Source organism: Lissotriton vulgaris, chromosome 7 (assembly GCF_964263255.1).
Source record: "Lissotriton vulgaris chromosome 7, aLisVul1.2, whole genome shotgun sequence".
Taxonomy (NCBI): domain Eukaryota; kingdom Metazoa; phylum Chordata; class Amphibia; order Caudata; family Salamandridae; genus Lissotriton; species Lissotriton vulgaris.
Window position 1 is genome coordinate 1,769,731,471 of NC_141695.1, and position 288,358 is coordinate 1,770,019,828.

The window sequence follows — 288,358 nt, forward strand, 5'->3', positions numbered from 1 at the left end:
GTGCGTGCAGGGCCAGAGTCGCGCAGAGAGAGAGAGAGAGAGAGAGATCTTATGACCTGTACATGAGAGAACAGGGGCAGTCAGATACAACTGGGGGCTATGTCAGCTGAGGCGAAGGGTGCTTCTTCGAGAGGGAAATGGGGAATGCCTGGGTCAAGCAGGAGGGTTACCTTTCATATCAGGATCGCGCAAAGGGAAAGGGTTTCACGGTCTATACATGAGAGAGGGGGTGCAAGATACGCGCAGGAGGGAAGCTGGGGATTCCAATGGGTAAAAAGGCCATGGTGCCTAGAATGGCTGTACATATGCATAGGGGTACGGGTTCTTACTGGCAGGGTGATACGGTCAATAATTTACAGTATCCATGGTGCCCACAGGGAGAGGAGTGGGAGAAGAAGGGAAATGAATGCGGTCTATGTACATCAATTTCGTCAGATTTCACAGTCGCCCCTTTTTACATAACAGCAATCATTTTTGCAGCTGATGGGATTACAGGTAGACAAGCATCGTTGACGAATTAGCACTTTGTCGATACTAACATGTGGCGTACAATCATAGATAGTTAAGGTGATGGGAAGAATGCAGTACATAGGAAATTACATTTTCGTTGTGTTCCTGGCAATTAAAAGCACTACATAGCATAAATCTTTCTGACTTAAAAAATGTGACCAATGAACAGTTTTGACCAGGTAGTTGGGAGCGGAATTCAGTTCAATACATAAGATCTCTTCGTCACAGTGTCTTTTTATCAGCGAGCCATCACTGGTAGGCTCTAATCCGGGTACTTTCGTTGGCGCTGTTGAGCACCGGCGGTGGAGCTATAGGTCCAGCTCGGTTCTATCCTTACGTGTTGCAGGGTGCGGTCAGTCCTCCGCTGTTAGACCTCAGTCCTGTTCCCTAAACAGTCCGTTTGGCGGCGCCTTATGCTCGGCACCTATAGTTCTGTGGCAACACCCTCTTCCCATATAATTGCAGCTCTTTCCTTTGGCAAAAAAGTCACGTGGGAAGGTGGGTGAATGTTGTTCAAATAGTCGATAGGAGAGAGAGTGAGCGGAGTTGGGTCAGAGTTCCTGGGACACACAAAAGGGACCAAGGGAGCAAAGGATAACAAGCAGGCAGGCCCATCAATCGGGCCCAAAGAAGGCAGACGGAGACTCCAGGCACATGTGGGTTAGCAGTCGGAGGGCTTCAAGGCGGCCCGTCATTTTTCATTTTCCACGTTGAAATTGCGGTCTCGTCCCGTGCCTTGTTGCTTCTGCAGCTCCACCTCTAGTCGATGTCATACGTGTCCCAAGATCTGCAGTCAGGCTGAACATCACATCTGACCCATCTCCTCCGGCGATCGTGAATCTTTGAATAGGTACAAGACAACGTTTTAGAGAAATGGCAGAAGAAGACATCTACGCATATGAATTCCTCCCTCAATTTTACGCATTTGAGATTTTATGCTCATCGGTCACAGTCAGAGGTCTATTACCAAGCAGTGCATGTGTCAGCATTCCTACTGAGTTTATGGCAGGTTTATTCATTGTCTTATTTATAACTCACGTGAGGATAAATGACATTTCCATCAACTGTGCGTTACATCATATTCAATATTACAGAGCATTTCCCTTCAGGACTGGCTAACATTTTCAGACAGGGCGGGGGTGCTATCGTCGAGAGTCGGGCAAAACAAGATTTCCTCAAGGGTCAACAGCTACTCATGGTCATTATGTTTATACCCGGGACAGCAGAAGTGGTTCTATCAAAAATGGGGCGGGGATGCTTCGGGCGCTTGCGCTTGGGTGCAAAGGGGTGGGGCAATCTGGGTATTGGGTGTCAATCTAGACGTTGGCGTTCGTCTCTGAAGAACAGACATAGGATGCCATTGACATACAGTTCCCCTATAAATGGCCAGATTTGGGGGACTTTAGTCGTCTTACCTGTCCTTTCCTTCTCAGCCAATTCAAGTTCATTCATTTTGCAGAAAGGAGAGGCAGTAACATGGCGAGATATAGTAATTTTAGTTTCGGTCAATTTCGCTGAACACCTTCGCGTTCAATATGTATCAAATCAGACTGGTGCCGGTGGGGCACAATTTTACCAAAAAGAGGGAGGGAAAAATAGGGAGACTCTCATAGAGAGTGAGAGTCGTCCGCAATCTAAACGAGCCATTCGGTACACGTATGACATGTAAGGAGAGAGAGAGAGAGAGATAAAAAGGAGTGGAGAGAGAGAGAGAGAGAGAGAGACGTGTACGAAAATAGGTCATTTAGTGCGCTCACAACACAGAACGGCAAAGGTCAGGTGACCTGTAGATACAGACAGAGGGGAGACATAAATTCGTACGTTACACACACACAAACTCAGACAGGGAAGACGGCACATATATTACGCATATACAAGACATTCACGACAAGACAGGAAACAATTGTTAGTCTACAAGATCTGTTTTTATATATATCCTACGTATCTTTACTATCCTATTTATCTACGTGCTTAGCTCTTTCTGCCCTTCCCCCCTTTCCCTTCTCGCTTGTCATGCCTGCGAGCGTTCCCAATTACCAATACTCACACCTCGGTTGGTTGATCAGAAATTAACCTGGTCGCGCTAGTTACCCATGGTTGGATCTTAAACCATTTTTCTGTTCCCTCCTGTGGTGGGAAGTTCTCCAGGCTGAGGCAACGGCAAATATTGATCGGGAAAACAGTCGGACAGCTTGGCTATATCTGTAAGAGTGTGAGAAAGGGGGCAGTGCATTTTGAACATCGGCAACATTTCTAACTTCCTAGGCGGGTGGTGCCGTGGCAACCCTTACCCGTACAATTTTTCTTTGTCCTTTCCCTACCTAGTCAAAACGTCCAGTTACATTATTTAACGCGTCGTTTCTAGTCAATTGTTTTTTTTTTTTTTTGTCATTCAGTACTTGTCCAGTCTCTATGTCAGTCCATCCTCCCGTTGCTATGCTCTAAGGAGGAACAGTCATGTTTAAGTCTACGTCTTTTAAAAACTTTTATTTGTCATAAGGACCATGCTCATATTCCCTTCTTCCCCTTCTCATCGGCGGTTCGGTCGTCGTCCATCCATACATCAGCCAGTGTTCCGACGTGACCTGCAGAAGGGAGGAGAAAGAAGGGGTGGGGGGGGCAATATTCAAACCTCATCAACATGCAGTAATCCGGAAATGTTTTACCTACCACATACTCGACCTATCTCCACGTAGTGCATTTCCCTACCATCACGGCGTTTAAGCCCAGATGGACCAGAAAGGTCAGACAGATAATCATTGACGATCTGCGTAACATGAGCTACTTGGTCGTAACCCCTTTTGATCGGGTACGAGGGTGGCGGTCAGGTGGCATTTCTGTGGTGTCGTTTTAGGGCTTCTAAAGCACTTTTCCGGCTGCCTGTGAAACATAGTGTGGTTGCTAAATATCGGGTCCTTTTTAACCTTTAACCTTCATCATACTTTCTCGTCGCTCACAGTAGTAATACATTCAAAACTCATTAATGCAACCGCTACAACTATGCTTTCGTTTTTAAAATACTTTTAATAAAAAGTGTTGACGTATAAATACAGGCCTACAACCCAGTGGACTAGCCACGGAGCAGATTGGAACTGTACATGGGAAGAACGAAGCTGGTGGCAGTTCATTGCATAAAGTGCGGCAGTGCAATAAAATCGTATTAGACTCCCCTACAGAGCAAGCATGATGCATGTCAGTAATTCATCTTTAATAAATTCATAAATACATTATCCAATGTTCATTCATTACCTTAAATTACACCAATTCATTTTCCAACTCATAATCGGTACCCACCCTAAGCCAATTCATTGTCCAAGCACATACTCAATATCCTTCATATCTACTTTCATTATCCAAAACGTTATATATATCTCGGGGTAAAAAGCTTGCGCAATCAGGGTGCAACAAAGTTCATTAAAAACGTCTCATTTTGTGTCGGCGCCATTTTGGGTGGGGTCAGGCAAGTTCCAGCACAGTCAGAGTGTCTCTAGTCTCGCATGGTTGGCCCAGAACTTTCCATTGGCAGTTCAGAAAGTCTCGTGCAATGTGGTTAACAGTCTAACAATATGGACCACGAGTCAAAGAATGGGAAGGGCGGCAACAATTTTCCTACCGGGTCATTCTGGTGTTCCTCCGGAACTGAACAAGCCTGTGCCGTGGCGGCATTTTAGCCATTTCCGATCCGAGTCTGGTGCCGGCAGGAGTAGCACCGATGTCGTGGTTCCCAGCGAAGGGGGCGGGGGCACCCATGCAGGGGGTCGGGGGCCCCCCGGCTCTTATAGAATCTTCAAGGTCGAGGAGAGGCGATATGGAGCGAGTGCCCGTCCTGGGCAGAAGACCGCTTTTTGATGTTGACCCTCTTTAAGCAAAGAGTGTTGGGGTGTCGCTGGAAGCCTCCACCTGGAGGGAGGTGGGGGAGGGTCGTTCGCGCCGCCTCCCCCTTCCAGCGACCCCGCGCCGTTCCTCGGCTCCGTCGTTTCGATATTGGCCGTGCCAGCCATTGATGATGGGGGGGGGGGGTGGTCGGCGGCTGAGGCAAGACAGCCCCCCCCTCCCTTTTTGACATGTGGCGGGACTACCTCCAACTCTCCAGGGAGCTTGAAATGTGGCGGGACTGCCTGTACCTATGCAGGCGATGGCATGCGGCGAATTTGGCATGTGGCGGGACTACTTGATTTGCCGCCGTTCTCGCCTTGGCTTCGGCCTTCGACAAAAGCCGGATCGGGTGAGAGAGAGGGGTGGTCGGTGGCCGAGGCAAGACAGCCCCCTCTCTCCCCGCGGCCTGCAGGGCGGCAGAAGAGAAAAGATGGAGAGGTCCTTGTCATCCTTTGGACCGCCTGCCCAACATCATCTCCTCCTGACCGTGGCCAGGCGAGTCCCTCGTGCCTCGAGGCCTCGCCTTCCGGATGGGCGTAACCGCGGACCTGTTGCACTTCGGGAGCTTCCGGAATGGGGGTAGGTACCTATTGAGTTGTTTCTATTTCATGTGACCGTTATTTGGGCGGGGCGGGCAATGAGGCAGACATGTTGGGAGCAGGAACAGGCAGTGAAGCCTAGCTACCTCGCGGCTATGTTCTGCTATCAAATCTTTTCACCATTTTACATTTCTTATTACGAACTATTTCTAATGTTTCTTATTTTTGGTGAAGTCAAAAGCTCATCAGGGGGTTACTGACTTAGCCTGATTTCTTTTTATTTTTCTTTCTCTTCCTTAGCGTGTTTCGAGCTAAAGCTTTCTGTTAGTAGGGAACGGTGATCACTTCATATTTTTATGTGTCCTTTTCACTAGGGGGGTACATCTGGACGGACCAGACGAGTCCCCTCCAATAAATGGTCCGGGGTGGAACGAGATTATCGATCAAAAGGGGAACATATATTCCTTCATTAGGGTATCATCCTGGACAGACCGAGCGATGTACTTCCACTTACTAGGGTAGCCTCCTGGACGGACCAGTCGGTCTATTTCTACTAAATGGCCCATGAGTAGAGAGCATATGTCCTCCATAAGGGTAGTCTCCTGGGCGGACCATGCGAGCTACCCCACAATAACCAACCAGTGGGGAGTGGGTAGGACTGACGAATTCACAAAGGGGCATAACCTACCCTTTTCTACTTGCAAAGACTAGACAGAATATTTCTATTTCACGTTGTTTGCAAATAGAAAATACCTCAAACGAAACAATTCCTGGGACAACAATGTCCAGGCAACCAACCAATCAATGGGGAGAAAAACAGGCATGACGGATTACAACGGGGACAAATGTCTGCATTACCTGCCCTTCGCTATCCATAAAGGGAACAGAATATTCCTATTCGTCTCTGTTTGTGGACAGGGAAGATCTCAAAGAACAACAAATCGATTATTAATCGACTTCAAACAATTCAGTGGGGAGAAAAGTAGGCATGACGGATTACAACGGGGGACAAAAGTCTGCATTACCTACCCTTCTCTATCTGCAAAGAGGGACGACGTTCCTATTCGCCGCTGTTTGCAAACAGAGAATGTCTCGTTCTCAAAAGAGAACCAATATGTCAAGTAGCCTTCAAAGCTAAATGAACCAATACCAACCAATACAATATCAGTATACAAATACCGATTTCAATACAATCAATCAATCAATCAGGTGGATAGAACCACCCTACCAATCAGGCGTAGAAACACCCTACTTAATCTTACCCGGACCGGACCATACGGACAGTTCTTCGTCTTCCTCCTCCAGCGCCTGATTTTTCTCTTACTCCATGTAGCATTCCTGTGGGATTCCAGTCAGGACAATAGGTCACTCAAGAGAGGTCCTTTTAGAATTGGTGAAGTTCTGTCGATCGGCAGCCGGGCTAGGGCCCTCTCAAGGCAGGTATACTCCGATCATTTTAGACGTTCACTTCTTCGTCTGGATCTCTCTTACCGAACCCTATGTCACTGATGGGCCCCACGTTGGGCGCCAATTGTGGAAAGTGAGCCCATAATTCTATCAATGCCCAGGCTGCTGGCGCAAACCGCCTCTTAGTTCCCATTCTGAATAATTACCAAATAAAGAGACGGGCGCTGGAAGCAGGAATCAAGAACAGAGTTTATTTCTCATGAGGAGAGCCAGTCATTTCGGACACGAAACACAGTGTCTTTCGGGAGGTGCTCTAACAAGTGAGCTTGAGACTCTTGCTTTTATACCTTGCAAAACATTTGATGGTACAATCAGGACAGTATGACGCAAAAGAAAGACATCCCTATAATCCTCGTGATGATCCTACTCCACATACGTTCACAATGGGGACCCTTGACCTGCTGATAAGAGGGGAGGGCAATCATGCAGCTGAGTGTTTCGTAGGATGTGTACGCCTGATCATGGCCCAGGGGGTGGGGTGGCTAGGCATACAATAAGGGCAGTAAATGGTATCTCCTGGCTTAGGCGATGGCCTCGGACATGTGTGGTCAGCCGAACTCGGGGGAAGGGGTCATCAAAGGAGTGGTATTCATGCCTGCGTGGACAATCGAGCGTGGAGGGAGGGCTTGTCAATAGAGGGGCATTCATGGAAGGGAAGGAGGTGCTGGTCAGGCGCGGCCGTGACTCTCAAGGACAGGGCTTTGCGGAAGAAGAGGGTTTATGACTTGCTCATATGAGGAGAAGGAGGGGGTCAGGGTGCGTGCAGGGCCAGAGTCGCGCAGAGAGAGAGAGAGAGAGAGAGATCTTATGACCTGTACATGAGAGAACAGGGGCAGTCAGATACAACTGGGGGCTATGTCAGCTGAGGCGAAGGGTGCTTCTTCGAGAGGGAAATGGGGAATGCCTGGGTCAAGCAGGAGGGTTACCTTTCATATCAGGATCGCGCAAAGGGAAAGGGTTTCACGGTCTATACATGAGAGAGGGGGTGCAAGATACGCGCAGGAGGGAAGCTGGGGATTCCAATGGGTAAAAAGGCCATGGTGCCTAGAATGGCTGTACATATGCATAGGGGTACGGGTTCTTACTGGCAGGGTGATACGGTCAATAATTTACAGTATCCATGGTGCCCACAGGGAGAGGAGTGGGAGAAGAAGGGAAATGAATGCTGTCTATGTACATCAATTTCGTCAGATTTCACACTAGGGCCCCCTGTTTTTTCTTATATTCCGTTATGTTGCTGCCCTCTGCAGACTTCTTCGCCAAAGCGCCGGGACACTCCCTTGGAGTAGCCGTTGCGCTATAGAAGAAAATTTTAACATAACATAACATAACATTGAATGCTGTGCTTAATAGGAGCAACGATGATGATCATAGTATTTAACCCTATCTATACAAAGCCTGAGAAATCCTTGGGATTCTTACCGATGATAGGATTCAGATGATGATTTTTACTTGTGATCGATTATACTGTGATACATGTAATATCTAAAATAAATATTAAAACAAGAAGGCGTAATATAACCAAGCATCTGTCTCAGATCTGATAGAATGGGCGATTGGTACACTCAGAATGAATAATTACCTGTGCGTCTTAGTATTGTTGTTCAAACTTAATTTGTTGATCTTATTTGGAAGACATTTAATGCAGGATATAAGGTGCTTCAAATATAATATGTTGAGTTGACTTCGGACGTATTTTCATTTATGTCACATGTAGTTCAGCTTCATCCAACCTTGGTTTAATGAAATCTGTTACAAAAGATCCAAGACTTCAATAAATATTTTTTTACATTTTATGAAACTGGCCTTTTTTTTTTTTTTAAAGACAAATGAAGCCAAGCTCGCAGTGGCTGTGTGTTAAATGTAACGTTTCTTTGTCTGATTATCGTCTACGTTATAGAAGATACAAAGGGGCAGATTTATGATAACTAGCGCATCCCCAGGGATGCGCCAGTTATTTTGCGCCGCTGCACCGCCACCCATGGTGCGCCGCATTTACAATGCGGCGCACCATGGGGCAAAAACGGCACAGATGCGTCACGCATCTGTGCCGTAAAGGTGGCGCATTGCTGGAGTTGCGTCGCAAGCGAGACGCAGCTCCAGCAAGGCTCGGGAGTGCCCCATCTTTACAATGCTGCGTCAAGACCTACGCCTGCTTCAAGCAGGCGCAGGGTTTTGACGCAGCATTGGCCTGAAAGTGACTGAGTGAAATCTTATAGATTTCACTCAGCCACATTTGCGAGGCGCACCTGCCCCGGAACGCCCACCCTGCGCCGGAACGCCCACAAGTGGCGCAGGGCTTGACAACGTGACGCATCTGCCTAGATGCGTCACGTTGTAAATGGGTCGTAGGGATGCGCCACGTTTATGCCGCAGTTGCGTGACGCAAACGTGGCGCATTCCCAACATAAATCTGCCCCAAAGTATGCCCAATTAATTGAACTCAATATCGTAGAAAACGACGGTCCAAAATCCTTTTAAACTGTGACATATGGAATAAATGGAAAAAATATTTATAAACCGTAGTAAGCTATGATGCAGGTCAGCTTGATTTCTGTATACAGGCCGTAGTATATCAGGAAGATAGTGTCCTATGTAGAAAGCGGGCCAAGACAGAAACAAAAGTAAAAATGATATAGGCCTTCTCTATGATGAAAGCTGCTAAGGTATTCAATAATATACTAATCAATATGTACCTTTTAAAAGAATAAATCTTAATGAGGTGTCACATGGATATATGGAGCCTCTGTTCGGATGAGCAAACAACAATGGTAGTAGGCCTTATCGGCGGTGCGGATTAACTGCAAACAGAGAGATATATATTTCTCGGTTATAGTGGCAGTCGTGAGGTTACAATATAGTTATACAAAATATACAAATTAGTCTAAGTGACGACTAAAATAGCAGAACGAAAAAATTGTGTCGCGCTTTTGAAAATTGGAGGGAATGAGGACCCAACCGACGTGCACATCAGATTTAAATTGTACACAAACCAATTGATAAATACCTCAAATATGCCGCTTAGAATTCTCAAATTAATTTTATCTAAAAACAGAATCGCGTAAAGGCTCTACTTACAAACGATATGCGTCCGAACCGAGCGCCGTGTTCTCGTGATGATTAACTCGAAAATGGCCACCTTGGAGCTTATGTGGATTTACGTTCAGCGTTTTATTATAACTTTGAAGACATTTAGCCATATGTCCTTTTAGTCACTAGCGACTACGATAGATTCTTACTAACACATTTCAGAGTAAACATTTTAAACAGATCGCTAAGTTTCCACGTTCAAAATGATTGATCAAGAACATTATGTAAGTGCCTGTGTGATGAAGTCTCCGCGCAATCGTCCATACATATATTGTTTTTTTGTAAATTTTATTGTATCCCTAGAAAAAGACGGATCATACCAGTGCTAATGAATTTGGGACTGAGACAATGCCACTCCGCATTTTTGGCATTGCAATTTTTGGATAATGAATTTACTTTTGCCTCTATTACCGCCTTTTTAAAAAATGAATTCAAATTGCGTAAAGCAACTGTGATATGATATATTCTTGCTTCTTAAAATTGTACAAGGAATTTCTTAATTGTGTAATATATGAACTGTGCTTTTATGGTTTACTCTGTACAGTAACCGATTAAAGTTATTGAATTGAATTGATAGCTATTTACCAACTCAAGTCATCTAGGGTTAGAAAACGTAGCAGAAAAGTCCTACAGTACTCCATGACAGGAGATTCCAACCTATTGAAGATTGCAAAGTGGCTGCTGAAGAAGTAATCAACAAAGGGGAGTCATTAGAGCCCAGTCAAGTGCATGACTCCAGACCACTCAGAGGAGCAAATCTATTTGTAGCACACCAGAGAGGGGATTCTCTAGAAGCCAGCCGTGTGGTCAGTGGGGGAGCCTCTCCCACCGCAACCTGAGACACTGGGAGGCAACCAACCCTCTCCACACAATAGGAGTCACGGGGGGAAACAAGGTAAAGTCGCCACCACTCAAAACACTATAAACAAGAAAGGCCTCCCCTCTATCACACCTACACCTAACAGGGATGACAATCTAAGGGTTTTCAATAATTTTATCAATTCCCTTGAGTGTGTTAGCTTACACTACTCTGATTTGTCATGGTGTGTTACTCCCCACTCTAAAAAACAACATGAGCCAGGCTAAATTCCACCTCCATCGACAAAAAATTGTGTGGAAAGAGAGAGAGTACTTCACGGTAGCGACACCCAAGGGGGTTGCTGGCTGATGATTGTCAGTTTACCCACTTATCATCATCGGCCACTCTCTCTCTTTGTGTGTGGGAAAGAAGAAAGGAAAGTGTGTGTTCTACCTTTAAACGAAAATTGTAGTGAAAAGGTGAATAGTGAGTGCAGCAACCGTGCTTGCTATTCAGTCCATGTGCTCATGGCACCCCTGTGAGACCCAGTGAACATAATTATTACCTTTGAAACCCGGTAGAGCTTGCTGGCCAACCAAATTTATTTTAAGCTGCAAGCCCTCCAGATTAAAATGGTTACCAATACACCATCATCACTTCAACATTGCCAACATGTTGCATTGCTACAATTTCTCGCAACTTCATCAGGGCTAGTGGGGGTTCGATGCTCTCAATCTTCAATCTAAAAATTCTCCCAAAACCTGTGATGGTTTTAAAAACATGGGCCAACAGTGAGTTTCCTTTTGCCTTCCTCAAAGGCTTGCTCAAAACCACAGTTTGTTAAAGCACACAGTTTGCTCAGATTCCAACACATTTTGTATTACCTGACGGTTACGAGTCACCGCATACCTGCAACCATCAGTGAAATGGACACCGTGTCTGTTGACCACGTGTGCTGTTCAATATCTAGCCCCCTGCAAGTATAAATCAAGCCAGGAACAACATCATAAATTATTTGCTTCAACTACTGTCATCGCTCTTCCCAAACATGACATCCTCAACACGAAGTGCATCCTTGTATGAGCCATTCAGTCTCTGATATCACTTATAGTACTTGTGTTATCACTCAATATTCCTCCCGGTTCTCAAAACCGTTGTGAGCTCTTCACAAACTTAGAGCAACCACGCGACATTATTCGCGGTTCCTACTATCCATGCCTACCCCTCATTCTCGCCCCACAGACCTGTGTAACCCCCGGACAACCGTCTCCTTATCCGTGCCGAGTCCCACCGGCGTGTATGAAGCTCCGACACTGAGCTCACACTGCCGTGAGATTTACACTACTCCTGGCCACGCCCTGCCAGCGCGTCAGCACTCAGCAAAAACACGCTCTTGTTGCTTGAGTGACGGCCATCTTAAAACAGGCAAATTGCGCCCCACGCTGTTAAATAACGTTTTTCAACCAGACTATTGTCCCTTCATATTCCAATATGCCGCAATCCTACAATGCTCGCAGAGTGTGGATTTTCATTACTTATTTTCTACTACCATTCCTCACGGGGATATTAAAACTTCTTAGCTGTTGCTGCTACTATATTACAAGGGAAAGCTCAATTTATGCCAAGTCGGAACAAAACTCATTTTCTGCCTATTTTTAAAGCAGATTACTTAGCACAACCATTAATCCAGACATCTACAACGTCATTCTAACACCATCATGCAGGGTATGCCTGGATGTTATGTAGCACCCCCATTTCGATAGTTTTCTTCCATTGTCCAAATATCAAAATTAATGGACCGCACTCACTAATCCAACTGATATTCCACATATATCAATGAACGCGTCGCCAACTCTTCTGCCATGATCATGATGCCCATTGACATAGGTACAAAGTGGGGGAGGGACAAATACGTTGTATTGACTCTCATGGGTCTGTGCTGAACTCAAACCCCGGCTCAAAACTAAACCCAAAGTTATGCCCATCAAGCTGTTCTCTCTAACATAATTTGGTCAATTCTCCTTATGACTAACAAATAGTCTAGAATTGGAAGTCACTCTGTGCTGATATGGGGTTAAGTGGAAAAAGAAGATGGATACTCTCCTTCACCTGCATGCCACACTATTCTCATGCATAGAACTGCCAATCTCACCGCTTGCTGACCTTATTCCATTCAATGGAGTCATTCAATCCCTCCCAGTCTGCTCTTTCGGAAAAGATCCATTTAGCCTCTTTTCTTGCTAATATCATTTTGAGGTTATGTGTTTCACCAACCACCTACTCGAGGACTGTCCATCTCAAATCCCTTAGGCCATGTCCCTTTTCAGCAAAGTGTTGAACTAAGCGTGTTGTTAATTTCTTCACCTTAATTGTGCTGAGAAGTTTTTGAATGCGCACTTTTACTTTACGTGAGGTTACACCAATGTAATACAATCCACAACTACAGGTCAACCTATAAATCACATTGGACGATTACATTTGCTGAACCTGTTTAAAAACCAGGTTCTGCCATCATGTAATGTTACACTCTTGGTTACTTGTGTAAGACTGCAAACCGAGCATCCTCCACACGGATGATGACCCACTGGAAGGGGATTCGATTGTGGCGTCACTGGTATATGCGTGTGGACCAACTTATCTTTGAGGTTGGGGGCTCTTTTAAACGCAAAGCGTGGCATCGGCATCTTGCTTGTACTGTTTTCTAAAATGGACCAGTGCTTTCTTATAATTTGTCTCATTTTAGTGGACAACGGATCAAAAGTGGTTACCACTGATAAACAAGCTTTTCTCTCCTTGATGTTTCTTTCCAGTAAAGCTTCACATTGGGTATTCAATGCTCACTTACGAGCTTGCTTAATAACCTTTATAGGATATTCCCTCTCCCTCTGTTTCGTTACTAGCTCTTCGGACTGTTCCATAAATGTGCCAGTCGAGGAGCAATTGCGCTGATAGCGCAAAAACTGGCCCACCAGAAGATTATCTCTCAGTGCCCTAGGATGAAATGAACGATAGTGAAGATAGTCACAGGTTTTTAAGTACGACTACGGCACTGCCTTTGTCGGCTTGTTTTATCGTAATAGAATTGTTATCTTGTAATGATTTTACAGCCAGCCAATCAGCCTTTCTCATATTATTCGAGGATTTTTGCTTTTGAGTCTGTTCGAGAATTTCAATATCATGTAATACTCGTTGTTCAAAAACAGCCACCTCTGGACCCAGTGACGAGGTGGTAGGACAAAAACTTGTGGGACGATGCAGATGTGTGTCAAAAATGGAAGGAGCGGTCTTTTCTTTAACTTCAAAAAACTTTTGTAACTTGATCTTCCTCATCATTTCGAATAATTCAATTCTGAACAGGGAGGGCAACTATACTGGGTGGGCCACATATCTTCAGTGGGGTAGAGCTGACTGTAGATCTGCCACAATCCGGGGATAGCTAACATTAACCACCACACAATCCTCTGCCCATAGTTTCCTGTCTGAGTCCACCTAACTCACTTTACAGGCCATGGTGACAGATTCCACAGGCCCCCAGTCTCAATGAGTATGCAACTTTAGCCAGTGCACCAGCGTGTCTTTGAGCTCAAAGAAGGTTTCACCAAAGAGGGTGGGGCGGAGAGTAACATTGCCCAGCATGGCAACATAAGGAGTCGCCTCCGGCAGTAGATTGAGCACAGCACCAGGATTAATGAAGGGGGGGCAGGGTATGTAAACTGTCCAGTTTACTTGAGACCACACCGGTCGACAGACTACTATACTACGGAAGTCTCTGTCAAGCTCTCCAACCCAAGAACATTCAGAGGGGAACCCATCGGACTCACCTCTGATGTTGGAGTATGTGACAGGAAAGATAAGGTTGGTGGACCTCTGCAAACATATATGAGTCAGAATCTCCCTCACCCTGCCAGGAAGTGGGGGAGCCTAGCCGGAATGGGGTCAAGAGTCTTAATCAGAAATTTATTAAGCTCAGCTAGTAACTACGTACTGGGGTGGGCCTCCCTCTACACAGATGGGGTTGGGGTCAGTTTGAGCTGACTCATTAACCTTGGAATGATTCTGAGTTATGACGCTACTCTTCCTCTTTCATTTGAGCCTTGGGCTAGGCACCATGGATAAAGGGGTGGGGGGCTGAGTGTGACCCTGCCCAATCACCCCCTGTCCTTCTCCCTGATCGTCCTGAACACACAAGCCATTGGGCGACCCAGGAGCCCTGCTAGAGGCAGGCAAACAAGGAATGGGCATGGGGAGGCTATCCTCAGACAAAGATAGCCCTCGTTCAGCCAGCTCTATTTCTTTAGATGCTACTCCACCACCAAATTTAGGAATCCCTCTGTGGTATGATCCAAGGGCAACTGGAAGGGGTGGCAAGTAGGTTGAAGGCCCTTTTGTCCCTATGTTTGTATAACACATAAGCACCATCGAAACCCCCTGGTTCCACATACAAATGGAGGATAACCCTTCTCAGCTGGACTCCAGTAGAACAAGACCAGCCCCCACAACAGTGGCCCAGGTGCGATTCTAGTAGCCGCTAAGATATTCCCTATCATATCACACATGGGGGACATGGGTATCGTTTCTCCACGGTGCTCACACCTCGGTGGAGGAGAGACGATATACCCCCTCTATCTCTTCTAGTGTATGGAGATTGCTTGACAAATATATCCATTTAGCTTCTCAGGGTCTGGTGGCTCAGTATCTTTTTTTTCACAGCGGATTGATTTTTCCTTTTATTTAGTAAGGCTGGAGTCCATTTCTCTCTTTCTAACTTTTCTTCTTTCTCTCTTTCTCTTTCTCTCTTTTTTTCTTTTTCTCTTTTTCTTTCTTGTTTCTTTATCTTACTATTCTTTTCTTTTCTTTCCTCTTGCAAGTATTTTTATTTATCACTAGCAGCCCGCCCCAGCGTTGCCTGGGGCAGAAGGGGGCTGGGGGCTGCATTTTTACCCCGGGGGAGAAGGTGGCTGGGGCAGCATGTTGAGCGGTGCACCCGCCGACTCCCTCCCGCCCCCCCATCCCGGCCCGGCCCGCCCCGCCTCCCGCCCGGACTCCAGCAACATCCGATGCAGCCCGCGCGGTGCACCCGCCGACTCCCTCCCGCCTCCCGCCCCAGCAACATCTCCAGCCACGTACCTCTCACTGCTCCTCCGCTTCCCGCCGCTCCTCCCCGCGCTGTCACTGCTCCTCCGGTTCTCGCCGCTCCACAGCTCCTACCGGCGCTGTTGTCCTCCGCTCTTCCTGGTTCTGGTGAACGCCGCTCCTCCCCTCACGCAGACGTCGCTCATGTCGTCTGCTCTTCCTGGTTCTGGTCAGAGGCGTAGCTAGAGCTTGTGGCGCCCGGGGCTATCCCTCAGATTGCCGCCCCTGGGGGGGGTGCTGGTGAAAAAGAGAGACACGTAGTATCGCCGCTAATGTTTATCTCGATCATGCAAGTTACATGCACATAGATGACGACACAGTCTAAGGCTACACCCTAGTTGAATACACCGGTGACATCAGGCGTTAGACTAAAGCATTTCAGTGTGGTGCGCCACATTTCCTCATTGAAATTTATAGTCACGCATTTGATTCCACTCTCTCTGCTGTCACACAAAGCGCTATTCCAGTACACTACTGGCCACTCCAGGCTGCTAACTTGGTTGAGTGCCTGTGTGGCTGGCCTGCGCCGGGACTGCTCCCGCAGATGTCACTTGCCAGCCTGGGCGTGTGCTGCCAGTAGCACAGAGCACAGCAGGAGGGCTGCTACAATGTATTCTTTTTTAATAGCGCGAAGATGTACTTTTAAAAATATGACAGCACTTGCTGCGCTGTAGTGCCTTAGCCTGAGGCTTGCCCAATCAATGCAGTCCGGTGGTGCTGCTGTCGAGTCAGTCAGCAGGTAGTACTGACTGTGTGCTGACAGCTAAACTTTTAAAACTTACTATACTTAGGCAGCTGAGAGCTCATCTGTGCTGCTGACTGCAGGACTGGAGCCAGAGGTGGTACACCGACTGTAACCACTTCATGTTAATAATTTGGTTGAGAGCACCACATCGAGCTGGCTGCCAGCTGGGAGCTATGTGACATGACTGTATGGCTTAGCCTGAGGCTTGCCCAATGCTCATTGTCTCCGACTTGTCAGCTGACTGTGTTGACTAACTTGTAATTTTAATTAGGCACTCCAGTTGTGAAGACAGAGAGAGATCCGTGCTGTTGGGGGCTCACATCCTGGGCTGCGTTGCACGTGGGACAGAGAGTGGCCTGGAGTCCACTGAGCGATGCTGTGCAGCATCTGATTTGATTGATTGCCACTAGGAGGATCCAGGGGGCCAGTAGGCAAAGGCGCCTAGTGGTGAACCGCGTGATGCGTCACTGCTACGTTCTCATCGTGGGGGCTGGCCAAAATGATGCCCAGGGCCAGTGTTGCTAGATTTTGAGACCCGTCCCAAGCCCAAAGCCCCTCAAGTAGCAAAGCAGCACTGGGACATCGCAAATGCTGCTCAGACGCTACTACAGCCAGGTCATCCGCTCTGCGCCCTACAACATATGTGAAGGGCTGGGAAGATGTTTTTCATCATATGCAGTGGCAATGTCTGCCTAGGGGCAAAGCATGGGTGGGGGAGATGGATGGAAGGGGGTAAAGGTGTTGCAGTATCTGCAGAAATACCTTGCCTAGAGCCAGTCAAGCGTGCCAAGCTCTGCCCTAGAGCAGCAATGAAGGGTTGCGCCTCGACCAGAGGAGGTGCCACTCTGGTAAGGAAAAATAAAGATGTTGCTAAATGGTCAATCAAACATACCTCTTTGTCACAGTGAGATGGCGCCCTACATTATTGTATACAATGACAAGAATACTGTAACAGGATATACTAATCTGTGTATACACCTAAATAGAGCACTCCATTACCTCACGGTCTAGTCAGCATGATAAAAAACAGCCAAACAAATAAATAGGGCTCACAGCACCTTCACGTGATAACAAACGTTGCCACTGTATATTTCCCATCTTTCATTTAACAAAAAGCATCTGTAAAAAAATCACTAAACACCTGGCTCATGGAAGTATCCTTCTTTTAGCTTACACTCTGGAGCAATGCTGGCACAGTTCCTACCAAAGAGAGACATATGCATTAAATGCCAAAGTGTGCTTCAGAGCAACATGTGGATTTGTTCCAAACATGTCTATTCACAACACAGCAACCTATTGTATGATCATAGAGTACTGTTTGCATATATACAGAAATAGCAGGCCTGCAGACCAGGATTGAATATGGTCCTTGAGTGGAAATCTACGTGTAGTAAACCACTGGCTGGCCAGTACATTCTTTCTTAAGAAATTCCGAGGAACGTCACAGGGTAATCATTGGTAGGAGAGGACTACACACAAGGTATATTTAATTAAGAATAGCGACATATTAAGAGTCCATATCAAAAGCACACATTTTCTGGCTTAGTACTTAATTTACCTAGTTCGTTAATTTTAGGAATTGTAGTCTTGGTGTAGTTCAGTTTGATCATTTGGATTAAAACACCAGACAATAGTGATAAATAAATAATGTGCAGAAACTAAGAAGTTGTATCCAATGTAGGGATGAAAGTGATAAACGTAGAGACTTTGGGGACTGTTGGCACTGAATTTAGGAGCGGGGTGGGGGAGTCAGACTGGGTGACAGAGAATGCACATTGACTTTGCTCAGCATGAGAAAGGGGCTGGTGCATGCAGGTCTTCGCGTAATTTAGGTGGGGCATGCAGTATTCAGGCTGGCTTCTCGCAGTATCAAAGAGAACCCGGCGTTGCATTTAGAGGAATTCACAGTATTCAAATAGTCTTTGATGGGAACATAGCACTGGGGGGGTTGACAATATTTAGCAGTTACGTCTTTGTCCCACATAATATTCCTCAATTAGTCTCCTACCTTTTCATTCACAGCCCTCTTCCACCCTCGTCGACATCCTCAACCTTTCTGTCTGTCTGCTTACCGGAATTTCTATGTGTTTCCCGAAGTGGGACTCTTGGAAGTCCATTGCGGCGTTGGTTTCACTCAGTTAACTCATTGTACCTCTAGCACAGTGACGAGACAGTGACAGTGTGGAAAAGCAAACCCCGACACACTTCACCTGCGCCGAGAGACCCACACACTGAACATCCACAGTACTATTCACTTTGGTGGCTGGCAACACGATGCAGCAGGTGTGCTTGAGACACACACTTACACGTGCTGCTGCTAACTGCTGCGGGCGTGCTCTGGACAATAAAGTTTGCAGGGCCGTCATTCGTAGCGCTTTCGCGCACAACCTGATTGACGGCCCTGAAACCCAAACATGAAGGTACACTTTAAGGTGGTGCGCGCAGTGCGGCATACTGGCCAATCAAGCCCAGTCATGCTGCGCAAGTGCGCCTCCTGTCCCCATTCGCTAAGGGATGGCAGCCAATGATGATAAAATGTCCGGCACTGCTGAGGAGCCGCCCCAGCTCAAAAAAAATGCGTGCCCCCCCCTAGATACGCCGGTGGTTCTGGTGAACGCCGCTCCTCCCCTCACACAGACGTCGCGGCCGGCGCTAGTTGCAAGGGACTACTTTTTTTAAATTTATTAATATTTTAAACAACGTTTTATTTTTATTCTTATGTAGCCTATGTCCTTCTGCTTGCCCTGAGGTTTTCTAAGATGTCTTGGGTGTGTAGATTGGCGCTGTGGTTCCCGAGATTACCTTGCCAAAAGGTGCAAGTTCTCTCTTTATAATAGTAGTATAGAATAGATATAGATTTGTGGGATCAATGATTTTTACCCAAATGTAATACAAATGGATTGACATGAGTAGGTTATTATATATCTGTTCTTATTAAGGTTTATCCATTATTTATAATATTGCTCATATTTATTCTTTTGTATTAATTATTTATTGTTCAAGATGGTTTTTATGTATTACATTCTTTAGTACCTTAATTATTTATACTCTCTCTCTTAAATTATAAAAATTGTTTGAACAAAAAAAAATGATATTAACAAGATTTTTAAAAAATCCATCTCTACATTTCTTTGCAGATACGAGCTTGGGTGGATGCACAGGAGTGGCCGTTGACCATTCGTGGAATGCTTCCTTAAACTTAAAGCAGAGTAACACAAGGCAGAGTATTGGCCGGCATTACTTTTGGTTACAAACCAACACAAATCACCATTTGAATTGGTTTGTGAAGACCAACCATGATTTTGCTTCAGGTCTGTGTTAGATGAGTGATGCAAACTCGATGCAAAATCTTTCTGGATCTGGGCGTTTGCGTCTCCATGTCCTGTCTGAGGATGCTGGTCTGCAAAGTATAACCAGAGGTGTGGGAACCGTTTCCTGCTAGAGAAGAGGAACTGACGATGATGGTGAAATAAACCCACACAGACGTTTTTTGCAGAAGAGTGACCAACTCTAACCACAGACCCGGGGTGTCACAGCTGTTGAGAGGGGAGGAGGCATCCCTGCAGCAGAGGGCTGGAGGAGACTGCTTGGAGACAGGGCAAGAGCAGGCACTCTCACTGAACACAGGAAAGGATCAGATTGTGAAAGGCTCAGGAGTCCTGTCTCTGCAGACAGGGGAGTGAGGACACAGGGCGGGATCTCCACACTGAACTCTTCTTCCAGCTCAAGTGTGAGCTCAGCTCCTGGTGTTTGAAGCACAATGATGAATTCCCTGAAGAGCTGGAGGCCGGGTGGACGAGTTCATGGCGGTTGGGGCTGGATCCACACAGGTGAGGCAAGTGACAGTGAGACACCATGACCGGTGCCTGTAGTTTCTGCACACAGGACATTCCCAGGGTCACACATTGCGTCATCTAGAGATAGAGGACACTGACCTCACAACATTACTAATTAAATGCTATGTTGGTAGCTTCAAAATCTAAGATTGTGGAAAGCTATGTCTCCCATGAATTACGTAGGCAGGGAAATGAAAGAGGCAGGCGTGTTTCTGAATTGTTCTTTAATATGTTCTTCCATAGTTGTATAGTGCACTTAAATGACCTTGAGAAGTCTTCCAAGATCATAGTTTGGGAATTAAAGAGGTGACGGAGTAACACAGGGTGAGTGTTCCTACAGTTACAAGATGCGCACTATTTGTGTGCACTATTGGTCCTAATTGTGAACTACTCGTGAACCATTGTTATAAGGTGATCTAATGCCTTCTAATCTCCAGGGTGAGAGTTGTTTACTGTCCATGACCTCCATCCGGAGCCACGTGCCCTGGTACCTGGGAGACCTTCATCTCTCTGCATGACCTTCATGAGACCTTGATCCACAAGGAGATGAACTGGGAGAAGGTGAAGAGTAGGGAGCCTGATGTGTGGACAGAGCCACCTCCAGAGGGTTCCTACCTTGAGGAGTGACTTCTGGGAGGATGTATGACAGGACAATGCATGCTTTTACCACGCATGCCTTTACAACGCAGTTTTTACATCGCAAACCATTACAACGCATAGCGCTTTGGGGCGCTGGATAGTGAAAAGTTTAATTTACTATTCCAACACCAGTCCCCGTGGACACTAGGGAAGGTGTTGGATAGTAAATTAAACTTATTCCCTATCCTAGAGCGCCCCCAGCGCAATGCGTTGTAATGGTTAGCGTTGTTAATACCGCGATGTAAAGGCACTGCGTGGTAAAAGTTTAGCTGTAAAGGTTGTTCACCCTTCTGGGAGGGAGGTGAGGAGAAAGGAGCCGGGTGTGTGCAAATGCTTCCCCAGAGTGTTCCTAAATTGAAGAGTGTCCCCTGGGAGGGAGACGAAGAGAACCTGGTGTGTGCAGAGCCCCTTCTCAGGGACCCAACAAAGAGAACTATAGCATCCAGGGCTCGAGTCGGGGTACCATGCGGGTGGACGGCGTCCACCCACTTATTTTAAGGGGTCCTACCGGGTGGACACCGCCCCCCCTGCACAAAAGCTGGGCTTTAAATTATAGTGTTATTCCCGACTCGAGCCCTGCTCTTGCCTCCGTTAGACGCGCTGTTTAATACAATGAATAGGAAGGAGCCAGGACTGCCAGACGGATCTATGACAGAATTTCGACAGACAGAATTTCGACCTACACAAATATCGGCGTAATTATATCGATTGCAAGAATATCGACACCCTATGTACAACATGGTAAGTACCAAAATATCGAAAAAATAATATCGATGTTAAAAATATCGTTGTCAAATATATCGTTTTTTTTTGGGTTTAAAATAACATGAAAAATACTGTAAATAATACTTATAAATTACTTAAACATATTTAAATATATTTAATAATGGTAAAAAAAAATAATATTACATATTAAAAAAAATATATATATTAACAAATCATATATAATATATACTTACTTAACAATAATTACTATTCCCACTCCAGAGGGTGCAACAGTAGAGAAAGTGTTGGATAGCGTAGGGGTAAAAATTACTATTCCCACTCCAGAGGGTGCAACAGTAGGGAAAGTGTTGGATAGCGTAGGGGTAAAAATTACTATTCCCACTCCAGAGGGTGCAACAGTAGGGAAAGCGTTGGATAGCGTAGGGGTTAAAATTACTATTCCCACTCCAGTGGGTGCAACAGTAGGGAAAAGTGACCCTGAACCCAAAAAATATCCCTTTACCCAAGAACTAAAAACTGACCCTGAACCCTAAAAATACCCCTTTACCCAAAAACCCAAAACTGACCCTGAACCCTAAAAATACCCCTTTACCCAAAAACTGAAAACTGACCCTGAACCCAAAAAATACCCCTTTACCCAAGAACTGAAAACTGACCCTAAACCCTAAAAATACCCCTTTACCCAAAAACTGAAAACTGACCCAGAACCCTAAAAATACCCCTTAACCCAAAAACTGAAAACTGACCCTGAACCCTAAAAATACCCCTTTACCCAAAAACTGAAAACTGACCCTGAACCCTAAAAATACCCCTTTACCCAAAAACTGAAAACTGACCCTGAAACCTAAAAATACCCCTTTACCCAAAAACTGAAAACTGACCCTGAACCCTAAAAATACCCCTTTACCCAGAAACTGAAAACTGACCCTGAACCCTAAAAATATCCCTTTACCTAAAAACTGAAAACTGACCCTGAACCCTAAAAATACCCCTTTACCCAAAAACTGAAAACTGACCCTGAAACCTAAAAATACCCCTTTACCCAAAAACTGAAAACTGACCCTGAACCCAAAAAATACCCCTTTACCCAAGAACTGAAAACTGACTCTGACCCCTAAAAATACCCCTTTACCCAAAAACCCAAAACTGACCGTGAACCCTAAAAAAACTCCTTTACCCAAAATTAATTAATATTACAATTAAATTACTTCCCACCCTATTCCCCTATAAACCCACAACCCGCTCCAGTAGTAAGACACATAATTTAGTTAAAAATATACATAAATTATCAATTAATTATTCAATTAATCAATTAAAATAATTATTTGCCAATTAATATTTAATTGCAAAATAAATGAATCATTAAAAAATAATAATTTAATTACAAATAAATTACTTCCCACCCTATTCCCCTATAAACCCACAACCCGCTCCAGTAGTAAAACATATAATTTAGTTAAAAATATACATAAATTATCAATTAAAATAATTCATTGCCAATTAATATTTAATTGCAAAATAAATTAATCATTAAAAAATAATTATTTAATTACAAATAAATTACTTCCCACCCTATTCCCCTAAAAAGCCACAACCCGCTCTGGTAGTAAAACATATTATATACTTTTATATATGTTTTATTTATAAAAACATATTAAACACATATTATAACAATTAATTTAAATACTTAACTAAAATTTCTAACACATATTAGTAAATCGAAATTACTTACATCGATATATATGCAATCGATATAAGTAATGTCGATATTACTTACATCGATATAGATGCTATCGATATAAGTCATTTCGATATTACTTACCTTAGGGTCGATATTCTGGCCATCGATATTCTGGACATCGATATTCTGTCCCTTCGATATTAGCAACTCGATATAAATGTAAGTCGAAATTAAAGATTCGATATTTTGACTGTGTACCCTGCCAGACAAGCTCCCCAGCCCCCTGTCCTAATAACTTTGCGATCTTATCGGTGCTGCTGCGTTAATGGAGAATGTGAGCGCTATTATGTATTTGAGCATCCTCCCACTTCTAGGTTTTTTCCTTTCGTGACGTCACTTCCGGTCGTGACGCCACTTCCTGTCTGTGAGCATCCCTCCACTTCTTTATTTAGGACTTGTGCCCTGATAGCATCCCAATGCAAAATGAAGTGGGAATACCTGAACTGGGAAAAAAACTGAAATTGCGAGTGCATCAGCTCAGATACCGCAGAATACCAGTCAAACATCAACCAGCAAATATTTGTTGAACGCGCAACAATATTCAGGTACTAAGCAGACATCTCCACAAGGAAAACACCCAGCGACAAAAGTAGTCACTCGGAGCTCGTTAGGTCTTTATTAGATGCACTTGAATCCTCTGTAAAGGCACTTAACCTGCAATCGGATAAGCTGGGTATCCAAATAGACCTAATGATTATTACAGCGCTACATATAGCAGAGTTAAACACCAAACTGGATAAACTTAATAAGTTAGTAACAACAGGGCAATCCAAATATACGTTAGTGCAAAGTCCCTGCGCCTGGGGTCCAATATTCGACAAGCTGAGTCTCCTTCCAACCCTCCTGGAACAAATAATAGCCCTTAGACAGCAGAGGTGCCATGCATCAAGCCCACAAGAGCTGACAGGAAAATACAACTAGTTGCCTCCAAACAGGTGGAAAAGAAAGAAGAAGACAAAAATAGGAAAATAATAGCCGAGACAAAAGCTACGTCCATTCAAAAATTTGAAGAGTGTACTTTAACTAAACAAACCAGAAGACAAAAACAATGTTAAAGGAAGACCAGAAACAAATTAACAAGACAAAACACCAAGAACTAAAATGTACACAATAGTCAGTGCAATTGAAGAAACAAATGGCGTATTCAACGTTACAAGGTCTTCTGAAGGAACAACTGATATCTCGACTGAGCATCACAGGGAGTGGTCTCTGGTGACGGCAGCTAGGGAGGAAGAAGAGCTCAAGGAAGAAAGTGATGATCACATCAGCGATACTTCGGAGTCCGGACAAAGTGAAAAAATAGCATAACACACCGAGGAGGGCATAGAGCCACAAATACCAAAAGGGCCAACAACAAGCACACAGACTAGTGATCCAACTAAGAGTGACTCTGATTCAAGCTCAAAAAAGGGCAATACAGGAAAGCAACAAAGTAGAGCCCAATCTGAGGAGACACTGCCCCCTGGGAAGAAGAAACAAGGAGGGCAAGCTGGGAGTTTGACATGGCAACTGTTTGTAAACAGGGTCACATACCCAAAGCAGAAGGACTGGACAAAAGAAATAATAAACAAGAGAGAAGGAATCAACCCACAACAGAGCCGGGACACGAGGATTAAGGATGAGACCCTGTTAGGATGGATGGAAAAAGCCCAAGGTAAAAGAGAAAACTATGAGCCAGGGACGAGTAAAAACGCAGAAACATGCCTTCAAGAAAAGGACTGTAAGACTACTTCAACCAGCGTCCTAAGATCTCGTCTCCCAGATCTACAACAAGGGGCGTAAAGCTATATGACATTCTTAGATTCAACATTCACAACATGGAGAATGTAACTCCTTTAGAAATCAAACAAGGGAACTGGCCATGGGTAGCCATCAGGAAACCAATGTGGAATCCCAAGAAGAGGACTTCGCAGCAAGAGACTAGAAGAATAACCAGAGCAACAAGTCATCGCTAGTCAGCTCAGCAAAAGATGTTAAAAAGAGGACTAAACCCAACAACGCTAATCATAGAACACAAATATATATTGCGGTGGGAAAAGACCAAGAAATCAATGATAGCACCAACATCCAGGAGTATGGACAACTACCACAACAAATATAACTAATACCAGAGTACGAGTCCCAGGGGCGGCACGACATCCTGAACAAGGGCAACACATTAACATTTCTAGCAACCATCGCTGAACTAAAATATTTCAACACAACCCACCTACTGACATGGCAAACTTATAATGAGTCAAAACCTACAATTTGACACATGTGGCATAAGGCTTTCCAGACCAGTAAAACCACGCTATCGATGCCCATCCGGCAAAAATTCCACAAATAAGGTAAAAGCAGGGCATAGCCTGCCAACACATAAACAGGCTTACTCAGTCCTTCAGCATGCTAAAGGAAATAGCCAACTGACAACAAGACGCAACAAGGTTATCACAGAAAAAAGGGCAACCGCAGAGCCCAAAATTTCTTTATTTTGTAATTATAAATTAATCAAATGGAAGAGAAGGTTTTGGACAGTGTACATCATGAACTCATGCATTTCAAGGTGCTCTCATGTGTGATGAAGAAGAAAAAGGAGGCAAAGTGAAATAAAACAGTTGCCTAGGATCACACAGTTTGGTCAAGTGGGGAAGCCGAGAATGATCCCAGGTTTAGTTTGGGGGAGAAATTTTTTATGCTTTGACAATTGTTTATGATTTATTGTACTTCATGCCTGTGACTTGTTATGGTGTGCAATTCCGTGCGTTTATGTACTTTTCCCAATTCAACGTTACTCTAGTCCACGTCTCAGTGCGTGCTCAGAAGCATAGTTGTGAGTAGATGTAGATGTACGAGACTGAAATGCTAAATCTTAAATGTCATACTGGAAATGCATTCCATGCATTTACAAAAATACCCTGTCTGTCATATTGTGGCTTGTTTTGCCATCTCATATGTATCCAGGTGTCTACTCCCTGTGCCCCCTTTTTTTGATGTAACTTTTTTTTTGCTTTCGTCTACGTAATTTTTACTACCCTTCACCCAATGCTGGTCCATTATTTAATCAAATTACAAAGCTTCATCAATGGAATTCCCTTTCTTCTCCCTGTTTCCCAGACCCCCTTATTCAAACAATAAGCCTCCCTGGACCTAGTTCTCACAATGACCCAATCTTCCTGTTGATCTTACATCTGCTGTTCCATATGTTGAAGCTATGAATCTTTAAGGGGCATATTACCAAGGGCCTTATCACTGGTTTAGCGGCACTTTTTGCAGCTAAAGCAGCAATTATTTTATCGCCCTATCAGCAAGCAGTTAGCGACAGCTTTCTGACGAGAGCGACCGGTTTGGGTGCCGCATTGCATGTCAGCGATATTTATTGCTAATGACATGCAAAGTAGGCGTTCCCGACCAACAGACCTGATAAACAGCCGCTAACAGGGCTCTCGCCTATTAGCAAGGAGGCCCTGGCCCCGTTTAGCGACATAAAAAGTCGCGCTAACTGGGGTCATTGCCGGTTTTTTAACACCTGCTATTTTTATTACCAATACCTAACATGGGCGGTCGACTATGCTGATAAGACCACAGGGTCGTATCAGTAAGGTTTTTCCCCTTCACCCATGCAACATCGCTTGTTTTGTCGCGATGTTGGCCCTTCCCTCCCGCTATAGCTGGAACATATATCACCATAGCGCTAATTGTTGATAATACAGGGTTAGCGTGGCTATATATTCCAGCGATGTCTGGCGATGAAAATCTTCGCGCTAATTGCGCTCTGCGAAATTACTGCAGTTTCTTGCTAATATGGTCCTAAGTTTCCTAAAAACTGTAAAAGTCTGGTTGCCTGTCCAGCCTATGTCTAGGACACCCAAATTAATTTCCCCAAACATGTGAAGACTAGATTAAGAACAGTAAGTTGCCCTGTTCGTGAATATTTGGTCATATTTCGGTGCCTCTCTTCTGCTGGTGCAGAGATACTCAAAGTACGACCCAAGGGATGCTTGCGGTTCTTCAGATCTTTATGGGAGACCCCTAGGGACTAGTAGCACAGGGTAACTGTATGCTTGACAAAGCAATAACATTCAGAAACTATTAAACAGGCAAGCATTTACTTACACCCTAACTAATGTAATGGAAAAGAAGCAAAGACGGTGTCCTGCACCACTCATCTTTAGGATCAAGAACACATATGAAAAACAACGTTCAAAATGATTTAGTCAGTCTATATCTTCTAAATTATTGTTGCTATCAAAACGGCTACTGACTGGAAGCCTAGACCGTTGCTGCATATTACTTAATTGACTCTCCTCCAAGCAATTATTCCAAGTGACCTTGAATGGTTTGTGAAAGTGCCCTAATGGTCTGATATTAATCCCCTGGGTCATAGTAGACTGGTTGCCGCCCTCCCGTGAACGGACTGCACCAGATACGGGGATCTAAAAGTTAAAACTACACAATCCCCTGCCAGCTGCTTCTTTGTTTTGCCGACCCGGCCAATTCTTCCCGCCATTTTAAATTCAGAGAAGAGAAAATCTGTTAGGCCATCTCTGGTACTCAGTAGATGCCGCAACTTGTTTCTCAGTGTTGTCCAGTGCTCGGGGGCACGAGGGGGCAGTGGAGGGACATTTGTCAACACTATGGTGTAAGGGGTTGCCTCTGGCGGGAGATATAAGGTCTCATTTAGGTTCATATTGTGTCTTAAGTTCGACCTTCGAAGGCTCAGTAGTTTAAAGTCACTCCCATCGTTACCCAGCGTGGGCATCCCTGTAGCAGCTAATGGTGCATTAGGGGTATTCACTGCTTGTGCACGGGTAGCGCCTGAGTACTACAGATTATAAAACTGGCCCGGAGGGGATATTCCACCGGGGAGTCTACCCTGAGTACTGATGGAATGTGCTTGACCGCTGTCCGGAATAATAACAGAGTGATTTGCCTCCAATCTTACTCCCCGATTCAACATCATGGCAAGGCTTCTACCCAAAAGTAGCTCCTAATGAACCGGGCCATTATTTACAGGTCGCCCCTCCAAATTATTAAGTCTATCTTCAATTTTTGATAATTCCTGTAATAAGGGACGATTAATACAGATACAATAGTTTCTAGTCTTTTCCAGAAATCTTCCTCCTTTGTCCCCGATGGTGATCTTTAAAAAAAAAACAATTATACTTTTTCTCAGGAAAAGCAATATTTACATTAAGCGAGAGAATCACAAATATCAAAAACAGTTACCCAAAAATAAATATTCTACAATACACACCATAAATTGTATAATTCCATGAGCGGTTCCCAAATTTGAGCGCCCCTTTCGTTCGCTCTTCGGCCTTTGCATTTAGATAGACTCATCTCAAAATGAAATACCTGAAGAAGGCTCGCACACCAACCCTGGTATGTCGGGGGATCCATGTCCTTTCACTTTGATGCGATCAGAATACGCACTATTGAGGTTACCATGAAACAAAAGCCTGTGTGCGTTGGGTCCAACTCTAGAGACTCGTCACACCCTAATAACATCAGGGTCGAAGAAAGAGGCACCGCCCGAGATAAAGGTTTAAACAGAAACATGTCAATGCCCTGTTTTAGTTCATTCAGTTTAACACATTCAGAAAACACATGAATCATGTCTCAGGCCGCTGTGCACGCCTTGGACAGTAGTCTTTTTCCCTTTTCACCCAAGCAAATAACCTTGCCGGTGTAAAATGTAAACTGAAAGCTGTTTTGAAATGTTGGGCTTTTAGATTGGCAGATAAAAAAACCTTCTTGGACAATGCGAATGATCAGCTTAAATCTACATCTGGATTCACTAAAGCCGACGCTCAGTTAATTCAATGTCATAAATAAAGGCAGACTCGGCCCTCAAAAGAAAGCCAGGGCTCCGGTTGTCACTGCTAGACTCTACTGGGCCGTGAGGGATCCTCTTAAACCTGTTCTCTGATAAAGCCTTACTGCTCCACCACCCTACCACAAATAGAGAGTGAGGTGCTATCTACTTTTACCTTCGCCTACCTTTGGGGTTCCACAGGACTCTGTGCACACGATACCTCACTTTTATATAGTATTTACAGAGCCAGCTTCCTACGTCCCAGAGCTGCAGACACACATTGAATGAAGAGAAAGAAAGGCTCTGGGACACGTCATTCAATTCAGTGCTTGATTGAAATGGAAGATGGTTAACAACACAAGGTTTTACAGTATAATGAATGCTATTGACTTCAATGGTGGGTTATAACATGTATTGCATGCTGGTACTATTCACATTGACTTCAGGGCTGGAAAAATAGAGAAAAATAACATGATTTTTTTGATGTGATGGCACCCTTATTAGTAATGCCACTACCTTATATTATGATAATGCATCCAGTATAGATTGGGGTTATTGCAGCTATAGTTTTCAGGATGTGATCTCACTGTATCACCAAAGATATGTCCACCCACCTGACTGTACATATTTGCACTTTAATGGGTACTGTATTATACTGTCTGCACCATAAACGTACTTTTAATTTTGAGAAGAAAAGCTCTTGGCTGGAAATGCTTCATTAAGTGTTGTTGAGATTACTAGCCAGACTCCTCCCATTAGTAGGTCTTGGACTGTTCTGCTTCGCTACCCTGAGAGAGTCAAGTGCTATAATGGGGTACTTGATACCTAGTAAATAAACAGTTGAAGACGATCTACTGGTGAAGGACTCCAATCCTTATTGTAGCATTTTAGCAGACACCTTTTTAACTTTTATCACTTTTATATTAACATTGTCCCTTATGTTTATAGCTGATGGGTCCAATGGTGCAAGGAACCCCCATCGGGAGAGAGGAAAATCTTACCAAGCGCCTCTGTCGATGTGGAATGTGCCCGACTATAACATCCATAATTGACCTGTGCATTAGGATTCTGTTACAGCAGCTGGACCTTCTTAATGATCCCTTCCCCCAGACTGAACTGTTGAGCACTCTGAAGAGGAAGTCACCTTGGAACCTAATAAAAGTTTCTTCACCATCAAACAACATTGCCGTTCAAGGGACCCCCTTCTCCTCACCACCTCACAGCACACGAGCTGATGATCCCAAATGACTCTATGGGCATCGTCCGGTGGTGAAGCTCACTTGTTCTTCTTGTACTAATCTGCTTTGTGCGGTTAGGAAATCAGCGATAAGCAGCCCCAGGACTGCAACACACACCTGGCAGACATAAAAAATCACAGTAAGAGTAGAAAAAACACCCAAACACAAACTGACCAACAACCAAGCACCATGGAGGCAGCCGGAGCAGGCACAGTGGACGGGCGCAAACCCACAAGCACCCCAGATGACCAGCCCGGGACCTCGGGGACAGGAAAGGGCAAGGACAAGAAGAGGTAGACAACGTTCAGTCCGCAGGCGAACAGGATCATAGTCACGAAGTTGATGTAACACCATCAACAAACTGTTTATCACCTCCAATGTGCCATTGGGCACCAAAAATGGAATATGGTGGGACATCGTGGACAAGGTGAATGCCGTCGGTCAGCACAAGAGGACAATGTATGAGGTCAAGAGGAGATGGAAGGACATCAAGCAGAGGACCAAGGAGAAACTCTTCGCCGACCAGAAGGCAGCAACGCAGACTGGAGGTGGGGGCCCAGCGCCACAACTCAAGCTGGGTGAAATGGAGGAGCTCGTGTCGACAGTCATCAGTGTGGAGACTGTGGCTGGAGTCAATGGATCGGAAACTGCTCAACAGGACACAACACAACCGCAACAGGGTGAGTGACCAGCAGGTACTGATGGGATGGATGGAGATGGGCACAATGGCACACATGCACAATCAAGCAGAGCACAGTGCACACCCACAATGAGTCTTGGTCCTCGCTCATATCTACGGACTGTCACAATGTGCAATGCCATGCTGTCTGAATGTCAACATGTACCATGCGGCTACATTCATGTGGACACATTGTAATACACCATCCTGCACTTCAACGGCTTTCGTGAAGAGACAATAGCACGAATTCCGAGCTCCACATCTATTCCTCATGACGGGAGCATTTCTGGGTGTAGAGTTCCTAGTATAATTCCTAGAGTTGACAGACTGTTCTACAAAGTATTTTCTGGGCAATTACAAAACAATTAGAGTCCTCGTTTTCACAGAAAGGGTCATAGTCCGTGACCAAATTTTCCTTAAGACTGCAGTTCTCTGTTGCCATTTCTGTCCACTCCCCTCCTCACAGACCTAACTCCTCCACCGTTCACAGGAAACGTGAGCAGCCGGTCAGGACCTGTCGGAGAGCTTCAGCTTGAGACACAATGGATGTGGTTATCGACTGCACAGGCGCAAAGCTTCAGATGACCGGTGGATGGAAGGGTTCAGTAGAATCTAAGGGCCATATTATCAAGAACATCGATAAGATTATTGCCACTTTAGCGGCAGGACACTGCAGCTAAAGCGGCGATAAGGGGCTTGATAATATGCCCTTGAGAATTCCCATAGAAGCCCATGTTCACACGAGAACCTGGGCTTCTATGGGAATTCACAAGGGCATATTATCAAGCCCATTATCGCTGCTTTAGCAGCAGTTTCCTGCCGCTAAAGCAGCAATAATGTAATCAGCGTGCTTTGTAACATGGCCCCAAGAGCGGTACGTCAGAGCTCTTTTTAGACCAGTCCGCCATGTTGGACACCCAGGCCCTGCCCCATTAGCGAGCACATTTGACTTTTGTCACTTGCATTTACCACTTATTCGCCAGTGTTTATATTTCTGTGTGCTATCAGAAACAGATTCCTTTTTAGAATTAAGTAGTTGCCTGCCTACAGAGATTCTATATTATTAGCTTTTTCCCTTTAATGTGCAAATATAATGATCGTTTTTGGAGTCATATATCATCAACACTACCACAGGGATCCTCTGAAAATATGTCTGCTTGGATGTCTGAGGCTCTCGCCTCGGTGCTGCAAAAATCTCTCAACTCCCTTCATTTGAGGTGCACTGTCAGGGCCACATGCCATATTATTCCCTCTGCAGAATGATTAACCTTAAAGATGAGGCACACACCCCTCACACGCATGCACACATGCACACACACACATGCATGCACACACTCACACACATGCGCACACATTCCAGGCCCCACTAACCTGATCAGTCGCTTCTCCTTCCACTCCAGCAGACTCCTCCTCTCATACATCCTACTCATACACAGAACCAGATCAGGAGGAGGGGAGATCGCCTCCATCACTCTTTATGCATGGAGCGTCCTCCCACTCCACGTCAGAGCCTTCTCCTCTCTTCTTGAGACCTCCCACTCCACATCAGAGCCTCCTCCTCTCTTCTTGAGACCTCCCACTCAACATCGGAGCCTCCTCCTCTCTTCTTGAGACCTCCCACTCCATATCGGAGCCTCCTCCTCTCTTCTTGAGATCTCCCACTCCACATCGGAGCCTCCTCCTCTCTTCTTGAGACCTCCCACTCCACATCGGAGCCTCCTCCTCTCTTCTTGAGACCTCCCACTCCACATCGGAGCCTCCTCCTCTCTTCATGAGACCTCCCACTCCACATCGGAGCCTCCTCCTCTCTTCATGAGACCTCCCACTCCACATCAGAGACTCCTCCCCTCTTCTTGAGACCTCTCACTCCACACCGGAGCCTCCTCCTCTCTTCTTGAGACCTCCCACTCCACACCGGAGCCTCCTCCTCTCTTTATGAGACCTCCCACTCCACATCAGAGACTCCTCCTCTCTTCTTGAGACCTCCCACTCCATACCGGAGCCTCCTCCTCTCTTCTTGAGACCTCCCACTCCACATCGGAGCCTCCTCCTCTCTTCTTGAGACCTCCCACTCCACATCAGAGACTCCTCCTCTCTTCTTGAGACCTCCCACTCCACATCGGAGCCTCCCCCTCTCTTCTTGAGACCTCCCACTCCACATCAGAGCCTCCTCCTTTCTTCTTGAGTTCCACTAGAAGCTGAGGACCTAGCTTTTCAAGTATCCAACCTACCAGAGGCACTGCTAGGCATGCTGGGCACTGCCAGGCACACACAGGCACTGTTAGGCACTGCTAGGCACGCACACTCAACAGGAGGACACCCTCACGGGTAACAGTGCGCTTTACAAACACACAGAACAGGGCAAGGAAGGAACAGAACAAGGAAGCAACATTTCCTTGCAGAGGGTCTGGTAAGTTCCTCACTTTAACACATCCCTTACTGACAGCCAGTGTGCAGCCCTTGTGTGTACCTTCCACACCAAAGTGGTAAGGGCACATGCAGAGCATGTGCAACACTGCCAGTAGTGCCAGTACGGGCGCAAGATCCACACACATGCCTATTGGATGCACTACTGACAGCTGGAGGACAGGAATCCCTTCCACACCAGTCAGGCATGGGACTGGCTGCAGCAGTGGATGACACACACACACTCACACCCACCCACACACAAACACACACACACACATACACACACCAGATAGGAAATATACTACGTCCGTGCATACCTCTGCATGCATGAAGAACAGACGCAGCCCTAAAACCACCCCTGGTACCTGTCCTGAAATACAGAACCAGTTCAGCAAACTTATGAGCACTTCAAGCTTGTCTCCCACCTGAACAGACCTATCATACACTGCAGTCAATGCACATGTGCATCACACACATGCAGGTTAGATCTGAGTAGTGCAAGCTTCTCCCATACACAACTGATACCACATAGATAACAGAGCACACTTACATCTAACCAGAACAAGTATAGGATTATCTCACAGCTGTGAGGGAAAAAGTAGATACTCTAGACAAAAAACTCTGGAGCAAGGGTGCCTGCTTTGGAGGAATAATGTTTTTGTGCAGGAAGGGGCTCCTTTCTGCACAAATGGAATAAAAATAAATGGATACATTTTTCTTTTTCTATGTGTGCTGCATAATGCATCACATTTGTAAAGAGGAAAAAAGGAGGAGACGTAAAGTCATTTCTCCTCGTTATGCCTCCACTGGGGAGGTGTAGGCATTTGACACACTCCACGGTTTACAAGTCAATGTAAATCTAGGAATGCATCAAAATCCATGGGTCTTGCGTGAGAACACCCACCACAATGCCCAAGACACACATCTTTGACGCACAGTGAGGCAACGCAGCGACTTGTGCTGCTTTGCCTTACTCCATAACTACAAGTAATCTACCCTCTGTGTCCCCGGCCGTGTGTATGGCCTTGTAGATATGGGTCTGCACAAAATAAAAGCGATGCACCGGCAGTGCAATGGGCCTGTAAATAAGAACATCTGACTTCATACTTCTCCAAAGTACAGTTGTGGATGGAGATCACTACATTGAATCTCAACGCACAAAAACTGGATTCGTCATTCCCTTATGCCAAGCTATGAGCTTCCCATGACATAGAACGATAACCTGAACAGCACTGGTATATCGCCTGAATCCGCAATGCAGCTAAATCCCTATGAATCACCCTAGATCCAAAACTAACCTGTAATCCACATGTTAAGCCCACAGCCAAAACAACCAGATACATCGAATGCCACCAGGACAGAGGGTCAGAGTTTTGGCAATCTGCCAAAAAGTGGTGCTGACCCATCTGACATACCTAGAGTACCATAGACATTAACACACTCTTAATCTGAGTGGACAAGACATGCGCCACCTTTAACACCTTCGATGCTTGTGACAAGGTCAACTCGTCATGGGTGTTACCTGCGCTGTGCTTATGACGAGTTGACCTTGTCACAAACAATGGGATTTTGAAAATTGCAGCACAGCACGGGAATATACAGTAGCAATGATGTGGTTAAGATGATGTCCTGCATTTACAGAACTCTAAATAAGGCTCTTTACAGAATACTCACAAAATACTCTGCTCTGTCCCCAAAGACAGACTAGGTCAGTGATAAGTGTAGGCATCACAAATGTACGTTTCCCCTGCATTGAGGTCTCATCTTCATGATCTGAGGATCATGGACCTGATACACAAAGCTACGCTGCCTCTACAAATAGGAGTTAACTATTTGAAGTCGAGCCAGTCTCCAAAAGTCAGAATAATGCGTGAGACCTTATGTGTGCTGGGTCAGCCTGACCTTGCTGCCATGGGGTGTGAATCGTTCTACTACTTGTGCATGTGTAAGGAACTGTGAAGTGGGAAGCCCGTCTTCCACCCCAGGTCCTCTAGAGACCTTAATTTACTCTCTGCATAACAGTCCCTAAATCTCTGTTTGTCTGCCACAGTCTAGTCACGCATCATGCGGGCAGTAAGTTGGCCCCTGGCGGTATTTGCGGGCCCACCGGTGGTAGGACTGGAGAGTAGGGGCACAGCTGGCCCAGCCCCCGCAAACTGCTCCCAGCATTGTAGTGTGATTTGCAGTAGTGTGGGTGTCAGTCTTCTAGGGGGCATGCCATCAGGATGAGCTGTAGTAGCCTTCCACAATCAGGGTGTTCAACAGAAAGCCCCAGTTCCACTCTGTGGCTGTCCTCCAGCCAGCTGGCCAACTGTTGTGTTTCTGCTGCTATGGCTCAAGGTTATTGACCCCATTCCACCTTCCAGTGTCTGTAATGAATAGTGCGCAGCTATGTCCTGAAATAATGCCATCCCAAATCAATTACCACAACAAGCTGTCTAGAGAACAAAACCAAGACCGGGGTTTCCAGAGGGGGATTTGCTTTTTGCTCGCACCCATCCTGCCATGCCAGGAGTTTACCCATACGCTCGCCCTGTTCATAAATCCGATGACGCATGTCTAGGGAGCGCATAGTAGCCTCCTCCAGCAGATGTTCTCTATAATCCTGCCGCTTTATTTTGATCCTGTTTTGTGTGCCGTGATTAGGATCCTGAGAGAAGCCCCCCTCCAGTTGCAAAATGACCCCTGCACAGATCCATATGAGTATGACTCGCTCCTCTCTCACGGGCTGAGGGGTCGCTCCCACTGTCCCTGCAGACAGCTGGTATCTCCGCGCTGCATTGCCTCGTTTGCCTGAAATATCCACTTGTTTCATTTCGCCTGCTGTATAGTAAAGTAGCGCTTTGCTTCATCTGCGCTGTTTATTTGCCAGAATTGTGAACTGCATTGGCGCTCTGTGTTTTTGCTCGAATTATGCCGCTTTAATTTCATTTCGCTTGCTTTGTGCTTCATTTGCGCTCTGTGTTACTATAACTGCTTCCCCAACGTTTTCAGCGCGTTTACCTGTAACGCTCCGCTGTGCCTCCCCCCTCCGCCTCCATTTTGTTTGTTGTCCTCGTCGTCCTCGTGCACCCGCCCCGCCTCCCAGCTGAGACGCCCTCGCCCCTCCCCCCCCCACCATCCATATATGACAGTTGTTCCCGCGCGCAGCGTTCACGCGCAGCGACCGCGCCCAATTCGCGCCGAAGGTGCGCCAAAGGTAAGCCCGTCTACGCCCGTCCGCGCCTGGACCGCGCCCAGCGCCAGAGCCCCTGCCCCTCGCGCTGCCCAGCCCTCCCGCCTCACCTACGACGCCGCCTCCCTCCTAGCCCTTAACCCCGGTCGCGCCCCCAACTGCGTCCAAGCCGCTCCTGGACACACCCATGGACCTTTCTCCTGCTACTCCTGCAAATACAGCGGCACCGACAACATCTCCGCTACAACCACACCACAGTTTCCCGACCCCAACCACCTACAATGCATCCTTCTCAACACCCGATCGGTGCACAAGCACGCCATTGACCTATGGAACCTACTAGACACCATCTCTCCAGACGTCGCCTTCCTCACGGAAACATGGATGAATGCTTCCTCCGCACCAGACATCACCATTGCCATCCCTGAAGACTATAAGATCACTCGCAAAGACCGTACCAGCCACACAGGAGGAGGAATCGCTATCGTCCATAAGAAATCCATCCGCATCTCAACCAGCTCTGACGCCAACCTCGCCAACTCCGAACACCTTCACTTCCAGATCCACATCGACCCCAAAACAACACTCAGGGGCACTCTCCTCTACAGACCACCAGGACCCCGCGCAAAATTCAGTGAAGACATCACAGACTTCATCTCTCCACACGCGCTCCCCTCCAAAGACTATATTCTTCTAGGAGACCTCAACTTTCACCTTGAAAAGATCAACGACCGCAACACCGCCACCCTCGTGGACAACCTCGCCAACCTCGGACTTAAACAACTAGTCACTTCCCCCACCCACATCGCAGGTCACACACTCGACCCCATCTTCACATCCAGCAATCACGTCTCCTTCAGCCACACTACGGAGCTCCTATGGACCGACCACAGCTGCGTTCACTCCACCTACAACAAGCCGAAACCCATCAACCACTCCCAAACTACCCTGCAAAGAAACTGGAACAAAATCACCACGGACCAAATCTCCGCATCGCTCCTTCGAAACTCCCCAGCCCTCCCTTCTAACGTCAACGAAGCCGCCGCCAACCTCACCCTATGGTTATCCAACACCGCCGACACCTTAGCTCCACTGAAAAAACGTCAAAGCAAACCTGGCAGCAAGAAAGCCTCATGGTTCAACGATGATCTCAAGAAGTCCAAGAAAATCTGCCGCTCCCTTGAAAAGGCCTGGAAAAAAGACCCAACCACCAGCACCAAGGACGCCTTCAAAAGCGCCACCTGCATACACCACCAACTGATCCGAAAAGCCAAGAAAACAGCATTCAAGGATCGACTTGACAACAACGCCCACAACAGCAAGGAACTTTTCAACATCGTCAAGGAATTTTCCAATCCCTCGGCCAACTCCAACGACATCACCCCCTCTCAAACCCTCTGCGACTCCCTAGCCTCTTTTTTCCACAACAAGATTGCAGACATCCACAACAGCTTTGACAACCAACCCGGAATCCAACCCACCCCACCATCTGCTGATCATCTTCCCCCCGTGAACACCCTTAACGCCTGGAACCCAATCTCCACTGAAGACACCATCCGCCTGATGAATTCCATCCACTCAGGATCCCCCACAGACCCATGTCCTCACCACATCTTCAACAAAGCAGACTCCGTCATAGCACCGCACCTCCGAGATGTCATCAACTTCTCCTTCAACTCCGCTACCTTCCCAGAAGACTGGAAACACGCTGAACTCACCGCCCTTCTGAAAAAACCAACAGCGGACCCCACCGAACTCAAAAATTACCGCCCCATCTCACTTCTTCCATTCCCGGCCAAAGTCATCGAGAAAGCCGTCAACAACCAGCTCGCCGCCTTCCTCGAAGCCAACAAATCCCTCGACCCCTCACAATCTGGCTTCCGAGCAAAACACAGCACTGAGACCGCCCTCATCGCAGCAACAGACGACATTCGAACTCTACTGGACAATGGAGACACAGTCGCCCTCATCCTCCTCGACCTCTCTGCAGCATTCGATACAGTCTGCCACAGCACCCTTCTACAACGCCTCAATAACATCGGAATTCAAGGAAAAGCACTTGAATGGATCACCTCGTTCCTCACCGGAAGAACCCAGAGAGTCCGCCTTCCTCCATTCAAGTCCGAGGCCTCTGAAGTCATCTGCGGCGTACCTCAAGGATTCTCACTCAGTCCCACCCTCTTCAACGTATACATGAGCCCCCTCGCGGCCATCGCACGCCAACACAACCTCAACATCATCTCTTACGCGGACAACACTCAACTGATCCTTTCCCTCACCAATGATCCCAGCACCGCCAAAACTAACCTACACGAAGGAATGAAAGAAGTTGCCGAATGGATGAAACAAAGCCGTCTGAAACAGAACTCAGACAAAACAGAAGTCCTCATCTTAGGTACATCCCCCTCCGCTTGGGACGACTCCTGGTGGCCGGAAGCCCTCGGAAAAGCACCCATCCCGACAGACCACGCACGGAACCTTGGAGTCATCCTGGATTCTTCACTCTCAATGAACAGACAAGTCAGCGCCGTATCCTCTTCCTGCTTCAACATTCTTCGCATGCTCAGAAAAACATTTCGCTGGATCCCCTCCGAAACAAGGAAAACAGTCACCCACGCTCTGGTCACGAGCCGACTGGACTACGGAAACACCCTCTACGCAGGTACCACCGCTAAACTCCAGAAGAAACTCCAACGAATCCAAAACGCCTCAGCCAGGCTCATATTAGACATCCCACGCAACGAACACATCTCTGGTCACCTTAAAGACCTCCACTGGCTACCCGTCAATAAGAGAATCACTTTCCGACTGCTTACCCACGCACACAAATCACTCTACGATATCGGACCAGATTGCCTCAACTCTCGACTGTCCTTCTACACCCCCTCCCGCCAACTTCGTTCTTCCAGCCAAGCCCTCGCCACTGTACCCCGCATCAACAAGACCACCATGGGAGGCAGATCCTTTTCATACCTGGCTGCTAAAACATGGAACTCACTCCCCGCTTACCTTCGCCTCACCCAGAACCACCTAGCGTTCAGAAAGCAGCTTAAACCGTGGATATTTGACAAATAATCCTCCTCCCCTTCCTAAAGCACCTTGAAACCCTCTGGGTATGTAGTGCGCTATACAAATTTGTTGACTTGACTTGACTATGTCCCTGCAAAAGAGTTTCCTGGTGGAATGAAATGTCCACCCCCCTCATCACCAAGTAATAGTGCATCAGGTGTCATTTACAGCCAAGAGCATCCCCATGACATTGCAGGTGAGGATCATGTCACAGAGGGTTTGCGTGGACATATGGTGTGTCTCCTGGGTATTTTAGTGTGACCCAGAAGAAAGCCATTGGCCACAAACATATCGAAGCGAGGCCCAACATTATGCAGATGTCGGTGTGTGACCAGTGGTAGAACAAGTGTGAGGAACCCAGTGTGCTTTATGTGTCCCAACAACCCAACATTTCCTTCTATCAAACCAGGCACACCGACAATGGTAAGTTGGCCATACCCCATCAAATCAACAACTTGGGTGTCACCAGGTTTCCAGTGCCAAAGCTCACCTTGCATCTGCAGCCAGGGTCTCACTAACGTTGAATGAACTTAGCCAGAGTGTCTTCCACCGGTCGCCTCTACCATCAGAAGTGAAGGATGCACCGTCTGAAAAACCAGGCTAACAGTGAACACAATGGGCAGACTGGTTCGCTGTCCCCTTGCATAAAGGCCCCAGCAAGCAATACAGGCTCCAATGCTGGTGTACAGTAATCAAAGGTCATCAGCCATTGAGGGTATGAAGAGCAGGCCCAGAGAGGCTCCAGTGAGTCTGAGTCTCAATTGGATCCACCGCCAGAGGCAACAGATCGACAAACCATAGGTCCCATGAAGCTAAGTGGGCTGGCCGCCTCCAGTGCGCCCTCTTTGGCCAGATCCATTTGTGCTTGGTTAGACGCCTCTCCAAGGACTGCATTATGAACCACCGTTTGCAGTGTTGGGGTGAGGTGGGAGGTCCTGTGTTCGGTCCTCCCTCATGTGATGAGACACAAACCAGTCCCATGCCTTCTGTGGGGAGTCACGGTAGAATGTGTGACCTTCAGATATTATCTTGAGGTAAGCAAGAAACAGCAACATATCTGAAAGATCCAAGTCCCAGAGGGAATGTTTCACCTCAGAGAATGATGTCTTCTGTCACTGAACAGCCCAGGTGTAGTCCGGGAACAAGGCAATTTCAGCATCTCGAGTTGTAGGGGGCCGAGTGTTTGGGCCATGCACAATAGGGTGTCCCTTTCATTAGGAAAGGGTGCTACTACTGGACAGGGCTGTGCTCCTGGAGGAGACTGCCATGTCGGCACTCGTGGGCCCCGTTCCAGCTCATATAATGGGGACAGGCCCTTTGGTAACACCCTCGTGCTGAGCCATTGCTCAAGGAATGCCATCATATCAGGCCCCTCTGACTCCTTGGGGAGACCACCTTTTTAGGTTGAGGCTACCGTCGCACTGCGTAAGCAGTGGGCGGAGCCGAAATCTTTTGTTTGTAGTATAGGGTCTTGAACACGCCCCTCTTCTCCATTGGCTGGCCTCGTAAATGCTGGCCAGCCATTGGAGGAGAGGAGCGTCACTAAGCTTAGGCCCCGCCTTGACGCGATTCGGGGGCGTTTTGCTCTCTTTTTTTAAGCCCCGCCCCTCATCTCATTAACCAAGAAGGATTCGTTCTGCTCAGACCTAAACCAAATAAAAGCCCGAACTCCCCACAAAAAAGAGCCCAAAACAACCCCCGCCCACCTAACTTAATAGACTTGCAAATAACCACTCGTTTGATTACTGAAAATGCAAATTGGAAATAGTTACCAGTATAAATGAATGTATCTCGCCATTAAGTTGCATAATTATATTTTTTAATGTCTTGCTTGTACTAATCGTTCCGTTCATCGACTCGCGTTCGGGAAAATTGCTTGCATTCATCGGAAAGTGGAAAGACCCCATACAACAGTTTCCACATCTAACATGGACGTACTCTTGGCCCTTTTAAGCATACAATAAGGAGCATATTCGGTCTAGTCTCATTCATTGTTGATGACGTCTTTAGCTTTCTTCGCGCGATGCTAAGACTCAGGTACTGATCTCGTGATAGTTCCAAGACAAGGATTCTCTAATTCACCAAATGGATTTTGTATCTCTGGGCCAGGTAGTTTGTGTCACTTAGGGTTTGGGATTTGTAGCCGTGCCCTTCTACCAGCTTCTTGTACCGTCACTGCAGGATTCAGGTGCTGGGAAGGTAGGGTTTGCACGGCAGCTGAAGGCCAAATGACTGGGTTCGGGAGGTCAGTTCGGGGTAGTGATTCTCTGCGGGAAGGCCAGCAGTGCAGTTGTAGGGACCCTGTAGGTTGATTAGTGTGAAGGCTTCAGGGCAGTTTACCTGCCCGCGAGTCAACATCGTACATCCGCGCAGCTTATCAGACCTTCATTACACACACGTTCGTAACACAGTCTATATCTATATGGTATGCGAGAGAGTAGCTAATTTAATTGAGGAGCAACGACTGGGTGTGCCTTGCTAGGCTTCTACTCTTTGTGGGTTGTTAGGATTGTTAATCTGACCAAGCGGCGTTGTGATAGTGTTTACATTGGCTGTGTATGGTTGCGCGGTTTGTGTTTCGGCAAAACCTGTGTTTGTTTTCTTTACAGTAATTGTGCGTTTACAGTGTGCGTGAACTTTATATCTAATGTCAGTTGCAGGACCTATACTGTGCAGTTGTTGTCGGTGAGCCCTGCCAGGCCTCTGCATCTTGAGGTTTTGCTGTGGCTATAATGCATATAAACACTCAACGTACCATAATGTACGTCTGCAGGGCAACGTTTGTACATTGTCAAAGTTTGTACGTTGCCATTGTTTTACATTTGCTACGTGTACTCGGTGGGGATACTGTGCATTTGCATGGTGAGAAATCTGTACTACAGCCGCTGCGTAGGAATTGTCTTTGTGCTTTACACAGCTGATCATCTTCGCTCTGTCTTTGTAGTTCCAGGTACAGCATCTGCAAAGTCTGCACACGGGCACAATTAGTTGTCAGCTACTGTCGTCTTGCCATGCTGGGGTTACGTATCTGTGCGCATCACTATTATTTTGTTGTACATTGTAATTCAAGTGCACACTGCGATAATGTTGTGCCGTTGTCGGCGTGCTCTTTCAGAGTAGTGTGTACCCGCTGTGCGCTGTGATTCATTTTCCTTTTTTATCTGCAATGCAAGGCAAATGCTGCCACTACATTTTTTATTTGATTCGCACAGTCTCTCAGCACTGCAGTTTGCATCCTTTGCAGATGCCCTATTTGTGCCATGATAAAAACGCACCCCTGGCTCAGGTAGAGTGACTTCCCCCGCCCCGAGATGTCCCGCAGGGAGCCCCGATCTCCCCAGAGAGCCCCCTGTCTCCCTCAGAAAACCTCCAGCCTCTCCAAGTCTCGCACCAGGCGTCTCCCTAAACATAGGGAATGTCTTATAGCCACAGCTGCAGACTTGGGAGCTTCGAGTCTCGGCGTCGACTCAACATCCTGTGATTCTGGGCCAGTCACCTAATCTACAAGCAAAATAATTGGTGCTCATGCAAAAACGCTCCAAAGCCCTTGGACTGAGTTCGCTCTACATAATAATTTTTTTTTTAAAACATTCTTCACATTTACTCTTTACAAAATGATGTCACTGTCATAACTGTTATTTTACTGCAGATTTTGCCAAATCACTCAATTCACTGATAACGGTGCCTGGCTAATTCGACGCGTTTTGACTTTTTTTTATAGTGGTTTCGAGGAAAAGATTACAAGTTTCTCTCCTAGCGACCCACCAAAACGTTGCATATATGACACAATTAACGGATAGCATAGGTCATAGGACTAAGGGTTGTGCCCTGCATTTTCTTTGCAAAAAAAATACCTAATGTCTATAAATAGATGCTTCAATAACCTTATTTTGTTGCGAGGTACGATAAAAAAGAAAGCAGCAAAATTATGTTTAGAATTTACCTTCCAGCAAATCCGTTCACATTTTATGTTAAAATAAAAGTTTGCTGCTGACATCTACTTTTATCTGAGGATAACAAATTGAATTTTCACAAAACTAATTTAGCCTTTCGTCTTTTAAGGTGAGTTAATTCTCTTCCATTAAATTGAGTGCTATTTCTTAGGGCAATTGCCGAGCAGGAAGCAGTGGATACCAGAGGCCTGCAAAGGGCTCAAGATGCGCGCTCGGTGTGTGTATATACGGTAATATATACGGTAATCCGATTACACGTCACATCACACATCTCTCCAAATAAGGCCCAAGTAATCCCGCTCTACTGGCAGTAAACAAGACAAAGACATTGAGGATACCCGATTCATCTCAATTATATTAAGTTTTATTAAGTTCTGCTTTTTCAGCTCAATTCAGCCATTTCCTTGTCTCCACACCCTGAAAAAGTCCCACAGTTATTAAAAATACCATTCAACGTAGCGCTGCATGAAAATACTGGGTGCTGTGCCGAGCAATCGGGTGAGAATTGTGCAGCGTCGTATTTACTAATATTATTTTAAAATGCAGTGTTAGCGCAACACTAAAGAAATATGCCACGTCACCAAGGGCAGAGAGTAGTGTCTTCCATCAGATTTAAACTCGAGGCGCTCCCTCTAGGGCAAATGTTTGCAAAAGGGGGAGTGACACATAAGGCGGAAATTACACCTTGTGCATGCAAAGGTCACTGAGATTCAGCGGGTCCTCTGTCTGTCCCAGGCTTCATGTCATGCCAGAAGAGCCCATGTAGGCACAGCATCAATGCCAGCATTTCTTCATTCCACATCCATCACTTCTGGTTCTTCATTCTGCATCCCTCACTCCTAGGTACTCATTCCGCATCCCTCACTCCTAGGTACTCATTCCGCATCCCTCACTCCTAGGTACTCATTCCGCATCCCTCACTCCTAGTTCCTCATTCTGCATCCCTCATTCCTTGGTCTTCATTCCAAATCCCGCACTCCTAGTTTCTTTTGCTTCCATCCTCCTTGGGGTGACACTGCCTGTTTTTTTAGGTCAATTTGCCCTGTAGGTGGGGCAGGCGGTTGCAAACTCACAAAGCACCTGTGAATACGTTTCTGTATCTGGGGGGAGCTGCCCTTGTTATTTCTTGCCTCTGTTCCCTGCTGCTGTTCGGTTTTTTTCTTGCCTCTGTGTGGCTCTGTGTGTGTGTGACTCTGTGTGAGGGTGGCTCTGTCTGTGTGAGGGTGGCTCTGTCTGTGTGTGTGGGTGGCTCTGTGTGTGGGTGGCTCTATGTGAATGACTGTGGGTGGCTCTGTGTGGGTGGCTCTGTATGTGTGTGTGTGGCTTTGTGTGTGGTTCTGTGTGTGGGTGCAAATGCAATAGGTCTCGCATTTGCGAGAGATTAAGCTATTGGCATTGTAAATGACAATGCCATTTATTTATATGTTTTTAAAAAAAACAAATAAAAAATGTCATGAGCAATGCCAATAGCTCTAACTTTAACAATGCCGAGACCATTGCATTGTAAATGCTTGTTCAATATTGTTTCACCTGTTCCATCGCTACGTATCTTCAGCCCGTTGATCCAACAGTGCGACTTTCATAGTGAGAGACGTAACCTGTTTTTTTAGCTCATTTACCAATGAATGTACCACATGGAGGACAGTCTAGGCCATTTCCACCCTGTCATCTAACTTAATACAATGGTCGTCGCGCAAGAGATTGATATCATTCGCCCTCCTGTAGATCTTCATCTCAAGCCTCTCTTGCGTGTCTGTGATGGCCTCCAGGATATGGTCCAGCTTGTTGGATGAATTGAGGGGCACTGGGGGTCATCATCTTTGAGCTGGGTCTCTTCCACATAGGGTGGTGTAGTGTCAAGGATGGAGTGTGTGCCTCTGGTCAGGCTCTTGGTCGATTTTGTGTGCACTTTGATGTTCACAAAGGGCTCACCAGGCAGTGAAGAAGTGGGAGGTTGGAGAACAGAGGAGAGTGGGGGCCACCCTCACCCTTGGTCTGCAAGAAGCATGATTTAGCAGCTCCACAGTAGAGCCATCTAAGTGTTGAGCAGCTATGTAGTCATAGGCAGAGCAGGAGTGTCACGCCTCCCGTAGAAGCAGAAACTGGGGATGTGAGCCTTACGTCCCGGTCCACACCCGCTGCGTCCTCACATGCAGGGGTAACCAAAGTCACCGCCAGAGGGAGCACTGGGGAACAGTTATCTCAAGGAACTGGTCCTCTGTTTGCATAGGCAATGGCTTGTGCTGCTCTCTGTCAGTTTGGAGCCCCCAGGCAGAAGACAGAAGCAGCCCCATGTTGCAGGCCCCAGCACGGGGGTCCCAGAGGGAATGACAGAAACCTGGACAAAATTCATCCCCCTTTAACCACATTTGGCTTGCCAAATGGTGACACCCCCAGGGGGCGCCTCTGTCATGCCCCAGGGACCCACCGCATGGTGCTTAATAGGGGGCTCAATGTATGACAGGGGAAACCCATTAAACCAAACGGTACCTGGGTAATATAGACTCAAATAAGAAATTGGTACCTTGGTTATACGGTATGTATTGTAATTTGAAATAATAAGGAATAAAAATAAAGTACTCCCTATATTAGTGTTTATATCACTGTGACCACACTAAGTATATTTATCTCTTTTATATAGTCTCCTATCTCGTCATGACCCACAGACACGTTAGAGGTTATTACTAAATGATTTTTATTTTTTATTTTTATCAAGTAAGAAAGTTTATATATCTCTCATTTCTGATTTTCAAACACGTTTGTATATACAAATAATTTTTACATATATACAACAGAATAGAAGCCCTTCGTTTCGAGTTAGGATGTCTCACCAAAACCTAAAACAGACATTCCTATTGAGATCACGCAGACTCATATGAGGAAAACAATTAGGTGGAACTAATTTAAACCCAATATCTTAAAGATCCCTCAACACACTATTCAAATTAATCAAAATTATTTATATGTATCTGCTGTCTCTTTAAGTGTTTGAAAATCAGAAATGAGAGATATATAAACTTTCTTACTTGATAAAAATAAAAAATAAAAATCATTTAGTAATAACCTCTAACGTGTCTGTGGGTCATGACGAGATAGGAGACTATATAAAAGAGATAAATATACTTAGTGTGGTCACAGTGATATAAACACTAATATAGGGAGTACTTTATTTTTATTCCTTATTATTTCAAATTACAATACATACCGTATAACCAAGGTACCAATTTCTTATTTGAGTCTAATAGGGGGCTCAAGGCTGCGCCATCCCAACAGTGAATGCCTTGTGATGTGGAACCTCGTAGGCTTGTCCCCATGGTTCAGGGCTTTGACGGGTCGCTGCTGCATCTTGGATGCGGTTGATGATGCTGGGCACGCTGGCGGGGGAGGGTGCATGTGGGGGGCGATTTGCTGTAGCACCAATTGAATGGACACCCCCTATATGCAGACTCACAGCAGGAGGTTAGCCGAGTAACATGGGGATTCTAGCTCAGTACCAGAGGCCGCAGCCGTCAGAGCTCTGCATAGCCCATAGTGTCAACATCAGGAACACACCCAACCTGCAAACACAGCAATACCATAATAAAGAACACACAAAACACATTGGTTCTAGGAGAAAACATTGCTGCAGGTTGATTTGCATAAGAAATATGCCAACATGGTGGGTCAACTTACAGGCGATCCAAGGGCAGGCAGCGCCTATGCTGACTGACCACCTGATGAGCCAAATTGCACCGTGGCATAACCAATCGGTGATAACCATTTTGGGGGATTACCCCTTACTTCCTGTGGACCACCAGTCCACACATTTACTCACGCCCCATGAGGGGGCGGAGCGTATCCAGGCAAGCCCTCAGTTACTCAGGTTTACAACCGCCCAAAGGACTCACGGGGCACTGTCGTTTCTCCAGGGTCCTGCCATAAGGACTTCCTGGGGCTATTTGCTATTTGCACCCTTCTTCTGGTCCTGAAGAGGGTACCCCTATGTACCATTCAGTCTCTGGATTGCCCTGTAACTCCGCCATGGCTCTGGGTGTGGAAACCATCATACCCAGGGCCCCCCACCAAAGCAGGCCCTCTTACTTACACTCTGCTGATACTAGGGCATCACCCAGGTCCAAACAAAACAGGTCCATGCCCAACTAGACAAATGGACCCCCATCCACATCAAAACATCCTGTGGTCTCGGCATGCAGGAGACTGATAAAGCCGGGAACCCATTTTGCCCCAATGCTGTTTACCCTCCTGCAAGAAATTTCAACAGCCTTTCCAGACCCGGACAATTTCCATTTACCTCAAACATGGTTATCAGTCCTATTGACTGGACAATTCAAATCTTCCTCTGCAGGTATTTCCCGGCCCTATCGGGGAAACCTTGCGATGTATGCACCAAAGAGACCATGCCTAATTCACCAAGCCCTTCTGATTTTGTTTGAATTTGAATTAGTGTTGAGCCAAGCCCTCATGCTGGGTGTGCTTGCACATGGCTTATTTATCCTTCCGTAGGCACGTTCGATGGCCTCCACTTAAATTGGGAACTACTGTTCTCTGATTTAACCACAGCTTAATTTACCCCATTAGGCATGTTCAATGGCTTCCCTGGGGTTGTGGCAACTGATCTCTACTTTTACCACTTTTTACTAAGAAATCCCTATTGTGCCCTTTGCACCAATAAGGGCTTCTTTTTAGATGGTTCTGCGTCATGTGTTTACCCATTACCGCCCGTCCCTGGTATAAGGCCTCACTGGTAATCATGGTGGAGTTTGCCGTCAAGGCCATTGGTATAATTGTTAACTGTTATTAATTGTGGCCACATAATATCCTTCTCTCTATCAACTGACCTCCGTTGTATGGGAGTCCGGCGCGGCCAGAGATATTACCATAGAAATTGAAACTACTGCTCTCCTCTTGACCAGGCTTCTGCGTGGTATATTCCCTTGTTCACTGTGTACCATTATGTGCAGTTCCATATGGGGGTTGACTAAGCCCTTGGTTACCCCCCTTGCTGGTAAGTCCACATTTGGGGTTCACTAATGACCGTGTGCGGTACCAAGAGAAATATGGACCCCCCCGGAGAATGTCATTGGGCGGGGAGTTTTGTGATAGATGCTGTGTCGCCATGCGGGTGTCCCCACCCGAGTAGTAACCAATAGACCGCTTAAGCCAAAGGTATGTCAGAGTGCCAAAAACGTTTGCCAATGCTTTTGGATTTGAGGACATGGGGTAAAACATATGAGCAGGTGTATCTGCGCCTTCTTGAATGTGAGTGCAAGACGTGCACTGGTAGTTGTCCGAATTTGTGCTCCAACCCATCATTTCCAACACTGTTGAGGTAAGAGCACCCTTTTAGGAATGACAACCCCGCGCCCCACTTGGCTGAATAGCGTTTTCTATGTGTGGCCCATAAACCTACTTTTGCTAAAGGTATACCAGTGTGCCGAACAGATCCCATTGCTTTTGGATCGTGATAACCTGTATTGAAACATGCAAACCAATTTACCTGCACCTTCACTGAAAATGCATATGTGTTCTGGTGGTTGTCAGCATATGTGCTCCAAACTCATCTATCTCACCACCATTGAGGCCACTGCACACTTTAAGATGACAACTAACGCAGCCCACCTGGCTGAGAGACAGCAGGTTGTATTGGCTTAATTGCAGGGATTTGCAGAGGTTTTTTGATTCCTAACCCATAGCGAACACATTAATGGTGTCATATCTGGTTAGAGGGAATGTATGCATTGTGCCCACTATTGCAGCCCCCGGACCCTATCTTGGTGTGACAACTTGCGCAGCCCACCAGGTTGCAGCTGTGACCCTTGGTGCCTAATCCTGCAATAGCCTTAGTTCACTTAATTTTCCCTGGAATTGACGGTGTGATCCTTGGCGCGAAAAGGATCGTCAGCTGGGTGGGGGAGGTACATATACCCGCCCCACTGGCGCACCGGAAATAGAGTAGCGCTTGGACATCCTGGCAGTCCAAACTCTAGCCCTGTTGTGTTTGTGCCATCATGTGGCACTAAGGAGGCCACCCTCCTATGGGGGCCCCCTGCATGGGCCGCAGGCAGCCTCATTCTGCCGTTAAAGCTGCAGAGCCCCCCTGGTGAGGCCTCAGTGCCCGCCATGGCGGCCCACCATCAGCGCGCACCCTCCCTGATATGTGCTGGGGCTTAAGAGACTGGGTGACTGGGTGCAGGATGACTGCAGTGGCCAAATCTCCTCAGATGTGGTCATCTTCATGCACGTCTGGGCCTTACCCACACTGATTGTAGCCAAATCCATCTCTACAAGTTTATGAGCCTGCGACACAATCCATGGGTGGGTGCTCAGGAAGGGCCATGGACCATTCGATCTAAGCTTCCCTAAAGCAGAGTAACACAAGGCAGAGCATTGGCCGGAATGACTTGTGGTTACAAACCAAAATAAATCACCATTTGAATTGGTTTGTGAAGACCAACCTGGATCTTGCTTCAGGTCTGTGTTAGATGAGTGATGCAAACTCGATGCAAAATCTTTCTGGATCTGGGTTTTTGTGTCTCCATGTCCTGTCTGAGATAGCAGGCTTGCAAAGTTAAAAATATAACCAAAGGCGTGGGAACCGTTTCCTGCTAGAGAAGAGGAACTGACTAGGATGGCGAAATAAACCCAAGCAGAGGTTTTCTGCAGAAGAGTGACCGACTCTAACCACAGCCCTTAACCACAGACCCATGGAGTCACAGCTGGTGAGGGGAGGAGACATCCCTGCAACACAGGGCCGGAGGAGACTGGAGAGAGGCCAAGAGCAGACACTCACTGCACACAGGAAGGGATCGGATTTTGGACGCCTCAGGAGTCCTGTCTCTGCAGACAGGGGAGTGAGGACACAGGGCGGGATCTCCACACTGAACTCTTCTCCCAGCTCAAGTGTGAGCTCAGCTCGTGGTGTTTGAAGCACAATGGTGAATCCCCTGAAGAGCTCGAGGCCCGGTGGACGAGTTCATGGCGGCTGGGGCTGGATCCACACAGGTGAGGCAAGTGACAGTGAGACTCTATGACCGGTGCCTGTAGTTTCTGCACACAGGAGATTCCCAGGGTCACACATTGCGTCATCTAGAGATAGAGGACACTGACCTCACAACATTACTAATTAATTGCTATGTCGGTAGCTTCAAAATCTAAGATTGTGGAAAGCCATGTCTCCCATGAATGACGCAAGCATGACGTAAGCAGGGAGATAAAAGAGGCAGGCGTGTTTCTGAATTGCTCATTAATATGTTCTTCCATAGTTGTATAATGCACTTAAAAGACCTTGAGAAGTCTTCCAAACACATAGGTTGTGAATTAAAGAGGTGACGGAGTAACACGGGGTGAGTGTTCCTACAGTTAGTGCACCCCAGTTACAAGATGCGCACTATTTGTGTGCACTATTGGTCCTAATTGTGAACTACTCGTGAACCATTGTTATAAGGTGACCTAATGCCTCCTAATCTCCAGGGCGAGAGTTGTTTACTGTCCGTGACCTCCATCCGGGGCCCTGTGCCCTGGTATCTGGGAGACCTTCATCTCTTTGCATGACCTTCATGAGACCTTGATCCACAAGGAGATGAACTGGGAGAAAGGTGAAGTGTAGGGAGCCTGATGTGTGGACAGAGCCCTCTCCAGAAATGACCGCCTTGGGGAACAGCGGTGGGTGGTCTTTGAGACAACGCAAAGTCAACAGTAAGCTTTGCAAAGCCACGCAAGGGAGATTTGTGCCACATCGCACAGCATTGTAAAGAAATGCAACACAATGAAGTTACAGGAGCTGCGTTTCACAGCATTTCTACTTGGGGGGCATTATATGGGTGGAGTGTTGCCATGCGTCCACACATGGATGGTGCCACATTCCCATATTTACAACGACGAGTAAACCAAAGAATGTGTCAACACTGGAGTGTATCGAGGAGAAGCATCTTTATTTCTCCTCATTATTTCATCCACAGGAGCCGCATTCCGCAGCGCACATAGAAAGAGAACATGTCTTGATGCCTTCATTTTGTGCAGGAAGTTATAATTTCCTGCACAAAACCAATCATGTTTGTACTGCAGGCGCTATTGTGCAAGGGTGCCTGTGTTGGCGCTAGCAGCACACCGTGCACCAGTGCAAGGGGAGAGCAGGAATGATCCATATCTTTGTAAATAGTGCGTATTTCTGCTCCCTCCCTTTCACGCAGCGCAGAAGCGCTGCTTGGGGCGCTGCAGGGCGTGAAAGTTTAGTAAACGGGCCCTACATGTGGTGAGAACCTACAGCAGGTCACTTTGTTCCAGAGACCCTCAGATCTCCAAACCCACAGATTTATTGATCCAGTCCAGTGAGGCGGCTTCGAGGCGGGAATTGATGAGATCCAGACCCCTGTTATTGCCAATATCTGCCATCAGGGCTGGCGGGGGAAGTGACGCGTCTTTCATGGTAGGCGTGGCCACCTCTGTGACCCTACAGCTGACTCCACGGCCCCCCCTTGTGTCTGTCCAGAAGTAAAGGTTGATCGGGTTAAACTGCTGAAGCCTTTGTAATGGACATTAGGGGTCTCGGGTCAGTGATGCTGCCAAGGTTTGTGGAGACTGGTCCAGGTTACTGAGTTAACAAGGAGTAGGGTGAAGAGACAAGACCCTTGATTACATCACACTCTCAGTGGGAGCAGGACACAGGCTGGGTTTACGGAAGCTTGGTTAAACTGTTTTTTGGATTTTTATTATTTGGTAACCCTGGCATAGGATTATGAAATTAACTGGCGGAATAACTATGTATATTTTATCAGGAAGTTTTTCTCAAATGAGTTGGGATAATTGCGTATTTATTACAAATAAGTTGTATATGACTTCAAGGTCATTGTAGCTCTGCACTGATATTGTGATGCTTTTGTGTAATCCATTCATCTAGTTACAGTCGCCTTTGTCTCTCCGCACCCACTGGTGTCTGTTGTTTTTGGGTTTCAGCCGCAGCACCTCTAATGTTGTTTCTCTTCTGTGTTTTCTTTCAGCCTGGGTGACGTCAGTCTGGGTGACGTCATTGTTCCAATGCACAGCAGCGCAGCTGTCAATCACTCCAGATGTGGTAACCGCGGCGGTGGGAGACAACGTCACCCTGTCTGTGCGGTACGAGGGGCGTTTAGAAAGTGTCGTGTGGTACAGGAGCGGAGGGGGACGCGGAAGTGGCTTCATCCTCAGTCTCTTTGGCAGCGGTCCTCCTTTCTATGGTCCTCAATCCACCGGCCGAGAGTCTCTGCTCCCGGACGGGTCTCTGCGGATCACAGATGTGCAGATGAATTACACCGGAAACTACACCGTGGGCATGCACTTGGAACCGGGGAGGATACAGCACGCCACAGCGCAGCTCAGAGTGCACGGTAAGGTCGGCCACACCTGTCCTGTCACTGCCACCCTGGCCTGGTTCTACGGTGGTGCGATGGGTGCCACCGCACCGGGCGCTGACTTCGGGTGGGGGCATCATTTTCTCAAGTATGTTATCATTTTAAAAGCCCCTCCTGCTGCGGCGTTTTTGGCCTACAGTAATTTTAAGGCATCAGTTAAAATGTCAAGGAAACTCCGGTGATTACTCGTCTTCCTGGAGAGAGACCGGAGGTTTGCCTGGTGGAACTTTGTCTCATCCTAAGGTAGCGCAGAGGGTTAACATGCCTGCTGCTAAGAACGTGTGCGATGCAAATAAAGTGCATATAATGTAAATAGGTCAGTTAGTTCCTGCTTTTGTAAGAGAGCTCCTTTTGTTACTTGTCCTTTATAAGTCAAAATTCTAATATTGAACATTGAGCTATTAACTGTCATCAAAGAGCTGCAAACTGCGTGGTATATGTTAGAGCGTTATGCTTTTTTTGCCCAGCCTTTCATCATCCTAATCTTGCCCAAAGAGCTCATTTGATTAGAAAACAATTCTTATTATTAAAGAGAACCCCTAACCATGATGTTATGTTTTACATTCTGAATTAGCGCCTTACCAGAATAAGGACTCTTGAACTATATTGCCTGCCAGTATCGATGGCATGTCACTCCTACACTACTCCTCGTAGTCCTGTCTGATGTAACATTTCCTATACACTGATGCACACACATATCATTGTCTCTGTACAATGTGTGTGATGTAAAGTGCTCTGACACCTTACACTGGTATGAGTGATGCTATAAATCGAAATGAATCTGAGAGACACTGGTTACGGAGACTTGAGGGGGCACCGTTAAAGGGTGCTAGTGAGGGAATCCATGGCAGAGGTGCTCATTGGGGGGGCGCCAACAGACACCGTCGCACAGGACGCCACCAGTGTTAAGGCCGGCCCTGAAAATATCTGCCTGATTGCCGCACCCCAACACTCTCAGAGCAACAGATATTGTTATCTTGGGATCTAAACATGTCAAAGATAGGGGCCCTGTGTATGGACGGATGTGTAATCTGTGTTACGCTTAGCCAATCCACAAACAAGGAATTCACTGGCTATGCGCCACTGGCCGACATCGTCCAGGCACCCCCCTTCTCTTTGCAATGCAGAGTTCTAACTTACATGCCACACCACACAAAGCAATATTATCCAAATAAGCAAAGCATCTTGCTGCTTTCATTTTTAAGTGACACGTTAGCCTGGTGCACTACGAAAGAATAAACTCTATTTAACCGCTTCCGCGCTACCTGTTTTCCCGCTGTGCGCTGGATTTTAAAAAATCGCGGGTTACGTGACAAAGCCAGCTCGTCATGCGTGTAGCGCAGGTAACGCCCATGACGAGCTGGCTTTGACATCCGCGCGGAAGTGGTTACGTTTCCTCTGAATGTTTGCCAGTGCTCTGTGAATTGTGATGTGCTCCACTGCCCTGTGGCTGACCTGGCTCTAGGTTATCCATGAGGAGCAGCAGCGATGAGGATGAAGTGCACACTACTCTCATGTTGCCTCTATGCCTTTTCCTCCTGCTTCGCCCAGAAAACCAACTCCATAGAATCAGCCAAAATGGCGTCACTGACACCATTTTGACTGATTGAAGATAGTTGGTGTTTCTGGGCAAAGCAGAAGGAAAAGGGCATCAAGGCAACACCAGGTCACTCACATAGACAGTCTTACACAGAGTGATTCTGAAGGGCCACATTGCAGCAGTCTATCTCTGGCTTCGCCCAAGCTGCACCTCTGATGGTTAGAGCCACGAGGCGGGGCCAGGGGGCGGGAGCATTATGCAGTTCGAGTATTACTTAGTACTCACTCACTGGAGCAGGCCCGCACAGGCAGGGACACTGCCTTATGATTCATGTGCTGCAACAATTTTAGTTATCCAGAATGCCCCCCAGCACAAGGCTCCTCCTGTTGCCTCATCACTTTCATTAACCTGGAAGCTAAAATCTATGACAAAAATCTGGCAACAAGATTGTGCAAAGCTGCTCAGTCACTCACTGATACACAGTGACCAGAACCGTAGTTGCCTTTATACCCGGTCGCAGTATGAGACACTCTCTCTAGACATAGGGCCAGATGCATCAAGCGAAATGCGCTCGCAAAAGGGCCAGATTCTCAGAATCTGGCCCTTTGCGAGTGCAATTTTTGCATTTGGGATGCATCATCCCAAATGCAAAAATCGCAAATAGAGAATTCGCTAAATTGCGATTGTTTGCATTTAAGGAATCTCAAATTGAGATTCCTTAAATGCAATGCATGAAAGTATCAAAAATAGCGAATTCGCTAATAGGGCACGCAAATTACCACGAAGTACAACTTCATGGTAATTTGCAAAAACTTTGAAAAATGCACTTTTGTGCATTTTTCAAAGTTTCATGTTGCGCACACACATGCCCTAAGAGCATGTGTGTGCGCAACATATGTGCACAGATCACAGTCAGGGATGTAACAGGGTGACCTTTGGACACCCCTGCACCCTTGAACTCGCAATCTCAATTTGCGAATCGCTAATTGCGATTCGCAAATTGAGATTGTCTTCCCATTCATTCCTATGGGCCTCTAGGCCCATAGGAATTAATGGGGAGGTATTCATTAATTGCGACTTGCAATTTGCGAGTCGCAATTAAGGAATTCTAAGGAATCGCTATTTTTATAGTGATTGCTTGATGCATTCCATTTTGCTATTCCTTATTAGCGATTCCTTGATGCATCTGGCCCTAAGACATCTAATTGGCGCCCTGGAATGATCCCAGTACTGTAATAAAAGCAGGCTCTTGTCTTAATTGATGTTAAGAAGGCTTTGACTCAATGCACTGGTTTTGTTACAACTACCAGCCAGGCCCGGATGAATTTTGGTAAACGTTTTCAGACGCATGTGAGGGTCCTCACTAAGGACACCTGGGCTGCGGTGTTGGTAACAGGACCTTGTCTATCTTCCCCCTGCCCCATCCAAAGGGGCACAACTAAGGCAGTGGTGCCACCTCCTTCCCCTTCTGTTTGCACAGGTTAGTGAACAATCAGTCGCATGGGTCTGTTACCATAAGGGCATGTATGTCTGAAACATGGCACTGAAGCAATTTTTGTTTTGTTATTTACCACCAACTTGAAGTTGGTGGTAAATAACGAATCCTAACATGGGATAAGCACTCATTTGAGGGCTCCCTACATTAGGAATTTGGTAATTTACTGAATCGGTATTTAAGAAATTGGTAATTTACCGATTCCTTAAATTACCGATTCAGTAAATTACCGAATCCTTAATTTCGCCTCTACATCAGAAACGCCTATTACCGGTCGGTAACGGCCGAAATTCGTAAATTTCGGCCGTTACCGACCGGTAATAGCCTTCCTACATCTGGACCACAGTCTTTTTTTTCAGAACAGACCGATAGGTGCAGAAACGGGTTTATGTCCTTGTAATTCTCCTCGAGTTCCATCTGATGATATCCCTTATTTAAATCAGGCTAGAGAACACCGTTGCATCATTTAATTGTGTTATCGTTTCAACAAAGCGCTGACCTGGATTGCTTCGTTTATTAAATACATCAAGGCAGATGCCTACAGCTCCTTCACTGCCTCTTTTGGGGATAACCGCTATGAGAGAAACCCATGGCATTGGACAAGTGGAACATTCAAGAATATCACGTATGAGTTTTGATTCAAGTTCTTTTTCGACTGCCTTCTGCAAATGCAATGCAATCCATCTTTGTCTGTGAGCAAAATGACCGAAATCCTCCTCTATATGTAACTGTACTTTCTTAGTCTTGTGTTTTTTTAACCAATTATATATCAAAGGGTACTGATATACTATTTCTTGGTGAGCATTCATGCTATCAGTTCCATATCAGCAGCTGTGCTGAAGCTGCGTAAACAGGCACTGGACGCCGTACCTGGAAGTTCATGAATGGGAGCCTGCACTTGGGTATTCTTGTGTTTTATCGTAGTTTCAAATGAACCTTGACTTTCTAAGGGTGTCAAGGCAGCCCATGTATATATTTTAATTCTCAATGGCATAAGTTGGGGCAATGGAGATAATCCATTGTATTTATTCTCAGGCATAATGTTTAGCCAAGCACCACAGTTGATAATGAAAGGTATCAAACACCGTTTTATCTTTGGAGTAATCTTTGGACAATGCTTGAAAGACTTGGGTGCTTTTTCATGTCGACTCTTCTTTCACTTGTACATTTCTTCACATGCGCTAGTCCCACACATGCATGTTTCTCTGAGGTAAACATCAACATTACTTTCACTTGATACTGATATTGAAGAACGTGTCTACGATGATTTTGATGACAACCAACTTCGTTTGTTGTTAATTTGCCTCGGCTGGTGTGGCCGCTCGGCCTTGTGGATGTGCTTCAATTGTTGTTTGTGGAATGTTTAGATGGCCATTTGCTCAAATCTGAATGATTTGGAGCCTGTGCAGAAGATAGCCAGGCAGGCCAGTATACAGAGCGTTGGCGTAGTCCAGCCTGGATAAGATCAGGGCACAAGTAATCGTCTCTTTGGCTACACGTGGGAGAAAAGGGAACATTTTACTGAGTGTTTTGAGGGTACCAAAACAGACTCCTGTCAGTTTCTTTACATGGTCCCTAAATCGAAGGTCCTCACTAAACCAGACCCCCAGATTTTTTGCAGGCCCGCCCTCGGACTGTGGTCTAGGGTGGTTGGGCGGCCACAGGCGGTGTCTAAAATCTGCAGGTAACTGGCCGAATAGGAGGACCTCCAATTTATCCTCATTGCATTTGAGAGAGGCTTGGGCCATTCAGTGAAAAACAGAGGTGAGGCACATCTGTGCCTTGAGCGTGTTCAGGTCCGTAGCTCCCCAAAGTAAAAAGCAGCTGTGTATCATCAGCATATGCCATTACTTTCGCGCAAAGTTCCTCAGCTAGATAAATCAGTGGTGTTAAATAGACATTAAATAGCAGAGGACTCAGGGTGGAGCCCTGCAGAACTTCAGTGGTCAGGCTTCTGACAGAGGAGGCACAGCAGCCCATGCAGACCTGCTGTGAGCGGGACTCCAAAAAGGATTTGACCCGATCCCAAACCAAGCCCGAGATCCCAATTGCAGAAAGCCTGGCCAAGAGCCACTGGTGGGGAACCGTATCGAAGGCGGCAGAGAGGTCAAGTAGCACCAGGGCCGCCCTGCCGTCCCCATCAAGACACTCTATGATCGCCTGCACCAGAGCAGGCTCAGTGCTGTAAGCCGCTCCGAAGCCTGACTGAGCTGGGTGGAGGTGACAAAATGGCGACCAGCCTACCATTGCTTGGAGGCCCTTTTGCCTTTATGTCTGGTTAAATTAAGCCCTCCTTCTCATTCTTTATCCGGACTTCGGTCAAATATTACATCATTTTTCTATAAATAAACTGCATCCTGAAGATAATGAATTATCTTCATTAGAAAAATACTTGACCCTATTTGGTCCTGAATAAGACTTGATCTTAATTCGTTAAATGAATCAGTTAACACATGGTTTAGAGCCTGCCTGACCTTTATTATCACCTCTAATGCATTTAAAAATATAACTTCTCTCTTAGCTCATACAGGGGTTTAAAACCACAGCTGTATTTCAGTGACCTTCCAAAACTCAAAAAAGAAAAGTGACTGTTTGTTGAATGAAAATATAGAAACAGCAGAACTGTGTACTTAATCTTAAATAATTTGTCCTCCAAGGTTTTATGCCCTAATGTGTCATGTAGTTTCTAGGACCCCCCAGGACCTGCACGATTTGATTGATCTGAACTGAGGTCTTGGTGTGAAGACAGACTCCGGACACCCAAGCGGAATGCGTCAGCCGTTAGACCTGTTAGCTGTACTGTGCCACTACCACCCTCCTGGACTATACAATGTGGTCGGTAGTCTCTGGCAACCAGTGAACATGACAACCCTGATTCCTCAGATACAGTGGAAACAATAAGATATCTTTTGCTCAGTCACTCGTGCTTACTTTTCTCAGAAAACATAGAATGAAGATTGGAATGGTTTCAATAAGTATTTATTGGTCAAGTGTCAGTCTAGTATGAAACATGTCGGCTGCGCCAATCAAAAGACAGGAGCAAACAAATGTAATCGCTAGAACCAATATCATGAAAAGTAGATACATTTCTACCAAAGTGCTAATAAGATGAATGAAAGCCGTTTACATAAAACAATAGCCTTGGCGTACTTCTACGATGCGTATCCTACTTAACCTTGCCTAGCCTAGAGGTGTAAGTGAAGCATATATATGTATAAGTGCTAGGACATGTCCTAATGGAACCTGATGGAGCCAAGAATTCCTGATGGTTCTGAATGAAGGATCCCGTCTCTGCATTGAGGATGGCACCCAGCAAGGGATGTCAGATCTCTGCCTGTCGAAGGATCAGCCTGCAGAGTCTCGGTCCAGCCTGGAAGGAATTCTTCCTCTGTCTTGGTAAGGGGGAGTGAGAGTCATTTATACTAAAGTGGTCAGTCCGAGGTTTTCTGGAATTGATATGTACTGAAAACATTTGCTAATCCCCTGCTAATCCTTTTCTAAACAAACATGATAATATGCAGCTGCCTGTTGGCCATGAATGAAAAAAGAGATGACCCTTGTACAGAATAAATCTACTGTGCCTGGGGACATGTTTTGTGTACGTCAGGTACAGGGATTAAGATAAGGTACCATGAGCCCGATGTCGGAGAGACAGAAGTAAGCTACTGGGTAAAAGGTCACCTGTGTAATACTTTTATGTCGTGTGGATGGGGCAAAATGTACGTAATCGGTATGTACATGATGGAACTAACCTAAGGGACTTGACAAACGCCTTAGTCGACAACTCTCCATTACTCTTGGGTAGAAATGAGTTGCATAAATACATACACTATAGATCTCTTTGCCAGATATTTACTAGGATAATTTAGAATTGGATTGAAAATTTAGAGTATTAATGCTTAGAGTGGGCAATTAAAAGGCAAATGCAATGTAGTAAAAGTGTTTTAACTGTAAGTGACAATTTGACAAAGTTTATTTACCCCACTGTATGTAATGTCTTAATGTTTTAGATATAATATCAACTTTCTTAAATTCAAACGTTTGCCACAATAGATGAATTTCTTTCTGAATAATGATATCAAATACACTAGATTAAGGAGGAGAGGAACTGTCTCTCCACAATGTCGGTTACTCTCAGGTCATTGATGAGGGGTGGCGAGGATTTTGTGATTCAGGAAATGATCGCAGATAAGGTCACATGTGTCAGTTTGGTTCTCTTCAATACTTGATTCGTTGTAAGATATTCAAGTGCATGGTCCGATGCCTTGTGGTAGTCATCTGCCAGAGAGGAGGGAGACCTGGGCTGACTGACAAGAGGAGGAGTCGCTGGAGGATTTCAGAATCTGAAGAGAGCATTATGTGGTAGAGTGAGATTTTAAAATCAGACAAAAACATGCCCAAAACCACAACAGTGAATATGGTAAACACTTTCTGCATAAGTCGTATGTAAGTCTCTATTGACCACATATTAGAAATCATTACAATCATTTAGAATAAAAGCAAAAAGTCTTAAAACAGTTTTCAAAAAGATTTTTTGCACAGATGCATTACCAATTTCAAGATAATTCAGGGATGACATACTGTACTGGACCATTAAAATCACATAAAACGTCATAAAAGTAATATTTTGTCCATTTCATAATATAAACACTCTATATAATAATAATAAAAACTTCAATGCTTTCAATCTTAGCCGCCTAGCCCAGCCCTTTAATTAAAGTGCCTTTGTACAATCCCTTTGCGCAAGCTATACTTGATACGGACATAATATATAATAATAATAATAATAATAATAATAATAATAATAATAATAAATAATAACTTAATCTATAAAGTGCCTCTGTGTCTCTACTCAAAGCTTAACAGCATTTTATTAGGATCATATGCAAGATAACCTATGTTCTTACATTTTTTTTCTTAAGTAGCGAGTTAAGATTAGAATTACTTGACTATTGTCCAACTTTAACAACTGGTTGCAATGAGCTTTACTAATTACAAACAGTAGGGTTTTACTTTAACTGAAACCCATCTTACACCAGTGCAATAGCAATACTAATACAGCAACAATTTTATGAATATAACCATTTATTATTCCTGTAACACAGGCAAAACATCAGCCTGGGTCAGTTTCTTCTCAGAACTAAGGATGAACTTAACAAAATGGGTTGTTAAAGCGATGGTATTCCCTGAGAGACATGATATAATTGCTTTATGGTACATTCTTACTCCTATTTCCTTAAAAATAGATTTTGACAGTGTGTGTCTCTCTTGTCGCACTCTAGAGCAAATACATGCAATTTGCAATAGCGTTTCATTGACTCAACCACATAATCTACAATTTTGTGTTTGCCAATGTTGTACCCATCTCGGAGTCCCATCCTTTGTTGGTTAGCAGCGAAATCTTAACATAAGATATCTATCCCTTAAAACCAGTTTTAAATTGGAGGTTAAGAAGGGCTGGGGGTCAGTTTTATTGTACGAGTTAATAACAGATCGAGCATGCCTTTTTTTGCAATCGCCTCCTTATCCAATAAAAACGATAAAACAATTGTTGATTGATTTAACATCAGCTTTAAAACAATGGGGCATATTATCAACAAATAGTGATAATTATCACTATGTAGGCTTAGCAGCAGTTTTTTTATCGCCACGCATCACTGGATTTTATCGCTGGGATAACGTGCGATTAGCAACGTTTAGCACAAAAGTGATAAAATTCCAGGCGATAGAGGCAAAATCCGTGAATATCGCTGAGAATACAGCGATATTCACGCATTATTGCTAACAGTGTCTTAGCCATTATATCCACCTCCCATTGGATATAATGGCTATGAACTGGTCTGAGCAGGCATTGGTTTTTGGAGATATTCGCACTTAGCCTGAATATTTCCAACGCCAAGCCTATGTTGGTAATAGGCGATAGCGAGGTTAGCGACTGCTTTCAGTCGCTAACAGGTTTGCATGTCATTAGCAATAAATATCGCTGACATGCAAAGCGGGCCCCAAACCGCTCTCTATAGCCTACAAGCTGACGCTAACTGCTGTTAGCCACAGCTTGCTAATAGGGCAATAGAATTATTGCCGCTTAGCAGCCTAAAACAGCTGCTAAATTGGCGATTATTCCCTATCGCCACCCTTGATAATATGCCCCAATGTTGTTTCTATCCACACGTTCCCAAGACGGGAACTTAAAAGTGTTTAGGCTCTCCGTTAAATAGGATCTCCAAGCACTAGCATAGTCTTTACTTATTATTTCTTGCCAGCAAGAGTTGTCAAGAGAGTCAGAATCCAATAGATAAAAAGAAAATAGACATTTTAGAAACATGGATTTTAGAAACGTGGATTGTCTCACCAGAGTTTGGCTAATAGGCCAAACCCTATTCTGTCATTGAGACTGTTCTAGGGAGAAGGGCAGTAAATTCAAACCTATAGTCACTTGGCATCAATCCAGGACAAGTTCTCTAATGATGAAAGTTTGCAGAGGGGACAATTTGAACAAGTCGATGAAGAAGTATGTTGTCATTTCCCAGGTGAGCAGATGATTACATCTTCTTGTGGAAGCTGGTGCAGCCACCGTAGATGATTGGTGATGGGACCCATTGTGACCCCCTTGTGTGCCAAACCATACACCTGAAGTTTAAAGACTCCTTACATATGATTACTTGTTAAAAAAGGTTTTCAGTATGTCATTGACACAACTGTTGCAGATGTTAATCAGAACTGTTAGGTTGGATAGAGGCTAGAACCTTTAGTTGGACCAAAATGACTGATGGAAAGGAGGAATAGTTTTTGTGGAGCAGTAAAATTGTTTCCAAGGATAAGAAATTAGAGGGCCTGGTGATGCACTTCACAATTAAGTGATCAAAGGATTCATCGATTGAATTTCTGATTGCTTTGTAGCGCCTGAAGCTGGTGGAAATAACATCCGGACCTCCACCCCGATGATCGTCTCTATTCCAGAGAGAGGTAGGTCAGAGTGAAGTTTGGTATGAATTTCTTCTGTAACAAGGGTTATGTGTTGCAGATTATGGGTGATTGTCATGGGTGAAGCATGAATTTCATGTCTCATTTGGTGACTGACAAGCACTGAGCTGTACCTGTTAGTATGGGGAGCAGCAACCCAACACCCCAAAATGTAGGCACTCTGATATTCAGATCACCCCATGGTTTACCTTTAGCGGTTCCCTTTCAATCCTCAATCTATCAATCTATCAATAAAGAACCTCATCCTCATTATCAGACCTAACATTAATCTAGCCAAGTATAAATAATTAACATCCAGTAATTGAGTTCTAGATCCGGATTAGTTAAAGGGTTTTATTACAAAATCTCAAAATCAAGGGGTACAGAGTAGTGCAAAATATGCTGTGAAGTCTCAAATGCATAATACATAGTCAGAAATCCAATTATTCTAAGTCCCAAGTGAACAGCTAAATTATAAGTGGAGAGGACAGAGTCCTCTGTAGAAAAGGAAAGTCATCTCATTATAATTGATATAACCACAAAGGAAACCTCTGGGAGGGACACCTGAATCGTCTCAACCCTTCCCTTAGGGTACTTAAGGGTTTACCTGTGGATGCGTCCCTAGATTTTTTGTGGGACAAGATCCAGATCTGACACTACTTCTGCTTTGACCGTCTGGGCACTCTGGACATCCCTGGACTTTGCTCTTGGCACCAAGACTGCAACTGGGGGGACTAATGCTGCTCCTAGTCTCTGGTGCACAGTCTATGCCTGTGCTTCAAACAGTATCCTCCCAACGCCTGTGGACATCCAAGACTCCTGAAGGAATCTTCCTTGGAGTGAAGGAGTCACTTCCCCGCATCTGCAGTCACTGCAACAAATCTGACCAGTCTGCTGATCCTGGGCTCCCACTGACTCAGAAAGGCTCAGCAACACAGGTGGTGGTTCTTCAACTCCGTCAAGGCCTGCACTGTCTTCTCACTGAGTTTGAGGCCAGTATCCCTCGTTGGAACCACAGGAACCGAACCAATGTGCACCACCTTAACTTGTCATTGCAAATGCTTATTGGCTCTCTTCCTCAGAGATCTTTGGGCTCCATGTAGACTCAACCTCAATCATCTCCTGTGACCAAGATATTCCTCCTCACCACATCTCGTGCACTGTGGACCTGCCTCGTTGGCAAACTGCTCGAGGTCTTTTTGCGACTCCAGTGCCTCCGTCCTGTGGGTCCTCTTGAGGGTCTTCTTTTTCTCCAGTGTGATCCCCTGATTGCTCGGGCCTACTCTGACTCCCCTGCTTGTTGTGAGTCTCTTGGACCTTGCTGATCCCAAAACTGCACCTTTTTTCGCTTGCCATGTTGTTTGCAGTTGCCATGGCTTGTTGGTGTTCCAGACTGACAGCAACCCCTTAACTCTGAATATCTGATGTGGGTCAGCTTATGAACAGATCCTGGTCTTCCACTTCATTGCCTGGTCCACACAGCTGCAGTTCCAAGGTCACTGTCAACTCTCAACACCCGATATCGGTGGGCATTTGTCGCATGAACTCTGTCCCCTCTGCTTGCAGGTACTTCTCATCATGAATCCACCTTTGGGTTCCACTGGATACTTTACCCTTCTTGTCCAGCGGCATCTTCCTGAAGTTCTCCATTGAGGTTGACGGCGGTTTTGACTCCACTTCCCACCTATGCACCCGGCTTCCCTGATGTAGGTGTCATGGTTCCTAGGAAATCCATGGGTTGGGTGGCTCCTTAACGTTTTGTCTTCCATTGGGATTCTTCATGGCCCGCTGGGAAGGGTCCTTCTTCTTTAAAATGGCAACTGCGACTTTACCATTTACCCATTTACTTGAATTGAGCCAGCGGTAGTGTTCCCACACTGCACACGGCCTCTGTGGGGTTCCTGGTTACTTACCTTGGGTGGCTCCTTGTGTCCCCAGAACTTCTACATCTTCTGGGTACAGTCTTGAATTGAGTCGTGGTTCGCATCCCACTATTTTAGTATATGGATTGGTCTCCTCCTGGCGACCACTGTGTATTTATACTACTTACCTGTTTTGTTTGCAAAGTATTGTGTGCATTGTGTAATTCTCTGAGTTAGAGATGTTTGTATATGTTAGTGAGTGTCTTATAAGAAATATCTATTTTTATAAATACATTGTAGGTTTTTTTCCATTTAACAACAAGCTGGAGGCTTTCTAAGGTTGTCTAACACCACTAAAATCACCATAAGGGTAGTAAGGATTAGTGCCGGGTGCTACACTTCCGTAAGTGAGCACCATATACTTAGCCATCCTCCTATATTAGTCTGCAGCGATCGAGATTCAAGACTGCATTGTTTTACCAGCTAATCATGGTGTGGATTAACAATCACTAATATTAAGCACATACAAGACAGCTTAGAAGAAGTACGTTCTACTGAACTTAGAGTTGAGTAGTTAAGAGTCTGGCACAACCCTTTTTCCAACCTCAGGGAGTTTAGCCTCCAGGAGGGTAGGTAGGTGCAACACCTCACTACACCCAGAGCCATGTCTTTAGTTGGGAGACCAGTGTACCCAAGTCTACTAAGTACAGTGGTCTAAAGTTCCAGGAACTAAGGGCCCTGTGTAGCCTTAGGAAGATAAAGACAGGTTGCAACCCCACCATGGAGCTGCTCTTTGAACTGCTGCAGCAGGATGACAAAACTCCAGGAGGGACAGATGAACAGGCTCGTGTGGGTGGAGATACTCTTGAAGAGGGAGCACCATTGGTTCATCTAGTGACCTCAATTCAGAGTATGGGCAAGTGGAATCAAATGAGCCCAACCTGCTAACCTCTGGCCCCTCAGGGAATAGGTAACTAGTGCAGATGGCAAATAGGACATTCCCTTTGTTCCCCCTGGGAGGGTTCAGAACAGACCAAGGAGGTCTAGGTCCTCCTCTATAGAATCCAATGCTTCAGGCACTTCCATAGGGACCTCGATTTCTAGTAGGAGGACAACTCTTTGGAAAGGGAATACCAAATGCTCAAACTTGAGAAAGCTTGGCTTAGGCTCAGACAAGAGCAGTTGTCCCTTGAAAAAGAGTCCCTTGAAGTACAGAAGACTAGGAAGAAATTGGGACAAGATTCCCATGGCGGCAGCAACAGTGTCCCTAGATTCAGAGAAAGTTCTTTTGACAATAGGAACCTAAGCAGGATAGTTCCTCCTTACCAGGAGGGGGATGATATCCATAAATGTGGATCACTGCTTTGGAGAGGGCCTGCAAAGTTCAAAGGGTCCCTCAAGAGCAGTGGGAAGCTATCATGTGGCTCTCCTTTGCTTACAAAGGTAGAGATATGCTCCTTGCTGTTAGAGAAGAGGATGCTGACAATTATCAGTACTGAAGAGTGCTCTCATAGATGGGTTTGGATTAACCACTGAACCGTATAGGACTACGTTCAGAGACACCCAGAAGCACACACCCAGGACTGGGTAGACTTTGTAGACAGTGCTATTAAGGCTCTGGAAGGCTGGCTTCATGGAAGCAAGGTAAAGGACTTTGAAGGATTGTACAATTTGGTAATGAGGGAGCATATCCTTAATAACTGTCAGAACCAACTACTGCAACAGTACCTGGTGAACTCTGACCTCTTCCAAGAACCGGGAAAAAAGGCAGACAAATAGGTCCACACCAGGGTCAGGCAGAAAAGCCATGGTAATGGAGGTGACCAGAAGAAGAAAGATTCTTCTAAACCCCCGAATAAAGGTAGGGACAAGTGTAAAGATAAAAAGGAATCTTCAGAAGGGCCCCAAAAACCTGCATCTGGGGGTGAGTCCCAAAATTTCAAAAAGAAACCATGGTGTTATTTATGTAAAGTAAAGACCCATTGGACAAGGGATGTTGATTGTCCATAGGCCAAGAAAACCTCTACTACCACTGCTCCTTAGGTACCTGCTCCCTCTCCCTTATTGCCACACCATTGCTGTTTCAAAGGGGGACCAGGACTACTGGTCTCAGTGCACCCTGCAGCTCTTCTGCCTGCCTCCAATGATGCTCACCTGGGTCAGGAGGCCCTTTAAATACCGAGCAGCTCTCCACAGGCTTGCCCGGGGCGTCAGAGCCCAGAAGAGACTGGGCTGGTGCAATCCCCCTGATAATTGTGTCACTGCCTCATGCTGACTACACTCTCACCAGCTGCCCACCGAGGACTAAGTATTGTGGATTAAGGTACTGTTTGCTTATCCCCACCGTCCGAATTGCAAAACTGTTGTTGTTGTATCATTTGACGGGGTTTTGTTAACTTAAACTGCCACGTATTAGTAGCCCTAAGCCCTGTAATGGACAATGAACTATGCACCAGTGGAAGAGCCCTGAGCCCACTAATGAACAATCAACTATGCACCAACGGAAGAGCACTAAGCCCAATAATGGACAATCGACTATGCACCAGGGAAAGAGCGCTTCGCCCAGTAATTGGACAATGGACTGTGCACCAGTGAAAGAGAGCTAAGCCCAGTAATGGACAATGGACTATGCACCAGTGGAAGAGCCCAGTAATGGACAATGGACTATGCAACAGTGGAAGAGAGCTAAGCCTAGTAATGTACGATGAACTATGCACCAGTGGAAGAGCCCAGTAATGGACAATGGACTATGCACCAGTGTAAGAGCGCTAAGCCCTGTAATGGACAATGGACTACGCACCAGTAGAAGAGCGCAAAGACCAGTAATGGACAATGGACTATGCACCAGTGGAAGAGCCCAGTAATGAACAATGGACTATGCACCAGTGGGAGAGCCCAGTAATGGACAATGGACTATGCACCAGTGGAAGAGCGCTAAGCCTAGTAATGTACGATCGACAATGCACCAGTGGAAGAGCCCAGTAATTGGACAATGGACTGTGCACCAGTGAAAGAGAGCTAAGCCCAGTAATGGACAATGGACTATGCACCAGTGGAAGAGCACTAAGACCAGTAATGAACAATGATCTATGCACCAGTGGAAGAGCGCTAAGCCCAGTAATGAACAATGGACTATGCACCAGCGGAAGAGCACTAAGCCCAATAATGGACAATCGACTGTGCACCAGGGAAAGAGCGCTTCGCCCAGTAATTGGACAATGGACTGTGCACCAGTGAAAGAGAGCTAAGCCCAGTAATGGACAATGGACTATGCACCAGTGGAAGAGCCCAGTAATGGACAATGGACTATGCAACAGTGGAAGAGAGCTAAGCCTAGTAATGTACGATGAACTATGCACCAGTGGAAGAGCCCAGTAATGGACAATGGACTATGCACCAGTGTAAGAGCGCTAAGCCCCGTAATGGACAATGGACTACGCACCAGTAGAAGAGCGCAAAGACCAGTAATGGACAATGGACTATGCACCAGTGGAAGAGCCCAGTAATGAACAATGGACTATGCACCAGTGGGAGAGCCCAGTAATGGACAATGGACTATGCACCAGTGGAAGAGCGCTAAGCCTAGTAATGTACGATCGACAATGCACCAGTGGAAGAGCCCAGTAATTGGACAATGGACTGTGCACCAGTGAAAGAGAGCTAAGCCCAGTAATGGACAATGGACTATGCACCAGTGGAAGAGCACTAAGCCCAGTAATGAACAATGATCTATGCACCAGTGGAAGAGCGCTAAGCCCAGTAATGAACAATGGACTATGCACCAGCGGAAGAGCCCAGTAACGGAACATCAGTGGAGGGACCGGGTCCTTGGGCATTTGCAACATTAGAAACACTAGAAAGTTTATTCATAATTCATGCACATTTAGGAAATTTACAATGACATAATTTAGTTTTCATGTGCAAAGCTGTATAGGGAAAGATGCACATATAGAACGGGTTGGTAGGGGGCAAGTAATATGAGTGAGCAGAAAACCACATCCATATTAAATAAAATGGACATTTCATCAAAATGTGGCACAAAAAGTACATTAATAAACATACTGCTATACATTATTTTAAACTAATTTCAAGTGTGTTCATGTGAGGTTATTATTACCAGATTGGACCTATTTTTAAATTCATTATTCAGAAACATTTTCCATAATAAGGCAAATCCTAAAACCATTTAAACAATCACATGTTGACAAATTATATACTGCTGTTGAGGAGTGACGGTAACCAGCTCAGAACCTTTAACCAAAGTACTTGTATGTTTAAAGAATCTCTTGGACCTTTTTAACTCCACTCCTTTTGTTAGTTCCTTTTTTCTACGTTTAACTGAATTTGACAAGAGCCGATGAGCCTGACACTCACAGGTTGTCTCTCTTCTTCAGGGGCTCCTCCTGCTTCCAATGCCCCCATATCTTGCTTGTGGGTCACCTTGGCGGTGGCTTCAGGGATGCTCCTCGGTGCTGTTGTCGCTGTCCTTGGTGTGGTTCTCTTCTATGAGAGACGCGCAAAGAAAGCAAATGGTAAGAGTACATTAAAAGTACCATTTCAAAGTATAAAGCAGTGAAAAATCAGGTGCGGTATAATGTGGTCTGTTATTTCAGGTGCGACCCCAGGCAGTATCCCCAGAGCCATCTATGAATCTTCAGTAAAGTATGAAAACATGGAGAAAGGAAACCAAGCACAGCTTGCAGTGAGTGCATTATAATGAATCTAAAAAATACATATGTACAGTCTGTAACCAAGAGCCAACTTACAAACTGCAAAGAGTAACCCATATTCCTACCAATCAATCAATCAATCATTACATTTGTAGACTGCACAACTCACCCGTGAGGGTCTCAAGGCACTTGGGGGGTGGGGGGTGCTGCTACTGCTCGAACAGCCAGGTCTTGAGGAGTCTCCTGAAGGCCAGCAGGTCCTGGGTCTGTCAAAGGCGGATGGGGAGGGTGTTCCAGGTTTTGGCGGCGAGGTGGGCGAATGACCTGCCACCGGCAGTTGCTCGGGATGCGGGGGATGGTTGCGAGGGCGAGGTCAGCGGAGCAAAGCTGGCAGGTCGGGGTGTAGAAGGTGAAGCATTTGTTGAGGTACACTGGTCCGGTGTTGTGAAGAGCTTTGTGAGCGTCGGTGAGGAGCTTGAAGGGGATCCTCTTGTTGATGGGGAGCCAATGTAGGTCTTTCAGGTGGGCTGTGTTGTGGCTGTGGTGGGGAATGTCGAGGATGAGGCGTGCAGAGGCTTTCTGTAAGCGTTGCAGTCGTTTCTGGAGTTTGGCTGATGGTCCTGCGTAGAGAGCGTTGCCGTAGTCCAGTCTGCTGGTGATGAGGGCCTGCATGACTGTCCTTCTGGTACCGGTGGGGATCGATCTGTAGATCTTGCGGATCATGCAGAGGGTGTTGAAGCAGGGGGAGGAGAGGGCATTCACTTGCTGGTTCATTGACAATGCGGAGTCCAGGATGACTCCCAGGTTGTGTTCGTGGTTGGTGGGCGTCACTGCAGCTCCCAGTACGGCCGGCCACTATGAGTCGTACCAGGCAGAGGGGGTGGATCCAATGATGAGGACCTCCGTCTTGTCCGAGTTAAGTTTCAGGTTGCTGAAAATCATCCATTCGGCGATGGCCTTCGTTCCTTCGTGGAGGTTGGATTTGGAGGTGGTAGGGTCCTTGGTGAGGGAGAGGATCAGCTGGGTGTCGTCGGCGTAGGAGACGATGTTGAGCTTGTGTGATCTGGCGATATTGGCTGATGGACGATCCTTGGGTAGGCCACAGATGATCTTGGTGCCTTTAGAGTGGAAAGGGGGAGGCGGACACTCTGGGTTCTGCCGGAGAGGAAGGAGATGGTCCAGTCCAGTGATTTGTCATGGATTCCTGCATTGTAGAGGCTTGTGTGGAGGGTGTGGTGGCAGACGGTGTCGACGGTGGCCGAGAGGTCCAGGAGGATGAGGCCTATTCTACAGTGCAATATGAATGTTGCATCCGCCATTGCAGACACAAGTACACTCCCCGGTGCCCTGAATTTGTTAGAGTAAATAATACATAACATGGCAGGGTAAGAGCACCCGACTTCTGGGCATATTATCAAGTGAATGTTTGCCAGTCTAGCAGCGCTTTTCTGCGATGAAGCAGCAATTTTTTTATTGCATTATTTACAAGGACTCACTAACATGCTTCAGCGCCAAGTTCTTGAGATAGCTGCTGTTTTTTGCCGCTTTGGATGTCGCTAATGACATGTGATGGAGCAGCGGAGAAACAACAATTGTTGTACTCCCTATAATATTGTTACCTCATAACTTTAATACTATTAATTGTGTGAAGCTTGTAAACTGCTGTTTGCAAAAATCTAATTTACTAATGAAAAATGAGTCGAACTAGTCAAGTCAAGTCAAGTCAAAGGATTTATATAGCGCACTACATACCCGTAGGGTTTCAAGGCGCTTAGGAGGGGGAGGAGAATTACTTGTCAAAAATCCACGTTTTAAGTTGCTTTCTGAATGCTAGGTGGTTCTGGGTAAGGCGAAGGTAAGCGGGGAGAGAGTTCCAAGTTTTAGCAGCCAGGTATGAAAAGGATCTGCCTCCCATGGTGGTCTTGTTGATGCGAGGTACAGTGGCGAGGGCTTGGCTGGAGGAACGTAGTTGGCGGGAGGGGGTGTAGAGGGACAGTCGTGAGTTGAGGCATTCTGGGCCGATGTCGTAGAGTGATTTGTGTGCGTGGGTAAGCAGTCGGAAAGTGATTCTCTTATTGATGGGTAGCCAGTGGAGGTCTTTAAGGTGACCAGAGATGTGATCGTTGCGTGGGATGTCTAATATGAGTCTGGCTGAGGCGTTTTGGATTCGTTGGAGTTTCTTCTGGAGTTTTGCGGTAGTCCCTGCGTAGAGGGTGTTTCCGTAGTCCAGTCGGCTCGTGACCAGAGCGTGGGTGACTATTTTCCTTGTTTCTGAGGGGATCCAGCGAAATGTTTTTCTGAGCATGCGAAGAATGTTGAAGCAGGAAGAGGATACGGCGCTGACTTGTCTGTTCATTGAGAGTGAAGAGTCCAGGATGACGCCTAGGTTCCGTGCGTGGTCTGTCGGGATGGGTGCTTTTCCGAGGGCTTCCGGCCACCAGGAGTCGTCCCATGCAGAGGGGGATGTACCTAAGATGAGGACTTCTGTTTTGTCTGAGTTCAGTTTCAGACGGCTTTGTTTCATCCATTCGGCAACTTCTTTCATTCCTTCGTGTAGGTTGGTTTTGGCGGTGCTGGGGTCATTGGTGAGGGAAAGGATCAGTTGAGTGTCATCTGCGTACGAGATGATGTTGAGGTTGTGATGGCGTGCGATGGCCGCGAGGGGGCTCATGTATACGTTGAAGAGGGTGGGACTGAGTGAGGATCCTTGTGGTACGCCGCAGATGACTTCAGAGGCCTTGGATTTGAATGGTGGAAGGCGGACTCTCTGGGTTCTTCCGGTGAGGAACGAGGTGATCCATTCAAGTGCTTTTCCTTGGATTCCGATGTTTCTGAGGCGCTGTAGAAGGGTGCTGTGGCAGACTGTGTCGAAGGCTGCAGAGAGGTCGAGGAGGATGAGGGCGACTGTGTCTCCATTGTCCAGTAGAGTTCGAATGTCGTCTGTTGCTGCGATGAGGGCGGTCTCGGTGCTGTGTTTTGCTCGGAAGCCAGATTGTGAGGGGTCGAGGGATTTGTTGGTTTCGAGGAAGGCGGCGAGCTGGTTGTTGACAGCTTTCTCGATGACTTTGGCCGGGAAAGGGAGAAGCGAGATGGGGCGGTAATTTTTGAGTTCGGTGGGGTCCGCTGTGGGTTTTTTCAGAAGGGCGGTGAGTTCAGCGTGTTTCCAGTCTTCCGGGAAGGTGGCGGAGTTGAAGGAGCAGTTGATGACGTCTCGGAGGTGCGGTGCTATGACGGAGTCTGCTTTGTTGAAGATGTGGTGAGGACATGGGTCTGTGGGGGATCCTGAGTGGATGGAATTCATCAGGCGGATGGTGTCCTCGGTGGAGATTGGGTTCCAGTCGTTAAGGATGTTCACGGGGGGAAGATGATCAGCAGGTGGTAGGGTGGGTTGGTTTCCGGGTTGGTTGTCAAAGCTGTTGTGGATGTCTGCAATCTTGTTGTGGAAAAATGAGGCTAGGGAGTCGCAGAGGGTTTGAGAGGGGGTGATGTCGTTGGAGTTGGCCGAGGGATTGGAAAATTCCTTGACGATGTTGAAAAGTTCCGTGCTGTTGTGGGCGTTGTTGTCAAGTCGATCCTTGAATGCTGTTTTCTTGGCTTTTCGGATTAGTTGGTGGTGAGTGCGGGTGGCGTTTTTGAAGGCGTCCTTGGTGCTGGTGGTTGGGTCTTTTTTCCAGGCCTTTTCAAGGGAGCGGCAGAGTTTCTTGGACTTCTTGAGATCATCGTTGAACCATGAGGCCTTCTTGCTGCCAGGTTTGTTTTGACGTTTTTTCAGTGGTGCTAGGGTGTCAGCGGTGTTGGATAACCAAAGGGTGAGGTTGGCGGCGGCTTCGTTAGCGTTAGAAGAGAGGGCTGGGGTGTTTTGAAGGAGCGATGCGGAGATCTGGTCGGTGGTGATCTTGTTCCAGTTTCTTTGCAGAGTTGGTTGGAGGTGGTTGGTGGGTTTTGGTTTGTTGTAGGTGAAGTGAACGCAGCTGTGGTCAGTCCAGAGGAGGTCCGTAGTGTGGCTGAAGGAGACATGGTTGCTGGATGTGAAGATGGGGTCGAGTGTGTGACCTGCGATGTGGGTGGGGGAAGTGACTAGTTGTACTTTTAAGTTTTAGATGTCCTAGTAGTGATAAACTCCTACATTCATTTTCCCACTACTGTGAGGCCTACCCCTTCCATGGGATAACATTGAGGATTCCTTATTACATTTAATATGCTATAATTTCCAATTGTGAGCACGTGGCTACATCAGGTTTGGTGTCTTTGGAATTGCAATGGAAACCCCTATTTAATGATAAAGTCTTTTTTTTAATTACAGTTTTGAGAATGCCACTTTTTCCTTCCTTAGTCCTTTGTGACTGCAAGTCTGTCTAGGGTCACATGACTGAGTGTAAATGACAGTTAGACTTTGGAAATTTCTCCCAGACAGTCAGACAATAGAGGGATTTGGTGTGCCTTAATAGGCAATCAGCTGGCAGGGTGAGAGGGTGGAGCTGGTCACAAACCCACTCTGCACTCACACAAAGAACCTATCACCTTCACATTTTCACTGCAGTCAGCTTGGAGCCAGGGTAGGGGGGTAAGAAAATGTCATGCACTTTGATTTAACTTTCTATAAGCATCTCCCACCTTCCAGAGTAAGGGCACCGTTGTATAAAAGTAGGACCTCAGTCACCAACTCTTCGGTACACTTCTGGACCTATGGATGCTCTGCCAGGAATTAAGACTGCTGGGGAGCTGAAGGGAATGCCACTCCGCTGACCTGCATCAGCCTTGCTGAATGTCTGCCTTTCCGCCCTGCTGCCCTTTTGTCAGGGACGGAAGAACTGGACCTGCAACATCATCTTGAACCCAGGGCTACCAGAGTGACTCCAGGGGCTAATCTGCTGGCTTCCTGATATTTTAACCAGCACCTGGACCCAGAGATCTAGTCAGGTTTAGGGCTCTTTGCGACTGTGAATGAGTCCGGTCATATCGATACCTCACCGCTCACGCTGTGATTAAGCGCAAAGCTCCATCCTCTGACCATTCATGCTACAGCATCAACCGCCAACCCAAAGCTCGAACAACGCACTTTCACAACACCTGGTCTGCTCTTTGCTCTACTCTGGCAGCTTCTCACAATGCTCTCCCTGCTCCTCGCAGTCCCCTTCACTGCGAACACGACTCTTGGCACAGATTTGAGAAGGTAACATTACTGTGGGCGTAATCTGATGACTGCAGCCGACCTGTGTTCCATCGTGGTCGACCTGAACTTGTGACTTTGACCCAGTGTGACCGGACATCCATTAACGTAAGTTTGTGATTTTTGGCGCTATGTTCACTAAAACCATTAAAAAAAATCATAACTCTGGTTCTACTGATTGCATTTTTGTCGTTTTGGTGTCAAACAATCTATAAATATTCACTCTATTTATCCAAGTTGGATTGGGAATGTTCTTGTGTTGTATTATCACTTTATTACTCTTCATATGCTGCATAAATGCTTTACACATTACCTCTAAGTTAAGCCTAAGTGATTTTTTGCCAAGCTACCCAGGGTTAAACACTGGTTAATTTAGTGACTCTTTGTTGCTCACTCCCCAGTCAATCAACGGCCCAATTTCTCACACTTTGTTACTGACCCCTCAGGGGCATGTGATCATGCAGGCAACATTACCTGAGGTGCTTGAGTACTCATGGAGTGCGCATCCCTTAGTCAATTTGCTTAGGTCTTTTGTATACCTACAAATATTGCAATGTCTGCATGGAAATTTTGGACCACTGGATGAAGATTCCCTGTTGTGATGAACATATTTGTAGTGATTGATTTTATAGGTCATGTGTGAACCAATTCATCTTTCAAAGATTCACCATATATGATGAAAATATTGGTTTCTCAAAGTTCAATGTCCCATAGGTTAGAATTCTTCAATGTTTATTAACAATTGTTTGTATTGAATTATAACCAATACCATAGGTTGTCAGACAGATGAGGCAATCAGTCACTGGTTTCTGAAATGTGGGTGACAAAAAGTCTCTAGTGTTGTTGTCCTTCTTATTATTCCAGTGGGGTACAATTTCTCCTGCAGGTCTTTGGTTAACATACCCACACAGCATGTGTAGTCTTGTTTTTCAGTACAGTTACCCCTTTTCCCTCAAGAATTGTCCAACTGGGAGATAATCATGAAGGGATTTAGGATGGAAGCGAAGCTATCGTACCTTAAGAGTTTTTTACGGTCAGTAGGTTTTTAAAACACTTCACACTTAAGAGTCTTTAGTAGTTCTTATCTTCAGATCTTAGAAAGAGATATTGGTTTTGTTTCTCCTCATGGTGAACCTAAATAACCTATCCCATTTTTGATCCAATCAGAACAGGCAAGAGGTTCTCTTCATTACCAGGTCAGATAATGAAAATATCATCAATGTAACGTTTATTCTAAGAGAAAGAGTTAGAAAGTTTGAAGACAAGTGCTTTCTCAAAGCTGCCCATCGATGCACCCTGCATCTGTAAATAAAAGTAATCTCATCTTAAAGTAATTCCTGGTAAGGGTCATGTGTGCACAATTTAGAACAAACTTAACTGGGGTTTTGAAGCCATTCCATTAGAGATAGGAGCTCACCCAGGACCTTAAGGGATTCCTCTTGAGGAATACTTGAATAAAGCGCATTAACTTCCAAAGTCATCAGACGGTGTGCGTGAGGGTTAAAAGATGTACCCCGAAAAAAGTTAAGGCTGTCTTTCATATCTTTTACATAAGAAGGCATGGTTGTGACTAGAGGTCAGAGAAAATGGTGAGCAAACTCGGATAAAGTCTTCAAGGCAGACCCTATCTACTGCTACTAGTGTTGAGTTACACTTTCTGCCATTTGATACTGAGAAAGCCTTCCATCCCTTCAAGGTAGGTAAATTGAGTATCAATAAATTAAGTAATGTTGTTATGTTTGTAATAAACTGGCTCTATATATACTACACCAAAATGAGGTATAGTGTGCATAGAGTCCAAGTGTCCCCAGAGGTAGGCAGAGGTTAAAGTTAGATAGGACCCTACTCTCTGTTTGTGGTAGAGTGGCTGAGCAGTAACACAATATCAGAGGACCGTGTGAAGCATTTGATGTACACACTCAGTCAGCAAACGAACTCACACACTCCAAAACTGAACTCTAGGCCAGTTTTTTGTATAAAAAATATACTGTTGATTTATTTAAGAACCAAGCAAGCCTGGCACGGGTAAGCATAAATACTTTGTAGCAATAGGTTGCTGATTGTAGAACAGTTTAAAAATGCAATAGAAATTGGACTTGTTTTGATTTACAGGGAATGCAGAAGGTTGTAACACTTAGCAAATGCAGTACATTGAAATGAATATGCTTTTGTTAGTAAAGTACAGGTAAGTTACTTTTTACATTACTTTTCTAACTCAGTGCTGGATACCTAGATTCAGCACTGGGACATTTCCTGCAAACAGGTAAGAAAATACGCTTTGGTTATTTGTGCGATTTTTAAAGAATATTTTTAGTTTCCAAAACTCCACACTTAGAAACTTTTCGGAAGAAAATTGTCAATGATATCCTATGGAGGAAAAACAGGTTATCGGTTTGCAGGCACGTAATGGACTGTGGGAGTTAAGGGTCTGGGGTTAGACTCAGGGGTGATGCACTGTTGTTGCACCTTCAGCGGCACCTGGGCGGACGGGTGCAGAGTGTTGAAGCCAAATGTTATTCTATGGAGGATAGGGGGTCTCCGGTTGGTTGCTGCTGGCTACCAGGCCACAGGGTTGTGGAAGCAAAGCTCCTAGGGTTGAGCTCAGGGCAAATAGGGGACCAAATTAGCACCAAAGGTGCACCCTCAGCGGCACTAAGGCGGCCAGGTGCAGGGTGCTGGTTTGAGGTCGGGTGCCCTGTTGTTTCCAATGGGGAACCTCCGTACAAAGAAACACTTCAGGCTCTGGAACAAGGATCTGCTGGGTGTGACCACCACTTTGGGGGGTAACTTGGGATGTCGTGCATTGGTTAGGCACCGTCGGTTTGGGCACACAAGGCTGTGGGGCGTCAGGTGCAGTGGTGCCTTGGAAAGTCGGAACGTCTTATTAGCTATGGTCACAGTAGAGGAGATCCTCTGAGGCAGCAGACGTCATTTGGAGGCTTGAGTCAGGTCAGGGGTCACTGGATCTCGGGTCAGGATCTCTGGGGTCACCTTCTTGTGGTGTTTTTCCACTCTAGCTCGGGCCGGATTCGGTGGGTGCAGAGTGGGCTGAATTTGCTGTATCCGTTCGGAGCCAGAAGCTGCAGTTTAAACAAGTCTGGTGTTCGCGGGAGATTCAGTATTTTGAAGTGAAGGCAGGCAGGTCCTCCGGGGTTTTTGAGATTGCTGGCTGCAGGACACACTGGGATTTCGCAGGAGCAAGTTTGAGGGGAGACAGGCCTGTAGGGCTGGGGCCAAGTCAGTGGGCGTTGTCCTCCTGATAGCTCTGAATGGCTATTCGGTCCTTCTTCTTATCTTATCTTCTTTTCTTTTTGTTTCTGGATATGAGGAAGCAAGGTTCAGGGTGCCCCCTAAATACTAGAATTAGGGGTGTTACAGGTAGGTAAAGGGCAGGTACCAATGGGTCCTGCCCCTGGGGTGGGTACACCCCCTATTCTGCCACTCTCCAGTGGGAGGGGGGCAGGAGCCTGTCCCTGGTTGGCTGGGTCCCCCATCCTCAAGCTGGCAGGGACTCGAGATTGTGCTTCACCTCGCCTCCCCCACCTGAGGGGTAGAGTTGGCAGAGGTAGGCACACACCTCTTCCTCACTTGTTTTTCCGGCCGGTCCTCCCACCCAAAGTGGGGGGTATGTTGACTCTTCATTTTGTTCTGCACCAAGACACGCAGCCTGCAAAGGCAGTGTGTGAGCGTCAGGGTACAGGACCTCTAAGGGTGACACAATAAGTGCTGCAGCCCTTAGAGGCCTTCTCTGGTCACAGTGCCCTTGGTACCTGTGGTACCATTTCCCAGGGGCTGACATGTAGCCAGAGATGCCAATTGGGGTTTAGGCTTCAATGCAGTTTCAGGGAAGGACCCTGGGTACCTGATTAGCAGGAGCCCAGAGCGGTAATCAGACAAAATATCGAAAAAAAATTATCGGAAAGACAAAATATCGAAGTAAAAATATCGAAGGTCACAAATATAGGGAAGCAAAAATATCGGATACAAAAATATCGGAATAGGTAAGTATAAAAAAATATCGAAAACAATAATATCGTTTGACAAAATATCGACAATACAAAATATCGTGTACTAATGGAAATAATCAATAGTATAGGAAATAGTTAAATAATTGTACATAAAATGTAGTTAAAAAGGAGTATCCTTTAAAAAAAAAATTGTATTCATTATATTTTTAAAAATACATATCTAGGTTTAGGAGCGGGTTATTGGGTTTATAGGGGATAAGGGTGGGAAGTAATTTAATAATAATCAATTAATTACTATATGTTATTCAATGTTCATAAATTATACCTAATTGGTAATTAATTTCAATTAATTAGTTAATTAATTAAGATCATGTAGTACATATTATTAATGAGTAATTAATTGGTAATTAATTAATTATAAATAATTATTTATATTAACGAGGTTAATTATTGTAACATATATAATTAGTTTTTTGTGTTAATTTAAATGTTATACATAATATTTTTATAAAAAACATTTCTAGGTTTAGGAGCGGGTTATTGGGTTTATAGGGGATAAGGGTGGGAAGTAATTTAATAATAAGTAATTAATTAATATATAATAATCAATATTCCTAAATTATAACTAATTGGTAATTAAATTTAATTATTTACTTAATTAATTAAGATCATGTAGTCCATATTATTCATGAGTAAGTAATTGGTAATTAATTAATAATAATTAATTATTTATATTCATGAGGTTAAAGATTTAAACATATATTAAATAATGTTTGTGTTAATTTAAATGATATACATAATAATATTATTAAAAAAAAATCTAGGTTTAGGAGCGAGTTATTGGGTTTATAGGGGATAAGGGTGGGAAGTAAATTATGTAAAATTAATTAATTAATATATATTACAAAAAAATCCAATTTTATACCTAATTGGTAATTAATTATAATTAATTAGTTAATGAAGATTATATAGTCCATATTATTCTTTACTAATTAATTGGGAAGTAATTATTAATAATTAGTTAATTATAGTAATGAGGTTAATTATTTTAACAGATATTATTGTTATGTGTGTTAATTTAAATTTTATAAAACCAATTTTTATTTAAAACATATCTAGGTTTAGGAGCGGGTTATTGGGTTTATAGGGGATAAGGGTGGGAAGTAATATAATAGTAATTAATTAATTATTATATGTCATTCTATATTTCTAATTTATACCTAGTTGTTAATTAATGTAAATTAATTAGTTAATTATTTGAGATCATATAGTACATATTATTATTACTAATTTGTTTGGTAATTAATTAATAGTAATTAGTTAATTATATTAATTATGTGAATTATTTACAACTATATATTTTTTTTTGGTTAATTAACATTATAAAACTTTTCATTCTTATTTTAATTATTGTATTTCAGCTAATGAGTTCATATAAGTACGTTATTGTTAATTAATTATTAATTGTTAATTAAATACTAAGAATTCATATTTGGTAAAGGATTTTGTTGAGAGTTATTGGGTAGTTTTCAGTTTTTGGGAAAAGGGGTATTTTTAGGGTTCAGGGTCAGTTTTCAGTTTTTGGGTAAAGGGGTATTTGTTGGGTTTAGGGTAAATTTTCAGTTTTTGGCTAAATGGGTATTTTTTGGGTTCAAGGTTAGTTTTCTGTTTGTGGGTAAAGGGGTATTTGTTGGGTTCAGGGTCAGTTTTTAGTTTTTGGGTAAAGGGGTATTTGTTGGGTTCAGGGTCAGTTTTCAGTTTTTGGGTAAAGGGGTATTTGTTGGGTGCAGGGTCAGTTTCAGTTTTTGGGTAAAGGGGTATTTGTTGGGTTCAGGGACAGTTTTCAGTTTTTGGGTATAGGGGTATTTGTTGGGTTCTGGGTCAGTTTTCTGTTTTTGGGTAAAGGGGTATTTGTTGGGTTCAGGGTCAGTTTTCTGTTTTTGGGTAAAGGGGTTTTTGTTGGGTTCAGGGTCAGTTTTCTGTTTGTGGGTAAAGGGGTATTTGTTGGGTTCAGGGTCAGTTTTTAGTTTTTGGGTAAAGGGGTATTTGTTGGGTTCAGGGTCAGTTTTCAGTTTGTGGGTAAAGGGGTATTTGTTGGGTTCAGGGTCAGTTTTCAGTTTTTGGGTAAAGGGGTATTTGTTGGGTTCAGGGTCAGTTTTCAGTTTTTGGGTAAAGGGGTATTTGTTGGGTTCAGGGTCAGTTTTCAGTTTTTGGGTAAAGGGGTATTTGTTGGGTTCTGGGTCAGGTTTTTGTTTTTGGGTAAAGGGGTATTGGTTGGGTTCAGGGTCAGTTTTCAGTTTTTTGGGTGAAGGGGTATTTGTTGGGTTCAGGGTCAGTTTTCAGTTTTTGGGTAAAGGGGTATTTGTTGGGTTCAGGGTCAGTTTTTAGTTTTTGGGTAAAGGGATATTTTTAGGGTTCAGGGTCAGTTTTCAGTTTGTGGGTTAAGGGTTATTTGTTGGTTTCAGGGTCAGTTTTTAGTTTTTGGGTAAAGGGGTATTTGTTGGATTCTGGGTCAGTTTTTAGTTTTTGGGTAAAGGGGTATTAGTTGGGTTCAGGGTCAGTTTTTAGTTTTTGGGTAAAGGGCTATTTGTTGGGTTCAGGGTCAGTTTTCAGTTTTTGGGTAAAGGGGTCTTTTTAGGGTTCAGGGTCAGTTTTCAGTTTTTGGGTAAAGGGTTATTTGTTGGTTTCAGGGTCAGTTTTTAGTTTTTGGGTAAAGGGGTATTTGTTGGAATCAGGATCAGTTTTTAGTTTTTGGGTAAAGGGCTATTTGTTGGGTTCTGGGTCAGTTTTCAGTTTTTGGATACAGGGGTATTGTCAGAAGGCTCCAATCTTCGCAGAGGCAGTGATGCTGTACCCGATCACCCTTCCACCAGTGACTCCGCCACATGGGCAAATGCACTAGTGACAGGGAAAGGGGAAGTGGACAGAGAAGAGACACCTTGAGAACTTCTGGCACCTTCACCGATTGGGTAGATCACTCTTGACCTGGACTTCGGTTACTGTAGATGCCTAATGCACAGAACAAGGGGGGAAAGAATAAACAACAACTTCCACCTACCAAAATTCTCACTCTATGTAAATATTGAATCTTATCCTACCAGTTGTTCCCAAAGGTATTGCTACTCTTCATTAAGATGTGTAGGTACATTCAGGGAGCTTCATGCCTGCAGGACAAAGACTAACATTACTGGATGATTCTTACTGAAAATCTACGACCCAGGAACTAATACTCTCTCACTCCTTCTTTACCTGTAAGCTTTCTGTATTCGCCCCAACTGGGATTCTGTTTATATCTGTTAATGTCTTGCAGTGAACATGCGGCTCCAAGGATTCCAATGTAGAATGAGACGAAGCGCGCAAAAAGGAACAAGGGAGGCAAAGGGGGGAAGGAAAGAACAGGTTTAACGCAAGAAGGGAATAGCTGTTCAGCACATAGTTCGCCGACAATGGGGGAAGAAAGGGGAAGCAGTCGCTGGCTTACTGTTCCTCTCACTGGCTCCGCAAGAGGTCAATGGAGTCCGTTGAACCTTCCGTGAAGGAAACCCCTGCCGAGCTTCAGCAGGGTGAACTGGATCCCACAACGATGACGGAAGGAGAAGAACGAAGTCTCAGTCACTGCAGCAGACGGAAGAACGTTACTTCACGAACTTCCAGGAGTCCACTCAAAAAGTAACATTTGGCATATGTTACTCTCTCTAGGCAAGTTACTAGGTTAGCGGACTCGAGAATATAACTAAACTACTCTATGAACTCCTGTCACGAATACTTGACACGGAGAGTCTGACTCTAGCTGTTTCCTCAGGAACCCGAACAGTTGAAGTGCGCAGTTTGAACGCTGCGCGAGGCGCACATCAACTAGCCCTCACATACTAAACTCTGAATGGCTTCAGTGGCTATCGTGGCGGCCATCTTAGGAAGGAACTAAACCCACTATGACCTGAACCTATTTACATGATAACGAAAGGAATCTATTTGGAAATACACGGGTACCAAATATTTACCCGACAAGGCTTTACAATTGTCTTTCCACCATTCCCCACTTTTGGAACATAGGTAGATGCAATTTGTAAATTCCTGACAGTACCCCCTCTCAAAGACCGATTTATCGGTCCTGGTTTGAGAGGTTGCCGTGCATGGAATCTCTTAATGAGTCGTGGAGCATGAATTTGGGAAGCAGGTTCCCAAGACCTTTCCTCAGGGCCGTACCCCTTCCAATCTACCAGATAAAATAGCCTACCTTTCTTGCTTTTGGAGTCTAGAATGTCATGAACCTCGTACTCAGGGTGACCAGAAATAATGAGGGGTTCAGGTGGCTTACCCAACCTCATGTTGGACTTAGACTTTTTTAGTAAGGAGACATGGAAGACTGGATGGATTCCCAATTTAACTGGTAACTTTAACTTCACTGTCACCGGACCCATAACCTGCTCAACTGGATAGGGACCCACAAATCTTGGTTGGAATTTTCTATTCCCTTTTAAATGAAGGTTCTTTGTAGAGAGCCACACCTGCTCTCCTACTTGATATTGCGGAGCGGGTTTTCTATGTCTATCTGCACTTTTCTTGTAGACCTGTTTAGCTTTTATCAAGTTCTCTTCTGCAGACTTATGTAGAGTGGACATATTTGTCAACAAGGTCTGCACTGCGGGGACTTCTAAATCTTCCTGAGGGCAGAATGGATTAGGGTGGCAACCAGAATTCAAATAAAAAGGTGAGTAACCTGTAGAAACACTTTTAGCATTATTACTAGCGAATTCTGCCATCCACAAGTAATCCGACCAGTCACCACCCTTCTCAAGGAGAAACAAACGGAGGTACTGTTCCAGTTCTTGGTTAATTCTCTCCGTCTGCCCATCCGACTCAGGGTGATAGCTGGTAGACAACCTTCTCTCAATTCCCAATCCCTTTAGATAGGCTTGCCAGAAACGGGAGATGAACTGGGGACCTCGATCTGAAACCACTATCTTGGGAACCCCATGTAGTCTTACAATATTCTCACTAAAAGCTTGTGCTAGCTCAGGAGCAGTAGGGGTACCGGACATGGCAATAAAGTGACTCATCTTGGTGAAAGTATCCACAATCACCAGGATAGTATCGAATCCCTTACTGACCGGAAAATCTACAATCAAATCCATTGAGATCGTATGCCATGGATGGGCCGGAGTAGGAAGGGGTTGCAGCAATCCTTGTGGAGCCTGCCGACTAGGTTTTCCCCTGGCACACAGTTCACAAGACTGCACATATTGCTTGACATGAGAGGACAACCCAGGCCACCAAAAATAGCGCTGAACTAAATCCAAAGTCTTAGAAACTCCTTTATGACCGGCCAAAGGATGATCATGACAGCTTTGCAAGGCCCTTTGTTGGAGAGTAGTTGTCGGGAGATACAACACTCCTTTGTAGTAGGGTAAACATTGGTTTAACTCTCTCCCCTCACCCGATTGAACCCACTTCTGAATTTCTTCTGTAGATAATCCTTTCCGCACCTCTTCTTGAAAGTTACTCAGGGAAAGAGCACAAATGATTTTAGTCTCTGGAATGATTGGTTGAGGTTCAACAGGATGTTCACAGTCGTCTGTATCCAAGCGGGAAAGCGCATCCGCCTTTCCATTCTTTGTTCCAGGGCGAAAAGTGAGCACAAAATCAAAATCTGCAAAGTACAAGGACCAGCGTAACTGTCGAGGAGTTAGGGTCTTTGCGGATTTCAAGAATTGTAGATTCTTGTGATCAGTAAACACAGTCACAGTATGTTTAGCCCCCAGCAGATAATGCCTCCAGTCCTCAAAGGCATCCTTAACCGCTAGCAATTCTTTTTCTGCAATTGTGTAATTTAGTTCTGCTGGATTTAATTTTCTAGAGCGATATGCTACCGGATGCAACTGACCAGTTTGGGAATGTCGTTGAGAGAGAACCCCTCCGATAGCCTGATCTGACGCATCTGCTTCTACAAAGAAGGGTTCTTCCGGGTTGGCATGCAAAAGAATGGGGGCAGACACAAATCTTTCTTTGAGATGGCTAAAAGCCTGAGCAGCTGCTCTGGTCCACTCGAACTGCACACCTTTCTTTAGTAAACGAGTGATGGGTGCGATCAAGTGTGAAAAACTCTGGATGAAGCGCCGATAGAAGTTAGCGAATCCCAAAAATCGCTGTATCTCCTTGATACTCCGTGGTTCTGGCCAATCCTTGACGGCTTGCATTTTTCCTTGATCCATGGTGATTCCATGTGGAGAAAGGACGAATCCTAGAAACTCCACCGTAGTAGCATGAAAAACACACTTTTCCAATTTTACATATAAATGATGTGTTCTTAAACGCTCCAACACCATTCTGACATGCTTGGGATGGTCTCGAGTATTCTGAGAGTAGATCAAAATATCGTCCAGATAAACTATCGCCACCTTGTCAATCAAATCACTCAGAATGTCATTTATGAAATGCTGAAACACAGCAGGTGCATTACACAGCCCAAAGGGCATCACACAATATTCGAAAAGGCCAAATTTGGTACGAAAGGCCGTCTTCCACTCGTGCCCCTCTTTCATCCGCACCAAGTGGTACGCCCCTCGTAAGTCAAGCTTGGTGAAAATCTGTGCTTCTTTGAGTTGATCCAGAAGAACGGAAATTAAAGGCAAGGGGTATCGATTCTTGATTGTTACTAAATTCAAGGCGCGATAATCAATGCAGGTTCTCAGACTGCCTTCTTGCTTCTTTGGAATGAAAAATAACGGGGAGGATACCGGGGACTGCGAGGGTCTGATGAACCCATTGGCCAGATATCGATCCAGATACTCCTTGAGATGGTTATTTTCAGCTTCTGTCAGAGCATAAATCCGACTGCAAGGCAGTACTGCTCCTGGGACCAGATCAATCGTACAATCGTAGGAACGGTGCGGTGGTAAAACCTCTGCTTCCCGTTCACTAAAAACCATCTTCAAATCCCGATATTCGGGGGGAATTTCTCCAGCATTAATTACACAGACTGACTGACCTCCATACGATAGTAAAGAAGCAAGGGAATTCTCCACGGAGTGTTCTTGGGGCCCATAACAATGTTCCAGACAAAAGCTTGACTGCATACTGACTGTTCGATTCGTCCAATCAATGGTCGGATTGTGTAGAGTCAGCCAAGGTAGACCCAAAATCAATTGGAACTGAGGGGCGTCTATTAGATTGAATTGCATCACTTCTCGATGCCCATCCGATTGAATCAGCTCCAATTCTTCCGTATGACTGATAATCGGCCCAGACGATAAATTGGTTCCATCAACAGCTTTCACTGGCTCTGGTCTTTCTTTCTTTATGGCTTGAATTCCCATGCTTCGAGCATATCTTATATCACAAAAATTTCCTGTGGCCCCAGAGTCCAACATAAAAGCCACTCCAGAAATCTGTCGTCCACGGAATTTTAAGGTCATGTGAAGGATTACATGTGGGATGCATGACTGAAGAGTGTTTAGGATTAAATGAGGATCCGGAGTCGTCTTGTTCTCCTGCACCACCAGAGCGACTCCGCCTACTGATGGCCCCCCTCGTTTCCCTTAAACGGTATTTTTGGGCGCTTAGGACATTCCTTTACAAAGTGGCCAGCGGTCCCACAGTAAAGACACAATTTCTTCAAACGCCGTTCCTCCTTCTCCTCTTTGCTCAATGGCCCACGGATGGCTCCAATTTGCATGGGTTCTGCTTCATTACTCCCTCCGGAACCTTTCTCGAACCGAGCCCGATCAAATCGAGGAACATTTACTCTCCAATCTTTTCTTCTTTCTCCTCTCCGCTCTGAATGACGAAAATCCAACTCCAAAACTAAATCCACCAACGCAGACAATTCAGTGGGCCGATTTGGAACTTGGGCTAAGGTATCTTTAATCTCATCTTTCAGTCCTCGATAAAATAAAGCAGCTCGTTTCTCCTCCGGCCAGTTGGTTTCCACATTTAACTTGTTAAACTGCGTCAGATATGATAGCAAATCTTTAGAGCCCTGACGCAATTCAAGCAGCTCATTATCAGTGGCCTGAGAAATCCTTCTCCTGTCAAAAATTCTGAGGAACTCAGATTTGAACTTAGCAAAATCACAAAGGATTGGGTCATCTTCGCTCACCAAGGGCATTGCCCAATTAGCAGCATCCCCACTGAGATAGGACAAAATAAATGCTACTCTGGATTGTGCATCGGGAAAAAGGGTTGGGCGGCACATGAAATGAAGGGAGCATTGAGTTAAAAAAAGCTGGGCTTTTTGTGGATCCCCCGAAAATCTCTCGGGAGCTGCCAGAGGAATTAAAGGGGAGACTGAGTGTATTACCTGAGCTACTGATTTAGGATCTGAACTTACAGGACTGGTGTGGGACGAAGAAGGACCCTGAACAGGGTTTCCCATTACTAATCCATCCATCTTCTGAGCTAACACTCTATTTTCTTGTCTAGAAGCCTCCAATTCTAATTTTAAACTTTTATTTTCCTCTCTTACCGCTCCTAACTCTCTCTGGATACCCACTAACATATCTCCCAGTTCCTTTAGATTTAAGCCTTCCGTCATACTGCCTGGGCGAAGTGAATACTTGGGCACTTCAATCTGTCAGAAGGCTCCAATCTTCGCAGAGGCAGTGATGCTGTACCCGATCACCCTTCCACCAGTGACTCCGCCACATGGGCGAATGCACTAGTGACAGGAAAAGGGGAAGTGGACAGAGAAGAGACACCTTGAGAACTTCTGGCACCTTCACCGATTGGGTAGATCACTCTTGACCTGGACTTCGGTTACTGTAGATGCCTAATGCACAGAACAAGGGGGGAAAGAATAAACAACAACTTCCACCTACCAAAATTCTCACTCTATGTAAATATTGAATCTTATCCTACCAGTTGTTCCCAAAGGTATTGCTACTCTTCATTAAGATGTGTAGGTACATTCAGGGAGCTTCATGCCTGCAGGACAAAGACTAACATTACTGGATGATTCTTACTGAAAATCTACGACCCAGGAACTAATACTTTCTCACTCCTTCTTTACCTGTAAGCTCTCTGTATTCGCCCCAACTGGGGTTCTGTTTATATCTGTTAATGTCTTGCAGTGAACATGCGGCTCCAAGGATTCCAATGTAGAATGAGACGAAGAGCGCAAAAAGGAACAAGGGAGGCAAAGGGGGGAAGGAAAGAACAGGTTTAACGCAAGAAGGGAATAGCTGTTCAGCACATAGTTCGCCGACAATGGGGGAAGAAAGGGGAAGCAGTCGCTGGCTTACTGTTCCTCTCGCTGGCTCCGCAAGAGGTCAATGGAGTCCGTTGAACCTTCCGTGAAGGAAACCCCTGCCGAGCTTCAGCAGGGTGAACTGGATCCCACAACGATGACGGAAGGAGAAGAACGAAGTCTCAGTCACTGCAGCAGATGGAAGAACGTTACTTCACGAACTTCCAGGAGTCCACTCAAAAAGTAACATTTGGCATATGTTACTCTCTCTAGGCAAGTTACTAGGTTAGCGGACTCGAGAATATAACTAAACTACTCTATGAACTCCTGTCACGAATACTTGACACGGAGAGTCTGACTCTAGCTGTTTCCTCAGGAACCCGAACAGTTGAAGTGCGCAGTTTGAACGCTGCGCGAGGCGCACATCAACTAGCCCTCACATACTAAACTCTGAATGGCTTCAGTGGCTATCGTGGCGGCCATCTTAGGAAGGAACTAAACCCACTATGACCTGAACCTATTTACATGATAACGAAAGGAATCTCTTTGGAAATACACGGGTACCAAATATTTACCCGACAAGGCTTTACAATTGTCTTTCCACCATTCCCCACTTTTGGAACATAGGTAGATGCAATTTGTAAATTCCTGACAGGTATTTTTAGGGTTCTGGGTCAGTTTTCAGTTTTTGGGTAAAGGGGTATTTGTTGGGTTCAGGGTCAGTTTTCAGTATTTGGGTAAAGGGTTTTTTTAAAGGGTTCTGGGTCAGTTTTCAGTTTTTGGATACAGGGGTTTTTGTTGGGTTCAGGGTCAGTTTTCAGGTTTTGGGTAAAGGGCTATTTTTTGGGTTCAGGGTCAGTTTTCAGTTTTTGGGTACAGGGGTATTTGTAGGGCTCAGGGTCAGTTTTGTGTTTTTGGTGTACAGTTGTACAGGGTAAAAATAAAATTATTTTACATTCAATAAATTAAAGGAAATTAGAAATATATAACATTATACCAACTCTAATTTACTGTAGACTGCAGTTGGAATATTCTTTTATAATTAATTAGTCTACTGCACATATTTAAATTTAATGTAGAATGCTGTAGGAATATTAATTATTCTGTCATTAGTGTGCAGCATCTACTCAAATTTAATGTACACAGGATTTGGTATATGAATCATTACATTATTAGAGTCCAACATATACTCACATTTAATATACTGTGAAAAATTATTAATAACATTGATACTTTCTAGTAAGATAATGATACAAATTGTTCAACATGATTGTAGAAACATTTATTTTATTTATGTTTCAAAAATAAAATATTTTTTCATACAAGATTTTTTACATTTACATTTCCTTTCATAATTTTTTTTTATAAACACAATCATAAATAAGTATACAGAAGCATTATTATTTTGTAATTTTTTTTAACAGAAATTAACATTCTTTATTAGCTCTTTTACATATTGTTATGTCAGAAAAAAAGTAAAAATATCACATGTATTTTTTAATAAAGCTTTTTTCTGCTTCATTTGTGAAGATCAAATTTTTATAATATAAGTCACACATTTTTTTACACTTTTTTACATTATTTTCTTTTGTGACAATGTGCTTATATTTCTAGACATTGTTAATATAAACATTATTGTTTTCATAATCTTTAATTATTACATTCATGTACATTTGTGTTAATGAAAGCATAGTAGGATTAAAGAAAATATTTTTTTCACATAACATCAAATATTATATTTTTTTTACATATTTGGTTCACTAAAGATATTATATTTTAAACTTGGGATTATTTTAGTGCTTTTGGGTGCTTTATTTTGTAACCGGGTTAGGTCGTTTTGGGTTATTTGGAAGAAGGGCTGATCGCGGTTGGGAGACACTTCACGTCGCTTCAGGTAAGGTTGATTTTATATGTTTTAAGTGTATTTTTATGATGTTTTTAGACTAGTGACCTTATATTTAGTGTTGTTGAATGTGAGGGAGTTATGTTTTAGATTTTGGAAACAGATATTTACGTATGGTATATACACCTCGTGTTAGTTAGTTAACTATTTATTTATAGAGTGAATTTTACTCTCTTAGGGTATATCTAAAATTAAATCATCAATGTTAATATGTTGGTATCTAATTAGTAGCTAATTAATGTGGGTGGGAATGTCTGTTTTCTATGTTTTTTTCATAGGTGTACGCTACATCGGAAGTTCCGTTTTTTTTTAAGGAAGTGTTTTTTTTTTTCATTCTACACTGATTTCCAAACACTTCTTTACATTTTTCGGGTTTCCAGGAGCGATTATTTCTATTTTTCTACTTTTTCAGGTTTTTTATGGTTATTCGATGGCTAAGGACCACGTGGATTTCTTAATTTTGGAACAATTGTATTTTTACATTTTTTTGGGGGTTAATTTTGTACTACCTGGATTACTTTGGTGGAGAAGAACGTTATTGGATTCACAACATAATTAGTAAGTCATTGTTTTCTAATTTTTTATGTGGGTGGGTAATGTCATATTTTTTATGGAATTGTTTTAAACTTGTTATTTTGTTTTAATGTGTGCATATATTATAGAAATATATTTATATATTGCATACATTAAATACTTTTGAAGCTCACGTTACATATTTTTTGCATACTTAGATGATACTTTTGGTGTTCTATAACAGTTTGAGAATTATTTACAGTAGTGTTTTGGCTATGATGTTTAGGTATTCTATGCCTTTGGTATTAGGGTAAAGTTTAACTTGTTCTTCCAGGTACTTGTGCATTTGTTTATTTTGCTTGGATGTTTTTGGGACAAGTTCTGTTACAGTTTGGTTCATTCTAAATTCTTGATAACTCTGTTCTTTCTGTAGGCATGTAATGAATTTTTCTAGAGTAGGTTTGGTTCTGCCAGTTGATTGTACAAATGCATTGTGCCAACCTTCCACAGCATTGTTAGTTTTTGATTCTCCGTTAAGGGTACTATTGTACACGTTCCACCAGGGAATGAGGAATTTCGGATTTCGTCTGTGGCCAGATCTGTGGAGTCTGCCTACCCAGGTGTCTTCAAAGTAGTCGAGAAAAGGACTTAATCTAGCTTCGTTTTGTTTGTAGAATGGACTGTCTATAATAATGTTGTAATGTTCAGCTACATCTGTTGGAGGGACATAGGCAAGTGCAATGAGTTTTTTGATTTGGAAAGCAAATGATGAATTTGTAGCATATTCGACACTTAGGGTAGTTTTTTGAAGGTGTCTCCATAAACACTGGTTGAAATGATAATAACAGCCTTGGATGCAGGTATGGGGGTGGATTATTAGAATAGTTGAGAGCATTGCATGCTCAAAATCAAGAATGATTTTTTCTGGAGAAAAATCATTTGTTTTTTGTTTTATGATATTTAATAATTCCATATATGTTGAATTGTTTTTGTTAGGTAATAGGGCATATAGCAAAGGGATGTTACAGTTGTGGTAGAGGCCATGTATTGTGTATAATTGGAAAAATGGTTTGGGACAGATGTTAAATGTTCCATCCATCATCCAATATTGGCTTTGCTGCAGTTTAACTAAATTCATATTGGTACCAAAAATAATAAGCCTTTTTTCATTGTTTTCGTTGTCATAAACTATAAATGGTTGTTTATTTAAAGTTAATATTTGGTTTGCAGTTAAATTTATATCCTGATATGTTCTGGGAGATGGTGTTGTAGCAGTTGTAGCTTTTTTAGTTCATGCTATAGTTCTTTTTAAGGACAGGATATTTGGCATTTGGGTTGTGGCTGTTTTGGGGATTTTAGGAATGGCTTCTTTTAAAATGACATTAGTTTGCTTTTGGGAACCTGTACTAGCTTCTTTTATATTTTCCAAAGCTGTTCTCACTTCTATTTCAGTAATATTAGGTGGATGGTTGTGTTCCCTAGTATATAGTACTGTAGCTTCCTTCTCTAGTTGTTGCTCTTCCATAGCACTTGTTCGAATAATATTTACAACATTTCCAATTAACTTTCATGCCATATTGCTTTTCTTGTGTGTACGTGTAACCCATGTAGCATAGTAATAGTTTTCCTTTTTGGCTGGTCACAAATTCGGCTCCTTCGGTCATTTTGTACTTTGTATATCTATAAAATATATATATATAATAGTTAATGTCAAATTAAATGTGATAAATAATCTATGTTAGTGATAAGTAGGAATGTTTATACTTACGTCTTTTAGAATGTACAGCAAAACTTAGGACTTTCTTGCTTCTTTAGTTGGGGATAAATTGTTGTGATGTTGTTGTAGCTGTAATGAGAAACATGAAAGTAGTATATTATTAATTAATGTGTAGGTATATTTGCAATGTTAGAGCTCATTTCTACTATAAAAGTGTATCTTCATGATTCACATTGTGAGGATACTTACATATTTTTTAAGGTTGGTATTTGGCAGTATAATAGTTTCTTCAGCTTCTGGAGAGTACTTTGTAGTGTTATCTTAAAAAAATAAGGAACATATGTGTTAGCTTAATCACCATGTTGGTAGGTTATTTAAGCAGAAAACACAAAGAGTCCCTAGTTGGTGGGGGTATATACCCTACAGCGTAGACTAACCCAACCAGAAGGCTCAAAGGGTAGCTACGATGTCAAGGACAAGATAGTCTTTAGCATAACATACACATAATTTACAAATACAGGCTAACAGTCAGTATAGGAACCCTGTCTACAAATCACCACATTAATTAGGAAACTATAATCTTTACCAGTGTAAAAAACAATTTATTAAAAACAATACAGTTTAAGTTCACATTCAAAGAGCAATTATACATTCAAACATATATTAAAAAACCAAAGAGTCGACGCGGCGTTTCGGTGTCTTGTTTCGATGATAACACCTTCTTCAGGACGGGTTTTTTTAGTTAAAAAAATCTCTAAAAGGTAAGATTAAAAAAACACATAATCAACAGGGGCCTATTATATACTGACGTTAGCATTATTATGACATTATTACAAATATGGACTGTACACAAAAATTAATTAAACAACATTCATGATCTCTATATTCACATTTGTATATACAGGGAAACAATCACTGTTCTCTTTTACTTTTTTTATCCATTTGAACACCAAACAAGGTTACATCATGTCTAGGGTTGTTAATTGTTACACCAGCAGTGAACGTTTGATACAAATAACCACATTTGACACTGGTGACCAAAGATATTGTCTAAGTCATGGTTTTATCATTCTGTAGATTCACTGTTAGCTTGCATTACACATACCCTTTTATCCCAACAAGATTAACTTTATACTATCCTATAGTTATCCTTGTGGTCCCATGCAGTTTCTCTTTTATCTCTTAACAATTATAGACCTACCTCAGAAATTTAGGGATTTAGGGCATATGCGGTCTCATGAGGGTACAGTTTTTTTCAGTCATTAGTCTGACTCTCATGGACATATCTTCCTTTGATGTGGTTTAAAAACAATTTTTTTCCACCTAAAGGGTAAATTACACAATTCAGATGAACCCAGATTCTATTTATACTTAGAAAACTTCTACCTCCGTGATAGATATAGAGGTTCATTACCTGGATATAGGTATTCAATAAAATTATCTGTGCTGTATCAGGGGTGACCACCGTATATCAATTCGGCTGTTGAGCATGTAACTGGAAAAGGCAGAAATACAATGTTCCTTTTATTAAGACACAATTTTGGAACCAGAGACTTTTTATTTAAAACATTATCTGGTAAATATGTTCATTAATATACTTACTTTGTGATTTGTATCCGTATTATTTAGAATGTGAAGTTTTGTATGATGTCTGTATATGTATTCGCCGTGTTTGCTCTGTAAATAAAAAATATATAATAGAAAATAATTAGAACAGTTATAAATGTTGTATGGTTTTTCCACATTTATTTCAGTTGCATAATACTTACTTAGTAAAATGTATTCTAGAAATAGTAATGATGTCCTTAGTTCATTAGTAGTGCAGTTTTCAGTAGTTGAATCTACAGAAAAATTAAAATATGTGGAGCACAACTGATTATTTCTGTGTTTAGATTTTTGTGCACATAATGAAACAATGTGACATTACTTACATAGTTAATCGAATCTGTCTTCCTATGCTTTGTTCACAGTTAGTTTGAGTAGAATATTCAGTAGTCGTAGTATCTTAAAAAAACAGTTGTATATAATTATTTAGCATGTTAACTACAATGAATAGCAAAGGGGTACTGGGTATTTAGCAGGTAATTAAGTAGTAGTAGCAAATAATGCTGCTGCTATTTTTTTTACTTACTTACTAAAAAGTATTGTAGAAATAGTACTGATCTCCTTAGTTCAGTAGTAGTGCAGTTTTCAGTAGTAGAATCTACAGAAAAATAGAAAGATGGTGTGCAAAAGTCATTAATTCTGTGTGTTTAGATTAATGTGCACATAATGCAACAATGTGAAATTACTTACATAGTTTTTAGATTCGGTATTCCTATGCTTTGTTCACACTTATTTAGAGTAGAATAATCAGTAGTGGTAGTATCTAAAAAAAATATTTTTATATCATTATTTAGCATGTTAAGTAGTATGAATAGCAAAGGGGCACTGGGAATTTAGCAGGTAAGTAAGTAGATTTAGCAAATAATGCTGTTTCTATTTTATGTACTTACTTAGAAAATGTAATAGTAGGTTGATAGTCTTGTTCTTCTAGTTGTTGTGCAGCAATTCGGATAGAAATGAATCTCCTTCAGTGACTTTTGGCAAGTAGTTTGTGCTTACATTTTCATTGCTTATATAGGGGAGTGTCAGTAGTAATTACTTTGCTATTGGTTCATTAAAAAAATTAGGGTTGTGATTGGTTAGTTAGTATATTTGAATTTCAGTTGTGATTACTTTGTATTAGAATTGAGAAAACAAAACTAATTATAAAAGTATACCAACTAGCATGGAATATTTTTATATGTGTAGGTGATATAATTATGCCAATAGTAAATATTTGATGAATTTATAGTATGTCTACAGTAGAAATGAAAGTATAGTATGTTTATTTTCATGTGAAAACATATAAAGCGTTAATTAATTATGTTAAGAAATGCTTATAAAAAGTCAATATAGTTTTTAATCCGATATTTATGTGCACGATATATTTGAAGTCGATATTTTTGTTAATGTCGTTATTTTTTGTAGAAAGCGATATTTTTGTATTCCGATATTAATGTAGTCGATATCACAGTAAACGATGTTTTTGTATATCGATATAAAAAATTCGATATTTGTGTATATATATAGTTAAGTATAGGAAGCCGATATTTTTGATTTCGATATATTTGTTCCGATATTTTTGTACATCGATATTGTGGATTTCGAAATTTTGTCAGACATTCGCCCAGAGCACACTCAGTCAAAGAACATCAGCAATTCAGCAAAAAGTGGGGGCATACCATGGAAGAAAGAGGGCACTTTCTCACTGTGTTACCATATTATAATTTATTATTTGCACAAATCACCCCGGGAGGGGTATCTCGGCAGGAATTCTAGGAACCAAGCAGAAACTAACACAGTTAGAATAGATTGGTCTTAGAGGCAAGATGGCCGCGGACGGGTTGTGCTGAGTGGTCGCACCAGAACTCTCTCCCATTGACACCAAGATGCTGCGTTCTTCATAGCATGCTAATGACTCTCGATGGCCCCTGAGTGGCGGTGGCATACTAAACTTAAACCCTGCGCTTTGGTGCACCCTATCAATGCAGTGCTTAAGAGTAGATTGCTGATGGAACTCTTGTGGCTAAAACAAAAGTTCAGAAACCTCATGAGCTCCTTCGGATCAAAGAGAGTACCGCAGCAGCAGCAGCAGCCACCCAAAATGCCTCTGCGCCCTCTTAAAGTCGATAAGGGGAAGGAAAGGGCAAAAGAACATCCAGATGCTGGAAAAAAAAATCCCCCGGTAGGAGAGGTAGTGCTTGCAGAGGGGCCTGCGAAGAACCCAGGGGAAATAAGGAAAACGCTTGCCCCACAGCTAAAGAAGAAGATGGAGCCACGGGGGAAGCCCAATACGACTGCCAGTGCTGACCAGAGCAGCCCCACCGAAACGCGGATCAAGACGCCGGGGAAACTTGCTGAGTAAGGCAAGGTTAAGGAAACCTCCCTCAGGCAGCCTACCTTGTCAGAGGTCTTTACGGTGCGTTCCGCCGGTCTAGGGGATGGATTTCCCAGTAAAATCGGCAAAAACAGTCCTGGAGGTCTCCCCGATGGTGGAGGCGTCCTCGAGGACGCTGCAGACGTGCTTACTCAACCGTCGCTAGGCAACAGCAACAGCACAGTCAGAGCACCGTCAGCCGTGCCGTCAGCCGCACAAGCAGCGATCCAAGGGGCCCAGGATGCGGAACGGCTGCAGCAAGAGAAAGTCCTGGTCTCAGGTTCGATATACGGAGACGCGATGAAGCAACAGGAGGGAAATCCACCCAAAGGTGAGCTGGGTAGCGCGGACATGATGGGCGCTATTATGTTACTGGAAGAGGAGTTGCTTGCCTCAAAAAATCCCAAAACCACATGGGGGAGTTCGGTTAGCCTCGCAAATACAAAAAGGCATACTGATGGGGGCTCTGCAGACTGGGATACATTAAAGAAGGCTGATGTGGGCTCTGTTGAAGGAGAGCACTTTTTCTCTCTTAATGAAGACTCAGACTCAGTGCAGCAAAGTGAGGAAACCTCAGAGGAGGAGGAAGATGCTGAGGGGGATTTATCGTCAGGTTCCAGTTCTTCAGGCACCGATATAGGCAAAGACACTACTCAGAAGAAAAGACACTCAAATTTGAGAAGACAGCTAGCGAGGTCGCCAGGGGGAACGGAGAAGCGGCTACTTTGGGATTATTCAGCGACCTCTCAGACTTATCAGGACGAGGATGTAGCTGGGTCTTCAAAGCACAGTGCTCCATTTGAAATTTTGTTTAATATGTTAAAACAAATGCAAACTGAGGCTAGGTCAGAGAGTCGGAAAGCAAGGCAGGATGCTAAGAAAATACAACTGACATTGAGGAAGACGAATAAGTTCTATGAGGAACTCATTGGTAGAGTTACGGAGGTGGAAGAGAGTACGGGCAAGCTGGAAGACGATCTTGGTAACTGGCAGTCCTTTAAGTCAACGCAGGAGAAGATGTCAGAAGATCTCCAGTGGAAAATGGAGGATTTTGAAAATCGGCAAAGACGGAACAATGTTAGACTTTTGGGTGTGGCTGAGGGGCTGGAAGGGCAAGATACCAGGGGCTATGTGATTAACTTACTTAAGGGAGCGTTTCCGGAATCCAAGTGGCAGTGGGACAGGGATATTCAAAGGGCCCATAGGTTCCCCTTTACTCAGAAGAAGGTGCATGGCGCAGAAGGAGGGGGCCAGGCATCCTTTCCTAGAGCTATCCTAGTCTACGTAGGGAATTTTTTGTTACAACAAGAAATCATCGAAAAAGCTAGGCCCGATAGAAAGAGATCTTTTGAGGGCACCACTTTCTTTGCTAGTCCGGACTTTTGTCATGTGACGGTCGAGAGAAGGTGGAGGTTGAGGCAGATGATCTCACAATTTCAGGCTCTCGGATCGGAGGCCTATCTATTGTTTCCTGCCAAGCTGAAAGTAATTATGAAAGGGAGAGCCAGAATGTTTTTATCAGAGATTAAAGCACAGCAGTTCATGGAAGTACTGAAAAAATAGGATATATAAAGAATAAATTGAACTGCTGAATTACTGGGATTGGTAGGGCCTAGTAATATCAAGAGTCACGAGGGTCTTAAAAGGTACAAGTTGGAGGGTGATGATGGGAGAGGGGTGCGACTGACGCAACCCAAAAACGGTCACGTATAGGTCATATTTGGCCTATTTGCCTGTAGTGAGGGGGGGGGACAGTAGGGAGGGTAAGGGTAAGGGAGGGGGTAGGGTTTTTTAAACACGGAAAAAAAGTTTGGTCTTGGTTTGATAACGCACATGTTCACCGGATGTGGTACAGGCAATACAGACAGCGTATAAAGATTATACGATGTTTACATATTTTTTCTGTTGTAGGAAGGTCTAAGAGCTGGGATTTTTTTTATGTCCTTTAATGTCTTGTTAGATTGCTTCAATTAATGTATGTGGCCTTTATGATTCTAATAAGAGATCAAAAGTAGCGGGATTGTTGAGAGCTCCAATTAGACCTGGTATGTCTCCAGGAGACTCATATTGAAGCAGCACAGGTATACCTCTTGGATCAGCTGGGGTTTTCAGTATTAGCAGCCAGTAAACAAGGAACTAGGACTAGAGGGGTGGCAATTTTGGGGAGAAGTAGGGATGCAGCGGTTTGTAGGAAAAAAGAGGATCAATGGGGCAGGTGGGCAATAGCGGAGATATGTTTTAAAGGGGCAAGGTTTACCTTGGTTACAATATATGGCTCCACCGACGATGATCCTGATGTCTGGCAGTTCATGGATTTGGAACTTACTCAGTGGCCTGAGCCCATTGTATGTTGCGGGGACTTTAACATCCACGACCCAGAAAGTTCGTTCACAGAATTGGGGGGGAGATACACAGGGAGAAAGAAGAAGTCATACAGTGCCCTGGCCAGTATGGTCCAGCATAATTTATTAGTTGATCCTTGGGTGAAATTACATCCCCTCCTGGATGGTAGCACTTTCTTTTCCGCCCCACATAAAATCTTGGTCAGATTAGATTATTTCTTAATCTCTAAATCCTTAATTCCTGGTGTACAGGTGGTAAAGCAACCTAGGATCATTTCAGATCACAGTCCCCTGGTATTAACATTTAATATGCCACTGGCCCAGAATAGAAACACGCAGTGGACTTTTGAACGCATCCTATTAAAGGAGGTCGCTTACCAGAAGCATATGGAAGCGTGGATAAAACATTTCTCGGACATTAATAGAGGCTCGGCATATCCAGGGGTGGTTTGGGACTGTTTCAAAGCTGGGCTAAGGGGGGAGACACTGAGCTATGTGTTGGCAAAACGGAAAAGGGAAAAAAATAAAATAGAAGAAATTCAGCAAAGGCTAATTGTAGATGAAGAGAATCTATCGACAGCGATAAGACAGAATATACCATTGGAGCCCTTTTTGTTTAAAATCATAGCTCTTAAAGGGGATGCTATGGAAGGTATTTCCAGGAAGGCAGCCGAGAACTATCTGGCTAAAAGACATGATGAGTATGAATTAAGTGAGAGAGTTGGTCACATACTGGCAGTGCGAACAAGGCAGCGCACAGCTGCGGCGGATATCAAGGAGATTCTGGACTCGCAGGGAGATTCTGTTACAGATCCGGATTTGATTAGAGAAGTTTTTAGGAAGTTCTACGAGGAGTTATATTCCTTGGGTGATGCAAGGGGTCTAGACGAGATAGAAAGATATCTTAGTGATATCCATTCCCCCTCCTTGTCTTCAGAGGAAAGAGAGAGATTAGATGCTCCACTACATTTGGATTAATTTACTGGGGCTCTGGGTAGTTTCTTGCTTAATTTAGAAACTCTGTCCATCACCACCCCTTGTTGTTAAATATTTTGTCCACCCTAAGCGTGGAAGGGTATACTCAGATGTGAGTCCCTTGCTCATTGCACCATCAGGATTCAAGCAAGCCGGGCCGAAGACGGCTGAAATGCCAGAAACCGGTCCCCGGTAGCTTGTTTCCTTCCCAGTGTAAGAATTTGCTTTGTAGTTTGGTTTGCCCTGTTCCCATCATGCACTGGGACAGGAACAGACTAATTTGCATATAGCCAGGTTCTGAGCTGGGATGGTGCAGTGAGCTAAAAAACGGTGTTGGATCTAGCCCTGATCTCTTGACTGGGTGAGAGTATTCTGCTTAATTCAGAAACTCTGTCCATCACCACCCCTTGTTGTTAAATATTTTGTCCACCCTAAGCGTGGAAGGGTATACTCAGATGTGAGTCCCTTGCTCATTGCACCATCAGGATTCAAGCAAGCCGGGCCGAAGACGGCTGAAATGCCAGAAACCGGTCCCTGGTAGCTTGTTTCCTTCCCAGTGTAAGAATTGGCTTTGTAGTTTGGTTTGCCCTGTTCCCATCATGCACTGGGACAGGAACAGACTAATTTGCATATAGCCAGGTTCTGAGCTGGGATGGTGCAGTGAGCTAAAAAACGGTGTTGGATCTAGCGCTGATCTCTTGACTGGGTGAGAGTATTCTGCTTAATTCAGAAACTCTGTCCATCACCACCCCTTGTTGTTAAATAAAAGACAGGATGAGTATGAATTAAGTGAGAGAGTTGGTCACATACTGGCAGTGCGAACAAGGCAGCGCACAGCTGCGGCTGATATCAAGGAGATTCTGGACTCGCAGGGAGATTCTGTTACAGATCCGGATTTGATTAGAGAGGTTTTTAGGAAGTTCTACGAGGAGTTATATTCCTTGGGTGATGCAAGAGGTCTAGACGAGATAGAAAGATATCTTAGTGATATCCATTCCCCCTCCTTGTCTTCAGAGGAAAGGGAGATATTAGATGCTCCACTACATTTGGATTAATTTACTAGGGCTCTGGGTAGTTTACCCTCAGGGAAGGCGGCTGGACCGGAACAAATTCCGGTAGAATTTTATAAAGTGTTTCAAAGGGTTCTGTCGGTGGACATGTTTGATATTATGCTGTATACACAACAGGGTGGTCCACCTCCAGAGTCTTGGGGTGGGGCAGATATTATTGTTATTCCAAAAAAAGGGAAGCCTCCAACACTCCCTGGCTTATATAGACCCATTACTCTGATGAACTCAGACGTTAAAATATATTCTAAAATGCTGGCGAAAAGGCTTGCAGGGAGTATTGAACATCTGGTAAGCCCATCACAACACGGCTTTATACCTGGCAAAGGCACTACTCAGCATATTAGGACGGTGGTCACTATGTTTGACGCCGCAGAGGTCCTGGGCGACCCTATTGCAGCACTTTTTCTAGACGCCGAAAAGACTTTTGATAGAGTCGCCTGGGAATACCTTTGGGCAGTCCTCAGCTGGAGCGGCATAGGAAATGGCTTTATAACAGCTTTACAAGCCTTGTATGAAGATCCAACCGCGAAGATCAGAGTGAATAGGGGTCATTCAGATGCTGTTAAAATAAGAAGGGGGACGAGGCAAGGGTGCCCGTCATCCCCACTGCTTTTTGCATTGTATCTTGAACTATTGTTACGTAGATTAGAAAGAAATGAAGGGATTCCTCCAATGATATCGAATGGCTGAATAGTAAAATCTCTAGCTTATGCCGACGATGTGGCTATATTGACCCCTGACCCAGACACAGCTATCACCCGGGTCGAAGCGGAGGCTCAATTGTTTGGACAACTGTCGGGCTATAGTTTAAATAAGTCCAAGACTCAGATAGTTAGGAATCATTACACTACGAGTTTTGATACCAGGGTGGTCAGTTCGGCAACATACAGTCAGCCAGATTCATCAATGTCCAATTCTGCGATTTTTAAATTGCGAGAAAATGCGAATCGCAATTTAGAAATCGCAGAACGGCATTCATGAAGTTTTGCGATTTAAAAATGCGATTCGCAAGCGGCCGCAATCGCCGATTGCGAGATGCCAGAAATCGGTAAAAAAATCACAGAATCCGCCGATACCGCTGTTGAAATTGCGATTTCGCAATTACTGATATCGCAAATAGCGATCTCGCTAACTGCGAGATTTTAAAAACGGGAAGTCGCATCCTGAGCACAGTGATGACATCACAACCAGGAAGTAGGCAGGTCCCATCCTCATTCCGCAGTGAGAGGCTGAAGTACAGGCAGCAGTTGCAGAGCTCCCCTCCAGCATTCCCACAGGACTACAGCAGGAGACACCACAGTGGCAAGCATGGCACAGGATGCAGCAGGATCTTCCACCAGTGGGAAAAAGCGCAAAATAAAGTTTTCAGAGCAGGAGCTCGAACACCTAATTGAAGGAGTTTCCAAGGATCACAACCGCCTATTTGGCAAAGACTCCCGAAGGGTACCAGAGGCGGACAAAAGGCGCATATGGCTGCACATCCGCGCCAAAGTGAATGCCGTGGAGGTGACCCAGCGCTCGGTGGATGAGCTGAAAAAGCGCTGGTATGGCTCAAGAGGGCGGGCAAAAGAAAAGATTGCTGAGAGGCTGCGGGAGCAATTGGCGACTGGTGGAGGGGAGCCCACTGTCCCACCGAAAACCCCACTGGAGGACCAAGTGGAGGAGACCATCAACCCACGGGCCTGCGTGGGTGTGACCCAGCTTGACTCCTCCCGACCCACCCAAGTCACACCAGGTAAGTGCCATGCGACTGCAACCCCCTGTCCCCTAACATTGTCCATGACTCCAGTGCATCCCATAACATACCCCAATCATGCAGCCAAAGTACAGCTCCATAGCGCAATTGCATTGTGGGACATGTAGTCTGCCCACAATTACCATCCTGTACCATAGAGCCTGACATGTCCAGTGTGAGTCAATCCTGCAGCGAGACAGGGAATGGTAGACTGCATGCACGTAGCAAGCCTAGCTGTGTACGGAACATGTCACTAATCAATGTCCACTTTACATCACAGGCGGCGCAGATGTCCCCAGCACAGACAGCGAGGCCCTGGTGATTGAGGAGAACACAGAGGACACAGAGGGGGATATACATTATACAACACAGCCCGGATCATCAGGGCAAGCTGCCACAACAGCGGTCATCCCACCACCCGTCCCTGTGGCCCGTGCCACCCCCGTGACAACAGGTGATGCTGTAGCACCACGCAGCACACAGCCACCAGTGGGGCCTGCAACACCAGCAGCAGGTCGCCAACAAACCCGCCGCCCTGCGGCTGTGAGGAGCCAGACAAGCGGTCTGGTCAGGGAGCCGCGCACCAACGCATGCCGCGCTGGCAGGGGCAGAATTGTGCGAGCAGGTGGGCTCTCTATTGAGCGCAGGATGCTGAGTGTGCACCAGACCCAGGCCCGACACCTAGCCGCCATTCACCTCCAACTGGACAAGACGGCACGTAATGTGGCACATATGACAGCAGCTGTGGAGGCCAACACTCAGGCAATGTCCAGGCAGTGGGATGTCAATCGCCGCAGACACCGACAACTGTTGACCCGCCTGTCGGAGTACACGCGATCAAATCACATTATTGGGAACGCCACCTCCCAGCTCTCGTGACGCTCCCTGGCCATGCAAGTCCAAATGGTGCAGTGCTGCCAGGACGTCGCAACAGCCCTGGAGAACATAGCAACAGCCATGCAGGACATGCAGGCTACTGGCCATGGCCAGGCGGGGGGGCAGACGACAACAGTGAGGCAACATCAAGCCACAGCAGCCAGTCCACACCACCGGTCGTAGCACCCCGCCGCAGCAGCAGGCCCTCTGCTGCCACACGGCAGAATCAGGAGGAGGACGCTGAGAGGAGGTAAGGGGCAACTACCCGGAGACGCCACTGAACTGTTGTGCATTACCATGAGGCCACATGCTGTCGCAACAAGCATGCCATACAGACTAACCTATGCATATGACACAATATGTCAATCTTTTCACACTTTTCAGAATGCCATGTTTATTGTGCAGTAACAGTAACTAAAATTCTGAATAACATAAAGTGCCTCATGTCATTATTAATGTTGTCATGCATGAGTTGAGTAATGGGTGTGGGGAGTGGATGCCCTAGAAATAGTTCATGCAGATTTGGTTGTGGCGCCTGAGTCCTTCTGCTGGATTCTCCCCGCGTGCGTGACGCACATGTGCAGGTGGCCGGTTGTCCCCTTCTGACTCACTGCCTGAGATGTCTACAGGTATCCTGCGCTTGGTAGCAATGTTGTGTAGGATAGCACACATGGCCACGATGTGGCAGCAGACCTCAGGATCGTATTTGATGGCCCCACCAGTCTTGTGCAGTATGCGAAATCTGCTCTTCAAAAAGCCAAATGTCCTCTCAATACAATTTCTTGTACGTATGTGTGCTGCATTGTAACACCGTTGCTGTGGTGTTGCTGGGTTGAGGTATGGGGTGAGTAGGTAATCACGGAGAGCTGTCACCTGCATGATAGGAGCAGAGGGTGAGTGCCTGTGCAGCGCAGCGTCATTATCACATTGAACTGTTGTGTGGCATGTGTACTTACCCAGCAGGTGTCCTGCACCAAAGTCTCCCCTGGCCAGTCCTGTGTGGATGCCACTGTGCTGGAATATGAAGGAGTCATGTGTGCTCCCCGGGTACTGTGCCACTATGTCCGTAATGATTGTCTTCGCATTGCATACCATCTGTATATTGAGGGAGTGGTAGGACTTGCGGTTACGATACATGTATTCCATTTGTGCTGGTGGGCAGATGTGGATGTGGGTACAGTCAATGCATCCTATGATGTGTGGAAATTGTGCTACATTGTAAAATTGCAGCTTGGTTTCGTTCAAGTCCTGTTGGCTGGTGGGAAATTATATGTAGTGGTGTAGGCGGGTCAGCATGGCCTCCAGGAAACTCCTTAGGCAGCGGGACATGGTGGGCTGGGATATTCCCCCTGCAACAGCGACTATACCCTGGAAGCTTCCGGAGGCCAGTAGGTGCAGGCTGCACAATACCTGCACATGTGTGGGAACGGCATTGGTCCTCCTTGTTGGGTGCTGCAGGAAGGGGTCTAGGTCCCAGGATCAGCTTGATTATCATTGCCTCACTTAGGCGGTACTTTGCGTAGATTTGCTCCCTGGTTTGTCCCAGTAGGGTGACCCGCTGACGGAATATCCGCTCCTGGATACGTTGTCTGTTCCGTGCTGCTCGCTGTAGCCTTCACCGCCTGACCACCATGTAGAGTCCTGGCATTGTGTGAGTCCTGAGGCTCCAGCTGCATGTCCAAGTGTGTTTGGTCAAGCCAGCACCTGTTGGTACTTTGCAATACTTTTTTTCTGAAGTGTATTTTTTTTTTCATGGTTACCACCTGGTTTGGGTTCTCCTTAATTTGCGCGTCGCTAAATGCGATTTTGGGTTTTTTCGCTATTTGCGATTTTTCATGAATTGTGATAGCGATTTCTTTGCGATATCACACTTTTATCCGCAGAATCCATGGTTTCTTGCTATTACCGATTTGCAGATTGTCTTCTTCCTGGATTCTGCGAATTTAATTGCGAATTCGCTGAAAAAGTGTGCGATTTCGCAATTTTCTTTGTTGAATCCCTTTTCATCAAATTGCGATCGCAATTGCTTTTTTGCAGCTATTGTGATCACAATTTGGCTTCATGAATCTTGCTGTTAATCTCTGCGAATTTGGATACTGTGGTCGAGATTAACATGGCTCCATTACTGGCTAAAGTTAAAAAAGATCTAGAAAGGATAAATAACCTGCATCTTTCTTTGGTGGGTTGTACTAATGTTGTGAAAATGGTGATATTACCAAAGTTTCTTTATTTATTCAGATCGATTCCCCTTTTTTTCAAGCTAAATGGTTTAACACTCTGGAAGGTATGCTAAACAGGTTTATATGGGCTCATGGAAGAACTCGAAGGGCCTATAGATTTATGTCTCTACCAAGGGAAAGAGGGGGCTGGGGCGCCCCAGATTTTAGACTCTATTATCTTGCAGCAGCTCTGCAATTTATGCAGGGATTGATTGGAGGGGGTGGTATTTTGCAGAAAATAACAACTATGTCCACACAGGTTTATGCAGCAGTGCTAGGGCAAGAGACAGAAAATTGTTTTTTATACCACACTGAGCTAGGATACTTTAGAAGGAAACCGTTCAAGTCCCTCAGTGCGGTTCTTAAAATATGGAATGCCTTCCTGAAAAAGATGGGCCTGGGTAGATACAATAGATATACTAGACTATATAATAATAAATCTTTTCAGTCAGAAATATTTTCTGATTCAGTAATGGCTGTTTGGGAGGATAAAGGAATTACGCAGATTGGAGATCTAAGGAACTCGGAGGGAATAGTCCAGTTTGGGGACCTTGTAAGTAGATATAACGTAGACAGAAGGGACTTTTTTAAGTATCTACAGGTTAGGAGTTTTTTTAGCAATAAACAGGGGGGCCCAGCAGGGTACAATTCTAATGAGTTTATGGAGAGTATAACCACTGGTGGGGAGCTTACGATTAGATCAGCATATGCGTTCCTAGCGAGAGGCAAGCCAGACGATATGGACAAACATAGTAGTAAGTGGGTAGTGAAATTAGGGGCTGAACCGGAAGCCTTCCAGGAGTCATTGGACCTGGGCCGCACTATCCTGTGTCCAGCCCCCCTGCAATTCCAGCATTATTAGACCTTATATTCACTTTACCACACGCCAGCTAGGAACGCTAAATGGGGGGGTTCTGAGGGGACGACTTGCCCTAGATGTAATTCCCCTGAAGAAGATTTTGTCCACATGTTCGCTACCTGTCCACAACTACACACGCTGATTAAAGATATAGAGGGTTTTTTTGGATAGGTCACTAGGGATACAGATAATTCTAACACCTATTTGGATATTGCTGGGAATTGGACCAGATGGAAGTAATATTCTACAGAAAGAATTTATGTGTTTGGTAATGGCAGTTTATAGATTAACCTTAGCCAGGGCTTGGCTTGATAAGACTCCACCGCTTATGCAAATTTGGTTGGCGAATTCAATAGCTGCATATAATTTGGAGAAGCCTATCCATGCTAGAAAGGGTAGGATAGGGAGAGCGCAGGGTGTAAGAATATGGGAGCCTTTAGCTCGATGGAGGGATGGGATAGGGTAATAGGATTTTGTTCCTTTTTGTTTTTGGTTTCATATTGTGGGGTTTTAGGATAATTAAACTAGATTGGGGTGGCAATAATCTAGGATTTGTTTAAATTTGGAAACCGTATGTATTCTATTGATATAATGATGTTTGTGGAGTAAACAAACTGTTGAATGTATAATGTGCGTGATGAAAAGTATAATAAAAACAGATTTAAAAAAAAAAAAGAATAGATTGGTTTTAAGTAATTTGCTGAATTGGAGATGATCCTTGCAACTTCTCATTTGAAGAGGCAGCTTATTCCATTTACAAGGTGCTGGGGAAAGAATAGTACCTGCACCCTGACCAGGACTTTCTGACCTTAGGAACCGTGAGCAAAGCTTTGTTGCAAAATCTTAAGTCTTGAGGGGGAGTAGCGAGTAAGCTTTGAAGATAGACAGGTAGGCCCTTTACCAAATAGAGCTTTGTGAGTTAAGCAGCAAAACTTAAAGATAATTCTGTTTTTTTACCAGTAACCAATGTAAAGCATGTGGGGGGAACTACTCTAGAGGGAGGATTGCAGATGAGACGGCCAGCAGTGTTCTGCACCACTTGAAGTTTAGATAGCAACAACTCATTTACTGAGGCCAAGGGTGCACTACCATAATCCAGACAGATGATGACTAACTCCTGGACTAAAGATTCCCATGCTCTGAGTGGCAATAAAGGAAAGTCCCTTCTCAACAAACTCCTCATGCGGCAGCATGAGCCTACAGTGGACACCATCTGATCTTTCATGGTGAGAGATTAATCTATCCGGACTTTCAAGTTTATAACTAAAAGTTTAGATGAAGGGGACATACCAAGTTCTGTAGACCACCAATCAGAATTCCAGAGCTGTTGGGCCTCCCAAACGGCCTAATCTCTGTTTTTGCAGCATTTAGCCGGAGACAGTTTTTAGTCAACTATTTTGTAATAACCTTCATTCCGGCAGAGAAAGATTATTTAGTTTTGGCCAGATTTTTATCTAGGGAGATTAGAAGTTGTGTATCATCCACATATGATATAAACTCAAAGCCAAAGGCTCTGACAATTTTGGCAAGGAGGGCAACATAGATGTTAAAAAGTGTAGGGCAAAAACTTGAGCCCTGGGGATCCCCCATCCAATGTCGTGGGACAAGATTTATAGGAGCCTAGAATACCCGTTTGGGCCCTGTCGGAAAGGAAATCTGAAAGCGTCTGTACCGCTCCTCCATGGATACTTATCTCATGAAGCCTCTAGAGTTACTTGGGATGACATGCCATTTCAAACGCTGGAGAAAAGTCCACAGCACCAGCATTGATGGTATATTAGCATCGAGAGAGCATTCGATATGGTCAGTGACTACTGCCAGAGCTGTCTCGCTGCTATGTAATGCTCTGAAGACAGACTGTGATGAGTCTAGGATACTATTTACCTCCTTTTATTTTATGAGTAGTTTATTCATATGCATCTCTAATATCTTCCCATCTAAAGGGAGCAGTAAGATTGGTCGGTAACTGGCAGGATTGGTCAATGACAAATTGTTTTTTTTTCCTGGGTCTGACCTGAGCTCAGTGGCATAATTAAACGTGAGGGGGCTCCCATGCAAGATATGCTGAATGGGCCCTCACACTCACATCAGCAGGGGCGGAAGACCTCCCTCCAGTATGAGTAAGCCTGGCCCTGGAGTCTTCTGAGGCTGCAGGGGCATTTGTTCAGCCTCTGCCTGAGCTACCTTCCAGTCCGATGGAATAGTCCGGTATTAATAGATAGATTGAACAGGGAACAAATTGAAGGTGCAAGCAGATTGGCACGGTCAGCTGGCCAGTGTTCTGGCGTCCACTGATCGAGTCTATTATTAGAAATAACTATCTCAGTTTTATCAGCGTTTAATTTGAGATAGTTATGACTTATCCAGTCTTTAATGAAGAGCATTGAACATTGGAAGAAATCCTTAGACTCCTCCGTCTCGTCAATTGGAAAGGTCAGCGACATGTCGTCAGCGTAATTGTGCACCTTCACTCCCCTGGATTGCAGAGCATGACTCAAGGGGCTGATGTAAATGTTAAACAGGTGGGGGGAAAGAGATGAACCTTGATGGACACCACATGTGTTATTGGCACAGGCCGAGGCAAAAGGAGCCGCCGAACAGATTTGTGGAGTGCTTTCTCTATAGACGGGTGTTCCGATGGCTCTACCATTTTGTTGAGTTTGTTGAGGTCATTGAGTTGGATGGTCAGAGGTCCAGTGCTTGTCTGCAAGAGCACTTTGATAGGAAGATACATTTCTGTGATTCAATGTTGTGCATTTGACCGTGTGACATGTTTCAATGCATTGTATTTGAAGGGCTCTAAGATGTATGTTGACCTGGTCTTGGGGGCGTTGCTGTTGAGTTGAAGCATCTTGAAAGAATAAGGCTTTGTTGGGGTCTGTCAATAATGGTCAGATTCAGAAAGGGAATTATATTGAATGTAGGAAAGATGTCAAATAATGAATATTGTTCAGTGGAAGATGCTGTTCGATGTCCAAAGTTAGCTGAAGAGTGTATGTCTGGTTCATACTGCATTGGCGGTTTTGTGGTGTTTGGTTTTTGTGTTGTAGAACATGATTAGCTGCACTACATGGCAGACCTAACGCACCTTGGCAGCTGTAGAGGAAGGTTGGATGAGGAGTACATAGTGATTAGACCAAGACAGGAGAGTGTTCACTCATACACAAACGAGGAATTGTGAGTCATATGAGCGAGGACGTGCGTGTGATGAAGGAATATGGCCCTGTCTGGGATTAAAATTGGAAGATATTCTAGTAGAGTGAAACTATCATCAAAGAATATGACGCAAGACATCTTCTACACGTTTCCAGTATATTTCCTCACCTTCTAGTGTTAATTCAATTTTAGCATTCAGATTTACTAGAACGCTGTTTACCTTATGACTTGGGAATTCTGGTCTTCAGTAATTGTGTCTTTAATCTGTTAACACATTAACTTCACCTGCTGCTAAAAATGCAACATGGTTGTTTTTGAGTCAACAGTATCCCTCGTTGTGCAGGAATCATCTCACACATGCAGGGTGAGTCTGGACTCAGTGACGGAACCAAAATGAAATGTTTGTGGGTCTTTAACTAAGATCAGGATGAGTTTCTACTCTGTGCTCACCTCGTGCAGCCAGGTGACCAGGGGTGGGCTATGGCTGCTCTCCCTCTATATCTAGCCACCTGGTGACCAGAGGTGGGGTATGGCTGCTCTCCCTTCATCTAGTCACCTGGTGACCAGAGGTGGGGCATGGCTGCTCTCTCTTCATCTAGTCATCTGGTGACCAGGGGTGTGGTATGGATGCTCTCGCTTCATCTAGTCTCCTGGTGACCAGGGGTGGGGTATGGCTGCTCTTTCTTCATCTAGTCACCTGGTGACCAGGGGTGGGGTATGGCTGCTCTCTCTTCATCTAGTCACCTGGTGACCAGGGGTGGGGTATGGCTGCTCTCTCTTCATCTAGTCATCTGGTGACCAGAGGTGGGGTATGGCTGCTATCTCTTCATCTAGTCTCCTGGTGACCAGAGGTGGGGTATGGCTGCTCTCTCTTCATCTAGTCACCTGGTGACCAGAGGTGTGGTATGGCTGCTCTCCCTTCATCTAGTCACCTGGTGACCAGAGGTGGGGTATGGCTGCTCTCCCGCTTCATCTAGTCACCTGGTTACCAGAGGTGGGGTATGGCTGCTCTCGCTTCATCTAGTCACCTGGTGACCAGGGGTGGGGTATGGCTGCTCTTCCTCTATATCTAGTCACATATTGGCCAAAGGTGTGGTATGGCTGCTCTCCCTTCATCTAGTCACCTGGTGACCAGAGGTGGGGTATGGCTGCTCTCCCGCTTCATCTAGTCACCTGGTGACCAGAGGTGGGGTATGGCTGCTCTTGCTTCATCTAGTCACCTGGTGACCAGGGGTGGGGTATGGCTGCTCTCGCTTCATCTATTTACAAAAGGGGGTGGTGATGAACAGAGTGTCTGAATTGAGCAGACCACTCTTACCCAGTCCAAAGATCAGGGCTTGATCCATCACCGTTATTTATCTCACTGCCCCATCCCAGCTCAGAACCTGGCTATATGCAAATCAGTCTGTCCCTGGCCCAGTGCATCATGGGAACAGGGCAGACTAAACTACCAAGCCAATTCTTTACCAGAAAGGAGACAAGCTACCGGGGACCGGTTTCTGGCATTTCAGCCTCTTCGGCCCGGCTTGCTTGAATCCTGATGGAGCAGTGAGAAAGGGACTCATGTCTGAGTATACCCTGCCACACCTATAGTGGCCAAAATCGATTTACAAAAGGGGGTGGTGATGAACAGAGTGTCTGAATTGAGCAGACCACTCTTACCCAGTCCAAAGATCAGGGCTTGATCCATCACCGTTATTTATCTCACTGCCCCATCCCAGCTCAGAACCTGGCTATATGCAAATCAGTCTGTCCCTGGCCCAGTGCATCATGGGAACAGGGCAGACTAAACTACCAAGTCAATTCTTTACCAGAAAGGAGACAAGCTACCGGGGACCGGTTTCTGGCATTTCAGCCTCTTCGGCCCGGCTTGCTTGAATCCTGATGGAGCAGTGAGAAAGGGACTCATGTCTGAGTATACCCTGCCACACCTATAGTGGCCAAAATCGATTTACAAAAGGGGGTGGTGATGAACAGAGTGTCTGAATTGAGCAGACCACTCTTACCCAGTCCAAAGATCAGGGCTTGATCCATCACCGTTATTTATCTCACTGCCCCATCCCAGCTCAGAACCTGGCTATATGCAAATCAGTCTGTCCCTGGCCCAGTGCATCATGGGAACAGGGCAGACTAAACTACCAAGCCAATTCTTTACCAGAAAGGAGACAAGCTACCGGGGACCGGTTTCTGGCATTTCAGCCTCTTCGGCCCGGCTTGCTTGAATCCTGATGGAGCAGTGAGAAAGGGACTCATGTCTGAGTATACCCTGCCACACCTATAGTGGCCAAAATCGATTTACAAAAGGGGGTGGTGATGAACAGAGTGTCTGAATTGAGCAGACCACTCTTACCCAGTCCAAAGATCAGGGCTTGATCCATCACCGTTATTTATCTCACTGCCCCATCCCAGCTCAGAACCTGGCTATATGCAAATCAGTCTGTCCCTGGCCCAGTGCATCATGGGAACAGGGCAGACTAAACTACCAAGCCAATTCTTTACCAGAAAGGAGACAAGCTACCGGGGACCGGTTTCTGGCATTTCAGCCTCTTCGGCCCGGCTTGCTTGAATCCTGATGGAGCAGTGAGAAAGGGACTCATGTCTGAGTATACCCTGCCACACCTATAGTGGCCAAAATCGATTTACAAAAGGGGGTGGTGATGAACAGAGTGTCTGAATTGAGCAGACCACTCTTACCCAGTCCAAAGATCAGGGCTTGATCCATCACCGTTATTTATCTCACTGCCCCATCCCAGCTCAGAACCTGGCTATATGCAAATCAGTCTGTCCCTGGCCCAGTGCATCATGGGAACAGGGCAGACTAAACTACCAAGCCAATTCTTTACCAGAAAGGAGACAAGCTACCGGGGACCGGTTTCTGGCATTTCAGCCTCTTCGGCCCGGCTTGCTTGAATCCTGATGGAGCAGTGAGAAAGGGACTCATGTCTGAGTATACCCTGCCACACCTATAGTGGCCAAAATCGATTTACAAAAGGGGGTGGTGATGAACAGAGTGTCTGAATTGAGCAGACCACTCTTACCCAGTCCAAAGATCAGGGCTTGATCCATCACCGTTATTTATCTCACTGCCCCATCCCAGCTCAGAACCTGGCTATATGCAAATCAGTCTGTCCCTGGCCCAGTGCATCATGGGAACAGGGCAGACTAAACTACCAAGCCAATTCTTTACCAGAAAGGAGACAAGCTACCGGGGACCGGTTTCTGGCATTTCAGCCTCTTCGGCCCGGCTTGCTTGAATCCTGATGGAGCAGTGAGAAACCAGAGGTGGGGTATGGCTGCTCTCGCTTCATCTAGTCACCTGGTGACCAGGGGTGGGGTATGGCTGCTCTTCCTCTACATCTAGTCACATATTGGCCAAAGGTGTGGTATGGCTGCTCTCCCTTCATCTAGTCACCTGGTGACCAGAGGTGGGGTATGGCTGCTCTCCCGCTTCATCTAGTCACCTGATGACCAGAGGTGTGGTATGGCTGCTCTCGCTTCATGTAGTCACCTGGTGACCAGGGGTGGGGTATGGCTGCTCTCACGTCATCTAGTCACCTGGTGACCAGAGGTGGGGTATGGCTGCTCTCTCTTCATCTAGTCACCTGGTGACCAGAGGTGCGGTATGGCTGCTCTCCCTTCATCTAGTCACCTGGTGACCAGAGGTGGGGTATGGCTGCTCCCTCTTCATCTAGTCACCTGGTGACCAGGGATGGGGTATGGCTGCTCCCTCTTCATCTAGTCACCTGGTGACCAGGGATGGGGTATGGCTGCTCTCCCTCTTCATCTAGTCACCTGGTGACCAGGGGTGGGGCATGGCTGCTCTCGCTTCATGTAGTCACCTGGTGACCAGGGGTGGGGTATGGCTGCTCTCACGTCATCTAGTCACCTGGTGACCAGAGGTGGGGTATGGCTGCTCTCTCTTCATCTAGTCACCTGGTGACCAGAGGTGCGGTATGGCTGCTCTCCCTTCATCTAGTCACCTGGTGACCAGAGGTGGGGTATGGCTGCTCCCTCTTCATCTAGTCACCTGGTGACCAGGGATGGGGTATGGCTGCTCCCTCTTCATCTAGTCACCTGGTGACCAGGGATGGGGTATGGCTGCTCTCCCTCTTCATCTAGTCACCTGGTGACCAGAGGTGGGGTATGGCTGCTCTCGCTTCATCTAATCACCTGGTGACCAATTCTCATAGTTTTTTCCACAGGCGCAGTCCCCTGATGCAGACCGCACTTACATGGTAAGACAAATGTAAATCATCTCTTAGCACAGAATGGTGTTTCTGATTGCTTAGATAAATGTTACTTTTTGACACCTCCTAAATTAGGTCACCTCTGTAAGTGTATCGCAATCCAGTGGGAGGTTAATATGGCCTGGGTTTTTGATTACTCTGTCATGGCTATCTCAGCTTACAAAACAGAATCTTATGAACTGATATGCTGGGATAGTCTCCTTATAGATTGTATAATAGTTTTAGCACATGTCATTTCGTAGTTGAAAAGATGTGCATGTGGCTGCAATGTATTTTAATTAACTCTCCAAAGGCCCTTTGGTGCTGTGGGAATAAAAAGAGGGACTGTTAATAGTTAGAGGTAAATGTTACCAGGCCTCAATTAGTATCTTCGGAAACTAATAAATAAATGGCACCAAGTCTGCGCTCAGAGGTGAGATGTTCCACAAGATGACAACCTTGACTGAGAAGCATCCAGTCCTACAGTTGGATCTCTGCTGTAGGGGGTACACTGTTGACTGTACACTTAGAGGTGTTGTGTTCTATGAGACAACCTTCCCTGACAGGCATCTTACCTTACCGTCGGATCCCTTTTGTAAGGGGGTAAAATGTGGACTACACCAGCTGTACATGTAGAGGTGAGGTATTCCACAAGATGGCACCTTCACTGAGAAGCATCCGGCCTTACAGTTGGGTCTCTGCTGTAGGGGAGCAGGGTGCTAACTGCACCAGTTGTACATTTAGAGGTGAGGTGTTCCGCAAGGATACACCTTCACTGAGAAGTGTCCCACCTCAAAGTTGGATCGCTTCTATAGGAAAGTTGGATCACTTGGTCCTGATTGGGGTAGAAGCCCATGATCAAGGGCCCTAGGAGAATCCAGTCCACAGTTCATCCACTTATTGAATTCACACCTATTCAGTGACATGTGATATACAAGCCTTCTTTCATTGTCTGCAAGAATACAATACCATAATATATAAGAGAAATGATATAACAAATACAAAAGAGGAAACAAACAAAATAAATTCCACAGAACAAAAGTCAGAGTAAGACTGCCCATCTCAATACAATCCAGCAACGTATCTTCTGAACGGATCCTAATACTGTTTCTTTTGCTTGCAGGCATTAAAGCATGGAGATCAGGCAACATACGACCACCTGCAAAGGTAAGCAATGGGAAACGTCACATTCTTCTCCTCACTGCAATATCTGCACTATCTTCAGCCACATAGAAAAGCCATAAAAAAGCCCAGCATCACATGAATAGAAAGAATGACTGAGGCGATAGACCACTCTGGGGGAGTGGGGGGTAGATATATTATTTTTAGCACAGCACAACTGAGCAGCTAAAGTATGAATTTAAAATGGCCTGCTACTGCTGTCCTCCTCTGCACCGACGCTCTTAAAGTCTTAATGTGTGCATTCTCTTTTGCATAAGATGTATACTGGAAGCCTACTCTTCCAGGAAAACATTCTGGATTTACTGACAGTTGAGGCAGTGCAGCAAGGCAAGTTGCTAAGCTATGTAATGTGAACAGGAGAGAGCTGAACTGCACCAGAAAAGGCCCTTTAACTGCTGAGACCTGGTATACAGCGTTCTCTGTCCTATCATGTGTGGGCTTAGGGAGACTGGATTTGGGGATAGGTTTGCAGACTGAGCAGCAATGGCTAATCCCATCCTCTGACAATGTTCTGTACGTATGTTCTAAGGACTTCACTTAGGGGCAACCTCTGACTGTAATGTTCGTCTTTACATCTGTGGCTGTAACTGAGGGGGAAGCATGAGGCAGACCAGAAGCAGTCTCCAACAATAAGGACACTGCGACCTGCTTCCTAATGTATCCACTGAGGGACAGAGTACGGATGTACAAAGACTATCAGTTAATGGTTCAACCTCAGTGGATCAGCACAGAGTAAGGCTCAGCACCAGCCTCACACTGAGGACAGAACTCCTTGATGGGCACTTTGGAGGGCAGTGTGCGTATGAGAATAATAAAATGGGGTACCTGTGGCTTTCACTAGTAGACTGTAGACTGGCCAGCAAGTTCACAACACTGTTTACAGAGGTCTGTGAGTTATAGTACTGTTTGGGCGGGGTGCAAATTAACTTTTAGTTATAACTAAAACTTTTGAATTTCTTATGTTTGTGTAGTTTAAGTTTATTTTGTATAGGAATAGAACATTAAGTTATATTAAAATATGTTTTAAATAATAAATTAAGGAGTGGGTCCTCATGCCTGCTCCCCCTGCAACAGTACTCCAGTCCAGCTTGTCCGCAGTCCACTACTTCCTTGTAGATCTGCTGCCCTCCACTTGCCCTCTGCTTGAACCTCCTCTGCTTGTTTCTTGCCTTCTATTTTGCATGTTCTCCTCTGTTTTGCTTTTTTCTGCTTCTTTTTCTGCCCTATGCTTTTCTACCTTCTGTTTTGCTTTTTGCTGCTCTCGTTTGGCTTTTTCTGCTAGCTTTCCTGCCCTCTGTTTTTCTATACTCTGTTATGACTTTTTCTGCTCTGTTTGCCTTTTTCTGCTAATTTCTTCCCTCTTCCCGCCGTTTCCCTTCTTCTGACATTTCCCTCCTCCTGTGGCCCAGCGCTCCGCCCTCCCACAGAACCTACTTAATGGAGGCCGCAGTGTGGCTACGCAGTGGGTAAAAGTGATGCCTGTCTGCACCTGTCCTGAGTGCCTGGATCACACCGAGCACCAGGAGCCCTAGCCATCCTGCCACCCTCCACTACAGTGCTGAGGAGCTCTTGGACCTAGACATCACACACCAAAACAACAACTGCTACACCGCCTCCCTGTGAGCTACCAAAGGTCTCTTCACCTGCCACCATTGCTGCTTCTCCTGCAATACAGGATCTCCAGTCCACACAAGAGCCTGCACCACACATCCCCTAAAGGCCACGCACAACACAAACCTCTCCAATGCATCTTGCTCAACGCCCGTTCACTCTGCAACTAGGCCACGGCAATCTCCTCCAACCCTGACATCACCACCACAACATCTGATGGCTACACCAAGACTGCACTAACAAACACAGCGGAGGCATTGCAATAATCTTCAAGGAAACCATCCAATGCTTTGCCACCAAAGTGAGACCACACACCTCTCATGGAACACCTCAACTTCCAACTACAGACCAATGCCCAGACAATGATAAAATGCACCCCGGAACCTTGACCATCTTTCTGCAATGCCATCTCCAACCTCATCGCCCCCCTAGCTATCGACTCCTTCCACTGTGTCCTAATTTGTGACCATAATTTCTATATCGATGATCCCAACAACGCTAACTCCACCACCCTCCAGGAGAAGCTGAACAACACCAGCCTCACCCAACTGGTCACTGAACCAATGCACAAATCTGGGCCCACACTCAATCCCTTCTCCACCTCCATGAAACAGAGTCAAATACAGCCACATCACAGAACTCACCTGGTCCGAACATGCCATCATTCACTTCAACATCTTCGGTGCTCAGCACACCATCAACAAGCATCACAGCTCCAACCACATCTGGAGCAAGGTAACAGAGACACAGTGGATTTAGGCCCACAGCCACACCCAACTTGATGCCTCATCAGACCCAGAACAGGCCACCCAGAATGTCTCTGCATGGATCACCAAAAGCATCAAAAGAGTCACCCAGACGAAACTAGAAAAACCACCAAAAACTTAAAACAAGCCAGCAGGTACACCCCAGAGCTCAGAACCACCAAGCGCAACTGCTTTTAACTTGAGAAATGATGGCACTCCACCAGAAACACCTCCAACTGAGCCGCTCACAAAGCAGACTTCAGCAATTACTAACTGAGCATATAGGAAGCCAAGAGAAAAGCCATCACAATCCGCATCGATACCATTGATACAGCAACTAACTACACAAAATAACTATTCAAAATGGTCAAGAAATTCTCTAACCCAGCAGCCATATACAACACAATTCACCCCACTCAAGAACTCTGCAACACCCGCCCGGACTACCAAACAAAGATCGCCACCATCCACAACAACATTGACCCCCAAACCACTGTGCTCAACCTCAAAGCCTCGACCAACCAGCCCACACAAGCCAAACAATCACCACATGGTCTCCACTGACCACTCAGACCACCACGGCCATCATGTCATTCATCCACTTAGGGACACCCACTGACCCATGTCGCAACTGGCTTTTCATCCTCAGAACCAATTAAATCAGCAGGGAACACATCAGCATCATCAATGCTTCCATCACCACAGCAGCCTTCACAGACAGATGGAAACACTCAGAGGGCAGACCCCTCCCAAAGAAACCCTCCTATGACCCCTGCAAACTCAAATATTATCGACCAATCTCCTTGTCCCTCACCCTGAGAAGGTACTCAAGAAGACCATCAACCAACAGCACACCGGATACCTGTAACAAAACCACCTACTTGATGCCTCCCAATCGGGATTAGAACCAACCACAGTTCAGAGACTGCACTCAACGCTACCACAGCCGACATCAGAACCCTCCTCAACAATGGGGAGACTGCAGCTCTGATCGTCCTCGACTTCTCAGCTGCGTTCAACACCATATCCCACCACACCCTCATCAACAGACTCTATAACATTGGCATAGATCAAAACACCCTCAAGCAGATTGCCTCGTTCCTTACAGGATGCACACAGTTCGCCTGGTTGCCTCCCTTCAACTCTGAGCCCAAGAACATCGTATGTGGCATACCCCAAGGATCATCCCTCATCTCCACCTTGTTCAGCCCCTACATTAGCCCCTCTCAGACATTTCCAGATCGCATGGTCTCAACATAATTGCTTATGTAGACACTACTCAACTTATCCTCTTGCTCACCGAAGACCCATCCACCACCAGAACAAACGTCTGCAACGCCATGACCAATGTAGCCAACAGGATGAAAGCCAGTTGCCTTAAACGCAACTCTGACAAGACAGAAGTGCTGATCTTTGGGAAAAGCACATCCATATGGAACCACTGCTGATGGTCAGCAGATCCAGACATATACCCAGACCAACAGACTATGCACACAATCTAGGCAGCATCCTTGACACTGAACTGACCAGGAAACAACATGTCAATGCTGTGGCCTCCTCCTGCTTTCACGCCCTCTGCACGCTCTGAAAATTCTTCAGATGGATTCAACTCAACATCAGAAAGAGCCTCACTCATCACTAGCTGACTTGACTACGGCAACACAAGTTATGCCGGATTCTCCACCCCTCTCCTCAGGTGACTCCAGACCATACAGATTGCTGCAGCCAGACTCATGCTGAAACCTTCCCAATTGGACTCAAATCACCCCATCTCAGCAACCTCCACTGACTCCCCATCCAGGGAAGAGGTGTGGCGCCGCGGCTAGGACGACTGACTCCGGAATCTGGGGATCACCGTTCGATCCCCAGCACCGGCGGCAGGTTAGCCCAGAACCATGTGACTCTGGGCAATAGCTTGCTTAATCTTCCGAACGGCCCCCAGCACCTAGCGACCCTTGCGGGTGATTGTGCGCTTTACAAATGTGGATTATTATTATTATTATCATCCACAAGACATGCTAGTTCAAGATCCTCACGCACACCTACAAAGCCCTACATGGTCAAGGACCGTCCAACATCAACCACCGACTTTACTTCCTTCTACCCGCAATACACTTCCGCTCCCCCGCACTAGCCATTGCACCCACCGAACGCATCCTCCATAGCTGCAATGGGGCTGTTCCTTCTCCTACATTGCCGCCAAGACCTGGATCGACCTGCCCCTCCACCTCCAAACTGTACGCTCCCTGGCAGACGTCAGAAATAAACTCAAGACTAAAAAAATTGCGATTACCTACCTTGCAAATGGAAAGTCTTTTCCGATGCATCAAAGGCTTTCCATTCGCAACTCAGGTAATAATTTTGTTTTGCAAAAACCTAAATTGCTAATGCATTTAGGGAATCACAATTTGTGATTCCCTAAATGCGATGCATCAAGCCTCAAACTGTGCATTTAGGAAACGCTAATTAGCATCAACTTGAAGTTTATCGGTAATTTGCACATTAATTGAAATATGCACAAAAGTGCATTTTTCAAACTGACATGTTTCACACAAACATGCCCTTAGAGCATGTGTGTACACCACATGTGCATACTTACATTTCTGGGGGGTGCTTCAGGTCAGCCTTAGGCCCCCCGGCACCCTTGCAATTTAATTCGCAATTTGCGAATGCATTCCCATGCATTCCCATGCATTCCCATGCATTCATTCATTCGCCATTTGCGATTCACTATTAGGTATTTGTAGGAAAGTAAGACCTGTTTTTTATGGTTACCCCCACTTTTAACTTGATGTGATGCTGTTTTTGACTAGTTTGACTGGGATCCTGCTAATCAGGGCCCAAGTCTTACTCCTTTCTCTTTAAACTGGTGTGTTGTGTACTTAGGTGCACCCCAGATTGGATACTGGGGCACCCTTGTCAGTCCCTAGTATATGGTAACCAGGTACCCAGGGCATAGGTACCCCAGAGGTATCCTATGGGCTGCAGCATTCATTATGCCACTCATTAGAGACCATTCAAAATGGAACTACAGGCCTGCCATTGCAGCCTGTGTAAATTGGTGCATGCACCACTTACGAAAGATATAGGTTTACTATTTCTAAGGGTCACTGCACTCAAAACCTATAAGTCAACCCATAGCAGACCTTTACAATCCTGAGGGCAGGTTTCTTGGTTCTAAGTGAGAGGGTGCTACTGCCTGGCACCCCTTCAGCCTACGGAGTCCATTCTCCCAGATTATAAATGAGGCAGCCATATACTGTATAGAGGGGCACCGCGTAATCACGCAATGACCATCTCAAAAACAACTGCAACTAATCCTAACATGTTTGGTATGGTGTGGGAGGTATGATTCCAAGCACTGGAAGAGCCCTCCGTTAGGCTCTCAGTGTTCCCGGTACCAGCTTTCTAGTTCTGGACAGCACAAAATGGTTGCTGCAGACCAGAGACACATTTCTGCCCTCTTGCTGCTGAGCCAGGCTTGAGTAGGGGAAGGCAGAACAATAGACATCCTGACACAAGGAGGTGTGACCACCTCCCAGACCGGATTTAGCGTATTAGGGCTGGGTGAGAGACCTTGTCAGCACCTGAAAGACTGCATGAGGGGCACATTTATTGGTCCTGTGCATAGTCCAGTTCCACCCAGTCATGGGAGCCGTTGGCTCCTGCTCTGGAGCGAAACTGGACAAAGGGCATGGGAGTAACCTCCCCCCTGTCCCGCCCCACCCCTGGGAGGTTCCCCTGAATCTTCCCAACCCTTTCCCTAAGGTATGTAAGGGCTTACCTAGGTGCAGGTCCCTGGATTCATCGTGGGATAAGATTGAGAACTGAAACGACTGCACTTCTACCTTCTCAGCACTTTGGACTTTGCTAGACTTCGTTTGGGCCTGACTTCACCTACCTTCCAGTCTGCTGTATTGTCTGTGTCTGTGCACCGTACAGTAACCTTTCAAGGCCTGTGAAGCAAAAAGGACAACCAAAGTAATCCCCCTTGGAGTAAAGGAGTCACTCCCCTGCATTTGCAGGCACAGTAACTAAGTCGACCAGTCTGCAGATCCCGAGCTCCTATTCACTCCAGGAGCTCTGCAACACAAGTGGTAGTTTTTCCCAGCTCCCAAAGCCTGATCTACCCTCTTACCAAGTTTGAGGCCGGTAGTTCTTGTGGGGGTTGCAATACCCAAACCCCTGGTTATAACGTCCCCTCTGCAGTTGCAAAGGCTTGTTGACATCTTTGCAAAAAGAACTTTGGGCTCCAAGTAGCCCCAACCTCGAGCACCTCCAGTGACCAGAATCTTTAGCCACACCACATCGTGTGCATCAAGACCTGCCACTTTTGGTGAGCTGTTTGAGGTTCTCTCGCGACTCCAGTGCCTTTGACCTGTGGGTCAATTTGAGGGTCAGCTTTGTTTTTTTTTGGGCTCCACTGATTTCTCAGGGCCTGCCTTGAGTCCTCTGCTTGAGGTGAGTCTCCTGGACCTTGCTGGTCCCATCCGTGCACTTTCTTGATTTCCTGTATTGGTTGCATTTGTCAAGGCTTGTTTGTGCTCCCGCTGGACTCTGACCACTCAGCATTTGGCATCCTTTGTGTGACAGATCATATCTAGGTCCTGGTTGTCTTCAGCATTGCCTGGTCCTCGCAGCTGCAGAGCCAAAGTCACAGTCATCCTTCCTGAAGCACCCAACATTGGAGGGCATCCGTCTACTAAGTCTCCTGGTCACCCCGAGTGAGACAGACACTGTCTCCTATGCTTTCAGGTTCTTCTCTTCAAGAATCCACATTTGTATTCCTCCTTACACTTTCTCCTCTTCCAGAAGCAGCACTTTCCTATAGTCTTCCATTGAGTTTGACTGCGGTTTTCAACAGCACTTCACACCTATGCACCCGGTTTCCCATTGGATAGGTAATTCGGGTACCATGGTATCCACCGGTAGGGTGGCACTCCATCCTTCCGTCTTCCACGGGGTTTCTTCAGGGTCCACTGGGAAGTGTCCCTAATCTTTAAAAATCCAACTGCGACTTACATTTAGATGTGTATGTAGCACGCATAGTGGTCACACACTGCACTCGGACTCCGTGGGGTCCCTATCTGTTCACCTTAGGTGGTTCCTTGGGGTCCCAGCAATTCCACTTTTTTTATTTTATTTTATCTTATTTAATGTGATTTTATATAGCGCTTTACATGAGAACCAGTTGCCACACATAAGGACTTAGGATTACATGAGTTACATAAAAGATACAAACAGAAAAAATTGCAAATGTGCAAGTTGTAAAGTCACACAATTAAGAGATAGAAACAGAAAAAAATTGCAAATGTACAAGTTGTAAAGTCACTCAAGGAAGAGATACAAATGGATAAACTCTAAGAGTCACATATGAATGGTAGAGAGTACAAAGGTCTACTACATATACCAGTGGTTAGAGGTATCTCTATATACATATATATATATATATACAAATAGTAGATTTTCTCAGGTCAAGACCCAAAAAACCAGGAGAGCAGAGTTCCTTTAAGTGATGTCGGAGGGAGACGCAGTCACAGCACCAAGGGAGGCAGTAGAATGTCTGTTGTTTCGCAAGATGGTGGACCAAGGAGAAGAGCCACAACAGGAGACGGTGCCAAAATGGCGGGGCACACACGTGTTTCCAGTCCAAAAGATACAAGTGAGTGCTCCCCCCGGGCTCCTTCCCCGGGGGCCGGGCGGCTCCTTCACCCGCATTCTAATGCATCTTTCCTCCGTGTATCAGGGTGGGGGCAACAAGGGGAGGATGGTTTCTCCTCTGTGGGGCAGGGCGGCACTTTTCCCCGTTCCAATTCCTTTCCTCCGGTGGATTCAGTACTTTGCAGGGGTGGGGGCAGCGAGGGGAGGGTGGAGCCTGGGCAGACGCTGCCAGGGCCGCTGTGGCCTTGCATGGTGGAGGGGTTCTGTGACATGCGCTGGTCTTCTCGACATTGTTCTGACTCAAGTCATGGTTCTTATACCACTTTCTTAGTATATGGTTTGGTCCCCCCTGGGGCCCACTGTGTATTAGTGCTATTTACTGTGATTTATTTGCTTAAGTATTGTGTCCTTTGTGTCTATCTCCGTGTGGGAGATACTGTAACGTAGTAGATAGTGTTACATAATAAATACATCCTTTTATAAGTACTATGTGTGGTTATCTTCTCATTTAATCTATACTATAAGGTTGCATTCTGGTAAAACAAGCTGCTTTACACTCTGAACTAAGCCTGAAGGTTGCTTTCCACAGCTACCACTTAGAGAGTTTCTAAGGTTGTCTGAGATCTCTTAAATCACCAGAAGGCGTGTCTGGACTGGTGCAAGGTGCCAAGGACAGCATATGCCCAGCCAACTACTCACAGTAATGTTTAGGAATCAAATTCTATTCTGCGATTCCTACATGCATAAGGAATTGCGATTCCTAAATAACGATTCCTTAAAATTCGCTATTTAGGAATCACAATTCCTTATGTTGAAGCATGTGGCCGTTAACCAATATTAGAGGGAAATATAGACACCTTCAGGAGTTTTATTCAGCATGAAATCCCCAAATAACACCAAAAAATTAAAATGCGTACTTAGCTGATGTAGCACAAAAAAAGGTAAAATATTGAGGCCACCCAGGATATTGCATCCTCTCAAACTCCTGGGAAGGTGGAATTTCGCCTGCAGAACAAGCAGTCTAAACTACACAAGTACTCAAACCAACACTTTGGACAGGTAGAGTCTGAAAACATGGAACAGTGTTTCTATTGTCTATACTTCCCCTCACTTCAACTCAAACTACAAGGACACAAGGTTAAGAATTTAGGGCCATATGTATCAAGCAAATTCTCATTCGTAAAGGCCGAAATTCGCATTCGAATTTGCTAAATGGAATGCATTAAGAAAAATTTGGTGCAAAATAAGGAATCGCAAAATTTGCGATTCCTTATTTTGCAATTGCATTTAAGGAATCGCAAATTTTGCGATTCCTTAAATGCAATGTATGAAGCCCAAAAAAATTCCAAAATGAGCTTAAGGAATCGCAAATTACCACCAACTTCTAGTTGGTGGTAAGTTGCGATTTCCTTTAAAAATGCACATTTCAGCATTTTTCAAAGTGCCATGTGACGCACATACATGCCCTTAGTGCATATATATGCACCCCATGTGCACCCATACTTATTTCAGGGGTGCAACAGGGTGTTCTTTGGACACCCCTGCACCCTTGAAATTATTCTCAATTTGCAATTAGCAAATTGCGAATCGCAAAATGAGAATACATTTCCATTCCTTCCTATGGGCCAGGAGGCCCATAGAAATGAATGGGAAAGTATTCCTTAATTGCGAATTTGCAATTTGCAAATTCGCAATTAAGGAATATCAAGAAATCGCTAAAAAATTGCGATTTTCTTGATACATACCAATTAGCGATTCTGAAATAGGGATTTCTTACAAATCGCTATTACAGAATCGCTAATTAGTATCTTGATACATATGGCCCTTAATACCATGTATTTAACCCGTGCAGGCACTTGGGGCCCGATGTAGGTAGGGCGTTACCGATCGGTAACGGCCGAAAATACCGATTTTTGGCCCTTACCGATCGGTAAACAGCCATCGAGATGTAGGGAACCAAAAACAGAAAGAATCGGATAGAAAACCGAATCGGAATGAGTACCGAATGGGAAAGAATCCGATACGTACATACCGAAAATCGGATATGTAACGAATCGGAAAAACACCGAATCGGATGCAAAGACCGATTCGGTCCATGTACCGAATCGTTAGTGACACCGAATCGGAAAATCACCGATTCGGTCCAATTACCGATTCGTTAGTGACACCGAATCGGAAAATCACCGATTCGGTCCAATTACCGATTCGGTACAAATACCGAATCGGACATGAGCCGAATCGGAAAACATGCCGATTCGTATGAATCTCCGATCGGGAAATTCCCCGATTCCGACAGTTGGGGAGATGTAGGGAGGCACAGAAACACCGAAATCGGCTCAAAATCGGTAGAATTCACTCGGTATTTACCATGGATTGCAATCAGGTGGTAACCAACTCCAACCCATATAAACAGTCCCAAAATGCATTGCAACTTGCAGGATGGCAGCTTTCTATGTCATTGCGAGGCGGCTACGGCTACAGCAGGAAGGACAGAGGGAATGGCTAAGAAATGAACAGGTCTACAGACAGAGGATAACCCTGTTCATGCTCACTGAGGCTGAGATCCTACAGAGATACAGGCTGGACTCTGACACCATACTTGAGCTCATCAGGGACCTTAAGCCATTCTTGGACCACCACACCCCAAGGGCACACGCCATCCCTGCGCACGTCCAGGTGCTATGCAGCCTACACCTGCTTGCGTCTGGCAGCTATCAAAGTGGAGTAGCAGCAGCAGGAGGGGTGAGCCAGAGCAGCCTGTCAAGGTTCTTCCACATATTCCTTGACGCCATGATAGACAGGATGGACCAATACATCTCTTTCCCTGCAACCCACGCAGAACTGCTACAAACTAAAGCTGACTTCTACCAGATGGCACAATTTCCCCAAATCATCGGTTGCATAGATGGCACGCACATTCCGATTTGCCCACCAGCGGACACCGAATACATATACCGCAATCGGAAATCTACACACACCATCAACGTGCAGGTGATCTGCAATGCCAAGTGCACCATCACAGACCTGGTAGCAAAATTTCCAGGGAGTACCCATGACTCCTATATATTCCAACAGAGCGGCATATATGCACGGCTGATGGCTGGCGAATTTGGAGAAGGATACCTCCTAGGTGAGACACATCATCAGACCCCCATAACACATAGTAGGTAGGTGGAATACATGTATGCATGTGTCTAATGTGACCCCTTTCTCTTCCAGGCGACAGTGCATATTCCCTCCGCTCATTCATACTCACCCCCTACCTCAACCCCTCCACACCCAGCCAAAGGAGGTATAACCGGGCCCACATACGCACAAGGAATGTTGTTGAACGGACCTTTGGCATCTGGAAAAGTAGATTCAGATGCCTGCACAAGAGTGGAGGTGCAAGGCAGTACACCCCCATCACCTGCTGCAAGATCATAGCTGTATGTGCAATGTTACACAACCTTGCGGTCAAGAAGGGCACTGAGGTGGAGTTGTCTGACTACGAGGACTATGACGACGACGAAGCTGTGCCACTGACACAGCCAGCTGGGGTGTGTACGCCAAGTGATGGCAGATACAGACGTGAGGAGATCACTGAGAACTATTTCTGACTGAGTACAGATGCAAAGACAGCTAAATGTTGCTTGCAAAAAACAAATTTTAATAGTGTTGCGCCACAGTTACAGCACTGATGTGCATCAAAAAATGGAGTATGTAAAATCAAATAAAGTCTAGGGTTCTGGTTGCCTCATCCCCCCTTGCCAGGCTATTTTTTTGCCCGCTTGCCAGACCCACTGGGGTGTCCCTCAGCCCCCTCCGAATGCCCAGCAGCATCAGCGGATCGCCTGGTGCTCCTCCGTGGCTCAGATGCAGCGCTGGCCGGGCTGCTGCGGCTGCTGCTGTCTCCAGCATCACCCAGGTCCAGGGCAGGATTGGAGGCGGTGTTTGAAATTATCATGGCCTCCATAGCCGTGGTGATCCTGGCCATCCCCCTAGTGAGCTCAGCCGTATGCTGACTAAGCACAGATTCTTGGTTGGAGCTGCGATGGCACAGTTGTGCCGTGGCCGCTGCAAGGCGGGCCATGGCCCGGTTCAGCACCCGGGCATCCCGCCTGCGCGCCAGCTCATGCTCCTCCTGTCTGGCAGATGAGTGGGTGATGGCAGTGGTCAGCCTGCCTAACCCTGCTGCCACCTCCTTGTTGGTTTCCACAACAGCCTGGAATCCCTTCACCAACTCCCCCATCTGCATGTTGTGCTGCAGGAGCTGGCGTTGGCAGGCCATGGTGGATCTTGCCTGTTGCCTCTGGATTTTAACCATCTGTCCCTCCAGGCCCAGGAACACACTGCCCTCCCGTGCTGGTGCAGCAGTGGTGGTGATGGCACGGCGTCGGGCACTGCTGCTTCCGGCCTGCTGAGTGGGCTGGGGTGCCACTGGTGGGGGTGTGAAGCTGGCCGGTCCCTGAGCCCCTGCTCCCAGGACAGGTTGAACAGGTGGCAAGGCCACGGTTGTGGCAGGAGCTGGTGTAGGCGGAATGGTGTGCCTTGTAGGGGAGTTTTCTGGTGAGAATTGCAAGGGGGGTGTGCTGGGCAGTACTGGGGAGTGCACTGCTTGGAAGTCAATGACCAGGACTCCCTCCATACCTAGCCCTGGGGTGTCTCCTTCCTCATCCTCCTCCTGGCCAGCCTGGCTGGTGCTCGGCCCTGCGACTGCAGTGTTGGACGTTGCTGCTCCCTCTGCTGTCACAGTTGTTCCGCCTGATGGGGCCCCTAGGTACAAAGAAGCATTTGTAAACTGAGTGCCGATGTATTACAGTCAGTACAATTATGGCATTCCACATGTCCTTGCATCTCCTTACACCGTGTCACACTGTTTCCTGTCTTGTGATTCTGCACTGACATATTTGGCTAACTTCTGCTGACTACATGTACCATGATGCTTGTCTCTTGTATGTTGGTGACAGTACAGTGCTGGTGTTTGCCTATGCATTGTGTCTAATGGGGAGGTGTCTGGTAGGGTGTGTCATGATGCGCATGCTTCTTACCTGTAGCTGTAGCTCTCGCAGAGCTGTCCAGGGTCCCGATTCCAACGACACTCTCCCTCTCAATGGTGCTGGAGACCATTTCCTCCAGCTCGGTGAGGGGTGGCGCCGAGTTGTTGCCTCCTCCAGTGAGTCCAGCCTGCCTTTGTATGTCAGCCAGCTTCCTCTTCGTGAGGCTGCGGATGTCATAAAACCTCTTTTTCAGTTCCTCTATGGACCTGGGGGTGACACCCGCAGCATTCACCTTCTGGGCGATGTCGGCCCAGATTCTCCTCTTGGTGCTGTCTGGCACGTTGAGGGACAGCTTGCCAAACAGCTGGCGGTGCACCCTCACCACCTCCTCAACCAGCACCTGAAGTTCGGTGGTGGTGAACTTGGGCTTCCTCTTCTGGGAGGACTTCTGGCTTCCTGACTGCTCTGCCATGTTCTCCAGTTCAGTTGGCAACCTCCTTCTCCCACTGCTGCTAACTGTGAGTGTTGGGCTCAGGCAGGCTTTCCAGAAACTTCTTAATTAGCTGCACCTGCCAGGGTTGCCACTCCCTGTTTGGGTGGGGGAGGGGGAGTCACCTCATTGGCTGAATCGCCTATTGCCGAATCAGCTTTTACCGATTCGGTAATATCCGAATCGGTAAAATCCGATTCGGTATTATCCGAATCGGTAAAAGCCGATTCGGTTCATTCAATGCATTCCTATGGGCTTTTTCGCCATGGGTCTGTTTTCATGGCTACGAATCTATGATTGCCGATTCGGATTTTACCGAATCGGCTTTTACCGAATCGGTATTCGCCGAATCGGGAATATCCGATTCGGTGGTAGCCGATTCGGTGATTTCCGATTCGTTGTTGGCCGATTCGGTACTTTCCGATTCGGACCGAGCAGAATCGGAACGTACCGAATCTCATTACCGATGCCGACCGAATCGGTATTCATTCGGTTTTTTTTCCCTACATCTCGTTTTCCGATTTCAGAATACCGATTCGGCCCGCCTCGGTATTTTGAAATCGGAAAATCGCGTTTACCTACATCGGGCCCTTGGTGTTTACAGGGAAGCTGGGCCTTCCTATCACAATATGGTTAATTAATTGCTAAAGAACATGTGCACCCTATAATGTTGTAATAAGCTCCCGACTAACCCCAACCCTTGTCTGAGAAGTGTCTTCATGCTCTCTTTTGTTTCTTCTTCACAGGCCCCAGAACTGAATTCCAACTGTGTGCACCTGATCCTCTCTGATGAACCCAATACTTCGTACTATGCATCACCCCCTGATACATTGCATTCCTTCTATGGCTGATACAATGTACAACCCTCTCTGATACGTTGAATAGATCCTAACGCTGATACAATGTACGACCCTCTCTGTTACGTTGAATAGATCCTAACGCTGATACTATGCACGTCCCTCTCTGATACGTTGAATACATCCTACGGCTGATACTATGCGTGACCCTCTCTGATACATTGAATACATCCTACGGCTGATAACTATGCACGACCCTTTTGGATACGTTGAATAGATCCTACAGCTGATTCTATGTACGACCCTCTCTGATACACTGAATACCCCTGCTGTGTATTTCTTAAAGGTAGTCTGCTGCCTTTGCTTGATCAGGCTTGTTTTTGTGCTACACATTTATTTTAGAAATAGGCTGCACATGTTTTATTATTCAGTTCTTCTGCTGCTGGGATTTGAAAGAACATTCCCTACAAGGTTGAAATAAACTGTGCTTTATTTGCTCTGTTTTTGGATAAATCTTATCATATAAATTTAAATGTGTTATTTTAAAAACAGAGAGATCACATTCAGACAAAGCAAGGTCCTGACACGAGAAATAGCTCTACTGCCTGAGATGTAAAACAACGTCCTATGTATGCCAGGGATGGGGTCCCCCACAAGTCACAGAGATCTCTAATATATCACTGTGCTTCTATAGTGAGGGTAGGTTTGGGCACACCTGTCTTCCAATATTCCAGACCTTTTCATTGACTACAGTTTGTTTATTATGCTAATCACATTGTTGACTTATATATGTCTTTTGATTGCAGAGCAGCTATTGCAAAATAGAGCATAATAGTTTCAATAAATATAGTAAGCTTTATTCGTGTCTCTTTTCTGTGCATTGTGGATATGTATGAGTGAGCTAACCAAAGGTGATTGCCTTCTATCTGGATGCCTGGAAGGGTCTAGGGTGTGTGTTCTGGGGCGCCAAACTACCTGTTACTCTGTAAAGGTTGGGAGGGCAGGTGCAGCAGTATGAGCTAGTCTTAATTTGAGATCAGAGGTACTGATGTGGTATGGTGACTCACTACCGACATACTGATGTGGCCCCAGGCATACTTCTGTTTCTAAGCAGAATCCCTGCAAACCCTGTCTGATACATTGAATAGATTCTACTTGTATTACACCGGTTTTATCTCAGCTTGACTAATAGTTTGAAGCTTTTTTTTGTATCACATTGGATCTTCAATAATGAACTTGTTTCACCGACAGTCACATCTCTCCCTACTTCTTCCAATCCTACCTACTGGTAAAGTTCCAATCTTATGCTAATTCTCTGCTGATAACTAATCAATGTTCTCGGGATAGTTTGGAAATAATGGCACAGGAAATGGAAGAAACAAAAGGATTGATAGACCTAGAAGTCCTTTCACCTCTGTGGCAACTTCATAAGTAACTAAAAACCTATCAGGGATGAGTGCTGCATATGTAAGTTTCAGAGCTGCAAGTCACAGCAGAATGATGAGTCATTCAAGCTCGGTCCGTGCCGTGGCCAGTGCTGACCCTGAGTGACACCTTGAACGAGAAGGTCCACCATGTCTGGTTCTCTTTGCTGTGTGGAGAGAGTAAGAGTCTCAGGACAGCAATACTGTTGTTTGCTCAGCAACTTCTTTCATGCATCTTAAAGCTTAGATGTGAGGAGCATGCCATGACTTGATCCATATCCTTGTCTTCAGAAGCTCTAATGTGGACCTGCGGCTAAAGAAAGGCTTTGCTTTTCAATCGCACATGTGTGCTTTGCTGTTCAATAACACACATGTTGGTGATTCTACTGAGATGTTCTGCTAGCGGCCCTGGGTGTTAGTTCCATGTTCTTCAAGGCCCTGCTGAGACTGAAGGCAGTCTGCCCTAGTCTCAAATATTTAACACTGCTGTCAAACGTAATGTTGTTGTCAGTAAAGTGATATCCTAGAAGAATGGGAAATGAGAGAGGGAGAAGAGAAACACAGCTATCTTCTCTAGGAGACTTTTCTCAAAGTACAGAAAGTAGACAGAAGGAGTTGTCTGATAAAATGTTGAAGCTCAGTAATATCCTGGAAGAAGAGGGAATTGCATTCAATTATGTACCTGTGGGACGGAGTCCGCAGGGCATAATGAGGCTCAGAGAGGTGGTTTTGGGCCCGAGGGATGAGGTGTCCGGGGCCTGAGAAGGCTCAGGGATGGGGGCTGCCTGGCACTCATCCCCTTTTAAAATAGATTCATCCTTAAAGGATGGGGTTCCAAGGTCCTGTGCAAGTACCCATGCCACGCACTACTTATGACCTCACATATTACATCATTCATGACACGTTCTAGGAAATCATTTAGAAATCACTGATGACATTTCAATTGACATTATTGATCCCTTCACTCATGACATCACACAAGCCTCTTTTTTAAGCATTACTCTATCAACTATTATGGAATTAAAGGCCTGAAAGTAAGTACAAAATGGCTCAGAATAATATGAGTTGGTTCTGTAGGGTAAGACAATTATTATTTATCACAGTAATTCATATTTCATTTTAAATGACAAGAATCAGAGATACATACCACATTATACTTATATTCACACACATATATTCTGTGAACTTCTTGTCAATAATATATATGGCTGCTATACAATCACATTCATAACAACAAACATTGAAAAGTGACATAACTAACAAACATGTGCAAAATAATCCCATTTTCCAACAACATGAAAGGTTTCACAAAGATCACAGTGTTCCCTCTTTTACAATATGGTTAAACTACCTCCATATTATGCCTTCACAATCCTTTTAGATAGGGGGAGTGACTAAAGACGTGAAGTAGCTGTATGTCGATGTTTCCACCCTGGAAGTATGTGTTACTGTAAAAACATCAGAGGGTCTTCATCAGGACTGGCGGCAAAGTGTATAGATAGCCTATAGGAAAGCAGGAACAGGGATGAGTAAGTGTGGTATACTAGAACAGACAAGGGCAACAATGACTGAAGCGTCTGTAAGGGGAAACTCACCAATGAAGGAACAGAACTCGTCCAATATTTGGATAGAGCCTTGTTGAATTAATTCGGATAAGGGCCTTATTCAGTGAAAATGTTCTCCATGTGTGAATTCTAAGAAAATGTATGACAGGATTACTCAATCACATAAAATGTTGCCTCGCTGTACTTCAAGCGTAAGGATAATTGGGGGAGGAAAGTTACTCATCTGGTCCAATGGTTCCAATACTATTTATTCCAGTACGGTACGGATGTCCTTAAGATTCAGGAAAATGGCGGTCCCAATGCTAAATGAATTGGCATGGATGTGGCCTATTGAAAAATACACATATTGAGGATTGTGCGTATGCGTGTGCATGCCCACTCATGGTGCTCTGACTCAGCTTCGACGATAACCAGTGAGTGATAGTTAAAGTCCAAGCTGAACGGCAGGGACAAAACTCATGTGCACCTTGTTGACTTGCCTTTGCCAAGGCTTGTTGGCTCTGCACTCCAGAGATGGTCATGCTACAAGAAGCTCCAGCCTCCAGGATGGCTACCTGCCAGGATCAGCATCCTCACCACATCCTATGCACCGTGGGCCTTCGTCTTTGGTGAGCTGCTCGAGATCCTCTTGCGACTCCTGTGCCTTTGGCCTGGGGAACCTTTCAAGGGTCTTCTCATGCTCCATGGTCTCCCCTGGTTGCCCAGGGACTGTTCTAACTCTCCTGCACTTCACGAGACCCTCGCACCTTGCTGGTCCCAACATTGTGCCATCATCGCTTCCACTTATGTTGCTGCTGCCAAGGCTTGTTGGTGCTATTAATGGACACCAACCCCCTGGTTCCTGCCTTTCGACGTGGGACAGCTCATGAACAGCTCCTGGTCTTCCTCCTCATCACCTGGTCCTCACAGCTGCAGCAACAATGTCACTGTCATCAGTGGTCATTGCTCTTCCCTGCCTCCTGGTCGCCTGCAAGTGGCATAGACTGTGCTACTCTGCTAGCCGGTTCTTCTCTTCAAGAAGCCATCCTTGGGATCCACTGGACTCTTTCTCAGTCTTGTCATCAGTGATGTCATGAGTGATGTCACTGGCCATCTCATGAGTGCTGTAATATATGAGTTCAGAAGCAGAGCATTGCTGGGCACGAGTTCTTGTTAGCTCAGCTAACTAGAACTGCTGAATTTCTCTGGTACAAGTGAAACCTGAGTCTAACTATACCGTCTCTGTAACGTTTGCTTTTTATATACATATTCACTGAAAAAAACATAGGGCCCCTTTAGGACTGCGGGTGAATCGCCGCTGCCGGACCGGCAGTAGTCACTGCCCACCTGGCAGGGGGCGATCCGCCCGCCGACCTTGCAGAAATTACCTGACCGTCCTGACGCTCTCAGTAGCGGTCGCTCCCCACGCTCCCTGCTCCACTCCTGGTATCATTTGGGCTGCGCTCTTTGCTCTCTTCAGAGAATTGTACATCTGCTGGCTTCAGTGTATATTCGCTCTATATTGCGATAAGCTTTGCCGATTTGTAGAAATTATTATACCTTCAGCGCTCGCTGTGTTGCTCTGATTTTTAAGTGCATTGCTTGTGTTGTGCTTTGATTATTTGCAGCGCTTTATTCAAAGATTGTCTAAGCTGCTTGATTTTGGCTTTGTGCCCCAGCCTCTCTCTAGTTTCGTTTTTGCTGCTGCTGCCATTTTGATGTTGTTGTGCCTCGGAGCCCGTCCCCTACACCTCGCCCCCGCCTCCCACCTGATCCTCCCTCGCCCCTCCCCCCTCCACTTCTCCACTTTTGACAGATGCATTTGCGCGCAGCGTTCACGCGCAGCGGACGCGCGCCGAAGGTGCGCCAAAGGTAAGCCCGTCTACGCCCGTCCGCGCCTGGACCGCCCCCAGCACCAAACCCCCTGGCCCCCGCAAACCGCACTCCACCCGCATAATGTATGACGCCGCCACCCTCTTTGCCCTTAACCCCGGGCGCACACCACAATGCCACGAAGCTGCCCCAGGACGTACCCACGGTCCCTTCACCTGCCATTCCTGCAAGTTCACCTGCATCAAGACCCACACCAAATCCTCCTCCTCGAAACACCGCCCCGACTCTAACCACCTGAAGTGCATCCTGCTGAACACCCGCTCGGTCCACAGACACGCCACTGAACTCTGGGACCTACTCGACATTGCTTCACCGGACATCGCCTTCCTTACAGAGACCTGGATGAACGCATCATCAGCACCCGACATCGCCATAGCCATCCCGGACGCTTACAAGATCATCCGAAAAGACCGCACCAACCAAACAGGACAAGGCACCGCCATCATCCATAAGAACACCTTCAGAATCACGAACAGCTCCACCGATAACCTTGCAACCGCCGAACACCTCCACTTCCAGATCCACACTGACCCTAGAACCACACTTAGAGGCACCCTCATCTACAGACCACCAGGAACCCGTTCACAATTCAGCGAAGACATCACTGACTTCATCAGCCCACATGCCCTCAACCCAGAGAACTACATCCTACTGGGAGACATCAACTCCCACCTGGAAAAGAAAAACGACAGCCACACCACCACCCTTCTTGACAACCTAGCCAATTTCGGACTCAAACAACTTGTTGACACCCCCACCCACGTAGCCGGACATACGCTCGACTCTATCTTCACCTCCTGCAAACACATCTCCTTCGATCACACCACAGCTCTTCATTGGACGGACCACAGCTGTGTTCACTTCAGCTACAAAACTACCACGACCCACAACCCCCCACAACATATTCCTCGAAGAAACTGGAACAAAATCACCACCGACCAACTTCTCAAATCGCTCAACCAAAACCCTCCCGCCCTTTCATCAGACCCAAACCAAGCTGCCACCAAACTAAATCAATGGATCACTCACAGCGCTGACGAATTAGCACCCTTGAAAAACCACCAAACCAAACAGGGTAGCAGAAAGGCCCCCTGGTTCAACGATGACCTTAAGAAATCCAAGAAGCTATGCCGTACTCTCGAGAAACATGGAAAAAAAAACCAACCACTGACAACCTGACCACCTTCAAGGCAGCCACCCGCAAACACCACCAATTGATCCGATCCACCACGAAATCAGCATTCAAGGATCGACTCGACAACAACGCCCACAACAGCAAGGAACTATTCATCATCATCAAAGAAACCCCACCGCAGCCTCAAACTACATTACTCCCTCCCAAGACCTCTGCGATTCGTTATCCTCTTTCTTCTACAACAAAATTGCCGACATACATAACAGCTTTGAGAACATACCCAAAGAACAGTCCACTCCACCCACCTCCGAACCTAAACCGCTCTATAACAACCTTAGCGCCTGGAACCCAATCACCACTGATAACACCATCCGCCTAATGAACTCCATCCATTCAGGTTCGCCAACCGACCCTTGTCCCCACCACATCTTCAACAAAGCAGACTCAATCATCGCACCCCATCTCCGTGATGTCATCAACTGCTCCTTCAACTCCGCTACCTTCCCAGAAAGCTGGAAACACGCCGAACTCAGCGCCCTCCTGAAGAAACCCACAGCAGACCCCTCTGAACTTAAGAACTACCACCCCATTTCCCTCCTCCCATTCCCTGCCAAAGTCATTGAGAAAGCCGTCAATAGCCATCTCGCCGCCTTCCTTGAATCCAACAACTCCCTCGACAGCTCACAGTCCGGCTTCCGAGCCAAACACAGCACGGAAACCTCCCTCATTGCAGCGACAGACGACATCCGAACGCTACTGGACAACGGAGAAACAGTTGCCCTCATCCTACTCGACCTCTCCGCTGCCTTCGACACAGTCTGTCATAGCACCCTCATACAACGCCTCAGCAACATCGGCACACAAGGAAAAGCCTTGGACTGGATCATCTTGTTCCTCGCCGGGAGAACCCAGAGAGTCCATCTCCCCCATTCAAATCAGAGGCCACCGAAGTCATCTGCGGAGTACCACAAGGTTCATCACTCAGTCCCACCCTCTTCAACGTTTACATGAGTCCCCTCGCATCCATCGCGCGACAACACAACCTCAACATCATCTCCTACGCTGACGACACCCAGCTGATCCTTTCCCTCACCAAAGACACTAACACCGCCAAAACCAATCGTCACGAAGGCATGAAAGAAGTAGCCGAATGGATAAAAAACAGCCGCCTAAAACTTAACTCAGACAAAACGGAAGTCCTCATCCTAGGATCACCCCCCTCTGCCTGGGACGACTCATGGTGGCCACCGGCCCTGGGCTCAGCACCCATACCTACAGACCACGCACGTAACCTAGGCTTCATCCTAGACTCCTCCCTCTCGATGTCCAGACAAGTCAACACCGTCTCATCCTCTTGCTTCAACGTACTTCGCATGCTCAAAAAAATCTTCCGTTGGATCCCCACCGAAACAAGAAAGACTGTCACCCATGCACTGGTCACTAACCGACCGGACTATGGAAACACCCTCTACGCCGGAACCACAGCAAAATTACAGAAAAAACTCCAACGCATCCAAAACGCATCAGCCAGACTCATATTGGACATCCCTCGTCAAGCTCACATTACCGGTCACCTGAAAGACCTACACTGGCTTCCCGTCAACAAGAGAATAACGTTCCGTCTCCTCACCCACGCACACAAGGCCCTCTACAAACTAGGTCCCAAATGCCTCAACACACGACTGTCCTTCTACACACCCACCCGCCAACTACGATCCTCCAATCAAGCCCTCGCCGCAGTTCCGCGCATACACAGATCCACTATGGGAGGATGATCCTTCTCCTACTTGGCAGCCAAGACCTGGAATTCTCTCCCCACTCACCTCCGCCTTACACAGAACCACACTTCCTTCAGAAAGGAACTTAAAACCTGGCTATTCGATAAATAATGCACCCCAACCCCAAACGTCTTGAGACCCTCTGGGTGAGTAGTGCGCTATACAAATTCCTGAACTTAAACTTGAACCGCCATATTACAATGGCTGTTGGATCTGCAGCGGACGGAAAGACTGTCAACCGCTTTTCCGCCCGTCGACATGTCGACCGGGCAGAATAGGGTTCAATATGGTGGTGGTGTCTGCCGCCACTGAAAGGCATGCGGAGTCTGCTTGGGGGGCCTGTTGCGGGCCCCCAGGGACTCCAGGGGCGTGGGGGGTACACATGGGGGGTACCTATGGTACCCCCCTGCAGTTCCATGCACAACATGGGAGGCATCGCGCGGTGCCTGCCTTGTTGTGCATGGAAGTGCACGACATGCCTTCCTGGCATTGTCGCGGGCGGTGCTGAGTGCACCGCCGGCCACAATGTTAGGAATGCAGGATGCGCCCGCCACTTTGGCGGGCGCATCCTAATGGCACCCACGGGACCCCCGCCCTTATGGCAGGCAGTCCCTCTTTAAGACGGATGGCGGGCGGACAAAGTCCGCCTGCCATCCTAATGTGCCCCATAGTTTCCAGGGACATTATAGCTAGGCTTTAGCATTTAAAAACCCTTTGAAATTCACTGAAAAAACCTTAGGTTTCAGCGACATTATAGTTAGGATTAGAAAAACCGTTGAAATTCACTGAAAAAAACCACAGGTTACATCTCTACTGATGACGGATAACAATCCAGAAACACGTGTTTAGAGATGGAGAGCACCAATCTGCACCTGCCTGGTGAAACACTTGAGACTTTGCAAGTACACACACTTTAGTGAACTGCATTGACCATGATGCCTAGGGGCGAACCTGCTGGGAGGTGAAGCTGAGTTATCCTACACTTGTTTCCTGTTTAAAAGGCTCCCTCGAGCCATTTGAGCTGACGAGCTCGTGGAGAATCACCTTCGTGCCTGGAGAGTTACTGAGAACCGAGAATGTTTTGACAGCCTGCTCAGCAACCCCTTATATTTAAATTGCCTAAACTCCACTGATGACTGGTAACAATCCAGAAACACTTGTTTCGAGATGGCCAGCACCAATCTGCACCTGCCTGGTGAAACACTCGAGAGAGACTTTGCAAGTACACACACTTGGCAAACTGCATTGACCATGATGCCTAGGGGCGAACCTGCTTGGAGGTGAAGGAGTTTGATCCCACATTTGTTTCCTACAGGGACATTATAGTTCGGCTGATATTTCACTTGTACAAAACCGGAGAAATGTGTCTGGTGTAGTTAGTTGAGCTAACTATAACTCTGTCCCCACAATGCACTGCGGATATCATCACGTAATACATCACTCATGACATGGTCAGTGACTTCACTTATGATATCTCAAATGACATCATTCATGGCATCACTGATTACATCATCCAGTCACTGAGTGTTTCTAAATAGTGTAAATGTTATATATATATTTATATGTATCACCAGCAACATTGCCACGCAGGGAGCCTGACCTTAGCAGGGCGGTGAGTGCATCTGGTGCGAGGCTTCCAGATAACATACCAAACAATCCCCCTTTACCTTCCCTTCGAAAGAAGCGCACTGACTCTGGAAATGTTGCTTTCAAATTCCTTTATTCGTGGAATGACACGGAGGCAAAGAGGCTCACTGTTCCCAACGTTTCTGCTCAACAGAGCCTTGATCACGGGAGGTAGTCGCTCTAACATTTGAATTGCCAACGTGGTTCTCCTTTTAAACACGCAGACCATATTATCTTGCAGAGAAGCGCAGAGGCAAACTTTCACGACTTTTTAATTTAAACATTTCCAGAGTCAGTGCGCTTCTTTCTAAGGTAAAGGAGGATTGTTTGATATGTATATGTATATATATATATATATATATATATATATATATATTTAGTTGAGCACAAATGGGGTCCTTCCTGAATCGCTCCCTCAGTCAGGTGGCGCAAAAAGTCGGCAGAGCCCCCACGCCGGCATGTATTAACTCCAAAGAACAAAGAAAAATTCCAATGCGCACTCAGAGATGAAGAGTATTTCACCAGTTTATTTCAAACTTATTGCTACGCGTTTCGACACCCGGCGGTGTCTTGGTCACACAATACTATTCGTGAAGAACAAACATGCATAAATAAAGTTTCAACATACACAGTGTAAACATAAGCAAGGTAAGTAATATCGTTACAATGTATCTGTTAATGAAGCCGCCATCTTGGAAGGGTAAACATAAAGGGGAAATAGCTGCTAAAAGCGTGCTATATACACATTTCATGGATATGTAAAGCTTAAGCTTGTATTATTCTCAAGCCTGGCAAATCATACAATCGTAAAATTTATTAGATTGTGTAAAATCCAGGATACTAGGTATGATTAAAGTTCATCAGCACCTTACTGCGGTGCCTGATATATACCATGTGGAACGGAGTCGGAAAGATCTCACACTCCATTACAAGATTTCAACTCATCATTGCAAGTTTAATACTTCATTTGCAACCCCAGCTGTTTATGCGCTGATTTAGCTTTGTAGCACGTTTAAACACAATGGGGGTACCCCAGATGTTGATGCGCTAGCTATGCTCGCAGTTGAGTAATTCTGAAAAAATTTCTTGCAACAGTTTACTCTACATGCCCTTGTATTTACTCAGTTTCTTAAGAAATTATTATGCTCTCGGTCTAGTGCCCGTATATTGAGGATGAATTTGCAAAAAGTACTGAAGGTGACAAAATAAAGAAATTTTGGGAGGAACTAAAAACAAAGATGAAAAAATATGAGGATGACATAAAGTACCGGAAAAAACGGAAACTGCACAGAGATTGCGGGGATTACGAAAGCGGCAGAATTTTAACATATAGTCCAAAGTATGATCACCTATATCAACAAGGAACTAACACAACTGGGACTTTATCTGCCAATACAATAGAGCAAAGTGTACAAGAACAAGCCCCCGCAAGTGATTCCGATAGAGAAGGGTCAATCCAAACAGTGATTTCTGTATCCGATATAGTCATCACTAAAAAACAGGCGTCTTTTTTAGACGAGTTCAAGGTTCTGCAATCACGACGGGTGAAGGAACAAGCGCAGGCCAAGAACACAACATCACAGGGGGCGCAACCACAAGGTCGAGCCAGAGGAAGACCAAGAGGCAGGGGCGCTCCAAAAGAAGACGCCTCAAAGCCAAACAGCGAAACAACAAACAAAAAGCCCGTGGGAAACAAACGTGGGGGCTACAGAAGGGGCAAATAATGATGGACATCGAAATGGTAAACCAAACTTTTATTAACCTTTCTACAAGACACTTGAATGATTTTGAAAAATCTACCCTATGCTTGGGACTATCATTTTGTTCAACTGAACTCTTTAATTATTCCAACACTAGAGTTGACATTTTTAAGTTTATACGGAAGCTAAAGTTAAACAAATGGCATTTGATGTACAACAGAAAACCTCCAGAAGGGCAAAGTGACATACCTAACACTATACAATTGACTGTGGGGGATAACAAAATATTAGAGACCGTATATGAATTAGGAGAAATGTCGGGAGGTGGTACAAATGGCTTGGAAACACAGTACCCCGATGGTATTCCTACTGACCGGGCAGCCTGTACTGGTTTTAGCCCCAAATCAGTTTTCTGCCCAATTCTGCCCCACGACAGTATAGATACATTTCATGAGGTGGTTAATAAAGAACTGGCAAACCACAAACGTAAGGCCGCGAATAAGACCAAACATGACTTTAATCTAACAAAAACTCAACAAGACTTTATTTTATCTCTGGCTGAGGATGAATCTGTTATCATCAGACCCTCAGATAAGGGAGGGAATATCGTTTTGTGGGGGACAGATATGTACACCACGGAAGCCTACAAACAACTTCAGGATGTGAAGTATTATTGCAAGTGCAATACGACTGATTACAATCAGAGTATTACCAGTACGTGGGATAATCTGGAAAGGTGGCAAGGTGGCAAGGTGAAGGGCTTCTATCTTGGCACGAATTTTGTTATCTGAAAAAGGATTATCCCAAAGTGCCAATCCTCTACCTCTTACCAAAGGTACACAAAGATCACAGGAAACCACCAGGGAGACCTATCATGTCCTCTATAGGGAGCGTAAACGAGAATATTTCCCACTAAATTGACCATTTCCTTAGGGACAATCTCACTACGCTTCCCTCACACATTGAGGACTGTGGACGTGAGTTCCCTCTGTACCATAATAGATCATGAGTTAGGGATAGCGGCGTGCCTACATTTTTTACAAACTAGAGACATAGCCTATTATCAGCATACACAAATGTTGATTGAGATGATGAGGATATGTTTGAAAAATAATATCTTCATGTTTAATGGTGACCTGTACAGGCAAGTGTGTGGCACTGTCATGAGTTCTAGCATTGCCCCAAGTCTGGCGAATCTGTTCCTCGGAGTGTGGGAGGAGGAAATTCGCATGGACGTACAATTTGGAACAGAATTTGGCAAAGTTAGAACGTGGATCCGCTACATTGACGACCTATTCCTAGTCTGGAGTGGGTCGACATTGGAAGCACAGGACTTTGTGAAAAAACTCAATGTGAACAGATACAACATAACACTCACCTTGAACACCAGTACAGAGTGCATAGATTTCCTAGACACCACGGTCATGGTCCAAGAGGGTCACTTAGTGACCAAATTGCACAGGAAGGAAACGGCAGGTAACAGTCTGTTACATGCCAATAGTGCTCATCTGGGTAGTCTTAAGTGGAGTATACCCTATGGGGAGCTGCTAAGGGCTAAGCTGAACTGTAGTGAGGAGAGGCTATATGAGGAAGAAAACAACAACATGCTCACTAGGTTCCGGGAGAGAGGGTACCCGGAATGGGTCTTAACCAAGGCTGTTAACAAAATGTCCACAAAATATAGGGACAGTACCCTTGAACCAAAAACCCGGGATTCTGAAACATCTATGACTACTCGGGTGATCACCACTTATAAAGAAGACTCTAGGAAAGTTAGCAAAGTACTAGCTAAGAATTGGAACCTTCTTAAAATGGATAACATCATAGGTTCCACTATGAGTGATCGACCGTCTATAACTTACAGAAAGGGTAAAAGTCTGAGAGACATTTTGGTTAAAGGAGACATCTGCCCCAGAGGCAGTGCGAGCAGTCACAATTTGAAAGGTTTCTATCCATGTGGCCACTGTTGTGCCTGCAAATACAGCGTGATGGTTAAAGAGGTGCAAATACCTGGCACGAATAGAAAACATACCATCAATCAATTTCCAACATGTAGCAGCACATATGTAGTATATAATAATAAATTTCTTTATTCGGAGTTTCAAAATTAGAAATCCATAAAAGCAATATTTGTACATAATAATTTCTTCCTTTAAAAATTGTGAACATAACATTTTACAGTACAGTACAATTTCACATTAGAATTATTTTCACAGTTCATTTAAAGTACAATGATAAATGAAAGTTACTTTACAGGTTTTTTCTGTGTCTAAATATACATTTCAAAAAGAACGTGATAGCAGGTGATCTCTGTGTCTAGGAGCTGTAGACACAGCATGGCAGGACGGCACTGTCTAAAGCCCCAAGATTTTAGCAGGGACAGTAACCACAGTTTACGGTGTTGGTTATAACATTTACAGAACATGACTACATGTAGGGTAGATTGTGCTGACTTTTCGTCACAAGGACAGGGGGGTAGGGTTGAATCCCATGCATTCATTAGTGGGAATGCTACTAGTCTATGAAATAGGTTTAATCTGAATCTTGTCAGAAGGAAACGATCAAACATACTCATTTCAAGATTTAGATAGGGCTGCATGGAAAAAGTGGGTTGGACCATTATGGCATGGTGGACAGAGGGTTTGCCTGCTTCGGAAAGAAGCCTTAGGTTGTCCAAGTGTCCCAGGGCCAGATCTTTTAGCTCCTTTTTCGAGATTTCACAGATCTTTTCAGGAGTGGAGTAGTATTTCTCTAACCCTAGGTCAATGAAAAAGTTCTTAATGTAGGCTAGCCATTTTATTTTTAGAGCATGATCTAATGTCATAGCATCTGCCACTACCGTCTTAGTGAAAGCATTTTTTTCCGAGGTCCAGATGCAGCGCCATAAGAGCAGAGGTTGTATTCTTGCCAGATCTTCAACGTAAGGGACGCCTAGTTCAGCATGGCATGCATACGTTGAGGATCGCTTTGGGGCCATCAGGAGGAACCTCAAAAAGCATTTTCTGCAACCTGTTGGGCAGAGATGTCTGTGTCACCCCATACGCCAGCCCCATATAGAGCTGTTGACTGACATTTCGCTCGATAAATTGCCAGTAATTCCAGGGGAGGTCGTTTTCCCAGAATTTGCGAGAAGGACACCAGGGCTGCTATAGCTCTCTTAAAGCAATGTTTCCTTGCTTCGACTGCCACTTTCCAGGACAATTTATCATCTATCGTAATGCCCAAATAACAATAGTCAGATGTAAACTCTATTTTTTGGTTTTTGAGAATTAAATCTTTGGGGTGTTTCCTCCCTGTGCCTGCCGTCATTACAAAAGTCTTCGTCACATTTATATGGAGATCGAGGCTGCCCATAAACGTAGAATATCTACTAAGTACCTTCTGGAGTTCGCAAGGAGTCCGTGCCAGCAGGACGGCATCGTCCGCATAGAGTAGAGCGGGAATCGGGCGTTGTTTTGCCTGTGGGAGGTATAGGGCACCCATCATAAGCTCAACCTCCAAGTTGTTAGTGTAGAGGGAGAATAAGAAAGGTGCCAGGACACATCCTTGTCTGACTCCACGCTCTACTCTAAAAGACGTCGACAGCTCGCCCTTTGTGCCAAAACGGACTCTGGCAGAGGGTTTAGAATACAATTCCCTCAGAAAGTTTAAAAGTGGCAGATCTACCCCCATTTGTGACAGCACGGACCATAATTTGGTATGGGAGACGCAATCAAACGCGGCAGACAGATCCACGTAAACCATGTAGAGTCTGTCTTGCTTTGCGTGTATGTACTTCCCCATAATGATAGAAAGATTTAGGCCCTGTTCCACTGTTCCGAATCCCTCCCGGAAGCCAAATTGCAACTCGGACAGAATGCCCCTCTCCTCCACCCACTTCTGGAGTCGCTCCAGGATCACCCTACCTGCTATCTTTCCCAGCAAATCCAACAAGGATATTGGACGGTAGCAGGCAGGGTCCTGGCGATTGCCCTTTTTAAAAATCGGAACCATCACGGATCTCGTCCGAGACTCCAGAAGTCCTTTCTTTGCGGCTGCCGTGCATACCCTGGTGATAATAGGGGTCCAGATGTCTGTATTATACTTAAAAAAATCTACCGGGACTCCATCCGGCCCTGGAGCTTTTCCATTTTTACTTGATTTCAGGGCCAGAAGGACCTCCGAGATTTCAAAGTCTATTTGGATGGGATAAGTCAGAGCTAATAAATTTTCTCCTTCAGTTTCTTGATCTATTTCTTGCTTTTGGAACATTTTGGAGAAGTGCGACACCCATACTGTCTCTTCTATGGCGACTTCGATTTTTGGAGTTTTTTCGTCTACCAAAAGTGGAGCTCTCATTACTCTCCAGAAAGCTTCACTGTTTTTTGCTTGGGCACTAGAGTGAAGTTCGTCCCACAAAGCCTGCTTTAATTCCGCCTTTCGCTTTTTCCGTATTGCAAGGTATTCCTTTCTTAATGTGGCTATTAGATGGGGATCTCTATCATCTTTATTTAATGCTATCTTAAGCTTGGAATGAGCCTGGGTGCAATCATGATTAAACCAGCTTTTATTACAGCGGGGTCGAGTTATTGGTTTTGCTGTGAGTAAGGATTTAATTTTTTCCATAATTATAGAGAAGTTACTAAGGACTTCCTCATCTTCTGTCATTAAGTCTAGGCATTTCTTAATCTGCGGATATGTTGATTTTATCAGCTCTTCGGTGAGTTCCCCGGGGTTTATCTTCCCCCACTTTATTGTATATCCATTTAATTGGCCCAGATTTATGTTATTCTGACTCAATGCTTTAGCTATTGTTAGGGGTAAGGATTGTTGCTGGATTAAATTCAGTTCCAGGTTGAGGGCTGAATGATCACTTAAGGTGTTTGGTATAACTTCGAAATGATTAACTCTAGTTTGAAGACCAGCCGATATTAGAATATAATCGACCGTTGTATTAAACGCCATTCCCACATAGGTCGGTTCTAGGCGGTTAGTACTACCATCTGGGGTGTTTGCTATTTGGAGATCTAGATCTGATTGGAGATCATTCATTATTGCACCCATTTTATTGTGGCAAAAGTGAGTGAGGGGGTTGCCCTCCTCAGTCACCATCCCTGCACATTTTTTCTCCGGATAATTGCAATGATGTAGATTGAAATCCCCTGCCCATGTAAGGAATACAGGGCCCTTTTCTCCTCTTTTCTGCCTTATGGTGGATAATTTCTCGTGTAGGTTTGCTAGCACTTTCTGGAGCTGTTGTTCCTCAAGGTTGTTATAAAAGTTAATGAGGACAACAGACTCGTTTTTGGGTAGAGAGAGAGAGAGAATCTGGAAATTATGATCCAATTCGATAGTATTTATTTTTATTTGCTGGATGGTGTTGGCTATAAAGATGTTTAGTCCTCCCTTTGGCCTGCCCTTTGGGCCCACCAGCGCGGGAGAAAAATATGTTTTAAAACCCAGTAGGTTAAGTTCTATTGGCGACCATGTCTCCTGGAGGCAGACTATTTGATGTTTACCCACAAGGTGCATGATACTCCCGTCTTCAACTTTTGGCCGTAATCCCGCGGAATTCCAGGAGACTTTAGCCAAAGGTGGAGGGTCACTCCTAGAGGTGTTGATGGTTTGGGAATTATGATGGATGTTGGGGTTATCTGGAGTTGGGGGGTCAGGGTCTTCTGGCTGTGATGGTCAGTCCACTGACTCTAGGCCACTGTACATGTTCATTAATGGTATTCCATTCCAACCCTCCCATCGAGATGGTTCTCTATAATTTCTCCTCTGATCTTGCCCCCTCCACTCTTCCCTTTCTCTTCCCCGATAACGAGGGCCCACTGTATACCAAGGTCCATCAATTTGAGAGGGACCTTCCGGAAATCTTGGTGGATAAAAAAAGGAGAGGCGCTTTATGCTAATCCCTCCATTAGGGCTAAGGTCCTCCCCTGAACAGATGTACTCCACTATTCTAGGGTCTTCAAAAGTAATTAAGATGCAGTCGCCCTGTATTGTTTTTCTTCCCTGGCCAACCCAGGGGGCTCTTCTGACCATCAGGATTCTAGTTGAACAGTAAGGGGGGGTGGGCGATTTATACTAAGCCAATGTTGGATCTTATTTTTAGCGACCAGTTTGGTTCCGAATTTTGGTCCGCTAGTTCTGGAACGCCAGTCAGAATGACAACAAATGGACTCGCTTCTGGTGGAAGGGTTACTGGGCGTGTTTCGCCCAGTTGTTGTCTCTCCCTTTCTCTATTTGTTTGAGGTTGTTTTGTTTTCGTACCTGTGCTAGTGGGGTCACAAAGGGTATTATTTTTCGCAGTTGAGGTATTTACAGATGAATTTTCTGTTATTTTTTTCTTAACCGCTGTCGTATTTGTAGGCTTAGGTGCTACAGTCGGTGCAGGGGTCGAATTTTTAGCTTGGGTCATGGAGGTTAGGCTAGACGGCTTAGCCGTCACTAGTTTTTGTGCTTTTTGTGCCTCTTGGGTACGGTTAGGGTTTTGTTTTGTTGTCATCAGAACTGAAAGTTCAGCTGTCGCTGTTTCTAGTTTTGTTAATCTGGCTCGTATGGGTGTAAAGGTTTGTTGTAAGAGATCTCCGATTTTGGTTAGTAGATCTGTGTTGTAATTGTGATCTACTTCATTTGTTAGTGGAACGTTAGGGACTATTTCTAGATTTGTAGGAGATGGAACATTGTGTATATGATGTATCTCCGCCGTATGCCTAATCTGGTTTTCCAACAGAGGGGGGCTAGGTGTATTCTGTATTGTCTCTATTATAGGTGGCGTTGGTTCACCTGTTAATGTGTTAGTTGTCGCTACGTGTTTTTTCTTCTTTATGGCTCCCTCCCTCCTCCCTCTTGCCTGTCTTACCTCTTCAGGGGTAGGATGCAAGACTATATCTGGTTTTTTTTCTAAGTCTGAAGTTAGTTGAGATTCCGAAAGCTGCGAAAGTTGCGAGACCGATAGGTCAACTATATTTGGAAGGCTCTGCCTTTTGTTCCCGCCCTCGCTCTGTCTTTGATCCTTATGAGAGACCGGCGTTCTTACATTATTAGCCAGGTGTCCCATAGAGGATCTTCTAGCCTCTAGTAGGTCTTGGGATACCCTACGTTCAATAAGTGAGATGCTCTGGTCTATAAAGGAGTTTGCCCTTGTTATAAAACTATCTATAGGGCCAGTAAGTTGTCCTTTTTTAGCCGCAGTCTTGCTTCTGCTTCCTCTAGGAGACATGCTAATAAGATAGAAGATATTAAAAAGCCTAGGTTACACCAGAGGTTAGAGGGGTGGCCCGGCCCGGCCCTGATCGGCCTCTAACGGCCCGCTCTTTGCCCGGTCTTCGCCCGCGCGCGTCCTGCGTTCGCGCCAGGAGGCTGGGCTTTATAGAAAGGGGCGGGAAGAGGCACCAGGTGCGCGAGATGTTGCAGCGCAAGCACCTCTGGTCCTCGCAGTCCCGCTCCTGGTGGCTAGGGCGTGGTTTCCTCTCCCAGCGGTAATGACCGAGCGCACGGGCTCCCAGGTCGAAGGGCAAAGTCAATAAAGAACAAGGTTCCAGGGCACATAAAGGCTTCTACGCCACACGACTACGAGCGGCTCCCGCGGAGCGGGGGCCGCGAGTCGTTTTAAAGTTTCCACAAAGGAGGGGGCGGGAAGAGGCACCAGGTGCGCGAGATGTTGCAGCGCAAGCACCTCTGGTCCTCGCAGTCCCGCTCCCGGTAGCTAGGGCGTGGTCTCCTCTCCCAGCGGTAATGACCGAGCACACGGGCTCCCAGGTCGAAGGGAAAAGTCAATAAAGAACAAGGTTCCAGGGCACAGAAAGGCTTCTAGCACCACACGACTACGAGCGGCACCCGCGGAGCGGGGGCCGCGAGTCGTTTTAAAGTTCCCACAAAGGAGGGGGCGGGAAGAGGCACCAGGTGTGCGAGATGTTGCAGCGCAAGCACCTCTGGTCCTCGCAGTCCCGCTCCCGGTAGCTAGGGCGTGGTCTCCTCTCCCAGCGGTAATGACCGAGCACACGGGCTCCCAGGTCGAAGGGCAAAGTCAATAAAGAACAAGGTTCCAGGGCACAGAAAGGCTTTCTTGCCACACGACTACGAGAGGCACCACTCTGTGTCACAGCCCACATTGCGCGATCCAATTTCGCAGCTCTTGTTTCACATTTTTATCAAGTTAGGTCTCATATTTGATGCAGTCATCCATCACCCAACCTATTGTTATTAAGACTAACAGCGACACAGAATGGGGACGTAGGGCACTCAGCCCATAATTGTCCAAGGACATACAGTCCAAAGTTACACACTATGATCCAGGATCAGGTACACTGATTCCCGATCTTTCCGCTCGTGCATGCACGATAGCGAGTAGAAAGCGATGTTTTCCCACAACCTCAGGGAACGCTTTTAGTGAAGTAACATAATGTACACCCCGTCTGTGATCGCGGCCCCCAGAACGCGACTCAATTCGAGCTAAACACTAGGGACGACTACAAGTCCCAGCATGCACCAGATAATAAGAATGATGTGCATCAGTATAAATACAGAAAGCAAAAAGGGACAACTCACAATTACTACCGTGACCAGGAACTACGGTTCGAAACGTGCAGGAGTGTGGCGCGCTTTGAATAAATAACTGCGTGAAGATCCAAGAAGTGTGCAGCGTGTTCATTTTTTTGTATTGAATAATTTTGAGACACTGTCCTGGTCTCAACGCTGGCACCAACTGAACAGTGCTCCCGCTGCGACAGGACAATTTGTTTTGCTCATATATATATATATATATATGCGCCAAGGTGTATTGAAAATGAGTGGGTGTAGGAGTGTTTGCATGAATGATTTAGTAGGTGGGTGACTGCCTGTAAAAGTGAGTGATTAAACGTCTCTTACTGAATGCATGGGTTAGTGAATAAACTGTGTGAATGTTTGTATCAGTTAGTCAGTCAGTTGGTGTGTAAGCTACGGCTTGGGTTGGTGAATAGCTGCATGAGTGTCTATATGTTTTTTTGCTTTGTTGATTGAGTATCTGTATAAGTGTTTGACTGTCTATATGGGTGGGTGGGGGTGTGTGACTCTATGCATAGATGCCTAAGTGTGTGATTCACTGAGTGTATGGGTTCAAAAGTGCTTCTTTCAAAGGGAGTATTGGTGGTTGAGTGTGTATAGGTGTATTGGTGAGTGTTTAAATGTCTCATAGATACATGTATGAGTAACTTCATATGTGAAAAGCAGTATGTGTGAGTTTTTGACTATATAATCGACTATATGTGAGAGTGAGTGATTGTGAGAGTGGCTGTATGAATGAGTGTGCACTTATGTCAGTTATTGTATAAGAGAGTAAGTATGTTTTAGTATCTGAATGAATAAGTGAGGTGGTATGTGTATAAGTGTATAGGTGAGTAAATGGCAGAGGGCCCGATTCACAGAACTAACTTAAGATAAAATCCTAAACTTACTCCCATTTTGGTATTCACAGAAGGCACTTACTCATTTTGGTATTCACAGACGCCACTTACTCATTTCGGTATTCACAGAAGTTAGGAATCCTAACTTTAGGACTCCTAAATGCCTTCTGTGAATACCGAAAGTCTTAAAGTTAGGATTGTTCTCAGTTTAGGAGTCCTAAAGTTATAGGACGAATCTTGCAGAAACTGAAATAGCACTGTTCAAGTTTTTCAGATCTCTCAAATTAAAATACTTTTTCAAAGATTCAGTAACTACACCACTCTCGAACACAACTTCCTTCAAACCCAAGAGTACATTTTGTGCACCATACTCACACAAGACCATCGATGTATTTGAAAGATCGCTTCTCTCTGATATACAAAAACTCAACTTCAGCAAAAAATGCAAAAGCAACCTGTCAAAAACAGAATTAAGCACACTGATGAACTTATCTGCTGATACAGACCTCACATTCCAGAGAGCAGACAAGGGAGGAGCTCTCGTCGTTATGGACACCTCCTTTTACAAAGACAATGTTAATCAACATGTGAATGACACTAACATATATATACTTTTGGAAACAGATCCAAATGAAGAATACCAACGGATTCTTTCACAAATTCTGGATCATGCCCTGCAAATGAAATGGATTGACGAAAAAACTATGAAATTTCTTGAAACCAAATATCCACGGAGACCAAAACTGTATATGCTACCTAAAATTCATAAAGACATTGAGAAACCACCGTTTAGACCCATCGTATCAGCTTGTGGGTCTATTTCAGACAGTATTGGTAAATACCTAGATTGTCATTTGCAGCCAATTGTGCAAAAAGGTCAAACGTACATCAAAGACACAACAGCTTTTCTTAACATGCTTTGAACCATCCAATTAGATGCAAATCTTGAATATTGGTTATGTACAGTGGACGTTGTGTCACTGTACACATCTATACCTCACAACGAAGGCCTCAAAGCTATTGAGTGGAACTTATTGCAAGATGAAAGATGTGAAGCCAACAACGTTTTTCTTATTGAACTGATGCAATTTGCGCTATATCATAGCTACTTTGAATGGGACAACAAGTACTACAATCAATGCAATGGCACCGCAATGGGCTTTGGGGGGGCTCCCTCATATGCTAATTTATTCATGTCTAAATTCGAACATGACAACATACTTAACAACAACGATTGGACAGATCATCTTGTGATCTTTCAGAGATATATCGACGATATATTTCTAATCTGGAAAGGAAACAAAGAGAAGCTACTTGCCAATATCACCGAACTCAATCAATTTAATCCAAGAATCAAATTCACTCATACCATGGATAAAGAAACAATTTCCTTCCTAGATGTGCAAATAACCATCATTAATCAACAGCTACAAACTCGAGTATATAAAAAGACCACAGATCGCAACTCTTGCCTACTGTTTCAAAGCTTTCATCCTGAAACACTTAAGAAACATTTGCCAACATCTCAATTCATAAGATTGAAAAGAATTACCTCAGACACTCGCATCTTGGAACAAACCATCGAAGAACAACAGAATCAGTACCTCTCTCGTGGTTACCCCGAAGAAATCCTAAAACAAGCTCTTGAAAAAGTAACCAAACAAACCAGAGAGAATTTACTTACACCAGTTTCACAAACAAAAGAACAAAAAACTGTATGTGTCTTAAAATTTTCCACAGCAGCAAAACAAATTAAAAGACTCATCACGCGTCATTGGATGTTGATCAAAGATGAACCGGATTTACAACATCTTTATAGTGACCGAGTCACATTCGCATTCAAAAGATCTAAAAATTTGAAAGAAATCTTAACCACGACTAAAACCAAAAAAAGTCAACACAAGGGAATGTCCAAATGTTACAATTGCATTCAATATAACAACGTAATAACTGGAAACATATTTATGCATCCCACTAAAGGCCATAAAATCAATCTACACTATACGGGCACATTTGATTCCAAAAATGTAATATATGTCATCAAATGCCCTTGTGGTAAAGTGTACGTCGGACAAACTGAGAGAAAAATAAAGACTAGAATATCAGAACACAAAAGTAATATCCGGACTATAAACACGAAATCAGCAGTCACAACCCATTGGCTTGAAAACAATCACCAAATAGCCCAACTTAAATTTACCATACTGGAGATACTCCCACAACGCGGTGACATGGATCCTGTTAAACAGCGTTTACAGGCAGAATTTTTCTGGATCAAAAAATTGAACGCCCTTCAACCGATTGGAATTAACGACAGAATTGAATACGCATGTTTTCTGTAAGATACATGTGCTCAACTTGGAACTTTGGGGACCTTTCCTCCCCTAATGTTAAAGTACTTCATGAGTTGTTCCACTATGGATGAATTGTGACAGTATCACAACGGTCTGAAATGAACTATTGTTATGATTTAAAAATGTCAATCTGTACTGCATTTTATGAATCAACATTTTTCAACCTCTATGGTTATCATCAGTATTCTTAATACGTGTAGCCATTATTCTTAATATATGTATGTATTTGTTTTTCCATGATTTAATTATGTGCACACTCTAGCTCTAACAATCCATTACACATAGCGCTTTCTAGCCTCCCAACATGAGATTATGTAAACAAACGCTGGCCATTTTTGTGCGTTTACTTCCGTGTCATGTGACCTCCTACATCGCTACGTCATACATTTCACCGTCTTACACTTCACGGTCTTCACCGTTTTGTTAAATCAAGTCAAGTCAAGTCAAAGCATTTATATAGCGCACTACATACCCAGAGGGTTTCAAGGCGCTTAGGGAGGGGAGGTGGATTATTTGTCAAATATCCACGTTTTAAGCTGCTTTCTGAACACTAGGTGATTCTGGGTGAGGCGAAGGTAAGCGGGGAGTGAGTTCCATGTTTGGCAGCCAGGTATGAGAAGGATCTGCCTCCCATGGTGGTCTTGTTGATGCGAGGTATAGTTGCGAAGGCTTGGCTGGAAGAGCGGAGTTGGCGGGAGGGGGTGTAGAAGGACAGTCGAGAGTTGAGGCAATCTGGTCCGATGTCGTAAAGTGATTTGTGTGCGTGGGTAAGCAGTCGGAAAGTGATCCTCTTATTGACGGGTAGCCAGTGGAGGTCTTTAAGGTGACCGGAGATGTGTTCGTTGCGTGGGATGTCTAATATGAGCCTGGCTGAGGCGTTTTGAATTCGTTGTAGTTTCTTCTGGAGTTTAGCGGTGGTACCTGCGTAGAGGGTGTTTCCGTAGTCCAGTCGGCTCGTGACTAGAGCGTGGGTGACTGTTTTCCTTGTTTCGGGGGGGATCCAGCGAAATGTTTTTCTGAGCATGCGGAGAATGTTAAAGCAGGAAGAGGATACGGCGCTGATTTGTCTGTTCATTGAGAGTGAAGAATCCAGGATGACGCCAAGGTTCCGTGCGTGGTCTGTCGGGATGGGTGCATTTCCGAGGGCTTCCGGCCACCAGGAGTCGTCCCAAGCGGAGGGGGATTTACCTAAGATGAGGACTTCTGTTTTGTCTGAGTTCAGTTTCAGACGGCTTTGTTTCATCCATTCGGCGACTTCTTTCATTCCTTCGTGTAGGTTAGTTTTAGCGGTGCTGGGGTCCTTGGTGAGAGATAGGATCAGTTGAGTGTCATCGGCGTAAGAGATGATGTTGAGGTTGTGTTGGCGGGCGATGGCCGCGAGGGGGCTCATGTATACGTTGAAGAGGGTGGGACTGAGTGAGGATCCTTGTGGTACGCCGCAGATGATTTCGTAGGCCTCGGACTTGAATGGTGGAAGGCGGACTCTCTGGGTTCTTCCGGTGAGGAACGAGGTGATCCATTCCAGTGCCTTACCTTGGATTCCGATGTTTCTGAGGCGTTGTAAAAGGGTGCTATGACAGACTGTGTCGAAGGCTGCGGAGAGGTCGAGGAGGATGAGGGCGACTGTGTCTCCATTGTCCAGTAGAGTTCGAATGTCGTCTGTTGCTGCGATGAGGGCGGTCTCAGTGCTGTGTTTGGCTCGGAAGCCAGACTGTGAGGGGTCGAGGGATTTGTTGGCTTCGAGGAAGGCGGCGAGCTGGTTGTTGACAGCTTTCTCAATGACTTTGGCCGGGAATGGAAGAAGCGAGATGGGGCGGTAGTTTTTGAGTTCGGTGGGGTTTGCTGTTGGTTTTTTCAGAAGGGCGGTGAGTTCAGCGTGTTTCCAATCTTCTGGGAAGGTAGCGGAGTTGAAGGAGCAGTTGATGACGTCTCGGAGGTGCGGAGCTATGACGGAGTCTGCTTTGTTGAAGATGTGGTGGGGGCATGGGTCTGTGGGGGACCCAGAGTGGATGGAATTCATCAGGCGGATGGTGTCCTCAGTGGAGATTGGGTTCCAGGCGTTAAGGGTGTTAACGGGGGGAAGATGGTCAGTTGATGGTAGGGTGGGTTGGCTTCCGGGTTGGTTGTCGAAGCTGTTGTGGATGTCAGCAATTTTGTTGTGGAAAAAAGAGGCAAGGGAATCGCAGAGGGTTTGAGAGGGGGTGATGTCGTTGGAGTTGGCCGAGGGGTTGGAAAATTCCTTGACGATGTTGAAAAGTTCCTTGCTGTTGTGGGCGTTGTTGTCGAGTCGATCCTTGAATGCTGTTTTCTTGGCTTTTCGGATCAGTTGGTGGTGGGTACGGATGGCGTTTTTGAAGGCGTCCTTGTTGCTGGTGGATGGGTCTTTTTTCCAGGCCTATTCAAGGGAGCGGCATGGTTTCTTGGATTTCTTGAGGTCTTCGTTGAACCATGAGGCCTTCTTGATGCCAAGTTTTTGTTGGCGTTTTTTCAGTGGTGCTAAGGTGTCGGCGGTGTTGGATAACCAAAGGGTGAGGTTGGAGGCGGCTTCGTTGGCGTTAGAAGAGAGGGCTGGGGAGGTTCGAAGGAGCGATGTGGAGATCTGCTCCGTGGTGATTTTGTTCCAGTTTCTTTGTAGAGTTGGTTGGAGGTGGATGATGGGTTTCGGCTTGTTGTAGGTGAAGTGGACGCAGCTGTGGTCAGTCCAGAGGAGCTCTGTCATTTGTTTGGTTTCATTTACATATTCATTTGTTTGGTTTCATTTACATATCTGGTCAATTTCCTCCTTATACGATAATATCACACGTATATTCGTTAGTTACATGATTTCACTTTACCGCAAACGCCGATGTCACGTGATGACCACAGAGCTATAACCTAAGCTCTGATTGGGTCCTGAATATTCCAGACCGCTTCCGCATTCAGACGCCGAGAACACCGCATGCTTCTGCACCGAGTAAGATTGCTCCTCCGAACTAACATGGGCACATTATATAATTTTCTGGTCGTTATCCCACATTATGCAACTCAACATGATACTTATGCAGTACTTATGACTTCATATCGATTTTGTGATCATCCATGGTTAGTACAACGAATATTAACTTGTAATGTATATACATTTGCTCTATCGTTTTCTTTGGTTAGCATTTAAGTTCGAATTGAATAGCATGTAATAAGCTATACTGGATGAAAATGTGACATAATTTATTAATTTTGGTTACTATATATGACTATGCTGCACCCTATGATCGCTAAGGTCCTGTATGTCTCCCTTTTTCTAGGCCCCTGACGAAGGGTTAACCCTTAACCCGAAATGCATTGGGCAAGCATGAAGTAATGCAATATATTGGCTTATGTTTGGAAATGAATTTTGATCTACTAAAAGCAAAGATGATGATTCAACTATGAATAAATAGAAGATGAAAACAAACATGAGAAGATTGGTTTAATGTACTGTAGGAAGGTGGATATCTGACTATGGTTACCCCCAAACTTTTTGCCTGGTGTTTAGCTGGTTTTTGACTTAGTTGGCCTGGGATCCTGCTATTCAGGGCCCCAGGCTGATTGCTCTCTCCTTAAAATGGACTCCATGTACCTTAGGTGCATAACACAATTGGAATTGGTTCACCTTATAGGCCCCTGTAACAGTGTACCATAGGTACCCAGGGCATAGGTGTAGCCAAGGCCTGCCAGGGGCTGCAGCATGTATTGTGCCACCCCTGGCCTGGCCTCCATATTTGACACAACTGGCTGATCACTCAGCTGGGGTAAGTTGGTGTAATCACCTCTTACTTAGGTACAGTATGCCTGTGCCTAACCCTAAACTGGACACATATGTTCCTATCAGCCACTCCTATGGAAGGCCTCATCAATCCTGGAGGCAGAGTGCTTGGAAATATGTGAGATGGTGCTCTAGCATGAGCTGAGCCTGTCTGCAGCTGTCGGGAACCACTCCCTAAGCTGTTCCGGGATATTGCCATACCATATACTCTTAAGTGCATTATAATCCTCGCGGTTAAATGCTATCTTTGGTTTGGCTTTATCAAAACATGTCGAGTAAGGTGTCATACGAATTGGAATACTATCCCCTCGCCAATTCTGGCGACGGGGATAGCATTCCACCCTTCTAGAGGGACACGACATGTGTGTAGCCTTAACCCCGGTTAAAGTTAAACAGAGCCTCAGCTTCACAAAATGGACGCTGCCACCACAGACACAAGTCTGGCCTCCTGCTGCTGACCGAAACTCGGCAGATGGTGGCCTGGACAAAGGGTTTCCTGCCTTGGGAGGTGCGAGCACCACCCCAGACAGGATTTTGTGTATTGGGTAGGACAGGGCTGAATAGAATCAGACATGCCCGGGGCACACAAGGTGTCCCCGTGCATAGGCCAGTCCAAACTGGTTCTGGGGCCTTCCAGCCCCAGTCCTGGCGCGGAGCTGGACAAAGGAAAGGGGGTGTAACCGCCCCCCTTCCTGGTTCCTCCCAGAGGAGGGACCTAGTAGGTGATCCACCCCCAGTTTGGGAATAAGAGGGGGAGCAGTGCCATTGCACAGCAGATCATCCCGAAATCAACTTTAAACAAGAAGAAGACTGGACTTCGACATTCTGCTGCACAGAAGACTGAAGAGAATCTCCCTTGTGGCCTAGGAGTGGCCACCCTGTGAACACAGGTACCAACCAGCAACTCGACGTCTGCTTTGCCGCCGCCTCCCGCCGGAGACCGAGCCCAGAGCCCGACAAGAACCAGACTCCCAGACCTCTCAGAGCCCGATCCACAGTCCCTGCGAAGAAGGGACCCGTGGAGGCACCGAGTGACGTGGGACCGGACCTCTTGGAAGACACTCGAAAAGCTGACTGCGCAGCTTCTGAGGCATCCTCGACGTTGTGCTTTGGGGATTGAGAACCCCCACCACCGAGCAGCCCTTGCACCGAAGATCAGCCCTCCAGCATCTCCACGATCTGCGTGGGGCTCTTTTGCATTGTGCCACTCGACGCGCCATCCCGGCCACTAGCCACGTGGTCAGCGGCCATCTTGGCGACGAACCCGAAGATTTACACAGCAGGTCTGGTTGCTCCAGACCTACCCAAGCTCCTGTGAAAAGGAGCACCCGCTCTGACCTTGCTGGTCCGAGTGAACAGCATCTTTCAACTTCTGCGTGGCTTGCATTTGCCAAGGCCTGTTTGCTCCGATCAGGTCGCCGACACCGCCAACAGCGAGAAGCCTACGTGGGACAGCTCGTGACCGACTCCTGGACGTCCTCGACCCCGGGTATCCACGTGGCTGCAGAAAGAAGCTACCCAACAACGCCTGTTTGCACCCGACATCGCCTGGTTCCAATCTGGTTCCACGGTAGTCACTGGCTAGTGACTTTGAACACTGTCCCCTCTGCTTTCAGGTCTTCACATCTTCAGATCCACCCTTGGATCCACCGAAACTCTTCTCATCGAGCCGCCTGCAGCATCTTCAGCTCCAAGCACCATCGACCAGCATGACGAAACCCGACACATCTTCGACCCTGTGCACCCGCTTCCTGTGGGTGAGGTAACTCAGCTCCGCCGGTGCTCCTGCACTGGTACACATCCCTCGGGCCTGTGTTTTAAGTTTCAGCTCCGTAGGTCACTCGGAAGGTTCCTAACTTTCTAACTTTGTGCTTTTTACGCACCATAGACTTTGTATTGAGAAGTGCGTGCACTTTGAACACTGCACCCGAGTCCCGTGGGCCTTTCCCGACTTAGTTAACTCCAGTCTCGAATAGCTCCAGCGATTCCCAAGGCCCTAGGCCTCTTCACTTTCCTCTTGGTATCTCTTATACCACTTTCTTAGTATATGGTTTAGGTGGCCCCTAGGGCTCATCCATATTGTGCAACTTTTGTGTATTTTAAACTGTCTTGTGATTTAACGCTTGTGCTTCTGTGCTCATAAGGAGTCCAGGGGATTTTAATAGTTAATAAATCAATATATATTTTCAATATATATCTGTGTGGTGTCCCTTTCATTTGGTATTCAAGGGGGTTGTGTATGGTATAACAGCTGGCTTCACATGCCTTTCAGAGTTTAGCCTAAGACTGCTTTGTCCACGTTACCACTAGGATAACTGGTCTACAAGGTTGAATTACAACCATCATCATAAGGGTTGCTTGGCATGGTACAGAGTGATCACTAGAATTAGTGAGCATTTTATACCAGGCCAACTTCTCACATTGGTGAGCAGCGGATTGGGATCTGAGCTTGCTGTTGTTTTACCATTACAATCTTTGAGATTATCATTTGAAAGATCATACAGGTACCTGCTAGGTACATATAAAACAAGACTAGTATACTTAAGTTCTACTGAACTTAGTTGTTGTAGAGCAAAGGGAGTAGCACACCCTAGCTACAACTACTAGATAGGTTTAGTAGGTAAACACCAGTGTAGGTAGATTGCAACACATCCACCCACACTAGAGCAATGTCTGGAACAGAGGGGTCCAGTGGACTTACTACTGTTGAGAGTGACCCTCCAAGGGCACCATCCCAGTTTGCTATTTTTCCCTTTAAGGAATTAAGACAACTTTGTGTCTTAAGGGGTCTGAAGACAGGGCCTTCCCCTACTACAGACCACCTAAGAGAGCTCTTGGATCAGTCTGAGGCTCTAAAGACCTCTAAAGCAAACCCCACAGGGAATGCTGAAGGAGGCCATCCTTCAGAGGATGACACTGTAGACACCCCTGCCCCTATCATCCTGGTAGATGAGGAAGCCTCCACCACTGGAGCTCCTCAAGTAGATGTAGAGGAAGAGGAAGAAGAAGAGGAGGAGGAGGTGGAAAGCAGTGAGTCAGATGATGACAGAGATAGTCAGGTGCTGGTCAGTAGACTGAACCAGGCTAACTTAAGCCAACTTGGGAATGAATCAGGTAACAACCCATTCAGACCCCCAGGTGGACTTAACCAGGGCCATAGGAGGAGGAGGCATCACTCAGGTGAATCCAATACCTCCCATGTCTCTAGAGGCTCTCATGGTCACTCCAGAAAGGAGATGACTAGCCCTCAGAGAAGGGAACATGAGGCCAAGATGAGAGAGGCTGAGCTTAGGATCCAGAGGCAAGAGTTAGAGGTTGCCCTGGCTAAGGAGAAACTTGCTAGAGCAAGACAGCCTAGAGAGAGTGGATTAGGATCCACTGGTGGCAGCAATATCCAGAAGGATAAAGACAGGTCCTTTGATACAAGAAACCTGAGTAAGATTGTGCCCCCCTACAAAGCTGGGGATGATATCCACAAATGGATGACTGCACTTGAGAGAGCCTGCATGGTACAGCAGATCCCTCAGGAGCAGTGGGCAGCAATCTTGTGGCTCTCCTTTGAAGGTAGAGGCAGAGACAGACTCCTCACAGTTAGTGATGAGGATTCTAGAAACTACATGGTCCTGAAGAGTGCTCTGATTGATGGGTTAGGCTTAACCACTGAACAGTACAGGTTAATGTTCAGAGATACCCAGAAGACACAGATTCAGGACTGGTCTGAATTTGTTGAGTGTGCCACTAAGGCTCTGGAGGGCTGGTTGCTGGGAAGTAAGGTTACTGACTATACAGGATTGTATAATTTAATTATGAGAGAGCAAATCTTAAGTAATTGTCAAAATCAGCTTCTACATCAGCACCTGGTTGACTCTGATCTGACCTCCCCACAAGAATTGGGTAGGAGGGCAGACAAATGGGTCAGAACCAGGATCAGGCCTAAGAACCAGGGTGGTGACCAAAAGAAAGAGACTACCAAGTCTCAAGAGAAGGGTGGGGATAAAAGTAAGGAAAAGACTTCCCCAGGGCCCCAAAACTCCAAGAATGGGGGTGGGTCCCAAGACACTTCTACATCCCAGAAAAAGCCTTATTGTCATACCTGTAAACAGGTGGGGCATTACAAAACAGATAGCTGTTGTCCCAAGAATGGCAATAAGGAGAATATACCTCCAGGTAAGGCTCCAACACCTCCTGTCACTGTTAGCAGTGGTCCCCCAGGTGGTGGGAGCACCCCCAAGAATTTGGGTGGGTTTACTTTTGGAGGACAGGTGGACTCTGGCCTATCCAGGTCCCCTAACTCAGATACTCTTGTCTATGAGACTGGCATGGGGTTTGCCAATTTCACAGCTTGCCCAAACACTTTGAGCAAGTATAGACAGGAGCCCCTCATCAATGGCTTGAAAGTTGAGGCCTTCAGAGACACAGGGGCTAGCATCACCATGGTGGCTGAATGTCTAGTCCCCTCAAGGCAACTTTTACCTGATGCCAAATATCAGGTGACAAACATTGATGGCATAGAATCCAATCATCCCATGGCAGTAGTCAATCTTAGCTGGGGAGGTGTCACTGGCCCAAAGAGAGTGGCAGTGTCAGCAAACTTGCCTGTAGATTGCCTACTGGGTAATGATTTGGAAATCTCAGCCTGGGCTGAGGTTGAACAGCAAACCCATTCTAGAATGGTAAATCTCCATGGAAAGGTTAGTGGGGCTGTAATGGCTACAGCCCCAATTCAAGATGTCCTTCCTGAAAAGGTTGGGAGGGCTGAGCAAACCTCAGCCCCATCTTTAGATAACTTCCCTCCTGGAAAGAGTAGCAGGGCTGTACTAGTAACAGCCCATACCCAAACTGAGTCTCCTCCTGAAAAGGTTGGTGGGGCTGTGATGGCCACAGCCCAAACTCAAACTGATACCTGGGTAGTGAAGCCTGAAATGATGGATCACTCCACCCAAACAGAGAGCATTGAGGAGGAAGAGAAATCTCCCTCCCACCAGACTTTAGGAAAGGATCAGCCTCCTCAGGGAACTGATCTTACCCCTGATGAAGGAACTGTCCCAGAGGTTGTTAGGCCTGGCCTAACAGAGCCCCTGATGGCAGTGGACCCTTCTCAGGTGGGACCCAGTCTGAAGCAGGTAACCTGCCCCTCTCTACCTTGCCTTACTCAGCCCAGGGCTGCAGAGGACAAGAAGGACAGTGAGACCCAAAGGGCCCCCTGTCAAATAAGGCACCCCCATCAACAGATTAGGGGCACCGAAACTAGTAGCCCTAGTGAGGTGCAAGCTTTAAAAACTCCTGAGGGATCCCCCTTAAAAGTAGTTAGGGACCTCCCCCAGATGGATATTGTTGGGCACAGCCAAACCTGGGACCCTAAGGGCCCAAACCTGACCTGTCCCTCCAGTAAGCCAAACAGAGGGACCCAGCCTCCAGCTTTAGGTAGCCAGAGGTTGACCCTGAGAGCACAGTGCAACTCAGTCAGAGAAAGAAAGGCACACATGGTGGAGAGTGATTGGAGGAAGCTGAGCCCTACAGAGGAAACTCACTTCAGTACTCCATCTCAACACCAGCCTTTGACTTTGCAAAGACACACCACAGGTAGAGATTCCCTATGGTGGAGACCCTCAGATACCCTTAGGGTGAGGGATTGCTTAGTGGACCATGAGACAGGGGGTTACCAAGCCAGAGCTGGTACTTCCTTATATGGCCACTTAGGCAATATAGGCTTACCTGGTCAAGGATAGCCTTATCTCCTTTCGTTTGGGGGGGGGGGGGTTATGTAGGAAGGTGGATATCTGACTATGGTTACCCCCAAACTTTTTGCCTGGTGTTTAGCTGGTTTTTGACTTAGTTGGCCTGGGATCCTGCTATTCAGGGCCCCAGGCTGATTGCTCTCTCCTTAAAATGGACTCCATGTACCTTAGGTGCATAACACAATTGGAATTGGTTCACCTTATAGGCCCCTGTAACAGTGTACCATAGGTACCCAGGGCATAGGTGTAGCCAAGGCCTGCCAGGGGCTGCAGCATGTATTGTGCCACCCCTGGCCTGGCCTCCATATTTGACACAACTGGCTGATCACTCAGCTGGGGTAAGTTGGTGTAATCACCTCTTACTTAGGTACAGTATGCCTGTGCCTAACCCTAAACTGGACACATATGTTCCTATCAGCCACTCCTATGGAAGGCCTCATCAATCCTGGAGGCAGAGTGCTTGGAAATATGTGAGATGGTGCTCTAGCATGAGCTGAGCCTGTCTGCAGCTGTCGGGAACCACTCCCTAAGCTGTTCCGGGATATTGCCATACCATATACTCTTAAGTGCATTATAATCCTCGCGGTTAAATGCTATCTTTGGTTTGGCTTTATCAAAACATGTCGAGTAAGGTGTCATACGAATTGGAATACTATCCCCTCGCCAATTCTGGCGACGGGGATAGCATTCCACCCTTCTAGAGGGACACGACATGTGTGTAGCCTTAGCCCCGGTTAAAGTTAAACAGAGCCTCAGTTTCACAAAATGGACGCTGCCACCACAGACACAAGTCTGGCCTCCTGCTGCTGACCGAAACTCGGCAGATGGTGGCCTGGACAAAGGGTTTCCTGCCTTGGGAGGTGCGAGCACCACCCCAGACAGGATTTTGTGTATTGGGTAGGACAGGGCTGAATAGAATCAGACATGCCCGGGGCACACAAGGTGTCCCCGTGCATAGGCCAGTCCAAACCGGTTCTGGGGCCTTCCAGCCCCAGTCCTAGCGCGGAGCTGGACAAAGGAAAGGGGGTGTAACCGCCCCCCTTCCTGGTTCCTCCCAGAGGAGGGACCTAGTAGGTGATCCACCCCCAGTTTGGGAATAAGAGGGGGAGCAGTGCCATTGCACAGCAGATCATCCCGAAATCAACTTTAAACAAGAAGAAGACTGGACTTCGACATTCTGCTGCACAGAAGACTGAAGAGAATCTCCCTTGTGGCCTAGGAGTGGCCACCCTGTGAACACAGGTACCAACCAGCAACTCGACGTCTGCTTTGCCGCCGCCTCCCGCCGGAGACCGAGCCCAGAGCCCGACAAGAACCAGACTCCCAGACCTCTCAGAGCCCGATCCACAGTCCCTGCGAAGAAGGGACCCGTGGAGGCACCGAGTGACGTGGGACCGGACCTCTTGGAAGACACTCGAAAAGCTGACTGCGCAGCTTCTGAGGCATCCTCGACGTTGTGCTTTGGGGATTGAGAACCCCCACCACCGAGCAGCCCTTGCACCGAAGATCAGCCCTCCAGCATCTCCACGATCTGCGTGGGGCCTTTTTGCATTGTGCCACTCGACGCGCCATCCCGGCCACTAGCCACGTGGTCAGCGGCCATCTTGGCGACGAACCCGAAGATTTACACAGCAGGTCTGGTTGCTCCAGACCTACCCAAGCTCCTGTGAAAAGGAGCACCCGCTCTGACCTTGCTGGTCCGAGTGAACAGCATCTTTCAACTTCTGCGTGGCTTGCATTTGCCAAGGCCTGTTTGCTCCGATCAGGTCGCTGACACCGCCAACAGCGAGAAGCCTACGTGGGACAGCTCGTGACCGACTCCTGGACGTCCTCGACCCCCGGTATCCACGTGGCTGCAGAAAGAAGCTACCCGACAACACCTGTTTGCACCCGACATCGCCTGGTTCCAATCTGGTTCCACGGTAGTCACTGGCTAGTGACTTTGAACACTGTCCCCTCTGCTTTCAGGTCTTCACATCTTCAGATCCACCCTTGGATCCACCGGAACTCTTCTCATCGAGCCGCCTGCAGCATCTTCAGCTCCAAGCACCATCGAACAGCGTGACGAAACCCGACACATCTTCGACCCTGTGCACCCGCTTCCTGTGGGTGAGGTAACTCAGCTCCGCCGGTGCTCCTGCACTGGTACACATCCCAAGGGCCTGTGTTTTAAGTTTCAGCTCCGTAGGTCACTCGGAAGGTTCCTAACTTTCTAACTTTGTGCTTTTTACGCACCATAGACTTTGTATTGAGAAGTGCGTGCACTTTGAACACTGCACCCGAGTCCCGTGGGCCTTTCCCGACTTAGTTAACTCCAGTCTCGAATAGCTCCAGCGATTCCCAAGGCCCTAGGCCTCTTCACTTTCCTCTTGGTATCTCTTATACCACTTTCTTAGTATATGGTTTAGGTGGCCCCTAGGGCTCATCCATATTGTGCAACTTTTGTGTATTTTAAACTGTCTTGTGATTTAACGCTTGTGCTTCTGTGCTCATAAAGAGTCCAGGGGATTTTAATAGTTAATAAATCAATATATATTTTCAATATATATCTGTGTGGTGTCCCTTTCATTTGGTATTCAAGGGGGTTGTGTATGGTATAACAGCTGGCTTCACATGCCTTTCAGAGTTTAGCCTAAGACTGCTTTGTCCACGTTACCACTAGGATAACTGGTCTACAAGGTTGAATTACAACCATCATCATAAGGGTTGCTTGGCATGGTACAGAGTGATCACTAGAATTAGTGAGCATTATATACCAGGCCAACTTCTCACATGTACGACAACGAATCAATGCTAAATGAGTGAAGAAACCCCTTGAGTTTCATGTTAAATGACGCGTCCTTAGTGATATCCACATCACACATTATCTTTATTATTAAAGGCACTGCCAGACACAGTGCGTCAAGGACTGCGCAACACGAACTAGTTGTAATTCTCAATCTTGAATTAGAGAGTGCACGGAGATATCAGCAACCTGGCCTTCTTTAGTGTGCCAGAGGGAGAAAAAAGGCGAACGCCTGAAAAGTCACCAGTAAATTCTCCAAAAGAGTACTCTCAAGAGGCTCTGAAAAGAAATATTCATTTGGAACATCAAGCATGAAACATTTGGAGACTATCCATCCCTTACATCTGGTAAGAGAAGTTACACAGAGGGAGAGGAATTGAGCGGCAGAACAAGATCTTAATGCCCCTTTAACATCCTCTCAAGGGCTTCCAACAACATCCAGGTCACACATTGTACCGGAATTGTTGGATGTGGCCATAAGCTGTAAAAAATGGGATGCAAAGCTCTACATCGGGGAACAATGCATTGATGTTATTGCCAATGCAACTAAAGCTCCCAAAATTCTCTTTTCCTTTTTATTTTTCCTTAACAGTTCCTTTGGCGTCTTCAAATGTGTTTTGCTTATAAAAAAGCAAAAACACGAAAAAAATGAAAAAATCGTTAGAAAATATTTTTTTTTAAATTCTTTAAAAAAAACAGGTTTCATGGACCCACAAATATTGGTTAAAATAGAAATATTACCTGAGTGAGTGCATCAGTGCAAGGATACTGCCTGAGTAATTATTGGACTACTTGTATAGTGTCTGAAAGATTGCATGAATGCATGGGTAATGCCTGGATGATTTTGTGAGTGCATGGGTACTGCTTGAGTGATAGTTGGAGTGCATGGATAATGCCTGGATAATTTGAAGAGTGCAAGGGCAGTGTTTGGGTTATTTAATGAGTGCATAGGTAGTGCCTGTGTGATTGGAAGGGTGCATAAGTACTACCTGGGTATTTGCATGAGTGCTGGGGAAATATTTGAGTGATTGGAGGAGTGCAAGGGTACTGCCTGAATGATTCAAGGAGTGCATGAGCAATGTTTGGGTGATTGAAGGAGTGCATAGATAATGCTTTGGTGATTGCATTACTGCAGGAGTAATGTCTGGGGGATTAGAGGAATGCACAGGTAAATGCCTAGGTGATTGCATAAATGTATGGGATAATGTGTAGGTGATCATATTAGTGCAAGGGTAATGTCTGGGTGACTAGAGGAGTGCTTGAGTAATGTTTGGGTAATTGTTCATCGGCAAAGAGCCCCTGGGTGAGTAAGGAGTCGATTATTAAAATGATGTGACTGCTCTTATGTTACAGTTCTGTTTCATGTTCAGTATCTTGTCCATATTAGAGTAGATGAAGGAGGGAATCCCGGTGTTTTCACCAATGGCAATCCTGTCTCTCAGGCGATCATCTCTGATGCTCCTTCTCTGGCAGCCATGTTAGACGATTCTTGAATAGCACCCAGCGAGCCTTTCTATAGCAGCCATTTGATGCTCCACCCGACAGGGCCGGACTGGGAACCAATACCGGCACTGGCAAAGTGCTCCCCCCCCCCCCCAGGGTTGGGGGTGCCACCGAGCTCTTTGCCGGGCCAGTTTTCGGCCCTGTAAGAAAAACAGCCCCTAGGGGCTTAAAACCGGCCCTCACCCTGTGGCGCACCGTGGAATTGCCCGGTGCCCTTAACGGCCAGTCCGGGCCTGATAGAGGAAGGCCTAAGCTTGCCTTAGTCTGTCTAGACAGAAATGCGCGATTCACAAGCCGAGCTCGTGGCTCGGTGCGTGCCGTTTAAAAAAAAACTGCGACGCAGGAAACACATTTTCTTAAGTCAAAGCACCACTTTGGGCTTTCACTTCAAAGTTACCTGAAAGATAGACACAATTATGACTCCTACAAGCCTGCAGCACTTGTAAAATAGCAGGAGGGGTGAGGGATGGGACAGGAGCACCAGGCACAAGGAGGAGTGGGAAACAAGACTTCAACAAGCCCTTTAAATGAAAAAAAAAATAATAATAAGATCCTACCAAAAAGAAGCTCAACTGACGGTGGCCATGAAAAGTGCAAAAAGGCTAAATAAATACAATTAGTAGAGCGGGAGGCAAAGCGTGGGAGGCAGCCCTATCACAACTGTGGCATTATGAGGAGGTGGGAGGGAGGAATGTAAGCAGCTATGGCGCCATAGATGAACACAAGCATACAGTAACGGACCAGGAAACCAAGAATATATTGGTCCCCCAAAGAACCATAGGGGAATGAGACAGTACTTAGTCCCTGTGACGTGGAAGGAACAGAAGGGATAATAGCGGGACAAAGAGGCAGAACTGGCCACTAGCAAGCAAAGATTTCTAAAGGACACTGAAACACAGATCATAAACAGGGAGATGGCTTTAAGCACACAACAGATCTCAAATGCTCAACCTAAAAAGCACTACGACGTGGTCAATGCTGGCTGCATCAAACACTTTCTTACATTAAACAATTGCTACTTTTATTCACCTTGCCATGTTTTATATTCTTCTTCGGACAGTGCTCGGCAATCTATGTTTGATTCCATTGGTGCAGAAGTGTGAGGTGCTCAGGGGCATATGTTATTATTTCCATTTTTTAACCCTTTGAGTGCTCATAATGGAACGTTTCTGTCAGCGCAACCACCCATGGGCAAAGATCTGACGTTCCACCCATGGGCAGCCCATTGACCTTCCCCAAAGAAGGATGGCAGCGGAAGAGTTTCTGCTAGCCACCCCAACCCCCCCCCCCCCCCGGCAATCCCATGATGTCAGCACACACAGCGCGCAACAACTTTATCAGGAGCTGGGAGCCATTTGCTTACAGGGCGTCGAAGAAGAAGGTAGGCTTTTCCTCCTAGGGGAGGGTTTTTCATGCACAAAAGCATCAGGGGAGACGAAACAGTTTTTCGTCTTCCCTGATGTCTCTCTGCAGGGCATTCCTGATGCACGATTGTGCATGGTGTCGCGATACAGCAGCAGGAATGCCCCCACTAGGCACCAGGGACCGGAGATTTTTTAGGAAATTTAGAAAATAGAAGCATCCCCTTGGGCAAGGGTCGCTTCAAAGGGGGTGATTTTCTGTTGCACATGTTATGCCTCCCAGGGGCAGAACGGGCTGATTTTCTTGTCTTCCTGCCCCCACGGTAGGCAGAAAACCCCACTAGAACAAGGGATATTGATGTGAGAACAGTAGGAATGTTATTATTTTGTGTATTAAGAAAGTGTGCTGTATACTGGAGACGACAAAAAATGTACTGTACGAAACTCAGGAGTAAACACATGAGCCGAAAAAACAATGATGGTCGAGTAGGGGGCTGTTTGTGAGCGGGCAGCCTGGACGTACTGGTATTCAGAGGACATTGAAAACTGGCACTGGCGATGATATTCTAATCTGCACTCATGCTTGTAGAAAAGGCTTCTGGAAGAAACAAAGTGAGGACTCCCAGAAGAAAGTAAAGGTACCCAAAGGGAAATCTCGGCGAAGGGCAAACATCTTGAAACACTCATTAAGCAGGAACTCTCCAAATTCACACCAAAACAGGGTACACTTCACTGGCGTTTACTGATCGGAACACGACACACAACCGGGAGCTTGAATAAGGAAACTTACACCCCTGATGAAGGGCATCTGATATGCCCGAAACGCATTGGAGATGATTTGAACCCTATTCTAAATGCTTCATCAGCAACAAATGCAATGTCTTCGCATGAATGATGCAATTAATTCATGATACAAACAGGATTCACAGCTTGTTAAAATAAAAAGAGTTTTTTGAAACTTCACATCTGAAGCTTGATTAAATTCCATTCAACAGTCCAACTGCATTTCAGGGACACTTCCCAGATGGGAAGTGCAACAGAGTTTCCTGATATTGACATGCAGGCCAAACAAAAGTTTCCAATTACATGCATTCCTCTAATGCAGTTATTCCAACAGGCTTTGACTCAGAGAAGCCAAAATGACAGTAATGTCATTTACAAAAAATACTGGCTTGCCTGAAGGACTTTTTTTAAGGGAAAGGTGGTCAAACAAGCAGTAGATCAAAAGCCACACATCACCCAAAATATGGAAGATAGTCTACATGTGAACAAAAATAAATGATCACCAGTAAACGCCATAAACTTATAAAAGTATGCTACTTCCACCTAGTCTGCATGGGGCTTATTTACAAGGCCATTGCGCCCCTTTTGCATCATTTTTGACATGGGAAAGTGACATAAGGGGCTTGTAAATAAGCCGCCATTGGTGCACGCACTCCTCCATGGACATCTTCACAAATGCAGATTGAATGTACACATTTGGATGTTAGAGACAATGGGGCAGATTTACATGCCCCTTGCAACACTTTTAATCTGCTGTTGCGTCACTTTTGTAGCACCGCGGCGGAGTAAACAATGCACCACTATGCGACATATTTACAACGTGACACATGAGATGCGTCACGTTGTAAAGCCCTGCGCTACATTATACCTGCGTCAGGTATGATGTATGCAGGGTGGGCATTTCCGTCGCAAGGAAGCCCCGTAAAAGTGACGCAGTGAAATCTACAAGATTTCACGAAGTCACTTTTACGTCCCTGCTGCATCAAAACATTACGTCTGCTTGTAACAGGTGTAAGAAGTGATGCGTTGGGTTTGTTACAACAATAGGAGAGAGAGGGAAGGTATGGGACACTTTTAGTCCCCTGGGTCAATCTTTGTCGAACAACAAAAGAGTGTCAAAAATTATACTGAGTGTGTAAGCACAAATACAGAGAAAAGATGAACCTTAAGAATCCACTTTAAGGATTATTAGGAATTTATTAGGAAGCCCCCACTCACCACCCTGGTGGGTGACATGCTTCATCATCGGGCCCATCAGGAGAAGCCGAATGCCTCCCTGGTGTGCTACAACGCCAGGATACTGCGGAGCTGGGTTTTTTCTTGACAGTGGTGTGAAAAAAATTGTGAGTTAAAAATGTCAAAGTAGTGTACCACGCAAAAAGTTTTATTCAGTGGTCAACCTGACATGGGTAAAATTATGTGTTGGGAAATTTACCAAATAATGTTTTGGGTATTTCCACTCAAAGTGGGGTCGACATGTTTCTGCCCTTTATGTGTCATTTACTGGGCTTTCTTCAGGACCATGAGGAGTGTACCTCGGCGGTATGGGCACGCTAAGGCCCATCCTAACCAGAGGACGTGAAAATTAAAATTTTTGTGTAAAAATTTAAAGGTGCAAAAAACAAACCAACAAGTCGTGGGACTTCCCTCAAATTGTGAGGAACCTGTATAGTTTGTTAGATAAAGGATCCACACCCCATAGGTCTCGGGAGGGGGGTGGAGGCGACAATAGCACACCGCCCGCAACGTCTGGCACCCGCTCAGTACCTGGGATCTCCTGCAACCGGACCTCGTGGTTTTTTGCACCTTTAATTTTTTACACAAAAATTTTAACTTTCACGTCCTCTGGTTAGGGTCGGCCTTAGCACGCCCATACCGCCGGGGTACACTCTCCATGGTCCTGAAGAAAGCCCAGTAAATGACACATAACGGGCAGAAACATGTCGACCCCACTTTGAGTGGAAATACCCCAAACATTATTTGGTAAATTTCCCAACACATAATTTTAACCAGGTCAGGTTGACCACTGAATAAAACTTTTTGCGTGGTACACTACTTTGACATTTTTAACTCATACGTTTTTTTACACACCACTGTCAAAAAAAAAACAGCTCCGCAGTATCCTGGCATGTAGCACACCAGGGAGGCATTCGGCTTCTCCTGGTGGGCCCGATGATGAAGCATGTCACCAACCAGGGTGGTGAGTGAGGGCTTCCTAATAAATTCCTAATAATCCTTAGAGTGGATTATTAAGGTTCATCTTTTCTCTGTAAGTAGTGATGAGGCACAAAAAGTATAGGGCGCTCCTCAGCAGTGCTGGAGTTGTGTTGCGCTACATGACTCCAGCACTGCATCACATATAGTCTGACAGATGCATCACGCATCTGTCTATCCTTGCGCCAGGGTGCGCCACATTGTAAATGTGGTGCATCCATGGTGGCGCAAGGGGTTTCTAACGTCACACAAAATACCTGCTGCATCCCTGCTGATATGCAGGGATGCACCAGTTATTGTAAATCTGCCCGCAGTGTGTGCAGTTGGTCCTTTTCAAAAAGATGATTTTTTTTTGTTTAACCGTACTCAGAATTAGTTTCCATAGCACCAGTTTAGCACACAATGCTTACACAATACCCATCTTAGTCTCCTACACCCATTTTACTGCGCATTCTTTTCAGAGGAAAGCAGAAGCTTCACTTCCTGCCATAAGAACGCAGTAATGGGCATATTATCAATGGCAGTATTGCAGCTTTAGCGGCCCTTACAAAGCCAAAAAAGTGGAGATAAACTATAGCCCTATTTACGAGAGGGTGCTAACATACATAATCGCATGCTTGCGCCCTTTTACGCAACGCCTCCCTTTGCATCTCTAATGAGATGCAAAGTGGGCGTCACTGGGCGTACCTCGGATGGACTACCTTGCAAATATCGCTGATGTTCACATCACAATATTTACAAGGCTGCCCCAGTATTTTAGCACACGTTAGTTTTTTAAGAAAACCGCAGTTTTCTCCAAAAACTAACGTCTGCTAAAATGCAGACTTACCTATCCTAACATTGGGGTGGATTATGCTGATACGACCCTGTGGGCCGAATCAGAAAGGTTATGGCCGTTTTGCAGGGAACATCACTGGAAAGCCAGTAATGTTTATTTATTTATTTATTTATTTTAGCGATTTGTAAAGCGCCTGGTGACCCGAGGGCATCCCCGCACTATAATCTTGAAGGCAAACCTGAGGGCCGAAGGGGGGATTTTTATTTAGGAAACAACATCGTTTTCAATTTCTTCCTGAACATCAAGTGATTGGATTCCAGTTGGAGGGTACGGGGGAGAGCGTTCCATCTCGTGGATGCATTAATCGAGAAATGGCGGCCGCCCGTACGTGTCTTCCTATGTCTAGGGACATTGGCCAGATTCTCATTCTCCGAGCGGAGGGACCTGGGGACTTTGTAAGGAGTAACTAGGTCTCTTAAGATATTTGGGCCGGAACCATTAAGCAGCTTGTGTGCAGTGCAAAGGGTCTTGAAATCGACCCTTTGGCGGATTGGAAGCCAGTGAAGAGCCTGGATTGCTGGCCTTGCTGATAGTCTGGAGGGGAGTTTCCAAAGTAGCCGGGCGGCTGCGTTCTGCGTTCGCTGGAGTTTGGACAGGGTAGCTTCTGGTGCTGCGAGGTATATCATGTTGCAATAGTCCAGCCGTGCGAGCACCAGGCCCTGGACTAGGAGTTTCCTGGATAGGGGCGGGAGTAGTGGGAGGATCTTCCGGATGGAGCGCATTAGGCCAAAGCAGGTCCCTGCTGTCTTGGTAGCTTGAGTCTTCATCGACAGCTCGGGTTCTAGCCATACTCCTAGGGTTTTAATTTCCTGTTTCGGGGTGGGGATTTCCCCAAAAACGACTGGCCAAACCGAAGGAGGGATGGTGGACCACTGCTTGCCCAGAAGCATGACCTCGGTCTTTGACCCGTTTAATTTGAGTGCTGACTCACACATCCAGGTGTGGATATTTTTAAGGCAGTTTTGTAGATTGTCCGGGTGTTTGTCCAGTTGGGAAAGTGAGACGACTAGTTGGGTGTCGTCTGCGTAGCTTACTATTTTAATCCCGAAGGGGGTGACCACATCTTCAAGGGGGGCCATGTAAGCATTGAATAAAGTTGGGCTTAATGAGGACCCCTGGGGGACCCCGCTCGTGAGGGGGAGGGTGGAAGAGTGGAAGTTGCCATCCCACACCTGGAACGAGCGCCCTGAGAGGAAAGACTCTATCCACTTGAGCGCTGAACTTGCAATCCCTGCCGCAGCTAGCCGATGAAGAAGGACACGATGGTTAACTGTGTCGAAGGCTGCGCTTAAATCCAGGAGGATCACTGCCACTGATCCTCCTGAATCCAGGATGCATCTCGCCTCCTCGATGACGGTGAGGAGGGCGGAGTCCGTGCCATGACCTGGGCGGAAACCCGTCTGGGACTGCCGTAAGATGTTGTTGGCTTCTAAGTACCGTGACAGTTGGCCATTGACCAATTTCTCGGCCACCTTGCTGATACAGGGAAGGAGTGAAATGGGTCGGTAGTTCGCCATGTCGGCTGGGTCAAGCTGTGGTTTCTTTAGGAGTGCCTTAACAATTGCACTTTTCCAGCTGGGGGGGACCGAGCCTTGGGAGAGTGATATGTTTATGAGCTCCGTAATTGTGGGCACTACGACTGGGGCTACAGTTTTGAGGAATCTGATCGGAGCGGGATCTAAAGGGGATCCGCTTTTCATTTTGGTCAGAGTGGATTCTACCTCGTCTCTTGTTACTGCTTTAAAGGAGGTGAGCTGGGGAAGCAAACTGTTTCCTGAGTAATTAGTGGAATCCTCAGTGTTCGTGTTGTTCGGTAGGCTAAGAGGGGGCAGAGATGTTAAGATGCGATCGATTTTAGCATTGAAGTAGTTGGCCAGCTCATTACTTCTGTCCACCGGGGGTGTGTTAGATGAGGGTGGAACAGGTTTTTTCAGTAACTCTTTAACGATGAGATAGGATTCCCTTGCCGAGTTAGTAGCGTTTTTAATCCTGGTGTCATAATGAGAGGCTTTGGCGAGTTTCAGGGAAACTTTGTATGTTCTCACCGATTGCTGATACACAACTTTGCTTGCGTGCTGCCAGTCTTTCCTCCATATCCGTTCTGCTTTTTTACAGTGCTTACGGAGGGTCCGGAGTTCCGGAGTATACCACGGGGCAGATCCTGGTTTATCGTTCTTATTCTCGCGAGTTTTTATTGGGAGGATGGAGTCTAGAGAAGTGGTAATCCATACTCTGAATTTACTGTCCGCAGTAGTCGGGTCTTCCGAGGGGGTCGGGATAGATGAGTTCAATGTTCTGGCCCAATCCTCTGTGGATAATCTGGCCCATGCTCTGTCCTTAATATAGGTGGTGGGTTTGTGGAGTTTCTTGGGGACTCCTGGGAGGCAGAAAGGAACCATGAAGTGGTCCGTCCATGGGAGAGGAAGGGACTCAGTGACTTGAAGAGTGATGTCATTCGTGAACACTGGATCAAGCAGATGGCCTTTAGAGTGCGTGGCACCGGAGTTAGCTAAGTGGAGGCCAAATGCCGCCAGTTCTCCAATCAAGTCGACCGCTCCTGTGTCTAGGGGGTCATCGAAATGGATGTTAAGGTCCCCTAGTATGGAGAAGTTGGGGGTGGAGTGGGCTTGAGATGCGATAGTCTCAAGGAGTGCTCTAGCGAAAGTGCTCGTATGGCCGGGGGGACGGTAGATTAGGAGTCCAGCTAGTGTGTGGGTCGGACCTACATAGATGGTAAATTGGAGGCTTTCGGAGTCAGTGATAGGGGCGTCGTTGATTCTGCAGGTGAGGTGGTCACGGTGAATAATCGCCAAGCCTCCTCCTCTACCCAAAGGGCGGGCTGGGATTGCACCAGGAAGCCTGGGGGAGTAGCTAGGATGACATCTGAGTCCGAGTGGTCTGTAAGCCATGTTTCTGAGAGGAACAGGATATCAAGCTCATGATCTTCTATAAGATGGTTAATTAGCAGTGCGTGTCTGGGGAGAGAACGACAGTTCAAGGTGGCTAATTTGAGAGCTGTGGGCAAAGCAGGTCGGCTGGGGAGTTTGAGCTGGGCAGGGCGGCAGCGAGTGCGGGTAGTGTATGGTCCTTCAGGATCATGTATATAGTTGCATGCTGTGTCAATAGGGGGTCTAGGACTAAGGAGGTCCCGGCGTGAATAGTTTACCACGGAGGCAGCCTGGTCCGGCAGGGGTTCTGGCCCTAGGCCCGGCTGTGCGCGGACGGGCGCAGACGGGCTTGCCCTAGGCGCTCCCGCTGCGCTGGTCAGCTGCGCTTCCGGTGACAGCACATGATGTAGGGGGCAGGGGGGCGTGGCCTTCAGGGGGCGTGGCCTGAGTTCTCGCCGGCTTGGCGTTTGTGGCAGGGAAATGTTCAAACAGCGAGTGAGCGCTAGGTCCGCTGCTCGCTGTATTCCCAAGTGAAGGTGAGTGCCCTGGCGCTTGCTAGCGCGTGGTGGGTTTAAAACACAAGTAATTCAGTGACACAACAATTTTCTCAGCAAGTTTAAAAACCTTCTGGCTTCTGCCTCAGGAGTGCGCGATCGTTAGATTAAAGTCGCTTGTAAGCAGCGCTTTAAATACCGCGTCAGGGGGCGTGGCCTTCAGGGGGCGTGGCCTGAGTTCTCGCCGGCTTGGCGTTTGTGGCAGGGAAATGTTCAAACAGCGAGTGAGCGCTAGGTCCGCTGCTCGCTGTATTCCCAAGTGAAGGTGAGTGCCCTGGCGCTTGCTAGCGCGTGGTGGGTTTAAAACACAAGTAATTCAGTGACACAACAATTTTCTCAGCAAGTTTAAAAACCTCCCGGCTTCCGCCTCAGGAGTGCGCGATCGTTAGATTGTTCCCTCAAAAACGGTGATAACTTCGCTATCTCTGGAATTTTTATCGCCCTGGAGAAACGCATTGTTAATAACGCGCTACCAGGGCGATAAATTACAGAGATAGCCTTCGATACCAAAATCATCACTAAGCACTAATAATTATTGCTGGCTGTTGATAATATGCCCTTCATTTTTATTGTAGTGAACAACTGTTTGTTTGTGCAGCAGTCTACATGCTGATTCACTGCAAAACGGACAATGGCGTTTAGATGGGCATCAACATTATTTAAATGTTTTTTTGTGTACATAAATCCATCCAAATACCCTTATATTCTGTTATGCCTAGTTAAAACCCTGATGTTTACCTGCTAATGAGTAGCACTATGAGGACGTGTTGTGACTAATAGAAGACTACATGTGCGGACAAATATTAAGAAGGCAGTATTTCATATGCTATGAATCTCCACTGTCTCTAGGAACATTATAATGCAGAGAAAAACAAAAAAGAAATTGTCACAATAGACTCCATCTTGAGAGGGCATATACTACTCAACAGAGGCCCAGGTGGAATGGAAAAGTCAGGCAATACAGAAACAGTTTTAACTACTCCTTCACACACCCTACTGTTTCTATGAAGGCATGTTTCTGAAGAAGAAATGAAAAGGAAGCATAAAAACTGCTTCCTGCAGGAACATTTTTTTTTTAATAAACACATCTATGCACAGTTTAGGTCTTCTATAAGTAATACGTTAACTCCTGCTAAGTGTGAATAAACAGCTCAGAACGTAATTTAATGTGTTAGCTAAAGTAGCTGATATGGTCACAAATCAGCAAAACATTTACTTTCAACTTTTCACTTTAAAAAAATATTTTTCTTTTTTTTTTAACAGTCCTTGTAACACAAGCATTATTTCAAATATCTCCATGTTAACCTGGGCTTGGAAGCCAAGGACATTTCCAAATTTGTTTTTAGTACCACTCATTTTAAGGCAGTCTAACACGTGGACTGATCATAATTTTTTTTTTTTTTTTTTAAAACCTTTATTGACATTTCAACCAAATACAAGTATGGGCCTACAACCCCCGGGGCTGGCCGCTAAGCAGTTAGATGAGCAGAAAGCAAATTTTGAATCACATGCAGCACCTCGGGGAGCAGAATCACCATGCTAGCGTACTCTTAGTCACTGAATAGCACAATTAGAAAAACAGGATATAAAAGGTTCTCATTTTATAATATAAGATGGAAGGATCAGGTGTCGAACAATTTCCCAGCAGCGAAAAGTGGCAGGCAGAATAGTAAACATGGCATCAGCAAACAGTAATCGGTCAAATCAATGGCGCTAAAACAGGCGGTTCAGGATATGAAGAAACATTACGATCAGTTTGCGCCTGCTAGTCACCCGCCCTAAGACCCGGAGATCAACATGAAAATTGAGGCACAGATGAAAAAGCAATGATTGTTACCAAAGGAAACCCACTGCACTGACCCAGAGAAAGAAAAAGACAAAGGAAGATAAGAGAAGAAAACAAAGGCCCTCCCCCAACCCCCCACCCTGCAAATGACTACGGACCCCCCCCCCCCCAGCAGTGTGCCTGTCGCCCTAGAACCAAACCCGAAATATAGAAGAACAGAGAAAAAGGAGAAAGAAAGGAAACCCCACCCAACGGGGAAATGGAGGAGGGCGATAGTCTCTGCGCTCCCAGTCTCTCCCCCCCGCCCTAACAAAGGGGGCCCCCCTAAGCCAGCACGAATAAAGTTGTCCACCGTACAAAAATACCCCAAGGGGAACCACAATCCCCCCGCCCTGGAATCCGTCCGTTAATGAAGCATTCCCGTTACCGATAGATCCATCGTAAACAATTCAACCCACAGTCTCAGCCTTGGCCCCGTCTATCAAAGTTGCCGAGTCCCTCGGATAAGTAAAGCCCCATCCCCGGAAAGTCAAAAGTCACACAGTAGCAGCCGAAGTTTGTACAAGCAAATGGGAGAGGAATAGCAGATCCCAAAGCACACGGCTTGCACAAACAATGTCCCTCCCCGTCTACGAAGCCAAGCATCTTTAGATCCGCCATGTTGGGAGACCGATTGGGGAGGGGGTGCGTCTCGTTCCGATACAAGTTATAGTGTGGGCCAACAGTGTCCAGGATGGGGGGAGCTGTAGCATGTTTCGATGACTGTAGGACCGATGTTTCCGAGAACGTAAGAGGGCCACCAATCTCAGCACACATGATGGGTTCCATTTCCTCGGGGGCAGGCACAGCTTCCAGCACCGGGTCCAGACGCGCCACTAGGGCGCCCAACAGGATGCAAGTCGGCCGCCGGGTCTCAAAAATCAAGTTGGGGCTTGCTCCCGGTCCTATAATCCCATCCGCTGCCGACAGCAAACGATTGACCTGGGCCCTCATCGTCGCGCGAAGCGCCGCAAGTTCTGCCATTACCATCCGCAAGAAAGGGCCACATGGAGTCCGCTCCGCCAAGTTCCGTACGTCCGCGGGCATAACGATCCCCACGGGGAAGCACCCCTCCGGGGCAGGATACGCCGGAGAAGAATCAAGCCGTGAGGGACGGGCCAGCAGCACGCAGCAACGCGCGGTGGGACCGCCGCCCCGGGGCACCAGCGGTGCTAGTGCCGGGCCTCCGGGCCGGGGCCCCCCGCGACGCAGCACTGCGCGCCACCCGTCACCTCACCTCAGGTAAAACACCAGGCAGTGGATGGTTGCAAAGTAGTCCCGAGAAATTTTCAAAAGTTCCAAGGACCGGACCAAACCACTCTCCTCAATCCGTTGTTGTTCACTTTGGACCCGGGTAGACCAGCAATTGAGACCCCGGCTTCCAGTCTGGGTTAGGCCTCAAAACATTTTCGATGTCACTTAACCCCAGAACATCAGAAAAATTCTGTGGTCACACCATCGGGGTGCCGACTAGTTCACCCACACGAATCCGGGGCAGGAGATCAGGATATTCGACAGGATAAGCGAGTGTAGGACGGAGGTCAGCGGAGCCGGGAGACTATGCGGCCATCTTGGTTGGTGTCGTAGCACCTCCCCCTAAAAAAAATTTTAAACCAGTTTGTAGCAATGTTTTTTAAAATGCAAATATCTTATCTTCTTAATGGTTTTTCAGTTTAGTCGCTCTCACAGTGTTATCCTCCTACGCTTCAGCTTCAACAGCCATATCGCAGGACCCTAGTCAGAATGTAGCGTGCCGACTTAGTATGTGCCGATAAAGACTCGCAAATCTTTTGTAACAGTTTGGTCGTCAGCCGAGCGCTGAGGCCACATCCAAACGAATCTTGAGCAGGAATCCACTGCTACCATAGAATATTTATAGTTACCATCACTCTGTAAGGGACCACAGTGATGCAGGTAAACGCAAGCTAATGGTTTATCTGAAATTAACAAAGGCGTCTGCGCAGGATGTTTCACAGTAGAGACTTTCATCTTTTGGCAGATTTCACATTCCAAAACATAGTTTCTGGTCTGTTTCCTCATGCGTGGCCACCAGTATTGCTGTTTTAATAATGGCACTGTGGCGAAAACACCTGCGTGTGCAGTGGCGAGCCCTTCATGTGCTGCTAAAATTAGTCCTAATCTATGTTCCATGTTTGGAATCACTCTATCCCCCACTCCAGGGATTCGAGCAAATGGAACATTATTTGTATCAGTTATGTATGACTATTTGAGTGGAAAGCCTTTTGGTAATGTTTTACCACTATCTTTGCTTGAAGCATTGACAGCTTCCATTATTACCCATGCACTACCCAGCTCTCACACCCACACACCTAACGGCTTCTTCAAAAGATCTCCAACAAAGAGCCCCATCTATGGGACCCCATCGGGCATTGCAGCACTGGCCCGATGAGGAGCAAGGCCTAATGATGAAGCATGACATACTCCGGGGTGTGTGAGGGCATCATGAAGAAAGAGCTCCCTTTCCTCTCACATCTAGATAAGAACTGCACACCCCAGCATGCACTGCTTACAGGGTCGGTTTAGAGCTGGTGGTGGCCCGTGCCACTGCCCCCCACCCCACTCCATGACCACCTCCTCAGAACTCCCTCACTGCCATGGGGCAAAAGGCCCTCATTTCTCCATAGCCCACCTCTCACATACACTTAATTTATTTTAAATCACTAGCAAAGGCTGACTTAACTAATAAGAATTTATAGCTAACCAAACAAACAGTTTTTGGCAACATTAGGAATATATAATGAAAGACAGGGGAAAAAAACACAGAATGTCCTAACCTATTTTATGTAGTTTGCATGCAGCTCTTTAATGACAGTTCATAACAGTCACTGTTCTATATTAGGGTTGTATCTTATGAACTGCGGTGAGAAAGGGATCTCTGTGACAAAAGCAGTAATCCACGCTGCTCTCCACATAAAATATAGATCTGTGATCTGCACACGACCCGTTTTTTCAGCAGGCATATTAACCCTCTGCGCTACTCCATGGTGAGTCAAAAGTGCCCCTAGACAAAACTCTCTCTCTCTCACAGGAAATATTTTCACAAGAGTTGCCTTGACATTTTTAATGCTGCCTGAAACCTGGACCCACAAGGAACTCTGCTGCAGGTATTTTTACACCGTACGTTATTGTTAAACACACAACACACCCCCACCTTCCCCATGACCTGCCCCCCCAAAAAGCCCCCCTCGCGCACCCTGGTCAGCGCCTCCTCACCAAGTCAGCGCCCAGTCGGCCACACCAGTTGCACTGCCCTAACACCGGCCCTCACTACTTATGAACTCACAAACATCAGACATGACAAGTTTAATGACATCATTGGTGACGTAAACAAAGGATAATGAAGCCTCTCCAGAGCAGCAGGGAAGCGGGGGCTGAGGGGGGCACAGGAAGGCAGTGAGGAGCCGGACCCCTGCAGCCAGGAAAGGGCTCTCCCAGGACCAGCAAAGCGCTCCGAAGCTCAGGGTGGCACAGGGGGCTAAAGAGATCGCCGTCCTGCAGCACGGTCTGGGAGTGCAGGGGTCACAGCAGCCGGATGGATTTGGACAGAGCCCTCCAGGATTAAAGACCCGCACCTCCAGATACAGAGGATCATGTCCAGACTCCCTGGGCGAAACTTTACAAGGATGAATGACAACAGAGCCCTGTGGATCACCAACCTTTGGACTCACTCCCTGAAGACCCTCACCCTCATAGGTAAGAACCCCACAGAGACCACCCTTTGGACTCACTCCCTGAAGACCCTCACCCTCATAGGTAAGAAACCCTCAGAGACCAACATTTGGACTCACTCCATGAAGACCCTCACCCTCATAGGTAAGAAGCCCTCAGAGACCAACCTTTGAACTCCCTCCATGAAGACTCTCACCCCATTGGTAAGAAACTCTCAAAGAATAGCCCTTGTTAGGTGATGCACATACTGTTAGACCTGGCATCTTTTGGCGTGTTTCCCATGAACTTTTGCTTTCTGACCTTTCGGTTTTGACTCTGTTTTTGCCGGCGTAACGTTTCTGCGCACTTTTTGCACTGGTGATCAGTGGTAAAGTGCAGGCGCTCTATGTGTCAATTGTGTTATGGATAGGTGTTTCCACAATTGGATACTTGATTTACTTGTTAGTCCCTAGTAAAGTGCACTGCGTGTGCCAGGGCCTGTGAATCAACTGCTACTCATGGGCCTGCAGCATTGATTGCGCCACCCACATGACTTACCCTGAAAAGGTACCTCAGACCTGCCGTTGCAGAGTCTGCGCGCAGTTGTAACAGCCATGTCAACTTGGACAGTGCACACACTTGCCAGTCCCTAACCTTCCCTTTTCTTACATGTCAGTCACCCCTAAGGTAGGCCCAAGACACCCCAGTGGGAAGGGTGCTGGGTATGTGAAAGAAGGGACATGGCCCAGGTGTGCTTGGCATGTCCTGATAATGAATTACCCCAATTTAGTTTTTCAATGTTTCAAGGCTACCGGTTCCCCATAGGAGAGAATGGTTTGTTTATAACATCTTATGAACGTAACTGTCCCTGGGAATTAAGTAGGAAAAAGAAGTATAGTATGCCTGATTTCAGAATCTAAAGATGCATTTTTCAGTGAAGGTGATTTTTACATTCTGTGTTTGAAAATACCACTTTTAGAAAGTAGGCATTTTCTTGCTCAGTCATCCCATGTGCCTTTGCTGGAATGTGGATTGCCTGTCTGCGTTTTGGATGACAGAAGACTGGGGAGCCAGAGGGGCTCCAGATAGTCTAGGTAGGTCAGGAAAGGGAAAATTAGACCTGGGCTGCGATGGGGAAAGAGGGAGGAGACTTCCTTGCACCTCAAAGGGCCTGCTCCGTCCATCATTTCCTTTGGTTTTGCTTTGGTCGCCATAAGTTGGCAGGGTATGCTCAGACTTGAGTCCCTTGCTCACTAGAGAAGTAGTGTGGCTCACTGGTTAGAGGCGGCAGACCCGAGAGCAGAGGACGGCCTGGGACCAGGGTTCGATTCCCGGCGGGGCAGGTTTCTGGACCAGGGTCAGCGGACTCGATAATTCTCTCGCCTCGGTGCCCACTCTGATCAGCGATCACACTCGGCAACTCTGGGCATTAGCTTGCCTCATCTTCACTAACGGCCCCACCAGACCGCCGGGGATGCCTGGTCTCACCCTGGAGATACCCATTAAGGGACCATCTCTCAGGGAAGCCAGGAAGGGTTTCGCAGCGGTCGAAGCGCCTTGGGACCCTACGGGTAAGTAGTGCGCTATATAAATGCCAATACATTTACATTTACACTTTGCCACTGGATTCAAGCAAGCCCGGCTGAAGACGGCTGAAATGCCAGAAACCGGTCCTGGGAAGCTTGTTTCCGGTCCAGGGAAGGCATGGCTTGGCAGTTCGGACTGGACTGTTCCCATGAGGCACAGGGTCAGACTGATTTGCATATGGCCATGTCTGAACTGGGGTGGCAGAGTGGGCGAAAGAATGGTGATGGATTAAACCCAGATCAGATGACTGGGGGTGAGTGCTTGTATTGTTAACGCTCCGTCCATCATTTCCTTTGGTTTTGCAAAAGAGGGACATGCCCAGGTGTGTTTGGCATGTCCTGATAGTGAATTACAGCCAATTTCGTTTTTCACTGTTGCAAGGCTACCGGTTCCCCATAGGAGAGAATGGTTTGTTTATAACATCTTATAAACGTAACTGGCCCTGGGAATTAAGTAGGAAAAAGAAGTATCGTATGCCTGAACTCAGAATCTAATGATGCATCTTTCAGTGAAGGTGATTTTTACATTCTGTGTTTGAAAATACCACTTTTAGAAAGTAGGCATTTTCTTGCTCAGTCATCCAACGTGCCTTTGCTGGAATGTGGATTGCCTGTCTGCGTTTTGGATGACAGAAGACTGGGGAGCCAGAGCGACTCCAGATAGTCTAGGTAGGTCAGGAAAGGGGCAATTAGACCTGGGCTGCGATGGGGAAAGAGGGAGGAGACTTCCTTGCACCTCAAAGGGCCTGGTCTGCCTCTGACAATGCCTTCTCCACCTTCTGCCAGGAAATCACACCAGAGAATGCCAAACTGGTTCTGGCCAGGCACAGAACACCTCTGCCTGCAAGATCAAAGGATTTTTGTGTACAAATAATAGGGCCCAGAAGCCTGAACTTTAGAACTCATCTGGATCAAGAAGACTGCCAAGAAGAAGAGCCGGAGAAGCTGTCAGGAGGAATGACCGCTTTGCAGAGTGCTTTGCTGGGCTGACCTGCAGTGGCTGCTTCTGTCTTGGGAAGTGCAAAGCATGGACTAGACTTTCTGCAACCTAATTTGTGAGTCTCTCCAAGGGCTTGAGGTAGAGCTTGCCCCCTGTTCACGAAGTCTCAGGAACCACAAAGATTTCAAGCTCTTCTGCCCACAGCATTGGGGACTGTGTGTTTTGTGCTGTATCAGAGAAAAAGCAACTCGACGAAGTCTACGACGCTGCTGCCGACTCCGTGTCCTGAAGGCACTGCACAAGGCACCGCTGCAACGCCACACCCCAACATCAGGTCTCGCCGACGATGCCTGTCGACGCCACCACCAAGCTGCTGCTTGCACCGCGACCTGTGTGCACCGCCTCACTTCACGCCGAAGCCTTGGCACTGCAGAGAACATTGCCGCAACATAGCACCGCAACCTTGGTCACACCGATGATGCCTGTTTACCCCACCACCGAGCTTCTGCTCGCACCGCGAACTGTGGGCACATCATTCCGCGCCGCCTTGCTTCACAAGGATGCCTTGGCCTCCTGTATGCCGCCACTCCTCGCCAAAATTGAGGCTGCTGCTTGCACCATGGTTCAAGGGCACCGTTCGTAAGTCACACAAAGCACTGCCCTCATCCCGCACCGCAGCCTTTGCCCACCGATGCCGGCACCATCGACTCCCGCTCGTCAGCCGTCGACAGCGCTTTAGCAAGGATGAAGCCGCTGCTAGCACTGTGATGAGCACCGACTTCATCTCTCACCGCGACCCTGGTCTCAACAACGGTGCCATCCGATGCCACCACCCAGATGCTGCTCGCACCATGACCTGGGGGCACCACACTCTGCACCGCTGCACTTCTCGCAGGCGCACCCGATGCCTGCCGACGCCAGAACTCCTGATTCCATCAGAGAGGAGCTCGATCTGCAATGTGAGTGACTTCAAGGGCCTCATCGCCCTGCATTTCTCACAGGTACTGTTTGTGGGTCTTTCCGACACCGTAGCTGGCCCGCGACTAGCCAGGGCTGTTGGATTTGTTGTTCACGATGCCATGGTAGCCTCGGACAGAGCTATCGACATCGAGTAACTTTGTTTGAAACTTATTTTGATAACTACAGACTTTTTTACATGTAGTATTGTGGATTTGTGTCATTGTTGGTCTTGTTTTAATTATATAAAAATATTTGATATTTTTCTAAACTGGTGTGGTGTGGTGTCTTTTTGTAGTACGTACACGGTATTACAGTGGGATATGTGCAAATGCTTTACACGCTGCCTCTAAGATAAGCCTGACTGCTTGTGCCAAGCTCCCAAGGGGGTGAGCAGGGGTTATTTTAGGAGGGTAATTCCCTTATCCTGACTAGAGTGGAGATTTTTCCCTGGCTTCGGCCCTTGCCCCAGCCTACCAGAAATCCCATTTCTAACATTGGTTGTCCGCGGTGAGGAAAGGACTTGTGTTAGCATGTAACTTACAGTGATTGGTGTGCACTACTACCATATCACAGACCATTATGTAGCACATACTAGCCTTTTTTCTTTTTGGCCAATTTTTGTGATCTTGCATGGTGAAGTTTCTACTTTGTTTTGCCGTAATCTATAGCATCATCCATTTCATCCATGGAAATTGCCTTTGAGGAGGATAGATTGGAGCTCTACACTGTTAGAGAATTGAAATTTGTTTGCCAAAACCTAAAAGACCAAGTCAGAGGCCTCACTAGGAAGGACTGGCTACAAAAGGCACTGAGGGCCTGGGTAGCAGCCAGAAATGCCAGTGGGCAATCTGGTGATCTTAGTGGAGAGGCGGAGGAGCCTAGTCCTAGGATGGATGTGCTGTTGGGAGGGGTGGAAACCTCCCAGCCAGGCAGCAGTGGCCTGCCCCTAGATGAGCTGGAGGACAGACAGAAAGCAAGGAAAGTAGCAACAGAACTTGAAAAAATTAGATTAGCCATGGAAGAGAATAGTATTAAATTACGAAATCAGAATGAAGGAGCTGGATCGAGAGAAAAGAACCAGCTCCGATGGTGGCAGCAACTCGTCAAGGCAGGCAGACAGTATCTTGCACATGTAGGGAAGGAGTTCAAGAAGGGGGACGACATACAAAGGTGGTTCCAGAAGTACGAGGCTGCAATCCATATGAATGGGGTCCCTGAAGAGAATTGGGGAGTAGGAATATGGCCCATCTTCCCTGAAGAAGCGAGAGCTACTATAATAGCTTTGGGTAAGGGATATCATCTCACCTATCCAGAAATTAATCTTTGAAGAAAAAAATACTACTGCCTCTAATTCACCTAGAGAAATTTTTAAGATAGCAAAATTTCTTATCGACATTCCCCCTATTCCCCTTGACCCCAGCAAAGCTCAGACTCATTGTGATAATCAGGCTGAATATTTTCATAGGAAAATACAGAACATTGCTTCTGCATTTGACCCACCCAATTTGATCCATGATGAAGAAATTATCTCACTGCACACTCTGCTCCACAAATTGGATGAGTTTCCTCTGCTAAAAGATGACTCTCTTGATGTTCTCATGCGGAAAGTTAAATCTGGGTCTCCCACTGATCCCGCCCCCCCCTGCCACCTAGTAAAGATCACAGATACTTTTAGACCTGTCATCCTTAATATTCTAAACACCTCCATTACCACAGGATCAGTTCCCTCTGCGTGGAAACGTGCCCAAGTTAGAGCACTATTGAAAAAACCCACCTTGGACCCAGATAACATGGCCAACTATCGACCAATTTCACTACTTCCTTGGGTCAGCAAACTATTAGAAAAACATAATAATGCCTCCATTACACAATTTCTAGAAAATAATCATTTGCTCCACGACTCGCAAGCAGGTTTCCGTCCCAAGTTGGGAACTGAGGCGGCCCTTCTGACGGTAACTGAGTTGGCTAGGAAACAGATGGACCAAGGCGGCACCACAGCAATTATGTTGCTTGATCTTAGTGCCGCCTTCGACACTGTTAACACCAGCATCCTCCTCCACCGCCTACCCCAAATAGGAATTTCAGGGAAGGCCATGCACTGGCTTCAGTCTTTTCTGGAGAATCGTTCCTTTGAGGTTGTAGAGGGCACTATCCACTCAAAAATCTGGCCCCTTGATCAAGGCGTGCCTCAGGGCTCTGCCCTGAGCCCAACCCTTTTTAATATTTATATGCAACCACTTGCTGACATAGTGTATTCGTTCGGTCTAGACATAGTGACCTATGCCGACGATACACAATTGGTTGTATCCATGAACCAGTCCAACACCTCCCTCTCGAATCTCAGCAATTGCCTGGTAGCGGTCACCCAGTGGATGGCCACTTCGCACCTGAAGCTAAACGGCGAGAAAATGGAGCTCATGATTTTGGGCAATCCAATTATTTCTAGCCCTCTATTGGACTGGCCCCCATGCATGGGCACCCCGCCCCAACCAAAGACCCATATAAAAAGCCTGGGCATTTGGCTGGATGCAAATTTAAGCTTCACTCAGCAAGCAACCATTTTGTCCGCCACCTGCTTTGGCCTTATGCGCATGCTTAGGAAAGTGCTGCCACTCCTCCCTTCTCAAGCCCATAGAATAATGGTGCAAGCCATTATCTTGTCCCGTCTGGACTATGGAAACTCCCTATACCTAGGGGCTCCTGACTCTAGAATAAGGAAGCTTCAGGTTACTCAAAATGCTGCAGCCCGCCTTTTGTTGGACCTCAATCGGCGGAAATCAGGAACAGCGGCCCTGAAGAAACTTCACTGGCTTCCCATTAAGGCCAGAGCATTGTTCAAATCTATGTGTATTATGCACAAGGCCATGTGGAGACCGCTCCAGGAATGATCTGTTCCTTAGCGACCCCCTACCTCCCCCATAGATCATTGCGATCTAGCACAGCATTCCTGGCCACCGTTAACAAAATCAAACGTACCAGATGGGGCGGGCGCTCCTTTTCCTGGAACGCCGCCAAAGCTTGGAACTCCTTGCCTACTACCCTTCGCAGTGAACCCAACCTTCTGAAATTCCGGAAGGAACTAAAAACTCTTCTTTTTATCTAACCTGTTCTCTCAGCTCATACTAGTCTGACTATACACAGCGCTACGAGGCCTCCGGGTTGTTTGCGCTTAACAAAACACAATTAATAATAATAATAATAATAATAATAATTAAGGATGCCCACCTCACCTAGTATGGTCTGACTCCTGAAAAGTACAGGGATCAGTTTAGATCCAGTAAGAAGTCTGATGCCAACACATGGTTGGAATGTGTGGATGTGTTTTGCCGATCGTTGGATGGCTGGATAAAGGGCAGTATTGTGAAAGATTTTCAGGGGCTATTCAATTTGATTGCATGAGAGCACCTGTCCAGTCCATGTTTTGCAGATCAGCGCCAGCACCAAGTTGACAGTAAGCTGACTGACCCCAGGAAGCTTGCTATGGAAGCAGACCGCTGGGTGAGTGCCAGGGTCCACAAGAACGCATTTGGGGGAGACTCAGTCAAAGGTGGGCAGAGTCCCCAGCAGAAAGGTGGGGGGGAGATGGGTAAAACACAGGAGTTCTCTAAAGGGCCCCAAAATAACACCCAGGGTAAAGGTTCCCATCCCCCGGAGATAAGAAGCAAGGGGTCTTGACAGGCAAACCTGCTGAGACCGGCCCGCAAATGTTTTTCATGTGACCTGGTGGGGCATATGAAGGGGGACCGCTGGTGCTCTAAGGGGGCACAGCCACCCACCGGTGGGCAGTCTAAGGTGCTGTCTAGTGTAGCGCTTGGGGAGGAGGACCCACAGGAGAGTGGGGACCCCGCAGAAATGACCCTCATCTCACTAGGGGACAGTGAGATGGACCCAGGGGCCCAGGTGCCTCAAACACAAAGAAATACAGCACCTGGGTGACCATCAATGGGAAATGGATAGAGGCTCTCAGGGATACTGGAGCCAGTGTGACCTCAGTTCGGTGTCACCTGATCTCTGAGAGGCAGTTAGTCCCCAAGGCATTCCACCAAGTAATTGCAGTCGACAATTCAGAGCGCCAGTGTCTGGTGGCGCAGGTTCCTTTCGAGTGGGGGTGGGTCTTAGGTCCTTTGAGGGTAGTTGTGAGCCCTTCCAAGCCTGTCGATTGTCTGGTCGGTAACAACCTGGAGCAATCCTGGTGTAAGGATGTTGAGCTAAGCATGGGCGAATTTTGCGGATCTCGCGTTCGCGAATTTTGCGGATTTGCGAACTCGCAATCCGCAAAATCCCCGAATTCCCGCGAATTTGCGGATTTTTTTTTTTTGTGTTCGCCCGTGTTTCTGCCAGTTCGCGAGGGTTTTTACAATTTCGCAATTTGCGAACTTACCTGTCGGGTCGCAAGTTTTGCGAACTTGTTGTTTCTACGTGTCCAGCCTGTTTGGGACACTCTTCTTCATCACTGCCACTCTCTGTCACCACTGCCACTCTCTGACTACTCATGCCACCCTCTGGCCCACCCATGCCACCCTCTGTTTCATCACCACACCCTCTGGTTGTCCAGTGTACATTATTTTCGGCAAAGCAAAGCACACCTTCCCTGCCTCAAGTGACCTGAATTAATTTGGGGCTGATTAATGTGTCACAGAATATTTTTTTAGCTGGCACCTGCTTCCTTAGTGCGCCCTGATTAGTGATCTTTTGCACTTGCTAAGTGCTTTCATTGTTGCAAAATTAGTTACAACACCTGCCCTGCCCCAACTGACAATAATGAATTAGGGGCTGATTAATGGATTTTAACTTCCAGCCTGGCTCCTGCTTGTCTCCCTTAGCTGTAATTCAGGACCTTTGTGGCATATTTGTAACTATTCTGAGGTTCAGAGCAGGGTCACATAATAGTTGCAACTGGCAACTGAACTCTGGAGGGGCCCCTCAGGAAGCACTACAGGAAATGGCTACTAATGATGAGCCTGAACTTTTGAACCTGGTAAGTAGTTTCAGTTTTGCTAAGATCGTATTTCTGCAATTTAGCACTTATTCGCGGGGCGCGAAGTTGTACTGGGAAGCCGCGAACTCACGCGAACAGTGCGAGAAGTGCGAGCAAAATCTGCTGCTCGCGGATTTGCGGATTTTGCGGGAGATTCGCGAATCTCGCGGATTGCGAATTTCCCAAAAATCCGCAAAATCCGCGAGCGGAACGGATTTTCCGCCCATACCTATGTTGAGCTCAGGTCCCACTTGGAGATGCTTGGGTTGCCAAGGACATCTCTGAGCTGACCCACTGGCAACAAGAAGGGGACAAGAAGGGGGGCCCACCAAGGAGGAAGTCTGCCAGGAGCAGAAAGAGTGCTCTTCTCTGGAGGGCCTGCGATGGCAGGCCGCAGTCCAGGCGACTGGTGATCAGTCCGGGTCACATTGGATCAGCTGGGAGAATGATCTCCTGTACAACGAACCTAAGGTTTGTGTGCTGGTGGTGCCCCCAGCACTTCCGGACCTTCCTCCTGGGTCTGGCTCATGATGTGCCTTTGGCAGGACATTTGGGGCACGACAAGACCTTTGAAAGGATTGCAAAGGGGGAAAGAGGAGGAGACTTCCTTGCACCTCAAGGGGCCTGGTCTGCCTCTGACAATGCTGTCTTCACCTCCTGCCAGGAAATCACACCAGAGAAGGCTGAGCTGGTTCTGGCCGGGCACAGACATCCTCTGCCTGCAAGATCAAAGGATTTTTGTGTACAAATACTGGGGCCCAGAACCCTGAACTTTAGAACTCATCTGGATCAAGAAGACTGCCAAGAAGAAGAGCCGGAGAAGATGTCAGGAGGAATGACCGCTTTGCTGAGTGCTTTGCTCGTCTGAACTGCAATGGTATTAATTCCTGAAGAGCCAGGGGTGGAATCAATGTTACCCCTACTCCACCTCTGGATTCTCATCTTCTTCCCCACTGGGGGAACCTTTACTTGCAAGGCTCATGATGTGCCTTGTGGGTTTCTGCCAGCAACTGCTGCAGATAAGCTTTTGTGGGTTTAGGTCCCATGGCAAGCTTCAATGCCTTACAGAGCTCCTTGAGTTGGGACACTCGAAGGTACTCATAGGGAGCCAGGCCAAGATCCTGGTAGATCCCGTCTTCAGTTATGGTACTGAAGTAGTTGGGAACATTTTAGAGGACTTATAAAAATGCAAAGTGCTTTTTCTAAAGGACTAACATACTTTACATCTTTTTAAATTCTAAACAATTTTGCAAGGGAACGTAACCAAGGCCCTAACAGCTGTTTTAAACCAATTAAGTCAAATCAAAAATCAAAACAAAAGTTTTTAACTGAAGCCAGTTTTGGATTCCTCTGTGGAATCACTTATCAGCCAAGTGGTACAGCAAATGTTGAGCCTTTTATCCCACCGCAGCACAACCAATGTAGGAAGCAGTGGTATGTGCTACAATAAGATAAGAGTTAATATAAAATCCAGGATAATGTGCTGCATGGCTAAATACTTTTAAGATCCTAAAGGCGAGACTGTTACATTGAAAAGGCTTGTTTTATATATTGGTATGGATCTCCTTCTTGGTCATGTTAACATATACTGACCATTGTGTGTATTTTGTGAATGTCTTTCACAACAGTCTCGCCTTTAGGATCTTAAAACTATTTAGCCATGCAGCACACGATCCTGGTTCTTAACATTTAGCCTTACACAACTGCTATAACCGGATGAAAAGAGCATGTGTTCTCAGTGGGGCGCCATGGAAAGGGGTTAAGGTAACTGTTAGTCCCAAACAATAAAGTTTTACAAAAACCAACATGCATTGACAAAGTGAAAAGGCTGTGCCTGATCAAAAGGAGAGAGAGTACTGGATAAGCTAGTCCGGATCCCCGGTTTATATATAATATATCAATGAGAACTAGCCAGAGGTGCGAGACTCTGTTATGTACGCTTTATCTGGAAACCATTGGGTTTGTTTAAAAAGCCCTCACCCACCAACCTAGTTGGTGGCATGCTTCATCATCGGGCCCACCACAGAGACACCTAGCGTGTCCCGGGTGTGCTTCAACGCCAGTATTACTGCGGAGCTGGTATACTTACTGAGTGTGGTGTGTAGAGTGAGAAAGTGAGATTTAAAAGCTATACAGTGGGTCCCAGTACCCGAGGGTAAAATAGGTTAATTTTAATAAACTGGGCCCCTGTTAGCAGATAAAAAGGCTGTCGGACGCGTTGGTGAATTTATGATTCCCTACCTCCAGTGCGGTCTACATGTTTCAGCCAGGCCTTAAAAACTGGCTTTCCTCAGGACCATTAAGTGTGAAAGTGCAATTTAAGTGAGACTAAATTATAGTGTTTTTTTGTTTTGGAATGTGTCGCACTCCCTAAAGTGCATCTACATGTAGAGGGGGATTCCCTCTTGCTTTTACTACTTATAACACAAACAAGACAAAGACAGACGTACAGATAGAGTCAATTAGCATGATGAGCTATAAATTCAGAACATTGCCGGCTGATAAGGTGTGTGCACGTCCTATGTCGGGCTAGGGTGTGGTCATGTTCAAGACATGACTAGTGATATTATCATAAGACCGAGTTGTGAGGTTCCGTGACGATTTGAACCCGTGTTTTCAAGTTTGTCGGAAATACATAATATTAGTATCAGCGAACCGCAAATGATCCATTTAGCATATCCTGGTGTTTTCGCTACGATACGAGCAAGAGCACTCCTGGTATGAACACATTTCTGATCTACCCACGGCATCCATCTTAGATCATGTCCGCCATTTTGTGTTTCTTGCCCTCACATATGCAATAACCTCTGATCACTTCATTTCGATTAAGGACACGTAGCCTTAGCCGGAGATTCACCTCTTTCATGACACGTGTGCCTTAAACCAGATCACGCTGTAGTTGCATGACTTGACAAAAGCTGCCTCCTCTGCCCGAGGCCAGCCCACCTGAACTGGTTCTCGTATCCATTGTCCCGATCATGATTAGACGGCCGAAGCCGGTAGCCTTGCCCATTTACAACCCACAAACATCTCTTATCCCGCTTTTCTATCTCCTGCACCTGGCTCTGCTCCTTTCCTTCTGGGCCTTTATTAGGGGGAGGTAACGAACTTTACGATGAGGCGGTCCGGCTCTTGAATGCAATATTGACAAGGGATTGTGATGGACTAGTGGGAACCCCTCTTCGTGATGTTTGGCATCAGATATTATCGACAGTTCCTGTGTAACGCCAAATATTTATTGTTTAAGACACAAAGGTTTAGGAATGTACTAACATGTGAAATATTTGCCTGAAGCACAATTTTCAGTATATAAGGAGCAACCCTCAATGTACAAATCGAACAGGCTCCTGGTTACTGCCCATGCGTAGTTTCTGTGACTTCTGTGTCCCTGCAGTAATAAACCTTTGGTCTTTGACGCCACCATCGAGAAGCCCGTGTTTCTGTTCATTTGCGCACCAAGGCAGGTGGAACTCCGGGGTCTTTGGGTGTTGTTCCCTGACACCTCTGGACGGAACCAAAAAGTCCAGAACTCCAATTGGCGCCCAACGTGGGGCGACGTCATTCGGTACCGGTCCAAAAGCCTGAAGAGTTCGAGGAGCTTCGTGTGAAGATTTCCGAGGGAGGCGCCCCACTTCATCGATCCCGGCATATCGCAAAAGTGGCCCGAAGTTCTCTTCCACGAGGGTTCCCGTTCAGGACGGCTGCAGTGGGCCGTTGCCTTGACCGTCGCCCTGTCTTGGACCCGAGGTGCAGCCCTTAGTACAGCGAAACGTGACGGGTTTCTCCTTGGTGACGTCTTCAGTGCCTCAGTTAAGTATTTAGTGATAGCTAGCTGGTTACTTTGTGAGGATTGTTAAAATCCTTGATCGGTTCTTGGTTTGGTTTGGTTTCGTAAGATTATCACTAGTTGTTCTGGTTACGATAATCTATTTGGTTCAGTTTGGGTATCGATACATTAGTTTGGTTTTGGTAGGCCTAAGTTCTTGGTTCGAGTGCACATATTTGTTTCGTGTTTTGTTTGTTTTGTGTTCCAGACTGAAAATGGTAAGTCGGAAAATGTTGTCTTGTTTTGGTTGCAACCATGACTCACGATTGGAGGATTCCTGTCTGGTTCCTCCGATTGGGACTCCCCTATATGACTTGTACTGTAAACATGGTGTGGGTCCTATATCCTATAACGAGGTGTGGGTCCGTTACTGTAAGAAGGATGGTGTCCTTAGTTGGCCACTACATGGTAGTTTTGAACCCGAGATTCTTGATAATTTAGAAGCGAAATTGTTTAGGAAGAAAGCCCGGCCGGCAATGTTTGATTCTTTCCGTTATTGGCGAAAAGAGTCCAAACAGAGAGAGATGAAAAGGTTGAAGAAAGAACAAAAAGAGAAAGAAGAGCTAACTCTAGAGCAAGCAACTAAACAATTGCAAGAAAATGAGTGCGAAAAAGCCATAGATGTAGCAATTAGAGAGCATAATTTAGCGATTGACAAGTGCTACCCTGCCTTGCCATCGAAAACAGCTAAGATACTGGAGGATCCCGAAAACGATCCACTGTTGTCTTATCTGTTACGGTCACCTCCCCCGTACGCACAAGGTGCTACGGCCCAACTTGTACCGAATGTCCAATTGCCGGTTGCTGGACAACCTGGTGTTCTTGTTCCTCAGAATCTAGTTCCTGTACCTCCTGTGGTTAATGTGAATATTCCTACGGCTCCTCCTCTTCCTGGGTTGCCAACTTCTATACCTGTATCTGTCTCGCTTACACCTACTACATCACAAACTATTTTTCTCGATACTCCTACTGCTTCGCTATCTGTTCCTACCTCTACTGTGTTCTCTACGTCTGCGAGTGTGTTAACTCCACTTTCTGTACGTCGAAAAATAACTGATTCTGTTGCTAATATACTGTCTCCTTTATATAACTCTTTAATTAAGACTCCTGCTTCTGATTCAGTTCAGAGACGTAGTCAGCTACCAAGTACTGAAGAACGGGGAGTTTTAGATTCCACGGCTCTCAGATGGATTACGAAAGTTAGAAGATATAGTACGAGAGATGTACTAGATACGTTTATGCAGTGGAAGGAACCAACGCAACGGTACGTCTTTGATGAGATGTGCTCGTTGTTACGTGAGGAAATAGAGGAAGATGATGTTGAATCAGACTTGGAGGATTTAATTAAAATTCAAAAAGAGTTTGCTGCAGGAATGATAGTGGGTGATAATATAAAAGAAGCGATGGAACTCATTTTAAGTTTTAGGAATGATCCATCTCTTCGTTCGCCGAGAGATTTAGAGAAAGGTAAAATGAAGCCAAGGCGCCAATATCCTATGAGGGAGGTTCCTCCAATCTGGCGCGAAGCAATACAACGTGACGATAATGCAGGTATTGCAGCTGCTCCAGCACAGTTCCAACGAGTGTGGATACACATTCCATGGAAGCGAGCTGAAGTGCTAGCGGTGAAACAGGCCTTGCCAGATCCGCGTAAAAATCCAGCTGGATATTACAAGGAATTAACACAGACAGTTGAGGCTTGTATAATGAACTTAGCAGACATCGATATGTTATTTGGCAATGTAGTTCCACAACCAGTGTGGGCTAAAATTCGTAGGGAGGATCATCAAGCAGCCTTAGGTGGTGATTGGGCAGCTATCACTGCAGCGGATGGTCAGCAAACGGGTGGTGCAAAACCCGAACCACTAATTGCTAATCTTCCAGGTAGAATAATTGACTTAATGAAGACTCTGATGCCTGCGTTGCGTGTTAATTGGGATAAATTATCCGCATGCAAGCAAAAGAAAGATGAAAGTGTCTCCGACTTCTTCACGAGGTTCGAAGAGACTTTTGTAGATCATAGTGGTCAGGATATGAGCACTGAAGGAGGACAGAGACTGTTTGTCGATAAATTTGTGCATAATTTGTTACCTGAATTATGCAATAAATTAAAGGATTCAGAGAGCGCGTGGGCTGTTTCCACAACTGCGCAAATACTTGCGACTGCACAATACTACGAAAATAGGGATAAAGAGGAAAAGGAAAAATCAGAGAAGAAAACGAAAGATTTAAAGACTAAAGTTCTTTTACAGCAGGCGTATCCGCCTCGCACGAATCAGACTAATATGCAACAAAACTCGTATCAGAGGACAGATTATAGTTCAACCAGGCCTCAATATCAGTGGAATCAGTGTGCGTACTGTAAGAAAGAGGGTCACTACAAAAATGAATGTCCAATCTTAGCGCAAAATAATGCAGCAGCAGCTCAGAGAGGTCGTGGTGGTTTTGCGCAGAATTCTAGAGGTCGAGTGCGAGGTGCTATGCCTCCGCAAACGAATGATCGTCCCTCCAATCACTTTGATCAACGAAATGTACAGTCAGCTCAACAGAATAGATCTCAGCAATATCTTGTTGAAGATTATTGTGAAGTGGATGAGGGATTTCAGCAAAATGGGTACTAGGACAGCCATGGACAGAGAGAGGGAGTAGTATCAGTTCCAGTGGATCAGAGTGGGCCTTATGTCGCAGTAGCAACATCAGGTGTAGTCGAACCGTTTCTGTTGGATACTGGTGCCGCAAAAAGTTCTATCATTCATGCGAAACTCCCTGGCGCACCTTTGTCCGGCTCAACAAATGTTTCCGTAGGTTTTTCAGGCGCCCCTGTTTACAACCCGATATCTGGTCCTTTGTCTATTTCTGTTGGACCGTGTCAATTGAAAGCACCCTTGATTTTGACGACGGGTTGTAATGAAAATCTGCTTGGTTTAGACTTGTTAAAACGACTATATGCGACATTGTACTGTTCTCCGGAAGGGGTACAGCTTACTTTGGGTAAAAGAATCACTTCTCCGATGTACTTGTCAATGGACGCACTCCCGCCAGAGCTACGTTCACTCCCTGATTCTCTTTGGGCGACTGGTCCTAATGATGTAGGCCTTTTAGAAATACCACCGTATGTAGTAACTTTGAAAGCAAATGTAAAATTTCCAAGAATTCCCCAATATAAAATATCCAGTGAAGGAGAACGTGCACTTTTATTGATTGTGCAAGATTTGATTAGGAAAGGTGTGGTTGAAGAAACTCGAGGAAATGTTTGTAATAGTCCTGTATTGCCGATTCTGAAACGAACTGATCCTACGAAACCTCCAGTGTACAGGTTTGTCATAGACCTTAGAGAAGTTAATAAAATTGTGGTTCCGCAGTTTCCTGTGGTTCCAGACATTACTGCATTGTTAACATTGATTCCTGCTACAGCCACTTGGTTCTCAGTCATCGACTTGAAGAATGCCTTTTTCAGCATTCCGATAGCCGAGGAAAGCAGGGATATTTTTGGCTTCTGTCTAGGAGGTCGAAGTTTCAGATTTAAACGCGCTCCACAGGGCTACTGTGAAAGTCCATCTATTTATAGTCAAGCATTAAAAAGCCAGCTAGATTCTTTTGTCCTTCCTCCAAGTTCTGCCCTAGTACAGTACGTAGACGATCTTTTAGTGGCTGCCGATGACAAGGAAACTTGCAAAGCAGCTACAGTTTCGTTATTACATCATTTGTCTGATTTGAATCACAAGGTGTCACCTTCCAAGATGCAATACTGCTGTCAAGAAGTGACCTACCTAGGTCATCTCTTGTCAAAGGAGGGAAGGAAGTTGACCCCAGAAAGAATAAAAGCAATTACGCAAATGAGTGTTCCACGCACACAGAGAGAAGTACGTGCCTTTTTAGGTATTACCTCCTACTGTAGGCAGTGGATTCCAAATTTTTCTCTTTTAGCGAAACCATTGGTAGCTTTGACTGGGAAAAATGTTCCGAGTCCGGTGCCATGGTCTGATGAATGTCAAGAGAGTTTTACTGAATTACGAAAAGCCTTGTGTTCAGCTCCTGTATTGGGTACACCTGATTACAGTAAGCCATTCACGCTCTACGTTCACGAGAGAGAAGGTTGCGCGTTGAGTGTCCTGACACAGAAGTTTGGTGATAAACAACGCCCTTGTGCGTATTTCTCATCAACATTAGATCCGGTAGCCAGAGCGTTGCCTAGTTGTTTGAGAGCTACAGCGGCAGCTGCGGCTTCCATTCGACAATCTGCTGGTTTGGTGATGAACAACATGCTAGTGGTCATGGTTCCTCATGCAGTGGATACACTCATGAACCGAACGAAGACACAACACCTTACTAGTGCGAGATTATCTGGTTACGAGCTGACATTACTAGCGAGTCATATTCAGATCAAAAGATGTAATGTATTGAATCCAGCAACGCTGTTGCCGACTGATCAAGAGTCGAGTGATTCTGAGCCACATGACTGCTGTTTTAAAACGGAGGAAGAGACAAAAGGACGCATCGATTTGAAAGATACTCCGTTATCCGATCCGGATGGTACGCTGTATGTGGACGGGTCATGTTTTAAATTGGAGAATGGTGATGTGACTGCTGCTTACGCGGTAACGACGTTGAAGACGATTGTGGAGACTGCAAGAGTGAGTCAGAATTCTGCCCAGGCTGCAGAATTAATAGCTCTAACGAGAGCATGTGTTTTAGCTGAGGGAAAGAGAGTGAATGTATTCACAGATAGTCAGTACGCATTTGGCGTGGCCCATAGTTTTGGCCGGTTGTGGAGAGAAAGAGGTTTCATTACGTCCCATGGGACTAAGATTCAACATGGTCAGCTAGTTAACGACTTGTTGGAATCTCTAACCTTGCCGACTGAAGTTGCAATTGTAAAGTGCAGTGCTCATAAAGCAATCACGGATAATGTTGGACGTGGGAATGCTTTTGCTGATGAAATTGCTAAACAGACAGCTAGAGACATGATGAGTAGAATGTATGTTGCAACGTCTGCAAGATGGATCGCTGAGTCTGGGATGTGTGAAGATACAATGGAAAGTGTGAAAGAGATTCAGAGAGAAGCAACTGAGGAAGAGAAACGTGTATGGAGAGAGAGTACGGGCAAGTTGGACTCGAATGGATGTTGGATTGATTTGACAGAGCAGCAGCGTTGGATGTTGCCGGATGCGTATGTGCTTGCGGTAGTGACAATGGCGCACGGAGTAGCGCATATAAGTTCTAAAGGGATATGTAAGATGTTGGCTCCGGTCTGGAAGAATGAGGGAATAAGTAAGTGTGCAGAGAGAGTGGTGAAAAATTGTATGGTGTGCTTGATGCATAATCCTGGCAAGGGAACTCCAACTCCAGCTGGTCATTTCGCTCCTCCTTCCTGCCCCTTTGAAGTGATTCAGTTAGACTTCATTCACATGGAACGCTGTAATAATTTAAAATATGTCTTGGTGGTGGTTTGTGCTTTTTCCAGGTGGATAGAAGCATATCCACTGAAGGACAATACTGCCTTATCAACTGCCAAAATTCTTCTCAAAGAATATTTCCCTAGATTTGGAATGCCACGGATTGTATGGTCAGATAACGGAAGTGAGTTTATAGGGAAAGTTATGCAGAGTGTATGTGCAGGCCTAGGTTTGAAACAAAAATTTCACAGTGCGAACCATCCCCAGTCAGCTGGTTTAGTGGAGGGTTACAATGGCACCCTTAAACTGAAGATAGCTAAAATACAAGCATCCACAGGTTTAGCCTGGCCAGACGCACTTCCTTTGGCTCTGTTATCAACAAGAGCAACTGTACATTCTAGAGTGGGGCTTAGCCCATACGAGGTGGTCTTTGGCCGCCCAGCAAATATCTGGGGTGTGCCAAGGCCCAAGGAATTTAAATCTATAGAATATCCTATGTTGATAGACTACCTTTACGACTTGACTGCTAAATTGAGTCTTATTCATCAACAGGTTTTCGATGCATTGCCAAAACCTCCGGAGAGTCCAGGGCATCAGCTGAAACCAGGAGACCTGGTTGTCATCAAGAACTTCGCGAGGACGAAGAACCTTCAACCAAGATTTGTGGGGCCCTTTCAGATCTTACTGACAACGAGGACAGCCGTTCGTGTAGCTGGCCGCAAACATTGGGTACACGCGTCTCATGTTAAGCGTGTACCCTTGCCGCTACCTTACGACGACTGGGTGAAAAAGGGAATTGGTGCCTCCGAAACTGACAGCACACCGAAGTTCATCCCTTTCAGCGATGCCGAATTGATTACTGACACTCCAAAATCTGACTCTCCTCCTGAAAAGACTCTTTTGAACACTGAACATTTGTCTCCAGCATCAGAAGAAACTTTGCTATCTGCGAACTTAAACACTGCAACAGCTGCTAGTGATACACTATTTTCCGATCAGACAATACCTGCGAAGCAGAGATACAACCTGAGAAAACGTAACATGGACAAATAAAGCAGGCAACTGCATATTGTGATTTTGATATATTGAACATTTGCCTTCAGCCAGGAAGTTTGCTATTGTTTATTTTTTTAAATTGCCTTGCCGTCTGGGTAGCCGTAGGGTCGTGGCTGTGTGCCTAGTTTGAATATGCAGGGGTCTGACACAAGGTCGATCTTTCTGTTGGTTCTGGGAACTCCCAGGGCTGACAGAGGCATTTTCATCTACGTACACATCATCAGTGGTCGCGAGCGGATTGTAGAAGATGGAGCTTCCTGCGCTGCAACGAGAAAATGTGATTTATGTTCGCAGAAACAGACTGTACAGAATTCTTCGTAGCAAATGCTTTTTGATGCAATGTGCCATTACATTTTTGATTATTTTAGCAACATTGGTGGGTGGAATAGTCTTTAGTATAAATATGATTTTTGTGCCAGTTACTACAGTACCTCCCCTTGATCCTGCCATTTCTACTGTTTCTTCTATACACTCTTTTCACTCGTTTCCTGAACATGAGCAAGCCCGACGCACAGAGTTCATTAACAACACTTTTGTACAGCTCTTGCACCAACACCAACTGGTAGTTAACACTACAGACTGCTGGGTGTGTGGCTTGATACCCCACACTATGGATAAAGGTATTCCCTATCTGGTTTTGCCTTTCAGCTACAATGGATCATTTCAGGCCCTTCAAACCATCTTTGCTTATGCCCTTGAGACCTATCCTCCGCGTCCACCACGTTCCACTAGATATAACTCTGCCAACAAAGCTTTAGTCCAGGGAATTATTGACATGATCAAGGATGTCAATAATACTCCATCTTACCCTAGAGACGAACTACGAGTGTATTTAAGTTGGAATACTTCAGAGTATCGCCTTAGTTTAGGAGAAAGCAAGCGTAAAAGCTCAACTCCAATCTGGGTCGTACCTCACCGAGGTCAGGTCTGTTTGCAAGGGAATGGGAGAAATCCGAGAGCTCAGCTAGGGAGGAGTGAGTGCGTTGAGACTTATGTGTTTTCGGCTAACTCTTCCCCTGCCTTCCTTACTGCTAGGGGTACCTATTTCATTTGTCGAGACCGAGCTTATACATGGTTGCCTGTTGACTTTTCAGGTTCATGCTATATTGCTCGATTGTTGCCTCCAACATACACTGCTTCATCTGATTACCACAGAACCAGAATAGCGAGAGGTGTCTTCAGTAAGGAAGATACTGCTGGTCAGGAAGCTGGAGACTTCTTCAAAGGCTTCCTTCCGTTCTGGGGGCCTATGGCCAATAGTAGAAACATACGTCAGCTAACACGGGTAGTTGAATCTACTATTACTGAAACTGCTGGTGCCCTTAGCAATCTGACAGCTGAGCTTCAGGCGGATAGACTCATGACGTTGCAGAACCGTATGGTTCTAGATGTTATACTTGCAGATCGAGGTGGGGTATGCAGAATGATCCAATCGAGCTGCTGTGTCTTTATTCCTAATAATGCTCCAACAGTCTATGAGGCGATCTCTAAGCTACACAAGATTTCCGACTCTATACATGTAGACAAGGGAAACTGGTCCTTTATGGAGTGGTTTTGGACTCTGATCTCAGCGTGGGGATGGAAGGTTCTAATGGTCATCGGTGTCATCTTTGTATTCCTATTCTCATGCTGCCTGATTATCCAGTGTGGTCCTGCTCTGTGTAGTTTTTGCGCTGCAACTTGTCTCAGAAAACCACATGCGTTTGGAAAAAAGGCACGAGAAAGGATGATGATACAACAACATGTTACTGACCTGATGAATATAGAACTAGACTCTGATATAGACTGAGTAATTGCCTATGTAAGGGCAAAAGGAGGGTCTGAGGTTCCGTGACGATTTGAACCCGTGTTTTCAAGTTTGTCGGAAATACATAATATTAGTATCAGCGAACCGCAAATGATCCATTTAGCATATCCTGGTGTTTTCGCTACGATACGAGCAAGAGCACTCCTGGTATGAACACATTTCTGATCTACCCACGGCATCCATCTTAGATCATGTCCGCCATTTTGTGTTTCTTGCCCTCACATATGCAATAACCTCTGATCACTTCATTTCGATTAAGGACACGTAGCCTTAGCCGGAGATTCACCTCTTTCATGACACGTGTGCCTTAAACCAGATCACGCTGTAGTTGCATGACTTGACAAAAGCTGCCTCCTCTGCCCGAGGCCAGCCCACCTGAACTGGTTCTCGTATCCATTGTCCCGATCATGATTAGACGGCCGAAGCCGGTAGCCTTGCCCATTTACAACCCACAAACATCTCTTATCCCGCTTTTCTATCTCCTGCACCTGGCTCTGCTCCTTTCCTTCTGGGCCTTTATTAGGGGGAGGTAACGAACTTTACGATGAGGCGGTCCGGCTCTTGAATGCAATATTGACAAGGGATTGTGATGGACTAGTGGGAACCCCTCTTCGTGATGTTTGGCATCAGATATTATCGACAGTTCCTGTGTAACGCCAAATATTTATTGTTTAAGACACAAAGGTTTAGGAATGTACTAACATGTGAAATATTTGCCTGAAGCACAATTTTCAGTATATAAGGAGCAACCCTCAATGTACAAATCGAACAGGCTCCTGGTTACTGCCCATGCGTAGTTTCTGTGACTTCTGTGTCCCTGCAGTAATAAACCTTTGGTCTTTGACGCCACCATCGAGAAGCCCGTGTTTCTGTTCATTTGCGCACCAAGGCAGGTGGAACTCCGGGGTCTTTGGGTGTTGTTCCCTGACACCTCTGGACGGAACCAAAAAGTCCAGAACTCCAGTTGGTGGTGGTGGGCTAGGACAGCGTAAACTTAGACATTGTGAGGAACAGGTAAGTGAATATATCCTCACACAGGCTAGTATCTGTCAAAGCCTCCTTGGGTCACTCGGCAGAGAAAAAGACCGGAAGTACCGGTCTGGTTCCTCCTTGGACCTGTCGTCCTTCTGCGGTGCCCGGATTCGAATTGAGCGGGACATCGCTCAGTGTTTAAGTAGTCCGCTTAATTGGCTGTACCTGTATGGTGGTGGAGATAGAGAAAGGCGCTTCGCCCTAGACGCCTAGTCACTCGAGCTGCAGTGCGCATGTGCGCGGGGAGTAGCGGGTATTGCGCATGCGTGCAGTGGCTCGGGAACATTTGGCATACTGTTTTGTAGCTGCGCATGCGCACTGGGTAGGGACGCTGATCTCGCATCTATGATGTGGGGCGCAAAGTAACATTATTCTTTAACAACCACGTGTGTGGTGCTATAAAAAAGTATGTCAAGTTTACATAACTCCTCTATGAACTTTAAAGTGCTGGGAACACTGTGCTGTCAAGAAACGGAGTCAAGGAAGGGGCTTATCGCGCAGAGGGGCATAGGGCCAGTGGGTCACTGGTCTGTGTGGTTATTCATGGGGTGAGTGAATTCCATGGTATAGAGTCATTGAGACCATTAAGGTGGGTGGAAAGACGGTATATCCAGCGTTGTTCTTTGGACAGGAGAAATTTTTCATTCATTTCCCTTGTTTCGTACTGTTCAATCACAGTCCATGTGAAGTCATTTGGTGTGTGGTTTTGGGTCAGAAAATGGTCAGTTAATCTGCTAATGTTTTTTCCACATCTGATGGTGCTCCTATGTTCGGTCATTCTGTTTCTGACTTTCCGTGTGGTCATCCCAACATATCGGAGACCACATCTGCAGGTTATAAGATACACTAGATTCGAGGAATTGCAGTTGGTGAACTGCCATTGTGTCCACGTTTTGCCGGGTTCCAATGAGAGAGATTTTGAGGGGGACGTGAGGTGACAGACACTGCAATTATTGCATGGTTGGTGGCCAGTTAATTTTGGAAGGCCCCAGGCGTTGACAATGGTGTTCGGTGCTGTATGTTTCTGTGGCTTAGGTCTGGTGGAGACAAGTTGATCTTTTAGGTTCTTGCTCTCTTGTAAGCGAATCATGGTTTTTCCCAATTCCTGGAGCCTGAATTGATGATTCTCCAGTTTTTATTGATGATGCTGGACACCTGGTTTGACACGGAATTGTATGTGGTGACACATGTTAGTTGTGGTTCCTCTGGGGGTTTTATGATCGTTTCCAGGAGGGCTTCTCGGTTCTGGTTGCGTGCCCGTTTGCAGGTTTTTTGTATGATTCTGGTGGGGTATCCTCTGTCTTTCAATTGTGATTTATAGTCCTGAGTATTGATGCAATTGCGTCTGATGCGCAAAAATTGCCCATAAGGCAGGTTCTCCTTCAGGGGTCGCGGGTGGAAACTGTCGAACCTGAGGAGGGAGTTCCCGGCTGTTGATTTGTAGAAGGTTTTTGTTGTGAGGTCACCTTCTTCAGCTTTGATGTTGAGATCTAGAAAGGGCAGCGCGTCCTGGCTAGGAATTTGCATCATGGGTTATTCTGTTTGCTCCCAAGTGTTGATTAGGGACATAAAGAGCTTAATAGCTGCAGGGGCTGCTTAAACCAACAAACCAGGTTAATGTCGCTGAAGGATACCTTTGTACATCGGTTTCTAAAACAATCATGGCGTCACAAAACATAACCATATTACCAAGTGATTTCTAACCACCTTCATATCCTCTGTTGTAAATACACAATGTTCTCCACTGTACTTGGGTGTCACTTTTTTTTTTAGCCTGTCAGGAAGGGCACAGTTTGCAGCAGATACTGAATTCTCTCTAGCCTTCTGTACAAGTTAATAAAAATATTGACTTTTGCTTTTACAACCTGTGAAGTCCTCCCTCCCATCTGGATGCAGATCTCCCTATTTACCACTGGGCTGCCCATCAGGGCTTGTCCTACCCATACTTACAATTCACTCTGCCCTTGGGCCTACCATCGGGGTGACTAATATGAAGAAAAGGGAAGGTTTGGGGACTGGCAAGTGGGTGCACTTGCCCAGTCAGCATGACTGTACCAGACTGCATGCAGGCTCTCCAATGGCAGACCTTAGACACGTTTTACAAGGCCGCTTCTGTGGGTGGCACAACCAGTGCTGCAAGCCCACTAGCAGCATTTGGATTTCAAGCCCTGGGCACACTCAGTGCACTGTGTTAACATGACTCAAGAAGGAGATCCACACCAATATATAATACAAGCCTTTTCAATGTAACAGTCTCGCCTTTAGGATCTTAAAAGTATTTAGCCATGCAGCACATTATCCTGGGTTTTATATTAACTCTTATCTTATTGTAGCACATACCACTGCTTCCTACATTACAATCTCTTCTGGAGCCACTCTCAAGGTTCTGTGATTTCTTCCTTAACCCATTGGTGCAAAAAACACCGTCATACATTAAGGATACAAAACATTTACTCAATATCATAAAGGACATTAGCTTTGATCCCACAACTCAATTTCTGGTTGGACTTGACATCGAAAGTCTATATACTAGCCTGCCCCAAGATGCCACCTTGCAGGTTCTACATGACGTTCTATTGGAAACCCCATGGGAACACCAAACCCCAATGAGCTTCATCATGGACTGTGCTACCCTAGCACTAAAAAGGAACTTCTTCGAATATGAAGGCACACTCTATCTACAAACGAACAGTACCTCCATGGGAAGTGTTTTTGCCCCCAGTGTGCCCGGACTATATGTCCACCACTTTGAACGAACCTACATCCAAGGACCAACCGACCCGTATGCCACCAACATCAAAATATGGCGCCGGTATATTGATGACATCCTCATCATCTGGGAAGGCGACCAAACATCTCTCGACAACTTCCTCCTATGGATCAATAACTGTGACGCTTATTTACACTTCACATGTTCCAGACAACAGTCTCGCCTTTAGGACCTTGGGTGACCCACTTGTGGGACACCCCCGCGCCGCACGGCCACCAGCTGCTGCGTGTGTCTCCCTCTGCCTGCCCTCTGCCTCGCCGCCGGCCTCGCTGACGCCTGGCCGTTCCCCTCTGGTTTTGCCAGTGTTTTTGCCCAACATTTGTGCTTGTTTTCTTTGCGCCGTCTGATCGCTTTTTTAGCTGTTTTCCTCTGTTTTGCCCGTCATTTGTGCATGTATTCCCTTGTGCTGTACCATCGTTTTCCTTTCTGTTTTTGCTTTATTTTTCCCTCCATTTGTGCCTGTTAATGTAATTATATCCTCTTTGCCGTGTCCAGTTTCCTTCCTGTTTGCCCGCCTACCTCGCCGCCCTCCGCTCTCCCTCCCCGCTTCCCGCCACCGCCTGTGGCCCCGCCCCTTTTCTCTTCTGTTCCCTCCCCGCTCCCGCCTCCCAGCTGCTCCGCCCACCCGCGCACTTGGCCTTAAATGGCGACCGTGCGACGCAGGTGAGTGTGACCCACTTGTGGGACACCCCCGCGCCGCACGGCCACCAGCTGCTGCGTGTGTCTCCCTCTGCCTGCCCTCTTCCTCGCCGCCGGCCTCGCTGACGCCTGGCCGTTCCCCTCTGGTTTTGCCAGTGTTTTTGCCCAACATTTGTGCTTGTTTTCTTTGCGCCGTCTGATCGCTTTTTTAGCTGTTTTCCTCTATTTTGCCCGTCATTTGTGCCTGTATTCCCTTGTGCTGTACCATCGTTTTCCTTTCTGTTTTTGCTTTATTTTTCCCTCCATTTGTGCCTGTTAATGTAATTATATCCTCTTTGCCGTGTCCAGTTTCCTTCCTGTTTGCCCGCCTACCTCGCCGCCCTCCGCTCTCCCTCCCCGCTTCCCGCTTCCCGCCACCGCCTGTGGCCCCGCCCCTTTTCTTTTCTGTTCCCTCCCCGCTCCCGCCTCCCAGCTGCTCCGCGCACTTCGCCTTAAATGGCGACCGTGCGAACGCGCAGCGGTCACGCGCAGCGGGCGCGCCGATTGTGCACCGAAGGCGCGCCAAAGGTAAGCCCGTCTGCGCCCGTCCGCGACCGGACCGCGCCCAGCGCCAGGACCCCTGGCCCCCGAAGACCCCGACCGACCCGCCTGACGTACTCCGCCGCCACCCTCATCGCTCTCAACTCCGGCCGACTCCCAGAATGCCATCAAGCCACTCCACGACGCACCCACGGACCTTTCAGCTGCCAAGCCTGCAAATTCACCTGCATCCGGACCTGCCTCGCACCAGCACCCGCCAAGTCGAACACCAGCAGCACCCACCTCAAATGCATCCTGCTCAACACCCGCTCCGTCCACAGACACGCCATCGAACTCTGGAACCTCCTAGACGCCACAGCCCCTGACGTTGCCTTCCTCACGGAGACCTGGATGAACGCCTCTTCAGCTCCCGACATCGCCATCGCTATCCCAGAGGGCTACAAGATCGTCCGGAGGGACCGCAACGCCAACCAGATGGGAGGAGGCATCGCCATCATCCACAGGAACACCATCCGTCTCACGACCAGCACCGACAACACCCTGACCAGCGCCGAACACCTGCATTTCCAGATCCACACCAGCCCGAACACCACCCTCAGAGGCACCCTGATCTACCGACCCCCTGGACCACGCACACAATTCAGCGAGGACATCGCCGACTTCGTCAGCCCGCATGCCCTCCCCTCCGCTGACTACATCCTCCTGGGGGACCTCAACTTCCACCTGGAGAACAACAACGACCGCAACACCACCACCCTGCTGGACAACCTCGCCAATCTTGGACTCAAGCAACTGGTGTCCACCCCCACCCACCTCGCCGGACACACACTAGACGCAGTCTTCTCCTCCAGCCCAGACATCGACTTCAGCCACGCCACAGAGCTTCAATGGACGGACCACAGCTGCGTCCACTTCACCTTCAAGAGAACGACGACCCACCACCACCAGCAACAGGCCGCCCGCAGAAGCTGGAACAAGATCACAGCAGACCAGCTCGCCACCTCCCTGAGCCAGCACCCTCCTGCCAGCTCAGCGAACCCCAGCCAGGCCGCCGACAACCTCACGAAGTGGATCAGCAACTGCGCGGACGAGCTCGCCCCGCTGAGGACCCCGCCCAGCAGACCCGGCAGCAAGAAAGCCCCGTGGTTCACCGACGAACTCAAGAGCTCCAAGAAGAACTGCCGAGCCCTCGAGAAAGTCTGGAGAAGGGAACCCACACTGGACAACAGGACCTCCCTCAAGCTTGCCACCCGGAAGCACCACCAGCTGATCCGCGCCGCCAAGAAAACAGCATTCAAGGACCGACTGGACAACAACGCACACAACTGCAAAGAGCTCTTCAACATCGTGAAAGAGCTCTCCAACCCCAGCGCAGGAAACAACGACATCACCCCATCACAAGACCTCTGCAACTCCCTCGCTTCATACTTCCACAACAAGATCGCGGACATACACAACAGCTTCAACAACCAACCAAGGCACACCTTGACCGAACAACCACCCCCCACCACCACCCTCCACGCCTGGACCCCGATCAGCACCGAAGACACCATCCGCACCATGAACTCCATCCACTCCGGATCACCGACCGACCCCTGCCCTCACCACGTCTTCAACAAGGCCGACGCTGTCATCGCACCCCACCTGCGGGACATCATCAACACCTCCTTCGACACCGCCACCTTCCCTGAGAGCTGGAAACACGCCGAACTCAGCGCTCTCCTCAAGAAACCAACAGCGGACCCCACCGAACTCAAGAACTACCGCCCCATCTCGCTTCTCCTGTTTCCAGCCAAAGTCATCGAGAAGACCGTCAACAAGCAGATGGCCGCCTTCCTCCAGACGAACGGATCCCTCGACCCCTCACAGTCCGGCTTCCGAGCCAATCACAGCACCGAGACCGCCCTCATCGCCGCCACCGATGACATCCGAGCCCTGATGGACAATGGAGAAACAGCGGCCCTCATCCTCCTAGACCTCTCCGCGGCATTCGACACTGTCTGCCACCGCACCCTAGTACAGCGCCTCAGCAACGTTGGAATCCAGGACAAGGCGCTGGAATGGATCAACTCCTTCCTCGACGGAAGAACACAGAGAGTCCGCCTACCACCGTACAAGTCAGAGGCCTCCGAAGTCATCTGCGGCGTCCCTCATGGGTCATCTCTGAGCCCCACCCTCTTCAACGTCTACATGAGCCCCCTCGCGGCCATCGTACGCAAACACAACCTCAGCATAATCTCCTACGCCGACGACACCCTGCTGATCCTCTCCCTGACCAACGACCCCGCCTCCGCCAGAGCCAACCTGCACGAAGGGATAAAAGAGGTAGCCGAGTGGATGACGACCAGCCGCCTGAAACTGAACTCTGACAAGACAGAGGTCCTCATCCTGGGCTCTTCACCCTCCGCCTGGGATGACTCCTGGTGGCCCCCCGCCCTGGGCACCGCACCCAAACCGACAGACCATGCACGCAACCTGGGCTTCATCCTGGACTCCTCCCTCTCCATGACCAGGCAAGTCAACAACGTCTCCTCGGCGTGCTTCAACATCCTACGCATGCTACGGAAGATCTTCTGGTGGATCCCCACCGAGACCAGGAAGACCATCACCTAGGCCCTCGTCACCAGCCGTCTGGACTACGGCAACGCCCTCTACGCCGGTACCACCGCCAAGCTCCAGAAGAGACTCCAGCGGATCCAGAACGCCTCAGCCAGACTCATCCTCGACATCCCACGAACCAGCTGTGAGAAGTTGGCCCGATATGCAACGTTCGCTATTCTAGCGACCGCTATGTATCGTTCCAACGACCCTTATGGTGTTTGGTTGTAAGTCAACCTATAGACCAGCTATCCTAGTAGCGTGGATACGAGCAGTCTAAGGCTAAAGACTCGAGAGGGCGTGTTAAGCCAGCTGTTATACCATCACATACCCCTTGAACACCAAGTGAAAGGACACCACACAAGTGTTATGAAAATAAACGGTATATTTATTAAGAATCACAACAGCCCTGTACTCTTTATGAGGACAGGGTACTAAGCACAAACCAAATCTCTTAGGAAAATACTTCAAGTGCACAATTAAAACAAGTGTCCGAGGACACGGAAAGTTTAAGGTCTCGGGCGGACCCGATAAGGCAAGTCGGAAGCGAGGGACTCGGGACCCTAGAGTAAAGAGGCTATGCAGGCACCGAAATGCCGAGTTACCTAGCCACGAGGGCTGCGGCTGCACAAGTCTTACAGGCGTCGGGGTCTTCGCTGACGAGCCAGGAGCCGGAAGAAAAGGAGTTGCTGGCCGGCGACCAGTGATGAATAGTTCGTAGAGATCCAAGCCTGGATCAGAGATTGAGGATACCTGAAAGCAGAGGGGACCAAGTTCGTACTACCAGCCAGTAGTCAGAGGGTACCAGGAAGGCACCGGTTGGCCGTCACCTCGACCAGGTGAGTGGGCGACGCTAGGCTCTGCAGTCTCACGGACCAGGAGGCGTTGTCGGCGACCACGGTGGAGGTGCGAGCTGTCCCACGAAGGATGATGCTGTCGGCGTCGCTGGGCCCAGGATGGGGCAACAAGCCTTGGCAGATCTCAGGGCCACGTGGTGGGCCTAAGATGGCGTCTTGAGTGGACCAGGAGGGTCCAGGGTGCTTCTTGCAAAGATGGAAGCAAGGGCCAGTCTGGAGCAACCAGGCCGGCAGTGTTGATTGTCGGATGTCGTCACAGGAGGGCACAAGCCAGCGGCTAGTGACCAGACAACGTGCTGAGCAGCGAGCAGAAGGGCCCCACGCAGATCGTGGAGATGCTGGGAGACTGCACTTCGGTGCTGGAGCGGCTCAGGGTCGGGGCTTCTCGGACCCCAGAGCACTCACCAGAGAATTGCTTCGATGGTCGTGCTGGTTAAGAGCGTGCAGGTTCTGATGATGGCCGGTCCCTCAAGGTCTCGTCGCACCCACAGATCACAGCTGAGCTGATGACGTGGGTAGAGGTCAGAGGTGCCAGGGAGCCGGTTCTCGTCGAGCTGGGCCGTCGGATTCCTTGAGGAAGGACTTACAGCAAACCGCAGAGTTCTTAGATGGTGCCCGCTGATGCAGGGTGACTACTCCTTAGTCACAAGGGAGAAATCTTGAGAAGAGTCTCGAAGTCCTTTCGTAGAAAGTATTCTTGATTCAAAGATGATCTAATTTGGAAGGGTCCCCGCTCCGGTCTTTATCCTAAAGAAAGGGGTGGGTACATGACTAGGTCCTGCCCTAAGGGTGGGACCAGGAAGGGGGGTAGTTACACCCCTCTCCCCTGCCGGACTTTCCCCAGGCCAGGGCTGGCGCCCCTGGAACTGGTTCTGACCGGCAGATGCGTAGTGAGCACCGGGGTGCCACTCCGCAGTCACCTTCTCGCAAAAGCCCTACCTACCCAGAATACACAAACCCTGTCTGGGACGGTGCGAACACCGCCCTCGACAGGAAACCCTTTGTCCAAGCTCTCCTCGCTGGAAGGACTCCCAGCAGCAGGAGGTCAGACTCGTGTCTGTGGTGGCAGCATCCATTTTGTGGAGCTGAGGCTTTAGTTAACTTTAACCGGGGTTCACAGTTACGTACATGTCGTGTCCCTCTAGAAGGGCGGAATGCTAACCTCGTCGCCAGAGTTAGTGAGGGGGCAGCATCCCGATTCGTATGACACCTTACTCGACATGCCTTGATAACGCGACACCGAAGTTACCGATGTGGTGCGCGTTATCATGGAACAGCCATTGGGTCTTGATTCCGCAAGCTGCAACCGGGCTCGGCTCGGGCCAGAACCTAGTTCACACGAGCCCACGCACTCTGCCTTCAGGATTGTCAAGGCCTGCCATAGGAGTGACTGATAGGAACTCGGGTGTCCATTGTATGGTTAGATATAGAGCTACTATACCTAAAGCAAAGGGTGATTACACGACTTTGCCCCAGCTGTCATGCAGCCAGTTGTGTCAACTTTAGGCGGCCAGCCAGGGGTGGCATAATACATGCTGCAGCCCCTGGCGGCCCTGGGTACACCTATGCCCTGCGTTACGGGGTCTGATAAGGTGGCCCAGTACCAATTGGTAAATGCACCTAGGGTACATATCGTAATTTAGAAAGAGAACAGCCAGGCTGTGGGTCTGATTGGCAGGCCCACAGCCAGAGAAAGTCGTAAACCAGTGAAACAAAAGCAAAAAATCTGGGTGATCATAGGATTGCTGACCCTACTCTCCTACATGACCCCCCCCCCCCCAAACGTCGGAACGATAAGCTAACCTTGACCAGGTGAGTATTCTTGTTCTAAGTGGAAATATCTGGAGAGCCCATCGGCATTGCCATGATCAGTACCAGGTCTATGTTCCACTGTAAAGTCCATCCCCTGTAGGGAAATGGACCACCTAAGCAGTTTGGGGTTTTCACCCTTCATCTGATTTAGCCACAAGAGGGGCTTATGGTCGGTCTGAATCTTGAAGTGAGTGCCAAACAAGTATGGCCTCAGCTTCTTCAGGGCCCAAACCACAGCAAAGGCCTCCCTCTCAATAGCTGACCAATTCTTCTCTCTAGGGGTCAGCCTTCTGCTTATAAAAGCAATGGGCTGGTCTTGACCATCAAAATTCAGTTGAGAAAGAACAGCTCCCACACCCAACTCAGAAGCATCTGTTTGGACAATGAATGGTTTGGAGTAGTCCGGACTCTTGAGGATAGGCGCCGTGCACATGGCCTGCTTTAGGTCATCGAATGCTTTTTGACAGCTCGCTGTCCACTGAACCTTTTTTGGCATTTTCTTACTTGTCAGTTCATTTAATGGTGTCACAATTGAACCATAGTTCCTGACAAACTTCCTTTAGTAACCAGTCAGGCCCAAGAAAGCTCGAACCTGAGTCTGGGTGGTTGGAGGAGCCCAGTCCCTGATTGACTGTATCTTGCTCTCCAGTGGCTGAACCTGGCCTCCACCTACAAGGTGGCCCAGGTATACAACCTGTGTCTGCCCTATCTGGCACTTGGTGGCCTTGATAGTGAGGCCTGCTGCTTGCAGAGCCTCTAACGCTTTCCGCAGGTGGACCAGGTGATCCTCCCAGGTGGAGCTAAAGACAGCAATATCGTCAAGATACGCCGCACAGAAGTCATCCAGCCCAGTAAGGACTTGATTCACCAACCTTTGGAAGGTGGCAGGCGCATTTTTCAGACCAAAGGGCATCACCACGAACTGATAATGCCCACCAGGGGTTGAAAATGCGGTTTTAGGCTTGGCGTCCTCAGCTAACCTGATTTGCCAATACCCAGCTGTCAGGTCAAACGTACTTAAGTAGTTGGCCGAAGCCAATCTATCGATAAGCTCGTCTGCCCTTGGTATTGGGTGGGCGTCAGTCTTAGTGACTGCATTGAGACCCCTGTAGTCTACGCAGAACCTCATCTCTTTCTTACCGCCCGGGGTGTGAGGTTTCGGCACTAGAACTACGGGACTAGCCCAAGGGCTATCCGAGGGTTCAATGACTCCCAGCTCCAACATTTTCTGCACTTCACTCTTGATGCAGTCTCTAACGTGATCAGGCTGCCGGTAGATTTTACTCTTAACGGGCAAGCTGTCACCAGTGTCAACCTCATGGGTGCACCAATCGGTCTGAGTGGGTGTTAGAGAAAACATATGTCTGAAAGACTGAAGAACCTGTTTACAGTCTCTCTGTTGATGTTCGGAGAGGCTGCCACAAAAGACAACACCATCTACCGATCCATCGTCAGGATTCTGAGTGAGCAGGTCGGGGAGAGGGTCACTCTCCTCCTCCTGTCCCTCATCTAGGGCCATGAGCAAACTCATGTCCTTCCTGTCGACATATGCCTTGAGCCTGTTGACATGAAGCACCCTGTGGGGGCTCCGGGGAGTTCCCAGGTCGACCAGGTAGGTGACCTCTCCCTTTTTCTCCAGGATGGTGTAGGGCCCGGACCATTTGTCCTTGAGTGCTGCTGGGGCCACTGGTTCCAACACCCACACCTTCTGTCCGGGCTGGTAAACAGTCAAGACAGCCTTTTGGTCATGCCAAGCTTTTTGGAGTTCTTGGCTGGCCTTAAGGTTTTCAGATGCCTTCTCCATGTATTCAGCCATCCGCGAGCGGAGGCCAAGCACATAGTCCACTATGTTGGCTGCAGGCTTTTTGAGAGGTCTCTCCCATCCTTCCTTCACCAAACACAGGGGTCCTCTTACAGGATGTCCGTACAAAAGTTCAAAAGGGCTGTAGCCAACCCCCTTCTGTGGGACTTCTCTGTAGGCGAACAAGAGGCAGGGGATCAGGACGTCCCATCTACGCCGAAGCTTTTCCGGTAGTCCATGAATCATCCCTTTCAGGGTCCTGTTGAATCTCTCAACAAGCACATTGCATTGTGGATGATAGGGTGTAGTGAACTTGTAGTTGACACCACATTCCTTCCACATAGCAGTTAAGTAGCTCGACATAAAGTTTGCACCTCTGTCGGAGACGACCTCCTTAGGGAAGCCCACTCTGGAGAATACTCCAACTAGGGCTCTTGCCACAACAGGTGCTGTCGTGGTCCTAAGGGGAATAGCTTCAGGATACCTGGTGGCATGATCCACTACCACCAGTATAAACTTGTGCCCTGATGCTGTTGGTGGTTCCATGGGACCGACGATGTCGATCCCCACCCGTTCAAAGGGCACCCCCACCACAGGCATTGGTATAAGGGGGGCCTTTGTCGTGCCACCTGACTTACCACTGGCTTGGCAAGTGACACAGGAGCGGCAAAACTCCTTGGTATCTTCGTTCATATGAGGCCAGTGAAAGTGTGAGACAAGCCTGTCCCACGTCTTTGTCTGGCCTAAGTGACCTGCTAAGGGAATCTCGTGGGCCAAGGTAAGTAGGAAACCACGCTGAGACAAGGGTACAACCAGCCTCCTGGTCATGCCAGGCTTGGGGTCTCTTGACTCAGTGTTCAGGAGTCCGTCTTCCCAGTATACCTTGTGGGTACCTGTGGCGTTCCCAGCAGCCTCAGCAGCAGCCTGCTGTCTGAGGGGTTCAAGAGAAGGGCAGTCTAACTGGTCTTTCCCCAGGTCTTCCCTTGAGGGTCCCCCTGAACCCAAGAATTCAACTTGATCAAGTTCGAACTCTCTAGGCTCAGTTTCCCTCAATTCCTGTAGGTCAGCCTCCTCTGAGACTTGATCCACGACCTGGGGCAAGGGGGAAGGTGCAGCCTTAACCCTACCGCTCTTTTTCTTGGGAGGTGTCTGGTCCGTTGTTCCAGGATCCAGCACCTGTTCAGTGGGGCATTTCCTGACCTGTGACCTGGTCACAGCGAACACATGTGCTGGCAAACCTAACATTTCCATGTGAGTCCGGTGCTCCACTTCTGACCATTGTGATGACTCCAAATCATTGCCCAACAAACAATCCACTGGGAGGTCTGAACTAACTACAACCTTCTTTTGGCCAGTTACCCCTCCCCAGGAGAAAGCTACAATTGCCATACTGTGATTGGTAGTGACATTGCTTGCATTGGTCACCAGGAATTCTGTACCTGGCATGATCTGTCCAGGGTCCACAAAGTTAGGCGTCACCATGGTGACGCTGGCACAAGTGTCCCTATAGGCCTGAGCCATCTTTCCATTTATGAAAGGCGTCTGTCGGTATTTGCCCAAAGTATTGGGACTTACGTCGGGGGACACGTCCACGTCCCCTGTACTGACAAGGACAGCCTGAGTGAGTGTGCCAACTAAGTTGTCACGCCCCTCAGAACCCAGGGTTAACCCTACTAAACCCTTGGGAGGTGCACTACCACTGCTGGCTGTACTAGGGGGCACAGGTGCCTTAGGGGCTGCAGTGGCAGGAGCCTGCCCTCCTCCTTTCTTGGTGCACTCACTAAACCAGTGAGATTTTCTTTTGCAGTACTGGCACCATCTTTTGGATTGGCCTTCTTTCTTCTTTTGGGGATCCTGACCCCCACCCTCTTTGGGTTGTTGGGGACCTGTCGAAGACTTCTGGTCATTTTGTTCCCCCTTAGAATCTTTACCCTTCTGGTCTGCTTTCTTCTGACCACCTTGATTCTGGCCCTGGTTCTGTTTAACTCTTGTACGAACCCATCTGTCTGCCTTCTTTCCCAATTCTTGGGGAGAGGTCAGATCCGAGTCGACAAGATGCTGATGCAACAACTGGTTCTGACAATTGTTTAAAATTTGTTCTCTCATCATCAAATTATACAATCCTTTGTAATCAGTAACCTTACTGCCCAGCAACCAGCCCTCAAAAGCCTTAGTGGCACAATCGACAAAGTCAGACCAATCTTGAGACTGCGTTTTCTGGGTATCCCTGAACAGCACCCTGTACTGCTCAGTGGTTAGGCCGAACCCTTCAACGAGTGTATTTTTCAAGACTTGGTAATCGTTAGCGTCCTCCACCCTTGTGGTGAGGAGCTTGTCTCTTCCTTTTCCTTCAAAGGAGAGCCACAAGATAGCTGCCCACTGACTCTGGGAAACACCCTGCACAGTGCAGGCCCTCTCCAAAGCAGTAATCCATTTGTGGATGTCGTCCCCTTGTTTAAAGGGGGGCACTATCTTCCCAAGGTGTTTTGTATCAAAACTCCTTTCCCTATTGCTAGGTACATTGCTGCCACCAGTGGGGACTACCCCACTTAACTGTTGCTCTCTAGCAAAGGCAAGCCTCTCTTTGGCCAGGGCAAGTTCTTCCCTTTCAATCCTCAGATTAGCTGCCCTTTCCTTAGCTTCGTACACTCTCCTCTGAGGGGACGTCATCCCTCTTTGAGAAGAGTTGTGAGAGCCATTGGTTTGAAGGGATCTGCCAGAGTCTCTCGACAGAGATCGGGCTCGTCCATTCCCAAGGTTAAGCGGACCCGACAGTAGCGCTGGGGGTCCCCCAGTGCCACTATCATGTTTGCTTAAGTTGGACCTGCTTAGTCTAACGACTTCTACCTGTCCCTTATCTGCCTCATCCCCAGAGGGATCCTCATTCTCATCATCCTCTACATCTTCAGTCTCAGTTGAGAGGTGGATGAGGTCAGGATCGTCTCTGGTTCCCTCGAGGGGAGGCATGTCTCCTTCTGGATTAGAAGAGCTAAGACGGGTCTCAGCTTTTCTGGCATCATAAGTCTCCAAGAGACCAATCAGAAAGGATGTTGTGGGGTTAGACCCCTGCTTGATCTTCCTGGAGTGACACACTTGTCTTAACTCCTTGAAGCTCTGCACAGTATATCTTGAAGGGATGACCTGTGGAGGGTCAACTGACACAAGGGGAGACTCAGAGTTTCCTCCTTTGTCCGACATACTGTTTCTAGTGTGGTGTAAGTGATGCACCTACCTACACTATGTGTTTACCTACTGTTCCCTTGCTAAGAGTTGCAGCCAAGGTGTGCTAAGCCTTGAGGAGCTGCAACAGCTGGTTCAGTAGAACTCAGAGTATTCTAAGCTTTAGTTATATGTACTAACAGTACTTACGTGATCTTTCAACAAGATATTCTTAGGATACGTGTGGTAAAACAACAGCAAGCTCAAATCCCAACCGCTGCTCACCAATGTGAGAAGTTGGCCCGATATGCAACGTTCGCTATTCTAGCGACCGCTATGTATCGTTCCAATGACCCTTATGGTGTTTGGTTGTAAGTCAACCTATAGACCAGCTATCCTAGTAGCGTGGATACGAGCAGTCTAAGGCTAAAGACTCGAGAGGGCGTGTTAAGCCAGCTGTTATACCATCACATACCCCTTGAACACCAAGTGAAAGGACACCACACAAGTGTTATGAAAATAAACGGTATATTTATTAAGAATCACAACAGCCCTGTACTCTTTATGAGGACAGGGTACTAAGCACAAACCAAATCTCTTAGGAAAATACTTCAAGTGCACAATTAAAACAAGTGTCCGAGGACACGGAAAGTTTAAGGTCTCGGGCGGACCCGATAAGGCAAGTCGGAAGCGAGGGACTCGGGACCCTAGAGTAAAGAGGCTATGCAGGCACCGAAATGCCGAGTTACCTAGCCACGAGGGCTGCGGCTGCACAAGTCTTACAGGCGTCGGGGTCTTCGCTGACGAGCCAGGAGCCGGAAGAAAAGGAGTTGCTGGCCGGCGACCAGTGATGAATAGTTCGTAGAGATCCAAGCCTGGATCAGAGATTGAGGATACCTGAAAGCAGAGGGGACCAAGTTCGTACTACTAGCCAGTAGTCAGAGGGTACCAGGAAGGCACCGGTTGGCCGTCACCTCGACCAGGTGAGTGGGCGATGCTAGGCTCTGCAGTCTCACGGACCAGGAGGCGTTGTCGGCGACCACGGTGGAGGTGCGAGCTGTCCCACGAAGGATGATGCTGTCGGCGTCGCTGGGCCCAGGATGGGGCAACAAGCCTTGGCAGATCTCAGGGCCACGTGGTGGGCCTAAGATGGCGTCTTGAGTGGACCAGGAGGGTCCAGGGTGCTTCTTGCAAAGATGGAAGCAAGGGCCAGTCTGGAGCAACCAGGCCAGCAGTGTTGATTGTCGGATGTCGTCACAGGAGGGCACAAGCCAGCGGCTAGTGACCAGACAACGTGCTGAGCAGCGAGCAGAAGGGCCCCACGCAGATCGTGGAGATGCTGGGAGACTGCACTTCGGTGCTGGAGCGGCTCAGGGTCGGGGCTTCTCGGACCCCAGAGCACTCACCAGAGAATTGCTTCGATGGTCGTGCTGGTTAAGAGCGTGCAGGTTCTGATGATGGCCGGTCCCTCGAGGTCTCGTCGCACCCACAGATCACAGCTGAGCTGATGACGTGGGTAGAGGTCAGAGGTGCCAGGGAGCCGGTTCTCGTCGAGCTGGGCCGTCGGATTCCTTGAGGAAGGACTTACAGCAAACCGCAGAGTTCTTAGATGGTGCCCGCTGATGCAGGGTGACTACTCCTTAGTCACAAGGGAGAAATCTTGAGAAGAGTCTCGAAGTCCTTTCGTAGAAAGTATTCTTGATTCAAAGATGATCTAATTTGGAAGGGTCCCCGCTCCGGTCTTTATCCTAAAGAAAGGGGTGGGTACATGACTAGGTCCTGCCCTAAGGGTGGGACCAGGAAGGGGGATAGTTACACCCCTCTCCCCTGCCGGACTTTCCCCAGGCCAGGGCTGGCGCCCCTGGAACTGGTTCTGACCGGCAGATGCGTAGTGAGCACCGGGGTGCCACTCCGCAGTCACCTTCTCGCAAAAGCCCTACCTACCCAGAATACACAAACCCTGTCTGGGACGGTGCGAACACCGCCCTCGACAGGAAACCCTTTGTCCAAGCTCTCCTCGCTGGAAGGACTCCCAGCAGCAGGAGGTCAGACTCGTGTCTGTGGTGGCAGCATCCATTTTGTGGAGCTGAGGCTTTAGTTAACTTTAACCGGGGTTCACAGTTACGTACATGTCGTGTCCCTCTAGAAGGGCGGAATGCTAACCTCGTCGCCAGAGTTGGTGAGGGGGCAGCATCCCGATTCGTATGACACCTTACTCGACATGCCTTGATAACGCGACACCGAAGTTACCGATGTGGTGCGCGTTATCATGGAACAGCCATTGGGTCTTGATTCCGCAAGCTGCAACCGGGCTCGGCTCGGGCCAGAACCTAGTTCACACGAGCCCACGCACTCTGCCTTCAGGATTGTCAAGGCCTGCCATAGGAGTGACTGATAGGAACTCGGGTGTCCTTTGTATGGTTAGATATAGAGCTACTACACCTAAAGCAAAGGGTGATTACACGACTTTGCCCCAGCTGTCATGCAGCCAGTTGTGTCAACTTTAGGCGGCCAGCCAGGGGTGGCATAATACATGCTGCAGCCCCTGGCGGCCCTGGGTACACCTATGCCCTGCGTTACGGGGTCTGATAAGGTGGCCCAGTACCAATTGGTAAATGCACCTAGGGTACATATCGTAATTTAGAAAGAGAACAGCCAGGCTGTGGGTCTGATTGGCAGGCCCACAGCCAGAGAAAGTCGTAAACCAGTGAAACAAAAGCAAAAAAATCTGGGTGATCATAGGATTGCAGACCCTACTCTCCTACACCAGCCACATCACCGGACATCTGAGAGACCTTCACTGGCTCCCCGTCAACAAAAGAATCACCTTTCGCCTCCTCACCCAGGCACACAAAGCCCTACACGACCAGGGCCCGAGCTACCTCAACAGCCGAATCAACTTCTACGCTCCCAAACGCCACCTCCGATCAGCCAACCACGCCCTCGCCGCCGTCCCCCGCATCCGAAGAGCGACTACGGGAGGAAGGTCCTTCTCCTACCTGGCCGCCAAGACCTGGAACTCCCTCCCAACCGACCTGCGCCTGACCCAAGACCACCTCTCCTTCAGGAAGAAGCTGAAGACCTGGCTGTTCGAGCAGTAGCGGCAAACCCCCCCCCCCCCCCGCCCCCCCAGCGCCTTGAGACCCTACGGGTAGGTAGCGCGCTATACAAGTGTCACTGATTGATTGATTGATTGATTGATTGATTGATTAGCCATGCAGCACATGATCCTGGGTGTTATATTAACTCTTATAATTTAGCCTTACACAACTGCTATAACCGGATGAAAAGAGCATTTGTTCTCAGCGTTGCGCCATGGAAAGGCGTTAAGGTAACTGTTAGTCCCAAACAATAAAGTTTTACAAAAAACAAGATGCATTGACAAAGTGAAGAGGCTGCAGCATAAGTTGGACCAGCTAGCTTTGCAAATGCGTGTGTTGCTTTGTCAGGGAGGTGAATGAATGAATGAATGAATGAATGAATAACTTTTATTGTGTGGTTACTTAGAACCATTACATTAAGAGGAGGAGGTGAGGTGCAGCAGCAGAGGAATGTGGAGGTAAAGAACGGTGCGGTATGAAATTGAAACTGATCAATAGCAAGAGCTAGACTGAGACAGAAGCGTGTTCTGTACTCGAGAAACACACGAGCCAAACTTGAAATATGATCTTCAAAACAAATATGATATGTGAAACTTGTTATGGTTTGAGATCGGGCTAACCTTCGCTGGAATGTCAAGGTTGAACAAGCACTGGCAACGACATTAGGTCTGGCTTTAACTTTAAAATAATGTTGTATTGTAATGCGAAAAGAACAAATGATGGACAGAATGCAGAACAATATCGTACATTCACCCCAGTACAGAGATCTGGGCCTAAATCCATCGTTTTTTTCTCACCATGCCATTACAGTTTGGACCCAGCCATACGCAAATCAGTCTTGACACTGCACCCAATGGGAACAGTCCAGCCTGAACTGCCAGGCCAGGTCCTCCCTGGACTGGAAACACGCATCCTAGGACTGGTTTCAGGCTTTCAGCCCTCATCAGCCAGGATAGCTTGACTCCAGTGCCACTCGGGGTGACAAATACAAAAAGAACAATTGATGGACAGAATGCAGAATAATGTCATACATTTACCCCAGTACAGAGATCTGGGCCTAAATCCATTGATTGTTTGCTCACCATGCCAATCCAGTCCCAGGATGCCTGTTTCCGGTCCAGGGAAGACATGGTTTGGCAGTTCGGGCTGGACTGTTCCCATGAGGCAGAGGGTCAGACTGATCTGCATATGGCCATGTCTGAACTGAGGTGGCGTAGTGAGCTAAAGAATGATGATGGATTAACCCCAGATCAGTTGACTGGGGGTGAGTGCTTGCAATGTTCAATACTCCCTCCATCATCCCCTTCGGTTTGGATTGTAATGTGAAGCATTACAAGTTGATAGCATGGAAATGGATATGTACTTGTTTGGATGCAAAGAATCATAGAAGAATATTAGTAAGGATTAAAAGGTCAGGTGCCAAACCTGAATATCCATGTAGGTTATTGACTGCCCTCCTACCATCCGTGCTGATGCCACAGAAAACCACCATAAATGATTTTGTTATCGAAGACATGTTAATATACGTGGTCATGTGTGTGCCCCTGAAAGCTGAATTCCAGGCAGCTGGATAAATAAAAAAAACGATTACAGCTGTGTGGAGGACGTTTTGTGGAAGCAGATAAATTCTGTTCAATCAAAGCATGTACTGTTGGCTCCCAAGATGTCGGCAGAGCCAAAGCCTCCTCTCCTGGTGATTCTTATTCACATAATTGTCTGGCGATAGCTGCACTCACAAGCCAGGCCAGGCCATAAACACATTTTTTGGAAGAGAGCTGACCGAAAGGGTGGTATTTTAGTAGTGAAAGAACCATGTGTTAAAATTCCAATATTATAGGTTGTGGACTAGATTTTGAAACTTTCTATTTGGCTTTAGTGATATTGAGAGACATTCTGACCAGGGCCAAGAAGCCTGGAGACCAACTAAAGGCAGGGTCCCTGATCCTGCTGGGTTTGCTTTTCGCTTGTATCATCAAGTTGTTTTAAAACCTATTTACTTCGTTAAAGATCATCACGAGACAAGAGTTTTGGCATTTGCTCTGAGGCCAGCAGCAGTCTGCAGTATTTTAATGTTACGCCAATGTAGAAAGGCACCTTTCAACCAGAGTGACATCAAAACGTTAGACCCAAATTTCTTTAACAGCAACAAAGATTCTGCCTGTCCATATCGCTTTAATTCTGCCTATCAAAATTTGGCCTAGTGAATTCAATGGAAATGCTGGGTTTATTCGGTACTTTTAAAATACTGGGCCCGATTCACAGAACTAACTTAAGACAAAATCCTAAACTTACTACTTTTGGTATTCACAGAAGTTAGGATTTTGTCTTAAGTTTGTCTTAAGACAGACTTAAGACATACTTAAGTTAGGATTTTGTCTTAAGTCTGTCTTAAGTCTGTCTTAAGACAAACTTAAGACAAAATCCTAACTTCTCTAAATACCAAAAGTAGTAAGTTTAGGATTTTGTCTTAAATTAGTTCTGTGAATCGGGCCCACTGTGTTCATACCTTGGTGCAGACACACGGGCCCTCCCTCGTGCGCGAGGGCTCAGCCACCATTGAGTCTGCCCCGTCTGCTAAGGCAGTCCATTCCTTATTAAAGAAGGGACTCTGCAGACTTTTTGTAATTCAGATGTGCACCCCATACAAGGCATAGGCTAGAAAAAAACACAATAGCATGTAAATGCTTGTCTTTTCTGCAGATGGTAGGATCAAGTTAGTTTGCAGTGTAAATTGACTATTGACTTATTGAATGTAAATATTTCTAAGCTGGATACACTGAAACTCCCTCTGAGTTAGGCACTCAATATGTTTAAATGGCCTGACTAGTGTCTATTATGAATCTCAAGCTTGTCTTTATTTAACTCTGTTCTACATTTTCAGTTGGGTTCCAGGTAAGGAGAAATAGTGTGGAATGTATTCTTACTGGAGACATTTCTTTTCTTACCTGGAGGGGAGGCTATCATTGGGACATGATTTTCCTCCTGAGTTGAGGGCGTTCTCAGTCAACACCGCGACATCAGAGCTGCAGGCTGTCTTTCATGCAGTGACATGGGAACAGGCCTCACGGGACACCGTATTTGAAAGTATTGCAAAACATACTAACAATAGTAATAATACAAATAGTAAATAACAATTACCACGAAAGGTACTAGTGACTGCATAGTGTTAGGATGCATTTCCGGTATTGAGTTATTGACCATAAGTCAATCGTGAATAAACAAACACAAGAAACCTCACAGGTCTGGAGACCTATCTCATCATCCTTTTCAAGGGACCTCTTTTTCCAAAAGAGGTGAGGTTGAGCGCTGTAAGTGCCAAGGTTGCTCCTTGCACAAGCACATACCCACCCTTTGGTAGGGGGTGATACAAAGGCACAGACTTCACAATTTTCCTTGTTACAGTAATCGTAACGTGATTCAATACAGTTTTAAAACAGCATTTTATTCCATCACAAACCATCTACTGATATCACGATGGATGTCCCATGTCTGGAGTTTGTAGTTCCTCCAGTCCTGATATTTTCTTTGCACTGTGGTATGTGTACTTTTAATCTTCCTAGTTATTTTTCAGTACTATAAGTACCACAATGCACATACAAATCACACCTGGTATAGGACAGCAGGAGAAATTTGCATTAATGTAGTAATGTTATACGAGCGTTTACTTGGACGCTTCAGTACAATCTGGGAATGCCATCTGCCAGGTGTGGGTAAATGGCCGTATTCTAACTGTTTTTGATATTTTCGGGTAGGTGCAATCGTAAATGTGTTGCGGGTGAGAACTCCCTATCAGTACCAGCACTAGAATGTAACTAAAAGAATTCCGCCTGAGCGCTCAGAATAAGTGTTCAGTCTCCATTGCTGCATTACAAGGAATGTAGAGGGAGGGGGCAACAAGTCACAGTCTGAGGGAGGGGGCTGGGAGGGGGAAGATGGGGAAGAAATTAGGAGTAAAGGGGCCAATAGCTGTGGAAGGATACAAATGATGACTGAGGAGTGAATAACAAGCCTCAAACCAATCGGAAGGCAGCATTTAAGACAAAAGCCAATGGACAGAGAGTGGGCGGAGCTTCCATGAAACGTCCACACTACAGTGTATACTGCATGCCTCGCAAAGTAATGGCATTGCATTCACTCTGCATCGCTAGGCGAGACCTAAAAATAGGAGGTATCTTTATATAGAGATTAGGCACCAAAATCTGTAAGATCAGGTAAGGTTCGAATGTACTGTTGTAAACAGTTGCAGGAGAAAATACCGTCAAGTATTATCGTGATGGTCGATATAGAATGCACTGCCGTAACCTGCAAAACCATCAAACAGTTTTAATATAGCAGTCAAATGGGAGACGGGGAACAGGTAGGACCACTATTCAAAGACCGTCACGGTTAAAGCACATGGCGTTTTGCAACACTTGTTCCAACAGGCACTTGTGTTTAGTTTTGGTCTTTACTCTTCCAAAGCAAAGGTCTTTGGGGTCCCAGAACTCGAGTGAAACAGGCAGTTCTCGATTACCTTGACCAGGAACACTGGATGCAGGGACATATGAAAATGTCTGTCACGGGGGGCACCCACAGTAAACCTCAGTCAATCCATCAGCAAAGCGGCGGTCATGCCAAGATAGTTTCTGCCAAAAAGTTGATGCAACCGAACAGGAGATGCAAAAACACAGGCGCACAGTCATTTCCAACATGAGTCTCAGGTGGTGTGGAGTTCCCTCTTGCTGGAGTGAGGCCTGAAGGGGTTGGTAGCTGCACCGGCTACCAACAATCCTTGGTTGCGGCAAAGGTTAAACCAATGAACCTCATGAGCTGGAGGTCGTCGGGAGTGCTTTAGGGACTCAGAACTTTAATTAGAGAGACAGCTACCACTCTTGGGAGCTCTAGCTACTTCACTGGGGGCCCACCAGCTCGGCCGTCCCAGCACTGGGCACTTTGGTCGTGCTTCAGATGTCGTTGCGGTGTGCATTTAGTATAGTGTACCCTGCCTTAGGGTTATAAGGCCTGCAGTAGGGGTGACTTACCTATACTGCATGCAGCGTCTTCATGCATGTCACACAGGCGGTGTGGCATATTGTGTTTTCATTTTTGTCTAACACACATTCAACTTAGCATTCTTCAGCCAGGCTAGCTTGAATCCAGTGGCACTGGTAGCAAGAGACCCACAAGGGACCCACGTCTGGGCATGCCCATCCCACTTAGACCTTCACACATTCTGCAGTGGCAGTTTGCATGTGCGTTGTGCAGGGTCTTGGAGGGTGGCACAATTCATGCTTTTGCCTCCCAGGGACCCTCGTTAGTACCTTACGCCCTGGGTATCAAGGGGGACCTTTTATTAAGGACTTACAGGGGGGTACTAAAGGTATTGCCAATTAGGGAACAATTGAACAGTTTTTGGGAAAGAGATCTGGCACTGGGGACCTGGTTAGTAAGAACCCAGTGCACTTCGAGTCGAAATCACATCAAATACCAGGCAAAAAGAGAGGGTGACCATGTGAAAAAAGTATTTTTCCTACATGGGATTTGTGCAAGCCGGAGTCTAGATGAACAGAGGTGGATAGAAAGTTTTTGAAAGCAGATGTGATTGTTGAGGTGTGTTAAGCCAGTGTTATGCAGTACCTTGAAAGTGTGGGGGAGAAGTTTGTGACTGGGGAGCAAATTGAGCTCCTTTAGGTGTGGTGTGATGTGATAGCGGTGTGGGTGGTGGAGTGTGTGCATGGGGAGCCAATGAAGCTCCTTCAGGTGTGGTGTGAGGGCCGTGTGGGAGGTGGAGAGAGTGAATGGGGAGCCAATGGACCACCTCCAGGTGTGGTGTGATGGGAGTGCTGGGTGGGTTGTGGAGAGTGTGAATGGGGAGCCAATGGACCTCCTTCAGGTCTGGCGTGATGCGAGTGCTGTGTGGATGGTGGAGTTTGTAAATGGGGAGCCAATGGAGCTCCTTCTGGTGTGATATGATGTGAGGGTGGTGTGGGAGGTGGAGAGTGTAATTGGGAAGCCAATGGACCTCCTTCAGGTCTGGCGTGATGCGAGTGCTGTGTGGATGGTGGAGTTTGTAAATGGGGACCTAATGGAGCTCCTTCAGGTGTGATGTGATGTGAGTGCAGTGTGGGAGGTGGAGAGTGTAATTGGGAAGCCAGTGGAGCTCCTTCAGGAGTGGCGTGATGTGAGTGCAGTGTCGGAGGTGGAGAGTGTGAATGGAGAGCCAGTGGAGCTCCTCCGGGTGTGGTGTGATGTGAGGGCCATGTGGGAAGTGGGGAGTATGAATGGGGAACCAGTGGAGCTCCTTCAGGTGTGGTGTGAAGTGAAGGTGGTGTGGGAAATTGAGAGTGTGACTGGGGAGCCTATGAAGCTCCTTCAGTTCTGGTTTTATGTGAGTGTGGTGTGGGAGGTAGAGAGTGAGAATAGGGAGCCTGTGGAGCTCTGTCAGCTGTGGTGTGATGTGAGGGCCATGTGGGAGGTGGAGAGAGTGAATGGGGAGCCAATGGACCACCTCCAGGTGTGGTGTGATGTGAGTGCAGTGTGGGAGGTTGAGAGTGTGAATGGAGAGCAAATGGACCTCCTTCAGGTGTGGCGTGATGCGAGTGCTGTGTGGATGGTGGAGTTTGTAAATGGGGAGCCAATGGAGCTCCTTCTGGTGTGATATGATGTGAGGGTGGTGTCGGAGGTAGAGCTTGTGAATGGGGAGCCAATAGAGCTCCTTCAGGTGTGGTGTAATGGGAGTGCGGTGTGGATGGTGGAGTTTGTAAATGGGGAGCCAATTGAGCTCCTTCTGGTGTGATATGATGTGAGGGTGGTGTGGGAGGAGGAGCATGTGAATGGGGAGCCAATGGACCTCCTTCAGGTGTGATGTGATGTGAGTGCAGTGTGGGAGGTGGAGAGTGTAATTTGGGAGCCAGTGGCACTCCTTCTGTATGTGGCGTGATGTGAGTGCAGTGTGGGAGGTGGAGAGTGTGAATGGAGAGCCAGTTGAGCTCCTCCGGGTGTGGTGTGATGTGAGTTCAGTATGGAAGGTGGAGAGTGTGAATGGGGAGCAGTGGAGCTCCTTCAGGTTTAGTGTGATGCGAGTGCATTATGGGAGGTGGAGAGTGCAAATGGGGAGCCAGTGGAGCTCCTGCAGGTGTGGTGTGATGAGGGCAGTGTGGGAGGTGGAGAGTGTGAATGAGGACCCAATGGACCTTCTTCAGGTATGGTGTGATGTGAGGGTGGTGTCAGAGGTGGAGATAGGGAATGGGGAGCCAATGAGGCACCTTCAGGTGTGGTGTGATGGGAGTGTGGTGTGGGATGTGGAGAGTGTGAATGGGGAGACAATGGAGCTACGTCAGGTGTGATGTAATGTGAGGGTGGTGTGGGAGGTGGAGAGTTTGAATGGGGAGCCAATGGAGCTCCTTCAGGTGTGGTGTGATGGGAGTGTGGTGTGGGATGTGGAGAGTGTGAATGGGGAGACAATGGAGCTACGTCAGGTGTGATGTAATGTGAGGACTGTGTGGGTGGTGGAGAGTTTGAATGGGAGCCAATGGAGCTCTTTCAGGTACACTGTGATGTGAGTGTGGTGTGGATAGTGGAGTTTGTGAAAGGGGAGCCTATGGAGCTCCTTCTGGTGTGATATGATGTGAGGGTGGTGTCTGTGGGAGGTGGATAGTGTGAATGGGGATTCAATAGAGCTCCTTCTGGTGTGGTGTGATGTGAGGGCAGTGTGGAAATGGAGTTTGTGAATGGGGAGCCAATGGAGCTCCTTCAGGTGTGGTGTGATACGAGGGTGGTGGGGTAGGTGGAGAGTGTGACTGGGGAGCCAGTGGAGCCCTAACACGTGTGGTGTGATATGAGGGCGGTGTGGGAGGTGGAGAGAGTGAATGATGAGCCAATGGATCTCCTTCAGGTGTGGTGTGATGTGAGGGAGGTGTGGGAGGTGGAAAGTGTGAATGAGGAGCCAATGGAGCTCCTTCAGTTGTGGTTTGATGTGAGGGTGGTGTTTGAGGTGGAGAGTGTGAATGGGGAGCGAATGGAGCTCCTTCAGGTGTGGTGTGATGTGAGGGCGGTGTAGGAGATGGAGAGTGTGAATAGGGAGCCAATGGAGCTCCTTCAGGTGTGGTGTGATATGATGGCGGTGTGGGAGGTGGAGAGTGCGAATGGCGAGCCAGTGGAGCTCATTCAGTTGTGGTGTGATGTGAGCGCAGTGTGAGGAGGTGGAAAGTGAATTCTGCAGCCAATTTCTGAATGGTCTGCAGCTTTCTGGTGTTTTTTTTGTTGATCCCAACATAGAGGGTGTTTCCGTAGTTCATCTTGCTTATAATCAGGGCATGCATGACAGTTGTCTAGGTGCTGACTGGGAGCCATTTGAAAATCTTTCTCAGCATCTTAAGGGTATGGAAGCAAGAGGCAGCAATGCCATTGACTTTGGCAGTCATTTTGAGTTTGCTGTCAATGGTGATCTTGAGGTTCTTGACGTGGTTGGTAGGGGTGGGTGTTAGTCCTAGGTCCATTGGCCACCAGGTGGAGTCCCACGGTGATGTTGTCTTCACAAAGAAAACTATTTCTGTCCTGTTAGGGGTCAGCTTTAGACAGCTGGTCTTCCTCCAATGGGCTATTTCGGTAATACAGGCATTGAACTCATCTGGATATTTGGTGTCTTGTCATCGGTGTAGGTGAGGACGTTGATGTTGTGAGAGAGAATGATGATGGCTGGAGGGATCATGTATGCATTGAAGAGCCTTCCAATAGAACTTGTAAAGCTTCATCATGTGCAGTATCTGATCTTTTTCATCATCTCGTAGGCCGGTGTTCTTTCTGCTGATAGTTTCTGATCTTCCCTGTGTACTGCATTAACCTTAGGCTTTGCTGGCAAATTTCCTATTATTTTCACTCAAATGGACTAAACACAAACTAAAAAGTTAAAATAAATGAGTTACTGTACAACAACAAACAACAACAAACAGCAACTAATCATAGCACGGTTCTGTCAAAGGTCAACCTATCACAGCGCAGCTTTGTCAGCAACTATTGAATCATGGCACAGCTTTGTGGTGACATCTCACTAGTCCCAGTGCAGCTCTCTGGCTAAGCAATCAATCAGTGTGTGATTTCTTTGTGAACTACTAACTATCTATTTCAAAACCATTTTTAAGTCAAATAAATCAAGAAACCCTTTTTACCCCAGAAAGAAAAGGAAGTCAGCAAATCAATCAAAGCAATTCATCAATAAACCATAAAAGTTAGAAAAACAAGAAAAACATAAATTTGAATTGGAAACGCGTTGTACGCACGCTGTGTCAGAACACTCACTCTGCTCTTTCTCATGGTACCTTCCACTTTGGAAACCTAATGTGCTGTTCTTTTAAAAATCGACGCAATTGTTTTAAATATTCTAGAAGAAATTAATTTTTAAATACTTAAAACTCACATGCTCTTCTGCACCCTTAGACACAAGGCAACCCGCATTCTCCCCGGTCCACCATGGGAATTCTTCCCGATTGATGTGGAGGGAGGAGCGGTCACAGCAACCACTTCCAGGCTAGTGGGGAGGAGGGCGCAGCGTCATTGGACAACCAATCTGCTAATCAGCTGCATAAAAGCTTGATGCCACACGCTTCACGCAGTGGAGACGCGCTGTGCATACCACTCACTCTGCTCTTCCTCACGGTACTTTCCACTTTGGAAGCCTAATGTGCTGTTCGTTTTAAAATCCCAGCAATTGTTTTAATAAATCTTGAAGAAATAAATTTTTTAAATACTTAAAACTCACAAGCTCTTCTGCACCGCAGTCTCCCCGGTCCACCACATGAATTCTACCTGATTGATGTGGAGGGAAGGGTCACAGCAACCACTTCCGGGCAAGAGGGGAGGAGGGCGCAGCGTCATTGGACAACTGCTCTGCTAATCAGCTGCATAAAAGCCTCATGCCACATGCTACGGGCAGTGGACACACCGGCGGCGAGCCAAAGGCAAGCCTGTCTGCACCCGTCTGCGGCCAGCCGGGGGCAGGGGTCACAACCACCGTTCCCTCTAGGGTGCACGCACGCACCTCTCCAGACCTCAGCACGCACCACCTCGCGTGGAGCGCGCACACAGTCAAGACGTCGCGCCGCCGGCCGCTTTGAAAGAACTGAGCAGCGCGAATGCGGCGGAGCGGTCGTGAGGAGTGCATGTAAGGAGGCGAGGGAGGGCTTGTGGCGCTTGCAGCTATGTGGGAACACGGGGCAGACTCTGGCCGTTTGTTTAAGTATTGCTGTTAATCAGAGCCCCTTCACGGGCTCCGATTAACAGCAATACTTAAGCAAAAGGCCAGAGTCTGCCCCACGTTCTACTATTAAAAGCGTAGACACTTTCCAAACACAGCGTGTACTTTAGCACACGCTGTGTTTGGAAAGTGTCTACGCTTTTGTTAGTAAAGCGCGGGGCAGACTGTGGCCTTTTCTTTAAGTATTGCTGTTAATCGGAGCCCGTGAAAGGGCTCTGATTATCAGCAATACTTAAACAAAAGGCCACAGTCTGCCCCGCGTCCTCACAGCATACAAGAGCTGTGACATAGAAGGCAGAAGGGCACAAAAAAGAAGGGGAAAATAAGTGAAACAGAGGGCAGAAGGGCACAAAAAAGAAGGGGAAAACGAGTGAAACAGAGGGCAGAAGAGCACAAAAAAACAAGGGAAAAATGATTGGAACAGAGGGCAGAAAGGCACAAAAAACTATTGGAAAAGAGGACAGAAGGGCACAAAAAAAGAGGGAAAAACGAGTGGAACAAAGGGCAGAAAGGCACAAAAAACAAGTGGAACAGAGGGCAGAAGGGCACAGAAAACAAGTGGAACAGAGGGCAGAAAGGCACAAAAACAAGAAGAACAGAGGGCAGAAGGGCACAAAAAACGAGTTGAACAGAGGGCAGAAGAGCACAAAAAAACAAGGGAAAAACGAGTGGAACAGAGGGCAGAAAGGCACAAAAACAAGTAGAACAGAGGGCAGAAGGGCACAAAAAACGAGTGGAACAGAGGGCAGAAGAGCACAGAAAACAAGGAAAAAACAAGTGGAACAGAGGGTAGAAAGGCACCAAAAACGATTGAAACAGAGGGCAGATGGGCACAAAAAACGAGGGGAAAACAGGTGGAACCGAGGGCAGAAAGGCACAAAAAAAAGAGTGGAACAGAGGGCAGAGGGGAACAAAAACGAGGGAAAACGAGTGGAACAGAGGGCAGAATGGGCCAGTTTAACCAATTCATGTCATGGTGTGCTTATCCAATTTGCAAACTGCCCTTAAGACCCTTATTGTGGCGCTGTATGTGTGAAAATGCACCATCTTTTCACTTTGTAAAGTAAATGTTTGGAGTGCCATTTTGCGCAGCAGACACGCACGGTTTGGTTCCTGTTGCACATAGCCATGGTTGCAGCGCACAGAGACCCTCCACTGCGTCACACAGAGGAAAAAAATTAGAGGGAACATTAGCCACAACCCCTGCTCGTTTTTTACTCATATCAGGAGCTACAACCCTAACTCTCTACTTAAATTAAGAGGAAAGGCCTCTGCTCCATGGCTCTCTACATGGAACCTAGCAGACCAATGTACAACCTGCCCACACTGTGGATTTCAGCTTCACCCTGACCCTCCAACTACGAACACTCAGCGAAGCATGTACCTCCTGAACTGCAGGTCACTCTCCAAACATACTACAGAGATCTCCCTGCTTTTAGATGAGTTAAACCCAGATGTCTTATTTCTGACAGAGACCTGGCTCCACTCAGAGTCAGAACCTGATCTTATCCAGGTTCTACCGCAAGGATACCAAATCTTACGTGAAGACCGCCTAACGGGAAGAGGAGGTAGCTCAGCAGTCATCCACAAAGACTGCTATGGGTGCCGCAGCTCTACAAACCCAAAACTACGAAATTCTCTCCTTCTCCATAGACTTTTCCCCCATTAGCACATTCTTGGGGATGCTTATATATCACCCACCGGGACCCTGGGGCAATTTCTCAACTCCCTGCCTTCCACTATAGCCAACTTAGCTTGTAGCCCATTAAATTTTACACTTTTAGGGGACTTCAACATCAATTTTGATGATATTACGGACCACACTATCATAGAAATGTTCATTAGCCTCTCTGTGCTACAGTTTAAACAACTAGTGCTAAAACCCACCCACTCTAAAGGTCATCTTTTTGATCCCATTTTTAGCAACTGTGCAGATTTCCTAGTGGGAAATCTCTCCCCTCTTCCATGGACGGACCACTTCCTGACCCCCCTCTCCTGGATTACCCCATACCCTCACCCCTCTACCACTACAGCTATTTGGAGGGAACGCAAATGGTCAAAACGTCCCTAGGCTGAATGGGCAGCGAGTCTTGAGACCTCTAGACCACCCAATTATTCTGACCCCACTCTAGCTAACGAAAACTATATTAGATGGATTTCGAACTCACTGGACTCTGTACTCCCCATAAAATGCACTACATCCAAGCGTAGTACCAGGACTGCTCCTTGGTATTCCCCTGGTTTCCTGGAAAGGAAATGCCACTGCAAAAAACTGAAGAGGAAGTGGCGATTGGACTACTCACCCTCCAGAAAAACTGCATATAGAGCTGCAATAAAAACCTATAAAAACGAAATTTGAATCTTTGTTTTCTTCACGTCTGCTGCTTCCTTCACGGCTCCCGTTCTCCCTGCACAGCGGCCGGGCTTGGCTCCGCCAGTTCACCGATGCAAGCAACCGACCGGCCGGGCTTGGCTCCGCCAGCCGGACCACAACTCCCAGCAGCCTCAGGGGTCAGCGACGACGCCACTAACGAGCGTGCCAGGAGGTGCATAAAGCACCGGCAGGTGCTGAGTCCCCTGTCTTTGTTTTCTTCACGTCTGCTGCTTCCTTCACGGCTCCCGTTCTCCCTACACAGCAGCCGGGCTTGGCTCCGCCAGTTCACCGACGTAAGCAACCGACCAGCCGGGCTTGGCTCCGCTGGCCGGACCACAACACCCAGCAGCCTCAGGGGTCAGCGACGACGCCACTAACGAGCGCGCCAGGAGGCGCATAAAGAACCGGCAGGTCCCTCGTCCCACGAGGACGTGCGCGGGACGCGCTGGACGAAGCCCAGACTAAGGGCGGACAGTCTAAGACAGTCCGAGACAGGCAGAGACTGGCCTGGGCCTGTTACTCTGCCCGAAATCAAGAGGTGAGCTACTGTCTTGGCCGGGGGTTAATTAGTATTACTGTGCCAGTCCTGGTGTGGATGAGCTGTACTTTGGCCTTGTGAACTTTTGTTTTCTACAAAACGCTTCCGAGAGGGCTCTGTTCATAGCTCTACGGTGTGTCATGTCTGGCAAAAAGATATCCCCTGCTAAAAATACTATGGACAACTATCTCCTCCAGGTAGTTGCCAAAATTAACAGTGACAGGAGATCCTCACTTGGGCTGTGTACATCACCTAATCCAATTACACCGACATCGCCGGTACCAGACTTGGCCCAATTCCTTGAGCCACACAGCACCAGTAGTGCTTCCGCTGCTGTCCCTAACCATGCTGACAACATCACAATGACTCAGTCAGTCTATGTAGCGTCGGACAGCGAAAATGAGGAGGAGGCTGATCAATATTTATCCGAGGATAAAGCCCCCACTCCGGTGCCTGCACCACGTACTACTAGAGGTGCCAGAAAGGCTCAGCCCAAGAGTGGTGGGCTTAGATCATGTCGGAAAAAGATTGCTTCCCCTCCTAGTAAAACCAGGGTGGAGGACGACGGATCAATAGATGATGCTTGTATGTCTATATCTAATGGACAATTTAAGAACTTGTTGGACATGATAGACATTAAGATACAGGGAATTGTTAAGCCGTTGATAGGCAGAATAGAGAAGCTCACTAAAGAGATCAATCGTTTAGGGGATTTATTGAACCACACCTTAGTTGAAGTAGGCAATTGCCTGATGAAGTTTCCAGCAGGGTTGAGCTAAAAAAGGCCTCCTCTATTCCGGTGGGCGGTGGGGCTCTCCCTTCAACTAATCATTTGGTGGCTGCCCAGGTATCCACATTGGATGGTGTGCAGGAAAAAGATGTCCCTCCCGTTGTATCCTCTGCTCCAGAACCTGTGAATGGCTCGGTGGAGCTGATAGTCGAGGCTTCCCCTCTGGTCCTGGTTTTAGCTAACGTCCCTTTATTGGCAGATGGGCAGGAAGAATCTACTTCATCCCTGTTGTCTAAAGCCCTATATTGGCTGACAAATAATATGATAATAACTCCCTGGGGTAAGCATCAGTTGGCCGAAGAACTAGTAAAGGCCAGGAGGGTGAAGTGGATAGGAAATAGTGTTAAGAAGTTCCGGGGTGATTGTGTTGTTTTACATTTCTCAGATCCAGAGGTTCTGGCCAACATTCTGCCCAACCTTCTACCCCCACAGAGAAGATCTACCGAAATCATTCCACTCACCTTAGATTTATTTTATCATCATAGTGGGAGGGTTTCTAATAAGAGTATGTTAAGGACGAAGTGGAATGTTGTTCCAACGAAAGGGAGGAGGGTAGCGCAGCCTACAGAGTGGGGTCTAAATTTGGAAAATAGGTTCTCAGCCCTTTCCAATCTAAATGACTGCGACTGACTCTCCAAGGGTAAAAGTGTAGCACCCCTAGCTAGTGTGGATCAAATCTTATTTAGCTTGCATGCCCAGAATGATATCTGTCTTAATAACGGAACGATGAATAACTCGGCTGTGATAGTGGAAGGTGGGACTCGTACAAAGAACCCTACACCTGGTGCTTTAGATGGACGTGTGTCTGGGGTTGCTAACCTAATCTCCTGGAACTTGGCTGGATTGTCCTCTAAACTAGACTGTGGGGACTGGCTTGGTTTTGTCACTCAATTTGATATTTGCATATTCCAGGAGACTTGGGCATGTGAACCTGTCTTTGTACTAGGATATTTGAATTTTTTTGTGCCAGCTGTAAAGGGTCCGAAAGGTAGACCAATGGGGGGGCTTACCATCTGGATTTGGCAGTCGCTAAACCTCTCAGTTAAAAGTATAGCTACTAGCCATAATGATATACAGTTGATCAGGATAACTACTGACACTCTTGGGTCACTTGATATCTATAACATATACGTTAGGAGTGCTAAAGGTGGCCGATCCGAAGTACTATCAGCTTTGGATAACTTTCTTGATGATCACTCCCACGAGAACAACATTGTTATAGCAGGTGACCTTAACCAGATGTTTGAGCCTTTGGTTGTGGGAGAGGCCTCCACCGGAGCTGAAGAGGACTCTCTCTGGGGTATCGCTGGACTGAGGACATAATAGCCATTAATGCAATGTGTCTTGAAAAAGGCCTGAGAGCCATGAATGGAAGAACTATGAGGGATAAAAACGGCTCTGTGACTTTTGATAATGGGAGGCACAAAAGCAAAATTGACTATGTAATCTGTAGTTTGCCTTTGTGGCCAACTCTCTGTGACATGGAGGTTGCCGTGAGACCAGAGAGTGACCACAACCCCTTATGTGTGACACATAAATGGTGGTCTGCAGAGATAAATTCTATCTGTACGAATGATCTTGTTCCACCGCTGATCATCCCCGAGAATAATATACGCAGGCTAAGATGGGATATTGTAGCTAACAATCAACAGGCTATCGATACTATCAATAACGAAACTGACCAAGCTATTTCAGCTATGGAATTGATTAGTGCCTCTTCTTCTGGCTTGGGGGATGTGGTTAAAATTCACGATACCCTCTTCGCCAAGATTAAGGTGCACTTTTTAAAACCTGATAAGCGAAAGGGGGCTATGGTCCGTAAAAATGCAAGATGGTATAATACTGACTGTAGGAAGGCAAGACTCGCCCTTGGTCAAGCCATTAAGAGGAGAGACCGCGTATCTATCTGTCTTGCCAGAAAGGATTATAAAGCATGTATAGCAAAAGCCAAGAGAGAGTGGGATGAGCAACACTGGTGCAAATTGAAAAAGGCTAGCGACAGGAAGGATTCCAGAGTATTCTGGAACATTGTAAAATGGGGTTCTGAGAGAGCTGAAGAGTCTCCAAATAACAATGTCTCACAAGAGGCATGGGTAAAATTCTTTAGCTCACAATATACTCTTAACACTCTGGCTACAGATGAAGATAGTTTTATCATGAAGTTTTCCGAAGATAGCCTCTTCACTCATAAAGAGATTATGTCTGCTATTTGCGCAGTTTAGATGGAGTACCCGCCGACATCTTTCTAAATGATAGGGAACGCTGGTGCAAATATATTTATTTGCTTATTAATTCTATTGCTCAGGGAGCCGACGTACCTGTTTCATGGAGAGGTGCAGTGATCATCCCCGTGTACAAAAAGGGGGACCGTGCTCAGCCATGTAACTACAGGCCTATTAGCCTCATTGACACTGTGCAAAAAATTGTCGGCCGTGTGGTCGTTAATAGGCTCCTCGAATGGGCAGAGGATAATAAAATCTTATCTCCCTTCCAAGCGGGTTTTAGTAGGGCAACAAGCACGGTTGACCAAGTGTTTCGTTTTCAATTGCTACAGTGGAAGACCGTGGTGCTAGGGGGGGGCAGCCTATATGCGGCATTCATCGATTTGCGGGCTGCCTTCGACCTGGTTCCGCGGGCCAAACTGTGGCAAGTTTTGCATAGTTTGGGGGTCCCGAATGAATTGCTAACCATGATATTGCGCCTCCACGAGTCTAACTTTGCTAAAATCCAGTGGGGCGGCCATGGGATGGTCACAGCTGATTTCCCTGTTGAGCGAGGAGTTAGACAAGGGTGCTCAATGGCTCCTACCTTGTTTACTTTGTTCATAAACGGTGTAGTCTCCCGATTGGTACCTGCGACAGTTGATGCTCCTTCGCTTTCAGGCCTAAAAATCCCCATATTAATGTTTGCGGATGACACGCTAATTTTATCTAAAACCCCTAGTGGTCTGCAGCGTGCTCTGTTGATTTTTGAGAATTTTTGTGGGGAACACGGACTTGAGGTGAATACTACTAAAACTAAACTTATGATTTTTAAGCCGCATCGCAGCTTCAAGTCCAAAATCATGATGAGCGGCCGGCCTCTAGAGTTAGTCAACCCATTTACATATTTGGGTATCCAAATTGCTGATAACAACAGGTGGAGTCAGCACTTAAATATAGCTATATTGCGACATAAGCAAATAGCGGGCGCCATCAACTCAGAACACAGGAAGTCCCTAACTAAACCAGTTAAACCAGCCTTATTAGTTTATGAAGCCAAGGCTATTGGGTCTGCACTTTACGGCGCAGAAATGTGGGGCTTTGAAAATCTTAATTCTTTGCAAGCCTCAGAAAACAAAATCCTACGGGCATTTACTGGTACACCTAAAAGCACTCCGTTGTTACCTCTCCGATACGATCTCGGCAGGAAACAAATCAAGGATCTAGCCAGATTACGCCCGATTTTGTGCTGGCGTAGACTCTGGACTACTCCCGAGCTCTCACATTATGCCGCGGGTTTTGTGGATGTCATCAAGGTCAATGGCTTCCACAAAATCAGCTGGCTTAATTCACTGAAAGCTATATTATTTGAGCTTGGGTTGAGTTCTCTATGGCTGGACCCTGCTGGCGCATTATTTCCCTCCAAGCTTGTCCTAAAAAATATTTTTGGGGAAAATGTTACTAACAAAATCTTAAGCACTTCTAGCACTGGGTCCATGTCTATGTACTTCCTTGAGGCTAAAATGTATCCAGCCTTGGAATCATATTGGGATACCATCTCAAAGCCAGGTGACAGGAAGCTCTTATTTCAACTGAGAGCTGGTGCACTACCTATAAGAGCATTGACTGTTAAATGGGGTACAGGGGGAAGTAACATCTGCCCAGCTTGTGGGACGGGGAAGGAAACATTGGGCCACTTTTTGTTTTCTTGTAAGGTTTACTCCGTGCCAAGACGCGTCTGGTTAGCACCTATGTGCAGGAACCTTGGGACAACATGTAGTTCTGTAGCTATGCAAATCATATGTACGAGCCCAGTTACTTGGATTTTGATAGCCACAGGAAAATATGTCGGTTGGGCGTGGGCGATCAGACAGAGACTGCTAGTTAAATAACTATTCTCTGTCTGAAAAATTGGTCCCCATGAACTTGATATTACTGCTTTTTATCCATTAATGACTTTGTTTTAAGACAGAGACTGCTAGTTAGATAACTATTCTCTGTCTGTAATATTTGTTTTTCTGAACTTGTATTACTGTTTTTAGATTACCGACGTTCTATATCTTGGAAAAACTTTTTACTAAATGTATTAATCTTTTTTAACCATTTATCAACTGTTGAAATGGAAAAATCTTTTTAACTGAATGTATTTTTACAGATCCAATAGTGCTGTGTCATTGTGTTTGACTGAAAAATTGAATTTACTTTTAAATTTCTGTGTGTACTATGCTTTTATGAGTAATAACTCGAATAAAGCACTATTTGACTTGAAATTCGAATCGTGCAATCGGCCTTTTTCAAAAATAAGATTAACGCAGCCGCCTCCAGGCCTAAGGAAATATATCAAATTGCGATCCCTCCTTAAGTTCCCAGAAAAACCTCAAAACCCCCTCAACGCACAAATCCACTGTAATAACCTAGCAGAGTTCTTTTTCCAAAAAATACAAACCATTTATACCTTCTTTCCCCACATTCAGACCCCCACTCCACCCACCAAACTACGTGAGCTGGGGCTTCAGCCCCCAGCAGCACTCAAAAACCTTCCACTTTTTGATTCCACCTTGCTACAATCCATCATGCATCTGGTGAAATCCGGCTCTCCTAATGACCCGGCACCCCTACGTACTCTGCTGCAAGTCACCAGGCACACTCTACCCACCATCCTTGATCTGCTTAATCCCTCTCTATCCATTGGGACTGTCCCGCTCCCCTGGAACCAGGCCATGGTTAAAGCCCTCTTAAAAAATCCAACCTAGATCCAGACAACCCAGGGAATTACCGACCAATCTCCCTACTACTCTGGCCGAGCAAGATTCTTGAAAAATTTGTCAACACGTGTTGGCAGAGGTCCTAGAGACCAACCACCTGCTCGACCCTTCCCAGGCGGGATTCCGTCCCATCTATGGGACCGAAACCGCCCTTGTTGCAGTGACAGAGCAGGCAAGGAAGATCATGGATCCAGGAGGCTCTGCAGCTATCATCCTCCTTGACCTAAGTGCCGGCTTCGACAATGTAAAACATAACATCCCACTGCAACGACTCACCAGCCTAGGAGTCTCAAGGAAAGCCATGGCTTGGTTTGACTCTTTTCTGTCAGACCGCTCCTTCCAGGTATTTGAGGGCGAAACCACCTCCCATAGCAGGCCTCTTGGCTGCGGTGTGCCGCAGGGCTCTTCTCTGAGCCCTGCGCTCTTCAATATATATATGAGCCCCTAGCTGAGATTTTCCACCCCTTCAGGATAAAAATGATCACCTATGTGGATGACACTGAGCTAGTGGTGGCTCTTAACCAACCACACACCGCGCCCAACAACCTGAGGGACTGCTTAGAAGCAGTGACCTCATGGATGACATTGTCTTGTCTTAAGTTGAACGGAGACAAGACAGAGCTGATGCCCTTAGGTAACTCCCCTAATCTTTCTATCGACTCCCTGTGGCCTACCTGCCTTGGACCCGCCCCCATACCCAAGGACACAATTAGGAGCCTGGGCATCTGGCTGGATAAGTCCCTTAACTTTAACTACCAAGCAGCTAAACTTTCAGCTTATTCAGAAAATTCTTCCCTTATTACCCTTCCAAGCAAGGCAGATTATGATCCAGGGTCTAATTCTGTCACGTTTAGACTTTGGAAATGCCCTTTACCTAGTGGCCCCTCAGGCCACCCTGCGCAAGCTCCAGGTTATCCAAAACTATGCAGCACGAACCCTCCTTCAGAGCCCTCGTCGACTCCCTGTCAAAACTGAACTGAAGAATCTTCATTGGCTCCCAGTCAGGTAAAGATTTGAATTTAAGGGCCTGTGCATCGTTCATCGAGCCTTCTGGAAAACAGACGCCATCATTAATCTATCACTGATCACCCCCTACCTCCCGAAAAGACAGCTCAGATCAACTTCTTCCTTTTGTGCCACAGAACCCAGGATCAAGAGAGTCAGATGTGGGGGCCGTTTGTTCTCCTGTAACTCGGATAAACTCGGGAATTCCCTTCCCCTCCATCTGCGATCTGAGCCCAATCTATTCTCTTTCCGCAAACAGCTAAAAACCTGCTTTTTAACAAATCAGACTAGTATCCAATCGTTCATCCACACGTGTCTGTCCGTGGCGTTATGACGCCTCAGGGTAGCTACCACACTTACAAAATGGTCTTTTCATTTAATTCATTTCAAACAAAAAGCCACTTAACCATAAGTCACATAAAGTTGACTTCTGTCCATGGTAGCCCATACTCCTCAATGGAGATCGAAGAAAGATACACCAACCCAAATTAAACACACTGATCCTGAAAAGAAAGACTCAGTAATTCAAAATACTGATCAATGTGTATGTGGCACCTTGCTCTAAACGCCACTTATACAAATAAGTAAAACCAGTATAATTTAGATTTTGACTAATCCAACAATAACACCAACCAATATAAATAATACATCAACAGAATAGCAATCAGTCCACCAATTGAATCCACAATCATTGCATAACCAAACAACTCACATAAACAACAAAAAACTATTTCACATACTCATTCTCCAGTCATACACATACACCAGAATGCCCTATTATTTATACTTACACCCCAACTCATTCAAATCATTCAGAAATGGTCAGCTAGTAATTACTTTGTAGTCTCAACAGCATCGGAACTCTTGAGGGGTGTGGCCTGCTGAGGGTAGATTGCATAGTACAGAAAAACAATGGTCCTAGACTAATATAGCTTGAAACTCCAAAACATTTTTTATCATAAATGTACTTATCAATGCACATGAGATCATAGGCACACATAGAAAATCATAAATAATGTAAAAGGTCACTTCCTAAGGAAGTTGATAACTCAAATGTAATCACTCAACCAATGAGTTATATTGTAGAAACACACTTTGATTATTTCTGATGTACAATGTTGTAGTCACACGGTTAATACCAGAGAGAAGAGGTGCGTGAAAAGGTAGTGCCCAGGTGAAGGAATAAATGGAAAAAGAAAAGCAATGGTAGAAGCCTAGGTGATCCTTAAAAAAAATGTTGCTCAAATTGTATATAAGGAGCCAACATGGGTTGCAATGGTCTCCCTTACGAGAATTTCAGGCCTACCCACATATACACATTTACATACAGTGTTTCAAGAAGTTAAACTTCACAGTGAGGTATCATCTGTGCATCTGATGTAGGGGGCAGATGAAGGGTGTAGGCCTATTTTGGGGGCATCGACGTTTCGACCCTGTTGCTTAAGGGTGAGTAAGATCCTCAGCGGCGGGTCTTCCTCAGGATGGTAGTGGGGGATATCGAAACCTGAGTCAGGTGAGCGCCCAGGGCGAAGGCCTCAAGGCAGGTCAACAAAAGTTATTCCAAAGAATTCCTCTTGGAAAGGGGAAGCCATCCCCAGCACCCCTAAGATTAGCGACGGCAAGGGGGTCTGGCAAGAATGATAAAGGTAGTGCGGTACTTCTAAAGCACAAGGGCACTGTGCTTCTTGTGAAAGCCGTAAATTGGATTCCTCAGTCGTGTCCCGTCAGTGTGCTAAATCAGTCACGCTCCAAATGACAGAGGGTAGATTGCAGATGCATGAGCCAAACGCTCTGCTCCAACCTCCCCCTTTATCCATCTCAATCCTTCCATGCCAGCTAAACAGACAGTCCTTCCTGTTCAGCCTCAGCCTTGAGAACAGTGGCGGCTCGCAGAGGGAGCGCTGCGGGTGGTGAGGCGGGCGGGAGAGGGGCAGGGTGGGGTGGGGGTAGTGGAGTCGGACATACAACCAGGCCAGAGAAAAGTTCACTGAGTTTTGCTAATCAACAGTCCGCAAAGTTACAAAAAAACTCTGCGAAGTTTCGCGAGTGGCTGAGTGGAGTGCGAACTGCAGTTAGTGCTGGTATTCCTGCCGCTCAGGTAGAAATTCTACCCGAGCGGCAGCTCGCGCTCGCAAACTTACCGTTCGCGATCGAGAGCGGGGGAATAACTCCACTGCACATCACAAAGTGGAGTTTTCTGCACTCTGGGAACTCCGAGAAGTGCAGGCAACTCCGCAAACTCTGCGAAGTTCACCGCCCAGGCCTAGATATGACAGCAAGGAGTAAAGTAAGTAAATAACTAACCTATTTAACTTGCGCTCACTGCATCGCCAACTCGGTGTCATCAATACTAAATATTATTTTGTCCCCATAATTGTATATTTAAAAAAACTAAAACTGATGGCCGGTCTACTAGGTGCTGTCGCTACCAGACTTGAGCTCATGTTCAAGTTACTGAAATCTTTACTAGAAGTAGCAACAATAGTGGCTTTATTACTTGTGGTGGACTACCATCCATCCCAACTAATAACCCACTATCTCACGCTCTTCCAGAAAGCAACCATTGCAGTCATGCAATTACAAATGTGTGCAAAATTGCAGTTGGTAAAACATTATAAACCCCTCCTAAGAGGCCTTACCAAGAATTTAAATAGTGCAAATGCTGAACTCCAAGGGTTTATCAGAGGTGATAAGAAAAAACAAACCCTTAGTAATCTATGAGATGCCATGCGACAAAATACATCTCTGCAGACATTATCATAGTGTAATAATTAATTTTAAAATGCTTATTAGATTTAACATATGCCTTTCACAATAAATATGTAAATCCTATTGCCTTTGTTGAAACTGTTTTAATAAGCAGATCAGGTCATGTCCTTGAATATTAGCGGGTTTTAACCTATTCAGTTCTACTGTAATGATCAAGAGGTGTCCAACACAGCAAGAACTGCAAAACCAGCAGTCAATGAGTGGAAGAGCACAACTTCTGTCCAATCAAAACGAGTACTCAAGGTAAACAACTTTTGGGCAGAACCTAAGCCCCTGTCTCATTAGTGCATCTTAATACTTTTTTTCCTGTGAAGACAGTCAAGATCATAGATGATTCCAGGTCATATGTTCCAGGAGTCATTTTGCATGTGTGAGTTTGATTTACTTGCAAGACTTGAAGCATAGATCAATACTCTTGAGTAAAGGGCCTCCATTCTCTCCTGAACAGTAGGTGCCTTTTTTGGCTCCTTTGCCAGTATTTGTTACCAGTCAATAATGGACACAATCAGTGATGAATTTCTTGAACTTATAAACATTACTTTAAATGGGCAGCTTCTTTCAGGTACAGAGGGGTGGATCTACAAGAAAGTGCCGCAGTGTGGCACTGCAAGCCCTTTGGCTGTGCCACGCTGCGGCACTTTCAGAGCACAGGAATGCAACATATTTACAAGAATATGTCGCATTCTTGTGCTCTCCCCTGCCCTGGTGCACAAACAGCTGCCAAGCGCCGGCGCAGGCACCCTTACACCATGGTGCAAGGATTTGTGCGCCATTGCAGTGTAGTTCCTATATTCCCAATAGGCTCAGCGCATTGGAATAATATATCCTTTAGATATGACGTAGGACTTAGGTCAGTAGGTCTCTATCGAATATACCAAACTTAATTGTGTGTGTGTGCCAGCTAACTCAGCGATCACTAGAAACTTTCGCGAATACACAATACACAGCCACTTTTGGAGCAGGAGTCTGGGGTACAACTAATGTAGAGCAACTCCAAAAAATCGAAAACTCCTTCCTAAAGTTTTTATTGGCTGTTCCCAAAAGCACCACCACATTTGGTTGTCACCTTGAACTCGGAGTACACTATATATCGGACATCATTAAGATTCAGCCTATCATGCTATGGCGTAGAATTTGGGCCAGAGAAGAATGCCACCTTACAAGAACAATAATAGAGGACTGCATGAAACTAGACCATATGAATAAGATAAAATGGTTGGCATATGTAAAATCTTTTTTCACTGACATCGGCCGTCCGAGTTTCTTTGAAGACCCACCATCTGTAACAGACATTTCAAAAAAAGATCTAAAAACACTTTGTCTGTCACATTTATCTGAACTCCGAATGCTGTGTGAAATAGGTAAACCCTCAGTACAACAATGCTTAATGATACAGCTGGTCCCAACTATCCAACCTTATCTACAGTACCATTTGTCGCAATATGAAAAGTTACTCCTCACTCGTTTCAGGCTTAACATATATCATTTTTTGGTTCTATTTCCCATTCAGAATGTATGGACTCATAACACTGCAGTGTGTCCGTGTGACTCTATGTCCCCACAGTCTACAATACATGTCACATTTTTTTGTAAATTTTATATGGAACTACGCAGGAGGTGGATATTACCACTACTAAAAGTTATGAACATCCGTAGATGTCGCCCTGCCTATTTAGCCCTGCAACTTCTGGAAAATTCTTTGATGACAAAATCTGTGGCACAATATCTAAAATTATGCATTAGGCACCGTACGAACCTGTAATGATGTGTAATAGTTTTAATAATTTTTCTACAATGAATGAATAATGATTTTTAATATTTATTGTGTTTTTATGTACTTTTATGGTTTTCATATATGGAACCCGAATAAAGATATTTTGATTTGATTTGTGCTCTCCCCTGCCCTGGTGGCACAAACAGCTGCCAAGCGCCGGCGCAGGCACCCTTACACCATGGTGCAAGGATTTGTGCGCCATTGCAGTGTAGTTCCTATATTCCCAATAGGCTCAGCGCATTGGAATAATATATCCTTTAGATATGACGTAGGACTTAGGTCAGTAGGTCTCTATCGAATATACCAAACTTAATTGTGTGTGTGTGCCAGCTAACTCAGCGATCACTAGAAACTTTCGCGAATACACAAGAAGGGATTAGTTTCTGACAACCGTATAAACATGACAACTTTGTTTCCCTAGGACTGGAATAACTAGCTTCAGAGTCGTGGAAACAATAGATAAGTATTTCACTCAGTCAATCATGCATGCTTCGTTTCTACAGAGTTGCAGAGAAATAGAGAGATAGGCGTTTTCAATAAAAGGATTTATTGAACAGTCTTATTTCTCATGCCAGAGATTTGAACTGCTACAATCGTTAGACAGAATGCAAAGTATATTGCGTATAGCGAGAATAGTATTATAAAATAATACTGTAAGAGCATTGTATGGTTTCTAAGCCATATAAAAATACATACATAAATAACACAGGCTAAAATACTCAACTGGTGCTTCTAAAATACGCCTACCCCAATGTACCTAACCTAGGTCTAGTACGAGGGAAGAAGTAAGTATGGTCTTTAGCATAGGTTTAGTTTTGCCATGAATTTGCCAAAGTTTTCTCTAGGTTCTAATCAGCTCCATACCTTAGAATGAAGAAGGTCTGGTATCTCTGTCTCGGGACTCAATTCCCCAACACCCCACAAGGGAGTCAGAAACACTGGAGCTGGATTCTCTTAGCAGAGGAGGACAGCTTCTTGTCAGTGCGCCAGCTGGAGAGTCGGCTTCCTTCGGTACTTGCTGTAGTGAGCTGCGTCGATCAAGTAGGTCGTCGAACTGCACCGAACCACTGTCCTTTGCCATAGCAAGTGAAGGTATATTTATACCTTGAAGGTGTTTTGGAATGCCATGTTTGACCTAAGGTCGGGCATATGAACGCATGAATGAACCCCTAAGGAATAGATGTTCTTGTTAAACTAACCGAGTTCTTGGAGAAATCAAGATTCAAGCAAGGGGATGTTCCCTAACTGCTTAAGCCGGTTTTTAAAGAAATCGTTGTGACTTTTGGTGAACGGATGGAAGTAGCCATGCCTGTATTTGGGTAGCATGGGCTATGCCTAAATAAGGGCTTGATTTCTATGCCTATATAAGGGCAACACTAATTGTACCTATATCAGGGCATGAATCGGTAAAATTCAATCAGAACCTAAAACGTCATGCAACACCCGCTCAACTTTTCTATGTACGACTTCTACTAAGTTCTAAACACGCTAAACATATCTGAACTTGATGTGTTAAAACCCACCCAAAAATACATAAAAAATGCATTTGGCATTGGTTGTACAAAAAAGCATTGTGCTGTACGCATTAAAGGCAATGTTTCATCCTAAGCATATAGTTGATATTTGAAAACTGCTATCCGAATGAATCATGAAAAACATTTATGAAATGGGTCGTAAATACAGAAAAGAAAGGTGCTGAAACCATTTCATGTCATGTTACATAGAACCATTGATATTAGGACAAGGCCAAATATTGTCTCTGGAAGTTTCTCTAAGAATTCTTGTTCTCTATGAATAGTTCTACTTTAAGCAGATTACTTTGTGCCAAAAAATGAAAAATACAAATTTGGAAAAATCAATGATCATAGAAAAAAGAGTTCCAAAGTTAGAACTTTGTTTTGAAAAATGAAGGACAAATTCAGAGTCTCTCAGAACACCGTGTGCCAAATCAAAAGTCAGTGTTAGTATTTGGAGAAAACATCAAATCTTCTAAGTCTGTAAAAGATGTGTGTACCATTGTAGGTGAAAGTTGGATTACCTTGTTTAGAAGATTAACTGCACATAGATGAGAAGCATCGCTGTCAGCATTGGTTGCATTAGCAATGTTCTAATTGGTTGATACCTGTACGCCTCTTTCCTCTCGTACCTCACCGTCAGCATTTTGCGTCTATGAGATCTCAATGAATGCCGTCATCAGAATTGGTAGTCGCTGGGGACAACAGAGTGCACGGACCATTACTGGTTCAAGCAACGTATCAACATCCGTTGGCATGACTGATGGGAGTGTTAGACAGATATCTTGCATGCATTCTTACTCGGTGAAGTAGTGTGGCTCACTGGTTAGAGGCGGCAGACCCGAGAGCAGAGGACGGCCCGGGACCAGGGTTCGATTCCCGGCGCAGCAGGTTTCTGGACCAGGGTCAGCGGACTCGATAATTCTCTCGCCTCGGTGCCCACTCTGATCAGCGATCACACTCGGCAACTCTGGGCATTAGCTTGCCTCATCTTCACTAACGGCCCCACCAGACCGCCGGGGATGCCTGGTCTCACCCTGGAGATACCCATTAAGGGACTATCTCTCAGGGAAGCCAGGAAGGGTTTCGCAGCGGTCGAAGCGCCTTGGGACCCTCCGGGTAAGTAGTGCGCTATATAAATGCCTATACATACATACATTCTTCTCCGCATAGCAGGCAGCATAGAACAGGTAAAATGCAATCTTGCCAGATTGGTCTGAATGATAGAAACCATGTGGTATTGAAATCTCGTAGACAAGGTAGTCCCAAAATTTGGACGATGCGCTCATGACGCTTCATCGCCAGTAGAGTTGTCTCCATGGAGAACTGGGTGTCGCTGGTGAATTGGCAGTAGGAGCAGAAATAGTATCCCTTCAGCAAGTCCCAAAATGAGAGGCAGTCTGCCAAACGCTGAGTGCACGAAGTTTGGAAATATTCCTAGGACTGCTTCAAAAGGTGCTAAAAGTCCAGAAAATATTGCCTTAAATACATGTACGATACCGCTCGTATCAGACATGTTTAAGATACAACTTAACATTTCTGAGAAATGGACAGGGCAGTTTGTAGTTAAGAGGGCATGTATCTTGGCAGAAGTCCTTGCAGCTTCTAGATCATAGGTTTCTTTGGCCGAGGTCAGTGGTACAGTCTTTTGCAAAAGAATGGCTTTCATTCTGCTTACAGTATAAATTCGTATAGAAGAGATGTTCAGTGAAGGCCATAAAGGCGACTCCCTGTGGGGCATATTAGCAAGGGCCATATTGCCGCTGTAGCGGCACCTTTTGCTACTAAAGCAGCAATATTTTTATCACCCTATTAGCAAGCTGTGGCTAACAGCAGTTAGCAACAGCTTTTAGGCGATAGCGACCGGTTTGGGGCCCGCTTTGCATGACAGCGATATTTATCGCTAATGACATGCAAAGTGGGCGTACCCAAACTGTTAGCGACTGAAAGCAGTCGCTAACACAGCTATCGCCTATTAGCAAGGCAGGCTTAGCGATAAAAAAATTGCACCAAGCCCGATTATCGCTATAATCTAACGCCTGCTAAAAACATGACTTACCTGTTTATCCAATGGGATGTGGATTCTCAGGTTAAGTCCCCATTGGCGTTAATGCGTGAATATCGATGGATTTCCAGCGATAGTCACGCATTTTGCCACTATCGCTGGATATTTTAGCACTATGGAGAAAAACGTTGCTAATAGCATATTTTCTCCGCTAACATTTCCAGCGATAGGCAGCGATAAAAAAAATGCGCTAAGCGCATTTAGCGATAAATATTGCTATTTCTTGCTAATATGCCCCTGTCTGTCTTGGTTTTTGGAAACAATAGCTGCATACAGCAAGTGACCCTGGCTGACACAGTTACTAGATAGGATAAACCTGGCAACATGCCACAGCAGCTGTGATCGTTCAACATGAGATAACTTCCATTAGAAAGTTGTCCAAAAATTGGATCAATCACAGCAGCTGGTGAGTTTTGCAGGTGGCAGGATAAGTTGTTCGAGGAACCATCACAGGCCCCTTGTAAGTTTATACCCTGACAAAGGAGAGAACCGCTTAGTGCGTTTTCACAGTTTTTCCCTCTAATAAAATACTTCACACCCCCCACTCCAACATTTATGTGTGTACGGTAATTCCCAGGATGTCTTGATGTATTCTTTACCCAACTTTTCATATGTGCCTGCTAGTATATGTTTTAGTAAATACTGAAAATGGAAAATTGTAACAGGCAGAGTGAGTGTTCTGTGTATAATCCATTCAATAGCAGGTTTTTCAGCTACTGTAAATGGCAATCTTTCCAGTTTTTCAATGGTCAGCACGGTATGGTCTGCTCCCCTTTGCGTCAATTTGATCTGTTTATCAGTGAGATTGAATTCTGAAAAACAGTGACGTAGTATCGATTAAACGCCAAGGCACATAGCCTAAACAAAGGTTTTGTAACGTCCAGCCTAATAGCATGATTGAACGCAATTGCGACTGACCATGTTGCAACAAGACCAAGTCCTGTTCCATGATGTCTATGGCAGAGGATACTATGCTGTCCAAAGAATATATCCTGGACGACAGAGTCGTTAACCCATTGTCAACTGCAGAGAGAGTTTTCTCTAAATTAATACAATCAATTTCTCTTATTCTTTCTGCAGTCTCTGCTTGCGTAATCTTCCATGCTTCATTATAAACAGCATAGATACCGGCATATATAAAACGTTTATGATGCGGTGATCTTGGTCCTAGCAAGAATTCCCTAAGTTCAGCGCCATCTTTAGGTAAAGATTAGTGTTGCTTTACATCCTTGAGTGTAGATCTATGTAACCATTCAAGGCACAGTTTCCCTACACTGTATGTTGTTACTATTCCTGGATGCTGTCTTTGAACATATCTTGGGTCTGGCCTATTGAATTTAAAACCCAGTGTTTTGTTCAGGAATCTATTTTGACAGTTGTTATTGTCTGTGGGCCAGATCAACCATTTATTCCAATCTGTTCTGTTGTGAAGCAACATAGTATGTACGTCGACCTCCCCTTCTGAAGTGATATAGCTATCAGGTGTAGGTGTAGGTGTGGACGGATTGTTCTTGTCTTTAATCTTGGCTAACCCAAGGCAAGACGTCTGTTGGATAGTGTCATTCAAAAACATAATTTGCTCAGGGATTATACAGGCTCTAAATAAAGCTTCTATATCCTGCACTTGCCAATGTTTTGTACCCCAGACAGGTTTTGTCTCAATGTTGTCTTTCCAAAAGTCGAACCTAGTCTAGAAAATTGGGCATAAAAGGCTGCAGAATAAATATGTTTGGTATTTGTCAACATGCTTTTCATTCCAGTTTTCTTCACATTTTTAAAGTAAAATGTTTCAGTATTTGATATATTGAACCCTGAAAAGTATGGATGTATGACATTACAACGCATACTTTTACAACGCCTACCTTTACAACGCGGTTTTTACAACGCATACCATTACAACGCATAATGCTTTTAGGCGCTGGATAGTGAATAGTTTAATTTACTATTCCAACTCCAGTCCCCGTGGATAGTAGGGAAGGTTATTGGATAGTAAATTAACCTATTCCCTATCCTAGAGCGCCCCCAGCGCAATGCGTTGTAATAGTTTGCGTTGTAAAAGTTGCGTTGTAATGGTAGGTCGTTGTAAAAGTTGCGTTGTAACGGTTGTATACCGAAAAGTATGGACATTTTCTTGCAAATGTTTTTGAGCTACCCTTTGGTGACGTAGGACAATGTTCCCATTGGTTATACATTATTAAATTTCTAGGATTTGCAGATCTGCGCAAGAAATGATGACCATAACGATTATAACAATACATTTGTTCATAGTCTGATGAACCTTCTAAATATTCATGATTAGTAAATACTTCAGACATTTATAAGTCTGACATCATGTTATTAACAGTCTCAAAGTCCCAATCATCAGAAAAGGTACTAGATGAAACAAAGTCATTCAAGGAAATTTGAACTGGTGTGGAATCTTCAACAGCTCAGACGGGCCAAAAATGTCATAATCAGTTCTGTTGCAAGCTATACTCCCAGGTATCCGAACGGTTGTGATGTTCACTGATGACAAGTCTCTTTGTTCATGATGAGATGATTTGTGTGGCTTGTGGAGTAAGTAGATGTTCTTACTTGCTGTGTTTATTTTGACATATCTTCCATTTATCGGCATTCCCAATGTTATTACCAGAGTCAACCAAATTAGAAGAAAAAGCACACCCAACACAATCCAAAGTACAATCTATGGTGAAACCAGATAAGTCTTTTTCAGGTGGTGAAAAAGTTATGTTGCTTATTCTTTCAAAGTTATTTTTGCTGCCGTTGTTTCAGGCTCACTTGGATCCTCAGAAAACGTATCAAAGTTAATGAAATAGCCAGAGGCAGTTCTGTTAACTGTAGGGATTGCATCAGGATTCGATGAAATCGCTGGAACCACTTGATACATTTGTGTACTCAGATTCTACATCGTTGTAGGCAGATGTTTCTTGACAAACAGTTACTTGGGTCTCAAGAGGTACAAGTTCCATTGCTTTGTTGCATAGTCCTTTTTTTTGCACTGCAGATTCTTCAAAGGTGATGAGTTTCTCAGGTTGAACTCTTGTATAGTAGCCAGATTAGGGCGTCTGCTACATTGGCGGAGTCCACTTGGCCTACTGCTTATGATCGGCCACATGATGTGGTTTGACCAGGTCGATGGACACAAACCTGTTCTCCTTTTTACCAGCAAGGGGAGGCAGTAATACTGTTCATGGTCCGTGGATGGCTAAAACAGGTAGTGGTTGACTGTAAGAAGGCCAAATCCCTTCTTGTCCGCAATCTTTTCTCTGACTAGATCCCCAAGCTTAGGAATCCAGACAGGCCTTGCCGGGACGGTCGATTTCTCTTCAGTGGTCGTTGGCTTCAGGAACACGTTACTTTGTTTTGTTCTTATTTCATTTAAGTCCTGTAAAACAGCCAAATGGTCTCTGATATCAAAGGGTTTTTGGTCTACCACTGAAGACTGACAATCGAGATCTGATACTAACATTCTGGTCCCAAAAAGGACTTCATATGGAGTGATACCCCCTAGAGAACTTCTTGGCAGATTGTTAAGATTACGTTGGACACTTATTAGATGTTTGACCCACCCATCAGCCGAGCCTAATATCCTAGCTGTTATAGATGGGTTTATGTCCCATTTTTTTCTCTCCACTACCGAATTTCCCTCAGCATGGAATGGACTAGAGTACCGCAATGCAACGCCCAGATTGGCCATTGCTTCCTTGTAAGCCCCAGAGCTAAACGCAGGACCCTGGTCAGAATGTACCATGCCGACTGCATATGTGCAAATAAAGACGCTGAGGCCACATCCAAATGAACCTTGAGCACGAATCCACTGCGACCATGATATATTTGTAGTTACCATCCCTCTGTAAGGGACCACAGTGGTCCAGGTAAACGCAAGCTAATGGTTTATCCGAGATTAACAGGGGTGTATGCGCAGGACGTTTCACAGTAGAGACTTTCATCTTTTGGCATATTTCACATTCCAAAACAAAGTTTCTGGTTTGTTTCCTCATGCGCGGCCACCAGTATCTCTGTTTTAATAATGACACTGTGGCGGAAACACGTGCATGTGCACAGGCGAGCTCTTCATGTGCTGCTAAAATTAGTCCTAATCTATGTTCAATGTTTGGAATTACCCTATCCCCCACTCTCTGAGCTGTACAATCTCCTTGAGATTGTGTTTTAGTGACCATTGGTTCGAATTTGCCATCGCGCCAGGGACCTTTAACGATCGCGCATGCCGCACTTTAGGCTTGTTTACCCCCATGGTGGGTTGAGATGATCGGTCAGTATAAATTATATATTCATACTGCTGTAGAGGCAGAATTTCAGTAGGCAGAGGACATTCTTGTTCGTATTGTAGAAATGCTTGTGTTTTCAAATAATGGTCAAAAACGTATTCAACGTCTGTTGCAGCAAGAGAATTAGCCCATTGTATCCATCTCGGATGTAAAGCTTTAGCATTAGAATAGCTCGCTTTCGATACTGCCTCTAAGACAGGTACAGGTGTAACAACCATAATGCGCTTACCCTGTAAAAGGGCTCTCTCTTTGGATACTGCAGTTTGAACCGCTGACAGTTTTTTTTTCAGTAGAAGTGAATTTCATTTCTGCTTGAGTGTATAAGTGTGATTTGTAAGCTATTGGTACTTTTTCACCTTCGTTAAAAGTTAAGTACGTGAATCGGCATTGTCCAGAAATGATTCGGATCACTAAGTTTATGTTTATGTTTATGTATTTATTTTTATATAGCGCATGAATCACTGTTCGGTCTCAAAGCGCTTGCGGAAGGCTGGACTAAAGATAGACAGACAGGAGATTTTATATCAGTTTAAAAGAGCCAAGTTTTAAGATTTTTACGAAATGTTTTATGATTAAGGTCAGTTCTGATGGACAATGGTAGAGTGTTCCAAGTGGTGGGACCTATTTTGGAAAAGCTTCTATCCCCATTTCTGACCGTCCTAACCTTTGGGACTCTTAAAAGGTGTTTGTTAGATGAACGGAGGGTTCTCCCTGGACAATAACCCTGGAGTTTTCTCTGCAGGTATTTGGGACTATATCCATTTATAGATTTATGCACCAGGCAACATATTTTAAATTTGATACGTTTTCTTATTGGGAGCCAATGTAGTTTCTTTAGACATGGGACAGAGGGTCAACCTCGCTGCTGAATTTTGGAGGGTCTGAAGCTTAGTTAAGGAGCTTTCGTTCACATCAGCAAGTAGCGCATTGCCATAGTCAAGTCGACTGATTATAAGGCCCTGAATAAGGGGTTTCCGGGAAGCAAGTGGAATCCACTTGAAGATTTTTCTGAGGCTTCTCATTAGCCCAAAGCTGGTGTGAACAACTTTGTTTATATGTGGGGACATTGACAGTTTGTCATCGATGGTGACTCCAAGGTTCCTAACTGAATCTTTTGGGGCTGGACATGGGCCTAGCGACGGAGGCCACCATTCATCCGTCCAAATTTTGTTGGCCATAACAAACAGCATGATTTCCGTTTTTACGGCGTTTAACATTAAATAGTTGTTTGTCATCCACTCACGAACGGAAATCATGCATTGTTGGAATCTAACTTTAGCTTCTAAAGGGTTGGGGCCTAAGGTTATCAAAATCTGGGTATCGTCAGCGTAGGATACCGTATCTATCCGATACTAAGTTGCGTATGTTTATGCGTGCTTGTAAATGTTTGGTTGCTAACATGTCTGTTCGCAATGAACGCACAATTTCTGTGTGTTTTTATGTCCAATTAACTGTTTTAAAATCAGGTTTGATTAATTCGTAGAGAGGTTTAACCCTTTCCGTGTAATTTAGAATGTATGTTCTTCCAAAATTTAAGAATCCTAGAATCAACTGTAAGTTTTTCAGCATTTTTGGAGGTTGGAGCAGCACACATTTCTCTAGAAAGTTTGCTGCCAGGCTTTTGCCTTCACTTGATAATTCATATCCTAGAAATAGGACGTTGAGATGGGCATTTCTACATTTCTTGAAATTGAATTTATAACCCTCAGAGGCAAAACCAAGTATTATGGTATTCACCCTGGTCAAGTGCCTATCCAAGTCATCATCTGTCAGATAGATGTCATCTACATTTGACATGCTTTGTCATCATATGTTTGTAGTAACTCTGTTACCCTCGCTGAGAATAACCCAGGACTATTCTTGAATCCCTGAGGGAGACAATAGAAGTGACACTGTGTCCCCATGATTGAGAAAGCAGTCAAATACCTACTTTCTAGAGCAATGTTTTGACAGAAGAAACCGATAGAAATATCTAAAGTGGTTTTATATTTTTTACGCACAATGTTATTCATTAATGCTGCACTGTGTGTATTTTGTACTGCAAAAGTTTTGCAACAAGAGTTTAAATGTCTGTAATCCAATACTAGATGATATGTATTGTCTGGTTTGGAGACAGGAAACAAAGGATTGTTCATTGACGAGGTGCATGTTTCAACCACCCCCTGATATTCAAGTTTATCTAATATCTCCTTGAGCTGTTTTTTAGCTTCCTGCTTAACTGGATACTGCTGTTGTGCAGTTGGTTGATTTTTTTGTGGAATTTTATGGTGAGGAGAATCCTCATCCCATCCTACATGATTTTATGTGTAATGCTGGGGCTTGGGCAACTGCCCATTTCCTGGCATAAGTATACTTTAAATGAATTGGAATGTGGTTGGAGAAAGCTGGCATAATGATGTCTTCGCCATGTGGGCACTCCCTGACAAATTGTCGTGGCCAGTCCTGTTCAGCTAGAAGAATGTCATAACCCTTAGAAAGTCACTCCCAAAAGAGTGCTCTAATTTTTCTTGGTATGTCTTCCTCCACCCGGAGTGTTATTTTATATAACCTATGTGGAGAACTAACCCTGGTATCTGCAGTTTCAGCTTGAATGAATTCATTCACGTCCACTGTCTCCAGAGGATCCATCGAGTTCTTGCCAGCTATGTTGACTTCTGCTGCACTGTCCAACATTGTCTGACCCCATTTCCCATTCTTGAGTTGTGTCCTCAAGATCCACGGCATGTCTGATTTTTAGACCTGCTACCTTCTTTTTGGTGAATTGAGGGTTTTTTGTTTTTCTGAATGTGTTGATCATCTTTGGACTTCACGCATTCTTCCTTGTTTTCTGACCGTCCTCTTCTTCCGGATTTCTGTGACAAAGTCTGAAAGGTACGAGAGGAACGTGTATCAGTATCTTGATATGTATCAGGTTTTCTCAAATTATCTCTATTCCTGAGGTTATACCTCTTTTCAGAGGGCTCCTTTTGAGGAGACCTACCTCTGGATTGAGAACGCTTCTCTTTAGAAGTTTGTTTGCTATTTTCCTACTTCTATTTAGAAGGAGTAGGAGTGTTTTTAGAAAATACCTTTTCAGGGCTTTCAGACAGCTGGGGTCTCACTGTATAATTCTACTAACCTTTGTATATTACTAAGTAATTCATGGTCTGACATTGCTTCAATGTCAGGGTCAGGTGTGTAGCCAGCTAGAGCCAACCATGTTGCTCCTGGTCTACCTAGTGGACCGAGCCTGGTAATGTGATTTAAATGTTTTAGGGGGCCTTTAAACCAGAGCGCATGCTCTTGGTATGTGAGTGGAATTTCAATATCCTCAAAAGGAATGTATTCTGTTGGTGGTTCATCTTCTTTGTAAAAGTGAAACATTTGTGTTACTGGATTTGCTTCAGGGAAGACTATCCATGAATAGAATACCTCTTTCTGGTGATATTCATGTGCCTCTATCACGAAAACTATCCTACCACCTCTCTATGTTAGGCCATTTTTATACGTTTTACATTGATGTTTTTCCTTAAATTCACAGGAATGCATATAGCATCCTCGTCGGTTTCATTAAAACCTGTTGTGCCAAAAACTGCTGGGTCAGCCGCAGCTTCACCGTTCTCAGTGTTATTACCGTTATTCCACATTGTTTAATGAAAATTGCAGAGCAAGTTTCAAGGTAGACAAAGATAAGGTGCACAATATTTTGGAACACTGTATCCTTCATTGTTGAACAAACCAACAACAAGTACATGGGATTTTCGTCCTGCTCATTATCCCTTTACCCACTCCAGATGTCTTTTGGAGTATTACGGAAAAAAGGGGTCTCTGAGAAAAGCATGACTGAGTTGCGTTAAATTAGTGCCTTACCAAACATGGGGCGCCATGTAATGTAGTTCCTATATTTCCAATAGGCTCTCCGCATTGGAATAATATATCCTATAGATATGACGTAGAACTTAGGTCAGTAGGTCTCTATCGAATATACTAATGTTAATTGTGTGTATGTGCCAGCTAACTCAGAGGTCACTAGAAACTTTCTCAAATACACAAGAAGGATTAGTTTCTGACAATCGCATAAACATGACAACTTTGTTTCCCTAGGACTGGAAAAACTAGCTTCAGAGTCATGGAAACAATAGATAAGTATTTCACTCAGTCATTCGTGCATGCTTAGTTTCTACAGAGTTTCAGAGAAATAGAGAGACAGGCGTTTTCAATAAAAGGATTTATTGAACAGTCTTATTTCTCATGCAAGAGATATGAACTGCTACAATCGTTAGACAGAATGCAAAGTATAATGCGTACAGCGAGAATAGTATTTTAAAGTAATACTGTAAGAGCATTGTATGGTTTCTAAGCCATATAAAAATACATACATAAATATCACAGGCTAAAATACTCAACTGGTGCTTCTAAAATACGCCTACCTCAATGTACCTAACCTAGGTCTTGTACGAGGGAAGAAGTAAGTATGGTCTTTAGCATAGGTTCTTTTTTTCCAAGAATTTGCCAGAGGTTCCTTTAGGTTGTAATCAGCCAGCACCATACCTTAGAATGAAGGAGGTCTGGCATCTCTGTCTCGGGATTTGATTTCCCAACAACCTGCAAGGGGAGTCAGAAACACTGGAGCTGGATTCTATCAGCAGAGGAGGACATCTTCTTGTCAGTGCGTCAGCTGGAGAGTCGGCTTCCTTCGGCACTTGCTGTAGCGAGCTGCGTTGGGTAAGTAGGTTGTCGAACTGCACCGAACCACCGTGCTTTGCCACTGCAAGTGAAGGTATATTTATACCTTGAAGGTGTTTAGCAATGCCATGTTTGACGTAAAGTCAGGCATACGAACATCATGAATGAACCCCTAAGGAATAGATGTTAATGTTAAACTAACTGAGTTCTTGGAGAAATTAATATTCAACAAGGGGAACTCCCTAATGGCTTAAGCTGGTTTTCCAAGAAATTGTTGTGACGTTTGGTTAACGGATGGAAGTAGCCATGCCTGTATTTGGGTAGCATGGGCTATTCTTAAAAAAGGGCTTGATTTCTATTCCTATATAAGGGCAACGCGAATTGTACCTACAAAAGGGCATGAATTGGGAAAATTCAATCAGAACCTGAAACGCCCTACAACACCATGAGGAGATTGTTTTTGTGCAGTAAGGGGTCCCTTCCTGCACAAAAACAATCACTAAAGGCTTTTTCCTCTTCCAATGCATGCTGTAGGATGCAGCACACATTGAAAGAGGAAAAAACGAGGAGAAATGAAAACATTTCTCCTAGTTGTGCCTCCCTTCGCCACCTCTAGGGTGGCGTCGCATTTGGAGGCATCTCCAGATTTACGATTTCTCGTAAATCTGGAGATGTGTCTTGTTCCATGGGTGTTGCGTGGGAACAACCACAGGAACACCCATGGAACATCATTTCAACAGAAAGTGCTGCGTGTGAAGGGGCCATATTTGCAAGGAGAGGAAAAGTCACGCAGGGTGGATTTAACGATCCTTGTAAATAAGGAGGAGCCCCCTGCGTCACCAGTACGTCACGAAAAGTGACGTACTGGTGGTGCAGGGGGCTTGTAAATCTGCCCCAGAGAACCTTCACTTCATACATTTGAAAGGTAGAGTGCACGTACTTCTCAGCACTGCTGCAATACTTTTAGGGACAGAGTACAGGAATCTCTCTATTGCTAACACGTATTCTGTGATAATAGCATGTTCACTCTTCTATTTCAAGAAGTTCTTGTGAAAGTGCTTGACATATTGGTGCCAGTTCTTGTTTCAGTGCCGCCTTCCTGTATAAGTGTCGCAAAATAGGGTTTACCCACGCTTAAGTAAATGTTTAAGTTTCAAACCACTCCTCACCCTCCAGCAGGTTCAACTCACTCTTCTGTTCTTCCTTCCAGCCTGGCTCTGTGTCTGGACCCCGCGGACGGCGGGGCAGGCGCCCGGGCTGGAGGTGGTCAAGGCTGCAGTGGGAGAGACGGCCACCCTCGTTTCCCCGGTCACTGCGGATATACTAATCTTCTACTGGTACAAAGGGGGGACTACGGAGACTACACAACTGATCCTTAATTACATCGTGCCGAAATCCCTACAGACCGCTGGACCCCAGTCAACGGGTCGGGAGAAAGCGAGCCGCGACGGGACCCTAAAAATCCGGGACCTGCGGATGAACGACACCGGGAACTACACAGTGTCTGTGACACAAACGCCTGGAACAACAACAATAGCCCACAAGAAGCTGATCGTCCACGGTGAGTGCGGCACACTGGACAAGGTCATGTACTGTCTTCTTCCATCGTAGTTCTTTTATTTTGTTTTGTGTTTCCTGTAGTCTAACAGCGTAGTCTGTAAATTAAACTATTCTTATGATCTTTTTAAAAAAACTAAGCAACCATTTTATCTACTAGTTTGAATCAATCAAATGTACAGCACTAACGCTATGTTATGTAAACATGCTTTTAACACTTTTTTGAAATTCAGTTGTTCATTGCAGAGTTTGGGTGTTACAACCAAATGGAACTTTGACTCCGCACTCTGTGTTGTTTTTAACGGTGTAGTTTTGTAGAAACGAATTTCTGGAGTGTAGTTGGTGCGTGATGTGAGTACCCTTCTGAGCCTCAGGGTCAAAATCTGAATGTCAATACGTGTTTCCTGTGTCACAAGATTCACAATCACATCCGCACTCTCTGTTATTTTCATATGCAGGTGAAACAGTTATTTAATAAACTTCTTTACTCAATTGTTTGTCTGTTCATTTCATTTAATTCTCATGAAATTTTCAGTGTTCATTTTTCATTTTTCTTATTACTTCAGTAATATAATGATAGTCATCAATTCATACATTGCCCGATGCATTTCGAGCTACACAGCTCTTCCTCAGGGGACTTTATATCTGAAAACCAAAATACATTCCTTTACTAATGGTGTACCGGATTTGTTTAACACCTTATATCCCTGTGTTTAAGACGATAAATAAATAAACGCGTGTGTGTTTGAAGAAACTTCCATGTAACTGACCTGTACCCTTGTAGTTTGTAAACAGGTCTGTGTGCTGTAAAGAAAAGAGTTAACACGCTTGTGATCTAGCTGAAATGAATCCTTTAAGTAAAATAGCAAAATAGCAGGCGTGTGTCTCCCGCCCGTAGGGGGTTCTATCCTTCTCTTACCGAATACGTATTTCGTGTAGTTTCCCAACGATGGCCCGTCGGCGTGCGTCGCTCTTTCTACGCGGTGTCTCTATGGTTTATATGCCGGTCACGTGGGACCGCTTTGTTGACTTCCGCATTGTGTGACGTGAATCGCTCTATACACTCGGTATCTATGGTTTGGTACGCCGGTCACGTGGGACGGGTTGTAAACAGTGTGTATAAGCTAATTGTTAACGCGTGTACCATATGTCACATAATGTGTATGTGTGACTACACTGGTGAATGAATAATTTCGTGGTAAACACGGAAGAAAATGGCACCCTATGTAGTTGCTGTTATGTGATGGTGCTACAAGAAGCAACTGAGTTCAATCCTTTCATTTAACCCTTTTGGGTGGAGGGTGCACAAAAAGTTGATCCAAAATGTTTCTCTTCGTAGCAGGTAATTGTTCGTGTCTCTTCCTGGCAAATTCTCAACTTTTTCTAGGATGCAGAATTTTAGTTGTGATGGGTTGTGTTTGGCCTCGTTAAAGTGCACCGCGACTGTAGATTTTTGATTTTTCAACCTGATGTTGCTCTTGTGTTCGACCACTCGGGTTTTTATTTTTCTCTGGGTTTTTCCCACATATGCTAGGCCACACGGGCATTTCAACAAGTATATCACGTTGTTTGTATCACATGTGCCTGATACTTTGAGTGTAATAGGTGTACCTTTTGTGGGGTGATTGATCACGTTCCCCTTGATTATTTGCTATTTTGCTATTTTACTTAAAGGATTCATTTCAGCTAGATCACAAGCGTGTTAACTCTTTTCTTTACAGCACACAGACCTGTTTACAAACTACAAGGGTACAGGTCAGTTACATGGAAGTTTCTTCAAACACACACGCGTTTATTTATTTATCGTCTTAAACACAGGGATATAAGGTGACACATCAGTTCGAGATTTTTGCACGCTGGGGAACTTGAGAAATGTGATTTCACTCGCAATTTAATCAATTGTAGTAAATGTTTGAGCCATTGACCATCAACATGAATTGCTTGTCTTAAACAAATCCGGTACACCATTAGTAAAGGAATGTATTTTGGTTTTCAGATATAAAGTCCCCTGAGGAAGAGCTGTGTAGCTCGAAATGCATCGGGCAATGTATGAATTGATGACTATCATTATATTACTGAAGTAATAAGAAAAATGAAAAATGAACACTGAAAATTTCATGAGAATTAAATGAAATGAACAGACAAACAATTGAGTAAAGATGTTTATTAAATAACTGTTTCACCTGCATATGAAAATAACAGAGAGTGCGGATGTGATTGTGAATCTTGTGACACAGGAAACACGTATTGACATTCAGAGTTTGGGTGTTAGCAGTACGCGTTTCACAATGCAGAGCCCGCTACAGAGCATCGCCGCTCTCTTCCGACCACATGTTTAATTTTCTAAAATTCATCAGAGTCACGCACTGTCTCTGCCTCAGAAATTGGAGCGTTTAATTCAGTTTTGCGGGTATCATATGCCTAGCGAGAAGCATTTACTTGCAGCGATAGAAAATGAGTTCAGTGCATACACTCTCACCAGTATACAAGGACAGAGTATGCAGTCTTTGTACTCCCACGCTTGAGGAGTGACACGGGGATCAGCACCTACACTCTCACCAGTATACAAGGGGACAGTATGCAGTCTTTGTACTCCCACGCTTGAGGAGTGACACGGGGATCAGCGCCTACACTCTCACCAGTATACAAGGGCAGAGTATGCAGTCTTTGTACTCCCACGCTTGAGGAGTGACACGGGGATCAGCGCCTACACTCTCACCAGTATACAAGGGCAGAGTATGCAGTCTTTGTACTCCCACGCTTGAGGAGTGACACGGGGATCAGCGCCTACACTCTCACCAGTATACAAGGGCAGAGTATGCAGTCTTTGTACTCCCACGCTTGAGGAGTGACACGGGGATCAGTGCCTACACTCTCACCAGTATACAAGGGCAGAGTATGCAGTCTTTGTACTCCCACGCTTGAGGAGTGACACGGGGATCAGCGCCTACACTCTCACCAGTATACAAGGGCAGAGTATGCAGTCTTTGTACTCCCACGCTTGAGGAGTGACACGGGGATCGGCGCCTACACTCCCACCAGTATACAAGGACAGAGTATGCAGTCTTTGTACTCCCACGCTTGAGGAGTGACACGGGGATCAGCGCCTACACTCTCACCAGCATACAAGGGCAGAGTATGCAGTCTTTGTACTCCCACGCTTGAGGAGTGACACGGGGATCAGCGCCTACACTCTCACCAGTATACAAGGGCAGAGTATGCAGTCTTTGTACTCCCACGCTTGAGGAGTGACACGGGGATCAGCCCCTTCACTCTCACCAGTATACAAGGGCAGAGTATGCAGTCTTTGTACTCCCACGCTTGAGGAGTGACACGGGGATCAGCGCCTACACTCTCAACAGTATACAAGGGCAGGGTATGCAGTCTTTGTACTCCCACGCTTGAGGAGTGACACGGGGATCAGCGCCTACACTCTCACCAGTATACAAGGGCAGAGTATGCAGTCTTTGTACTCCCACGCTTGTGGGGTGACACGGGGATCAGCCCCTTCAATCTCACCAGTATACAAGGGCAGAGTATGCAGTCTTTGCACTCCCACGCTTGAGGAGTGACACGGGGATCAGCGCCTACACTCCCACCAGTATACAAGGACAGAGTATGCAGTCTTTGTACTCCCACGCTTGTGGAGTGACACGGGGATCAGCCCCTTCACTCTCACCAGTATACAAGGGCAGAGTATGCAGTCTTTGTACTCCCACGCTTGAGGAGTGACACGGGGATCAGCCCCTTCACTCTCACCAGTATACAAGGGCAGAGTATGCAGTCTTTGTACTCCCACGCTTGAGGAGTGACACGGGGATCAGCGCCTACACTCTCAACAGTATACAAGGGCAGGGTATGCAGTCTTTGTACTCCCACGCTTGAGGAGTGACACGGGGATCAGCGCCTACACTCTCACCAGTATACAAGGGCAGAGTATGCAGTCTTTGTACTCCCACGCTTGTGGAGTGACATGGGGATCAGCCCCTTCACTCTCACCAGTATACAAGGGAAGAGTATGCAGTCTTTGCACTCCCACGCTTGAGGAGTGACACGGGGATCAGCGCCTACACTCCCACCAGTATACAAGGACAGAGTATGCAGTCTTTGTACTCCCATCCATGTGGAGCACCACTGGGCTCACTGCATACGCTCTCAGTGGGAAACTTTCTTTTTAACAAAGGCTTTAAAATTAGATGTCTTAACAACGAAACCAGCACCACAGCAGAGTCATTAGCACGCAAGTCTTTACTCGGAATCAGTGTCTACTATGAATGGCATTACAACGAAAATAGAACCAAGGCTGCCGCTTGACGGTGGGGGGGAGGTTCCGTTAGGGTCTTAGGGCCCAGAGCAGGGGAAGGGGCGGTTTCAGCTTGCTAGTTTTAGTTAGCCCCACGAACTTTGACCCAAGTAGGTATTCACACCGAAGACTTGAAGGACATATACCCATGTGTTTTTCAAAAATATGTGAGCTTCACAGAAATTAATGACAAACGTATCAAAGAGTACTCACAGTCCGAGATAATGGAAATAATTTACAAGTTGATAAGCATCACATTTTCGTTGAGTATCTTTGTCCCCACTGCATGTACGGGAAGTGGGAAGGAATCTGGAGCAAGAAATGGGAAAAACTTAAAAATGTCCTCATTGGTTCCCACACAGGGCCTATCAGCTACCTCAAATTCCTCAAACTACCAATCTACTAACCCCAATGCTCGCTTAACACGGTTAGCGACAATATTATTATCGCCGCGCTCCGCCGATTTTTATAGGAGATAAACCTTGCTATTATCAAGGTTTATATCAGAAGCGATAAAAATCGGCCGAAATGCATGAATATCGCTGAAAAGTCCGCGATATTCATGCACTACCGAGTAAATGCTCTTAGCCATGTTATCCACCTCCCATTGGATAACATGGCTAAGAACTGCTCTGGGCAGGAGTTAGCTTTTGGAGATATTCGCGCTTAGCGCGAATATTTCCAAAAGTACGCCTTTTTGGGTAATAGGAGATAGCGATGTTAGCGACTGTTTACAGTCGCTAACATCTTGGCACGCCCACTTTGCATGTCATTAGCGATAAATATCGCTGACATGCAAAGCGGCTCCCAAGATGATCGCTATCTCCTACTAGCTGTCGCTAACTGGTGTTAGCGACAGCTAGGTAATAGGGCGATAATATTATCGCCGCTTTAGCGGGAAAAATTCCTGCTAAAGCGGCGATAAGGCCCTTGGTAATATGCCCCACAGTCTTTGTACTCCACTCATATAGAGCGCCACAGAGTACATCTCCTACACTCTCAGTACATCACACTAATGGTTATGTAACAGTAAGTGTTGATAAAGGAGGCAGAAATTACAGAGTAGTGGTGGAAAATGAGAGTCATGCCATACACTGAAGGATGGTGTGTACAGCACTCCCTGACACAAGCATATATTAAAACATAACAATATATGACTTTCTGACCCTTCCCTCTCTCTTTTTTTTTCAGAAAAAGCCCGTTCTCCACCTAATAGCCCTAATAGCAGTCCAGGTCTCTCAGTTGGATATATTCTTGGCATTGTGATTGGCGTGCTAGCGGAGGTCATCATTGTGTAAGTGTGCATAGTGACTAGTGCCAATATCTCCATTTGTGGCTTCAAGCGATGAATGTTTCCCATATGTTCCTCTGTATTTCCTTCCTGGGATTAACCCCCCTCTCTCTTCGTCCTCAAGGTCTGCCTCTAATCCTTCCTCAGTGTTTCCTTTAAGGGATTAATGCCTACCTTCCTTCCTCTTCAGGGTCCATCTCTAATTCTTCCTTCATATTCTACCTCTTAAATCATCACCAGATTCCTTTCCCTTTAATATCTGCCTCTGCAGCTCTCCTCTGACCCCCTAATTCATACACATCTCTCTTCCTTTGGACCAGTGACTAGGGTTTTTTTAAAATATTTATTTTATTGGAATTTCAAAAAAGAAAACACAAACCAAGAGGAATAAAACATCATCATTGACAATAATCTATGGCGGCAGGCATAATAAAAGCAAAACACATACACATTGGTAGGTTGCACAACAATCAAAAATAAAATCAGCACAGGGAAAGGGGACCAGACAAAGTCCCCACAAACATCCAAGGCCCACAACTACAGGCGACTGCATGATAATAGGGTCTCTCTAGAGTGTAGTGAGGTGCAATCTCTCCCGTGGGCAAACATCAGTGTCTTCGCCCTCCCAAGGTATGTCCCTCAGAGCCCTACTGAGTCACAGTACAGGTTGTCTCATGAGGCGACTCAGTGCTCCTATCCAAGTCAGCCCCACTCCCCTGATCAATCACACTCTACCCCACCGTAGCGTCCCGAGTCAGCATTCCATCCAAGACTAAGGACGTTCTGGTGAGAGAATCCATACCTGCTACAGACAGGGTGGCACCTGGAGCAGTTGAGACCCAGTGCTCTGTTTTGCCTGGTGATGTCTCCGGAGGTCCAGCGACATGAGGCCTAACGGGCGGGTGAGTCCCCGGCCTCACATCCAAGGGGGAGCACCCTGGGGTGGCTCCCAAAGTGACACATCAGGCTCCGCCTGACATTGGCTGCCTGGCGTGACCGCTGCCAGAGACGCTGGCGTTCACCCCAACACCACCTCCCTCTTAGGTGACGAGGTGGAAGACGAGACAACGATGAGGAGGCATCAAGTGCAGAGGCTGAGGAGCACCAACGCTCCCGGTTTCGGCCAACTGCTGGAGAGGTGGAGCCGACCATGGACACGGGTCGGTGTCTGGGTGGTCCATCTGAGGTAAAGAGAGCCCAAACGGGAAGGGAAATATTGCCGAAGACTGAGCCACCCCCACGAGCGCCTTCTGAGGAATGATGTGAGGAAAAAATCATGGAATATAACTGGTGAAGGGCAGACTCGGGAGGACAGCAGGAGAGCAGTAAACAAAATCCCAGTGTTGGAGGTGGGCGGAGGTATATTGTACAGGAGGGTATGATCTGAACAACCCCCAGAATCAGTGTGACCACCATTCAAGATTGGCTAAAAGACATCAAGGCATCAAGCACAGCAACTGTTGTGACACCTTAAGTCCAGCTACAGCACAGAGAGAGGCCTGGGATTTGTGTTGCAATGCTGACTGTGAATTTGTTGAGGTGCCCCGTAGAGCCCTTGGGCAGGATGGCACGCAGGAAAAACCTGACAGGCCGCAGTGAGTGCCTAGGGCAATTGCTGTCAGGCGGCAGTGACAGTACCCATGACCCACTCGCTCCACATCAAACTACCTCACTGGGAGGCCTCTCAATAATGGGGGAGAACATGAAAGGAACTCATCAAACCACGCAGTAGCCCATGAGGGTCCCTAGGAGTGTTTATCCCCCTCCCCATCGTCGGCCACCACTGGAGATACTCTGTCTCTCCATGACATCATGGCAGCCATACTGATAACATCATTGTGCTAGCGCTTGGTAGATAATTTGCATTGCTGCAAGCAGTTATTTTAAAATTGTTTTGCTGATGGTATTTTAAAACAGTTGTTCCTCTGCCTCATTTACACGCTGACTCCCCGGTCCACCGCAGCAATTCATGCTGTTTGCTGTGGAAAAGCGTCCTCACTTCCTGGTCCCTCCACGCCGGGCGGCCATCTTTGGAGGGTGACGCTCTAGTCTCTACCGTCCCCCTGACTACTAAAGGGCTCAGCCCACTCGCGCACGAATTGTTGAACTGATAACATCGTTGTGCTAGCGCTTGCCAGATAATTCGCATTGCTGCAAGCAGTTATTTTAAAATTGTTTTGCTGATTGTATTTTAAAACTTTTGTTCCTCTGCCTCATTTACACGCTGACTCCCCGGTCCACCGCAGCAATTCATGCTGTTTGCTGTGGAGGGAGGAAAAGCGTCCTCACTTCCTGGTCACTCCACGCCGGGCGGCCATCTTTGGAGGGTGACGCTCTAGTCTCTACCATCCCCTAATCTACTTATACTTCGGCTCTCTCTCGCAGCGGTGACGCGCAGCGGGAGCGCCATAGTTGCGCCGAAGAGGCACCAAAGAGAAGCCAGTCTGCGCCAGTCCGCGTCCAGACGCGCCCGGAGCCCTGTCTCTACTGGGCATCATGCTAGGGACTTGTATTACATATAGCGCTTCCTCTCTGCTGGCATTAAGATCTATCGTTAACCCCTCATGTCTACATTCGGTCCCTCCGACTAAACCGATGGCCCATTGTAAAATCTGTAACTGGGTTTTGTCCATCTCGAGTACACAGAAACACCCTCCTAGACACGATCGGAAGATGTTCCTTCTTAACTGTAGGTCATTACCAAAACACTGTGCCGAATTAGCCATGTTGATAGAGGAGCTCAACCCTGATGCCCTCTTTTTAACTGAGACATGGCTCCAGTTGGAAATGGATCCTACTGTAGTATGGGCTATCCCCCATGGTTACACCCTAAAACGACTAGATCGCAAGCTACGTAGAGGTGGAGGGTTGGCCATCATACATAGAGACATCTTCAGATGCCGCATTTCCACCCCGGCTACGCGAGCATGCGAAAGTCTGTACTTTACTCTTGAGTTCTCCCCGACAACCACTTTTTCAGGCATTTTAGTTACCGACCACCGGGCCCTCTTAACAACTTTATCACAGAGATGACGGATGTTGCCGCTAATCAAGTGCTCTCGGCAGCGAACCTCACGCTGCTGGGTGACCTGAATCTGCATCTGGATGACTCCCGGGATGCAGCAGTTAATGGTCTTCGATTCAATCTTCAAGCCATCAATCTGCTCCAAAAAGGTTTTCACCCGACGCACATTAAGGGCCATCTCCTGGACCATATTTTTAGTAATCTTGACAGTCTAAAAGTGGAAACTCCTATACCTCTGCCTTGGACTGATCACTATCTAGTACCCTTTATATGGTCTACTAACACCCCCCTTATGTCACAAAATAATAACAGGCACTGGGGTAGGAAATGGGCCTCGCTGCCTCTTTCTGAGTGGAAATCGGCCCTCGACGACCATTTACCTTCCAAATCAATGAATCCCAGTATAGCCACCTCCAATAATGATAATTGGATTACTAATACCTTGGACCAGATCCTCCCGAAACAATCTCTACATTCCATAAAACGATCTAAAGTAGCCCCTTGGTACTCCCCTGACCTGAGAACCATGAAACAGTCGTGCCGTAAATTGGAGAGAGCCTGGAGGCGAGAATATTCGCAATCTAAGAAAGCTGAGTATAGAGCTGCTATCAAATCATATAAGAATGAACTGAAAACAGCACAAGTCCAATTCTATGACTCCAAAATTAACTCAGCTGCAAACTCTCCCAAAGAAATATTCAAAATCGCCAAGTCACTAATTTCCCCCCCTTCTGAGTGCCTATCTTCCATCGGTGCGCCTGCCCGATGCAACAACTTAGCAACCTTCTTCTTTCAGAAGATTCAGGCCATTTATTCCTCTTTACCCACTGATACAAAGGAGCTGGACACCACTACAGGCTTTATAGGGGACGCTCCAGCTCTCTGTTCTCTCGATGAGTTCCCTCTTTTAGACCCCATCTCATTGAAGAAAATATTCTCTAAAGTTACTTCAGGATCCCCCAATGAGCCCGCACCTCTTCAGACCCTTCTTAAAGTCAGCGAGGCCATCTGTCCTGTCATCCTAGATGTCCTTAACTCGTCCATTATCTCCAGTTCGGTCCCAGCCCAGTGGAAATGTGCGATGGTTAGGGCCCTTCTAAAAAAGCCTACCTTAGACCAGAACAACTTGGCCAATTTCCGTCCTATCTCCCTTCTCCCTTGGATGAGTAAGCTGCTGGAGAGACACATCAATAACATCTTAGTAGATTATTTGGAATCTAATGATCTGCTATGTGCCTCCCAGACGGGATTCCGCCCCCAACATGGAACCGAAACCGCTTTATTAGCGGTAACGGAAGAAAAAAGATCTGTGCTGGACCAGGGAGGGAAAGCAGCCATTATATTATTAGACCTCAGTGCCGCGTTCGACATGGTCAACCATGCCACATTATTACATTGTTTAGGTGGCATGGGCGTGTCGGGCGCGGCCCTGGAATGGCTGACCTCCTTCCTGGATGAGCGCTTCTTCCAGGTGTTTGAGGGCGAGGCAGTATCCTCGAAACATCCACTGAGCTGTGGGGTCCCTCAGGGCTCGGCCCTGAGCCCCACGCTCTTTAATGTCTACATGAGTCCTCTAGCAGGGATAGTCCATCCCTTCGGTGTGCGTATTGTCACCTACCCGGATGATACCCAACTGGTGGTCTCCCTGGATCACACAGAGGGATCATCCAACACCCTGGGGCCCTGCCTAGAGGCTGTAGCCAAGTGGATGCATTCTTCATGTCTCAGACTCAACGGGGAGAAGACAGAGATTATGCTGCTGGGCACTCTCGCACCGACCACTCTGGTTCCCATCTGGCCCGCCTGTCTTGGCTCTCCTCCCTCTCCTAAACCCCATATCAAGAGCCTTGGAGTCTGGCTTGACAAAGCACTAGATTTCTCTGTGCAGGCCACCAAAACTGCCTTCACCTGTGTCGGACTGTTGAGAATGCTCCGGAAGATCCTCCCACTGCTTCCTTTCCAGGCGAGGGGAATCATGGTTCAGGCCTTGGTACTCTCCCGCCTGGATTATGGAAATGCGTTATACCTAAGAGCCCCGGTAGCAGTGATCAACAGACTCCAATTCATACAAAACTGTGCTGCCCGACTTCTGTTTAACATCCCCTGCTGGCAGTCAGCAAGCAAGGCCCTAAAAGATTTCCATTGGCTTCCAATAGCTGCTAGAACACAATTCAAAGCTATGTGCATTGTGCACAAAGCATTTCACTGAACATGCCCAGCTATCTTGCGCTCTTTGGTTGTACCCTACACTCCATCGAGAACCCTCCGCTCCAGCGTCCTGCATCTAGCCACCACAACTAAAATCAATAAAGCTCGTTGGGGAGGCCGGGCTTTTTCACACATGGCGGCGAAGATGTGGAACTCGCTCCCGCCGAATATGCGGGAGATTAGCGACCGGATGGTCTTCAGGAAATCATTAAAAACCCACCTGTTTGTCAAAGCGTGTTAACTATCACGGCTCGCCACATTAATCAGTTGAAGCGCTGCGAGGCCTTTGGGTATGTACGCCTTATATAAATATAATTTTTCATTTCAAATTTTTTTTTTCATTTCACAGGGGGTCTGCACAGCATTGGAAGGCCATGTAGACTCTGTTACCGCAGACGTTTCACTAATACTAGCAGACCTACTAAATATTTGGCGAAGTGTGAAGGAAGTGTAAGATTTTACGACGGCTCTGATACAGGACACTAAAGTCCATACGACCCAGATAACAGAACTACAGACAGCCAATTCCAGTCTAGAGGCGAGACTGGAGGATTACTAGGGGAGGTCTTGACGTAATAACGTTCATATCTTGGGGTTCCCAGAAAGGGCGGCGGAACCTGCAGCAGATCTATTTGTTGAGGATCTCTTCCTTAAGCACCTCCAACCATGGGGACCCTTCAAGTTATTCTCTGTGGAAAGGGTCCAACAAGAGCCAGGGGGCTGGGCTCGACCAGGTGCCCCACCAAGACCTATCCTCACGTGTCTCTTCAACTTCGGAGACCAAGATGAGATCGTGCAGATGGAATGCACAGCTCAACCAGTCCTCTGAGACACAGTTTCATGGAAGTAAAGAAAGCACTAAGAGACAAAGGGGTGAAGTACTCAATGCTCTTCCTGACTCAATTGTGGATAGATTTTGAGGGTAAACTATTTACGACACCTAAGGAAGCACAGGAATGGCTTGAAGGATGGAGGACCCGGGAAGGCTCTGGTGTGAAGGCGCTCCATGAGCAACAGAGGAAGACATTTACAGCACCAGGTGATCATTTCACAGATGGTTTCTCTCAGGGGGAGGTTCCCTTGTCGGCATGGCTTAAACTGTCCTGGTCACACTGCATTCTTGCCTATCTTGGGGTGGGGGCTAAGTAAGATCTTCGCGAGGGAGTAGGCTCATCTACGAGTCCAACTCTCAATTGACTCCGTCTTTTCATGGGTTGACAGTGACAGGGCCTAATTACTCATTAATATACAAAAGAGGGACGATGGGCTTTTGGCGAGATCCAGCATATATGCCAAGTGTCATGAGAGAAACAAGTGATATGCTGTTCCTGATAGGTTAAAACTAAGTCAGTTAAGGAAGTCTATAATTACTCGGCCATGAATGGTTCAGAGCTAGAAATCCATTTTATTGGAATTTAGGGCCCTCACACACCCAGATGGGTGTCATGATTCATCATCAGGTTGATCCTCATTGGGTAGGCGATGCAATACCCGACGGGCCTCCAATGAGGGACACTTTGGCGGAGATCTTTTTCCAATAGCCGTTTGGTGCCATGGAGGTGAGGGGCCTAGTGGGTGAAGATGCCAAAATGTGTTTTGACAAGTGAATTAAAATAGAGTTGGGAGGACCAGCTATAACAATTTTAATAAAGGGGTCTCCTACACTAAGTAAAAACAAAACAAAAGGCGCAGGTCTGGGATTTATGTCTCAGATGGGGCGCTCTCTTGTATGAACGGTCAAAAACTCACCCTGCTGCCCCTCATTGGGAGCCCATCGGGTATTGCAGCGCCGACCCGATGAGGAGCAGCCCGATGATGAAGCAGGACACCCATCTGGGTGTGTGAGGGCCCTAAATTCCAATACAATGGTTTTCCACCTCTGAACCATTCATGGCTGAGTAAACTTAATTACTCATTGCCAGGTTACAGGCATATCAGATTGACAAGTATAGACGATGATAATGTGGGGATTGGGGGAGGAATGGCGAGGGAAGTTCATGTTCCCCTATGTTGGAAATGTTGGGAGGAGTTAACAGGCGCTCTGCTGAGTTTAGGGGGCAGGCAGTTGTAAGTCCTTCAGACAGTGAACTGAGGAGGTAGGTTAGTTCTAAAGATGAAGGGAGAGGTAAAGTTTAGGATAGATTAATGTTCCTGTATTGTTTTCTTCTTTTCTTCATGGGTTCTATGACACAGACAATAGTTTCACACTATTAGACACCACTCTTTATGAGCATTCACCCCAGCCTACCTGGGTAAACGGGGTTGGAGATCCTGTGGTTCCGGTGTCCGAAGGCACATTGTATTCATTCCTAGTCTCCTTATGTTAGGACAACCCAGCACAGAAGTCCGATTGATGTCCTGGAATGTCAATGGTCTAGGGGATAAAATTAAACATGGAATAGTTCTTCAATATAATAAAAGACACTGCCCTGACGTTGTCCTATTTCAGGAAACCCAACTTATGGGCAATAACTGCAAAGCCCTAGTCCAGGGGGATATGGAATGAGAGTACATGCAGATTACACATCTGGGTCCAGGGGCACGGATATCCTCCTCAAAATATGATTTCACTTCATTAATAATGAGGCTTGGTCGATAAGCTGGGAAGATTTGTGGCACTGTCAGGGACATGGGCAGGGGAAACAATACGGCCTAGATGTATCAAGCCGTTTGCGAATTGCAATGCGAATTTCGGCCTATTTGCATGTTTTGGCATGCATCAAAAATTTGCAAATTAAGGAATCGCAAGAATTTGTGATTCCTTATTTTGCCATAGCATTTAAGGAATCGCAATTTAGCGATTCCTTAAATGCTATGTATATAGCATTTTTCAATTGCGAATTTTGGTTTAGAAATCGCAAATTACCACCAACTTGTAGTTGATGTTAATTTGCGAATTCTTTTAAAAATGCACAATTTGGCATTTTTGAAGGTGGCATGTGATGCACACACATGCCCATAGGGCATGTATGTGCGCCATATGCACACACATGTACATTTCAGTGGTGCAGCAGGGTGTCTTTTAGATACCCCTGCACCCTTGTAATTATTCTCAATTTGCGAATTCGCAAATTGAAATTCGCAAATTAAGAAATATTTCACAATCATTCCTATGGGCCTCCTGGCCCATAGGAATGCATGGGAAATTATTCCTTAACCGCATCGCTGCTGCGGCGATTTTTGCGCTGTGCGGCAATTTTAAAATTACCGCGATACATGATGAGCTCAGCTCGTCATCAGCACACGCCACCCGTGGGTGATGACGAGCTGAGCTCGTCATCAGCATCGAAGGGGTTATTGCAAATAAGGAAGACTAAGAAATCGCAAAAAAAAGCGCAATTTTCTACATACATTCCATTTTGCAATTTCTAAATAGCGATTCCTTAAAAATCCCTATTTAGAAATCGCAAAATGGAATCTTGATACATCTGCCCCTAAATATCCTGTTGGTATAGGTCCCCACCAACTCTGAGAGACTCGACTCTGCCAGATTTGGGAGCCCTTATGCTCAAATTTCCGGTGGTACGACTGTTACTGGGAGGTGATTTTAACATGGTGGGATGCGAGTATTTAGACCAACTGCTACAGAGGAAGACATGCCCCTACCAAACTCCCTTGGCAAAATTTCTCTCCGCGTTGGTATTGGTTGATATTTGGAAGACCCTAAACCCCAACACAAAAGCGTTCACCTTCCATTCAGGAGCATCCAGAAGCTGCTCAAGAATCGACTCTCTAATATCCTTAGCATTCCAGAGACCACACTTCAGAGATGTTAGGAATCTGGCGAAAGGTATTTCCGATCACTCCCCAGTATGGGCGAGATATAGTGTGGGGAATTCGCACCCCACCAGACCTGACGCTGTTAACCGTTGGTACATGAAAATGCCTCAGATCACTATTTTCGAGAGAATGAACACTCGGTTGCATAATCTCTGATACTATATTAGGCTTACAAGAGGGTATTCAGGGGACAGGCCCTTTCTCTGATAGCAGGACACAAACGAGACAAAAGAGCACAGGTGACGGAACTAGAACATGACATATTAGATCTTGAAACCCAGCTAGTGGGAATGGAAGATGAGAACACAGGACACACACTAAATCTTTAACAACAGGAATTCGGAGACTGTGTAACAGAAGGGGCTCAGGCCAAGATGAGACTGACACAGCATAGGGTGTGTGAGCTGGGTGACAAGACAGAGAAACTCTTTGCATAGCTTGATAAACGGAAAAGAGCACAACGTTGGGTAGCGGCCATATGTCTGCCAGAAGGGAGAGACTCCAAATACCCCAGGCGATTGCCAATGCATTCGCAAACTACTACTCCCAAATTTATACTGCAACTTCTGCATTTTCAGAGCAAGTTGATACTAGGTTCCAGGCGGACATTTCACTCCCGCCTCTTGCTTCAGAGGAGGCCTGACCTTTAGAAGATGACCTCGCAGAGGATGAAGTGACACAGGCAATAAGATCTATCAACTCAGGCAAGGCAATGGGACCCAATGGTATCTCAATAGAATTATACAAACTCATGGCGTCCTCTACAGCATCAAATTTACTAAGGATGTTTGAAGAGAGTAGACACCAGGGCAGGCTTCCTAGGGACCAGAAACTAGCGACCATAGTGGTTATCCATAAAGAAGAGAAACCTGCTATAGGAGGCTATCTTAGTATACGTTGCTCACTTATGTACGTGTGTTTATAAACGAACAAGAGCAACCCGTTTGTCTATGCGAACAGGGGAATCAAGAGTACCTTAGCAAATGTTCACATGGAACTCATTTTAAAAAACAAATATTCATCATCATCATCAACAAACTTTATTACTATCACACAGATCCTAAAAAGTATACAACACAGGTAGTTTGTCCTTAAAGGACATACACTAACAATACAATTAAAAAGGTAAAAGTTAAGAAGAGTTAATAAAAACATTTATACAGATTCCGAATAAAAGGGCCCCAAGAACAGTTGAAAAGTGCAACATGCGGAGCAAGCCAAAATATATAATAAAAGTTAAAGTGCTTAGTGCTCACACTTACACAGCCAATGATAGACAATTACATAAATTCAAGTCAAGCAGCACTTTTTAAAGTGAGGTATCTCTCATACATATTTTCCTACGTCTAGTCCAAAGGGCATGCCAAAATCTAGCCTGACCAAATACAGCTGATTGGCGAATGTCAGTGCACAAAAATCTTAGGACCTCTAAGTAATGCCCCCGTCCCGCTTGAAAACATAGCGGGACAATCAATTTTTTCCTCAGGGACTGGTAGCTTGAGCAAAAAAAGAGTAGATGGACTGTGGATTCTGGACTTCCTTCACATGCAAGGCAGAGATCAGCCAAATCATTACAGCGAGACCATTTTGAGCAAAACAGTTTAGTGGGAAGAGATTTGTAACGAAACTGCAGAAAAAGTTTCCTTGCCATCTGCGGAACAATTTTGTTGATGGTTGGCTCAAAGAGCGGAGAACATTTAAATTTGAGAAAGTCTTTGGTCAAAGTGGATTCTGAAGCTGTGAGATCTACTGTTAGAATAGATTCCCAAAGCAGTTCTTTCATTCTTACTCTTGAGGTTTGCCTCATGCTTTCCAGATTTGACCAAAAGGCCACTGAACCCAATTTTGCTAGAGCTTTCCGTAGGGTGGTAAACCAATTCATTGTTGATGCCTTTGGGAATCTTAGGAGGTCTAAGAAAGTCTCACGGTAAGACTCCAGCTCTTCTACAGTCCACAACCTAAACCAGAACATTATCAGTTGGTAAATGACCTTGTGTTTCAGTTCTCTGTGTGCAGATCCATATACAAAGGTTTCAAGGGGTTATAGGGGGAGGTCAAGGATCTTAAAAAACGATTTTTCACAGCTATTAACAGCGATATATTTCCTAGTCCCCACAGCTCTGCACCATACAATATACTCCCCAGTACCTTAGAGTTGTAAATTTCGAGTGCAGCAGCAATCTGCTGTGACACTGTTTTTCTGTGTATCTTACTAATATAGTTACATTGAAAGATTTGATGTAGCTTAGCCTTCTCCTTATGTGCGTCCCAGATTACTGATGCGGTTACACGAATTCCTAAGTAATGAAAAACTTCTACTTGTTCAAGTAAAGTGCTACCTGCCCGAATGGATCTACTAGAGTGTTTTTCCCTTTTGTATTTCAGGAGCTCAAAAAATTATTTATTAAAATAATAGTTAATAATGGCAAACCAAAACCACAAAGGAATGCTTCTTGGTACGATGCCAGTTGCAGGACTGCCCATAGAGAGCTTCTCTCTGCAATTAAATCTAAATCACCCAGTAGTGTCCGAAGATGTAGGGTGATTTACAAGTTAGCCCTGGACAAGGCAAAGAAAAATTAGGATGAAGAGCGTTGGAAAGATCTATCCTCAGCATGTACGGGTAGAAACATGTCTCAGTTTTGGCATCTGTTAAAATGGGGTGACAAACTTAAGGAGCAGAAACCACCGTCAAACGTTGAACCCCAGTGGTGGGTAACCTTTTTCGAAAACCAATCTAAAACATGCTTGAGTATGGATGTGCATCCTCCTATCCCCACCCCTGAGGAACCGCTCCTGTTCACCCAGTCAGAGGTGAAGCATGTTCTACAATTGATTCCGAACGGGAAAGCCCCAGGTCCGTACTGTGTACCAGCAGACCTGTTTACCCATGAACCAGATCTGTGGGCACCCTACTTGACACTCCTGGCTAATGCAATCGCGGGGGCGCTCTGGTTCCTGATTCTTGGTTCGGGCTGAAATCTTGCCAATTTATAAGAAGGGCGATAGATCGGCCCCGGCCAATTACAGGCCGATCAGCCTCATCGATGCTGTCCAGAAAATCATAGCACGTCTAGTCCTTCGTAGAATCCAGGGTTGGAGGACTGATTATGATATTCTAACGCCATTGCAAGCGGGGTTTCGTAGCCGTATGGGGACGCTCAACCAGGCTTTTAGATTTGTTATGTTGTTTTGGAAGGAGGTTTTCGTGGGCGGTGGGTTGCTTTTCGCTGCTTTTGTGGACCTCCGGTCCGCATTTGATTTAGTACCAAGGGCCAAACTATGGGAAACACTGTTAAAGCTGGGGATGCCTGCCGCTTTGGTGAGGGTCCTGGTTAAATTACATGAACACACCAATGCACAGGTCCGCTGGGGCAAGCCAGGGGAGGTGACAGCTAGGTTTGAGGTGTCAAAGGGTGTTAGGCAGGGGGGTGTCCTTGCCCCCACCTTGTTTTCCCAATATATTAATGAGGTCTTGAAATATTTTATAAACAAACCAACAGATGCACCCACCCTAGCTGGAATGAAAATACCCCTCCTCATGTTCGCGGACGACACGCTTTTAATATCCAAAACCCGTCAGGGGCTGCAAAAGGCCCTGGCCCAGTTTGAGCTATTTTGTCGCGAGCATGAGTTGGAGGTCAACGTGGGGAAGACAAAGTTCATGGTCCTTCGTGGGCCAATACCAATCAAAACAAGCATATCTATGGGAGGCACCACCCTTGAACAGACACCCATTTTTACTTATCTGGGTATCACCTTCAGTGAGACTTTGAGCTGGAAACCCCAAATTGACCTGCTCTCCTTAAAACACACTCAATTAGGAGGTGCCCTAATTAAAGAGCACAAAAGATCTTTTACGAAACCAATAGCTCCTCTTGTTAAAATACACAGCTCTAAAATTCTACCGGCTGTCTTGTATGGAGCAGAGCTTAGGGGGTTTCAGTAATGTTGACACCCTTAAAACAGGTCAAAATAAATTTTTAAGAACAGCAGTGGGTCTACCGCAATCCACCCCTCGTCTACCCCTGCTGTATGATTTGGGTTGCCAGCCTGTTGAAGACATAATCCAGTACAGACCGCTGGCGTTTTGGCGACGCGTGCGGACTGTTCCTGAATTGCCCCTGTATGCAAAGGGTCTGTTAGAGATCTTAAACCTAAGGCGCTCCCACAGGATTGTGTGGCTTGCTGGAATCAAGTTGCTGTTATTGGACCTGGGGTTGGGTGAGTTGTGGTATAAATCTGCAACAGCAACATTCCCCTCTAAAAGTGCCTTGAAAGAATTATACTGGAATTGGGTAATTAGTAGACGCCACTCGATGGTGGCAGTCGGTTCTCTCACTGCAAACTTCCTCAATGCTAAAGATACATGTTTTCAAGAGGATTATTGGGGCATAATATCCAAGACTTTGGATCGCAAGCTCTTTCATCAATTTAGAGCTGGCTCATTGCCCGTGAGGGGCTTAACCAAGTCTTGGGGAAGTGGGAACAGTAGTAACTGCTTGTTCTGTCTGGATCAGGAGGAAACGTTAAATCATTTCCTCTTTGTTTGCCCCCAGTATCGTGCCCCGAGGCAGAAGTGGTTGCGCCCATTCTGTAGACTGTTGGGCACAAGATCTGCCCAAACAGCAAGCAGAGTTTTGAAAACTGATACTTCTAACCTAGTAGTTACTGGGGTAGCCAAATTTATCAGCTGGGCTTGGATTTTTTGGGGCAGGAGTTCCCCGTGCCTGACCCCATTGTCCGCTGTATAGCTACGTGGAAGTGGGATGACCGTTACTCCCTAGTCTTTCGGGAGGAGTACATGCCCCTATTTAGTATTATTGTCTCCCATATTTTGTTTCTTTTTATATTGTATAAACTGTCAAGTCTTTTCATTGTATTGAATATCTTTTTAAAGCGATGCATATATATTTATTGATTTTAGTAATATGTACATTCCTAGCATTGAATTTTTTATTGTATAGATTTTATGGTGATATTATGACTGTATTGATTACCTTGATGTCGGTTTTATATGGCTGCTAGCATGTCTTTTATGATGTAAATCGAAATAAAGACGTTTTGACATTGACATTGACATTGGCATTGACATTGTTTTTCCCTTTCTTACTAAAAATCATATACTTCGTTTTCCCTTCATTTAAAAACAACTGCTGTCATTGCAAAACTGTATAAAATCATTTAAAAGTTGTTGGAAGCCCAGGGGAGGTTTAGAAATTAAAAGAGTATAATCCACAAATAACAGGGCGGGGACTCTTCTATTGTTTATTTACGGCGCATCGCAACCATCCCTGTCCATAAAATCAATAACCCCATTAGTAAAAAGAGTGGACGCCAACAAACAGCCCTGCCTCACTCCACGATTTATAGGGAAGGTGTCTGTTACTTCATTATTAGGGGGCCACCTAACCTGGGCTGTATTGGAGGCGTGGAGTCTCTTTAGAATGTCCTGGAGATGTGGAGGCGAGCCCGTTTCTTTCAGTACTCTCCACAGCATGGCCCAGGGCACTGAGTCAAAGGCTGTGAGCAAGTCAACAAAGGCCACATATAGTTTTCCCCCTTTGACATCCACTTCCTTGCAATAGATGCAGATAAAACGAACAATCTGGTCTAAGGTGCTAACTTTAGAGTGGAAGCCCGCTTGAAGATCACTTAAAATACGGAACTCCATCATCCGATCATGGAGCCGCCCCAAAACTTGTTTACAAAAGATCTTTAGGAGTGAGTCAATTCAAGTTATCGGCTTGGAGCTCGGTGGCTTGGGTTTGTCACCTTTCTTGGAAATGGGCACAATTTCCGTAACCTGCCACGATAACGGTAGAAGTGCTCCGGACAAGATCAATTTTGATAGCATGTTTATGTACGAGACCATAAAAATCTATCCTCTTTATACAAGTCATTGGGGATTTTGCCTGGACGGGGGGGGGGCACGTGCTAGGAAACAAGGGGGCATATTATCAAGGACCAGTGTTAAAATTATCACCCGTTTATAGGCAGGAAACTTCTGATAAAACTGCGATGATGGGCTTGATAATACGCCCTTGTTAATTCCCATAGAAGCCCAGGTTAACACCAGACATGGGCTTCTATGAGAATTAAGAAGGGCGTATTATCAAGCCCATTATCGCCGTTTTATCTGCCATTACCTGCCGATAAAACGGCAATAATTTTAACACCTTGTCCTTGATAATATGCCCCAAGATGAGATCGCCAAGTCAGTTTCTGCCATAGAAAAGCTCAGGGGCTCAAAGTCCCTGCTCACCCCCCCAGCTGGAACCACACCCACCTCACCACTAACGTGACTATCTTTTGCATAGAGAGTGACCCAAAAGGAGCCATCCATTCATCAGGCTGTATGTTAAATTCCATCACTGGTTTCTCTCCCTTGAGCCAGTAAGTTGCCTCTTTTGGTCGCTGTCATTTAATGCTGTGTACAAACATTTAGGGCCAGATAGGTCGCCCAATACCGGTCGGTAACAGCCGAAATTACAGAATTTCGGCCGTTACCGACCGGTATTGGGTTTTTGAGATGTAGGTCGTATTTTTTCAGGATTCGGTATTTTACCGAATCTGTAATTTAAGGATTCGGTAAAATACCGAATTCTTAACATACCGAATCGGTAAAATACCGAATCCAGGATGTAGGGAGCACTTAAGTTAGTGCATTCCTCAGTTAGGGATTCGTTATTTACCACCAACTAGAAGTTGGTGGTAAATAATGAAAACCTTTGAAAAAGCATTTTTTTTGCTTTTCCAACAGTGCCATTTTGCAGACATACATGCCCTTAGGGCATGTATGTCTGCAACATGTGCACCCACACCCAATTGAGGGGTGCAACAGGGTGTCAAAGTGACACCCTTCCACCCTTCAATGTTTCCTTACCGATTCGGTAATTGACATTCATTCCTCCAGGCCTATAGGAATGAATGGCAATTACCGAATCGGTAAATACCAATTCGGTAATTACCTAAACTTACCGATTCGGTAATTTTTAACGAAAAATTACCAACATCCCATTTACCTGCTTTTAAATACTGAATCGGTATGATTCTGTAATTAAGAGTCGGTAACTGGGATTACCTACATCTGGCCCTAAATCTCAGACTTTTCTATACAGAAGCAATAAATTTCACTTTTTTTTAATGACATCAGTATGACTCATGAACAGAGAAGTCTGGACAAGGAAAGAGTCCGCTCAGCCAGCATTGTAAACAAATGCGGTTCAGCCGAACCGAGTTTAATTAGAACAAGAAAAAAGAATTTGGATATATAAATGTGAGTGTTTCTAAAGGAGGGCGAGTGCACCCCAGGTGAAAAGACAAACCAAAAGCAAGTTTGGAGCAAAGAAGGTGGGGTGCAAGTGTAAACAAAGACGGAAAGACAGCAGTTGTTTTCTTTCAGTGCAATTCGGAACAAAACACAATAATTCATTTGATCACATTTCAAAGAAACTATCTGTCTTTGTACATTTGTCAACAACGTTTCGACCCTTTGGGGAATAATGTGGGCCTCATCAGGACTGAGATGCCTGGGGTCAGGGGAAAAAGTGTAAATGGGGAAATTCATTGAATGAATTTGGGGAATGTGGAATAGGAAACAGGATGAGGAAAAGAATAGGTAGTGTCTGTGGAAGGAGAGGCCCAGTCTGGGACAGCAGGGCCAATCGCTACTAGGTCTCAATGGATCCATTTCTTTGGTGTCAATGGGCGGGGCAGCAATCCCCTGTTATATCCCTAGGATAATGCAAGAGGAAGTGACGGCTGAATTCTAGGTGAATTGTTGGTGAAATGTAACCCAAGTGAATATAGTGCCCGAGGGTGGCGCACCTTCATTGAAGAGAGCTGGGCAGATCTGCAGTGCCAGGGGACGCCCATCAATCAACTATCAGCAGAAGACCTTGAACAGTAAAATGAAAACAAGGACGATAGAGAGGGGAGTGCTGGGTGGAAAGAAGCTCTTTGTAAGTCTCTTCCCAATGGCACAGCTCACCGAGGGGTCAGTGATGCTGCCGCGTGGGCTGTCGGAGGTTCAGGCCCCGCCTTCAATGCTGCAGTGAGATAGACGCGTCCTCGAGGTGATGGGCGCGGCAGGGGAGGGAGGCGTGGTCCAATGGATGCACAATCGGAGCATAGCTCCTAGCGATGGGCCGTACACAGAGCGCTAGGGAAGGGACAAAGAGGTGCGAAAGTTGTAATAAAATATGCATATTTGGAAGCTGAGGGGAAATTAATAAAGCAAAATAAATAAAAAAAATTCCTCCAGCGAGGACAGCAGCATCAAACGCTGGGTAGTGTTGCATTTGTCGTAGTTAACCCCCTCGGCTCTGTTAGGGGCAGCACTGCCAGTAGGTGGGCGTGGCCATTGTTTTTGTATTCACATCCTGCCGGTGCGCCATTTAATATCAGTGGACGCCAGGAAACAAAAACAAGACAAAAGACATTGTCATATTTACATCAGGTATTAGTTTTCACCAGAAGAAACATGGAGGAGACATACAACAAATGGCATTGGCACATACATGTCGAGAGTTATGCTTTGCAGATACAACCAGGGGAACAGCACTTGAAGTGCTAGCACATGACTTCATTAAAATCACAACATTATACCATTTTCAATTGAGTTTAAGCCTTTTCTGTGGTGGTGACTTTACATAAAGTGCACCCACCACATGTATAGTGGCCTCTAATAGACTCAAGGCACAAGCAGAGACTATGGTGTTGTTCTGTTTGATCTTATCTGTGTTTGCATGTTCTAGGGTTTGTTTGATGCTCTTTCCCTTTCTAAAAGAAAAAAGAGGAAGTTCGTTGAAGGTATTCATGGTTGAAAGTGTTGACCAATGTTTCTGAATGTTTTTTACAACTTAGGTTTCTGGACAGAAAGTGGTAACAAACACAATTTTGTCCATTTTTCGTTTCTGTTTAGTTAGTTAGTTAGTTTAGTACACTTACCCCAGCCGTGTGATGATTGTATGCCTTTGCCTCAGCCATGTGGCAGTGGTGTACCCTTACCTCAGCCATGTGGCAGTGGTGTACCCTTACCTCAGCCTATATCGATGATGTACCCTTTCCGCAGCCGTGTGGCAATTGTATACCGTTTCGTCAGCCATGTGGTAATGGCGTATCTTTAAATGAGCCGTGTGAGAACAGTTTACCCTTTACTCAGCCTTGTGATGGTGGTGTTCACTTATCTCAGCCGTGTGACAAGGGTGTACCCTTACCTAAGCTGTGTGGAAATAGTGTATCCATACCTCAGGGGTGTGCCAATTGTGTCATCTTACATCAACCTGTTATGATGGTGTACACTTACCTCAGCAGTGTAGCAAAGGTGCAGCATTACCTCTGCAGTGTGATGATGGTGTACCCTTACCTGAACCATGTGCATATAGTGTGCGCGGCTGAGGTAAGGGTACATCATTGTCAGATGGATAGGTAAGGGTATACAATCAGCACACACAGAGGTTGAGGTACACCATTGTTACACTGCTGAAGTAAGGCTACACCATCATCACACAGATGAGGCTAAGGTACCCTCTTGTCACATGGCTGAAGTAAGGGTACATCATCATCACACAGATGAGGCTAAGGTACCCTCTTGTCACATGGCCGAAGTAAGGATACACCATTATCACAGGGCTGAGATATGGTACACCACCATCACTACAATCTGAGGTAAGGGTACACTATCATCAGACGGATGACATAAGGGTACACTATCACCACACAGATGAGGCTAAGGTACCCTCTTGTCACATGGCTGAAGTAAGGCTACACCATCATCACACAGATGAGGCTAAGGTACCCTCTTGTCACATGGCTGAAGTAAGGGTACATCATCATCACACAGATGAGGCTAAGGTACCCTCTTGTCACATGGCCGAAGTAAGGATACACCATTATCACAGGGCTGAGATATGGTACACCACCATCACTACAATCTGAGGTAAGGGTACACTATCATCAGACGGATGACATAAGGGTACACTATCACCACACAGATGAGGCTAAGGTACCCTCTTGTCACATGGCTGAAGTAAGGGTACACCATCATCACACAGATGAGGCTAAGGTACCCTCTTGCACATGGCTGAAGTAAGGGTACATCATCATCACACAGATGAGGCTAAGGTACCCTCTTGTCACATGGCTGAAGTAAGGGTACATCATCATCACACAGATGAGGCTAAGGTACCCTCTTGTCACATGGCTGAAGTAAGGCTATACCATCATCACACGGCTCAGTTAAGGGTACAGGATTGCCACACGGCTCAAGTAAGGGTGCACCATCATCAAACATTTGACATAAGGGTACACTAATGTCACTTGATTCAAGTAAGGGTACAAATCAAATACACAAAGAACCCTCGGGTCTAAAATAGCAAAACATGCATCAAATTAGAGGACAGACTGACTCGTGGAGGAGGAGGGTTTCCCTTTTAAGGACGGTTTCCCTCACACACCAGAGGTGACATGCTTCATCATGGGGGTACCTCCTCGCATCATGATGCCTACTCATGACGCGGGCTACAACCCCCTTCGCTGGGAGAGGGGTGCTCAGGGATGTTTTCAAGTATGAGGGGTGTTCCTAAAATCCAGTAGGAGCAAATGGGGTGCAGTGCTGGTAGGTGGGTGACTAAAACTAGCTACAGGGTTAGCCAGATGCGCTTTATTCTTGCTACTATGTGCTAGGGTTAAAAACAGGAAGATAAAAGTAAGACTGCAGAGATTAGATGTAGTTGTACTGAGTAGTGATCAACATGTTTCTGCCTAGGACCTAGGAAGTGTTGTGGCTTTCATCAGGATCTTTATTGTAGCCACTGCTGTGTGAAACTGAGGTATAGAACAGTTCAGGTAACAATGCGTTGCAGTGTATAATACAAGATACTAAACTGAGTGATCCAGCCAGTTCAACGGATTCACTGGTACAACCTGCAAAAGGTCAGGTAATGGGACCCCTCTGTCCTAGGCAATGTGCCTAAGGAACGGATGTATGACGTTTCAACGCATGCTTTTACCACGCATGCCTTTACAACGCAGGTATTACAACTCAAGTCGTTACAACGACTTGCATTGGGGGCGCTGGATAGTGGAATAGTTTAGTTTTCTATTCCAACTCCAGTCCCTGTGGATAGTAGGGAAGATGTTGGATAGAAATTAAACTATTCCCTATCCAACAGTGCCCTCCAGCGAAAGTCGTTTTAACGACTTTCGTTGTAAACCCTGCATTGTAATGGTAGTGCGGGGTAAAAGTTTCGTTCTAAACGATGTTCCCCCTAAGGAACACATGCTCCTCCAACAGCCCAGTTTGTGTAGGGGAGCTATAGCGTATGTCTGCGGACAGGAGCCTCGGTCAAGGTAAGGTGAGGTAAGGGTACACTATCGTCACAAGGCTGAGGTAAGGGCACAGAATTGTAAGACAGCTGAGGTAAGGGTATACTATCATAGTATTTTGGGTGCATGCCACTCTGGATAGTAGTTGTGCCTTAAATAATGTTACCAGAGAAGGTACAAGTTACTAGAAATACTCAAAGTGAATGGCTGTGAAATTCAGCTACATTAGCCACTGATTTATCCTCTCAAATGAGCGGTTTAAGCCCTCAAGTAAGAGAATCTGTCTAGAGGTGAAGGGCAGAAAAGATGTCTAGGGCTGCTGCTACAACTCTTGAGGGGGGCTCCCAGTCCAGTCTAAGTGCTGACAGAGATGCCTGCTAACACCCAGTGGGACTTACATCTCTTCAGAACATCTGGAGTACTGGAGAAGCATCTTCCATGTTGTGTATAATTCACGCGGATCCGTTTGAACTGGTTATTTTTGGTGCATGTAATCAGTGTTATGGAATTTCAATTCATCTGGCTAAAGCTGACCGAAGTCTCAGAAGAAAGTCCTGCTACGTTGTTTGCATTGTGAATTTGAGAGCATTTAATGTCTTTTATCAACGTTTTGATATGAGACAGTTTTTTTTATTTCTTTATAATGTTGATCTTTTGATTGAATTTACTTTGGTTTTGTGATATTTGTATTATTATATTTTTGACTTTGTACTTAACTTTGTTTGGACCATGAAGGTATTTTATTTCTTAACTGTTTGGCTTTCTCGATAGCTGTTAAACTTCTACTTTGCTGCCTGAGCCCCGCTATGAACCTTAATCCAGAGATTTCTCCCAGGATCCAGTGTTCACAGCTCCCTGTAGGGCTGTGTCCTCTCTCCACCACATTCTAACACCTGCAGCTTACCCTTTGTATGACGTCAATCTGTCCCTATAGTATCCAGTGATGATTGTCTCTCCTCTCTCTTCCTTTAGGGACACAGGTGTGGGGGAGTCTGCTTAGATGGCACCCAACAAGAGTAAGTACAGAAATGGGACAACATTAAAAAATGAGGCCTCTTCAGTATTTGCACAGGGACCTCCAAGAGACCAGAAACGTTTTCATAAGGGACACTCCTGCTGAAGCTTTGTCTCTTTGGGGTCTGATCCAAGAAACTAAATCTGGCCATACAAAGCTATGTTTAGAGCTTGTTGTCTAAGTTCAGGACAATGTTAATCCTACACTCTTCTCATGGGTGGTTAGTGTCAAAGTGTCTTCATTGTCAGCACCTACAGGATAGTGTGAAAAGCATGTCCACATTTTTGCAAGACACCACTGATTTTTTGATCAAACTCAGCAGCATTACTATCCCATCAGATCATCACGTAATCTTGTGTACGATTGATGTAAACTCATTATACACCTCCATTCCCCATAATCTTGGTTTGGAAGCTTTGGAATCAGCCCTAGTTCTCACAGACAAACCATTGGATCTACAAGTTTTCATCATGGAACTGATGCAATTTACGCTACATCATAGCCATTTCAAAACTTCCAACAATAACTGCTACTTACAGCTATCCGGAGTTGCTATGGGCAATTGTGCCGCTCCGGCATACGCAAATCTTTTCATGTACTTCTTTGAAAAACAACACATTTTCCAGAACCACAATTGGCAACCATTCCTCTGTGCATACTATCGTTACATTGACGACATCTTCCTCATAAGGAAAGGGAGCGAAACTCAGTTATTGCTAGCTATTGAGAATTTGACTCTGGTGAATGATCGGATACAATTCACACACACAGCTAACAAATCAGAAATTTCTTTTTTGGACGTCCAAATCAAACTCATCAACGACCAGCTAGTCACATCTGTTTTCACCAAGGCCACCGACCGAAATAATTACCTGCATTACAATAGCTTCCACCAACCGAGCCTAAAACGTCACTTACCATATTCTCAATTGCTACGAGCAAAAAGAATTGCCTCCTTAACGGAGCTTTACACAGATAACAGCACCAAAATTGTTGAGAAATTTCACCAACGCGGTTACCCAAGACATCTCACGCAAATGGCAGAAGATCGAGTTGCCTTGAAAACTAGAGACGAACTACTCAAACCCAAAGATAAAACTCCCGAACAGGAGACTCGTTTAGTCTTTGTGTCTAAATATTCTACACACTCTCCGAAACTCAAAGAGTCGATTCGTAAACATTGGCCTTTATTACAATCTGAATCTGATTTCAATAACATTTTTGACAATTTTCCTATTTTTGCATACCAACGCTCAAAAAACATCCAAGTTTTTTTTTAAAAACCGACTGCCCCAAGTTCCACAGCCTTCAAAGGCACTCTGCCATGTCACAACTGCGATCATTGCAGCTGTATTATTAAATGAACCACAGTATCTCATCCCACGCAAGGCACTCCATTACATCTTCAAGTGAATGCTACCTGCGATACCAGAAATGTAATATATCTACTCAAGTGCCCATGTGGCCTTCCCTATGTGGGAAAAACTGAGCGGAAAATTAAAACAAGGCTTACAGAACATCGTAGTAATATTCGGACAAAAAATTTGAAGTCGTGTATTGCCGCCCATTACATTCAAAATTCTCACAACCCAAGTCAAATTTGCTTTCTAATCTTAGAAGTTATTGAAAAAGTATCGCACAGGGATAACAACAAATACCTGCTGCAACGAGAACTATAATGGATTCACCACCTTCATGCCCTTCAGCCCCAAGGGCTCAATGAAAGACTGGAATTTAGTTGTCATTTGTAATTTCTATTGATGATACCTTTATTATCGTATGATGATCTTTCCTATGACTGTCCTCCGGAGCTGGCCCTTACTATCTCTTGCTGTTTCTTCCTTGTTTCTTTTCCGTTATCTTGTGACGTTTGATTATTATGGATGTTTTTTACCCTTAGTATTTATTACTATCACTCTTTCTCTTTCTCACTTTGTACTGAGAGCAATTGTATATTATTTCCTTTTCCCATTCTCACGTATTCCTTTTTCTGTCTTAGATCTTGATTCCACCTATTCTTGTCTATTGAGCATCGTTATTGTTGTGATGGACATATTCCTGTGGTTGACAGTTTACTTTGTTAACCTTTTTTACCTGATTACGATTGTTTACATTCCCAACTTTATTTAAACCCTTTGTAGGTACCTGTTTACTCTTATATCAACCGCTCCTCTCGTTGCGCCGTTTTTAGTGTTTACTCAACTTTACACAGACGTGGTCTCTTTTCTATGTTTACACACAGGGCTTTTATTGAGCATGCGCACCACGTACGGCGTCTTTCGGTTTCGCCGTAACATGGACCGGGCCCATATTTTGTGTACAGAATTTTCTCCTTTTTGTTGTTGGTAAGTGTCACTGTCCCGCATATTATAACAATGACCGCCTCGCGGTCCTTTAGAATGTCGGTTCACAAGAATTACCAGGCACCTCTTAACTAGGTGGACATTCGGGCTTTCTACCATGCACAACCGTGACCTAGGTTACTATTCACTTTCTACCATCTTGGGCTAGTAGCTTTTCTCTTTTTTTCATCATTATTTGAGCACATTTACTTTCACGCCTTATTCAATAATTTCCGTTTAAACGTATTGTGGTGTGGTGTGGAGTGGTGTGGCTCACTGGTTAGAGGCGGCAGACCCGGGAGCAGAGGACAGCCCGGGACCAGGGTTCAATCCCCGACACGGTAGGGTCGTGGACCAGGGTCAGTGAACTTGATAATTCTCACCTCGGTGCCTACTCTAACCAGGGATCACACTCGGCAACTCTGGGCATTAGCTTGCCTCATCTCCACAACGGCCCCCCGCATAGGCCAGGGATGCCTGGTTTCACCTTGGAGATACCCAGTAGGGACCACCTCACAGGGAAAGCCAGGACGGGTTCCCCAGTGGTCTATTGCGCAGAGATACTCCTTCGGGAGTCGATTGTAGCGCATTAGAAACCCACAATTAAATTAAATTAAATTGTGTCACTTCACTTGATAGACTTTTAGCTAGTACGCTTGCACCCTATCTATCCACCCACCTTTTCCCATTCAGCGTTTAACAGTGCACCTTTTTCTGATTTTTTCGATTCTATCCATTTGTACGGCACTTCATACTTTTTCCATCATGTCATAGCTTCAACTTATCAGTCTACATTTACTCATTTGATATTATGTGTTACGTTTATTCTTTAGTCACGCTGTTTACACGGTGGGGCTCTTTTAGGTAGTTGTCACTTCTCCAAATGTTATATTTGTATTTCCGCCTTCCTTGACACAGTGATACAAATGTATTCCCTTAAATTTCTATTTAATAAATTCCCCCTGATGAAGTGCTGCGCACGAAATGCATTGGGGATATAACGACACAACGGAGTTTTTGAAATTATTTACACGTTGGATTTTTGGTTAACTCCATTTAATTGTGATCATATGACGAAGTATGACGAATTGGTTTAACCAACACCACATATGAATAAATGAACTAATGAAGAAATGAACTACTAAAAAAAGATGATCTTTTGAAATACCACATTTTTGAGTATCTTTATACAAGTACTTGACGCGTCTCGACGCTTCAAGAGTGCTCAGCTGTTGTCCTTGCTCGCAGTAAGGCCTCGTCTTTGTATTACTCTAGCACCTCAGGGACCAGGAGGTGATCACTCTGAGTACCTATAAGGATATTACTTCTACACACTTTTGTACCACTTGATGAACTATTTGAATACCAAAGTGAGTGCAGCGGCCACTTCAAAGTTTTCATTGTCGGCAGAACAGAAGGACTTGTGATGACATTTGTGTAGTGCTTCAAGCTTTTGGAAGGGCATCAAGGCACATTATCGGACGGGAGTTACACTATAGAGTGAACAAGTGCATGGTTGTACTGGCGTTTTGCAGGGTAGTAGGGCTCCATGGGTGCAGAGGTCAATGTTTGAAGATTTGTCTGCTCTTTTGCTGGAGCAGATGCTGAGCTGTGTAATTGAAGTCTGTAATGTCCCCATAGTCCAGCACTTGCCTTCTACACCAAAATATGTGTCTCTAGCGATAGATTGTCACCAGTCCACCTCCCAAGATTGTGAATTTAGGAGGAAGTGGACAAGGCCCCATAGCTTCTGGCCTCTCTAATAATTCAGATGTTACGCTACCTGCTGAAGTAGCTGGCCGCTCGAGTTTCGAAGGGTTCAGTTTCATGTAACTCAATGACATCCACCAGTGTGTCGAGAAAGGCTGAGGGAAATTGAAGATGTTTGTGGAAGTATTCACAAATCACACCAAAGACAGTTGATTTTAGAAGAGTTGGTTTATTGGCCACAGTCTCAACAGCCTCCAGTCTCCACCTGATCTAAACAGAATCTTCCCCATGTTATCTTTCACCTTGCATTCCAACCCCTTCAGCAATGGAGCATAGAATGTGGAATGCAGCGTGAAAGACTCATCACCACAATGGTTCAGTGTTTGTGAGAAAATCCCCAAATGAACGGGGTGTCATCAGCATATAGGTAATACAATCCCTGCGGTTGCTTCACGAGGAGGGTGAAGAGAATCATATAGATGGTAAATATTACAGGGTCATAAAAGACCTTGAAAAT

The 288,358-nt window shown here is 46.0% G+C and overlaps 2 protein-coding genes across 6 annotated transcripts; both read left to right on the forward strand.

The window, feature by feature from the left end:
* Nucleotides 1-19,675: 19,675 nt before the first annotated feature.
* Nucleotides 19,676-129,536, forward strand: LOC147706636 (cell adhesion molecule CEACAM16-like). Of its 5 annotated transcripts, none has more exons than XM_086933125.1 (7): nt 19,676-19,989; nt 52,418-52,783; nt 62,743-62,808; nt 69,062-69,199; nt 69,281-69,369; nt 114,335-114,378; nt 128,627-129,536. In XM_086933125.1, exons 1-7 carry the CDS (start codon nt 19,920-19,922, stop codon nt 128,637-128,639), a joined length of 786 nt encoding a protein of 261 aa, XP_086789251.1. In that variant the 5' UTR covers nt 19,676-19,919; the 3' UTR covers nt 128,640-129,536. The 5 variants fall into 5 exon arrangements, with proteins under 5 accessions (XP_086789251.1, XP_086789249.1, XP_086789250.1 ...); XM_086933124.1 differs by lacking the exon at nt 19,676-19,989 and adding an exon at nt 50,162-50,423; XM_086933123.1 differs by lacking the exon at nt 114,335-114,378 and having other exon boundaries at nt 19,790-19,989.
* On the forward strand, nt 101,449-102,754 carry LOC147706637 (uncharacterized). The gene is made up of 2 exons (XM_086928420.1): nt 101,449-101,875; nt 102,156-102,754. The coding sequence occupies exons 1-2, from the start codon at nt 101,449-101,451 to the stop codon at nt 102,752-102,754; spliced, it is 1,026 nt and encodes a 341-aa protein (XP_086784546.1).
* Nucleotides 129,537-288,358: the final 158,822 nt, after the last annotated feature.

Coding starts and splice junctions, on each gene's coding strand:
- LOC147706636 (XM_086933123.1), top strand. CDS start 19,920: ATGATGAATTCCCTGAAGAGCTGGAGGCCGGGTGGACGAGTTCATGGC. Junction 62,809..69,061: donor CGTCTCTATTCCAGAGAGAG/GTAGGTCAGAGT, acceptor TCTCTTCTTCAG/GGGCTCCTCCTGCTTCCAAT. Junction 69,370..128,626: donor GAAACCAAGCACAGCTTGCA/GTGAGTGCATTA, acceptor TCTTCTTCACAG/GCCCCAGAACTGAATTCCAA.
- LOC147706637 (XM_086928420.1), top strand. CDS start 101,449: ATGGCACAGGATGCAGCAGGATCTTCCACCAGTGGGAAAAAGCGCAAA. Junction 101,876..102,155: donor ACCCACCCAAGTCACACCAG/GTAAGTGCCATG, acceptor TTTACATCACAG/GCGGCGCAGATGTCCCCAGC.